The following is a 241691-nucleotide window of genomic DNA, read 5'->3' on the forward strand; positions in this document are numbered from 1 at the left end:
GAAAATTATTTTGGTTTTATAAACTTAGGAATGTGATGTTGAACTTACAGAGATCAGAACTGCCTGCTAGTCTGCACTTTTGTTGTAAAAAAAACTAGATAACAGGGGCAAGCATAGACTCCCAAGGGGGGAGATTCTCTAAGCGAAAAATGCGGTAAAAACCCCGTTATCGGGGTTTTTACCGCATTTTGGAATACTGTAAGCATCCCCCGCCGGGTTACCGTGGCGGGGGGCATCGCCAGAAAAATCTGGCGATGCCCCATAGAAGCCAATGGGCTTCTACCGCAACCCTCCACCGCCCCGCGCCGACCCCCCGCCGCCCCGCATCGCCCCCTCACCTGTGTCCGGGCAGCACAGAGCTGTGCTGCCCGGACCTGTGACCTCCTCCCTGCACTGATCCTCTTCCGGGTGCAGGGAGGAGGAGAGCCCGGCGCAGCAGCAGCAGCGCCGGGTGTGTGAGGGAGGGAGGAGCCACCGGGACCTGCTGGGACCCAGCGACTCTCACCGCAAAGGACAGCTCTTAACGCAAGAGCTGTCCTTTGCCTTAATTATCGCATATGTTACAACATATGCAATAATTAAATATGCGATGGGCGGCGAAGGGGGGCGGAGATTCTTAGTGAATCTCCCCCAAGGCCTCTAAATCTCCCTAGTAACAAGAAGGTGGCGGGTGACGAGTTACTGTAATTAATGACATCATGATTGAAGGCAATGAAAACGTGACACATATGAATAATGAATTAATGAAATTGAGTAAAATATATATATGGGAGATAGAGAAAGAGGGGTTAGGTAGTTGAGGAAGAAGAGGCAGACACAAGTGGAGAGGGGCTGGGGTGGGGGAACACAGCTGTACAGTATCTGTAGAGGGAAGTAGCAGTTCAAGGACAAGTGTCAGTACAGGAACACATCAGTACAGGGAAAAGTGTCGGCACAGAAACAAACAGGATCTTAATAGTGATGGTACTTTTCTTACTTTTCTCTCATATGAGCTGTATCTTGCGTATTTAAGAAAGAAAGCCCTGCGATCAGGTCTGAATCGGACCCTTAGTGGGTGTACGAGTAAGTCCAGTCAGAGGCGAATATTCCACAAGGCAACTTGGGTGCCTGCTTGAGGCCCAGCAGGTCCCAAGGGTCCCCATAAAGAGATCCTGGCCACCCAAAACATTCCCAGAGGAGCATAGTGCGACCACCCCGTGATGTTATGACATCACTGGACCTACTGACGCTCCCAAAGTCCATTTGAATAGATAAAAAATGTATTGAAATACAAAATGGTTTCATCCACCGGTATATTACTTAGGGCCCCATAAGGTCTAAATCCACCTCTTTATGGAGCTTGTTCTGATCGGAGCGGCCAAACGTGCGTACGTTCGCTATTAACGTACGCTGGAGCTTATTCTGATCGGAGCGGCCAAACGTGTGTACGTTCGCTATTAACGTACGCTATCCGTACGCGGCCGTTGGGGTTAGGTCCACCCACAACTCAGCCGCATTCGTACGGCCAGAAACAACGTCGAAGGGGAGTGGCGTACAAATGTGCGTACGCCAACGTACACGGACGGGCCAGCCCTTACACTCCGACAACTGGCGTACAATTGAGCGTACACCACCGTTTACGGACGTCTCTCGGCCGTCTTCCCACCGCCTTCTTACGGCTATCTGAGCGTACGCCAGCTTGCACGGACGGGTCCCTATTGTTTTCAATAGAAAAGTCAGCTTATGTCACCGCTCGTGAGAGTGAGCGTACGTCCGTGTACGCTGGCATACCCTTCACATATATGGCCCTGCAAATCTTGCCTTTCAACTATAATTATGAAAATTAATTAATTGATTGAATTAATTAATGTGCAAAATAATGGCCATGGGCTTAAAACATTGCTGAAACATCCTTTGTAGGTGTTAGATGTGGTTTATGTTCTTGTATCATAAATACAAAACCTATGCTTGTATTAGAGTGAACACATGTCGACTTGTGTAGATTGAGTGTGCTACTGTGTAAAGTCTATGAAAGCACGTAGTGAATGTGTATAACTGTTTAACAAATACCTACCTTAGCATATATAAGCAGGTCTTAAAAAGATTTGGTACTTGTGAGTTAACTGGGCGCCCGATTTCTAAATCGGGTCGGATCGGGCACATCGCATCGCATCGCATGCGACCATCGGATGCGATGCGATGCGATGCGATGCGATGACCCGATTTTTCCATAGGAATCAATGTTAAAATGGACTGAGTCCATTTTAACATGGAATTCAATGGGAAAAGGGGTCCTTTTCATACCCCTACTATCCAAGTGGGCATGGAGTTGGATATAAACCTGTGGCGAGCGTAGCGAGCCACCGAGCCCGAAGCGTGGCGAGCGTAGCGAGCCCCGCGAGGGGACACAGAATACCGTCCCCTCGCGGGGCTCGCTTCGCTCGCCACGCTTCGGGCTCGGTGGCTCGCTACGCTCGCCACAGGTTTATATCCAACTCCATGCCCACTTGGATAGTAGGGGTATGAAAAGGACCCCTTTTCCCATTGAATTCCATGTTAAAATGGACTCAGTCCATTTTAACATTGATTCCTATGGAAAAATCGGGTCATCGCATCCGATGGTCGCATGCGATGCGATGCGATGCAATATCGCATCGCATCGCATCTGATTGTATGCCTTAACTTAAGGCATACAATCAAAAAATCGGGCGCCCAGATAACTCATAAGTACCAAAGATTCTTACCTTAAATTAAACAAACCTTTAAATGTAGAGAAGTATAGAAAGATAAGCTTCCAATGTGTTAGAGTGCTGTGTGTGGCTTGCAGGTAGTGAAATCATGGTTTGGACTTAATAGACTGCAGCATTGGTTATTACATTCAGGTGTATGTGTTTGGTAGTAATCCGCGTAAATTAGCCAACTCAGGCGCACGCTGGCATGCGGTATCTGTAGGGGTGGTTTGAGATGTCGGTTGGCGGCCGCCTGTTTTGTGTCCGAAATGAGCGGTGCTTTAGTCGATCGTGCGGTAGTAGCACTGCTCATTTTTGGTGCACACCCCCGTGTACGCCCATATTTACGCCCATTTTCCCTCATTATTTCGGCCGCTCCCCTCATCACGCCCCTATGCCGCCCCCATTGCCCGTACACTCGCGTATAGTTTTTTTCGCACGTAGAGACCCGGCCGTAAGCGTTGTGGAGTGTTCGCGCCTGCGCATTAGCGAATGTACGCATGCGCAGATCATAAAAAATCCCGGGACGTACGCGTACGGCCCGGCCGCTCCAACCAGAATAAGGCCCTATATTTGGCCCCTACACTTAGGGGGTTATTCTGGTTGATTCGCCTTGCGAATGGTGGCCTGGCCTTCGCAGCAGGTGTTCGCACGCACTGGCTGCTAATGGATGTTTTACATAAACATCCATTCTCAGCCTGCGGGGGAACACCCCCATCATTCAATGGTCGCTGACCATCCAATGATGTGGAAGGCACATGCACATCTAAGGTAGCTCAGAGCACTCTGAAGGAAGTGGGCGGGCAACTGACGTCCGGTCATGTCAGCTACCCGCCCCTGGCACTCACGTCAATCGGCGATTTCCATGGGAACGCCCAGCATTTTCATGGGAATGCCCATTTAACGCTGGCGTTCCCATGGGCGAGTCACCTGGCCCGCCAGCCACCCAACTCTATGCTGGGCGTTCCCATGGGCCCACCAGCCACACACCCCCCACCTCACAAACAATCTGCTCGCCGTGTCTGCACGCACCCGGCGCATGCACAAGTGCAGAGAGGGTTAGATTTGGGGTTTGTACTTGGAACTGAAATCTAAATTGCATTGTAAAAATAAAGCCGCCAGTATGCACTCAAACAAAATAACTCACCCAAATCTAACTCTCTCTGCACGTTACATCTGCCCCACCTGCAGTGCAGCACAGTTTTGTCCCTTAGAGAGAGAATTTGCTTTTGCGAAGATGACTTTGTACTCAGACTTCATAGGATCGATATAACTGACTGCTCAACAAAAAAAAAAATGTAAACCTTTAAGTCAAACCTTTACCATATGAGTCAGCAAACATTGTTAATCCAGCCAAGTGCAGGGTTGTAATGATTTCGCCTGCTCCATGTCGTCACTGGAGGTGTTGATGTTGACATCTAAGCAATCTGTTTCTGTGTTGGCAGCACCCCCCCCCCTCCCCCCCCCTGAGCCGTCTCAGCACCTCGCAGAAAGACCAGAAACACAAAACCAATAAGTGTGTGGGAGGGACTAATACGGGATTCATTGAAATGTCTTAAAAGAAAAATGCGTGAATATGCACATGTGCATGCCCCAGGAGTGAACATCTTCGGCGAGTTTCACCCTCGCCAGGGCGTTCACCCAGTGTTTTATGGGCGTGCCCACATAAACAGTGGGCACACCCATGTCTGAATTAGGTCCAAAATGATCTGAAATTACTTCAGTTACTTTTAAAGCGACCTGAGCGGATTGCGAATGCCTTTGTCGCTAGATCTTTTCAACTGAGCACCTTGCATCCCTCCTAGACGGCGGTCCCATTCATCACGATGCCACTGCGGTTTAAAGGAAAAAGCACCAGAACTTGCGCAGATTGCTGAAAATCATCTGCAAGCGATTCTCAGCAATTTGTGTTTGTTACTGAATTAGGCCCCAAAATGCTAACATTGTAACTATGTCGACATGTGACACGTCATCATACCTCCAATAATAACATTCTGAATGTCGACATCACATTTGTGTGACCTCACCTGTCTGTTCTCTGAGCGAATTCATAGGTGCATTATATCATCTAGGATTTGGGAACTGTCCAGAAAACTCATTTGCATTTAATGTCTTAAATTAATATTTTAAGCAAGGGGACATGCCCGGGAGTGACTATATGCCATAGACGTCCATGCTGCAGCCATGGGACACGAAAGGACCAGTGCCCATCCCAGTATTCAGATCCTTACCCTGACCTCTCCCCCCCTTCCCCTCCCCAGTGGGGCAAGTTCGTCCCAGGCAAGATTATTTATTGGTGCCCCACCCACACACAACCTTATATATAATATATATACAGTATAAATACAGTATTGAGAGAGAGAGAAAACACATATATTATATATATCCTTGCAGCAGGGCCCTCCTACCTCCAAGTCTGTCTGTTGTTACCCAGTTTGTTTTATCAGTGTCTACTATTGTGCAGCGCAACGGAATCTGCTGCGCTATATAAGAAACTGTTAATAAATAAATATATATTTCAGAACTCAGCTACAGCAGTGATATAGACGGCTTTCCAGAGACAATACTCTGGGAGGCAATGGAGTCATCTGCCACCGGGCTCCCAAGGGGGCACCTCTCCTCCCCTGCCAGTTTTATTCAGTTAATTGAAAACTGTCGATATCATTTTTATAGCTGACTCCCCCTTCTAACATTATTTTTGCAAGTGTCACCCTGTATTAGAACCCAAGAACTTCTTACCGGAGACAGACGCCTTACTGAGGCCCTTATTCTAATTCGGACGGTACGGCCCGCGTGCGGCCGTACCGCCGATGTTTTTCTTCTGCACATGCGCAGAGGTCAATCTGCGCATGTGCAGCCCCCTTCGCCGCAGACGTATTTCGTCCGCCGCAAAGGGGGCGTATAGGGGCGTGAGAGGCTTCATGCCCTCATTTCCCTATGTGTACGCCCCGCGTTTCATGGGCGTTCCCATGCAAACGCGGGGCGTATGCATGGTAATGAGGGCATGACGCAACTCATGGGGGCGGAAAGCTGACGTCGCCGGATGTCAGCTTTCAGCCCCCATACAAGCTACCACACGGACGATTGTCCGTGTGGTCTCAGCTTGCGGGAGCTGCCGGGGCGTGCGGACCTGCCTTCGATGGTCGACGACCATCGAATGCAGGGGGCAGCTCCCACCATGGTGGAGGCGTACGCCTCCACCATTTTTATGCGGATCGCCAGCCGTCCGTGTACGGACGGCCGTGGCGATCCGTAGGGTGGGCGGGGATTGGTTTGTGCGGCCGGAGCCCCGTGTGCGGCTCTGGCCGCACCAACCAGAATAAGCAGGGGCGGGCTGGGCCGGGGGGCAGGGTGCCATGTGCCCCCCGGGCCGCTCAATCTATTGTGTGCGGGCCGCCTGTCTGTTTCTGAGGCTGCTGCTGCAGCCACGGCTAACCAGTCTCCGACTGGTCTTCGGAAACATGGCCGCCGCCTCCTGCACTGAGGACGTCTAGGACGTCTAGTGCAGGAGGCCGCTACAGAGAGTGGCTGTGGACTCTGAGGAGCTCAGACCTCTGTGGCTGCCAGCAGCTGCTGCGCCTGTATCACACTGCATTACAGGCAGCAGCGTGGACAGCACAGAGGATCCCTCCCTGCTCCTGTTAAGCGTCCCTGTAGGGATCGAAAAAGGGGCGTGGCTAACGGCCGGAGGGGGCGGAGCTACACCACTGTGAAGGAGATGATGAGCTGCCAGCCTGAAGTGCCCTGAACCAGTTAAGTAAAATGTGAGTGTACTTTAACTGGTGTGGGCATGTGTACAAGCAGCGCTACTAGTGTTGGCAAGTGGTGTGGGCATATGTACAAGCAGCGATACTAGTGTCGGCAAATGGTGTGGGCATGTGTACAAGCAGCGCTACTAGTGTCGGCAACTGGTGTGGGCATATGTACAAGCAGCGCTACTAGTGTCGGCAACTGGTGTGGACATATGTACAGGCGCGTTACTAGTGTCGGCAACTGGTGTGAGCATATGTATAATCAGCGCTACTAGTGTCGGCAACTGGTGTGGACATATGTACAAGCAGCGCTACTAGTGTCGGCAACTGCTGTGGGCATATGTATAATCAGCGCTACTAGTGTCGGCAACTGGTGTGGGCATGTGTACAAGCAGCACTACTAGTGTTCGCAACTGCTGTGGGCATTTGTATAATCAGCGCTACTAGTGTCGGCAACTGGTGTGGGCATTTGTACAAGCAGCGCTACTAGTGTCGGCAACTGGTGTGGGCATTTGTACAAGCAGCGCTACTAGTGTCGGCAACTGGTGTGGGCATTTGTACAAGCAGCGCTACTAGTGTCGGCAACTGGTGTGGGCATTTGTACAAGCAGCGCTACTAGTGTCAGCAACTGGTGTGGGCATTTGTACAAGCAGCGCTACTAGTGTCGGCAACTGGTGTGGACATATGTACAGGCAGCGTTACTAGTGTCGGCAACTGGTGTGGACATATGTACAGGCAGCGTTACTAGTGTCGGCAACTGGTGGGGGCATATGTATAGGCAGCACTACTGCTGTTGCGTCTGGTGTCGGTGTGGGTGTTACGTATAAGCAGCACTACTACTGTCAGAAGCTGGTGCGGTTGTTATGTATAGGCAACGCTACTATTGTCGGCAACTGGTGTGGGTGTTACGTATAAGCAGCGCTACTACTGTCAGCAACTGGTGTGGGCAGTATCTATTAGTTGTGATACTACTACTGTCGGCAACTGATGTGGACGTTATGTAAAATATAAGTTGCGCTGCTACTGTCGGTAACTGTGTGCAATATATATATATATATATATACAGCGCTACTACTGTCGGTAACCCTGGGCCATTATGTAGTCATATGCAGGTGTACTCGAGGCATTGCGTGGAGCATAATTGTGTCGTAATATCATATGGGCATTATGGTGTGCAGCATATTGTGTAAGGGGCATTACGCTGTGTGGCATAATACATAATGGGCATTACTGTGTGTGGTATAATGTGTTATGGGCATTACGATGTTATTAGTACTTTAATAGGGCCACGCCTCTTCCCCATGAAGTATCGCTCCTACATTTTGACGCGCGCCTTCGGCGCGCACTCTCCTATTTTTAGTGTAGTGGTGGGGCAAGCACCAATTTCCTTTCTGGCACAGGGTACCAAAGTGGCTAGTAATGCTACTGGTTCTGGCATAACTAGCCAGGGAGAGCATCCTGTGGGGCTCCTGATATTATACAGGGGAGCAGCCTGTGGTGTCCTATTATTGTTTTTTTTTTTATTAATACATATACGAAAAACCTCCATTTAACGATACGCTGTTACTTATGGGCCGGTGCTCTGGACTTGCCCCCCAGGCTAAAAGTTGCCAGCCAGCCCCTGAGAATAAGGGCCTGATTGAGCTATTGCGGGAGGCACTAAAATGTATCCTGCCTCCGGGGCTACTGGGACGAACTTACGCCACTGCGGCTTTCAAACTGATTTAAACTAGCAGGGGAGCAAAGGTGTCCCTTTGGGAGCAGGAGCCCAGTGGTAGATGACTCCATTGTCTCCCCAAGTTCTGCCTCTGCCCCCCTCCTCCACCACCGCAACTACTCAGAAGGCACAAAGCATAGCACCCATTTCATTGGTGCACTATGTAAAAGACCCTTTCGCCATGAGTTTTGGCATCTTTCAAATAAATATATAACTGTTTGTACGAATAAATGCTAGAACCCACACAACAAGCATTTTTTATTTCTATAGAAGATGCTTAGTACATTGCTTGCTAGCAAAGCTGTGTCTTAATGACTCATCAGTGTCACTGTGCAGAAAGACACGGAGATCACACCTAATAAGTAGGAGCTGGGAATTACATTATCACAGTTATCTTAGGACTCAGTCAGGAATCTGACATGTGTGGGAGTCTGGAGTTAGCCTCTCATTACATCTCAAAGGCTTTAAAAAGACCATGAAACACGGATTCCTGTATCCATCGCCCCAAGAAATATGTAACAGTTCCTATAAGAGATGACCTGTAAGGTGCATTATTGGTTACACCAATTTCTCTATAGTTAGAAATGGATTAACTTGGAAGCTTCAAATGTTACCAAAATAAAACCTTGAGGAGTCTAAACCAGAGTTGCCTACCCTCCCGGAATGGCCGGGAGGGTCCCGGAAATCGGGTCCCGCCTCCCGGCCCCCTGGAAAGATGGGCAACCCTCCCGAAAAGCTGCCTGGCTCCCGCACCCCCCCTCGGTGAGGGCGTCCACGGGGGGAAATTACACAAATCACGCTGTTTTAGCCCCGCCCGCAGCAGTGCAATGCCGTAAAATGGCATTGCCTGTCGGGGCGTGGCTAAAACGGTGTGATCGCTCTGGCCACGCCCCCAAACAAGAAGACACTCATGTGGCTCTGCCCTATGCCCTTTTCACCACCACTTTTTACTCCTGGCGGCAGACCAGGAGTCATCATGCTGGGCTGTGTTCGGAGTCTTGATTGTGGCAGTTAAGTTCAGAATCAGACCTTGCTTGGTTTTGAAACTAGATAATTGGTTGTTCAGCCTTTTTAGGGATTGGAAATTATTTGTGGGTTATAATCATTCTGATTCTGTTAGTACTGGTGATTCTTTGGATACCTGCTCTGCTAGTGTACAGTATTTCATTTTAATTCCGGACCTGTTGATAACACACCTTGTTTATATTGCATTTCTTTTCCTACAGCCAGACCTTCGCATAGTCGGAGTAGTGCACTAACATTTTATTTTTTTCCAATGAAAACGCTCAGCAAGGCGTCACCTAGGGAAACGACGGTGCTAATTAGTGAGGAAGAGGACATTTATTTTGCTTAATGACCTTGCACTTTGAAAGTGTTAAGAAACTTGTTCCAATCACAGACTCTTCCTGTGAAGAAACCAGCGGTCTTCAGGGATTACGCAAGACCATTAATAAAAAAAAAAAAACAATTTAAAACAGTGTAAGAATTTTTTGCAGAATGAAAACATTCAATCAAATACATTATTGCTTTGCCAATTTGAAAAACATGTTTCCTATTTAGGATTTGTATATTGTTTTTCCAAATTTAGATGTGGAATGCAAATACCTGGGACGGCTAAATCCAGTTTGGCTTTACAGACTGAAGAAAGCTCCAAGAATGATAACAGTTTTGTAGCCTCACGTTGTCAACGTTCTATAAATTCTCCAAAATTGACAAAATAGAAGCACTTGGGGAATGGTAAAACAAACCTAGAAAGGGGTGCGGGCAGTGTGCGGACTGCTGCAGCTGCCTTTCTCCCCCGCTCAGTACATGACACTGAGCAGGGTGTGCTGAGCTGGGGAGAGAGGCTGTGCTGCGGCAGCTCGTGCTCTCTACTCCCACTGCTCAGCTATCTGCAGAGGGGGAGGGTGGTGCTGGACTCGGGCCCCTCCAACAGACCCTAGGTCTGGGTAAATAGTACCCGACCCCTCTCAACGCCACTAAAAACAGGGCCTGATTAAGGGCTCCAGCCACTCTAGGCTAATACAGAAGTGGCCGTCCACCTTTCCCACCACCAATGTATTTGCTCATATTAAGCTAAAAATCTGCAACAGGCTCGGGCCTGAGCTCCATTCATATTACCACTTAACGTCGTAGCAGTGCTGGCAATGGCGGCAGTGGCATCAATCACAGTCTGGGCTGCGGCTCTCACAGAATCTTCCTCTCTCCAGCATCCCTGCCTCTGTGAGGCCGACAATCCCAGCAGTATTTACGCATTACTGGCTTTGCGTAAATAAGGGTGATGCGGATGTTACAGACAGAGCAGCTCACAATAGAGTTGCTCCTAGCAATTCTATTGCCATTTGCCAGCCGCCACTACCCACCGCCTGCCGACAGAAGGGGGTGCATGCTCAAGCGCCCCCTTCTGCCAGAGCCCGCTGCCACCCTCTGCTGGCTCCACGCTGCTCCCCTGTAGCCACCCGCACCCCCCACCCACCCTGCCCATCTCCCTTAAATGGAGACGGGCAGGGAATCCGCTCCCCAGCACCGTGCTGAGAGGGATGCACTCGCGCATCCCCATCAGATGGAGCTCCTGTTTTTAAAATTCGAAAAACTTATGGCGGCCTTTACAAGTGTCAATCATTTCTGTGTTGTCCTTTTCCTTCTGATGACCTTTTTCCTATGTTGATGTTGTGCATGTCGACATTTTGAGGGCGACCTAATAACTGTTGACCCTATGATCCACCCCGAAATAATGTTGGCCTTCCGCGCACACACACACGCATGTATGCACGCATGCACACAAACTCACATATGAAATACCGAGGTGCGTGATACACAAAAGATCAACATGACTGAGAATTATTTCAACGGAAATACTGTAATTGGATAATTTCTCAGAATGGTCAGTCACAAATATCACAAGAGAACTATTTTGCAATGGAGAAACGCGTTAGTAGACACCGAGTGTGGAAATACCAGGTGCACTATGCTTCAGAAGTGATAAAATGGAGAGTGATAAACAGCCAACCAATCAGCTCCTACCGGTCATGTCACAGACTGTGTTTGAAAAATGTCAGGCAGGAGCTGATTGGTTGGTTGTTTATCACTCTCCAATTTATCAATTTTGAAGCATAGTTCATCTTGCCCTATGACTAATCTTTATTAAGGATTTTATTTTGGACCATTCATCAGTTACATGATTCCAACTATATCAAATAGTGTGCTACAGCGTGCGTCATCATTTTGTGATGAGATTATATGTAGTCAGATTCTTCTCTTGCTATGTTTAGCATTACACCTACGTTGTAAGCTTGCTCATTGAGAATGGTGATGTGTTTGCTTTGCGGATTATGCTGACATGCAGACACAAGTTTATCATAGCTAATGCTTATCAGGGGCGTAACTAAGTTTTTAGCACCCCCCCGCCGGATGGTTTTTCGGCGCCCCCCCTCGAACACCCTCCCCCCCCCGCCGCCGCCCGCCACCCCCCCCACCTAACCTGACCCCCCCTTCTTACACTTACCTGTCCCCGCAGTCTGCATCTCGCCCGGCTCTCTGCCGGGACCTGCCTGACGTCACGGTCCCGGCCGGCTCCTGCTGCTGCTGCAATGAAAACTGACTCTTAGAAAATGGCTGCCCCCATACTGCAGACAGAAAACTGTCTGCAGTATGGGGGCAGCCATTTTCTAAGAGTCAGTTTTCATTGCAGCAGGAGCCGGCCGGGACCGTGACGTCAGGCAGGTCCCGGCAGAGAGCCGGGCGAGACGAAGACCACAGGTAACTATACCTCCGCAGCCCCCCGGCGGCGCCCCCAATTTCTCTGCGCCCCCCCGCCACCGCGGGGGCTGCGGAGGTATAGTTACGCCACTGATGCTTATAAAGACGATCCCCAAATCCATAATCCACTCTCCTGATTAGTATACATCAGAAGTGAGGCTAAACTGAGCTCCATGTCATTAGGAAACTACAAAATGTATTGTTATAAAGAGTAAATGCTCATGGAAATGCTGCCTACCGGAGATCTCACCTAGTGTCCCTGTAGACCAGGGGTGGCCAGATTTTTGTGTCCCGAAATCTACTTTTAGTTCACATATTTAGCGGAGATCTACCATTGTCAATGGGCCTGATTCGGAGGTGTCCATATACTGATATTTAGTTTTGCTATTCCGCATGCATGAAAGTGCCGTAAACCCCTTACTGCAGACCCGTAAATCTAACTGTACGATGGCGGGCACAGTTGCACATGGCATTGCTGCCGGTAGAGATGGTAACTGTCTATTTCTGCAGATATGAATATATAAGAATCAACAACTGCACATACATACATACATCAGGGTTGCCGACCCTCCCGGAATTCCCGGGAGTCTCCCGAAAATCGGGTCCCCTTCCCGGCCCCCCGGAAGGGTGGGCAACCCTCCCGGAATCTGGTTGACCCCCCTGAGCCCCCCCGAATCGCGGCATGTAAATACCGCAATCCGCGGGTCTCAGAGGAGGGGGCGGAGCTAAAATGGCACAATCGTGCCATTTTAGCCCCGCCCCCTCCACGGAGATCAGACATTTCTCCTATTTCCCGTAATGGGGACGGGGCTTAATGATGTCACAGTCAAGCCCGCCCTCTGATCGGGTAAGCAAAGTCTCCTCTCCGGGCTTCTCCCGGAGAGGAGCATTTAAAAGTCGGCAACCCTGACATACATACATACACAAACATACATACATACATATATATATTATATATACACATACATACATACATAGGCGTACGCACGGGGGGTGCCGGGGGTGCACAGGCACCTCCTAATGACCGGAATCCACCGTGCGATTGCAGTACCTCCTAGTGACAGACAGCCGCAGCCTGCGCACCTCGCTCCAGTTCCCGCTGCCCTGTCTTGCTGAGTGACAGCTGAGACGCCCGGCGCCGCATAGCAAGGCAGCCAAGGGACGACTCAGCTCTCCAGTGTGGTATTAGGAAGGAGCCTGCGGCTCAGTGATTGGCTGAGCCGCAGGTTGTGCAGGGTTCAAAGAGGCGGGATCCCAGGGCCCTGCATGCAGTGTGTTGCTGTGGAGCCTGCTGGCTGGGGGCTGCTTGCAGGATAGACTAAGGGTTTCTGCTCTCCTGCTGTTTATTTGTCAGCCTGCCACCTGCACAAGTAAGGCAGACTTTCTTCAACATACTGTATATGGTTATATTTATTTTTATGTATACATATATATATATATATATATATATATCTTTATATGGACAGTAGAAAACAAAGTGCGCCCCTAGATTGACTTCCACCACCAACTTCCAATATAGAAACCGAATTTACAATCTTTTTAAATCACTGATCAACAGTTTTATTACAAGACTTCATAAAATACAGTATAAAAATACATTTTCATCTTTGAGTATTCGATAAATTCAGTTCTATCTATGCAAGGAAAAGGACCCAACGCGTTTCGTCGTTAAACGACTTCCTCAGGGGTAATATTCCAAATGCATACAGAATACAGGTATAGATGAAGTTAAATGCCTCATAAAATGGATCCTTTGAAGATCCTGGTAAAGGGATGCAATCCTGCATCAATTTCCGTGGATGTCCTTATAAACAGTATGGTTGAAATCCCCAATTCTGAGGGAAATCGGAAATACACCTCAGGAATGCGTCTCAGCAGTTTAGGGTAACAGACCAAACTGCAGGTCTATATATATAATATGTCTATATATATATAATGTGTGTTCACATATATGTAGAATGTGTGTGTGTGTGTGTGTATATGTATGTATGTATGTATGTATGTATGTATGTATGTGTGTGTATATATATATATATATATATATTTTATGCTTATGGTGTCTTAGATCTGCGGGTGCCCTGTGCGGGAAGCTGATACCAGCTGCCTGCCACCCTGCATGTGCATCACAGGAGCATTAGCATGGGAATGCCCATGAAATGCTGGGCATTCCCATGGGTGCAGGCCGCCAACCCCATGCCCGCTCTCCTAGATGTGAATGTGCCTGCTCACACCAAGTGTCTGCACATAAATGTGCGTGTGCAGATGCTAAACATCGCTTGTATTGCAAAAAAACTAAATTACCCCCAAAGTCTGATGCCTCCAGGCAAAGCAAGTCCTGTAACAGTGGTGGCTTCCCTGAGTGGTGGATGGTGTGCAAATCCGCAACAAGAGGACATTGCGGTTCTCCCCTTAAGCAGCTATCCGCCTGCAGTGTAGAAGATGCTAACCTCCAGTGTACCCACCAACGTCATAGGGGTATGGGCCAATGAAGGTAACAGGCCTTAGGTTGACAAATTCTACAGTCAAAAGGTCAACATGAGGTTATTATTTTTTTTCTTTTGTCCTGAATGTTGACAGTCGCCATGGACGCCGTCAAAGTGTACCATGTCCCCTCATGTGGCTCGCTGCACTTGGAAGACTTTTATATCCTCCACCCTGTAGTGAGTGGCAGGGTATGAAATGCCTCCTGTCGGCTCAAAAAAAAAAGTTAAACCTAATGATTGTCGACCTTCCGACCCTGTCAACCTTAGCCATGTTGACCTAATTCAGGTGTTGACCCAAGGCCTGTCTAGCTACAGGGATCAACCTAATGTATTAACAAGAAGAGAGAAATCCCGCACCAGATTTTATTAGATAGGTCTTGGACTGTCTGTTCTCCAAAGAGATATATTCTTTTTGTTCTTTTTGATACCCTTTGATAGTATTTGCTCATGGAGGTGCTACCCTTAGCTTTGAATGAACTAAACAACCACACAAGAAAAAGTATTGCTGGGTGCAGTAAGACATCCATTTTTTTGATAATTATAAAATATAACTTTTAATGATTTTGCTAATAAGGTGAAATATTAAAATGTTAGCGACAGATGTGAGAAAGATAAAGAAATTGGAATAAGTGTAATAAAACAGTATATATACTGTATATATATATATATATATATATATATATATATATATATATATATATACAACCCAATAGTGTTATTTAGGCGCCCTTCAGTGATTAGACAATATAATATGTTATGTCTTTCCAATCAATGTAAAAAAATTATTATTATCCAAGACTTCTCATTAAGTATAAAACATTTATTTATAAAACACATAAAATGCAAGTGCTCTTGGAAAAGGAGTATTCTCTTTGAATCAGGATCATACCAAGTACCCGACGCGTTTCGTCTCTTTATGAGACTTCATCAGGGGATTGATACTTATAGTATGAATCTTAATTGAATTAAAGTTGTTTTTAGCTTGTAGAATAGTAGGGATAATTTTTATTCACACTGTATTTTCAAAGTGTACTGAAAGTAGTTACTGTTTTTTGATCCTTAATTAAAGAACTTTTTCTTATTTTCTTTCTTTTTAAAATAGAACTGGACCAATTATGAAAAAAGTGGTCCCATACACTACTGGATATTCATGGGGACATGATGCTCAAAGGCCAGTGAATGAAAATTAGGTAGACAAGGATGGCCAATAAAGGCAGAATCTTCAATTTAAACCTTCAATGTGTGATCCCTTAGTTTACTCCCAGGTTTCAATTGGGGAAGTAAATAAGCTGGTATATGGTTTTAATTTGCGGCCTCCAAAAAGGTGATAAATAATCACTTCCTAATTTTTGGGGTGGAGAAAGAATTCCCCTTAGTGTAGCCTGAACCTGTGTACTCTCCAACATCCAAAGAGCAAGTCATATATATATAGACAGACCATGAGTCTAGGCTGCACACACAGGTCAATACCAGGAGTGCTGAAGCTCACAAAATGGTGGTAATACAAAAATGCATTAGAGAGCCAGCAACATCAAAAAAAGTGAAAAAATATTTTTATTAGGCATATAAAGTGCATATCGGATAAAGTAGCAAAAAGACTTTAAAAATAAAGGATGACACGTCTACTTAGCATGAGTGTGACAAGACATCTTCACCACGTAAGTCCTCCCACAACCAGTCATGACACCCGACAGGCTGTTTCGGTGCTCACTGCACCTTAGTCATGGGTTAACCCTCTGCACCTTGAAGACAGGGAGTATCCCCGAAACGTTGGAATATCTTGCACATTTTATGATGTTTGCATAAAAAAGTTTTTTTACCACAGCCTACGAGTGCCGCCTTTCTACCTGCTTTCTATATATATATATATATATATATATATACAGTGGTCGAAGTGGGGCGGTATACGGGGGTATGCCATACCGCCACTTTAATCTGAAGATAAAAAATAAAACTTTTTTTTCCCCCTCAGGATGCTCTCTGATCACTCAGCAGCGCATATTGTGCTTTTGTAATACCCCTGTACAACGGGGCAGTCTGGCAGGGGACGTTGATGGACAGGGGGGTGTCCGAAGGTGCGCACTATATTCACTCTTTACTTTTCCATACCCCCACTTCAAAATTTCCACTTCGACCACTGTATATATATATATATATATATATATATATATATATACACACACACATACTACATATATGTGAACATACATTATATTTATATTGATCTGTGCAGTTTAGTTTGCATTGCTGCCCAATAGGCAGTGATGGACACGCCCAGTAGGCGGTGATGGACACGCCCAGTAGGCGGTGATGGACACGCCCATCAAATAGGGCACCCCCTAATAAAATGGGCTGCGCACGCCTATGCATACATAGCATCCACCTCTGAACCAGGCTCACAGGCCCTATGCTTCCCACAATAGATTTTGTTTTGCTGACCGCTCTTACACACATAGGGCCATATTCTGCTTGCCTCGCTCGGACACCAATTAATTTGCAGAGTGTATCTTAGCCCACTGCCCATGCGTACCATTCGCAAGGCGCATGTGTAGGTTTGGACAACCGTGCACACTCGCGACCTTACGAGTAGAAATACGCTAGTGAACCAACTCGTGCAGAGTAGCCGTAATGTGGGCGTATGGATTGGCGGGGTCACAAAACTGGGCACAACTCGGCGGTAACTGGGGCGTATATAGTGGGGTGGTGACTACATGTGCTGGGCGGTGGGTTCGCTCCACTGTAAGAGTGCTAGGACTGATTGAGCTTAAAATCATTCGCTCTGTAAAAGTGAGTTTCACGCCTCGCAGGCCAGCCGATTCTCGGCCCCACATTCGCACGGGCGATCAACACGGACAATTGCTAAAATACCTACACACAATATACACCCATGCAGCATACAAGTTTCTCTACTATTAGTTATATAATCACATATATAAGAATGGTAGATGCTATATGTGATTTGATTACTACCGTGTTTCCCCGATAATAAGACACTGTCTTATTTTTTTTTCAGTCCAAAAAACACCATAGGGCTTATTTTCCGTGTAAGGCTTATTTTAGCCCCTCAGTCCTGCTTTTATCCACATCATGCCCCTCAATCACCTTATACTTTAAGCACAACTGCCGCTTTCCTTTCCATCTGCATTTTTCAGCCACTCAGCCTTCCCGCCACCGCCGCTTAGCCACTCCGCTCCTGCCGTGTACAGACGCTGCTCAGTCCTTGAGATGCGCAGTGATGTCACATGCGCAATGCATCCCTGGGACCACTGAAGCCTCTGCTGGCATTGCAGCAGCACACATTTCATTCAGGGGGGGGGCAAGGGACAGGAAGTTTAGCGCAGGGACTGGGCAAAATGGGGATTTAGCTAGGGCTTATTTTGGGGGTAGGGCTTATTTTGAACCGTTGTCCAGAAATAAGGGTAGGGCTTATTATTGGGGTAGGTCTTATTATCGGGGAAACAGGGTAATAGTATTACTAATACTGGCCATAGTTACCTTCAAATGAAATTGGTTTCATATTGATAGATTTTATTTCGTATTTTAATTGCTTTGATACTTTTATGTTTATTTTTGGATTACATTTGATTTCTATTTTAGCGCAGTCTGTCTTTTTCTCTCTTTGTGTTCTTTCTATATGTGGTCCAAGTACCCGCATCTGACTGCTGCCTGAACAGAAAATTTGTGATTGCTCATAATTTGTTACACTGTGGTCTGACAGCGCACAGCCATTTTCTTCTGTTATAGGATCTATTAGTCAGCCAGAAACTGATAACCAGGACACAGGCACGGAACCACTCGGGTATTGTATCATATTAACGGAGCAGGCGGTGGCTGTACTCCAGCAGCATCAGCCTGCAGCCACTGTACCACCCATATCAGACAATTACACCCCACACACTACATCCAGGAGTCGCTCAGGATGTACTTGGTGCTGTGAGGAGCCTCTTTGCTGGTACAGAGTGGTAAGCCCAGCATTACAATCTGTGGGTGTGGGGCCAGACTGATATATAGCAGCTGCAGAGGGCTCTTCACAGCACTCCGGCGACGTCATGACATCAGGGGCACTACCGGGAGCTGGCGTTCTGAAACGTCAGATGTTCAAGTTCACGTGTATTTTGTTAATTTGGCCGTGATCTACCAGCGGATGCCCCAAGATCTACTGGTAGATCAGGATCTACCTTTTGGCCAGGTCTGCTGTAGACCATCCAAAAACCCCTATTAACAACCGTGAGTATTGGCCAAGTATAATACATTCAGTGACATGATCTATTTGATATGTGTGGAATATAACAGACGTGAGAGGAACTGATATCTCATGGGGCATGTCAGATGGGCAAGTGAGGGCTCTAATATTCATGTAAGGGTAATGATGACATGTGTCAATTGTAGAAGGCCTGAAGGCATGTCTAATGGACATGCAGGGGCTCTAATGTGCAAGTCAGGAGCCTGGCGAAATATGGAGGAGGGCTGATGGCATGTAAGGTGCATGTTAGAATGTCAGGTGGCATGTAAGGGGCTTGAGGGGTATATTGGGCATTTGAAATGTGTGATGAGCATGAGAGGTATCTGATCACACGTGGTTAAATGAAAGGGGCCTGTTTCTACATAAGGGAGGTCTGATGGCATGTAAGGTGCATGTTAGAATGTCAGATGGCATGTAAGGGGCTTGTGAAACATATTGAGCATGTGAAAGGTGTGATGAGCATGAGAGGTATCTGTTGGAGAAAGTGCGCTATATAAATTAAACGTACTTATCTGATGACACGTGGTTAAATGAAAGGGGTCTGTTTTCACATAAGAGAGGTCTGATGGCATGTTCGGCAATCTGATAGACACATGGGAGGTCTAAATTGTATTTTAGCCATTTTATGACTTCTTGTGATCTATCCAGGTCAATAGCACCCATCACAGTGAATTGTGTATGTATGCGGTAACAGTATGAGCAAACATGGGAGGTTAGACTACTGCGTGGGACATAGCAGTGAAGTCAGAGCTGTGCTGAAGATGTTTGAGAACATGTGGGGTGGTATGAGGCATGTAGGGATGGTTACAGTGCCATTTTAACAGCATTATGGGCCCCCTGGCAAAGTAGTACAGTGGGACTCCTACCTATACAAGCTCACTTCTCTGTGCTTCCCCACCGATAACGTCAGGCATGATGATGTCACACCCTACATTCAGTGCGTCCAATGGAGGAGTAGGAGGAGGACAGGGGGAGGAGTGTGTCAGCCAACGCAGGTGGTACTAACAGGATTGCTGCCTACTTTACACTGCCTTGGTGCCCCTATGCTTGTGGGGCCCCTTGGCAGTAGTCCACCGAGCCCTGTGGAAAAGATGGCCCTAGAAGGTTACCCTATCTTACATGGCGTGGTATAACATGAATAACAAAGTAAAACTTTATTCCTCTATTTGAGTCACGCAGACCGGTATTAGATGACAGAAATAAATGTATTTTTGTTTTGCTTTTCGCATACCGTACCCTAAGAGCCACATTACCCACTCCCTATAGGCCGTGGGCCGGGTCACTCTTTACTTTTCACGCTGGATTGAACGAAGATAAGGCACTAAAGTCGCAGCCAAAACACTTAGAGAACGGATGGGTCCAGCGAGTCAACAATTACCCATTTCCCTTCATTCGGCAGCCCGAGACGTGTACATAAACATTCTGCTTTCCTGCCCTGATGCCGGGTTACAGGAATGAGCAGTTCACAAAATCATTTCTTAACCCCTGTAGCACAATTTAGCTTCAGCAGTTCCTACAGTACATAGACAATTGCAGATAAATATTTGATTGATTTCCCCAAAAAATGCAGAGATTCTGCCATTGGAATTGTCTCCACCCATAATAAATGTAAAATAAGTCAAAGCTGTCAGATTATTCAGACAATTCAAAATAGTCTATACTGCGCTAATTATGGGTGTGTATGACCTTGTTGGCTCTCAGCCCCTATCCTACTGAATCAAAGTGTTGTCTGCGGCTTATAGACCTGTTAAGGCACGTCCGTAGGGTGGCCGGAGCCTTTGTACCCTCAAATGCCATGCCAGATTTGGCTAGAACTCAAGTAGGGGTATGGTTGTGATGTTGGTGATGGAGCTCCAGAAAAAAATAGCACACGGTTACAACTTTTTGAAAAAGAAAGGGACCGTGTCCCCTGTGACATTTGGCACCAAAAAAAATTGTGAAAAACGCATGTGGACCATGTGACCGTAGACCAGGGCTCAACATATACCGCGGGCCAGGTCACCATGATGACCAGATTCTGCTTCCTGGTGACCAGATATTTTTGCCGGGAGGGAGGAATCTGGTCGTGGGCAGCATTTCCAGACCCCCCTCTCCTGCTGGAAGTCAGCAGCAGCACGGGTTGCGGTGCTTGACATACCCCCCCCCCTCCTCTCCACCTCATAACTGACCAGAGGCAGCACAGGCACCTGCACCTGACCCCCCCCCCCCCTCTGGAAGTCAGCAGCAGTGCAGGCACTGGCACCCTCTCTCCTCCTGTCTCCCCCTCTCTCCCTCCTCCTGCTGGAAGTCAGCGGTGCCCGACCCACCCCTACTCCTCACTGGTACGGGAGGCCCACTGGTAAGATGGATGCCTGCGTCCTCTCCCCACCCTCTCCTCTTCCACCTCACCACCTGCCGTCCCCTCATCCTGTCACCTAGCTCTATGTCAAGTGACCCTTTCAACCTCACCCACTATCACGCCATCACCTTACCCCCCCTCGCCTCATGTCACATGACCCCCTAGCTCCCACCAGTCACCCCCTCCTGTAACCTCACCCCCTTTTGCCCCCCTATCAGCTCACCCCCTCCTGTCGCCTCACCCACTTTTTGCACCTGTCACCTCTCCCCCCACCCCCTTACCTCATCCTACCTCACCCTCTTTTTGCCACCCATCATCTAATTACCCTCCCTGCACCACCTGTTACTCTCTACTGTCACCCCGTCACCTCAACGGTGCAGGACCTGTAATAGCGGTGGCCAACCCCCCTTCTTGCTTTTATTTGTGGGTGAGTCATGGTGCCCATACACATACATGGTATGTTTTGTACCGTGCGAGGCGATGCGTGCTCCTGTGCTTCCCATGGTACAAATAGTATGTGCAGCTTGTAGTTTTTGAACTAGATTGCATTGCATCGCATACTATAGCACATTGCATGCATTTTAAACTAGATGCAATGTGATCTAAATAAAAATGCACGGTGCGTATTGCACTGTGTATGGGCATGTCTGGCTCCTAGCTTTAAAAAAAATTGCCAAGCCCTGTCGTAGATCATGTTCCAGTCGCTCTGACGCTGGCGTCTAACTTCCGTTACTGACGATCAAAACACGCTCGGCTATGTTTAGGCGTATAACTAACCAGTGGCGGAACTCCCGGAGGCAATGGAGTCATCTGCCGCCGGGAGCCAGCCTTAAAGGGGGCACCAGCTCCATTGCCCCCCGAAGTTCCGCTCAGAGGTGCTGCCCAGCGGTACCCTTACTTTATGCAGCGGTGCCCCAGCCCCCTTCCTTCTCCCTGTCACCTGGTTGGCTGCCACTGTACTTTTCTGCAGCCAGCCAACAGTGACAAGGAGTCGGCTGGGAGAATCTGCACTCCGCTGCCAGCAGGAGGCTCTCAGGCAGTGGCGTAGCTATGGCTAGGCAGCCCCAGCCGTCGCGGGGGGGAGCCGGTGCCACTGGGGCCAGGGGCGGGCTGGGCCGGGGGGCAGGGTGCCATGTGCCCCCCGGGCCGCTCAATCTATTGTGTGCGGGCCGCCTGTCTGTTTCTGAGGCTGCTGCTGCAGCCACGGCTAACCAGTCTCCGACTGGTCTTCGGAAACATGGCCGCCGCCTCCTGCACTGAGGACGTCTAGGACGTCTAGTGCAGGAGGCCGCTACAGAGAGTGGCTGTGGACTCTGAGGAGCTCAGACCTCTGTGGCTGCCAGCAGCTGCTGCGCCTGTATCACACTGCATTACAGGCAGCAGCGTGGACAGCACAGAGGATCCCTCCCTGCTCCTGCTCAGCGTCCCTGTAGGGATCGAAAAAGGGGCGTGGCTAACGGCCGGAGGGGGCGGAGCTACACCACTGTGAAGGAGATGATGAGCTGCCAGCCTGAAGTGCCCTGAACCAGTTAAGTAAAATGTGAGTGTACTTTAACTGGTGTGGGCATGTGTACAAGCAGCGCTACTAGTGTTGGCAAGTGGTGTGGGCATATGTACAAGCAGCGATACTAGTGTCGGCAAATGGTGTGGGCATGTGTACAAGCAGCGCTACTAGTGTCGGCAACTGGTGTGGGCATATGTACAAGCAGCGCTACTAGTGTCGGCAACTGGTGTGGACATATGTACAGGCGCGTTACTAGTGTCGGCAACTGGTGTGAGCATATGTATAATCAGCGCTACTAGTGTCGGCAACTGGTGTGGACATATGTACAAGCAGCGCTACTAGTGTCGGCAACTGCTGTGGGCATATGTATAATCAGCGCTACTAGTGTCGGCAACTGGTGTGGGCATGTGTACAAGCAGCACTACTAGTGTTCGCAACTGCTGTGGGCATTTGTATAATCAGCGCTACTAGTGTCGGCAACTGGTGTGGGCATTTGTACAAGCAGCGCTACTAGTGTCGGCAACTGGTGTGGGCATTTGTACAAGCAGCGCTACTAGTGTCGGCAACTGGTGTGGGCATTTGTACAAGCAGCGCTACTAGTGTCGGCAACTGGTGTGGGCATTTGTACAAGCAGCGCTACTAGTGTCAGCAACTGGTGTGGGCATTTGTACAAGCAGCGCTACTAGTGTCGGCAACTGGTGTGGACATATGTACAGGCAGCGTTACTAGTGTCGGCAACTGGTGTGGACATATGTACAGGCAGCGTTACTAGTGTCGGCAACTGGTGGGGGCATATGTATAGGCAGCACTACTGCTGTTGCGTCTGGTGTCGGTGTGGGTGTTACGTATAAGCAGCACTACTACTGTCAGAAGCTGGTGCGGTTGTTATGTATAGGCAACGCTACTATTGTCGGCAACTGGTGTGGGTGTTACGTATAAGCAGCGCTACTACTGTCAGCAACTGGTGTGGGCAGTATCTATTAGTTGTGATACTACTACTGTCGGCAACTGATGTGGACGTTATGTAAAATATAAGTTGCGCTGCTACTGTCGGTAACTGTGTGCAATATATATATATATATATATACAGCGCTACTACTGTCGGTAACCCTGGGCCATTATGTAGTCATATGCAGGTGTACTCGAGGCATTGCGTGGAGCATAATTGTGTCGTAATATCATATGGGCATTATGGTGTGCAGCATATTGTGTAAGGGGCATTACGCTGTGTGGCATAATACATAATGGGCATTACTGTGTGTGGTATAATGTGTTATGGGCATTACGATGTTATTAGTACTTTAATAGGGCCACGCCTCTTCCCCATGAAGTATCGCTCCTACATTTTGACGCGCGCCTTCGGCGCGCACTCTCCTATTTTTAGTGTAGTGGTGGGGCAAGCACCAATTTCCTTTCTGGCACAGGGTACCAAAGTGGCTAGTAATGCTACTGGTTCTGGCATAACTAGCCAGGGAGAGCATCCTGTGGGGCTCCTGATATTATACAGGGGAGCAGCCTGTGGTGTCCTATTATTGTTTTTTTTTTTATTAATACATATACGAAAAACCTCCATTTAACGATACGCTGTTACTTATGGGCCGGTGCTCTGGACTTGCCCCCCAGGCTAAAAGTTGCCAGCCAGCCCCTGACTGGGGCGCAGCAGGGTCACTGCACTCTCAAAGCCGTGCAAGCTCTGCTCAGTGCTCTCTGCTGGGAGGAAGCTGGGTATATACTATTGAGCCGCCTGTAGATGGCGCTGCAGCGCACACTGAGCTGAGCTCCTCGGCTGTCAGGAAGCTCCTCTCTCTGTCTCCAGGACATGGGGCTGCCAGATGGAGCTATGAATGGGTGACATGCTGATTTTACAGGTTTGTGTCCCTTGTTGTGGGTGCCAGTTGCAGGGGCATGGACAGGAGAAGAAAAGTGTGGGCACCATTAATGTAAGCTGGCCCAGTGAGTACTATGTCTTGGTAGCTGCAGTGGGAAGGGGATAGACTGGGCATATGGAAACTGGGTGCCCTCCATTGCTTGTGGTGGTTATTTGCTTTAGTATTGGTGTTTGTCAATATGCTGTATGTGTGTATGTATGTATGTATACTTTTTGTGTATGCTCTGTGTGTCTATAGCTTGTGTATGTTTCTAAATATGCTGTATGTGTGCATGTTGTATGGTATCTGTGGTTGCATGCCATGTGTGTATGCTGTATGTGTGTGTGTGTGTATGTAAATATGCTGTATGTGTGCATGTTGTATGGTATCTGTGGTTGTATGCCATGTGTGTATGCTGTATGTGTGTGTGTGTGTATGTAAATATGCTGTATGTGTGCATGTTGTATGGTATCTGTGGTTGTATGCCATGTGTGTATGTGTATGTGTGTGTGTGTGTGTATGTAAATATGCTGTGTGTGTGTGCATGTATGGTATCTGTACCAGTATGCCATGTGTGTGTCCGTGTATGTCCTTTGTGTCTAAGGTATGTGTGCTTTTATGTACTGTGTGTGAATGATATGTGCGCGTGTGTGTGCGTGTCTGTATGGCATGTCTTGTGTGTATGTATGGCATGCGTGTGATTACTGTAGTGTGCATGTATGTCCTGTTTGTATATATGTATGGTATGTGCGTGTATATGATGTGTGTCTGTATGGTATATGTGCGTGTTTGTGATGTGTGTGTGAAATCCTTCTTCACAGGGTTTCACATTTAAGTATTTCTTTCTTCCCTTTCCAGTTACCTTTCTTCCCTTGCAGGTGTTAGGGATCTTTATCCAGTCAGGACACAATCAGATATAAATGTCCACAGTGTACAAGAAGAATGAACAATTTATTTCTTAAATAAAACTTATAAAGGCTCATACATCAATCCACATGGCATATAATATATCAATAGCAACAATTACTATTTTATTACACTGGAACTGAAGTATTCTGCCTGCCTTCAATTGCTTCCCTCTCAAAACACCTCCTTGAAGAGAACAGATTAAACAACCCTACCTATACTGGCTAAAATCAATAAACAGGTCAATACTTATTATAAATCAATGGTCACACATTAATACAATATATAACTTGGATTGTAGCCTTTGTATTATTATTATTGCGCAATAATGTGTAATATAACAAGTGTACATTGGTCTCTGTCAATTATAAAGCAAGAATAAGCGCTGTTAGTTTATATTATTTTCCTTTCCTGAAGCCTTAAAGTTCCGCGCTGGGAATGAAGTACCACAGTGTATTTGTAATCCACTAAGCGAGGTTACTTGAAAATGGAGTTCCTCATTCACTGTCCCTGAACCGGCTATATATGTTTCACATTCACAATAATGAATTCATTTTCACTGCTGCCTGTACTCCTGTTTCCAGTAACAGTCTCCAAATTAACTTTCACCTTTTCGATAATGGAGGAAATGTTTTCCTGAATTAGGGGAGATGTTGGGTAACTATTCAAATCGATCCTCTCCCACGACAAAGACAAATTAAACTGTTTTACTATAGAATGGACTCATTAAGATTAGCTGTTGTAATCCAATGGGGTTAATTTTCGCTGGCTATAGGACTCACAACTATAAACATTCCTTGTTCCTATATTTGCAGATGTCTAACCTAAACAAAGTGTTAACTTTACTTCTCCTGAAGCTCTGCAACTGTCAGCGGTTTTATGATATGTTCACTGTGCACAGACTTATGATTAGCTCTAGAGCCGATATTAGACTTTATTGCGCCGTACCTGTCTATTCCTTTTATACAATATTCTGGCTGTTTCTACTGTAAGGTTATTGTGAATTGGTTACTGCCAATAGATGATGAGGCTGACTGAAATGGATGATGGTTTAGACAACAAACTCTCCTCCATAGTCTAGTCTCTGTTTATATGGTCAATGGGAGTTAGGAAGGCTGTCACAACCTAATTAGGCTACTGTATTAGGCAAGGCGTTCCCCTTGCTGTACATGACCTGTCAATTCGTTCCTGAGATTCCTCCTTACATCGATCTGGGTGGTAGGGGGCTGTCCTGGAGCTGTACTACTATATGGGGCTGAGTTGTCACTCACCATTCCCCTCTCCGACTTGAATGCTGCAGTGCCCGGCTCAGTCTCCGCCTTGGCCTGTCACTCAGCTGCTGCGTCACTTCAATGCCGCCCACTGCCTCCCGGGACTCTTTGTGCGGCCTTCTGCTCTAGGATTCCCCGATCAGCTGCGTAAGGAGCCGCCCGCCTCCTAGATGACGCGGCTTGCTCCTCTCAGTGTCTCCTGCACTTGCCCGCTGAGCTGGATGGGCTCCTGCGGACACCGCTGATGTCTCTGCTGCCAATCACCTCAGCCCCTCAGCGATGACGCCGCTGATCTCCTGGGCTTCTCTGCCGGGATCTTCAACTCAAGTCAGCACCGGAGGTCTCCGTGTGGATGCTGGACATGCTGGTAAGTATCATTCTCACCCCAGCACCGCTGTCCGCTCCCGCTATGCTGCGTTACTCTGCAGTCACCCTAATCCCCTCAGGGACATTGCGCCCTGTCAGCACCGCTATCCATTTTCCTTTCCTGAGGGGAACTGCGCCATCAGAAACGGCTGTCACTTTATATATCTCTCCACGCGCTCCCTTTAGCCCGCTCTCCGCGCAAGCTTAAAAACTTTATTTATATGTGCCTGTCGGCATGTCCGTTAGGGCTCAAATAGTCCTCCCCTACCATCAGTGGCATTAGGCTAGGCCGTGTCTAAAGTCTATGTGGGATTTCCTATTAGGACAGTCCAATTCCCTCTGGGTTGCAGTCTTCTTTCTATGAAAGTCCATAGTATCTTCTGTGAAGACATTTCTAATTAACTCTGATGTACCCTTAACCTCCCCTATGGGGATGACATATATTTCAAACAAAGAAGAGTATCTTATGTTAAGAAGGCTCAGTATGGCATCATATGCCCATATATGAAGTTATCACATTTGTCTGTATATATGGTATGTGTGCATGTATGTCCTGTTTGTATATATATGTATGGTATGTGCATGTATGTGATGTGTGTCTGTATATATGGTATGTGTGCATGTATGTCCTGTGTGTCTGGTATCTATTAGCCCATGGTCCCTGGATGCCAGCATTCAGTATAGCGACACTAGCATCCCTAATGCCTTTAGAAGAGCGGCCGCTGAACTTCAAATGAGTCAGGATGCCAATGCCGTAATGCTGACAGCTAGAATCCTGATTGGTGAGTATGAAGGAAAGAGCGGAGCGAGACAGCGAAACGCTATGGAGAGAGTGGGGGTGTGAAGGAGAGAGAAATAGAGAGACAGTGACGGAAAGAAAAAGAAAGTGTCAGAGAGAGAGAGAGAGAGAGAATCAGACCCTTTATATATTTTGCAATGGGACCCACAAGGTTCTAGTTATGCTCCAATTGTTTGCCCTGAGTTGCTTGCAGCAGCACCAGAGCACCCTGACCTATGATCATCCTTTTTCATCTCCCACAGCAGCAGCGTGTCGACCTGGGCAGCAGAACTTGCTGCTGCAGTGCAGACTCCACCCTTCCTGTCCTAGAGACCAACCAAGCTTTCACACGCGCAGAGCCCAGGAGGAGCGACCATCACAAAGCACCCGTCGTGACCTTCAAGATAATGGTTGTGACCCACTGCCATCCCCGCGCTTCAGTGTCCTCTCCTGACTGCAGTTCTAGCATCTGGTAAGATGTGTTTTGCTTGGTTTCGGGTCAGGAGATGGGGTAACTGGCACTCATTTAGGGCACCCTCATATGTTTGTGTGCCAGGATGGTGCTCCCTTCCCAGAGGCTGCCCCGGTTCCTGCTGCTTGCCGTGCATGGGGTATAGAGGTGGTGTCAATGGTGCCTGCAGCAGCACTGGAAATAACTTTCAATATGGCAGCTTTAAGTGCAATGTATGTACACTTCTAAACCTAGTAGCTGCTATACCCCTTCCCTAGCTTCTGCACTGCCTGCCCCTATCCTCCTTCTTGCCCCTGCTCCAGCTGATATTTAACCATACCCCTCCCTACCCCCAGTACTGCCTATCCCTAATCCACCTTGGCCTCTCCCTAACCCGTTCCAGCATACTTACGGCTAATTGTTGGCTGTTGACATTCCGGTGTTGGCATCCTGATGTGTTTAAATGTTCCAGTTTCAGTGTTCTAATGGCAGTTGGGATGCCAGTGTCTATATACTGAACACCAGCAACCTGATTGCCTGGAAGCTGACCTCATTCAATATATATCGGGTTTCACCATGTGTGCATAATGTGTTATATTCTGTAATGGGCATTACGGTGTGTGGTATAATGTGTAATTGACTTTAAGGTGTGTGGTATAATGTGCAATGGGCATTACGTTGTGGCATAATGTGGCATAACTTTGTGTGGCATAATGTGTTATGGACATTACAATATGTGGCATAATGTGTAATGGGCTTTATGGTAAGGGGAATAATGTGTAAGGGTCATTATGGTGTGTAGTATAATATGTATAAGACATTACAGTGTGTGGCATATTGTCTAATAAGCATTGCCACACACCCTTTATGGAATGCTATAGGTTCCAAAAAATGGGAGGGGGGGCGCCAGATTTTTTTTGGCTGGGGGGAGCAAAATTTCTAGTTACGCCACTGCTCTCAGGGAGCAGTAGTGACCTGGAGGCCGGAGCGCAGAAGCTGCCAAGGAATCCGCAGGGAGCATGAGCTGTCTGGGGAGCAGGAGGCCAGGTCCGCAGCACCTCCCTTCTGCGGCTCACCCACACCGCCGCTGGTAAGGAGTCAGGTCGCCGAGGCTGATGGAGGGAGGAGAGAAGCGCCGCTGCCGGTCCCAGCTGAGAAGGTTACAAAGGCTTATCGCCTGATAAGCGCTCCAGGCTGGTCTCCTGTCACCACTACTGCTGCTAGACACGGCCCAGCTCCTGGCCTATCCTGCAGGATGGCGGGCATACAAGAAGAAGCTGTCTTTATCTCCGTGGAGGCACTGCTGCTTGGAACGTAGACCTATGTGCTTGGCACTGTGAGTACCCCTCAGAAGCCTTACTAACTAATCACCATCTCTAATGCAGCCTATCTAACTCTATAAACCCTCCACCCCATCCCCCACAGCCTAACTATAAGCCCCCCACAGCTTACCTATACAACCCCCACCCCCACAGCCTAACTAACTATACACCTCCCACCCCCGCAGCCTAACTATAAACCCCCACAGCTTACCTATACACCCCACAGCCTACCTATACACCCCCACCCCTGCAGCCTACCTATGCACCCCCCCACAGCCTACCTATACACCCCCCCACAGCCTACCTATACACCCCCATCCCCGCAGCCTCACTATACACCCCCCACCCCTGCAGCTTAACTGTACATCCCCCACCCCGCAGCCTAACTATACACCCCCCATCCCCACAGCATAACTATACAACCCACCTCCACAGCCTAACTCAGGGCTTGACAAATTTCTTTAAAATCCAGGTGCCAGGATGAAAATGTAGGAGCCAGATAAACCGATAACAGGGGCAGTGCGCGCTGAAGGCGCGCCCCCCAAAAACCAGCCATTACATATACCATGGGCCGTTATGACCATTACACCATACATCGTAATGCTCATTACATATAATATCACATGCCGTAATTACATATTATGCCACATAAGTTCCGCTTATACCTACATGCTCTCGTTACTATGGGTTTCATGCTTGATGCCAGGGGTTAACCTTCTCATTGCCAATGGGGTTAACATACTGTGCCAGGGGTTAATAAGCTTGTTGCTATGGGTTTATCATGGTCTAACAGGGGTTAACCTCCTCATTGCCAAGGAATAACCTGCTCATTGCCAATAGGGTTAACATGCTGTTGCTATGGGGTTACCATGTATTGCCAGGGGTTATCCTGCTTGTTGCCATGTCATAGTCTGACAGCAGCTGGGGGTTAGTCTGACAGCAGCTGTGTATAGGGCAGCACCTGCTGGGGACATGACAGGACTCATACATACATGTAATACAGTCACACATGCAGTGTACATCCTGTGCCCCCCTGTGTATAGGACAACACCTGTTGGGAGACATGGCAGGACACTTACATACATGTAATACAATCACACATGCAGTGTACATCCCATGCCCCCTGTGTATAGGACAACACCTGTTGGGAGATATGACAGGACACTTACATACATGTAATACAATCACACATGCAGTGTACATCCCATGCCCCCTGTGTATAGGGCAGTACCAGCTGGGCACATGGCAGGACGCTTACGAGGCAGACTCCAGTCCGTGGCTGTATGTCAGATGCTTGGGCCACAGAAACGGGGCTGGCAGCACTTCCCTACAGCCTCTGCCTCAGTAAGGGGCCTGGCAGCCAGAGCCAGAATGTGGGGAGGGGGCGCGGACAGCCAGAGTCCTACACATGTGAGCTGGGCATGGGGCATGGAGGAAGTGACAGTGGCAGCCGGGTACGTATTGTGCATATCCACAGCGGCAGCCGGGTACGTATTGTGCATATCCACCCGGAGGAGGAGCTGCAGCTGCTTCTGTGTGCCGAGAGGCCGGGCTCTGACAGTGCCGGCAGCCAGGTACATGCCGTGAGAACCAGACGGAGCTGCTGCTGCGGCTGCAGTACCGCGATGCCAGCTCTAGCTGAAATATAGCCGCAGCGGTCCCCAAACCTGCAGCACAGTTTCAGCAATGGGAAACTGCCAACCTATCAGAAGGGGAGAGAGCTGATGCCCCTCCCCCCCTCACAAGAGTGGCTCCGCCGTAGCGCAGCTATTGCAAAACTCGCAACAGATCGTGAGCCCGGTCCGACAGCCAATCAGGGGTCGAGCTACCACTGCCGCTCCTGATTGGCTCCTACAGCAAACTCTGTTGCCGGCTGCTTGAATTATAGTTTTGAAATAGCCGCTGACGTGAACCTGTTACCGTGTACTGTGCTCTTGTGCAGCGGGGAGGGGGGAGCGAGGAGGGGGTTGACGACCACTCAGCCTGGCTCTCCCTGCAAGTGCCATGACCACGACCAGATTCTGCTTCCTCCCAAAAAATATCTGGTCGCCAGGAGGCAGAATCTGGTCGCCGTGGCGACCTGGCTCCCGGGGTTTGTCGAGCCCTGGCCTAACTATACACCCCCCACCTCCACAGCCTAACTATGCCCCCCCCACCCCCACCCCTGCAGCCTACCTATACATCCCCCACCCGCAGCCTAACTATACACCCCCCACCCCTGAAGCCTAACTATACATCCCCCACCCCGCAGCCCCCCATCCCCACAGCCTACTTATACACCCCCCACCCCTGCAGCCTAACTATACACCCCCCCACCCCTGCAGCCTAACTATACACCCCCACCCCTGCAGTGTAATTATACACACCCCACCCCCACAGCCTAACTAACTATCCACCCCCTCCCCACAGCCCAACTATACACACCCCACCCCCGCAGCCTATCTCTAACCATACCCCCTTAGCCTATCCTTAATTATACAGCTCCCCTGTAGCCTAACCCTAACTATACATACCCTCCGCAGCCCATAACCCTAATCATACACCCTGCAGCCTATAACCGTAATCATACATACACACACCCTTCAGCCTGCCTTTGGCGCACACTGTTCTCATGTTAAGTATGGGGCAGGGGGAGCATAGTTTTGCACCTGGGCCAACAACTCTCTGGTTCAACCTCGGTCTCTAGCTATTTATCTATGGGGGGGGGCACCAACTTTTCCTTGCCTCCGGACGACATGGAAGAACTTACGCCACTGTAACTAACTAGATTGTCAACCATAAAATGGACAATGTCGATCCACTATACCATAACCCGTTTCCATGAGGGATGCAAATCTGTCAGAGGATCCAAGCTACACGGTTCGATTCTGTTTTCTGTTTGATTTCTGTTGGATATTATGGACTATTCAACCTGCTCTGAAGATTTTTCTACTCATTTTTCGATTACCACTATTTTCTATTCGATTTTTCATTCGATGTGCATTCGATTTTCTATTAGATCAACACTGGCTTCAGGCAGGAGATGGACATTGAATCGAATGCTAGATTTGCACTATCTACATTAAGGTACACAAGCTTAGATTTGCTTTAGATTTGATGTTAGATTCGATTTTCTATTAGATCTGGCATTAGATCATCCCATTCGATTTGGCATTAGATCTGTACTTTTGCATTCGATTCGATTTCGATTTCACAATGTACCTGTAGGCACAATGTACTCATTCGATTTACTGGATCGAATTGGAGATTTCCTTGGCTGCACAGGAGATATTTCTATTCGATTTTGAGAAAATGGGAGCGCACATCGAATCGAATGCAGATCGAAAGTGTCCTAAAAACCATTCGATGTGAATTCGATTTTGCTTCTATAAGCAAAATCGAATCGAAAACAGGGAAAAATCTAAGCATGTGTACACAGCTTTAGATTTGCACTATTTACTAATAGATTTCCACTTTATAGTCTTGGCTGCCGAGACTATTTTTCTATTCAATTTACACTACACGGGAGCGGGCATTGGGATCGAATCTGCATCGAATGTAGAATTCGATGCCTATTTAACTTTCTATTTGACTTTGCTTCTATAAGCAAAATCGAATAGAAAAATAGTGCATATCTCACCGTGTGTGTGCTCTAAAAGACATTTTATGCATATAAAGGTACCAGAAAACTATAAAGCGTAATAACTAAAGCAGTCATAATAAGCATTGGTAACAGGTAGATGTCCTCGCTATAAGTCCATTTGCGCAGCCTTGTATAATGCATTGACAGGTAGTGGATAGGTAATTACTTATAGGTCTTCTTGTGAAAGCAGTGCCGGGTAGGAATTAAATGGCCACGTGGTAGATGTCAGACCCAAGGATAACAAACCAGTACTGCAAAAAAATAATAACTGCATGAATGCAATATCTTCAGAGGAAATAAACAATTTAAATAAGTTGAAGACAATTAATTAAGTTCAATTATGATCTTACTCAACAATCTCTGTTGTTTCCTTATTACCTTAATAATATGTGTAAGTTTAACAATAAGGCAATGGTAAATAAGTGAAATGTAATCGTACAGTATGAGTAGTTTAGCTTTTGACATACAATAGCCTTTAGGGGATCAGTGAAATGTTTCTGTCAGCTGTATATAATAATGATCAGTGGGGCCAGGACAAGTGATACATTACTACGATATACAAGGGTAAGTGCAATTCTTCATATTCAGGCATAAGAAAGCTAAGCCTTCCTGACAGCAAATGGCAAATAGCCAACTCCCTCTCATAAGATCCCACTCTTATAATTCCCATGAACTTTCAATAGGAAACAAACTTAGGGGTAATAAAATATATACAGAAAACAGAATAAAGATCATATGATGGGTGAAAACGGTGTGTAGGTCCAATTGTCTTTGACAATGGAAAAAACGTTGACACAAGCAAAAGATCACCATGGAAAAGGTCGATACAGTACATTAAAAGGTCGACTTGAATTTTTCATGGCTCTTTGGTGTCAATGTTGACACTTGAGTGTACTATGTCCCCACGCATGTTACTATTCTCAATCAAGGTCCACGTAGATGGTAAAGTTTGAAATAGTCCCGATTTTCCCCCCTCAAAATCATGAAAAACTCATGTCAACCTTTACATGCGTCAACCATAGTCATGTCGACATTTGCCGATGTCAACTTTTATTGTCTATGTCGACTATATGGTATCGACCTATTGACTGTCAATTGAGACATCGTCAATGTATTTTCCAGATGAGATGTGGTCGGCAAATCAACAGTCAATAGGTAGATTACTATTGGTCGACGGGCCGTAGGTCGATATATGCAAAAGGTCTACATACCTTAGGTTGACATGATCAAAAGGTCGACACAAGCAATAGGCCAACATGTAAAAGGTCAATGTGAGTATTTCATGTTTTTGGTGCCTATGTTGACACGGCTTCGGCGGGCCACCATGACGCTCGATTGCATCATTGTGGCCCATCCCCACTCTACAAGGTTATGGTATAGACAATAGACAATTTCTAGGTCAACAGTCATGAGGTCAACCACTAATTGACAGTGAGTACTGTAGGTCGACACCTAAGAATGCTCGACATAGACTAGGCCCACAGTGACAGAAGGTCGACACAAGCAAAAGTTTGATATGAACATGGTTGACACTGGAAAAGGTCAACATGTTTTTTTTTTAATATTTTTGTGTCTATGTCGACATGGACCCCATATAAGGGTACCGCGTACCCTTGTATGGCTTGCTGTGCCCGCCATGCTTCGGGCACAGTGCCTTGCTGCACTCAGCACAATATTATATTGCCTAGTGTATGTCCACCATTTTTATGTGTTGACCCGTCGACCGGAGACCCTCTACAATACCAAGATAACTGGCACTTTAAAGTTGGGGGGGGCAGGGCTACAATTGCAATATTGGGCCTCCAGTCCGCCCACATTTGCACGCAGCAGCAGGTGGGTGCAGGCCAGATCTCAGAGGCCCGCCCACTTTCCCAGGAGGCCAAGAGAGCCACCAGTGTTTGGAAGAGTAGACAAGCATGTTATAAATGCATTGGTCAAAGGCTTAAAATATTCCAATGTATAAGACAACAATGTCCCTGTGTCAGCTGTAAGTAAAAAAAATAGGCCCCCTCCAGACTGTGGGAGTTTAGCATAGTTCCCATTTTAAATCTTGAGATTGAGTTATTTTTACATAGCGGGAATATAACATGACACCCCCGTCCTCTCACAATTACTTCCTTATCCAATGCGGTATTTGTTTTACTTGCAATGAATATTCCACAGCAGACCTTGGTTATTCCTGGTTCCCCTGGAAAAGGCATACATTTGATCAGCTCTGCGCCGTTTTACAGTATAACTTAATGTTTTGATTACGAGCTGGGAGAAACTTCTGTTTATAGGCCTAATTAGCAGAGGGAATATTAAAGCCTCGTTTATGGGCTAGGTTCTACGTTAGCATATTAGAATTTGTGCACAGTCACTTAGCGCAGTCAGATTACAATAACATATAGTGCTGCAATCTGGTCTTTGTTTCCAGAATTTCCTGAGCCCCATCATTTTTCTGGATTTGTAGAATAAAGGCTCTGGGCTTGATTTAAAGGTCCAAATGTAATAGCCTGTGAAATGCAGATTCCGGCAATTTTCCCAGAGCCAGATTAAGGTCTAAATGGGCCTGGAGCTGAAAATGATCAAGGGCCTATTATGTGCAATAATGGGGGTTGTGGCAAGCACCTAATAATGTGGGGGGCGTGGCCAGTGTTCTGGTTGGGTGGTCTGCTCATGGGTGTGTCTGTATTTGTGTAAATACTTTCAACTAATTATATATGCCTGGAAAAGGCAGGGGGCTGGCATAAGAAAAATGCAGGGAGATATATTGGCGGGTGCCCTCCAAAGGTGCACTCGCAGGATGCCGATGTCCTGAGATACTTGCGGAGTGAGGCGGCACTGCAGTCATAAAAAAAATACTGAAAGCCGAAACTTGGTAGCCAACATTTCAGCACCTTTTATGTGGTCACTTAAGTTTACCGCACCATATACCCCTTATACAAATCATGGAACACAATAGTAACCCCCTTATACTGTACTTGCCTACATGTTCATTGCCAGGGGTTCCATGCTCATTGCCAGGGGTTCCATGCTCATTGCCAGGGGTTCAATGCTCACACCAGAAAACCCCTTCTTCTTCAAGATAGAGGTTTCAAGAGCCAGGCCGTCAAATTTAGCCGAGCTACAGATGGAGCCCTTCTCATTTAGCCTGTTAATTGGATTAAGTGAGTAATAGGATTACTATTATAATCCCCTACTGTATTGTTCTATGTATTGTATTGCTGCTGAGAACAATAGGATAGCCATGGTGAGCCACACCTAATGTACAAAGTTGAAAGGGGCTCCAACTTTAGGTCCTGATGTAAGAAAGGACCTTGTCTGAGCAGGTCTGGCTGAAGAGGAAGACGCCAGGATGCTGTTGATAACGTCAGAATGCTGGAGTACCAAGATCTCCTTGGCCAATCCAGCGCTATCAGGATGACGCATGTTCCTTGCGACCTCACCCTCTTCAGCACCCGGGCAATCATGGTAAATAGAGGGAAGACATATGCCAACCTGACTTTCCAGGGCATTGTCATGGCATCCACTCCCCAAGCCAGCGGATCCCTGGTCCTCACACAGAATCTGGGTACTTGACAATTGTGCCTGGACGCCATCAAGTCCACTTCTGGAAGCCCCCAAAGAGCTACTGGAACAGTTGTGGATTTAACCCCCATTCTCCGTCCAGAAGCTCCTCTCTTCTCAGGAAATCCGCTTCCATATTCCGAATTCCCAGAATGAAAACAGCAGATAAGGCCCGAACATTGACCTCTGCCCATTCGAAGATCTGAGACACTTCCATCATCACCATCTTGCTGCGAGTGCCCCCTTGGTGGTTCAGATACTCCACAGCTGTAGCATTGCCCGATTCAATGCGAATGGGAGATCCCCTCAGAATCCCTTCCGCCTGCAACAGGGTCTTCCAGACTGCATGTAGTTCCAGTACATTGATCGGCAAGGACGATTCTTCCCTGGACCACAAGCCCTGCAGCCTCAACTCCAGAGCCACTGCTCCTTTGCTCCTGAGACTGACGTCGGTGGTGACCACTAGCCACTTCCAAGAATGAAGAGATTGGAGTAAGTCCGCATCTGTCCACCAAAGTAAAGCCATCTGTGTTTCTGGTGTCAAGATCACTTTCTCTGTTTTCATGGTCTTGGGATTCCCTGACCAACATGCCAAAATGCCAAAATGTTCCATTGAAATGGCCGTAAATGGAATCTGGCGTACCGAAGAGTTTTGAAGGTCGCCACCATCTTGCCCAGTAATTTTAGGCAATGTCAAACTGACGGACCTGGTGACCTCAGAATTATCCAAAGTAGTTGACAAATGTCTCTGTCCTTTACTTCCAGAAGAAATACACAATGAAGATGTGTATCTAGTATGACTCCCAAAAACTGAAGTCTCTCAGTGGGAGACAGTTGAGACTTTAGTAGATTTAAAATCCACCCGTGGCTCTGCAAAAACTGAATAGCCTCTGACAGATTTTGTTGCAGCTTCTCTGCAGACTCCGCTTTGAACAAAAGCAGCAAACCTGGATGAACCATGTTTGGCTGCTGGCGTAGGAACAAAAGTACTTTTACCACCTGTTGCCTGTTCAATGGTGGATTCCAATTCTGAACCAAAAAGTAACTCTCCCTTAAAAGCCAACGCCTCCAGAGACTTCTTGGATTCATTGTCGGCATCGCATGCCTTAAGCCACAAGGCTCTCCTTGCATTCACTGAAATGGTCAACACTTTAGAAGCCATTTTGACTCCCTATCCACCAGCCTCACATGTGTATTCCGCCACCACTTTTAGCTTTTCAGCTAAAGCGAGGGCTTCAGAATCTGGCATCAGAGAAGCACACAGGTTATTTTCCCGCTCTATCATAGCCTTGGATTTCCATGCCGAAGCAATAATAGGTCTAAGTGTATAGCCCACACCTTCAAACATTGCCTTCAAACAACCCTCTAACATTTTATCAACAGGGTCCTTAAATGCAGCACCCCCTTGCACAGGCCTAGCGAACGGGGTATCTACCAGAGGAGCCTTTTCCCACAACTTTTCATGCTCTTCTAGCATGGGGTACAGGCTCAAAAACCTTTTTGGCATAAGGAGTCTTTTATCGGGCATTTTCCAAGCATTTCCTAGCAAATCCTGCATGTCTTCATCCGAGGGAAAAGTGACTGCGCCTCTACGCTGTCTTTTAAATACTCCCTGCATCGGAGTCTTATCCACTTCAGATATTTTAATGCATGTTTTACAGCCAAAATTAAATCTCCAATACCAGGAACAGAAGTTTTCATCTCTTCCCTGTGATCCCAGCACATATCTGCCCCACACTCTCCTTCCTCCTTTGAGTCTATATTCAGGATAGGAGCAGGGCCGGGGCAAGGCACCGGAGCGCCCCAGGCGAGTTGGGGTGGGGGCGCCCCGGTGCTGGGGGGGGGGAGGTTGGTACCTGTGTTAAAAAACTTGCGTCCCCGGCGTCCCTGCTGAGTGCTGGTGCATGCAGGGGTGTCCGTGCCGCCGGGGGAGCCTGCGGCGCTGTTATTGTGTATAAGCTTGTCGCGGCCGGCGGGGTCCCTACAGTGAATAGAAAATAACTAGCGCTTCCCGCGCCGCCGCGCGCATAGCGCTAGTTATTTTCTATTCACTGTAGGGACCCCGCCGGCCGTGACAAGCTTATACACAATAACAGCGCCGCAGGCTCCCCCGGCGGCACGGATACCCCTGCATGCACCAGCACTCAGCAGGGACGCCGGGGACGCAAGATTCTTCACAGGTACCACAGTGCTGGGGGTGAGGGGCGAACTGCCGCCCTCCAGGTGCCGGCGCCCTAGGCAAATGCCTAGAGCTGCCTAGTGGTGGCGCCAGCCCTGGATAGGAGGGGAGGACACAGAATGTCTGGGAGGCACCTCAGACTCTTTTGTAAACTGAGGGCATTAAACTTGTTTATACCTTGAGCAGTGTCCTGCATTACTTGTAAGAAAGCAGGTTCCCCCTGTGAGGGTGGAATAGAGCCAGTAGACTGTTGAGAGGATGACAATGGCCTGGGAGATCTCACCAAATCATCTCTCTGCCTGTTTAAAACTTGTCTTGAACTAATGCAGTCACAGACTTACCCAGAGCAGCTGCCCATGCAGGCTCTGGTTGTTCAACCCTCTGAGCTTGCGCTCCATTGGGCACAGATTCACATACAGGGCAAATATCCCCTTGGGTCATCTGTTCAGGTGTTAGTTTAAGCCCGCAAAATCTGCAGTTTATTAACATGGTCAATGCATCCTCCCCCATCACAGCAGCATTCCTTTCTGTCATGCTTAAAACACAGTGCGAATGTACCAAGCCAATATATGCCAGATTAATTATCTGTCTGCTGTATGACCCTCTGTGGTCAGCGGGGGAAGCGATGCCTCAGAAGAAAGCTTGTCACTCTCTCAGCCGTATTATCTCCTTCCAGCACATCACAGTAAGGAATGAAAGGGCGCCAAGGTAGAGTGCAGGAAGAGACCAAAGTCCCTGCTACTGCAGGGTCTGAGGCGTTTTGGTGCCTTTTTACCCTCTGTGAGCCACTCCTGTAGTTGCTTCTTCTGTTCCCAGAGCCTCCCCTTGACTGGGGATCACTTGGACTCGCCCAGTCTATGAGCTCCTGTGACAGGCTATGATCTCCGCAGAGTTCAGCCGGCAAACCCAATCCAAAATGGTGGCCGCCATTGCGGGGTACCCATTACCCATGATCCCCCCCCCCCCTATGCAGGGAGCCAGCTCCGGGGTCCCCCAGGGTCCAGGAAACCTCCTTGAAGTACCATAGGAGTTTAGGCTACACTCCAGCAGGACTTGCTACTGTATCCCCCCCCCCGCGGTTGGTCACATTCAACCTTTGACCTCTGGCCCAGCATCGTCTTCAGATGACTATAAGGAATCCAAAATCAATATAATATACTAGCTGACTAAACACTGACTGACTGTAACATACAGGTCTGCAGATGCTTTCAGGCAGATGAAAAGCAATGTTTAAGGATGGATGCCCACCGGGGCAGCCGCACCTTCCTCTCTGTCACCCTAGATTCTATTCTATGTCACTAATCATCCCACTTCTCTGATCTGCTGCGTTCCTCCTCAATCAGGGCACTGGAAACAAGCGTTAGTTTGTTGTATACTTTTATTATTTTTCCATTGAAGGTTCTTCTATTCCACAGACTATGAAGCTGCAAATTCTCTGCTCAGCACTTTCCACTTCAGCAGCTTGTCATCAGTAAACTGTTGTGCGACATATGGAAGCCCGAGCTGATAGACACTTGGGAACAATCAGAACCATAATAACAACACCAACACTGAGGGGCTCATCTGAGGACGTGCCACCTTTGACAATGGAGTCAGCAACCACCGGGCTCCTGCTCCGAGTGGGGCACCTCTCTTCCCCTGCAAGGGGCCATTCAATGAACTGTTTGAATCAGTAAATAGATAGCAGTCACTCACTATATGCTTTGGTAGCAGACTTCCCCTCTAGTCCCTGCACTCTAGACATCACTCAAGGAGTTATTCTGGTTCACTCCTTCTGGCAAATTCCTTCTCAAATGGACAAAACCATGTGCACTGCAGGTGGGGGAGATGTTACCTGTGAAGAGAGAGTTAGATTTGGGTGGGGTTTTACATCAAAATGAGATCTACAGTATATTGCAGTGTAAAAATAAAGCAGTGAGTATTTTCCCTGCACAGAAACAAAATAACTCACCCAAATCTAATTCTCTCTGCACATTTTACATCTGCCCCCCTGCAGTGCACATGGTTTTGTCCTTCTAAGAAGGAACTTGCCAGAAGGGGTGAACCAGAATAACCCCCTCAATCTCCAATTCCATACTTACAAACGCCAGAAGGAAAACCCTCTTCCTTCCAGGTAGCATCCACGATGTTATCAAAATAATAACTCAACAAATTATCTATGAAGAATAACTCTTCATCTAAATCTATGGGGACGCACTGATTGGCTAGCAGAGTGGGAGAGGGGCTGGTTACTGTTATGGCAGGGAGAAACTACACTGCGTGTTAGCTCAGAAGATCCAGGTTGCTTTGTAAACATTCATACAAATAGGTTTAATACGTATGCACCTATAATCACAAAAATGGATTTCTGCTGCAATTTTTTCTTTAGTTTTTCATAATTTTATCGTTATTTCTTTTTTGTGTGTGTAGAAAACAAGTAAAGCGAACAATATAAGTAGGACTGTAGTAAGTCAATATGTGCAAGCCGCGTGGTCCTGAGCTTTAACACATGTACGTAAGTAAAGAAGCCTGTACAGCGTCAGAGATTAACACTATTAACACTTGAGCTGTGTATTTTAATTGCTGCTGGCTTTTACAGAAGAAAATCTGCTTTTATATGCCACCTATCATTAAAATTTTCACTGCTAATGATTTTTAACAACCCTGGAAACCCTTGTTAAGAAGTGTAGCCAAAATGTTTGGGCCCCATTGCAATATTTGGAAAGGGCCCCGTGTCCCATTGCTTCTAGAAAAGCCTGTTTATTTTCTGGCTCATAGTAGTTCCCTAGTTCATTGTATGCCCCGTAGTATTGCCCTAGCTCATTGTATGCCTCATAGTAGTGCCCTAGCTTATTGTATGGTCCATAGTAGTGCCCTAACTTATTGTATGGGCCATAGTAGTGCCCTAATTTATTGTATGGTCCATAGTAGTGCCCTAGTTCGTTGTATGCCCCGTAGTAGGGCCCTAGTTCATTGTATGCCCCATAGTAGTGCCATAGCTTATTGTATGGGCCATAGTAGTGCCCTAGCTTATTGTATGCCCCACAGTAGCACCCTAGATCATTGTATGCCCCACAGTAGTGCCCTACATCATTGTATGCACCATGGTAGTGTCATAGCTCATTGTATGCCCCATAGTAGTGCCCTAGCTCATTGTATGCCCCACAGTAGTGCCCTAGATCATTGTATGCACCATGGTAGTGTCATAGCTCATTGTATGCTCCATAGTAGTGCCCTAGCTCATTGTATGCCGCACAGTAGTGCCCTAGATCATTGTATGTATACCTAACACACATAAACAATACAACATTTTACTCTTATTATTCCATTTTAATAACTTAATAAGATTATATATTAAAAAAACAGCAAAAAATATATATAATGTATAGAGTGAAAGTACACTGCCCCCTGCTGGTTAACTCTGTACCTGACTACTAAAGTACAATAATTGTTTATGAGAACAAATTATTGCCCCATGTTTTTATTCTGCTGTTGTATCTCATTTAAATTTCACACTACATTGTACTAATACAACAGTGATTGCTTAAGTATGATAACAGGAAAATCACCGTATTCAAGGTAATATACAACCCAACCTTTGTTGTTTCAAGAGGAATACAATCTCATAGTTACATATACATTATCCAAAAGTTCCAAATAACCTTCAGTCTGGTCATAGCGGATTCACAAGGGGCATATAAAGAGAGGATGCGGTCTGTGTGCAGCCTCCTTCGGCCGAGCCCCCTCCTGTCTGCCAGGAACAACGAAGTGTGTAGTATGGTCTGAGCATGGACGGATCTCTGGAAAAATGGTGTGGCGGCCATTATTATGGAGATTCTCGCAGCCTTGCTGCTGCCGGCGTTTTGTAGTCTGAGCACTACAGATCACCAGAAGAATAGCCGCCATACAAGTTTGCTAATGAATTCAGCAGTGCTCCTGCCATCACCGTTGGACTCCAGAGGGTAAGTATTAAAAGAATGGGTGCAGCGTGTGCAGTGTAGGCCCCCCCTGGTACTCAGCTCTGCGCACACTGCCCCCATAATAAATACGCCACTGGAATGCACTGTTGGTATAAATATATAAACATAAATTGGGCGGTATTTACTTCCTACGAATAACCATATTGTAATGACTTAAGGAATCATAAATCACAGCAAATGCCAACGTACGTTTCGCTGTTAGCTTTATCAAAAACAAACATTATAGTGCCTCAGTTCACATTATGTAACATACCAGTGTCCTCCAGGTTCATATTGCACCACATTCCAGTGCCCTGGTCAGGTGATGCCATACTATAGTGCTTCCAGTTCATCTTGTGCACACATTACAGTGCCAGAGTTTATATTATGTAGCATGCCATTGCCAAGTTCATATTGCACCACATTCCAGTGCTCTGTTCAGATGATGCCATGGTATTGTGCCTCCAGTTCATCTTGGTGTAGGTAATGTAGGTAATGTACCACAACTGAGACGACAGCAACGGTAATATTGTATTAAGCTTCCAATATTATAATATAATAACCATGTGCTCTCCATGGTTATGGTATTTTAGATCTACAATGTCTAGGTCTACAGTCATAAGGTTGGCCACTATAGGTAGACAGGGTCAAAAGGTCGACCGGGTTAAAAGGTCGACAGTCAAAATGTCGACATGGTTAAAAGGTCGACAGGGCCAAAAGGTCATAAAAAGGTTGACATGAGTTTTTTTGGTGTCTATGTCGACACAGGTCAGTATGGACACTATCTACACCGTATAGTGTACCGCGTCCGCTCGCTATGCTTCGGGCACACTCTTATATTCTCCCTCCACACCGTAGTGGATGGTAGGGCATGACATACCGCCTGTCGGCAATAGAATGGAGAGGGTTAGAAGAGGTGAAACATTTTCTACCATCCTCGCTCTGGGGGTCGGTAAGTCTGTAGATAACCAAAAGCTGTTACTTTGTCATATGGTAAAATGCCCTTTAATATTATGACTACAGACTTTTTAATCCTTTTTAATTGGTCAATATGGAAAACGTCTCCACTTGTCCTCTATCAGATGCTAGACGTAGTGGTATATCTGGTACAGTGGTCGGACTGATTTGTTGGTGGTGTATAGGAAACTGGCTGCCAGTGATCTCCATAGGCAACTCATTGTATAGTATTACTGTTACATTATATACTGAGTCGCTTTGTAAATTAACCTTTGAGTCTGGTATATTGTGAGTTACATAATAATATTAATAGTGTTGTTTTTGTGTTTACTTCCCTGTAAGTTTATCTTTGACCTGCTGGCGGTGGGTACGTTTGTGCTGCATTTTATGATTGTCAGCTTTTCACTCTACGCTGTTTCTGCAACCGATGAAAGGCATGAGAGCCGGGGAATCAGAGAGATCAGAGTAATGTCACCAGTGTGCCATACATGCCCCCTCCTAAGTGGTCACCCACATGCCCCCTCCCAACCAGTCTGTCACCCACATGCCCCCTCCTCACTAGTCTGTCACCTTCATGCCCCCTCTTAACTTGTCACCCACATGCCCCCTCCTCACCAGTCAGTCACCCACATGCCCCCTCCTCACCTGTCTGTCACCTACACGCCCCTCCTAACCTGTCACTCACATGCCCCCTCCCAACCAGTCTGTCACACACATGCCCCCTCCTAACCTGTCACCCACACCCACATGCCCCCTCCTAACCTGTCACCCACATGTCCCCTCCTCACCAGTCAGTCACCCACATGCCCCCTCCTCACCTGTCTGTCACCTACATGCCCCTCCTAACCTGTCACTCACATGCCCCCTACCAACCAGTCTGTCGCACACATGCCCCCTCCTCACCAGTCTGTCCCCCACATCCCCCTCTTAACCTGTCACCCACATGCCCCCTCCTCACCAGTCTGTCACCCACATGTCCCTCCTAACCAGTCTGTCACCCACATGCCCCCACCTTACCAGTCTGTCACTCACATGCCCCCTCCTCAACAGTCTGTCACCCACATGCCGCCTCCTCACCAGTCTGTCACCTACATGCCCCTTCCTCACTAGTCTGTCACTCACATGCCCCCTCCTCAACAGTCTTCCACCCACATGCCCCCTCCTCACCAGTCTGTCACCCACATGCCCCCCCTTACCAGTCTGTCACTCACATGCCCCCTCCTCACCAGTCTGTCACCCACATATCCCTCCTCACCAGTCTCTCACCCACATGTCCCCTCCTCACCTGTCACCCACATGTCCACACCTCACCTGTCTGTCACCCACATGTCCACTCCTCACCTGTATGTCACCCACATACCCCTCCTCACCTGTCTGTATTCCTCATGCCCCCTCCTCACCAGTCTGTCACCCACATGCTCCCTCCTCACCAGTCTGTCACCCACATGCCTCCTCCTCACCACTCTGTCACCCACATGCCGCCTCACCAGTCTGTCACCAACATGCCCTTTCCCCACCAGTGTCACCCACATACCCCCTCCTCACCAGTCTGTCACCTACATGCCTCCCCTCCTCGCCAGTGTGTCACCCACATGCCCCCTCCTCATCAGTCACTCACATGTCCCTCCTCACCAGTCTGTCACTCACATGCCCCCTTCTCAACAGTCTGTCACCCACATGTCCCCTCCTAACCAGTCAGTCACCCACATGCCCCCCCCCTTACCAGTCTGTCACTCACATGCCCCCTCCTCAACAGTCTGTCACCCACATGCCGCCTCCTCACCAGTCTGTCACCCACATGCCCCCTCCTCACCAGTCGTTCACCCACATGCCCCCTCCTCACCAATGTGTCACCCACATGCCCCCTTCTCACTAGTCTGTCACTCACATGCCCCCTCCTCACCAGTCTGTCACCCACATGTCCCTCCTAACCAGTCTGTCACCCAAAAGCCCCCTCTTCAACAGTCTTTCACCCACATGTCCCCTCACCAGCCTGTCACCCACATGCCGCCTTCTCACCAGTCTGTCACCCACATGCCCCCTCCTCACCAGTCTGTCAGCCACATGCCCCTTCCCCACCAGTCTGTCACCCACATGCCCCTTCCCCACCAGTCTGTCACCCACATGCCCCTTCCCCACCAGTCTGTCACCCACATGCCCCCTCCTCACCAGTGTGTCACCCACATGCCCCCTCCTCATCAGTCACTCACATGTCCCTCCTCACCAGTCTGTCACTCACATGCCCCCTCCTCAACAGTCTGTCACCCATATGCTGCCTCCTCACCAGTCTGTCACCCACATGCCCCCTCCTCACCAGTCTGTCACCCACATGCCCCCCTCACCAGTCTGTCACCCACATGCACCCTCCTTACCAGTCTGCCACCCACATGCCCCCTCCTCAACTGTCTGTATTCCTCATGCCCCCTCATCTGTCAGTGACGGTGGCAACGGTGGCTACCTTTCACGCTACAGGTTGTGTACAATGAGTCTGGCCAGGATAAGGTCCGGGTGCTGTGTACGCCGAGTACTATCAGAATACGGCACTTTCCCCTCTGGAGAAGGCTACTCTTGTAGTGTCACTTTGATGTTTCCCGCTGCAGACGATGTCACCAACAATTCATTAAATAGTCCCTGATTTCACAAGCCTGGCTGTGACTGCCACCTGCTTATTAGGCTACACCTTTGTTTTTACCTGAACCTGGGCAGTGATCTGTATTTTCCATAGGAGTATATGTCTGTTCTACATTCAGTCATACACTGTGACGTTCTACCATGTGCTCTGCAATCCCCCCCAGTCCATCACCGCTGGAAGCTATACTTTCTCCTGTATGTCCTACCTCATGTTATTTGCATGTTATATGCACTTTGTATTACCACCCCAGTTAGAACAGAGGTCATGGGTTCTTTGCTCCCTGGAGCTTGCCATTTAAGCACATGCAATATACAGGCTATAGGTGTACTGTAGATCTCCTTATCTGTGTGATCTGTGAGTATGGTGTCTGCCTCTCCTGGCCTCTGACCCACAGCAATCAGAGATCAGAGTCCTGCCCTGCAGCTGTGAGTATCCTGGCACTGTCAGTACTAGTACATTGGGTGTGTAAGCTGTACGCTGAGCAATTCCTTTCACTTTTGGGGCTGCAATCTGTAAGTAACATTGTTTTCTGTTTGGTCTATTTGTAGTAGTCACCAGGCTGCTAACGATGCGTAATATTCTATATTACTCCATCATTAGACATTGCAGTACTGCCAGGAACTGGGAATCATCTCAGCCCTTCCCCACTGATCCCCACTTTCTGCTTCTGCATCCAAGTCCACTGACTTCTGGAAACATATAGCAGTCTAATTCCTTCAATATGTATGAAATATACCATATGCTGGGGTTTGCAGACAATAGGTGCTCTGTTTAATAAACTCCCCTCCACACCTCCTTCTCTCCTCCTCAGTGCACCCTTATCCTGCCTTCTTCCTGAGCCCTGGGGCTGCAGAGTGACAGAAGGGAGTGAGTGCAGGCAGGGCTGGGAGGCAACAGCAGCAGCAGGACCCAGATCAATGTGGATAGGAGCAGGGACAGCGGATGCCTGGTGCAGAACAGAAGGTAAGTTCCTTAGGGGGGGAGAGATGCTTCCCAGTGATGTAGAGGCTGCTGCTGTAATACATATATATGGCAGGCTGGCTGGCTGGTTGTGTCACTTTCGGCAACACTATCACTGTGGAACTATTAGAATGAAGTGTAATCGGATTTCTGTGTCATCCCCATTATTACTAATATCACTGCTGTACTTTGCAATTCACTGTTAATTGTTTTGTTTGAAAAAGTTTGGAAGTAACTTTATCATCTAGCGACAATGTACTGCAGATTGTTCAGTGGTCTTCCAGATTCATCCACAGGTGGTCTGTGTGCAGAGTCCCTGGTGTGGGGTGTACAGGTGTACCCTGTGTTGTGGGGGGACCTTATTGCTTGCTGAGTCCGATGAATGGAAACTTGGATAGATGAATAGATAGATAGATAGATAGATAGATAGATAGATAGATAGATAGATAGATAGATAGATTGAGATCCAGTAATCTTAAAAATCACCAATTAATAGTACATACTATATATATATATACACACACATACACACACACACAAACACACTGTGCACACCTTTCCATATATATATATATATATATATACACATATACATATACACTTATCACTTTCCTGTATTCATGTGACAGTATGTGTGTGTGTGTGTGTGTGTGTGTGTGTGTATATATATATGTACATGCATACACAACCTTTCCTTCTCTCTCTCTCTCTCTCTCTCTCTCTCTCTCTCTCTCTATATATATATACTGTATATATATATAAACAAGTGAATGTGTAAACACCTCTTCTAGTGATAAATTTGTATATTTAATAAGTTAATGTCCCGTACGTGATATGTAAGCACGCAATAGTAACTACACTGTATGTATGTGTGTGCGCACAGTATGTAAACAATACAGTATAAGCAGATGATTGTGTGCGTGGATATACAGCAAACACTGTTCTATTCCGGTGCATGAGAAGTGAGTTATCAGAAGAAGACGTGGTGTAATATACAGTGAGGGAAAGATATTGCAGGTTCTGATAAAGTTTTCCCATGCAGAGGAACCTCACTGCCCGGTATACTGCAGCAGTCAGTGATATAAATAGGTGCCTGTGTGTGCTTAGGTGGTGTGCTGTTTGTGTTCTTATTCACTCTCTTTGTCTCGCTGTTCTGGACGCAGAAGAAACATAAAACCATTACATAAAGGTGTACAAAATGATTAGTTACAGATTACACTTTCATAGCTTCCCTCCTTACCTGGATTACGTATTCGATGGTTGTGTTAAATGTCTCAATAGAAGATATTGTGAAATAATATACATTCAATGGCAAATTGTGTGCTGCACATGGCCATGCCTGTATATCGTACACACCCACCTCCTGAAGTAGCAGTAATACCCCTTTATACTGCTACTGTATGTAGGGTTGCACCTGGGATGTTGTATAAGGGTACACCTGGCTGGGACACCTTTTCAGACTGGCGGCCGACCTGGTTGGTGACGTCACCACCGATATTGCTGGCAGCGTGAAAGGGGTATTGGAGGATGGACAAAAAAAAAATTTTGATGCTGTTACATAAAGGGCCAGACGCGAATTCGCAAGGAGGACCGATGTTTTGAGTATGCGCATGTGCAGCTACATTTCTGCGCATGTGCGTACGCGTGGGAACTCGGCACTTCATCTGATCGCCCATTGCACGCTCCCTTCCTTGCAAGCAGGGGTGGGGGGTGGAGGAGAGGGGTGTGGGGTGCTGGCTAGGGGTATTAGCATATGCATATGCCCAGCGTTTAATGGGCGCTCCCACGAAAACGCTGGGCAAACATATGGAAATGCGGTCGTGACTCACGCGCGGTGGGCAGCCAGCTGCCATAACCGGATGTCAGCTGCCCGCCCATATCACTGCATTTCTTCGTTCATATGTACGAGTGGTCTGGATCACCCGTACATATGCCCGTGACCATCGAAAGATGGGGGAGGTTCCGACTGGCATGCGAATGGTTGTTTAGTAAAATATCCATTCGCGTGCTGGACGAACGATCCCGGTGTGCGAATGGGGGCGGGCGTACTATCACTCTCGGGGCGGGTTCTGGATGACTCGCAAGGGTGTGAATTTGTGCCTGAGCGATTTAACAAGAATAAAGGCAAAAATGTGCTGTCTGTGCATTCGCCTAGATTGCCTGCCCAGCATATATCGCCCCCCCCCCCCTTACACTGAAGTATGGTCTGTACCTATTTATCTAATTTTCACTCTCACAGACTTGTTATAGAGCACCTCAGTGGTAGAGTTTATGGGGCAGATGTATTAAGCCCTGTGAAGTGATAAAGTGAAAGGTGATAACGCAGCAGCCAATGAACTCCTGTCAATTTCAAACCCAGCCTGTAACTTGACAGAATCTGATTGGCTGGTGCGTTATCACCTTGCATTTTATCACTTCACCCGGCACACAGTTATTACATCACATTTATTTAATGCCACAAATATATATTTATTTTTAGCCTATATTGTTAGGCCAATCATGACTCTTGTGCGTCACTTGTGTATTTATGTAACAACAAAAACATTCTCATATTACTTCAGTCACCTTGAGTGTGTGAGCACTATACTTGGAATGCACAATAATTCATATATATATATATATATATATATATATATATATATATATATATATATATTTCACATCCCTGATGACAGTGATCTTTGATTAACGCACTGAAACTATTTGCATTATGTTTCTCGTGCTGAGTGCCGCACCTCCTGACGTGTTGGTAGTTACCTACAGCAAAGGCACCTGGTTCAGGTATTCATGGTTAAGTGGTTGTGCTGGATTGCACAGATTTTGGGAATGCGTGTTTTGGGCTTGATGGAGAGTTATATATACGCTCACTAGTGGCGCGTATCTAATGGGCATTTTCACTACATATGCTGCAAAAATGTCCTTTACTTTGCCGCTGACACATTCTGATGTGCTTGTCTTGGGCCGGCTACACATTACACCAGTGGTGTCAAACCCATGGCCCTACAGCTGTTGTGGAACTACACATTCCAGCATGCACTGCCACAGATTTTATATAATGGATTGCTAAAACTATGACAGCGCATGCTGGGATGTGTAGTTCCACAACAGCTGGAGGGCCATGAGTTTGACACCAGTGCATTACACCATATGTCATCCGATACAGCAGGTGGCACCGACGTATCGTACGCATAGTCTAATGAGTAGCCTCTACCGCACTCTCAGGCACGCCAACATCAGAGTCGTCCCATCTAATGTTCACCACATCAGATGAGACAGCAGGATACCACGGGCCAGAGATACCACGGGCCAGATGTACCAAGCTTCAAAAAGTGATGTGGTGGAGAGTGATAAACAACCAGTCATGCAGCGCCTAACTGCCATGCTACAGACGGGGGTTGGAAAAATGACAGTTATGAGCTGATTGTCTGGTAGTTTCTCCCTTTTATCACTTTCTGAAGCTGAGTACATCTGGCGCCACATCATTGTGTTGTGTCCACGGACTTCGTTTCCCTATTGTTTTACCAGGGACAGATGTACTAAGATAAAGTGGACATAGATAAACTACCAGGCAGACCCTAACTGTCATTTTTTCAAACACAGCTCGCACCATGACAGTTAGGGACCAACTGGCTGGTAGTTTCTCTCTCTCCTCTTTATCTCCAAAGCCTTGCACATCTGCCTCAATGGCCGATGAAATTCTAGCTCTCCATTTATTTGTTCCAGTAATCACTAGACGGGTCTTATCTTACCTATCAGACAGGTGACACAGCCATATTGAGCAGATGGTGACACGCTACCATAGCAACAAAGATGGATTGCGCTCACTGGAGACAATACCCTGTCACTGATATTACTTCTCCATTGGCTCAGAAGCTCGTAATAGAAACTAATGTACAGATAAATACCCAGCTATCCTGCTGCACCTGCCCTGCCGTCCCTTCTTCCCCGTACACTTGCAGAACAATCTTACATAGATACACACTGCTCCTCCCGTGTTCCGTGTTCCCTTATCATTGGTATAGGAGAACACTGACATTAGGTACAGTCCTAATCTAGATAAATGGAGGCAGAACAGCAAAATTCTCCAACTACTCCCACATGCACTTATCAGAAACCCAGGTAACCTAGCAACAACACAAACAACATTATACAACACCATATGCCTATATGTTATAGCATTCAAAAGTCATAAATTATGGTATTGTAATGGGAAGGTCAGTTAAGTCTTAACTATAAACACCATTGATAGGGGTCACAAAAGACAGGTTTGCATAAACTATTAGTGTAAAATGGCAGCTAGATTTAGGGGCTAGAGTTGTACTAGAGATGCCCAAACCAATTAGACATTGAAGTGTGCCAAACCAGTTTACAGCCACCACCAGTTCAACTGTTATTTATTGGTCTCTTCTTTTCATGGAAAGGGCCGATGTATTTTATTTTTGTGGGGACCCGTGTGATTGTTTTTTTTATGGGGGTTAATATGTTTGATTTTTTTCCCTGGGGGGCCAATGTGTTTTGCCCTGTGGTTAGCTCACGGTGTGCCTTGGCAATTTTCAAATCGTATTTATTGCGCTAAACGATAAAAAAGTTGAAAGCCACTGACCCATATGGGTATGTCGACCCATTTCACGTGACAACCTATGGCCTGTCAACCAACAGTGGTCGACATATTGACTGTAGTGTAGATCTAATGTCAACCTGCCCACTGCATCCCCTAGTAAGAGCCTTGCTATTTTAACCAGTGTGTCAAAGCTACCTTTATCTTATGCATGCTACTGTATAGACAAAAGTTAGATATGCCTGAAGGGATGCGGTCATTCGTCAGACTGCATTTAGGTCTACAGTCATTAGGTCGACCCCACTAGGTCGACTGGCAGGAAGGTCGACCTGACTTAAGGTCGACATGGGCCAAGGTCGACATGACTTAAGGTCGAATTTGCATAAAGGTCGACATGAGGAAGGTCGACTGGTCATAAGGTCGACATGGGTTTTTCACTGTTTTTTGAGCCGACATGTGCCGACAGGCGGTATTTCATGCCCTACCATCCACTAGGGCGTGGTGGGAGAATAAAATAGTGTGCCGAGCGCAGCGAGGCACCGTGCCCGAAGCATCGCGAGCGAAGCGAGCGATGCAAGGGTCCTATTCTCATTGCCAACTGTGTCCATGTCGACTGTGTCGACATTCGGATAAAAAAACAGTGAAAAACCCATGTCGACCTTATGACCAGTCGACCTTCCTCATGTCGACCTTTATGCAAATTCGACCTTAAGTCATGTCTACCTTGGCCCATGTCGACCTTAAGTCAGGTCGACCTTCCTGCCAGTCGACCTAGTGGGGTTGCCCTAATGACTGTAGACCTAAATGCAGTCTGACGAATGATCCCATTCCTGCCTGAATTAGACATAAACAAAAGTTAGATGTGCATTAGTTAGACATTGACAAAAGGTAGACATGCATTAGTTAGACATTGACAAATGTTAGACATGCATTAGTTAGACTGACATTGACAAAAGTTATTCATGCATTAGACATTGACAAAAGTTAGATATGCCTTAAGTAGACATGCATTAGTTAGACATTGACAAAAGTTAGACATGCGTTAAATAGACATAAATAAAAGTTAGATATGCATTAGTTTAAACATTGACAAAAGTCAAACATGCATTAGATAGATATTGACAAAAGTTAGACATGCATTAATTAGACATTCTCAAGTGTTCCACCAGATGCCCAAACCAGTTTACAGCCACCACCAGTTCAACTGTTATTTACGGGTCTCTTCTTTTCATGTAAAGGGCCGATGTATTTTATTTTTGTTACCTGTGGGGACCAGTGTGATTGTTTTTTCTATATGGGGGCTGATAGGTTTGATTTTTTTTTTCCCTGTGGGGGTCAATGTGTTGTTCCCTGTGGGGATCTCACGGTGTGATTTGGCAATTTTAAAATCGTATTTATTGCGCTGCAAGATAAAACGTTTGAAAACCACTAACCTAAGGTATGTCAACTCTTTCCAAGGGATGACCTATGGCCTGTCGAGCAACAGTGGTCGACGCATTGACTGTAGTGTAGATCTAATATTGACCTGCCGTCTGCATCCCTAGTAAGAGCCTTTGCAATTTTAACCAGTGTCAAAAGTTAAACCTACCATTATCTTATGCATGCTACTGTATATACCATTATAGTTCCACACAGGACAAATCATAAAATATTTGCGGTTGCCCTAATATGATTTATAGGCTGACATTATTCCATCTATATAATTATGTAGTAAACTAATTCAGATACCAGTTTAATGTGTTTAAACATGTGATTTATTGCTGCAGAGGCATCTCGGGATTTGCTCTTAACTTTGTTATAATTACGTAATTGTGTATAAAGAACCATGTGTTGAGTAACCGCGTTCGACTGAGCTATCCGGTTATAGAATTACACTGGGTTGGGCCAGATCCTCACAGTATGTGGAGAGTTTAAGCCGGAGATGTGACACCTACATGGCCTATAATTTACAGGTGGAAGGGATGTGTTGTTTTGTGCGCAATTCCCCAAATGCGAGGCGAGCTCTGCCACCCTAGTCTGGGAATCTGTCTACAGTGCAGGGAAAGTGTTGGGTGTAGTCTGATAATGCAGCAGCTACTGTACCTGCAGGAGTGAGACAGCTCCGTAAGCACTCTCGCTGCCTGATTATCTGGCTATTTGGAGACACCATGCCTCAGTATTCTCCACCCAGTTTCCTGTCACGGACGTGCGCAAGACAGATGCAGGGTTTTCCAGAAATGATTTGGCCTACTTATTCATTTTTGTCTCTATGATACAGCACAAAGCCCAGGAATAACTTCCAATGCTCATAAACAGGCCTGTCACAAATGCATGGAAGGAAGATTTTGCAGAAAGGAAATGTATTTAGTAAAAGTTGCATGAGGGCGACAAAGGCAATCATTACGAAGCTGGATAACCCTGTTTAAAAGTTTTTATACTATAAAAACGGATGTTCGATGTACGAGGTCCAATAAGACATCTCATTGCCTAAAATTATTCAACTTGTATAATTACACTAGTATGGCCTTGGCATACCTCCCAACAGTCCCGATTTTAGCGGGACAGTCCCGATTGTCAGGGCCTGTCCCGCTGTCCCACCCGCAGGCGGCAGTGTCCCGCGGTGTGGGGGGGCTGTTGGGAGTCCCCCCTGTCAGCTGCTAAGCAGCGGGGAATAAACGCTGTGCGCATGCGCACAGCGTCTATTCCCGTAGCCAGGGGGCTGGGGGCATGGCTAGAGGCTCACAGAGCCTCTGGGTCATGCCCCCATAGCGGCAAAATGGGGGCGTGGCCTCGCGGGAGAGCCGCGAGTATAGGCCACTCCCCCAAATTAGGCCACGCACCCGAAAATGTTGGCGCGCCTGCATCGCGCCGCAGCAGCGTCCCGCCTGCTTAGCTGCCAAAGTTGGGAGGTATGCCTTGGTACGGGCTATTTTTCCACATAGTCCCCCTATCTGTCTAAGCATTTGTTCCAATGATACACCAAGGGGGTTCCAGATGGCTGACAGACAATGTCTAGTCAGTCAATAGGCCGTCACTAAAAGTTAGATATGCATTAGTTAGACATTGACAAAAGTTAGACATGCATTAGTTAGACTGACATTGACAAACGTTATTCATGCATTAATTAGACAATGACAAAAGTTAGATACAGTATGCCTTATTTAGATATTGGCAAGGGCGTAACTACCATAGGTGCAAGGGGTGCAGCTGCTATGGGGCCCAGAGCTGAAGGGGGCCCATCTTTGCTGTTTAAGTAATATGTTTTACATACATTTATCATCATCAGTTGCTAAATAGGGTCCCTTGCAAACTTTTGCTATGGGGCCTACGAATATCTAGGTACGCCTCTGGACATTGGCAAAAGTCAGACATGCATTAGTTAGACATTGACAAGTTAAACATGCATTAGTTAGACCAGTGTTTTTCAACCACTGTGCCGTGGCACACTAGTGTGCCCTGAGCTGTTCTTAAGTGTGCCCCCAGATCTAGAGATGCCCAAACCAGCTTACAGCCACCACCAGTTCAACTGTTATTTACTGGTCTCTTCTTTTCATGTAAAGGGAAAATGTATTTTATTTTTGTTACCTGTGGGGACTAGTGTGATTTTTTTTTTTTTTATATGGGGGGCCAATAAGTTTTTTTTTTCCTGTGGGGGCCAATGTGTTTTGCCCTGTGGGGATCTCATGGTGTGACTTGGCAAATTTAAAATCTTATTTATACCCCTTTCAGACAGAAAAGTCTGAAAATCCCGGCAAATACACGGCATTTCAAATGCCGTGTCAATTTGCCGGGAGCAGCCTGACCCCCCTTCACACAGAAGAACAAAATTACTGGGTTGAAAATTTCTACCTGGTAATTTGCTGAATAACACGGGTATCTCTTCTGTGTGAAAGGGTCAACACGGGTCATAAATCCCGTGTCCTCGACCCTGGTCATTTCCCGGGTCGGAGACACGGGATTTACGACACGGGTGTGCCCTTTCACACAGAAAAAGGACCCGTGTATTTAATGAAATTCCCGGGTGGAACTGCTTCACCCGGGTATTTCATTTTTCTGTGTGAAAGGGGTATTAGTGTGCCGCAAGGTAAAAAGACATTGACAAAAGTTATTCATGCATTAATTAAACATTGACAAAAGTTAGATATGCCTTAATTAGACATAAACAAAAGTTAGACAAGCATTAGTTAGACATTGACAAAAGTCAGATATGCGATTTGGGCCCGATTCTGGAGGATCGGGATGAGAAATCGAGGGAAATTGCCCAAATTGCGTAGAGTATGACATACGATCTGATCCGATGCACGCTCCCATGCGCATCGGATCAAATCCGGAGGTCGGACAGTCAGCACATAAGATAAATCTTATGTGCAGCCATCAGCGAGGCGGGGAGCAGGGATGGGAAGCAGGGTCTGGGAGGCAAGAGAGGTAGCGGTAGCGGCAGGGTCTGGCTCCATGGCGGGGAGTGGGGGCCGGAGAGCAGAATCTGGGGGGAGCTGCAGTCGAGGTAGCGGTAGCGGCAGGGTCTGTGGCAGAGAGTGGGGACCGGAGAGCAGAGTCCAGGGTAGCGGCGAGCAGCGGGAGCATAGAAAAAAATTCCTATTAAAATAACTGGCCGTTCGCTGATTGGTTGAGCCCCCAATTTGAGTGCCGCTGTCTGTTTTACTCGAATATATATATATATATATTACCATTGGCGTCCCCGTATCACTGCCGCGTCTGGGATAGTGGAGGGGAAGCCTGCATCTGAACCTCACTGCAGGATTCCGCACTTGCTGGTAACCTAGAAAAATAAACACATCCACAATAGGAATAATAGGGGTAGTGAGAGTGGAACATCAGAAGAATGGAGCGTTTCATGCCTACAGATGAGATCATACTGATTTGGCGTGAGTGACATCAAGCAAGCAATAGGTGAGATGAAAGTGCTAATTGTTACAATTACACATTACACCATCCAAATCCCTTGTCTGTGTTGATTCTAAGTGATGTTCTCAGATCGTATTGCTTTTCCTTTGAAGTCCTGACTTTCCACTCTGTCCATGGCTAAAAGCCGACTTTACTCACAATGGTATTTCTTTTCTGAGGTACTTCAGCTCAAGAAGTTGGGCAAACAGAGGGAAAATAAAGGGAAATCGGAATATGGGCTGCTCTGTGCTGGGCCCACAAAGCCGAAGTGTGGATGAACCAACACCATCAACTTTATCTGTCCGGTGTAAGCTTAAGGGGTACATATAGGGGTACGATCATAGGATAGACAAGCATTAGGTCGACCACTGAAGGTCGACATGCATGAATGTCAACATGGGGTTAGGTCAAAAGGTAATTAGGTCAACACAAGCATTAGGTCAACATGGGGAAGGTCAACAGTTAAAAGGTCGACATGGGGTTTTCCAAGGTTTTTACCCAAATGTCAACACAGTCGGCATGCACACCGTAACGTAGCACCGTTTCCCCCGCGCATGGCTCGCTGCGCTCGGCACACTGTTTTATTCTCCCTCCACACCCTAGTAGATGGTAGGGCAATAAATACCGCCTGTGGGCACACGTCGGTTCGAAATAAAGTGGAAAGCCTCATGTGGACCTTTTGCCTGTCGACCTTCCCCATGTCAGCCTAATGCATAGTTGCCTACCCTCCTGCATTCTGCAGGAGACTCCCTGACATATCAGTAATCTCCCTCTCTCCCTCATTAGTCTAGCAATCTCCCTCATGTCACCTAGCCCACATTACACTGTGAAATTTTGGGGGGGAAAAAGGAATGAGAGACAGATACATTTACATTGAATCATCAGCACCATTTCCCAGCACTTTACCAAGTATAGTATATCTTACTAACTGCTTTGGGGCTCATCTACATTTGGATATAAGTCATTTTATAAGATTCCTCTCAGATGTAGCAGTACACACCCACGCTTCTAGGGGCCACGTACACAATCTCTTTTCACAATCTCTCCATATATGGAATTAGACACGCCCTTTGGGTGGAGCATGACACACCCCCTCAGTGGGGCGCTTTGCAAAATTCTACCACCAACTATAATCTCCCTGAAACTAGTTTTCAAAAGTAGGCAAGTATGGCCTAATGTTTGTGTCATCCTAATGACCCTGTCGCCCTAACCAAATGTCGCCCTTCAGTCATGTTGACCTTCATGCCCTTAAGTTTGAAAGCAAATCTACAACTTAGCACAGGTTTGTATCTTGCACAATGTTTGTAACAGTGGCGTAACTATAGCTCCGCAGCCCCCCGCGGTGGCGGGGGGGGCGCAGAGAAATTGGGGGCGCCGCCGGGGGGGCTGCGGGGCTATAGTTACCCGTGGTCTGCGTCTCGCCCGGCTCTCTGCCGGGACCTGCCTGACGTCACGGTCCCGGCCGGCTCCTGCAGCAATGAAAACTGACAATTAGAAAATGGCTGCCCCCATACTGCAGACAGTTTTCTGTCTGCAGTATGGGGCAGCCATTTTCTAAGAGTCAGTTTTCATTGTAGCAGCAGTAGCCGGCCGGGACCGTGACGGTCAGGCTGGTCCCGGCAGAGAGCAGGACAGGTACGGGTAAGAAGGGGGGGCAGGTAAGGTGTGTGTGTGAGGGGGGGCGCCAAAAAACGTGCGGCGGGGGAGGCGCGAAATAGTTAGTTACGCCCCTGGTTTGTAAATATCTACCAGTACCAATCAATTTACAGATATTTTCAAGGTAGGGCCTGCACATGGGATGTACAGTAGTTGGTATACCAGCGCTTGGAATGCCAGCAGTCGAAATACCATCTTAGGAATCCCAACACTGGTGAGAAGAACAGTGATGGAATACAGACACTGCTTCCAATGCCGAAGCTGGAATCCAGACAGTCGGCACTCTGAACATTGGTTGCCGGGGGATGTTAGGTGGCTTGGGGGGGGGGGGGGTTGCAGTGTTAAGGTTTAGGGTATGTGGGGATGGTCAGGGTTAGGCAGCAGGAATTGGAGAGATGGTAAGGGTTTAGAAGCTCCAGGGTTAGCCTGCAGGGAATGGGGGGAGGGTTAGGGTAAGGCTGCGGGGGAAGAGGGGGAGGCGGTTACCAAGGAACCAATACCTAACCCATTCAAATTTCTCTCATTACTTTCTTCCTGAGGCACAGGCCTGTAATAACATTTTACTATGGTCATAGCAGTAATCATCATGGCGTCTCCATCATAGATCTGCCCACTAGATAAATAGGACAGGTCACATGTGGGGTTTGGCTAGCACTGTGCACAGGCGCTATTTGATGTACTTATGGTATAGGCCACATTTGAGATTAGATTATCCATCATTAAGGTCCTGTATGCAGCTATTAGTCATAGCCTTTGTGTATCTGACAGGGAATGCGGTTGAGGAGATTCAGGTTACTAGAGAACTGGTCAGTGACTAAGCTAAGGATCTATTATTTATGACGTGGAGATCATTTAAGAAGTGGTTAACCCGTTTTATGCCCCTTATCCTAGTACCCATAGACCTTTATCGGGACAGCAGCATTAGTCAATTTACCAAGCTATCTAACTTTTGGGGTGATTCAGACCCATGGATTGGGCCGAAATTGGTCCCCTGGCCGATGGTGAAGTTTGTGCATGTGCAAACCACCTGTGCAAACATCTTCGGTGAATATCACACTCCCGAGGCGTCCGCACTGTCTTATACTCCTTGAAAAAAATCTCCAAACCCCCCCCCCCCCCCTTTTTTATTCAAATACTTCATTAGAAGCCGGCCATTTGCACAAATGTGTTTCTATCCTACTAGTTTCTTAATCACCCCTGGAAGGCCCTTATTTTGGAATACTTTTTTAACTTCTTTTGCATATGGTGATAACAACACCAGGATCTTTGTTATATGGTTGTCCCTATACTTGCACACTGACACTCTGTATAGAACACATCTTACTGTACTGCTCTGTATAGCGCTATAGCTGCCACAAGTACCCAGTTAAAGAATAATGCCCATTATGTACTAAGTCAGGGTTGCCTAGCCTCATGGAATGGCCAGGAGAGTCCCAGAAATTGGGTCCCCCACTTGCACCCCCCCCCCCCCCCCAGAATGTGGCTAGTCTCCCACAAACCTCCCCCTCGGCAGGGGGGTCCGTGGGAGCAAATGATGCAGATCGCATCTTTGTAGCCCTTCCCCCCCCGCTGTGCAATTCCTGAAATTCAGCCTTTGCACATCAAGGGGCGTGGCCAGGAAGACACAATCGTGCTGACCGCGCCCCCACTTCAGATGATCTGATGGGCACCCCGTCCCATCAATGCCCCCACCCCCCGCCTCACTGAAATCGCTGCCCTCTCCCTGAGGAGAGATTCCGACTTTCAGGGTTCCAGCGTCAGTATCCTGAACCATTTTGAAGTTCCGGCGCTGGTGTTCTGACAGCAGCCGGGATTTTAACTGTGACTATCCTGAACACATCTGTAGCACCTGCATAGGAGACTTATGCCCCGACTGTGTTAGTAATCTATCCTGGGTGTGGCCTGTGAGAGAAGGGCGGAGCTTATTGTGGTGAGTCCATATGGGCAGGATAGTTTCCTGTAGGATAACTGGTAAGGCACTCCTGGAGCACATGGCTTATGCAGTCACTTATCCATACAGGCAGTTCCTATGTATCACTGAGTAAATCCTTAATCCTGGTCCTGTTTTCACTCCACAAAGCTAAAACTCCTTTTTTTTATATTACTCCCGGGCTGTAGACCATAAAGTCAACATTTATAACTTTTATTTTGTGGCCGCTGTGAATGCGGAAAAGATTTATTTCTGATTTAAAAAGAGAGAAAAGATACATTTAATTCCCCGGGCATGACAGGGGTTAAGAGAAGCCTGGACTACTTGGAGTATCCAGTTTCCAAATTGGCAGAGGAAGTCCTGGAAATATTTGTGGAGGTGGAAACATTTGCAAGGCGTGTTTCTATTCTGCTAGAGAAAACCCAGCTTGTGAAGTAACTGTATGGTGAATTAAAATGTTGTTGTTTCCTAGACACAGGCCTGTACACAATGTATCCCCCCCATCCTTGTCAGTCACATTGGGGGGTCTCAAGCCTTGCCCAAAGCAACCAATCAGCTTCTGTCATTTCAAAGTCTCTGGGCCAGATGTACTCAGCTTCAAAAGTGATCAAATGGAGAGTCATAAACAGCCAGCCAATCAGCTCCTACCTGTCATGTCACAGGCTGTGTTTGAAAAATGTCAGGCAGGAGCTGATTGGCTGGCTGTTTATCACTCTCCATTTTATCACTTTTGAAGCTTAATGCATCTGGCCGTGTGTGAGGTAAATGCCAGAAGCTGATTGGTTGCTTTAGGCACCTTGTTCACCTTATTTGACATATTTCCCCTTAAGAAATAAATTGAATAAATACTCTAAAGGTAATAGTGTGGATGTTGCCCATAGCAACCAATTAAATTCTATCATTTTCTGGGATGTAATAGACAAATGGTAACTAAATTCTTATTGGTTGCTAATGACAACATCCTCATTAGGTTTGAATAACCCCCACCTTGCGACACCATCAGCCAGGTAAGAAACCCTGAGGTTACGCAGACCGGCTGCCCCATCTCTGTCTCAGGCCATATAATAGTTACATAGTTACATAGTAGGTAAGGCTGAAAAAAGACTTGCGTCCATCCAGTTCAACCTGGTATAGATTATCCATAACTGATTTGGTATCCATTGCTGATTTGGTAGGTTCTGATATTTTACAGACAGATTCTATTTCTTATTTGTACCCATGGACGTCTTTGTCCAGTAGATGTTTATCCAACTTAGCCTTGAATGCATTTAATGAGCCAGCCGCCACCACCTCGACGGGAAGAGAGTTCCACAGTTTGACTGTTCTGACCGTAAAGAAATTCTTTCTACTAGCTGAATGGAATCTTTTTTCTTCTAATCTATACTCATGCCCTTGTGTTCTAGATTCCTTTCTAGTAGAAAATAGGGTGTGTGACAGTTCCTTATATTGGCCCTTGATATACTTGTACATGTTGAGCATGTCCCCCCTTAAACGTCTCTTTTCCAATGTAAAAAGTCCCAAATTTCTTAATTTCTCCTCGTAGCTTAAATTCTCCATTCCCCTAATAAGCTTTGTTGCTCGCCTTTGGATTTTTTCTAATTCTATAATGTCCTTTTTGTAGTACGGGACCCAGAACTGCACTCCGTACTCGAGGTGAGGTCTCACCAATGCTTTATACAATGGCATAATTACCCTTGAGTCCCTAGTTACCATTCCCCTCTTAATACATGCCAGAATTTTGTTGGCCTTTTTTGTAGATTTTTTGTAGCTACATTACAATGGGCACTACATCCCAGTTTGCTGTCTATTTGGACTCCTAGATCCTTTTCAAGTATGGAATTACCCAGTTCCTCTCCGCTAAGGTTGTAACTTGCACACTGGTTGTGTCTCCCAAGGTGCATAACCTTACATTTATCTTCATTGAACCTCATTTTCATTTTTTTGCCCACTCGTCTAGAATTTCGAGATCATTTTGAAGCATGGTGACATCCCCCACTGGAAGAAGGAGACTCTGACCTCCGCAGTGCCATAAATGGAGTAAACTAAAAATACAGTAAAAACCCCTGTTTTTGGTGGTTTGCTGCATTTTATGTAGTACTGCGCCCCGGCCGCCGGGTTTCCGATGCGGAGGTTAACACCAGCAAAAGTGGCGTTTGTGAGGACGCAGGACCAGTACTGCACATGCTCAGAACAGGTGCTGCAAATGTGCAGTTATCCTTATCTGTTCGAGCCGTGTAATATCAGAAGTGACTTTATGGAAAGTATTTATTTAATTAGTGGAAGTGACGCCTATCAGTAATAAGATATCCGTGGACATAAGTATTACAGGCTACAGTAACACACAAATGCAGGGAGGAACTGTGTAAGTCTGTTAGGAGACCATTTCTCATTCAATATTTGCTGATAATACCCCCGAAAACACCCATTTTCGGGGGTTACCTGCAAATATTAAGTGCCTCCGAATGTATATATTGTCAAGCGCAGCTGCCCCCCCCATAAGTTTATATAGGGGATGCGATGTTGCCCGATGTATCCATAGCCGGAATGCAAAACATTCCAGATATCGGCTTCCATAGCTCCCGCCATCTCAGAATGGCGGTAGCCTATTGTAGTCTATGGGCTACACACCGCACTGCTGGCCGAAGTGGGCGGCGTGAGGTGCGGTCAGCCAGGGGTCAGTGCTGTCCATTTATGCACAGACCCCACTGTCGTAACTATAGCTCTGCAGACCCCACAGTGGCTTGGAGGTGCTAGGCACATTTGGGCACCGCAGCGTCTGTGGAAGCTATTGTTATGGCCGCCGCAGAATCTGTTGATGCCGGCCCGCCGGGACCAGCAGAGCTTCATGTCTGCAGTCCCGGCACTCCTCCTGTTAGAATGTCACTTGCAAATGGCGACCCCCCCTCACAGCAGTTATTAAGGATGCTAGAGTAGGAGGCGACCTCCTCTTGCATCCTAAATAACGGTTTGATGTAAGGCAGTAGCCATTTTGCGAGTGACATTCTAACAGGAGGAGCGCCGAGACCAAAGACAGGAGAATCTGTTCTTGGCAGGTCAGGAACAGAGGGAGCAGCAACGGACCGGGTGGTGGCGGTGGCAGATACAGCGGTGAGGGGGGAGGGGGGGGGACACGCACAAATTTTAGGTGAGGCCACACAAAGTTTTGTGGCGGGGGAGCACACAAATTGTAGTTAAACCACTGGCAGACCCCCTGACAATCTGCAAAGCAGATCGCAGGGGCTGACTCATTTCCCAGCATCTATTAGGTAATCCTGAGCGATGGTACCCCACCCAGATCACAGCGATCTAAGCGGCTAAAGCTACTTATTGGTAGAACCGACCATGTCTGAAACAAATTGGAAAAGGAGAAACCAGGTCACGGCATGCAGACATTTCACAGTAAGTGGGAATCTGATGTTCTCCAGAGCTGAATGCCCATGAGAATGACGGCTTCTGCAATTTACTTTCACTTGGAGCTGTGACAGTTTTTACTTTCACTTTGAGCTGTGACCGTTTTTAACCCACAAACTCTCCACCCCACCCCCAGTCCCTATCTGCTCCTACCTCCAATCTCTGTCTTCACTGCTCCCTCTCTCCATATCCTGCAAAAATTGCTTGCACTTTCTGCTACGACATCTTTAAGCACACAAAGGAGTAATTAGGTCTGTCAAGTTGGCCTAGCACAGGGGAATGTCTAGGATAGATAAAGTTATGGGTTCTCCCTCTGGGCAGGATCGGAGTAAACTCAGGGGCTAACTTTTCTGCATCTGACAAGTTTTTTTTAATTCTTCGTTTACAGACAAATGACCCCAATCAGTGGCGGAACAGGCTCTGGCGCGAAGGGCACAGCCAGCGCTGATACACCCTCCCAAGGTGTATATATATATATATACCCATATACTGTATATATTAATTCCCCACCCTGCAGTTACCCATTGACCAAGTTTATACTGCCTTTACTCTGTGTTTTGACAGTATAATATTCTCCCATGCAGTTTGCGGCCAGTAATGACAAATGGGAGGGGGCCCCCCTGTCTAAAGTGACCCAGGCCCCACAAAGGCTTAATCCGCCCCTGCCAGCAGGCATCCCACAAAATCTTTTAAGATTTTTTGGACCACATGGCCAGCTGTAGTAATGCCATCAGGAGCTTTTTGCCACTAGACAAATTGACTAACTCCGCCCCTGCCATAAAGGAGACGGCACAGCAGTGGTTGCAAATAAGTGAAGCCCAGAGAAATGTCCTTGCTGCTCCATAAAGACCGTAAAGGGTTTATTTAACAAGGCAGGGAAAATAACTAAAGTACAATATAAAACCTTTATGATAATGAAACACAATGTAGAGCTCAATAAGACCTCATTTAAATATAAATAGAAGTGCGTAAATTGCTGTGACGGGGCCTCCAGCTTTCCATGCATGTGACTTAGAAAGAGAAAGCGGGCATTGATCAGAAGCTCATGTCCTCCTATAGAAACACAAACATAGCTACGAGTGTGATGACATTGCACATCCCCTGTGTGATTCCATTCCATGGGCAGCCGCCAAATCCTGCAGCTGAATGCACGTTGACGCATGCTTTGAATCGGTGAACTCTTACTCAGCCATTTTATTCCTGCCTCGGGCTAAGTCACCAGTGTTGGGAAACAGGAAAAGGATCATGGAGACGGCTTGTTTAAAACAGCAGTGTGGAGTTAGTGATGTTTAACCCTTTTGCAAACCGCAGTGGCCACTGGCGCATGACAGAGGGACCATTTGTGTGACCATACGGGCCATTGCACATGACCTGAGGTGAAAAGTTCGCTGAGGCAAAGTAAAAATCTAGGATTTAGGATGAGATGTATTAACCCCTTCAGTGGTGGGTATTTTTGGGGGAGCGCTCCCCACTGGGTGAGTTTTTTATGGGTAGCGCTCCCTTAAAAAAAAAACACCACTACCTCCCTGGGTCTGGGCAGCACCACTGCACTGTCAATCAGCGGCTGCCTGGACCTGCGCCCCCCGCGCCGCTGCCCCGGCAGCCGGCTTGTCATAAGCCGGCACCGGGGACTTCAGTAAGAAACCCGGAGGGAAGGGGGGAGGAGGCTGCGCTGCAGAGGGGAGGGAGCCGGGCAGCGTGACGCTGCCTGAGATCAGTGAGTGAACTCAGCAGCGCTGCCCGGCTCTAAACAGTGGCAATCCCGAGAATTTTCCGGGCTTGCCAGACTGGGCACTGAGGCACAGCCCGGAAAATTCTCGGGATTGCCACTGAAGGGGTTAATCAAACCTTCTAAAGAGGAAATGAGTGGATGTTACCCCTAGCAACCAAATAGTAGTAATAACAATACAATAACAATACTTTTATTTTTATAGTGCTCTTTCTCCAGCTGGATTGAAGCAGCTTTACAGACATCAAAAACAAAGCATATAGTACAAAAGATGAAGTTATACAGTAATTCAGAAGTAAAATAAATCCTAGAGCGCACAGCATAATGCAGGGTTGGTTCAGACAATTTGGGTAATAACCTCCATGTGTTATATTGAACCCCCTAAAGGTACCAGGTGCGGCAGCCATCTTGGGCACGCTTCAATTACCCTCTTAGGAAGGTTTTATACCTAGTGCACACAAGGGCTTATATGTACATGTATTAATACACTTTCTGTTATAAATAATGAGCATTTAGAAGCTGTGAATGCCATTCAATGCAAAGTACTGAGGTGCGATCTTTGTCACCTCTTAGGAGCATACCTCCCAACTGTTCTGATTTTTGCTGGATCATCCTCTTTTTTTTGGATGGTCCCGCGTCCGCCCAGGGCTGGCAGTGTCCCGTGGTGAAGGGGGAGGACAGTTGGCAGTCTCCCCTGCTACTTCCTGCTGCTCTCCTTAGCACAGCAGTGGGGGGACTAGCCCTCCCCTCCCCCTAAATCGATGGTTTATGGCCGATGTAGAAAAGTTTAGCCATCGTTCGTAGGTAACCAGATTGTACTCCTAAATCAATGGCACAGCAGAAATTAATATCCTTCACCCCCCCCCCCCCCCGCCCAGGTTGACGGGGCACAGATCATAGCTCCGCCCCTGACATCCATGAAGCCTCACCCCCAGGATCTGATTGGCACATGGGCCAGTCAGTCAAAGAAAATGGATGACCATCAATGATCATCCCTCACATAGTCTGTTACCATCAATGGCCAGTTACACTATCGTTATTGATGGCAACTATTAATGATGACTGCAGAGATGGCCATCGCTAGCCTTGGGTGAGGAGGACGGGAAAGTGAAGAGAAAATAAGTGAGGATGTGTGGGGACTGTACAGTTTTGTAGAAAAGGTATGTGAAGGTTATGTTACAGGTTCTGGAATTTGATATGTTTGCTTGGAGAGTTTTCAGGGAACACTTGAAGGTTTGGAGTCTGGAGTGGAGTCTTGAACACCCATGTAGCTGTACAGCCCAAAGAAAGTCCTGCGGTCATAAATTGGAATGAATAATGAGTGTGGATGAGAAGAGACAATGGGCCTTATTCTAATTCACTCTTTCTGAAAAAATCATTCTTAGATGGACAGAACCATGTGTACTGCAGGTGGGGCAGATGTAATTTGCGCAGAGATAATTAGATTTGGGTGGGGTTTTACTTCAAAGTGAGATCTTTTTTGCAGTGCAAAAATAAAGCAGTCAGTATTTGCCCTGCACAGAAACAAAATAACTCACCCAAATCTAATTCTCTCTGCACATTTTACAATCTTTCCCTATCCTCTGGGATCTTCCCCTCCTCCTTCAAACACGCACTTGTCTCCCCAATTCTCAAGAAATTAAATCTGGACCCCCCAACTACAGGCCCATCTCTCTCCTCCCTTTTGAATCCAAGCTCCTAGAACGTCTGGCCTATAATCGTCTTCTAAGCCACCTTACTGCTAACTCCATTCTAGACCCCCTCCAATCCGGGTTCCGCCCTTTACATTCCACTGAAACTGCCCTGACCAAAGTCACTAACGATCTACTATCGGCTAAATCCAAAGGCCTCTTCTCTATCCTCATCCAGCTTGATCTGTCGGCTGCCTTTGACACTGTTGACCACCCTCTCCTGCTCAACACCCTCCGCTCCTTTGGCATCACTGGCATGGTCTTCTCCTGGTTCACCTCATACCTCTACGATCACTCCTTCTCTGTCTCCACTCCGAGCTCCTCCTCTCCTACTACCCCGCAGCCAGTCGGTGTTCCCCAAGGGTCAGTCCTTGGCCCTCTCCTCTTCTTCCTCTACACCACCTCTCTGGGCAACCTCATCAGCTCCTATGGCTTCCATTACCACCTTTATGCTGATGATACCCTAATCTATCTCTCCTCCCCCGACCTATCCCCATCACTCCTGCCCAAGGTCTCCGAATGCCTCACGGCCATCTCAGCCTGGATAACCCAACGCTTCCTGAAACTAAACATGGCTAAAATGGAACTTCTAATCTTTCATCCCACGAACATACCCTCTTCGCCAACTATCTCCATCAGCATTGGTGAAACCGAGATCACCTCCACCGACCAAACACGCTGCCTCAGTGTCATCATTGACTCCTCCCTCTCTTTCACCACCCACATTCGTGCTCTCTCACAGTCTTGCCGCTTTCACCTCAGCAACATCTCGCGCATCAGACCATTCCTCTCCACTGCCGCGACCAAAATTCTCATTCACTCTATTGTCATCTTCCGCCTTGACTACTGCAACATCCTTCTCTCTGGGCTACCTCTCGCCCGCCTCGCCCCTCTCCAATCCATTCTTAACGCTGCTGCTAAGATCATCTTCCTCGCCCGCCGCTCCACCTTTGCCTCCCCCCTCTGTCTATCCCTTCACTGGCTCCCCATTCCTTTCCAGGTTCTCTTTAGACTCCTCACCACCACCTACAAGGCTCTCTCCTCCTCCACCTCCTCCACCGCTCCTTACCTCTCTTCACTGATCTCTATCCACACTCCCTCCCGTCCTCTTCGCTCTGGCGCCGACTGACCTCTCACCTAATCACCTCCTCCCACTCCCGTGTCCAAGGCTTCTCTGCACTGGAACAACCTCCCGACACCCATCAGGCTTTCTGATTCCCGTACCTCCTTCAAGCGCTCCCTCAAAACCCACTTCTTCCGACTGGCCTATCCCTCCTCCTCCTAACCTCTTTTGCTCCTCCTATCCTGCCTACCCTACCCCTCCATCCATTCCTTCTGATCCTATTGTATTTCGTTCGTCCACCCACCTCCTTTTAGTCTGTTAACTCTTATGAGTAGGACCCTCCTTCCTCATGTACTCACCCTACCTCTTTACCTCACCAGTGCTCCTACCCTGTTCTGCCCTTCCTCTACTTCATCTTCAGTCTCCTCGACAATTTCGACACCTACTTCAGAACTGATGCTGATTTTAGTTCTACCAGCTAGATCCTATTTATGCTGTATTTTATCAATACACCCTGTACGTTACCTTGTAATTTGTTTTTTTGTTTGCTATGTACGGTGCTGCGGACACTTTGTGACGCCTTATAAATAAACGTACTACTACTATTGCCGCTTTAAAAAAAAACCTGGAGATTTCTTACCAAATCTCTCACTTTCTGAATCTCTCATCCTATTAAATTTCACCCAATATATCACCTGACATCACTTTCTTGTATCATGACGCAAGTTCCAGTCTCACCTTTGTGTGAATTCTCTAGTATATCGTTCCTGGTAACCAAGAAGGCGCAGCTGAAATTAGAGTAGAAAATAGGAGCAAACAAATTTGCCATATTCTACATTCCTCTGGGACAATTAAAAGAGAAAAAAAATGTAATCTGAGCGAGGCATCCCATGTGTCTAATCAACACAGTTTGCCATCTGTTTAAATATATGTGCGTTCACAAATGCTTTCTTTCAAGTTAGGCAAATAAAGTTGAGTGTGCATGATTCAATCAATGCAAGTATCTTGACCTCCACCAATTATCATTTCCTAGGGCCAGGAGGAGCGCATGTTTTGACAAGAAAAAAAAAATGTGGATGACTACATTGGTGGGATGCAATCAACTGAGAGTAGACAGATGGCCAGTTACACATCTTTCACTTTAAGAGTGTACATATATGATTTAAAATGGAATTGTGAGAAAAGCCCCATATTTTTTAGAGTAATTTTGAAAAGAAAACCTATTTAATAAAAAAGAATTTTCTAGAATTATTTTGCATTCGCGCATTAGAGATGTTTTTACATTACTATATTTTACTATATTATTATTATTGTTATTATTATTATTAATAATATGAATAATAATGTTATTTTAAATACAATTATTAAACTTATTAATATTATTATATTTCATTTTCATTATATGTTTCGGTACTTGTGTATTTTGGCGGCGCCCACGATGAGGATCGCGTCCATCGTGTGTGAAAAATCGGGTCCATCGCGTCCATCGCGTCGCGTCGTGTGCATTAACATGGCACACGACGCGACCGACGAAATCGTGTCGGTCGCGTCTGTCTTGTGCCATTATAATGGCACAAGATAAGATGGACTTGATAAAGTCCATTTTACATGGAATAAAATGGGAAATGGGCCAATATGGCCCATTTCTCATTGTATATGTCCCTGTCATGTCCAAATATAACTGCCCCCCCATTGTGAGCGGCACCCCAGTATTGACGTCAACCCGAAGCGTGGCGAGCGCAGCGAGCCCGCGAGGGGCGGCGGTGCGCGTCCTCCGACCTTTTCATACCCCTACTATCCACGTCGGCGTGGAGTTGAGAATAGAATAGTGTGGCGAGCGCAGCGAGCCACCGAGCCCGAAGCGTGGCAAGCGCAGCGAGCCCCGCGAGGGGACGCGGACACCTGTGAAGCCCGCGTGGGGACGCGGATACCTGTGAAGGTATCCGCGTCCCCTCGCGGGGCTCGCTGTGCTCGCCACGCTTCGGGCTCGGTGGCTCGCTGCGCTCGCCACACTATTCTATTCTCAACTCCACGCCGACGTGGATAGTAGGGGTATGAAAAGGTCGTAGGACGCGTACCGCCGCCCCTCGCGGGCTCGCTACGCTCGCCACGCTTCGGGTTGGCGTCAATACTGGGGTGCCGCTGACAATGTGGGGCATTTATATTTGGACATGACGGGGCCATATACAATGAGAAATGGGCCATATTGGCCCATTTCCCATTGTTTTCTATGTTAGATGGACTTTATCAACTACATTTGATCTTGTGCCATTATAATGGCACAAGTCCGACGCGACCGACAGTATTTCAATGTTAAAAATATTTTAACATTGAAGCCTATGGAGAAATCGCGTCCATCGCGTCCACGATGCCCGCGACGGGCGCCGCCAAAATACACAAGTACCTATGTTTCATTTATTTATTTACTTTTTACAGGTTGAGTATCCCTTATCTGAAATGCTCGGAACCACGAGCATTTTGGATAATGGATTATTCCGGATTGTGGAATATTTATTTTTTGACATACTCACCTGGTCCACTGGCTGTCCCCCAACATCCATGGTGCCCCCTGGCATCTATCCGAGTCATCTGCAGCGGCATCCCTGGTCCCAAGGAGGCATTGTATATGTGCTCGGGTGCGCCAGTGACTTCACCGGCACACCCGCGCAATGCATCCTTGGGACCAAGACCAAGATGTCTCAGATGGCCGCCGTGGACACTAGTGGATGAGGTGAGTATGAAAAAAGGTGTGGAGGGGGGGGGGGGGGGAAACGAAATATATTTCAGAATATTTTGGTTTTGGTATAAATGGATAAAGGATACTCAACATGCATTATAATTATATATATTTTTATTGTGTTTCATTGGTTTACTTATTATATTATACTTACTTATTACTTATTATATTAGGAGTATTATTGTTATTATTTTAAATAAAATCATTACACTTTATTTTAAGAGTATATGCATACTCCACTGCTGTGGGGGACATTGGTTGCTATCAACGCACTCCCTCGCTCCATTAGACTCTCCCCGACCTTGCAAAGCTTCAAACGGGCACTTAAAACTCACTTATTTATCAAAACGTAACCCTCCGCTGCATAACCTAGTCCTGAGGCTGGTCCTCTGGACTAACCATCTGTGCCTGCTTACATCCTGCTATCAAGCCACCTCCCACTTGCATGCACCTCATGTAATCTGTCTGTCTCCCCTTCCTATTAGATTGTAAGATCTTCAGAGCAGGGTCCTCTTCCCTCCTGTTGTCAAAGCTCTCTTCTCTTCACATTTCACTCACAGCTCTCCTATACTCAGCAACCATCTTCGTCCACATACTCATCTCCATCTTTGGCCACCAGCTTCTAGTAGTACGTACGTTGATCAAGTCCTCACTTCTTACATTTAAGCTGTAATATCTATTGAACTATAGCACTCTTTTTACCTGTACTCTATTTTTGTAATTTATTTACTGTCATGCTAAGTTTAGTCTCCCTGTACTGTACCTTTGTACGGTGCTGCGAAACACTTGTGGGTCCTTATGAATAAAATATTAATAATAAAATTAAAACACCACAAATCCAGTTTACACAGATGCAAACGATAATTACAATGCGGGGACATGAGCAAAAGAGAGTAGAGGATATATATTTCAATAGAGCAATTCATTTTCTTATATTAACATTGATTTCACAAAGTTCTGTAACTTTTTAGCAAAACCAATCCAGATTTGTGATAAATATTATTTCCCTTACCCATGTGATCTGGGGAGAAATCAAAGGAAAACGGTTACTTGGTCCTGCGTAAGATTGTTACTGCCTCTGGGTGATTATGTGCCCAGAAAATAGTTGAAAATTAGATTATTCTGTTTAATTTAAATGTTTGTTACTTTTTCACACAGATAAACAACAAGAGTATAAAGGTCATATTGTGCGTCTGAGAAATAAAATTACAATATTTCATCAGTCCGGCTCCCCTGTCTGGGGCCGGCAGTGTCCCACGACGGGGGAGGGCGGCAGTTGGGAGTCCCCCCAGCCTGAAGGGAATAGACACTGCGCTCTATTCAACGACAAAGAGGGTGAAAATCGGTCATGACCAGGTGGTACCTCATTTGCATAGGCTACACCCTCATTTGCATAGACCAGGCCCCCTTTTCAAGGCATGATGCGACTCCATCGTGCAAGTGTCCCTCTTCCTCTGATGAAGAATTTGGGAGGTATGCAAATTGTACACAAGCTCGTACTCCCATGAGACTGTATTTAGGGTGCTAGTCCGGATGCCCAAGAGTGTAAACCAGCCTGCCAGATCCACCTACAAAACACCCAAAAGTGAGTGGGTCAGAGGCTGTGAATCCCATCTTTATGGTGTAGCACCGTGCTGCACAGTGCCCTAGATCACACCTCCCACTATTGGCCATCCCCTTTCAGCATCAACTGTTGAGCTGGGACAAAAATACTTCCCCGTTTAAGGGACTGGAGAATGCTCAGTGGAACCGCCTGGGAGCTTTCAGTTCCACTGTCAAAAGAGCAGAGTAGGGGACCCTTGTAGTTGTGAGCGAGTTAGGTGTCTGGTGCTAGGAATGGCTACACAGTAGCCTCAGATTTCTATACAGGTGGACAAACATGTCACTGCATAGCAGGGGTTGGGAAGGGCGTATCAAACCTTCTAAAGAGCAAAAGTAGAGAAGGTGCCCATAGCAACCAATTCAATTATACTGTAGCTATCACAATTAGATTCTATAAAATGCTAACTAGAATCTCAATGGTTGCTATGGGCAACTTCTCAAACTGTTCCTTTTAGAAGGTTTGATACATCTTACCCTGTATCATTCTAATTAATAAGTTATATAGATTATATATTAAAGATGAGAACAATGGTTTCCTCTACAGCTGCAGCAGTGTACTCAGTGGTAAGCGCAGTTTCCACTACAGCTGCAGCAGTGTACTCAGAGGTAAGCACATTTTCCTCTACAGCTGCAGCAGTGTACTCAGTGGTAAGCGCAGTTTCCTCTACAGCTGCAGCAGTGTACTCAGTGTTAAGCGCAGTTTCCTCTACAGCTGCAGCAGTGTACTCAGTGGTAAGCGCAGTTTCCTCTACAGCTGCAGCAGTGTACTCAGTGGTAAGCACAGTTTCCTCTACAGCTGCAGCAGTGTACTCATAGGTAAGCACAGTTTCCTCTACAGCTGCAGCAGTGTACTCAGAGGTAAGCGCAGTTTCCTCTACAGCTGCAGCAGTGTACTCAGAGGTAAGCGCAGTTTCCTCTACAGCTGCAGCAGTGTATTCATAGGTAAGCAGTTTCCTCTACAGCTGCAGCAGTGTACTCAGTGGTAAGCGCAGTTTCCACTACAGCTGCAGCAGTGTACTCAGTGGTAAGCGCAGTTTCCTCTACAGCTGCAGCAGTGTACTCAGTGGTAAGCACAGTTTCCTCTACAGCTGCAGCAGTGTACTCAGTGGTAAGCACAGTTTCCTTTACAGCTGCAGCAGTGTACTCAGTGGTATTAACAAATGCAATGTTCCAATTCAGACATCTAACATCACCCATTTGCTACAGTCCTACGGTTGTTACAACGCTGATTATACTGCACAATTATAAGAAAATAAAGCCTATTTATAAGCAGGGAATATATTTTCTGTCATCTGGATAAATGAACTGTACAAATCTCCTGTAGAGGGTTTTTTTTTTCCATGTATGTGAAGAAATGACTTCACGGATTGTTGAACAGAAGCCATAGAGTCATTCGTTGCTGAAGTAAACTTTTATCCTGCACAGGGACCATTTCTGCCAACCCAGTTCCAAAACCCTGCCCCTGGCTCCATGCGTTCGCATAAACTGAAGCCAGATGGCAAACTCTGTAAACAACATTCAGATCTACAGTATAGTTGTTTTTTTCTGAATTCACACTGGTGCCCCAAGCACTGAATAAGGAACACATGGGCATTGTGTATGGGAGGTCAGCCTTATAGGGGACAATTACCGTACTGGCTGCATGTGTAATCTGGTATTATTTAGGGCGTATTTACACAGTCTGCCCCCGAAAATGAAGAATCCCTATGGCCACAAGTCATTTGAATATACGAATCTTAATCACTGGGACAAGGCCACCATAAGAGGAGGAGGAAGAAATATTGGGGGTGATTCTAGTCCTCGGAACAGGGCAAATTAGAACCTGTTCTGACGGTTTGGGGAATTCGCATGGTCTTTTATGTGCATGCGCAGGTCCCCATTGCGAACGACTTTGGCGACTTGCACAGTCGCCAAGCCACTTGCAGGGATCTGAGTGGGCTGGTGGGGGTGCGGTGGTGGGGGTCGGGTGTTGCCAAGGAGAAATTCCAGCATTTCACGGGCGTTCCCATGAAAATTGTGGGGCGTTCTCACGGGAATGCGGGTGGGACGATGTGTGCTGGGGGGGGGGGGGGGCATGTGACGTCATATGACAACCACCCGCCCTGTCTTCGTCCCGGCGCCCGCAAACAAAACTCAGTTCCCAGTGACTTCTATTTGCGAAGCCAGTAGAAATCATTCGCTAATCGGTGGTTCATCGAATGATTTGCCCCCAAGGCTGCACAGCCTTGCATGTGGTCCAGAATAAGGTCCATAAGGAGGACCTTGGAATTTACAATGAGGTGTGGCCTTGCCCACACACTTAGCCACAGCCCCACTACCAGGGCCAAAAATCTCCTGATGTGCCTGGGAGGGATTGCTAGCTATGAGGCCAGGTGTCATGGTAGGAAGGCAATGGCGTATAGAATAATAGTGGGCTGGTGACTCATGGGACCATATATTGAATTAATGAAGCAAACTTAAAAATAACTGAGAATAACTAGAAAATGTAATTATCTGTGCGATCCTGAGTGCTTCTGCTGTTACTGTTCTACAGTATGTGGCGTTTTCTATTTCTCTTTGCTTCCCTCAGATTGACGCCTAAGTAAAGAGCAAACAAACAAGTTAAATAATGAACTCGTAGCTTTGCCGCCATTTCAATCATTAAGGGGATTTCAGAGAATGCCTTTCAGCGGAGACTCTGCAATTACATTCTTGCTCATTTAAACATCATAAGGACAGTTTGATTTTCAAACACATGCAATCAGTAGGCGGTGGAATTATCAAGCATCAAAGCTGCCTACCGTACCTCTCCCAGCCAATTAAACAGGCGCCAGAGCGCAAGTCTAGCAGCTGAGGCGTGAAAGTACCTTAGAGGAAGATAATATGGAAAAAATGACGGCACCAAAACATTTGATAAAGGATTTACAGCTATAGAGGAAATTTTTTGAAATTTCCAATGTAATTATTACCGTATTTGCCGGCGTATAAGACGACCCCCCAACAATAGGAGGGCCCAGCTAAATACAAAAAGGGCCAGGAGGGCCGAACAATGAAATGCCCACGGGCCGAGAAGGCCCGACTATCATGCCCACAGGCCTGTTAGGGGTCTGATCTGTACCCACGGGCCTAGTGCCCGATCACCCGGTGGTCTAGGGAGGGGTAGGTGGCCTGGGGCCACCTACCTGCTTTTGGGAGAGGCCCCGGGGGGGAGCTTCATCAGCTCTTCTGCTTTCCACCCCTGCTGGCCTCTCTGGATCCGGCCGCCATCTTTCTTCTGCCGCTGGCCTGTCCTGGCCAGTGGCGGCGCTGCTTCTCCTCTTCCTGCAGAAGGTGCCGGAGATCTCCTTTCTTGATCAGGAGCTCTTCTCCACGCCGCAGTCTTCTGCGCCGTCCTCCGGCGGCTTCTGGCGTCCCTCCTCAGCCGGGGGACATCCTTCCTCGCCCTCCCGATTGGCTGATTGGCTCCTGAATGGCAGGAGATTCAAACCGCTGTGAGCGGCGCTTTGGATTGGCGCCAGATTCAAAGCACCGCTCCGTTCGCCGACCCTTCCATCCCCGCTGCACCTGTACTGTGGGTGCGGGGATCATACAGCTGATCCCGACGCCCGGCTCCCCTCCATTAACCCTGCGCATCCTGGCCTGATCACAGTGTACCCGGCGTATAAGACGACCCTCCCACTTGGAGGCATGTTTTTCAGGGGAAAAAAGTTGTCTTATACGCCGGCAAATACGGTACATTCATTTCTTTATGAGGAATCCTACCGCGCATGCATTTCCCTGAGTGCATTCATGAAGATCTTCTGACCCCTGGCACAGATATACAGTCAAAGGGCAGAAACAACAATGCCCCACTTTGAATCAGGCCTTTAATGCTTTCCTGAACTCTAAGGGTAAATGTAATTGCTGCAGTCTTGCCATCAGCTTCCATTGCATCACATTTGCCTACTCTGCCAGAATGCTCCTGAAAATGCTCCCAGCCCCCCCCCCCCCCACGCGCCCATCCTCGAAAAGTGGTAGACCAGTCTACCTCTGCCCTATCCAGCTGCTTGCATCCCCTGCCAGCTGCTTGTACCAACCAAAAACTCACAGAGCAGGTCTGAAGGGGCCGATAGTGTAATCGTAGCCCAGTCCACCGCTATATAAAATGTTTGTTTTCTCTATAATGTATAGGATGGGGCTGGATTGCCATCAGTGGGGTGCTATGGGTACAACTGTCCCGGGCCCTGCCACTCTGGCAAAGAGGGGAAGGCCCAGGCGTTCTGTTGTGTATTCCACCCCCCGGCTGATGGTTGTCCACCACCTTAATTTAATAGCGGTGGGCCACCGGTTGCCTGTTGCCACAGCCAGCCACACACCGCCTACCAGCCTCCATGTAATAGCGTCTGGCTGTAGGTCATCCGCTGCCGCATCCCGCTGCACACTGCCCACCATCATCCTTCATTTACCTGGCCGCTGGTGGCCTGCTGCCCGGCACTCTGTGTGGGGAGGGTGGGTGGATCATGGGCCCTGACTACTTTGTCAGTCCCGGGCCCCACAATTTCTGATGGCAGCCCTGTGGGGGGGGGGGGGGGTGTATGGGCTGCCAAGTCAGTCAGCAAGTTACTGTTTCAGTAAAACAATATTTTCTCAAATGACTGCAGAACTACCTCTAGTTTGTCCCTTCTGGCGTGGAATTTAACTAATTTCTTTTAGAGGAATGTAAACAATCTAGACAGGATTTACATTGTTATTTTTCTGTTTTAGAAACATTTACGACAACCATTGATTTAAAAACATTTTTTTTTTTTTCATTTTAGGAGACGAGAGGAAAACCTTTGAGTACATAGAGGAAGGAGCAAGAAGACCAATCAGCATTGAAAATAAGGAAACAATAGTCCATTAGAGACAGACCTGTTTTTTTTTTGCCCAATGTTTCCTTTGGAGAACTGCTTATTAAGTTTAATTCCAACTGCCCTCCCTCCAAAACAATGAATTAGCAATATTGCAAAACCACGAAACATATTCTTTTCAACGGTCAAATAAAAGAAGTAGTTCCAAAGTTTGTCCGTGAGGTGCTGAAACCGCATTATAACACACATCAGCTTTCTTTTATTAAGATACACGTGAAACGTGTCACTGCCCCAGTGGTTTTCTTGATATACACAGTGGATTAGTGCACTGCATATTTTGCTGATAAATACTTTACTATCAAAAACTGTAGTTTACGGAGCCTCTGGATGAATTCCTGTTTCTAAATGTTTTAAGTGAGGAAATATTTTATAAGGGAGACGCCATGATGTTGAAGTCCAGTCCATTATCGCAGAGCACACTTGGTGGATCCATACTGACGCATGGACTCCCTCGTGGATTCATCGATCAGAATACAAGTATTGGACATGAATCCTGGAATACTACCTCAGATGAGTACCTGAGGGTGGAAAATAACAATGATGAGAACGCAAATCAAAATGATGGCAATGAAATCACAGAGATAAGAACGGCCCATTGGGCTATCGTTGAGGAAGAACCAGATGAGCCTACTAATGGGTTCACCAACAATGGGGATGCCACAGCTGAAGAGGGGGCCAGACTGGCCGAGGAGCCTTTGAAGCTGGACCCTGTTCCTATCAAGACAGAACAAAACAACCTTGAATGGAAAATGGAGCGAAGTGCCAGTGTGATGTCTCCTATTCAACAGCAAAGGAAGACCTGTAAGTTCTGTCATTGTCACATCTGAAATTTCTCACACATTATGTCAAATATTGGAGATTTTAGGGTTTGCAAAGTATTAAGGTGGCCATACATCAGAAAGACCTGCTTACAATCATGATTGTGTCCAACTTTCCCTTCAACTCCCCGGCTTGGTGTCCTTTACTCACAATCCGTCATACAATCCAGCTGCTGCATACCATACGACCGGCCGTCTCACAATCGATTGTATGCACCTAATCTAATCTGTCTAAAAACTGCCACACAAATGACCCCAGTTTTATGATTTTCCAATCCCATCTGATCAACTGATGCAGCACGTCTGATCAGAGGACCAATCCTCCAACCCGCGGGACCGCGCATTGCACGATTGTGTGCACACAAATTGCATACAATCCATCATACAATCCCTCGAGATTGTATGATTGGATGCAATGTCTTTCAGGTGTACTTTAGTTTCTGGGTTGAAACTTCAAATATGAGGCCTGAACTACAAGGCATCACAAGTTTAGCAGCGGCTACAAGGCAATAGAGACAACGGAGCCAAAGCAATATACAATATACAATATTACTCTGCTAATCCCCTTCTGTATTGTTCTATGTATTGTATTGCAGCTGACAATAGGCCTTGGCTCACCATGGTTCACCATGGCTATCCAGAGAGGGCTGGCTGGGGAGAGCTCCATCTGTACTGTACTCAGCAACTACCTACTCCCTGAGGGCGGGATGTATTTATATACATCGCCGCCCTTCGCATGGACCCGCCGCGATGCTGCCGCATATGTACTAACATATGCGGCTAGCATCAGGTTGCGGTGACGGAGACCCCCACGATACCTGTGATGTGGTCTGCGGGGGTCTCCGTCACCTCCCAGTGGCTGCCAGCGTCCCCCTGCATCTCCTCCTCCCCCCTGAAGCCGGATGTCGGAGGAGGAGATCAAAGGAGGACAGGAGTGGGGGCGCGCGAACGGCGGACGGCGAAAGAAGCCCATAGGCTTCTATAGGGTATCGCCACGGGTATTGATACATAGGAAAATGCGGTAAAACGGGTGTTTTAACGCATTTTCCCTTTTCGTACATCCCGCCCTGAGTGCCTTCATAGACACGCGGAATGGCCATAGGGGCTGCAATGCTGGGTTTAATGCGTATGTGATTTGTCTCCGTTTTTGCAGGCCTCTTCCTGTCAATCACTCTGTGACTGATTCCTCAATGCGAGTGGCATCGTAAAGGTTCTTTAGCGAATGCACACTGCAGTCGATAGTCGCTCAGTTGCAACACCATTAAAGTTGTGACCGGATCTACATCAAGTGCAGGGCCTAGTGACAGGTAGTTTCTACGTAAACAGTCTCTTATCAGATGCACTGTGGACCTAATTTGGGTCGCTTCGCGGCAGGGCTGCGTTCGCATGCAGACCGATGTTGTGGTTAGTGTACATGCGCATTTCTGCACATGTGCATATGCAGGGTGCGTGCCCCCACAGCGAACATTCTGTTCGAAGGGTGCATGCACCCAACACAGTGGGCGGGGGGTGGAGAGGGGCGTGGGGCACTGGCCAGCTCCATTAGCATAAGGAAACGCCCAGCATTTCATGGGTGTTCCCAGGGCCGGCGCCACCACTAGGCAGCTCTAGGCATTTGCCTAGGGCGCCGGCACCTGGATGGCAGCAGTTCGCCCCTCACCCCCAGCGAACTGTGTAAAAAACTGCAGTGCTGGGGCGGTCAGGGGTGTCCTTGCCATAGGGGTACCTGCGGCGCCGTCATGTGTGTAAAGCTGGCTGCGGCCGGTGGGGTCCCTGGCGCTAGTTATTTTCTATTCACTACAGGGACCCCGCCGGCCGCAGCCAGCTTTATACACATGACGGCGCCGCAGGTACCCCTACGGCACGGACACCCCTGACAGCCCCAGCACTGCAGGGACGCCGGGGCCGCAAGTTTTTTCCACAGGTACCACCCCCCCGGCACCGGGGCGCCCCCACCCGACTCGCCTGGGGCGCTCCGGTGCCTTGCACCGGCCCTGGGTGTTCCCATTAGAACGTTGGGCATTATCATGCTAATGCGGGCATGATGGACATGCGGGAGACGGGCAGCTGACATTACCGGATGTCAGCTGCCCACCCACTTCCCCTTGAACGTGCACGCATATATAAGGTTGCTCAGAGCGGCCATTGAAGGATGTGGGAGGTTCCCCCTGGTCTGCGAATGGATGTTACTGTGTAACACCCTTTCGCAGGCCCTGCGTGCGAATCGCGATTGCGAATCGGTAGCGCCATGATAAAAATTCACCATAAGCCGAAGGTCAACATGGGAATGGTTGACACAAGAAAAGGTCGATGTTAATTGTTTTAAGTTTACTTGGTGTCAATTTGTAGGATTCAGCACATGGACCCCCAAATTAGTGTTCCACGTCCCCGCGCCGTGCTTCATGCGAGCTTTACCATTCTCAACCAGAGTCCACGTGGATGATTAAGTATGAAAAAGATATGTTGAACTAATGTTGAACATATGCTGTGTCGACCGTTGCCATGTGTACCATATGCATTCAACTATATGATGTTGATCTATCGTCTGTTGACCGATTGACAGAATACTAATATACTGTATAAGAAATGCCTCCGTAAGTTAGTTACTAACTAACTAACTAACTAATGTCTGCTTTCAGGTGAGTCGCCATAGAAATATTTCAGGAATATTACCTTTTTATTATTATTATGATTATTATATTAAACCAAAATAATGCTGGATCTTTATACCACTTGTGTGACCCCGCGTATACCCCATCAGTGCTGGTAACAGGGCACAATACTACAACTCCAGCCTATAATGAGCAGACTGTATAGAAGTGCTGGACCTGCACTGGCTCCTCCCCCATCATCCTGCGTATTACGTGCTTTCTCCTGTTATGATTGCCAGACACCGTTTGATTTATTCATATGACTTAACATCAGGGGGAATTCCTTGGTAATTATCTATGTAATTACTTTACAGTTAATGTGAATTCTCTTTTATCCATAACTGCCGGTTTGGAATGTTTTGGCAAGAGGCTCAGTAGTGGAGTCTTCTCGCGTTTTATTGCCAAGGGGGTGTGCCAGCGCTCCGCATGCCCCCGGCACTGGAATAGCTGCAGCAGATAGTTGATCTCCAGCGTAGACTTGCAGCTAGGTGTCAGCCCCCTTCAGCCCTCCGGCTGTGAGGATTAATCACTGAGGTCCCAGCTTTAGACAGTAAATAGGTTTTGAGCAAGGTAGGGGCCAATAGTGTATCCTGTGGAAAGACCAATCTCTGTCTCTTGATTTGCAGCAAAGAATTTATAGTGGGTAGCAGTGAATGCAATATGTACATAGGGGCTGATTTATCAACAGGTTTTTTGATACGGAGTGAGGGCTAGATTCCCTAAGCTTCAAAAGTGATAAAATGGAGAGTGATAAACAGCCAGCCAATCAGCTCCTACCTACCATGTCACAGACTGTGTTTGAAAAATGTCAGACAGGAGCTGGTTGGCTGGCTGTTTATCACTCTCCATTTTATCACTTTTGAAGCTTAGAGAATCTTAGAGAATGTTTTAAAACCAGTTGAGTATCAGAAATGGTGCTCCAGCCAATCAGCTCCCAACTGTCACGTGATTGGCCGGAGCAATGTTTATTATACAAATCAAGTTTTAAAGCTTGTTGCATGTAATAAAACTTGTTGATAAATCAGCCCCATGATTCGGTTGGTATCCAGTAGAGAGGTCAACGCTATATAGTCAACATGCATAAGGCGGTCATGGTGAAATGGTCAACTTCCTCAAAAGTCCGAGACAGCATACGGTCGACACAAAGTTTTTTTCATTTAGAGTTTTTCGCAATTTATCATCCATGTGGATGCCAACTAGGAATGTGTGCCAAGTGTAGTATCAGCAGAGCAAGGTCCCCTGTCTGAAGCATGGGGAGTGGGAGTACATTAATTTGGGGTCGTCCATGTGCTGAAGCATACAAACTGACACAAAAAAGTACGTTGACCTTTTCATGGGTCGAGAATTTCCATGTCGACCTTTTGCTTTTGACAACCTTTTTTCTATGTCAACCATGTCGACTATTTAAGGTCCACCCAGATACTGTTGACCTTTTGACTGTCAACCTTTTATACATAACCGGTTTGGTTAGAGATGATTGAATTTGCAGCCTCATTTCATACAGGATATGTTCCGCAGTGAAACTGGACTAAGCTGATCTTTGTGTTTCGTTTTTACTCACCTACAGTAGTTTCCGAGATAATCATTTACGATAGGCCTCAAGGCAACAGCGCCTCTGCTGGCCTAACTGTGATGTGGAGAAATATCTTTTCTTACTCCATAATATTTTCTCTTGAGGATATAGAGATGTTCAAAGCCGTAAAAATCCCATTATCCCATATTTCTCTGGGGCTGATTCTGCCATCGCGCCGTGTGCCCCTCCTCCCCCCCAACACACACACATAGCCAGCGCTGACAGCATCCCCTCGCTACCATGCCGGAGAACACATCCCCTCAAATGTAGCGAAAGGGGAGAGAATTAATTCAGAACTGACTTTTATTACCGTAGGAGATCCCTGAAAAGGGGGCGGGCAAAATCGTTGAAACGGGGAATGCCCAGCGTTTTTATGGGGATGCCATAATGCCACCCCCTGCCCGCCCTCCTCCCTCCCCTGCACATGTGCAAATACGCATATGCACAGACCCACCACCATCGGAATGGGGCCTCTGCAAACAAGCCTGATTCAAGCTGACAGTATTGACGGGTGATTTTCTTTACCCTGCCAGTGCTGTGTTGTGATAAAGGTATCTGTGTTATCTGTTTATCTGTTAGTACTTTGCACAGCGGCTCAGTGAGGTAATGTGCGAAATGATCGGCCAGTTATGGGTCTGGGTGCAATGACCTCTGGGATGATCTCAGGTAGCACAGCAGGAAGCCGCTCTGTATTAACATTAATCATTTAGATGCTCACGTTTAAATAAACAGTAGGATAACTGAAGCAAGACATCAATGGAGCAGGCGTAAGACGAGAGAGCCTGTGAACAGACTGACGATGGGAGATAATGTGTGTCAGTATCAGTATGCAGACTCCATGAAACCTGAGCCAGGGACTCAGCACTCACCTGGCATGGCGGCTTGTGCAGGTGAAACACGTGTGCACTCACAGGAATACACTCAACTTTTTGAATTTAAAGGGTTATGAATTTTTTTTCATAATGTGAATGGAAAATTCAGTATGGGGCACCGTATTGCTGAAGATAAGAACGAAGCGACGGAACATTGGAACTATCAATGGTTTGGTTCTGTTGTTCGATGGTTTTGCCATGGTGACGTCCTGTCCAGGCTCTCTCTGGGTTATATGTTTCAAACCTTCTAAAGAATGGAGAATATGACAACTGAAGTTACCGATAGCAACCAATCAGCATTACCTATCCTTTTATAAAGGCTAGCTAGAAGTCCAGAGTACAGAGCTCTGCATGGCCTCTAGTAAGCCTTGGGAAGAGATAAAGTCATCGGAGAGTACTAAGAAACCAACTTCTACCTGTACAGGTTGAGTAGCCCTTATCCGAAATGCGCGGGACCACAGGATAAGGGATTTTTCCGGATTTAGGGATATTTTTTGTTTTCCTGGTCCCCTGGTGGTGCCCTGATGGTCCCACTATGTCCACGGTGTCCCCCGGCATACACGGCATCCTTCAGGATTCTCTTCAGTGGCATCTCCGGCCCCAGGGGTGCATTGCGCGAGTGCGCCGGTGGGAAGCAGTCAATTTACTGACAGTCAAAATCCCGACAACCATCGGCAGACAGTCAAAATATTGCCAACATTAATTTTGCCTACATGGTCAAAATGCTGACACTGTCAAAATGCCGACTTTTAAAATGCAGACTTGTCAAAATGTCGACATGCGTTTTTCATGACTTTTTTCTTTCAAACCATCTTGTTCCTTATAGAATTAATGGTGTTTAAGTGACTTTGTGCGCTGACACCCTTCCACTAATACACCGTGGTAAATAGCTAGATGGAACCACCTTAATATTACACCACCTCTTGGTGAATTTAAGTATAGAGAAAATATACTCTCCTTATCTTACTTTTCTTCACCTCATCAGAGGTTCTCCATGTAAGTTAAATGGGGACATGAAAGACAATAATAGTTCGAAGGGAAATAGTGTGATATTGCAGGTATAACAAATTTATTCAAAACAATAAAACATTCACAAAATATGTTGATTACAGTAAAAATCTTCTAAAAAAGACCATATAAATGGGTCTCAAGTTTGGATGGAGGTTTACCAGATCTTGGAGTTAGAAAAGCCTGTAGAGCAGGGGTGGCCAACCGGTCAGAGGTAAAGAGCCAAAAAATATCTGTAGTCAAGCTAAAGAGCCAACAACATGCGCGCGGCAAAGGCACGCGTGCCAAAAAAAGGGGCATGGTCTATTTGGACCCCTTGGGTGGGTGTGATACACATATGCCTCCAATAGTGCAGTGCCATATATACATATGCCCCCAATAGTGAAAGATACACATATGCTCCCCGTTGTTGCTGCTAATGCTGGGCAGGGAGAGGACAGTCTGGCATCTCCCTGCAGTCCTATAATGTCACTGAGGGGAGGAGAGCACAGCACACCGCGGGTCTCCTTCCCCCCTCACTGTGACTGGGCCGTCCACCAATCAAAGCTCGCAGGCCGGCTCCTGATTGGCTGCCGGTCCGCGAGTTCTGATTGGCGGACGGCCCAGTCACAAGGATGCACAGTGAGGGGTAGGAGAGATGAGCGATGCTCACTCTCCTCCCCTCAGAGGGAGAAGGGAACCAGCAGTGGGTAATGGAGCGATGGGGGACTGGGATGGACGGTGGGTGGCGGGCAGCTGAGTGGGAGCAGGAGCCACACTTTAACAGGGAGAGAGCCGCATGTGGCTCAAGAGCCTCAGGTTGGCCACCCCTGCTGTAGAGGGATCTTTTCCTCAAATCATGGACACTGGTCTTCCGGATAAAACAGGCCTTCAGGCGTCTCTCCCGTCCGTTGATCTGGATTCCTCACACCCAAAATGCCAGCTTGCTGCTACGCGTGTCGGAACTTCCTTGTTCCTTCCTCAGGCAGTATCTTGTTCCTTACCTCACGATCCAAGTGACCATAGAGTTAGATTATAACAGTGTGCTGAGAGCAGCGAGCCATGCGAGGGGACACGGTACACTTATACATTGTCCACGTCGACCTATGTCAACATACTGTAGACACACAAAAAAAGTTGCCTTTTTGACATGTTGACATTTTACATGTCGTTATTTTGACCGTGTCAGCATTTTGAATGTGTCTGTATTTTGAATTTTGGGAAATCATACTGAACCCCCCGTAACATGGCATTGAGGAGCTTAATGACTGATTTATCTCTGGCTACTTTATCTCTCTCCAACACTTAGCACATAGGAGATGATTGGTTCTTACTTATTGGTCTGTCATTTTTCAAACACAGCCTGTAACATGGCAGTTAGAAGCTGATTGTCAGAGGCGGATTTAGACCTCATGGGGCCCTACACAAGATACCAGTTTGGGGCCCTCTTTGCTCAAACAATCCATAGTACTATATGTTTGCTGCTGATTGCAGGCGGTATCGATAGAGTACCTTGTCGCCTGCACAGTCTACCGATAAATGCTCAGCTGCGTAAACATCGGTATTGTGTACAAATCTGAATCAGGCTCTAGGAGGTAGGACTAACACCTGTGTCGCAATGCAAGTACACTGACCGCCCGCATACAGCGGATGAGACCATTTTGTGTGTCCCAGCATTTTTTATCCTATCAAAGTACATCAAAGGGAGTGTGGGCGGGTCCATGTGATGTCACGACGTCACATGGTAGTAGCTCAATGCTCCTCTGGGAACGTTTGATGGCTAGGATATCTTTACGGGACTCATTAGGACCTGCGGGGCTATAGGCTGGTGCCTAGGTTGCCTTGTGTTAAATCCGCCTCTGGGTAAAGGACAACTTAGTGGCACCTCTGGTGGAACAGCCATACCATTACTGTGATGAGTCCCGAATAAGCATGTCCCCTGAGGTATCTGTACCTTAGGATCAGTGGCGTAACTATAGCACCGCAGCCCCCGCCACCGCGCGGGGGGAGGGGGGGGCGCTGTGCATATGGGGGCGCCGGGGGCTGGGGTGCTATAGTTACACCTCCCCCCAATCCCCCGCAGGCTTACCTATTTCGCTGGTCCCGGCGGCTCCGTTCTTCTGCTGAGGACCACCACAAAATGGCCGCCCCCATATAGCACACAGTTCTCTGAAACTGTCTCAGCAGAAGAACGGAGCCGCCGCGAAAGGTAAGGCTGCGGAGGATTGGGGGGGTTTGAATGGGCGGCGGGGGGCGCCCCCCCCTAACGGAGGGGGGCGCCCAAAACGTAGCTACGCCGCTGCTTAGGATGAGAAACCTCAATGGGGTTTTGCCAAAGGTGACAAAATAATCCCCATCGGACTCCTCTCATCTCGCTGTCCGTCCACCTGTCCTTCCTAAAGACGGATACTATGACCTTCTGTTCCACGGCATCAATCAGCCTGAAAGTGAGTGTGAATCAGATGAGGTAAAACACACGGTCACATTATGTAACCTATACTCCCTGACATGCAAGGTCATGTCTCCAGCTTGGCACAAGTCAGTGCTGTGTGCAAAACTAGCGGGGGTACTTGGCTGGATAATGGGGGTTATTCTGGTTCACTCCTTCTGGCCAATTCCTTCTTAGATGGACAAAACCATGTGCACTGCAGGTGGGGTAGATGTTACTTGTGCAGAGAGAGTTATGGGCCCCATACATCAGCAATTAATTGTGACAATCCTGAGATCTGGAGATGATTGCCACAGTTAATTTTAGATGTGTGGGCTCCCCCTTTTGGCAATCCCAATCAACAATTAATTGGGATCGCCAATCGATTGCTTAATCAGATTTTTAAACATGCTTAATAATCTGGTAATATCTGCGGATCTTTTTTATATGTGTGGGCATTCCCAATTCGTCTTCTTCATATATATATACATTATGAACAGCTGAAATGACAATCGATTGGGCAATTTCCAGATATGAAGATGCAATCTTTAGATGGAAAAATCTGCCGATCACTGAAATAAATCTGTAATGTGCGGGCAAGTCAGATAGATTGTAGAATCCATTTATCAGGCAAAAAAAATCCCTGGATCTGGAAATCCATTAATCGTGATTGCTGATGTATGGGGCCCATTAGATTTGGGTGGGGTTTTACTTCAAAGTGAGATCTATATTGCAGTGTAAAAATAAAGCAGCCAGTATTTACCCTGCACAGAAACAAAATAACTCGCCCAAATCTAATTCTCTCTGCACATTCTACATCTGCCCCCCTGCAGTGCACATGGTTTTGTCCATCTAAGAAGAAATTTGCCAGAAGGAGTGAACCAGAATAAACCCCAATGACTTTCATATCCACATTTCACAACAAGAACCCCAAAGACCTTGCAATCCTTTTCCTTTCAATAAAGGAATCCTACATAGGCTTGTCCGGCACTGCCGTAATACATCGTACTACTGTATAAGCCGGGGGGGGGGGGGGGGGGTTTGCTGTGTGGCGCCCTGGCATCGAGGGAGTTTCCAATCTGTACATACACAATGGCCGTAAATTCACCTTATCACTTAATCCTTTATATCTCAAATAATCTGATTTTGGCAGCCGGCAACATGTAAGCAGCCATTATCTCATGTTTGCTACAGTCTACCTGGAATGTGAGAAGCTTTGTGTGTGTGTGTGAGTGTGAGAGAGAGAGGACAGGAAGCGAAGGTGTTCACAGGTGTGTCACAGACACAGACCTGAGGAGGGAAGGATGGAACAGGCAGCAGACCTGCAAAGTAAACAGGCACATTACACGCACATCAGGAACTAGCTGTGCTGTAGATGTCCACAGACCTCAAACCACTATACAACAACAATGGAAGCCATATAGTCAGATGCAAAATGCAACCATCAAAGATTAAAGCAAAAATAGAAAGTTATATGAATATCATTTAAAGTCAAGTTTTGTAGATGGTAAAGAGCGGAGAGACCTGCAGGAGACAGAGAGAGAGAGAGAGAGAGGGAGCAGGAAGACTGCGTCAGCAGCCTCTGGTCAGTGTGGTGAGAAGAGGTATTTTGACAGACACAGCCAGTTGCAGAACAGCTATGAGACATCCAATCCGTCTGCACTTAGCGAAGGAGGGGAGTGCTGGTAAATGAACCAACTCTAGTGCTGGCTAGCACAGACTGACAGAGAGACACAGTGTCAGACCTCAGAGACAGCTACAGGAGGCGAGAGCGGGGCTGTGTGCAGATGCAACAGGTGAGGTGAGTAGGGACAGAACCTAGGGACGCCTGTGTGTGTGTGTGACAGTGTCCTGAAAATGTGGGACCACTTTTGTCTCCAAATATCCAATCGTGACAGTTTGCGACCTTCCTGGTCATGGATGAACTACAACTCCCAGCAGGCACCGACATAGTTTAGCATGTTTCTTTAAACCTTTTCAACTACCACCTAAGTCTGCATCACTTGTCGGTACTTATTGTGCAATAACAAGTTCAAAATCATTTTGGAAGCTCAGCTTTTTAATAACAAAAACCATACAACATCTAAATATAATGCTTGTCTATATACGGGTAAAGGGGAAGTATAGGATTTTTACACTCAGATTTATTTAACTCCCCCCCCCCCCCCCCCTCCATCGCTATTTAAAAACCAAAACACTTTGACACGTCAGGATTTGGACCATAAGGCACAGCAATAGTGCCAGGGGTTCTGTTAACATCCTTCAAAGATGAACCAGATGCTTTTCTTGGTTGCTAAAAATACTTTTTATTGTCCTGTATGGTTTTGTTTTGTTTTTTTTACACGTATGTCTGAGCTAACACGCATGCCCTGTTAGTTATCAGAGAAATCAGTTGTTGTGTAGCTAATTTGTTTTAATATTGTTTATCAGTTGGATAAGTCTTCCCGCGTGGATAACAGATGTCTCCAGTTTGCGTGATAGAAGTTTTTGTTTTGATGTTTTTTAAATTTGTTTCCTATTTTGAATTGGTATTGCGCTGTTTGCTTAATTGGAACCGTCGTGTTCAATGGTATCATTTCATTCAGTCCATGCTAGGGTGGTAAATATTATTTCGATTCATTATAATATATAACGTTTGCATGGTGTCTGAGAAATGTATCTGTCTTCTCGCCTCTTCTCTAATAATGTCCCTTGCTAATATTTTAATCTGTCTTAAAGCTCTTTACCTTGATTACAGATAGGGAAATGCCAAGTGTGGAGGGATAAGTAGTCAATGTGCTATTGTTATCTGGATTTTCGATGAGCTTGCTTAACAGTTCTGATTGTGTTTTGTATTTATTTTGTCTTGTGGTGGCTGATCTTTATTATCATTTGTGTCTCTTGCTTATTGTGTCTGTTAGTCTTTTCGTACACATCCTAATTCAAATATGCTCATTGTTGACCTTGCACATTTTCTACAACACGTAAACTACCTGGTAATGGTAAACGTACGTTTGACAAGGCAATGATGCTGATGGAGGCTTTGGGCTATATCAGCATTTTTAATGAACGTGCGAAAGGGCTTTTTATATCTTCCCAAGTCTTTGGAGCGCTCCTTGTGAGAGCTTATCGCAGTGTTGGGCTTTATTCAAGTTTTGGGATGTGTGCATCTGTTTCTCCATGTGTTTTTACTTTGCTAATGTCAAGAATGTATTTTTTTGTGCCTGTTTGTGCCTTTGGTAAGATGATACCGGCATCTGCATGGTTGGGTATGTGTCTCAGGCAATGGGAATCGGGCAGGGCTTAGAAGCAATAGCAGCTGCTGTGGTTGTACTGTTGGGAGCCCCAGAATCTCCGAGAGGCGTGGGCAAAGTGGCGAGTGTGCCAGTCTTAGGGCTTTCTATGATGCAAACCTTTTGTTCATCTTACTCATTGCTCTCAGCTGTTTGCTGTAGATAAGAGTCGCAGAGGAGACTCTTTGGAGAATTGACCCTGTAATGAGTCTGTGCATGTAGGTACAGAGGTGGGAGGGCAGGCTTAGGGGGTTATTATATCGAATTATATGCGAATTCTCAGCCTTTGCGAGTCCACCAAACCCCTGCCTTGCTAATGGTTGGCTGCCGCCACACATTCGCAAGCACGATTCGCACGCAGGCCCTGCGAAAGATGAGGAAGGTGCACGCATATGTCCAAGGTTGCTCTGAGCCACGTTACATATGCGTGCACGCTGGAAAGGAAATGGGTGGTCAGCTGGCATCCGGTGATCTCAGCTGCACGCCCCCCGCACCCGTGTCATGGCCTCATTAGCATGAGAACGCCTGGCGTTCTCATGGGGACGCCCATAAAACGCTGGGCGTTCCCATATGCTAATTTGGTTGCCCACCATCCCATGCCCCTCTTTGCCCCCTGCCCACTGTCCTGGGTGCATGCGCCCAGCAAACAGTCTGTTTGCGTGGGTGCACGCGTCTTGCCTATGGACATGTGCAGAAATGTGCATTAAGACATCATCGGTCCCTGTGCGAACGCATCCCTGCCGCAACTGGACCAGAATAAGGGCCCACATTCTGGTTCACTCGCAAAGGCAAATTCCTTTTCAAATGGACAAAACCATGTGCACTGCAGGTGGGGCAGATGTAACATGTGCAGAGAGAATTAGATTTGGGTGAGTTATTTTGTTTCTGTGCAGGGAAAATACTGACTGCTTTATTTTTACACTGCAATATAGATCTCACTTTGAAGTAAAACCCCACCCAAATCTAACTCTCTCTGCACATGTAACATCTGCCCCACCTGCAGTGCACATGGTTTTGTCTATTTGAGAAGAAATTTGCTTTTGCAAGTGAACCGGAATAAGGACCAATGTCCTTAGTAGGTTAGTTCTCAGTACTCGGTGTTACTCTGCCCCTTGCCGGGGCCACAACTCGGTACACTGACTAAACATCTGTTCTCACAGGCTGGACTTTATTGCAGGGATAATAAGCACGTCAGTATTTTCCTTTCACTAAGGAAACCAACTGCAGCACATGTGTAGTACTGGAGAGACTGGAATAGTGCGTATGAATGGACGCCACGGATTGAGAGCCTATCGTGTAGACAAGGGACATGATCTGGTGCATGTCACGGCTAAGCCAATGCCCTGCAGTCATGCCTCCCATTCACAGATGAGAGCACCCGGAGCGGCTTAATCCGGTATCACTTCCAGTGCACTGCATGACAGGTACCCAGATGTGCCGGGTATGGGACTACTGTATTTAGGTCAACATTCATTGGATCGACCACGAAGGTCGACAGGGCTTTGATCGACACCTGAAATGGGTCGACGTGGCTAAGGTTGATGGGGGTCGGAAGGTCGACACAAGCATCAGGTCGAATCAGGCCGCCACTGTTTGCGCCCTGTGGCCACCGTGGATTCACCTCTTCAGATCTCATTGAATTCCTCCCTACGAGGCAGATTTATCGAGTGACGTTCCTGTGATCAATCATTATAAATGACAAATGGGGCTCCAGCCAATCAGCTCCTAACTGTCAAATGTTTGAAAAAGGACAGGAGCGGATTGAAAACGCAGCGTAAGGATAGGATCTGGTCTGGCCGCAGATGATGCTTACAGCTCTCCCCCCCCCCCAAACAGGAACATCTGCTGCCGTGTTGCATTGATCTCTTTACCACGCCATAAATGAGGATTCGAGTCAGGATCATACGCAGGACTCTCACGTGACTGCACGCACCAGCTCACAGTAAGCGGAATCCAGCACCCCTGGTACCGCGTAGCTGGAGAAACGGATGTTCCTTATGTTACTGGCATCACAGCCCAGACTGGTGCTGTCTGATATATAAGCTGCCATCGCTTTCATGTTTCAGAAATGTCAATTTAAAAAAAAAAGGAAAGATTTTAACTTTTTCCATCTAAGCGGTTCCAGTGGTGCTGGCTTTGTTCTGCTTATCAGTTCCCCATGTGGACATTGGGAGAAGGATGTCTGTGACTCAGGAGATTGCACGCATTAGACAGATGGGGAAGGGGAGAGGTGCCTGTTATTTACCTGACTATGGACCAACCTGTTCCATCTGTCACTGCGACTCCTATGACTGTGCCATCATGCGGATTCCTGGTGTAACGTCACATAGTGGGGCCAATGTATTAAGCCTGGTGAAGAGATAAAGTGGAAGGTGATAATGCACCAGCCAATCAACTCCTAACTTATTTTTAAAACACAGTTGATTGGCTGTTGCATTATCACTTTATCTCCACTTTGTATTTTCACCAGGCTTAATACATCTGCCCCATTGCCCTCCCCAGCATGTGACATTCCTGACATCTGGAGTTTTTGGCCCCGGCTTATGCCATTGAAGCCTATGAGATGCATTATGCAAATTTTTTTTTTAGGGAGAAGGATCCAAAGGATCCCTCTCTAGTGCTGTCGACTTACAAATGTGCCGGTGGATTTTGACAAATGTGCCCCGGACAGACTCTTACTTCAGTCCCTATTACGGTGACTCGGTCAAATATAAAAAGACAAACAAAGATTCTTTATTGCTGGGACTTGCAGCCATAAGGAATATTCATTTTGGAGCAGTAGATACAAATCTTATATAATAAAAGGTATCTGCAGGAGCGCTTTACGAGAGGAGGAGGCCCGCCCGCAGCCTTGCGCAGTAGAGTCTGAGGCCTAGAGCGCTCACACTCTGCGAAATGCCAGAAAACTGGTGCTGCGGTTCTGCCAACACTGCTGCCTCAGTGGCGTAACTATAGCACCGCAGCCCCCGCGGTCGCGGGGGGGTGCTGTGCATATGGGGGCGCCGGGGCTGCGGTGCTATAGTAATCCCCCCGCCCCCCTAAACTAAACATTCCAGCATGCTTTGCCATAGTTTTAGCATTCCTTAATAGCAAAACTGTGGCAAGGCATGATGGGACTTGTAGTTTCACAACAGCTGGAGGGCCATAGTTTGGACATGCCTGGTCTAGGTTGACAGACAATAGGCCAACAGCATATGATTGACACACATTTAGTCAGCAAGGTCAATGGGTCGGTACCAGCAATTGGTCGACATGCTTTTGGACAAAACTTGAAACGGGGGAAATGTATTTTTCTAATTTTTTTAAAACTTTTTCAAATTTCCACTAATTGGGGCTCCACATGTTCAGGCGTCAACAGTGACACCCAAAAAATGTGAAAAACTCATGTAGACCTTTTCATGTGTTGACCTTTTCCATGTTGAACTTCAGCTTGTCAATTGACCTTGGCTAAGATCAAGTGTAGTATCTGTTCTTATCAGTTGGGTCTGGAATGCCCCCTGGCAGAGAATAGAGAAAAGCAGTACCGTAGCATCTTGTTACTGAGCCTGAGGATATTAATCATCCTCAGGTTCTGGGCGAGTGCTAGGAATGGCTGAGTATCGATGCCCTGCTAGGGAGGGAATACCATTCTTTCCACTGGTAGGGAGGGGAGAAGCATCGGGCTTTGAGATAGGGCTCTTGTTCAGGGGTCTTTGCCTTTGTGGGAGAATCACTCGAAAAGCTCGGTCTAGTATCCACTCCCAGGAAGACGGGAAAAGCTGGGGCCGAATAGATTGCTCCAGGCTGGGGAGGAAGGACTCCAGCCGGGGGACAGCGAAAAGCTCAGCCCAGTACTCAATCCCTGGGAGAGGAGAAACGTCGGGACTGAGTAGGTGGTTTCTTCTTCCTCAGTTGGTCTATTTGGGCCTCTGCGGGGGAGACTCACCGAAAGAGCCCGGTGGAGTATCCATTCCCATGCCGGGGGGTCGGAAAGGGCCTGCTGGTGAGGCGGAGAAACACTTGGTCGGACGCTCCCCTCTAGGATAGGCTGCACGTTCTTACCTCGTCCTTTTGGATGGGGTAGGACAATTTTTCACACCCCCATCCCGGCCTTCTGGCTGGGGTCCTCTTTATTATTTATTTCTCTTCTTCTCCACGTTCGTGCACTTTTTCACGTTTTCTGTTTTCTGTAGTGTGTCACTGTTTTTTTGGGTTGTGTGGTTGACCCTTATGGGCCTACCATTCCCCAATGTGCCGAAGCTCTCGCCTTTTGGGGAGAGCTTTGGTCCCCTCGAGGACGACCCCGAGCCGCAAGGTGGAGGGAAGTCTAATGCGGGTCTCTCCAAACCTTCGGGTGCGGAGGACCCACCGTCCTGACCCTTCCGAGGGTTGAGGAAAGAGGGTCTCTCTGAGCTTCGGCGAAGAGGACCCACCGATCCCTATTTTCCCCTTCTCTGCCTTATGGTTGAGAGGGGTTAGGGGAAAAACGGGGCCCTTCTCCTTTGGGAGAGGGTCCATTCGATCGCACGACCCCTATGCACGTGTTTAGGCACAGCACTGGTGGTGGGAGCACACCTCGGGCTCCCTGAGTTTCTTCAAACTCATTGACCTTTTACCTTTTGTCAATGTTGTCTTTGTGCATGTCGTCCTAGACATTGTCGACCTGCTATACCACGCACATAAAAAAGGCTAACACTGCTCCTCACCTCTGTGGGGGAATTCAAGTGTTTTGCACGCTGGCGGCCACTAGATGGAGCCCGACAGAGTAATTCAGTCTTGCTCTGTTCGTGCACGCACAACCCCCGCTTCCGACATTACTGTTGTTCTGTCATTTTGACCGGTTGGTAACTAGTTATTAATAAATATGGCATATAGACACACAAGGACATGCAAGGTTGATGGATAAAGTGCATGGCAGGCGGGTAGGGAGGGCGCTCCTGCTCATGAAAGTTAATACCCCTTTGGTTATTTACAGTAACTCATATGTGTCTGCTTTACAGTCCTCCCCTCCTGGAGAGGGGAGGATGGAGTGGGAGGGGCTAGCAGCGAGGAGGATGGAGTGGGAGGGGCTAGTAGCCACAATCTGCATAACATATCCATGCATTCGCCTGAGTGCACGCTGAGAGACCACTGTTGCATATGGTGTCCCTGGCATTAGAACTGGCAACGCAAAGCCATGGGTGTTCCTGGGAGTTTTATTGAATATGGGATGTTGCCTATAGCAACCCATAGCAACCCATCAGATTATACCTATTTATTTAGCACATTCTAGAAGATGATATATAGAATTGTATTGGTTGCTATGGGCAACATCCCATAAGAACTCCCATCTTAGTAAATGTACCCCTCAGTGACTTACATTGGGGTAGTTATGTAACAGTGTAAGGTTGTGGGTTGCTATGTAATATTACCTACAGTCACTGTCCCGTCATCTCCTGGCTCCGGCAGCTGACCTCTGACAGAATAGATGGGACGGAGGGCGCGAGCTAGCTGCCTGCTTAGTCAGCACCCCCTGGTCTCCCAGACACTCACTGTGCAGCGTGGGCACATTTATGAAAGGTTTATGTTCAGACAGCGTCATGGAGTCTGGAAGCCGCTGACTATAGCCCCACGCTCAGTACACAGCTGTATTCACTACAATTAGGACATTCATTTAGATGACACTAGCAGCGACATCTCTCGGGTCAGATGACAGTTCCGTAACAGACTCTGCAAAACTGTAATGAGCTTCCAGTTGGCGGTGCTGAGATGGATGCAAAATGACAGGAGCTGAGTGGTTGCCATGGGCAACCCTTCAGTTTGTCTCACTTGAATGTTTGACAAACATCTAGGGATGGCCATCGTTGCCATTGTCATCGATAGCAAAAGTGCAACTGCCCATCGATAGTGTTAAAATATGCAATGAATAACCATCAATATAACTATTGATGGGCATCCATCAGTTTTGACTGTGGGCCAATCAAAACATGGGGGTGGGTGTCAGGGGGCGGAGCAATGCTCAGTGTCCCAGCATTAAAAAAACAACAACTGAAAAGCATCGGTTTTGCTGTCCCATTGATGGAGGGAAACCAATCAATACTTTATTTCTCTCAAATGTTCGATACACCTTCCCCTTGGTTAGTTACACTGCAAGATAGCCATTTGTTCCAGAAACAGGATTGTCTCTTTTCTAAGATGGGATGTTGCCCGTAGCAACCAATCAGATTCATCTTTTTAATTTATTTAGCAAGATAATAGATAGAATCAGATTGGTTGCTATGGGCAACATCCCATCTTCAACAGAACTCCCATCTTAGTATATTTACCCCTAGACAGTGCATATGGAAAGTATTCACAGCGCTTCCCTTTTGCCACGTTTTGTTATGTTACAGCCTTATTCCAAAATGGAATTAAATTCCATTTTTCCTTCAGAAGTCTACACACAATATCCCATAATGACGACGTGAAAAAAAAAAGGTTTTGGGAGATTTTTTCAAATTTATAATTAAGAAATCACATGTACTGTACATAAGTATTCACAGCCTTTGCTCAATACTCTGTTGATGCCTCTTTGCCAACAATTACAGCCTCAAGTCTTTTTGAATATGATGCCCCATCTTTTGGGCAGTTTCACCCATTCCTCTTTGCAGCACCTCTCAAGATCCATCAGGTTGGATGGGATGCGTCGGTGCACAGCCATTTTCAGATCTCTCCAGAGATGTTCAATCGGATTCAAGTCTGGGCTCAAGGACATTCACAGAGTTGTCCTGAAGCCACTCCTTTGATATCTTGGCTCTGTGCTTAGGGTCGGTGTCCTTAATGGACGCCTTTGATAATGTTGCAACGTCCTGCTGAAAGATGAACCGTCGGCCCAGTCTGAGGTCAAGAGCGCTCTGCAGCAGGTTCACATCCAGGATGTCTCTCTACATTGCTGTGTTCATCTTTCCCTCTATACTGACTAGCCTCCCAGTTCCTGATGCTGAAAAACATCCCCACCGCATGATGCTGCCACCACCATGCTTCACTCTAGGGATGGTATTGGCCTGGTGATGAGTGGTGCCTGGTTTCCTCCAAACATGACCTCGCATTCACACCAAAGAGTTCAATCTTTGTCTCATCAGACCAGAGAATTTTGTTTCTCATGGTCTGAGAGTCCTTCAGGTGCATTTTGGCAAACTTCCATTTGCTTTTCACTAAGAAGAGGCTGCTGTGTGGCCACTCTTCCATACAGGCCTGATTGGTGGATTGCTGCAGAAATAGCTGACCTTCTGGAAGGTTCTCCTCTCTCCACAGAGGAATGCTGTAGGTCTGACAAAGTGACCATCAGATTATTGGTCACTTCCCTGACTAGGGCCCTTCTCCCCCGATTGCACAGTTAGATGGCCGGCCAGCTCTTGGAAGAGTCCTGGTGGTTCCGAACTTCTTCCATTTATGTATGATGAAAGCCATTTGCTCACTGGGACCTTCAAACCAGCAGATTTTTTTCTGTACCCATCCCCTGTCTCGGAGGTCTACAGACCTTTCCTTTGACTTCATACTTGGTTTTGTGCTCTGACGCGTGGGACCTTATACAGACAGGTGTGCGCCTTTCCAAGTCATGTCCAATCTGCTGAATTTACCACAGGTGGACTCCAATTAAGCTGTACGACCATTTTAAGGATGATCAGTGGAAACAGGATGTCCATGAGCTAAAATTTTAACTTCATGGCAAAGGGTGTAAATACTTATGTACATGTGATTTCATATATATTTTTTTTTTATAAATTTACAAAAAAATTTCACGTTGGCATTACGGGGTATCGTGTTTAGAATTTTCAGGGAACATTTAATTTATTCCATTTTGGTATAAGGCTGTAACATAACAAAATGTGGAAAAAGTGAAGTGCTGTGAATAATTTCCAGATGCACTGTATGCACCATGTAATTTTCCTGTTCTAGCAGTAGCCATTCCAATCAGAAGGGCAAATGCAGGAAAATGGGGGTTTCCAGTTGCCCGGAAAGAACACTCAGCAAGATTGCTCAGCACGCAGCGATGTGTCAGCGCTGTACGCTGAGCGATCTGCCAGGGTCAGTGTTCTCCGGTGAGTTCGCTTAGAAAATGCTCTGAAATCACCCCGTGTGCAGGCCCCATAATTCATCAGGCGTATAAATGGATGACCTTTATCTGCCGGAGCTTTGGAATGAGGAACAGAGATAACGGAATATTTCTATGCCATAACCATTATCTCTACTTGGTGCTCAGTTTATCAAAGGCCCAAACTAATGAATTAATTAATCCTCGTCTGTCTTGCCTGCCTCTTCCCCGCCTGTCTTGCCTGCCTCTTCCCCGCCTGTCTTGCCTGCCTCTTCCCCGCCTGACTGCCAGGTTGCAGAGAAGCAGCCAGGCCTGGCGCATATTTTCGTAAAGCCGCATCTTTGGGAGAGAGTCAAGCTGCAGACTCCTGTTTTTAAGTCCCGTTAACCCCCTCCCATCAGCAACAAGTAACCCAGCCATATTTTCTGGTTATCATACATATATGATTTGCAAGAGACTAACCAGGCCTCACGTCATACCAAGCCCTTCTGGGAATGTCAGAAATGTGCTAATATATCATTGCACAAGAAACAATCCATTGCTGCTTCTGATGTTGCCACAAATGCAAAGAAAAATACTGAGTCACATTGCTTCTCCGCTTCATTTATTTTCATTTAGATTTGTTTCATGTATTTCTCATGCAGTTCTCAAACATAGAATATTAATAATACACAAACTTAGTAAAAGCATGTTTGCCTACTATTTTTCCGAATGGAGATCCAAGTGGTTGTGATGCTTTGGGGGAATGAACCTGTGTGATCACGGCCGATCCGCTGTACGGAGGTGTATCAACGGGATTGTCCGTGATCCGATGGCTTTTTTTCAGACTGAAAACTCTGCAAGTTTAGATTTCTCAGGATTTGTATTTTCCGATGGTGAAATCATTGGGATTTGGCTGCTGAGTTTCCATTCAGCCACATATGGACATCCCTGAATCATCTCAGGGATCAGTGTGATCCGTGCGATGCTTATCTCTGTAAAAATGATTAAAAATAAATAATAAAAATGGCGTGTGTCTGGCTGTCCGCTCCCCCATGAGTATAACCAGCTCCGGGCTTTTTAAGGCAGTCCTGGATATAAAATATGGGGGACAAAAAGAGTAGGGGCCTCCTGTATTTTATAACCACTACCGACAGTCAGAAGGGTAATGCCACAGCCGGGGGACACTTATTATATAAGGTACCGCGGCCAAAGCATTACCGAGTGGCTGGTCAGGTCTGAAGCTCCGGGCTATCCTCAGAAAATCTGGGTGTTAAATGCTGGGTGCTGAGGAGAACCCCAAGTCCCAGCATGTGGGGCATTCATGGGCCCGCTGGGACTTTTATTTCCACAGTAGGACCAATACTTAACTAAACACACTGACACAAAATAAAGTATAACTTTATTACATACACCATCCATACAAACTCGCCTATCTTGAGTCTGTAGGTTCGGTTCTCTTCTCCAGTAGAAATCCATGGTGGATCTGTGAAAAACATTATACTTACCCGCTCCAGTGTAGATCGGTCCTCTTTGTTCCAAGTAGGCATCCAGGAGCGAGCTACCCGTCTGCAGCTCCTTGGATTTATTGCATGTAAAAATGGCACATTAAGTACCAAATTTTATGTGTGCCCTGTCGAGGAGCTGTCGGGGGACCTCAAAAGAAATAGGCTGAGCACATTGGCAGATATTACCTGGGGGGGGGCTGCAGCCTGCTGTACTATTTTAACTACTTACTGTGATTAAGTGATAGACAACCATTAGGTCGACACCATTAGTTCGACAAGCAAAAATGTCGACATGCCAAAAGGTCGACAAGTCAAATGTCGACATGCAAAAAGGTTGACACTGCCATTAGGTCGACAGTGTCTAGGTCGACAGTCAAAAGGTCGACATGGTTTTTTTTTACCCAAATTTCGATACATTCGACATGGACACAGTTTGAAGTGAACCGCAGCCCCTCGCTTCGCTCGCAATGCTTCGGGCACGGTGCCTCGCTGCGCTCGGCACACTATTTTATTCTCACACCTCGCCCTAGTGGATGGTAGGGCATGAAATACTGCCTGTCGGCACATGTCGGCTCAAAAAACAGTGGAAAACCCCATGTCGACCTAATGGCAGTGTCGAGCTTTTTGCATGTCTGCCTTTTTGCATGTCTGCCTTTTTGCATGTCTGCCTTTTTGCATGTCAACCTTTTTGCTTGTCGAACTAATGGTGTCGACCTAATGGTTGTCTATCTTTTTGCTGTAGACAAATAGTCCGGATACCGTATTTGCTCCCCTTGGTTTGTTCCACACACAAAAAGACTTGCTTTTTTGCTTTACTATATCTGACCCTACCTGAGCTCCTTTTCTAGGTTCCCGCCCTTTGCAGCTCTTGGCGTGTATCAGGTTGCCTGCGACTGCTCTACAAGTTTTTTTTTCTCTCCCACAGAAATGAAGTCTTGTTTGGCCAAGACCGGTTGTCATTGAGTAGTCACCCTCTGAATAAACCTGAATTTAACCCATTTCCTGCAGTAATAGCAATTTAAACAAACGCCGAAACCAATAAATGTGTGGAATGTGCAGCAGGGTGTGGAATGTAACTCGGTGAATACCAAGGCTGATTTTTATGTTGAGAAAAACAAACTTGGATTCTCCTTTAATAGCAGCACTGTTTGCATGTCAGAAAACAAACATGGCACAGGGTGCAGTAACTTCAGCTACATAACTCCGCTCCCTTACAGTCTACTGATAATGAGCTGAGGCGGCCATATTGTGGTCAGTGACATCACAGTGATGTCCAATACCCCTATGATTTTTCGGGCTGTATTCTCATTGGCATTGGTTCAGGCCACAAAATGGCTGCCTCCACTCTGTGTAGATAACACATGCCTCTCAACATTACGAAAAACTTAAGTTGGAAAAGGGGGTGGTGCCATCGCAAAATGTAATTTAGATAGCTCCGCCCATGGCCACGCCTCATTTTGTGCCGAAATGGGCGGAGCTATCCAAATTACATTTTAGAGCTCCCACGACCCCTAATTATCTGTCCTCTCCTTGGTCTCCCGCAAAGGGGAGATGAAAAGTCGAATAGTATGGGATATATTTTTTTTTAATACCCAAAAAAGGGCAGCAGCATCCCTACCTGTTCTGACGCCAGGTGCACAATAGGGTGTGGCCTCAATGATAGGGTGTGGCCTCATGGGTTACAGCATGACCTCAAAGAACAAATACAGTGGCCCATATTAGGTGTGTGATCAGTCTCCAGAGGGGGTGTTGCCAGCCACATGTTTGGCTATTAGGGAGTGTATGGTCTGGCCTCTTGTGTCAACCCTCAGTGTGTGATACAGTGTGCTACCCACAACCCCCTAGTGACACCACTGCTCAAGTGAATAACAGCTGCAAAAGAGGGGTGTGGTTCCATAATGAGGGGAGTTATGTGGCCACACCACCTACGTATCATAAGGGGAGGTCCACAAAATAAACAAGTGTGAGTAACAAACATTATACACATTAATGATTTAAGCACTGTAATTAAAAACGTCAGCTGAAAAACCCCCTAATTCCCAGGAATTTTTTTAAGTTAGTGCGATTATCAACGTCTCCAAACAGTTATTATCCAGAGAATTGCAGGATTTGGATTAAGGCCTTGGCAGTACTTGTAACAAGATTTTCAACTGTGTAGCACTAACTCTCAGTATGTATACATGCAGCCAATACAAATACAGAGGTTTCGGCCATGACGGAAAGGAAGGGGAAAAATTTTAAGTCCAAAATTGCTTGTCTCCAAAAGAAACATAAAGCGGCAGTATTTTACATTTTGTGGGTTTGTTTTATTTTCAGCTAGTATTTAGCAAGCTTGAAGTCTCCTGATATTCCATAGCACTTGGTTTTGCAAATCGCAGGATTGTCAAGTTAAAAGGGAAGTTTTGGTTATTCCCTTTAGTTTAGGTTTGGGCCGCAAAGAAAATGACAACTAAAGAAAAAAAGGTAAAACTGAGGAAATAAGAGTATTTTTTTTATTTTAATCATTTAACAAGAGGCTGTTTGGTGGTTGCATATTATAAAGGAAGTCAAAGTCTTAAATCAAGTACCCATAGCAATTTTAGCATATCCGTTACTTTCGGACAGCTTTTGAAGACGTACATTAACCCTTTGAGTGTCAACAGATGCACAAATATATCCGCTAAAAAAATGCCAACATCTCTGTAAGAGATGCGCAAAATATGAGTGCCAACGCAACGGGTCTTGCTAAATATCGGTCAAAAACTGCCAGCGATGCTCACATTTGTTACATAAATTTAACCCCTTCATGACAGAGCCAGTTTGTGCCTTCATGACAGAGCCCTTTTTTTCAAATCTGACATGTCTCACTTAAGTGGGGATAACTTTTTTTTGCTTTTACTTATCCCAGTGATTTTGAGATTGTTTTCTCGTGAAACATTGTACTTCAAGTTAGTGGTAAATTTTGGTCGATACAGTCTGTGTTTTTTTGTGAAAAATACCAAAATATCGTGAAAAAATGGAAAATTTAGCAATATGCAAAATGTCACATTTTCTGCTTGTGAGACAAATAATCATACCACTCAAAATAGTTAATAACTAACAAAGACCATATGTCTACTTTATGTTGCAATCATTATTTCAACCTCCTTTTTTATTTTTTTGGACACTAGGAGGCTTCAAATATGACTAGCAAATTCTCAAATTTTTAAGAAAATTTCAAACACTGATTTTTTTAGGGACCAGTTCAGTTCTGATGTGACTTTGAGGGACTTGTATGTGAGACACCCCCATAAATGATGCCATTTCAAAAACTGCACCCCTCACAGTATTCAAAACAGCATTTTGGAAGTTTGTTAACCCTTTAGGTGTTTCACAGGAATTAAAACAAAGTGTAGGTGAAATTTCAAAATTTCTTTTTTTTTGCAGAGTTTCAATTTTAATACATTTTTCTAACGAATACAGTAGATTTTACTAGAGAAATGTGACTAAACATTGATTCCCCCAATTCTTTTGTTTTCAAAAATATCCTATATGTGGCCCTAGTGTGCACGTTGACCAAACCACAGGCTTCATAATAGAAGGAGCACCTACTTGATTTTGGAGCCTCCTTTTTATGAGATTTTTTTTTAGGCACCATGTAGGTTTCTAGGCACCATAAGTGCTAAAAGTTAGGAACCTCCCCCACAAGTCACCCCATTTTGCAATCTACACCCCTCAGGGAATTCATCTAGGGGTATAGTGTACATTTCAAACCCCCAGGGGTTTCACCAATTTTGGTACAACTGGGATGTGAAAATGGAAAATTACATTTTTTTACACAAACATGCAGTTCTGGCTCAAAATTTTTCATTTTCACAAGGAATGAAGGAGACAAAGCACCCCAAAGTCTGTGCCCCAATTTCTCCCGAGTACGGCAATGCCTCACATGTGACCAAAAAATACCAGTTGGGCGCATGGCAGGACTCAGAAGGGAAGGAGTGATTTTTGGATTTTGCAGCACAGATTTTGGTGGAATGAATGGTGGGTGCCATGTTGCATTAGCAAGACTCCCAAAGCACCAATACAGTGGAACCCCCCCACAAGTCACCCCATTTTGCAAAGTACACCCCTCAGGGAATTCATCTAGGGGTATAGTGTACATTTCAAACCCCCAGGGGTTTCACCAATTTTGATACAACTGGGCAGTGAAAATGAAAAATTACATTTTTTTACACAAAAATGCAGTTCTGGCTCAAAATTTTTCATTTTCACAAGGAATGAAGGAGACAAAGCACCCCAAAATCTGTGCCCCAATTTCTCCCGAGTACGGCAATGCCTCACATGTGACCAAAAAATACCAGTTGGGCGCATGGCAGGACTCAGAAGGGAAGGAGTGATTTTTGGATTTTGCAGCACAGATTTTGGTGGAATGAATGGTGGGTGCTATGTTGCACCAATACAGTGGAACCCCCCCACAAGTCACCCCATTTTGCAAAGTACACCCCTCAGGGAATTCATCTAGGGGTATAGTGTACATTTCAAACCCCCAGGGGTTTCACCAATTTTGATACAACTGGGCAGTGAAAATGAAAAATTACATTTTTTTACACAAAAATGCAGTTCTGGCTCAAAATTTTTCATTTTCACAAGGAATGAAGGAGACAAAGCACCCCAAAATCTGTGCCCCAATTTCTCCCGAGTACGGCAATGCCTCACATGTGACCAAAAAATACCAGTTGGGCGCATGGCAGGACTCAGAAGGGAAGGAGTGATTTTTGGATTTGGCAGCACAGATTTTGGTGAAATGAATGGTGGGTGCCATGTTGCATTAGCAAGACTCCCAAAGCACCAATACAGTGGAACCCCCCCACAAGTCACCCCATTTTGCAAAGTACACCCCTCAGGGAATTCATCTAGGGGTATAGTGTACATTTCAAACCCCCAGGGGTTTCACCAATTTTGGTACAACTGGGCAGTGAAAATGAAAAATTACATTTTTTTACACAAAAATGCAGTTCTGGCTCAAAATTTTTCATTTTCACAAGGAATGAAGGAGACAAAGCACCCCAAAATCTGTGCCCCAATTTCTCCCGAGTACGGCAATGCCTCACATGTGACCAAAAAATACCAGTTGGGCGCATGGCAGGACTCAGAAGGGAAGGAGTGATTTTTGGATTTGGCAGCACAGATTTTGGTGGAATGAATGGTGGGTGCCATGTTGCATTAGCAAGACTCCCAAAGCACCAATACAGTGGAACCCCCCCACAAGTCACCCCATTTTGCAAAGTACACCCCTCAGGGAATTCATCTAGGGGTATAGTGTACATTTCAAACCCCCAGGGGTTTCACCAATTTTGATACAACTGGGCAGTGAAAATGAAAAATTACATTTTTTTACACAAAAATGCAGTTCTGGTTTAAAATTTTTCATTTTCACAAGGAATGAAGGAGACAAAGCACCCCAAAATCTGTGCCCCAATTTCTCCCGAGTACGGCAATGCCTCACATGTGACCAAAAAATACCAGTTGGGCGCATGGCAGGACTCAGAAGGGAAGGAGTGATTTTTGGATTTGGCAGCACAGATTTTGGTGAAATGAATGGTGGGTGCCATGTTGCATTAGCAAGACTCCCAAAGCACCAATACAGTGGAACCCCCCCACAAGTCACCCCATTTTGCAAAGTACACCCCTCAGGGAATTCATCTAGGGGTATAGTGTACATTTCAAACCCCCAGGGGTTTCACCAATTTTGGTACAACTGGGCAGTGAAAATGAAAAATTAAATTTTTTTACACAAAAATGCAGTTCTGGTTTAAAATTTTTCATTTTCACAAGGAATGAAGGAGACAAAGCACCCCAAAATCTGTGCCCCAATTTCTCCCGAGTACGGCAATGCCTCACATGTGACCAAAAAATACCAGTTGGGCGCATGGCAGGACTCAGAAGGGAAGGAGTGATTTTTGGATTTGGCAGCACAGATTTTGGTGGAATGAATGGTGGGTGCCATGTTGCATTAGCAAGACTACCAAAGCACCAATACAGTGGAACCCCCCCACAAGTCACCCCATTTTGCAAAGTACACCCCTCAGGGAATTCATCTAGGGGTATAGTGTACATTTCAAACCCCCAGGGGTTTCACCAATTTTGGTACAACTGGGCTGTGAAAATGAAAAATTACATTTTTTTTACACAAAAATGTACTTCTGGCTCAAAATTTTTCATTTTCACAAGGAATGAAGGAGACAAAGCACCCCAAAATCTGTGCCCCCATTTCTCCAGAGTACGGCAATGCCTCACATGTGACCAAAAAATACCAGTTGGGTGCATGGCAGGACTCAGAAGGGAAGGAGTGATTTTTGGATTTTGGAGCACAGATTTTGGTGGAATGAATGGTGGGTGCTATGTTGCATTACCAATACAGTGGAACCCCCCCACAAGTGACCCCATTTTGCAAACTACACTCCTCAGGGAATTCATCTAGGGGTATAGTGTACATTTCAAACCCCCAGGGGTTTCACCAATTTTGATACAACTGGGCTGTGCAAATGAAAAATTACATTTTTTTTACACAAAAATGTATTTCTGGCTCAAAATTTTTCATTTTCACAAGGAATGAAGGAGACAAAGCACCCCAAAATCTGTGCCCCCATTTCTCCAGAGTACGGCAATGCCTCACATGTGACCAAAAAATACCAGTTGGGTGCATGGCAGGACTCAGAAGGGAAGGAGTGATTTTTGGATTTTGGAGCACAGATTTTGGTGGAATGAATGGTGGGTGCTATGTTGCATTACCAATACAGTGGAACCCCCCCACAAGTGACCCCATTTTGCAAACTACACTCCTCAGGGAATTCATCTAGGGGTATAGTGTACATTTCAAACCCCCAGGGGTTTCACCAATTTTGGTACAACTGGGCTGTGAAAATGAAAAATTACATTTTTTTTACACAAAAATGTACTTCTGGCTCAAAATTTTTCATTTTCACAAGGAATGAAGGAGACAAAGCACCCCAAAATCTGTGCCCCCATTTCTCCAGAGTACGGCAATGCCTCACATGTGACCAAAAAATACCAGTTGGGTGCATGGCAGGACTCAGAAGGGAAGGAGTGATTTTTGGATTTTGCAGCTCAGATTCTGGTGGAATGAATGGTGGGTGCTATGTGGCATTAGCAAGACCCCCGAAGCACGGTGAAATGATGAACCTAATAATCCATAGATGTGTGGTATATTTTGAAACACTCCTTTATACATAGGCCGGGTTTGTCGGGGCAAGTTTCACAGTGGAAAATAGTTTCCTTTCTTATTCCCTTTTTATAGCAAACTTTGCACCTTTTTTGTGTCCTGCCCTTTCTTGCAGTGGAGGGGATTTCGTTGGGAAAATGCTGCCCTGGTACAATACGGGGGCCAGTACTAGAAGTACTGGGGCCCTCTGCCTGCTGGTTCCCAAATATTAGGCCCTTTATGACTTCCTCTTGAAAGTGCATAAATGTCCCCCTCTGGCCGGTAGAACGGAATAGCACGTAAGCGTTATACAGTGCCATCTGGATGATATACACGGCCAGCTTCTTGTACCAGATATTTGTTTTCCGCAGGGCACTGTACGGCTTCAGTACCTGATCTGAAAGATCCACTCCGCCCATGTACTTATTGTAATCTAGGATACAATTTGGTTTTGAGGTGTGGGTACTGGTACCTCGTACAGGGATGGAGGTGGTACTGTCTCCATGAATTGTTGTCAGTATAAGGACATCCCTCTTGTCCTTATATTTGACCAACAACATATTTTCGGTGCATATTCCCCTGCTTTCACCCCTTCTCATTACTTGGGCAATGTGCGTTTTTGGGAGGCCTCTTTGGTTCTTACGCACAGTACCGCAAGCTGCTGTACCTCTTGAACCAAGGGCCTTAAACAGGGGGATGCTGGTGTAAAAGTTATCCACATAGAGGTGATAACCCTTATCCAGGAAGGGGTGCATTAAATCCCAGACAATTTTTCCACTAACACCTACGAGGGAGGGGGGGCATTCTGGCGGTTCAATTCTTGAATCCTTCCCTTCATATACCCTAAACTTGTGGGTGTACCCTGTGGTGCTTTCACACAGCTTATACATTTTTATGCCATACCTTGCCCTCTTACTGGGAAGGTACTGGCGGAATTTAACCCTTCCTTTAAAATGTATAAGGGACTCGTCGATGCTAATACATTTATCAGGGATGTATAGCTCTGCAAATTTGGCACTGAAATGATCAATGACCGGCCTGACTTTGAATAGCCTGTCAAAGGTGAGATCATCTCTGGGTGGGCACTGTGCATTATCGGTGTAATGTATAAATTTATGGATTGCCTCAAAACGAGTCCGAGTCATGGCCATACGGTAAAATGGGGTGCTGTACAGAACATCTGTACTCCAATATTGCCTAATTTGTGGCTTTTTTACTATGCCCATATGAAACACCAGACCCCAAAACGTCATCATCTCTACTGCATCTACAGGGGTCCACCTAGCAAATGATGACGTGGGGTTTTGAGCAATAAACTGCTGGGCATATAAATTAGTTTGGTCCACCATTAAATTTATAAAATCATCAGAGAAAAATAATTTGAAAAAGTCAATTTCTCTGAGACCTGTGGAATCAAATTGGATTCCTGGCATGGCCAAAAACTCAGGAACCTGGGGCTCAAAATTGTCTGGTGGTGGGGTCCATACGAGATCAATTATTGGGGGGGGGGTCTCAGCTGCTCTACGGGGGCGTCTTTGAGGGGGTCCCTCATCACCAGAGGAGGAAGAGGAGCTTAAGACGAATCCTTCAAATTCCCCGCTTGCCTCACTGGCTGTGTCAGAATCAGAAGCAAGCATGGCATATGCCTCCTCCACTGAATACATTCTTCTGGATGACTGGGATGACATTTGGGATGACATTTGGGATGACATTTTTATTTTTGTATTACTGGTAGTGAAATGTTTCAACACGTGTATAGTGTAGGGGGGGGTACAAACTTTATTTCAACCCGGGGGGTATGTAGTGTGTAGTGTGTATGTAGTGCAGAAAAAAAAAATACTTTATACAAAAAAAAAAAAATTGAAGGGGTTAAAAAAAAAAAAAATTGAAGGGGTTAAAAAAAAAAAATTGAAGGGGTTAAAAAAACAAAAAAAAAAGGTCCTGCGCCAAAAATTGAGCACAGATGTTGGTCAGTAACGTCCGTCACTGAACAGCGCTCAAAGGCAACAGGAATTTGATCAAAAAAAAAAAAAATAGATCAACCCTGTGCCGAAAAAGCTGATCAGTGATGTACGTCACTGATCAGCGCACAGTGGCCACAGGACACCCACAAAATCACAATGTGTGTAAAAAAAAAATTAAAAAAAGACCACACAGCACCCACAAAAAAAAAAAAAGGTGATCAGTGATGCGACTGATTACCAGTGAGGGGCAGCAGGTGCACAACCTTTTGTGCAACTGGCAGCAACTGACAGGTATATATAAAAAAAAAAAACCTCTGCGCCCCCAAAAAGTTGCTGATCACCTCAGATATAGTGATCAGCACAAAAGGCGGGGGTAGCAGACACAAAATATACACTCTCTATCACTCTCTGTCACTATCTCTCTCTATCTCTCACTATCTATCACTATCTATCACTATCTATCACTCTAGGACACTGCAGCAGCAGCACTGACAGTTATATGTATAAAAAAAAACCTGCACCCCCAAAAAGGGGGGGTAGCAGACACAAAATATACACTCTCTATCACTCTCTGTCACTATCTCTCTCTATCTCTCTATCTCTCACTATCTATCACTATCTATCACTCTATGACACTGCAGCAGCAGCACTGACAGTTATATATATAAAAAAAAACCTGCACCCCCAAAAAGGGGGGGTAGCAGACACAAATCTCTCTATCTATCACTATCTATCACTATCTATCACTATCTATCACTCTATGACACTGCAGCAGCAGCACTGACAGTTATTTATATATATAAAACCCCTGCACCCCCAAAAAGGGGGGGTAGCAGACACAAAATATAGCTCTCTCTGTCACTATCTCTCTATCTCTCTCTATCTCTCTCTATCTCTCTCTCTATCTCTCTATCACACTGCAGCAGCAGCAGGAAGTCTCAGGAAGTCAGATCCAGGAAGCGTCCAGCACGCTACAAGCAGTGATCAAGTGATCAGGTAAGGTATTTGCAAGGATCAGGTAAGTATTAGCAAGGATCAGGTCAGTATCACGGCAGATAGGCACGGTGACCGCTCTGCACGCTATTCCAGACCGAAATGGCGTCTGCAGCACATTCACCGTTAGTTTAAATGTCGCGCCTTGGCTGTGATTGGTCCGTGGGTCCCACGGACCAATCACAGCCTTGGGGGCAGGTGGGGTGAGGGTGGGGTGAGGTGTCATCGTCACCGATGACCCCCTCATGCCCCCTGACGCCCGGCGGTGATTGACACCTGTGTTACCGAGCGTCTGATTCGCTGGTAACACAGGAAAACGCTGTGAATGGCTGTTCACACTGAATAGCCAATCACAGCGATCGCCGACGGGGGGGCGGCATCGCAGCCCCCCCTGGGCATGCAGGGACATGTCTGCTGTCAGGGACAGCAGACATCGTCCCTCTGTCACTGCGTCTCGAGACGCAGTGACAGTTTAAAGTCATGACGTATATATACGTCATGTGTCGGGAAGTACTTCCCGGCCATGACGTATATATACGTCAAATGTCGTGAAGGGGTTAAATAAAAAAAGTTGTGTAAAAAAAAGATTATATCTCCTATATAAGGTAAACATTACAGGTCATTATGATGAATAAAAATGTTTGCTTGGCAATTTTCACACCAATTTTGACCAATTCACGTGAAACATGATTACTATGGCAACCACAGTTACATGACAGTGAAGTAGAGAAGCTTTCAAATGCTTTTTTAGATCTTCTTTAACCCCCCCCCCTCCCCCTCTACCATTACATGATAAGAGTCTGGGCATGTGTATCTGGGAGCCATATTTGTCTACACTTCAGAGATAATTTGATAATGATTGGTAGCAGAACAGTTAAAATGACTGATGCCTACGGTACTTAACTAGTACTTAAACTGCTTAAAAAAAAAAACTGAGCACATTCTACAGTATGTTTGATTGCTTGAAGTAAATACCACTAGTTCGTTTATTGTGTTTACTTACTGTACCGCATAGCTCAAATTCTACAGTAGAATTCTAAAACTAGAAATCTGATTGGTTAATATTTGGTACTACAAAGCCACTGTGAGCAACATCCTATCTTCAACAGAACTCCCATCTTATTAAATTTACCCCATATGAAATCATCAAGTATGGTGTACAGTACAGTGAGCTGTGCTAGCATCAGTCCCCCTTGCTGAGCATCCTCGATGGTTTCCTCTGAACAGTGTGGCTTTCCTGTCTTATGGCCTGTTAGCCCTGTTCTGTGCATTATGCCAATTGGTCGGCACTGGTGAGCTTTATCTTGTAAAAGATCAACGGGCCATTAGACATGGACCAGACGTATGAAGTGTATCAGTTTCTCAATTCACTGTCTATGACAATGGAGGCAGAGTCAGTGAGTCAGAGTCACTCTGAGGGGCTTTAAAAAGGGTTTGGATCATTGGATAGACACCAACTAGGTCGACAAGCATTAGCTGGACACTACTAGGTCGACTTGACTAAAGGCTGACGTGGGGTTTCGTTGACAGGGTCATTAGGTCAAAACAATCATTAGGACAACATGGGGAGGGTTGGCAGTCAACGTTTGACATGGGGATTTCACTTCCCCACGAATGTCGACACAGTCGACATGGACAATGAAACCATGTCGCATGGCTCGCTGCACTCGCCATGCTTCGGGCACACTATTTTATTCTCCCCACCACGCCCTAGATGATCGTATCCCTTTAAGAATGTATTGTACAAGTTTCCAATACACACTTGGCCACAAGAGGGCGCTGTTCCATTGATGCCTGCCTGATATTTCGGGGGAAATTTACTAAGGGAAATTTGTAAAAAAAATAGGTGTATTTGTATCTAGAAATACACTTATTTTTGACATTTACTATCCCGAAAATACGACAATTCATATTCGTATTGATAGCACATCAATACGAATACGAATTGCCGTATTTTCGGGATAGTAAATGTCAAAAAAAGGGGAATTTCTAGATACAAATACACCTATTTTTTTACAAATTTCCCTTAGTAAATTTCCCCCTTCATGTTAACCTTGGCTGTGGAAGCCGTCTGGCAGCTTTCATTGCAGAATGAGCCTCTCTGTGCAGAGCTGATTTATACCCGTAGGTTTTGCAAAACACATGTAGGAACATAAAGTTCACCCTATTTATAAAATGGAAACAAGAAACTTTTCCCTCCAGCCAATTTGCTGCCTGAGACATACAGGGGTGATTCAGATTTGATAGGATGGGGACGAATTCGTCCCTGTTCTGGTGGTGGCGGGTCCGCGGATGCACGCATGTGCGGACCCCAGGAGCAAACGGCTTCAGCGAGTTTCACACTCACCGAGCCATTCGCTCCAGATGAAGACACTGAGCGTTGCCCTGGCAACGCAGTCAGGCCGAAGCCTGCTCGGGGCAGCACTCGCCCCCTTTTTAGCACACAGCGGCGGAAATAAAAGTCTGTTTTCACTGACGATCTCACTTTTTGCTCCGTTTTACAATTGCAGGTTCAAAGGTTAAACCAAGGCCATCCCAGCTGCAAATTCAGGACACATGCTCCCCTGTGTGTCCCCGTATAACACACCCTTCCTGAAAGAACCATGCCCTCTTCATACTCAGACACTTGGGACTGTCATGAAAAAACTGTCGCTGTTGGGAGTCAAGAGCCGGTCGATTGGTCATGTGTCTACAGTCGGCAGTCACGACCACTATTGGTCAACAGGCAACAGATCAACACTTGAAATTGGTCGACATGGTTTAGGTCGACATTGTCAAAAGTTTGACATGAAAATGGTCGACACACTGAAAAGGTCGACATGAGTTTTTCGTGATTCCCCCCCCCCAACCAACTTGTTCTTACTCTATGATCCAAGTGGGCTCTTATACTGTGTTCATGTTGGCAGATTTCTACATAGACACCGCATTAAAAAAAAAATCTCATGTCGACATGTCCCAATGTCGACCATTTTCATGTCGACATTTTGCTTCTGTTGACCTTTTATCAGTGTTGACCGAAACCATGCCGATCTTTTTCATGTGTTGACCTATTCCCTGTAAACCAATAGTGGTTGACCTATTGACTGGCATTTAACAGGAAAAGGGGAGGTGTTGCCCTTAGCAACCAATAAGAATTAGCTTTCATTTTCCATAACGTACTAGATAAAACATACAGGGCCAGATGCACTAAGCTTCAAAAGTGATAAAATGGAGAGTGATAAACAGCCAGCCAATCAGCTCCTATCTGCCATGTCACAGACGGTGGCCCTTATTCTGGTTCACTCGCAAAGGCAAATTCCTTCTCAAATGGACAAAACCATGTGCACTGCAGGGAGGGGGGGGGGGGCAGATGTAACATGTGCAGAGAGATTTAGATTTGGGTGAGTTATTTTGTTTCTGTGCAGAGTAAATATTGGCTGCTTTATTTTTACACTGCAATATAGATCTCACTTTGAAGTAAAACCCCACCAAATCTAATTCTCTCTGCACATGTTACATCTGCCCCCCCCTGCAGTGCACATGGTTTTGTCCACTTGAGAAGGAATTTGCCTTTGCAAGTGAACCAGAATAAGGGCCTGTGTTTGAAAAATGTCAGGCAGCAGCTGACCCCAAAGTTGCAATCATTTGGGAAGAATTTAACATATGTGCTGCAGTCAGTATTCACAGACCTAATGATCATACAATGTAAAGCCATAGTTGCCTCCCCTCCTGCATTCTGCAGGAGACTCCCTGAAATAGCAAGAATCTCCCTCTCTCCCTCATTAGTCTAGCAATCTCCCTCATGTCACCTAGCCCACATTACACTGTTACATTTTTGGGGATAAAAGGAATGAGAGAGAGATACATTTACAATGAATCATCAGCACCATTTCCCAGCACTTTACCAAGTATAGTAACTCTTACTAATGGCTTTGGGGATCATCTACATTTGGATATAAGTCATTTTAAAAGATTCCTCTCAGATGTAGAAGCACACATCCAAGCTTCTAGGTGCCACGTTCCAATCTCTCCATATATGGAACTAGACATGCCCTTTGGGTGGAGCATGACATGCTCAATGGGGCGCTTTGCAAAATTCTATAATCTCCCTGAAACTAGTTTTGAGAAGTAGACAAGTACGTGTAAAGCACAGTGGCAGAGTGGTTAGCATCGCTGCCTCACCACACCGAATAAATGATATGCAAAGCAATATAAAAACATTATAATGTAGGTATATATTTCTCATAGCCCTTTATTGAAGCAAAACTGTACTTTAGATTATTTTCTCCCAGAATTCCAAGCGGAACCCAGCCTCCAGATCCGCTCGCTTCCCCAAGGAAGTGGCGAAAACATACTTGATGTTATGGTTTGCTCTCCACCAGCATCTTTTTCAAATGTCAGCCACTATTTCTTTAACTGTAGGAAAAACTGCCATGTGATAACAGAGACAGGATCAATGCCCGCACTGGTATGCGCTAGCAGCAAATATAGCCATAACATTGCAATAATAAAAGCAGAAATAAGCAGCACCTTTATTTAGTTGTAACATTACACTATAAAACTGCACAGTAAGATGGCTGCAGGTTTCCAGTGATCACCGTTACCCAGCATTCCCTCCGCTGGCGCTCACACATGGTGCCAATTAAAAATGAGGCAAAATAAACTGTCCTGGAAATAGCAGCATATTGTAAGTAATACTGTAACTGTACGGACAGCTGGAAGTACCGCCAGCAGGGGATAGAATAAAATGATCTAAAAGTGTCTCTTTATACATTTAGCTTCGGTTCTTATTGGAAAAGCACTGTCACAGGGCCTTATTCTAGATCACTCTTTCTGACAAAATCCTTCTTAGATGGACAAAACCATGTGCACTGCAGGGGGGCAGATGTAAATGTGCAGAAAGAATTAGATTTGGGTGAGTTATTTTGGTTCTGTGCAGGGAAAATACTGGCTACTTTATTTTTACACTGCAATATAGATCTCACTTTGAAGTAAAACCCACCCAAATCTAATTCTCTCAGCAGAAGTTACATCTGCCCCACCTGCAGTGCACATGGTTTTGTCAGAAAGAGTGAACTAGAATAAGGCCCTGTGTTAGATTGGTTTTTGACCACTAGAGGCACCTTGACAGACCAAATTACTCCTTTGTGTGCTAAAAGTTGTCATAACAGAAACTGAAAACAATTTTTGCAGGGACACATGTCTGTTTCAAACTTGCTGGATATGGAGAGAGGGAGCTGGATTGGAGGTAGGAGCAGACAGGGACTTGGGGTTGGGTGGAGAGTCTGTGGGCTAAAGACTCTCATAGCTCAAAGTGAAAGTTAAAACTGTCACAGGTCAATGTGAAAGTACATTGCAGTAGCCGTAATTTTGACAGAAAGGAAAATCAGTTTTGCTTTAGCCCCCTGAGCACATGATGCTATTTATGGAAAATCAGCATATTATGCAATGATATACTGATTTCACAATTTTAGCTCCACCCCAATGTAAATAGGACTTATTGCAGCATTTTTTTTCCATAAGGGGCGGAGCTTAATGATACAAATGATGGTCCTGCTCCCGTCACTGCCTCTCCTCTCCGAGCAACAAGATAGGTGGTACTTATGTATTATCTGGGCTCCCATGTTAAATGCACCCCATTTTTTCATACCCCTACTATCCAATTACGCATGGAGTTGATTTTACATAGTGTGGCGAGCGCAGCGAGCCACCGTGCCCGAAGCGTGGCGAGCGGACGCGGTCTCATAAGAAAAACGGGAGCCCAGATATTACATAAGTACCAGATAGGTAAATATTGTTTGCATGTTTGATTAAAAATTTGGGTTCGGGTCTTTAATCTGAGTCCTAAATTGGCAACAGATCTGAGCACCACAACTTGGTTCCATTCAAAACCCTAAAGTGAATCCAAATTTTGACTTGAATAGACTCGGAACCAGGGAAGGTTCCAAGAGAGGGGCTGCAAAACAGTTGAAAATTCAAACAGGGGAGCCACACTTCAACCAACTGACATTCCAAACTGACTCACCGGCAGTGGGTGTTACTTCCCTATTTGAATTTTGAACTGTGCTGCATCCCAACTAGGGTGGCCAATCCCGGGATCGGGATCGGCGGGATCCCGGGATTTGGCCTAAAAAACGCCGGGATTTGAATCCCGGGATTGGATCTTCCAATCCCGGGATTTCGGGATTAGATGCGCATGCGCATATCTAATGCCGGGCAGCGTCTGAGCGAGTGCTCAGACGCTACCCAGGAGTTCCTGATCCCCAGACTGGCGCGGGTATGGGCAGTCCGACCTGCGCAGCGTGTCCTCTGACCATCACGCTGCGCAGGTCGGACTGCCCATACCCGCTCCACAATCATCTCTCACCATTGAGTCCGGACCTGGCAGCGTCGGCCGCCCGCCTTCCGGGCGGCTCTGCTGCTGCTGCTACCGCTGCCGACGCCACCCGCTCCTATCATCACAATGTCTGCCCTGAGTCCTGACCTGGCAGCGTCGTCAGCCGCCTGCCCTCCGGGCGGCTCTGCTGCTGCTGCTACCGCCGCCACCCGCTCCTATCTGCATAATGTCTGCCCTGCTCCCGGCCGCCCGTGTAAGTAAATGAATGTGGGGGGCGGCTGGAGCGGGGGGACTGGGCTTCTTTGTACATGTTTTTTTGGCCTAAACTGCTTAGAGATGCCAATCCCGGGATCCCGGGAATCCCGGGATTGAGCATTTTTCAATCCCGATTCCCGGGATTTAAAAAATGCCCCGGGATTGGCATCCCTAATCCCAACCTCTGGAGCAGCCACTGCTCAGGAACCCAAGTGTGTTTCAGGAAAACCGACCAAACATCTCTAATAATTTCACATGGACCTTCAATGCAGAAAAAGTAGACTCCAGAATGACTTTCCTAAGAGTGAATCCCAAAACTGGACTGTTGGCGTTTACCGATACGCGAGCAGGTAGATCAGCATGCACAATATGAAATACACCCGCTTTTTTTTAAATAACTGCTATTAATATATCCTGAAAATGTATCGGCAGATTGGTTTGTTGAGTTACATACTGGACAGTATGAGGCCATGTTTTTACATAAATTACTTTTACATAAGTTTTTTGTTTGTTTTTTCAACATTACTTTAATCGTTCCTTATTATCATACTTTTACAATCTGCTTGCGGCTTCCTGTACAATGATGAAGGTTCAGTTTCTATTCAAAATGTATAGACGCCTAGCGGAGCGGGGATAATAGTCCTATGCAGTACGTTTATTGTACCTAGACACAGTAGGGCTGATGTTTCCTGACGGATAACAATTTAGGATGGAATGCAAGTATCGCTATGTCAACAGAAGTGGATTAGCTTATGCGAAAACGAGCCGGGGTATGCGTGCTGTGCGGGTCTTACACCAAAGCCATTAACTGCGTATTGTGTCTGTCTCAGTCACTGTGTCAGGACAATGGTGGCTGTCTGTCAGCGAGCACATTAGAGGGGCACTATAACTGCTTAGTGCGAATAATGGCTACGGAAAGCAACATAATAGTACAAGTGGTTATAAATGCAACAGAATAGCAATGACATTAATATACTTGCTGGAGACTCCATGCTGAACTCTTATAACCCTGGATAAATCACTTTGCGTTCATGTTCCGCACACTAAGGGCCCATACACACTAGGCGATTTTGAGCTCAAAATCCTCCAGTGAGTATGGGCAGGCGATGAGCTCTGGCACACACTCCCGGATCATTGCCATCCACCGCCGTCTCTCAAGCTGTTTTACCGGCTGAGTGAACCACTTTCCACAGTCTCCTTTCCACAGTGTAATGCACCTTAAGGGCAGGGCCGTGCAAGCCCTGTCAGCACCCCAGGCAATCCCTCCAGCCGGGAACTACCGCGCTCCGGGTGGGGGGAGGGATTGCTGTGTGTCCTGGTATCCAGCGTATGGGGGGGGGGGGGGGGGGGGGGGGGGCAGCTGGCTGATGGGGACTGTCAGGCTGAGGCAGCAAGTTTACCATGGGCGGGCTCCGGTGGGGGGGAGGGGGGGGGGGAATCACTCACCTGTGACTGCCTGTGACTGTAGCTTTCCTGCTGCTGCTGGCCGGCTTTAGCTCACTACTGCCCTCCACTGCTTAAGAGCAGTATTCAGTGTCGGGTGCTATATCCGACAGCATTGAAGATGGATTTGGACAAAACAGGTCCAACTTCAAAACAAGTCAGATCTGTTTAGTTGGAAACGGTCGTGGACTGTCTAATTCACAACCGTTTCTCGACAATTTGCTGCTATTTTCGACAACATGCCCCCATTTCGACACTCGACAGGTGAAAAATTGAATTCCGCCTGTTGAGTCTCTGTCAAAGAGAGCGAAAACGGGCCAGGATTCCGACTGTCGGAATCCAAGAGTGGATACCCCGCAAAGAATGACATTGCAAGCTGAACTGACACAGATTTGCATAAACAAACTCTAAAGGTGCGTACACACGGGGGAGATATATTGCTCAGTGTCTCCATTTCATCAGCGACCAGAGATGGTCGCTGATGAAAGGGAACCTCTGCAGGCTCCTGCGACCAGCAAATAGAACGGGGCTGAAAATGGGGAGCCCGCACCCGGCGATTTATCCCCGGGGCACACTCCCATCACTGGCAATATGGTCGTCAGCAACCATATTCCCAGCGATTTCAGCCCCTATCGCAGCCGTACACGGCTTAGGTCATAAGGTACTGGGGGAGATGTATCAAACATTGGAGTGATGTCAAGTAGGTAGAGTGGGTTATTCTAGTTCACTCGCAAAGGCACAATCGCTCTCTTATGGACAAAACCATATGCACTGCAGGTGGGGCAGATGTAACATGTGTAAAGAGAGTTAGATTTGGGTGAGTTATTTTGTTTCTGTGCAGGGTAAATACTGGCTGCTTTATTTTTACACTGCAATATAGATCTCACTTTGAAGTAAAACCCCACCCAAATCTACCCCTCTCTGCACATGTTACATCTGCCCCACCTGCAGTGCATATGGTTTTGTCCATAAGAGTGATTGCTACCTTTGCGAGTGAACTAGAATAACCCCAAAAGTACCAACCAATAAGTGCCTACAGTAACTGCCATTCTTCAAATACAGGCCATTTAGAAAAAAATATAAATCTATCTGCGATCTCTAGGTCGACACAATGAAGATCAACAGGGCCTAAGTTGACACGTGAAATAGGTTGACATGGCCGGAAGTTTCACTTAACTTTTCATTATATAAAAGTCGAAGCAGCGCTGCTAGCATAAATCCGGGCGGAACGCTCTGCTTATACACATACAGGCAATATAGAAACAAAATTACATAAATATAATGACATTTGGTAAAACTTTAAGACTAAAATAAATGTAGTGGGAACAAAGTTTATAATATCTTATCTCCGAGTGTATAGCCAGCTAAAAGCTGCCAATGAATAAACACCAGACCAGATTGTGTCCAGGTTCAGCCAAACCAAATAAAACCTAGTCTATTATAATTGGAAGTATAAGCAATAGAGACATGTGCTTTGTCCGGACATGGAGAAATAGCTTGTTGCTGATAAATGAAGGCCGCAATAGCTTGTAGAACAAACAATATTACTAGATCTGTTTATACTGTTCTACTTCAGTATGTGTATCAGATCCTCCATGTAAAGATGAGCGTACACTACTGCGATCTCTTGCAGCAGTGTATGCCCAGCCAAACACCTGAGAGCCGCCCGTGACCTTGTGGGGTCGCATGCATACTTACCTACCCTCCAGGAATGGCTGGGAGTGTCCCAAAATCGGGTCCCCCTCCCAGGTACCGGAAGGGTAGGCAAGCCTCCTGCATTTCTGCCCATCTAATCAGCCACACCCTGCAGCCCCCTCCTCTGCTAGTAAAATACCGGCATTCGCAGCTGTCCCGGGAGGGGGAGGGGCTAAATGGAGGAAATCATGAGTGGGCGTGGCTTAAATACATAGGGGGAGGGGCCCTAAACTGCACACCCTGGACATATGAGGTGCAACCTGCTGAGACCTGTAGTGCAGCAAGCAGGAGGAGGAGTTTGCAGGTGCACACTAAATATATATGCTAGACCTTTTAATATCTTTGCTATATTGCATTGGAGGTTATTAGCATAGTAATGGCCATTATTATCGGCTTATCCACCGCGTCCAGGTCACCTCAATAGGACAAGTCCCTAACACTACTCTGAGACAGGTCCAGGGCACAGGGCCCCCCAGGCCAGCCCAGCAGAACCACCCCATGGCATCACATTAGTGTGAAATTGAAGTGATAGTAAGAGGGAAAGGGGAAATTATATGTGATAGGACTTACCTAGGTAAGAGGTAATAATAAATGTGGAGGGTGCTACATATATACTAAACAAACTAAAGGGGTGATGGAAAGTGTACGATATGATGCCATGGAGCAGACCAGCAACAGCAGCCCAAAGAGCCCAGCGCCCCAAACACAGTCCCACAGACCAACACTCAGCATGTACAGTAGGACTTACCCTCATAGTGCCAAGCTGAAATGTGCAGTCTTGAATGTTGGGACTCCAACCTAGTTAAAAACAATTAAATACATCAAGAGAGTCACCTCTCAGGGCTTCTGCCGGAGAGGAAACTCAACTAGTAGGCAAGTATGGTCGCATGTGACCATCATAATACTTGTGATGGATCACATGCGACCCGTTTCCTGCCCGGCCCTCTGCCGGGAACGCAGGTCCGAGGTCGGATGTCGGACCTGCATGCCGGTTCCGCCTCCGACTGTTCTGTTAATGAAGTGCTCTTTAGGTCATACTGGTAAGTGAATGAATGCTACCCATACAGATGGAGCCAGCCTCTTTCTTACTGGCGAATCGCCAGATTGTCTCTGCTGGCGATTTGCAAGCGGCGAGGCGCTCTGCCAGCGGCGAGGCGCTCGATCTGACTGAGACGCGCGTGCGTCTCACACGCACACGCGTCTCAGTTTCCGGGCGGTGGGAACCCTGTCCGTCTCCGCTTCAGGGAGACGGACAGGGTTAGGTGGGAGAGCGGGGAGGTGGTGGGGACCCCGGGTGACCGCCGGCAAGCCGGCGGGGACCCGGGGGAAGCGCCGTCGGAAGGGGACGCGCGTGCATCTCGTGCGCGCACGTCCCCTTTCGCAGATCAGATGGTGGCTGGCGGAGGATGGCCGTGGTTGACAGCCATGTATGATTATCCACCGATGGTGGATGGATTTGCTACCCAAGTGGGGTATCCTATTAAATACAGTTTTGCAATAAAAAGGGGGCTCTTTATCATGATTGCGAAAAACAGGTATCCAATTAGCTGTGAAAAGTTATCGGCGAAAAGTCTCCACAGGTTCACTGCATATTAGATTTCACCTAGTCTGAGCAGGTCATATGTTGTGCAAAATCCCTGTTTTATGGTTAAAAAAAAAGAAGGGATTTGATGGAGAACCCCTGGGACACTCCCTTGAATGACTATTACTAGACAGTAGGGGCAGGATGGAGATACCATCCAAACTCCATCACTTACAGGGCATTTTTTTTGCCTTGTGACTGCTCCTTTACAAAAAAAACATCCAAGTTCGGCCAGCATCCCACCCTAGAAGTTTTTCATTATTATTAATTGGCCTATAATGACATCATTGTTTGAAGAAAAATTTGTTATGTGACTGAAATGGGGGTTGGGGGTATGGGCCAGATGTACTAAGCTTGAAAAGTGATAAAATGGAGAGTGATAAACAACCAGCCAATCAGCTCCTGCCTGACATTTTTCAAACACAGTATGTGACATGGCAGGTAGCTGATTGGCTGGCTGTTTATCACTCTCCATTTTATCACTTTTCAAGCTTTGTACATCTGGCCCTATGTGACAGATATATTGGGGTGCTTTATTAGTGGGACAAGGGTTAGGCTTGCAGGTGGGAGTAATTGTTTTTAGAGTACCATAAAATGACCAAAAATGTATATATCCATTCTCATGTACTGCTAATTTAAAGAGAGCATTTATTTCGCACAAAAAAAAGATTGTGATGTCATTGGTTCTTTCTTTCCAGAATGACAGCTTGCATTAACATCAGCTCTGTATCAGCAGTGCATAATAACATGTAATGTTCCTATCGTGCTCCAATCAACAGAGTGCTTTCACGCATATGTGTGGACTCACACTAGTATAATAGGGGATAGTAAAAAACGGAACCGGACAGCACCCCTGAACCGGACACATCACCCCCATTGCCAGGGGTGTCTTGTGCGGCTGTCACAGGCACCCCACCCTGGACTGGGCATCCCCAGGCTGGACATTACAAGCCCCAGAATACAGAGTTTGATAATCTGGTCCGGCGTTCCAGGGACTGGTCCAATCCGGTCTCACTTAGGGGGTTATTTTGGTTCACTCTTTCTGACAAATTTCTTCTTCGATGGACAAAACCATGTGCACTGCAGGTGGGGCAGATGTTACTTGTGCAGAGAGAATTAGATTAATTCTCTCTGCACAAGTAACATCTGCCCCCCTGCAGTGCACATGGTTTTGTCCATCTAAGAAGGAATTTGTCAGAAAGAGTGAACCAAAATAACCCCCTTAGTCCCTGAACAATATCTGGCTAGTTTCACAGCCCACGTGTGCCCTCTGGAACACATAAGTGATCATTTCATTTGTATCTATGGAATAATGTCCTTTGTACTGTACATTATCATATATTAGGGATGGATTATCCTGTGTACTATTATCTTGTTTATAGAGCAGCAATTGAGCGAGTGCTACTTATCTGTGAGCTGACTTTATAGTTATATAATCACTATAGAAAAGACAGTTTAAAAGCCCAAAGTCTTTACTAAGCGAAAGTTATTAGGGAAGAGATAGATATAGCTGTATAAGCGCGGTCACTCCGTCTTTAACAATAATTTACCCTGATTGTGCCATAAACTCCAGTGCAGCAATACAGTATGCAGGTTTTATTGTATTTAACGTTTTTATGAATTTGCATTCTAGCAGAGAACAAAGGTCACCTTAGAGAAAAACCTTCTTAAAGGAGCCACTAAATCTAAACTAAAATCTAAGCCTGCTATAGGTCAGACTTGCTAACTCTCACAGCATGACCGGGAGCAGAGGCGTAACTAGAACTCTTTGGGCCCCATAGCAAACTTTTGCTATGGGGCCCCCCACCCCCTCATGCCGCTGGGAGACAAAAGTTATGCTGGTGGGAGATGGGTGGTCAGGAAAAGAGAAGGGATGTGAAAATAGAAGGAGAGGAGCAAGAGAGAAAGGGAGGGGAATGAGTAGGAGTGAGAGATAATGTTGGAGGGAGGGAGGGAGGGAGAGATTCTGGGAGAGACAGTGCCAGGTAGAGTGACAGGATAGGGAGAGAAAGAGGGGGGGGGGGGGGGAGACAGTGGGAAATGGCGGAGAGAGGGGGGAAGGAAGGAGAGGGAGGGGAAAGGGTGGAAAGAGATAGATGGGGAAAAAGAATGGGAGGAGAAAGAATAGGGGCAGAGCAATGGAGGGTGAGAATGATGGATAGGGGTGGAGAGGCAGAGAGAGAGAGAGAGAGATGACTTGTTACCGCCACATCAGCGCCGGGACCTTAGCGGATCTCTTCAGTGGCGTCCCCTCAGCATCGTGGATATCTGGCTTCCAGCACTATGCCAGCACCAGCAGTAGCAGCAGTATTTATTTTGCGCGCCGGGGCTGGTCACCAGATAGTGACGTTGAGCCCCGGCAGCGTTGGAGAGACAGGGGGGAGTCTGGGAGAGCAGAGGCTGGATTAGCCAGCTTCTCCCCTTCATTTACCAGGTGACGGTCCAGACCAAAGGTGCTGCCAGCGGAGGAGGGAAGAGGAGGCACGGGGAAGAAAGCCGGACGGGGTCACGGGACGGCGCTGCGGCTGCTGAGGCACAACGTAATAAAAATGGTCTAATGGGTGCAGGGGGTGCCTGCTTAGCCCCCGGGCCCCTGGAAGGCCTGGGCCCCATAGCAGTTGCACCCCCTGCACCCTCCATAGTTACGCCACTGACTGGGAGACTCCTGGCTAGTTTTCCATACGCCCATCTAGCGAGTGCAATCCCCGCCAGCTGCTCGCACACCCCCCCATGGCCACTTCACTTAGGGAGCACAAGCGGACAGTCCAAAGTGTCCGATGACACAATTCTTTATGGGAAGTAAAGGTGCCCACACACTAGAACGATGTTCTTTCCGATCGCCCGATTTTGGGGCAACCCTCCCGGATTCTGGGGAAACCCCACTCCGCCCTCAAACAGCGGCGTTTAAATGGTCTACGAGGAGGGGGCGGGGCTACAATGTCATAATTGCATCATTTTAGCTCCACCCCCTCCGCGGAGATCTGCAAATGGGGTTATTTTACATCCTGGGGATTAACGATGTCACGCTCAAGCCCCGCCCCCGAAGTGCTGCTGAAAGTCTCCTCTCCGGGAGACTAGAAAAGTCGGCAACACTGAAATATATATATATATATATATATATACTATTTATACTGTGATTAGGTCTAACGGTTATCCATTATATAGTTACAGCAGAGTGTCATCACCAGTTAGGGTGTTTCAAAGGCAAATAAATATAATATGTAACATAATATATGTACTCTATGATCTGTTCTACAGCTCCTCTCATCCCGGTCTATCCTTATACTGTACATCTCTTTTGCTTTGACAGGTGATCAAGACAGTGTTTTGGAAATGTTTTCCATGTTACTAATTCCTTATCAGCAGTAAAAGCTATTACATTTTATAACTCAGCAGTGAATTGTTTTATTTTGCTGTCACATATAGTATATACATCAGACTAGATGATTAAATATTAAACATTTCTTTACAGACTTTTAACCAGCAGCGTGGTGCAGCCCTGGTGCAGAATCTGAGCTGGGACCTATTAATCCCACCACCTTCTCCTGTAATACTCCATCTACCTGACAGATTATAACCCACATCACGCACAAAAGTCATCAATTTATAAGTCACTGTGACAATATAAATGTGTACACACATACTACAGAGACATCACATATACATATAACATCACTCCTACTTGACTACTCAAAGACTTCTTGGATTTGCTGTCATTGACATGGTCTCTTACTAGCAATGTAATCAGAGGCGTAACTCTGGAAGGCAATGGAGTCATCTGCCGCCGGGCTCCTGCTCCCAAGGGGGCACCTCCTCCTTTGTGAGTTTGAATCAGTTAATTGAAAGCCATCAATATCACTTCTGTGGCTGACTTCCCCTCTTAACAGGATCATAGACACGACACACTCTTTTTATTCTAAACATATACATACACATATTTATATAAGGTGGTGTGTGTGGTGGGGGGCACCAATATTTATCTTGCCTTTGGGCAACTGGGACAAACTTACGCTACTTTGTGTAATTATACCAGGAATGATAATCTGGTCATCAAGTTCACCCAACACAGTTCAGTTTGGAATTCCAATAATTCCAAACAAAAAGACACATGCTGGGAAATTTTGTAATGAGGTTCCAAAAATATGTTGTTCATCAAAACAAAGAAATAAAAATATAACATAGTATATAACCTGGCACCCTGGTACCCACAGTTACTTTGAATCTTCTCTGGAACAGAAGGGATTACTTTTGCTCCAGATTGGCCCTGATTAACATTTTGCACCACTTGCATTCCATAGGTTTTGCTTCATAAAATGTATGACCAGCAAATAAACTATCTTCTCTTATGTTTCCATAGATTTCTCCAGAAGCCTCAGCCTCACAGAGAAGGAGTTGAGGGAAGCACAGCCATTTACCGATGACAATGCTGCCCAGCTAAGCCCTTCGGGAAGGTGTTCACGGGGAGCTCAGCTCTTTCACCGCCGCCGTCAAAAACTCAAAGCCTTTGAAGAACAGAAACTTGCAAGACTATCTGGGGTTCAGCATACAAATGAGACACAGAATAAGCAGGTTCAGCATGGTGTGACACCTCCTATCTCTACAAATACAGAGTTTAAGTTTAGCCCCGGACGACCGCCACGTTTCCACAGCATGGACGAAACATCGCCTGACCCCGGTAATGCCGGCGAAACAGATGGTTTGTGGGCAGATGATGTCAGGGAACCCGATTTCCCTTCCATAGATAAACGAGCACCTTCACCAAGTGCTTCAGAGGAAGACCACCAAGGTCCTCTAAGTGCCTATCTGAAAGAAACTTTAATGGTATCCAATTCAAACACCAATGGTTTGGTCATTCAAACTAGTCCAAAGACAGAACCACCTGTTAAGAAAGAACAAAATGGCACTCCCAAAAGCATCCAAAGCACTCAATACTGTGAAGTACAACTTACTCTATCCAAACCAAAATCTGTGTCTAACAGAACCGCTAAACCCTTTGGGGGTCAGTTATCTGCTAAGAGAAATGTTTCTTATGAAGAAAATAGTCCTGCCGTTGAGCTACCTCCTCCACCTACTTATGCCGAGACATTATCAAGTCCTCCACCGGTTACACGTATTCAGTCTCCGCCAACATATTCTGCTCTGTATCCCACAGAGTCAGCACCTAGTACGCCTTTACACCCAGTAATTAACCATGGAGAAGCAAGACTTACACCACAGCCAAAGACTGGCATCTTAGACTCAACCGGAGTACGCCGGGGACCTAAAAAATCAATGTTCACCTTTATCGAAAAGCCAAAGATGGCACCTAATCCTGAACTCCTGTCCATGGTGCAAAATGCAGATGAGAAGAAGAAGCAAAAGGAACATGGAGATATAGCAATTGAAGATGAGCCATTTGCTCTAGGAGCAGAAGCTTCCAATTTTCAAAATAATAAGCCATCCAATGCAGTCAACAATGCTGACCAAGCTGGAAAAATTGTTGACTGGACATCCAGCCTGAAATCCCCTGGTGTAACCGCAAAGCCACCTTCTATGCCAATACAAACTCTATCAGAGGATAAAGGGAAAGGTGCACAGTTGTTTGCAAGGAGGCAGTCTAGAATGGAACGTTATGTGGTTGAGTCTCCAACACCATCTGACTTTGCCCGGTCTCCTTCTCCTACGATGTCTCTGCCTCCCTCGTGGAAGTTTGTTGCAAATGCTAAATCACCTCCATCGCTATTCAATCACCAACCCAACAAAAACCAGAGGTCACCTAAATCTCCTTACACCGCGCCCGTGAATAATATTGTCTCAGAGCAAATGCAGCAAAAAAAAGAGCTGGAGATATCTAGACGACAGCCGTATCAACTTCAGTCCTCTCTGTTTATCCTTTCCCCTGCCAGGGATCCATTAAGCACACTTCCAAAAGCAGCACCTCCACCCAAACCCATGGTGCTTGAATCCCATCGGTTTACCAGACAGTCATCATGCCCAACGTCCCCTCTGGTTCCTTCACCTACAATATATTCTCCATCTTATTCCCAGTCTATCCGATCACCTTCTTCTACGATGTCACCACCTCCAGCCACCAACGCTCCTCCTACCTTTGGAAGAAGGACACCGACCGGCCAGATCTCTCCGATATCTCCAGTTCCCTTTTCAAATACCAATGTGACATCTCCACGAAATAAAACGGTAGTGCAAGCTCCTCGGCCAACATTTTCTGCCAGAAACTCAGGATTGGAGTCACAGGTGTGGAAACCTCCGTATTACAAATAATAGTTGATATTGGTTTTTTTTGGTGCATTTTCAAATTACTGAAAAATGGTGGTATTTGGCTTTGGTAGGGTGACGAATCCAGGTTAGATTATGCTTTAAACTAATTATGTAATTTATCTTACAGTATAAGACTTTTTTCTCTGTGAAGAAAAAGCTTAAGTGTATCACAAGAACCATATAACTTTTACCAGGAAAAACAGAGCAGATCAGAATTCTTATACCAACATTTTTCATAAAGACTATGAACCTTCTGCGCCTGCTTGGACTTCTAAAGTTCTCTTGCTACATTCTGCCTTCTTCATCTTTTACATCTTCTATGCAATTCTCTGGTTAAGTTCATTATGACTGTAACCGTGTTTCTTTTCTTTGCCTTTATTGATCAATTTTACTATGTCTTTATTGATCAGTTTTACGATGTGTTATGAGTACTGTACGTTAAAAAGAATCCTGTTGTAATGTTGTGTCTTTTCTGCTTATGTTTGTTTCTTCTTTTTCCTCTGTGCTATCTTTTTCCTGTTCACAAAGCTTAAAAGTAAAAATTCCAAAATCATCGATTGTTTATGGCCGATGTTGAATACTTTTGCCATTGATGGTGGAGAACCAGATGGCTTCCCTAAATCGATAAGACAGCAAAACCGATGTTTTACGGTTGTTGTTTTTTTCGAAGTGCCAGGAGACCCAGCATAGCTCCACCCCCGACACCCGTGAAGCCCCGCCCACAGGCCAATCAGTCAAACATAATGGATGACCATCGATATGTAAAACTATCGATGGTCATCAATTGCATAGTTTTACACTATCGATGGCCAGTTGCACTTTTGCCATCGATGGCAAAGGCAACGATGGGCATCCCTAATTTCTCACAGCAGTGTACGCACAGCTGATCAACCGCGAGCCACACAGGACCTTCCCGGGTGGCTGGGTCACATGCGTTCCATCGCATGTAGTCCTTTAACTTGTGATGGATCGCATGCGACCTCTGCTTGCCGGACCGACCTTCGACTCGGTTCAAGGATCACGGGACCGCGCATCGGACCTGAGGAGACATCACACTGACCTGATTTGGCCCAATGTCTCGGCCCGTTTCGTCGAGAACTGGTGAAATTGGCCGAAATCGAGGTAGTGTATGGGGGCTTATAGACACCACCTTCACACTTTCAATCGAGGGACTGGAAAATGTGTATTGGTGGCAATGTGGGGTTAGCGGGCAGCAGATTAGGATTGTCCGGGGGGGGGGGGGGGGGCTGATTCATACGCCAAGTGGCTGTGGTTACAGACAGCCATGGGATCTTAATTAACTACTTCATGCCACCCGTGCACAGAATCAGCCAAAGGGTCTCATGACAAGTTGGAAGCACATGCCTAAATATGATAATAATCTGTAAACAGCAACAGTTAAAACAGCACTAGACATTTCAGTGTGCATCTATCTCTGCATACTGTACCTCCCAACAGTCCCATTTTTTTCGGGACAGTACCACGTCCTGCCTGGGGGGTCTATTCAGGGACACAGAGGATGAAAAAGTGGGTGTGGTCCGATGACGGCCCCATTTGCATAGCCTGAGCCCTCATTTCCATAGGCCACTGCCCCTTCCGGGCACGCACGCGGCTCCACCGCGCGAGTGTCCCTCTTTTGCTAGTGCAGAAGTTGGGAGGCAGCAGCAGCAGCACAGACGTAAAATCGAATTACTGTACATACAGACGTGACCAAGTTGCGCCATGTCTCCCCTCGCTCAGTATTGTATACCTCTAATGTGATATAGGCACAGTGTATGTGTGCCCTGTACACTATTTGTGGGTTTGTGCGCTATAACAAGGATGCTATCATTTTATCCAATTGAGATAAAAGACAGGAGTTCTGTTGAAGATGGGATGTTGCCCATAGCAGCCAATCAGATTCTATCTATTATAATCTAGAAGGTGCTAAATAAATAAGAAGTAGAATCTGATTGGTTGTTATCGGCAAGCGATGACTGCTAGCGTAGCCTTATGGCTGTGCAGACTGGTCACAACAGCAGCAGTGACACAGGAGACAAGGAAAAGGTTGACACGTAAACATTTGTTTAGGATTTGTAAATACTTTACCATCCATGTAAACTCTGATTGGAAATGGTAAACTTTGCAGAGTGCAGGGAAGCACCTGGCCAGATGCATGGCAAGCGAATCAGTATTTATTACTGCTGCTTCTGTGGCAGGAGGTCGTGGCCATTAAGTCTCGCTGCTGCTTCTGTGGCAGTGGGACATGCCCGGTAAGTCTCACTGCTGCTTCTATGGCAGTGGGTTGTGCCCAGTAAGTCTACACTGCTGCTTCTGTGGCAGGGGGTAGTGCCCGGTAAGTCTACACTGCTACTTCTGTGGCAGGGAGTAGTGCCCGGTAAGTCTCACTGCTGCTTCTGTGGCAGTGGGTCATGTCCGGTAAGTCTCGCAGCTGCTTCTAAGGCAGTGGGACATGCCCCGTAAGTCTTATTGCTGCTCCTGTAGCAGTGGGTTGTGCCTGGTAAGTCTTATTGCTGCTTCTGTTGCAGTGGGTTATGCCCAGTAGGTCTTACTGCTGCTTCTGTGGCAGTAGGTCATGCCTGGGAAGTCTCACTGCTGCTACTGTGGCAGTAGGTCATGCCCGGTAAGTCTCACTGCTGCTTCTGTGGCAGTAGGTCATGCCCGGTAAGTCTCACTGCTGCTTCTGTAGCATTGGTTTGTGTCCAGTAAGTCTCACTGCTGCTCCTGTGGCAGGGGGTAGTGCCCAGTAAGTCTTACTACTGCCTCTGTATCTGTGGGTTGTGCCCAGTAAGTCTCACTGCTGCTTCTGTGGCAGCAGGTCATGCCCAGTAAGTCTCACTGCTGCTTGTGTAGCAGTGGGTTGTGCCCGGTAAGTCTCTATGCTGCTTCTGTAGCAGTGGGTTGTGCCCGGTAAGTCTCTCTGCTGCTTCTGTGGCAGTGGGTTGTGCCTGGTAAGTCTTACTGCTGCTTCTGTAGCAGTGGGTTGTGCCCAGTAAGTCTCACAGCTGCTTCTGTGGCAGTGGGTTGTGCCCGGTAAGTCTTACTGCTGCTTCTGTGGCAGTGGGTTGTGCCTGGTAAGTCTTACTGCTGCTTCTGTAGCAGTGGGTTGTGCCCAGTAAGTCTCACAGCTGCTTCTGTGGCAGTGGGTTGTGCCCGGTAAGTCTCACGGCTGCTTCTGTAAGTTTTATGGAATCACAGAGACAATTTCTTTTCATAGCAACCAGAACAATGCTGAATTGCTCAGTTAATTAACCCCTTCCTGACAGAGCCAGTTTTTGCGTTCCTGACAGAGCCCTTTTTTTCAAATCTGACATGTCTCACTTAAGTGGGGATAACTTTTTTTTGCTTTTACTTATCCCAGTGATTTTGAGATTGTTTTTTCGTGACACATTGTACTTCAAATTAGTGGTAAATTTGGGTCGATGCAGTCTGTGTTTTTTTGTGAAAAATACCAAAATGTCGTAAAAAAATGGAAAATTTAGCAATTTGCAAAATGTTAAATTTTCTGCTTGTGAGACAAATAATCATACCACTCAAAATAGTTAATAACTAACATAGACCATATGTCTACTTTATGTTGACATCATTATTTCAACTTCCTTTTAATTTTTTGGGACACTAGGAGGCTTCAAATATGAATAGCAAATTCTCAAATTTTCAAGAAAATTTCAAACACTGATTTTTTTAGGGACCAGTTCAGTTCTGATGTGACTTTGAGGGACTTGTATGTGAGACACCCCCATAAATGATGCCATTTCAAAAACTGCACCCCTCACAGTATTCAAAACAGCATTTTGGAAGTTTGTTAACCCTTTAGGTGTTTCACAGGAATTAAAACAAAGTGTAGGTGAAATTTCAAAATTTCTTTTTTTTTGCAGAGTTTCAATTTTAATACGTTTTTCTAACGAACACAGTAGATTTTACTAGAGAAATGTGACTAAAAATTGATTCCCCCAATTCTTTTGTTTTCATAAATATCCTATATGTGGCCCTAGTGTGCACGTTGACCAAACCACAGGCTTCATAATAGAAGGAGCACCTACTTGATTTTGGAGCCTCCTTTTTATGAGATTTTTTTTTAGGCACCATGTAGGTTTCTAGGCACCATAAGTGCTAAAAGTTAGGAACCTCCCCCACAAGTCACCCCATTTTGCAAACTACACCCTTCAGGGAATTCATTTAGGGGTATAGTGTACATTTCAAACCCCCAGGGGTTTCACCAATTTTGATACAACTGGGCTGTGAAAATGAAAAAATTTAATTTTTCATTTTCACAGCTCAGTTGTATCAAAATTGGTGAAACCCCTGGGGGTTTGAAATGTACACTATACCCCCTGATGAATTCCCTGAAGGGTGTAGTTTGCAAAATGGGGTCACTTGTGGGGGGGTTCCACTGTATGGGTGCTTCAGGTGTCATTCAACCAGAATCTGTGCTGCAAAATCCAAAAATCACTCCTTCCCTTCTGAGTCCTGCCATGCACCCAACTGGTATTTTTTGGTCACATGTGAGGCATTGCCATACTCGGGAGAAATTGGGGCACAGATTTTGGGGTGCTTTGTCTCCTTCATTCCTTGTGAAAATGAAAAATTTTGAGCCAGATCTGCATTTTTGTGTAAAAAAATGTAATTTTTTACACAAAAATGCAGTTCTGGCTCAAAATTTTTCATTTTCGCAAGGAATGAAGGAGACAAAGCACCCCAAAATCTGTGCCCCAATTTCTCCCCAGTACGGCAATGCCTCATATGTGACCCAAAAATACCATTTGGGTGCATGGCAGGACTCAGAAGGGAAGGAGTGATTTTTGGTGGTGGAATGAATGGTGGGTGCTATGTCGCATTAGCAAGACCCCCGAAGCACCAATACAGTGGAACCCCCCACATGTGACCCCATTTTGGTCACCAGCTTTGGGAGGGGGGCTGGCGCTGCGGCTGGTGGGGGGTTGGGAGGGGTGCTGGCGCTGCGGCAGCCGGGTGGGTGGGAGGGAGGGGGGCTGCCGGGTGGGAGGGGGGGGGGGCTGGCGATCGGTGGTGATCGGTGCTGTACTTAACAGCACCGGTCACCACCGATCACTGTGTTACCGAGCGGCTTAGCCGCCGGTAACACAGAAAACGCTGCAATTGGCTGTTCACATTTGAACAGCCAGTCGCAGCGATCGCCGCGAGGGGGGATGTCTGCTGTCAGGGACAGCAGACATCTCCAAACTGTCACCGCGTCTATAGACGCGGTGACAGTTTATAAAACCATGACGTATATATACGTCTTCGGTCGGGAAGTACCTCCCGACCATGACGTATATATACGTCATATGTCGGGAATATCTGTCTGGAAGCATATATATATATATATATATATATATACATACATATACATACATATATATATATATACATATATATACACATATATATATACACATATATATATATATATATATATATATATGTGTATATATATATATATATATATACATATATATGTGTGTGTATATATATATATACATATATACACATACATATATGTGTATATATATATATACACATACACACACATATATATATATATATATATATATATATATATTTATATATATATATATATATATATATATTTCATTATAGCCCAGTTTTTTATTTACTGCTGCTGCTGCAGCTTGCGGGGGGGGGGGGGGGTGGGAGGGGGGAAGCGCTGCGTGCGCTCATGCTGTTGCTGCTGGGGGAGCCGGGGGAGCCTGCTGTTCCCCTGGAGCTGCCGGGTGAGTGCCGGGTGGGTGGGAGGGGGGTGCTGCCGCTCGGTGGTGATCGGTGCTGCACCGATCACCACCGTTTTCTGTGTTACCGAGCGGCTTAGCCGCCGGTAACACAGGAAACGCTGTGATTGGCTGTTCAGATTTGAACAGCCAATCACAGCGATCGCCGACCGGGGGGGGCACCCCTGCCCCCCCTGGGCGGCGAGGGGGGATGTCTGCTGTCAGGGACAGCAGACATCTCTTAACTGTCACCGCGTCTATAGACGCAGTGACAGTTAGAAGGCATGACGTACATTTATGCCATGTGTCGGGAAGTACTTCCCGACCATGACGTAAATGTACGTCAATTGTCGGGAAGGGGTTAAGTATCCACTGCTGCAACTTATAAAGAGGCCCCTTTGTGCCAGTTGTATGACAGAAGTAGCTTAGCCTCACACGTGATTTGTTACCTCTCTATGAATAATAATGTCAATAACAAGAAATGGAAAATGCAATTTAGCTACTTGGGAAGTAATGTAATATATTTGTTTGTCCATTACTAATCGTTCCTATTCCTAGATAGGAAAATATGACTTGTAATTACAGAGTTCTTTCCTATAAATGTTGGATACATGAACATACCTATACTGTATATGATACTGTAGGTCCTCAAATAATGTTTTAAGTAGTCATCCAGCAATAGCAAAGGTTAGCATGGCTTCTGTACCAATTACATACATGACCATACGTCACTGCGGCTGCGAATAAAATACAAAAACTCTGTCCGTAAAGTAAGGACAAAATCCGTAGCGTAAAGTCTTAACGTGGAGCATTAGTCACCCAGTGGTTAAACTATGTATTACATGGCGTGGTACATAACGCAGGACATAACGCAATCTGCAACTCGCGAGTCAGAGCCCTCAAAAGCGCGTTGTAAACCACGATGTACCTGGCCACAACTGTAGAGATGTATATGCAGTAACAGATCTACATTTTTGGGACCCTGAAGCTGAAACTGTTATGGGGGACCCTTAGTAACCAGCAACAATAGGACAATATCCAACCAGGTCCAAATGTCTACCTCCACAGCCTAAGCTTCATTAGTTTCACAGTAGATCTGCTCTCGTGCCAGAATACTCAATTCACATGCTACATCTTATCCACTTTTAGGGTTGGCCATCATCCATCGATGATTAGTAACAATCAATGGTTTGCCACCTATAGCTGATGCTTTTGCCATCAATGTTGGATATCTGATGGTTCTCCACCATCCATGGTACGGAGGCAGCCGTGTCTTTATTTTCCCATCCCAGCACCTCCTCAATCACAACACTCATCACTGCCCTCTTCCCTGATTGGCTGACCTTGGCACAGAGCAAGGATGTCCTTGAATGGGTCAAAACCATCTATGGTTTCCTGTTGGTGGTCTTATATCATCAATGCTAAGCTCCGATAGCACCATCAATTGAAATCATTGATGGTTAACCATTTGATGGCCATTGGTATCTCTTATGCAATGAAGTGGGCGATGATGTCATTTACGTAGCCACACCCCTTACACTTCTCCTTCTCAGAGTCATAAAAGCTCAGCAACTACTGTATGCTTGCTGTGCTATTATTAGCCCACAAATATTATTCATATATACTATAGAGCCAGAATACTACTCATCGCTTTACATCTGAAATTAAACACAATAATAATGTAATACAGTGTTACAAATGGTAATACCATGGATACAGAGGGTACAACTACAATGAGCCAACTTTTGAGGTTACAAGCCACATATTGCATATTGGTCCAGCCAGATAACACTGGTAATTTGGGAAGTAGCTCACACCTTGTTTTCCTTGTTGGAGACCCATGTCATCTTTAGTGATTGGTTATAGCTTTATCAGCAAGTTTACACAGACTCACTGTATTGCTATATATTTTGCAGGACGGAGAGCCACCTCTAAAGCTAGCTGAATGATCACAGTTATAGAAGCGGCTTCTAGTGGGCGGTGTAGAAGGATTTCTATTTTCTCACAGAGTAAAACTGATTACAATTTACAGGTTGGCTTAGCCCCTCCCACTTGAAACCTGTCATCACATGGCCATGAACCATCCTGAGCAGGTCAAAGCACATATTTATTATGGTAGTTTACTGTTTTCAACATATATGGGGGCGTGCCCAGTGCTCCCCTAGCAACTGGGCAACCCCCATCTTCCTCCCCGCACTCACTCCCTACCTCCCTGTCTGCAGTGCACTGAAGAAGTGCCCCCTCCCCCACCTGCGGTACACTGCCACCTGCAGGAAGAACAGCTGGACAGTCTACAAATAGCATGACTGTCCTGCTGTAATCAGGACAGTTGGGAGCAGTGGAGGCTAAAGCACATGAGCAACGTGATAAAGGACCTTATTCTGGTCCACATGCAACGCTGCGAAATTCGCAGCATTGCGTGTGGATGTAAAGCCAGAGAGTGTCTAAAGCTGGCCATACATCAGAAAGATCGATCTGAAGATCGATTGCGCTCATGATTGTGTACAATTTCCCTTGAAATCCCCGGCAGTCCTTGGTGGTTTTTGGACACACAATCTGCACACAATCGATCATACAATCAATCATACAATCCATCTACTGCATGATTTTGTACACAAGATGTGCACACAATCTGCATACAATCCATCTTACAATCAGTCATACAATCCATCTGCTGATTGATTGTATGATTGTGTACACAAGATGTGCACACAATCTGCATACAATCCATCTTACAATCAGTTGAGATTGTATGATTGGGTACAATATCTTTCTGATGTATGGCCACCTTTAGTTTTACATGCTCCCTGTACGGGAAGAGGACGGGCAACTGACATCCGGTAACATCAGCGGTACTCTTTACTTAGAACGGCGCCCACGATTTTGATCGTGGGCATCATTAGTAAAAAATCGCGGGCATTGAATGCACTAAAAAATCGGGTGCGATGCGACCGACGCGATGCCCGCGATTTCCCATAGGGAACAATGTTAAATGTCTCAATTGACCCGATTTTCCTGTTCAATGCCTCAATTGACCCGATTTTTCCATAGTAAACAATGTTAAATGGGCCACAGAGGCCAAATAGGCACCCTGAAGTGTGAAATGGCCCCCACAATTGTTAACGCCACCCCACAATCAACGTGAACCCGAAGCGTGGCGAGCGCAGCGGTACGCGTCCTACGACCTTTTCATACCCCCACTATCCACGTCGGCGTGGAGTTGAGAATAGAAAGTGTGGCGAGCGAACGCGGACAGCTGTGAAGCCCGCGAGGGGACACGGATACCTGTGAAGGTATCCGCGTCCCCTCTCGGGGCTCGCTGCGCTCGCCACGCTTCGGGCTCGGTGGCTCGCTGCCCTCGCCACACTTTCTATTCTCAACTCCACGCCGACGTGGATATTGGGGGTATGAAAAGGTCGTAGGACGCGTACCGCCGCCCCTCGCGGCCTCGCTGCGCTCGCCACGCTTCGGGTTGACGTTGATCGTGGGGTGGCGTTAACAATTGTGGGGGCCATTTCACACTTCAGGGTGGCTATTTGTGGTCTGTGGGCCATTTAACATTGTTTACTATGGAAAAATCGGGTCAATTGAGGCATTGAACAGGAAAATCGGGTCAATTGAGACATTTAACATTGTTCCCTATGGGAAATCGCGGGCATCGCGTCGGTCGCATCGCACCCGATTTTTTAGTGCATTTAATGCCTGAGATGGCCACGATGGGCGCCCTTCTAGGTAAAGAGTACCACATCAGCTGCTCGCCCTCGGCACCCATGTCATGGTGCCATTTGCATGGGAAGGCCCATTGAAACGCTGGGTGTTCCCAAGGGCGCAGCCCATCCCCGTTGCCCAACGCCCCCCACCCTCATTGTTTTGATATAAAGTGAATCTTGATCTATTTCAGTGAGAGTATGCCTTAAAGATACTGTATATTATACTTTCTACACGACAATGATAATCTGTTACATATATGGTATTTGATATTGCATATACTGTACGTCAGGTCCTTTTATCAGAGATTATTAGAAGAACTAGTATTAGGAACCATTTATTTTTCCTATCGCTAATGCTATACTATAGCATCTGCCTTTGTTGTGGCATTAATGCAATTCTTCTCCGATGAAGTCACGACTGACAACATTCTTGCTCTTGTATAGAAAAACACAAAAGACAATTAGAGGTATAAGAGTGTTATACATTTGTCAACAATCCAAGCGCTTCAGTTCCCACACCTCAGCACAGACATGGAACAGAATACCAGGGCTGGGATAATGCGAGTGCTATTTTTAGTCTGGCTATGACATTGCTGAACAAATATTATGTCTTCCATACCAGGGCTTATGTTTATTGTAATGCTCAGGTCTGGGGACGGACTAATCAGTGGTTGGAAAGGTGTTTTGCTATGTCCAAAGGAATAAGCGCATGATTCATTGCGAAACGCGTTATTAATCCCCGGACTATCCACGTCACTGGGGAAGTGGGCAGGATTTGGGGGTTAGTTTACTTTACCAGGAATCCAAGGGGGGGGGGGGAGTGTCCTCTGACTTGGATCCATTTCCCGACGGCGGGGAAGGGGGTCGCATGCCATACATCACATGCAAAAGAACCGCTTGCAATGTATATCTCATGCCATCCTGCCGCCCGGGAAGGTCCCGGCGGCTGAAAGGGGGATCAGATGGCCATGCACTGCTGCGAGACAATGCAGTAGTGTATGGCCACCTTAATATATACTATATATCTGTAAAGGTACACACTTTGAGGTAATCTTACTAAAGCTGCTAAAAATGAAAAGAAGTGATAATGCCCATAGCAACCAATCAGATTCTAGGAAGCAATAGACAAATGATAACATTTGATTGGTTGCTATCGGCAACATCAACTCTTCGTCTTTAGAAGGTTTGAGTGGGTTTTATCTTAATGGTAAGTTACAATTGTAGGCATAGCTTCAAAGCATAACCAATGCACAACCAACTATGGGCCTGATTCAGACCTGATCACTATTCTGCTTGTAATCACAGCCCAATGAACGGGTGAATGCCACCCACAGCCCGGTCGACCGCCCCCAATTTCCCCCCAGCGCCCAAATCCCCTCGCAAGTGGCTGAAGGTAGGAGAAATCAGATGATGGTCGCTGACTATATACTATATGATTTCTGCAGCCTTCGCTCTGAAAAGTAAGTCCATACTCATGGCGTCAGCCGCCTGGGTCACCTAAGGGTCAGCCGCCTGGGTTACCTCTGTACTGGCAGGGAAGTCCAGGAACAGAGCATTTTGTACCTTATGGAATGGGTCATGTTGGAGGGTATGGTATGTCGACCTACTTGTGTGGGCCCTATGACCCATAGCCCTGACCACATAGCTTACACTCTTCTGCTGTCCTGTATAAAGCTGGATACAGACTAGGTGATATCTCATTTGGTCTGATGTATTGGATCATCATACGCGGGTCATCGTCTCTTGTGTACCCACTACTGCCCTAACACAGGTCGTTTGCTGGGTCATCCCAAAGGCCAAACAATGCTTTAGGGATCTTATTCAGGTCTGTTCGGTTGATGTTTTGTGCATACGCATTTCTATGCATGTGCTGGGTGCATGCACCCATCTTTGTGGCCAGAGGGCGGTGGAGGGGGCGCGGAGCGCTGAAGCTGGCTCATTAGCATATGGGAATGCCCAGCGTTTAATGGGCGTTCCCATGAGAACGCTGGGCATTCTCACGGTAACAGACAGATGACGCGGGGGCGGGCAGATGACATCACCGGACTTATGTAAGGTTGCTCAGAGCAACCTGGAATGTACAAGAGCCTCCTTAAACTTGTTTCTGTTTCCATCACAGTGGGTGTGGCCTTAATGGCCTCATTTGCATCATGAGGCCTCACCACTATTGCAGGAGGTAGCAGTTAGCTGGGCCCCATGCAGTGCTGGGCAGTGGGGCTGGTGATGTATGTCATATGATTGCACCCTAGACACTTGCCCATTGATCTCCAAGATAAAGGGGTTTATTCTAGTTCATTCTTTCTGACAAAATCCTTCTTAGATGGACAAAACCATGTGCACTGCAGGGGGGCAGATGTAACATGTGCAGAGAGAATTAGATTTGGGTGAGTTATTTTGTTTCTGTGCAGGGAAAATACTGACTGCATGATTTTACACTTCAATATAGATCTCACTTTGAAGAAAAACCCCACCCAAATCTAATTCTCTCTGCACAAGTTACATCTGCCCCACCCGCAGTGCACATGGTTTTGTCCATCTAAGAAGGATTTTGTCAGAAAGAATGGACTAGAATAACCCCCAAAGTGAGGAGGAAGAGTAGGCGATAATGCTTTATATAGCAAGAAACTTTTTCCTTCATATTGAAATTGACAAAATGAGCCAATTTGCAGCGATATTTTATAAGAACAGTACATCATATCTGGTTTCACCTGTTTAAAAATTATGTGGTTAGGATTTTCCCATTTATTTTCCTAGGCGGTGAAGGCGGTGCCCGCAAGGTTCCACCATTGCTATCACTCTGATGGCTTCTCCCAAACATCTACAATTGAATTCACCCCTACTTTTTTGTTTTTTTTGCTGTCTCAAAAGTTGCTCGCTGTACGCTGCCATATTTTAAATAAGGGGAAAAAGTCTCTGGCCACCAGGCGATAGTCATTGAGGCTGGCCAGGATATTTCCAGCAGCAGTGGAGTGTACGTGGCTATAGAGAGGATTGGACGTCAGTATCTATCCTTGATTGGTTTCCATTCTGTTCTGTGGGGCCCTCTGCAGCCAGGTACACCAGGCAGCTGCCAAATCTTTCAGCTAATTGTCATAAATATCGCAGTCCGGCCAAGATTTTCCATTGCCTTTGAAGTCTGTTACACGTCTCTTTTCACTGAGATGACATTTGGCAATGCCGTCTACTAACTTCTTTAGTAATTATTCATATTCTCCATCCAGGGCTGGCAACAGAAATATTGGGGCCCTGTACAATGATATTTCTGGGGCCCCCCACCTAATCCCAAATCTACACAACCATCTTCTGCATGAGCCTCATTTAACCTTTTGCTGCTCCAGATCCTGCTTTCAGGTGCGGACTTCTCTTGTTCTCAGTCCTGCTGGCCTGGCTCCTGGCTGCTGCTTCCTGCTGGCTCCCGGCTGCTGCTTTCTGCTGGCTCACGGCTGCTGCTTCCTGCTGGCTCACGGCTGCTGCTGGCCTGTCATTTTCACAAAAGATCGCTACAAGCAGGCAGGGCAGGTCATTAGCAGAGTGCGGAACAGATTACCCACGCATGGGCAGTAAAAGTACAGGAGACAGAGGCCACAGCGCCAGCGGTGGGTACGGCTGTGCACCTGCAGTCCTAGGCCTTGGGCACTCACAGAGTAGATGTCTCTGAGCACTGAGCGGCAGGGCACACATGCAGTAGACGGCAGTGGCACACAGTGAGTCAGTCAGACCCAGCCACACACAGATGGTGCACGATAGATAGCCGAGCCCCGAGGATCACTGACAGGCCAGCTAGTACAGGCGGCGGCTGTGCCGGGGCATGGCAGCTCTGGGGCCCTTCAGATCACTGGGGCCCATCACACTTGTCCCCCTTGACCCCCCGTCTCCATTACAACCCCTTTCCTGAAGAGATATCCAAGTAGCAATAGCTGCGATATATCCAGTATTACTGTAGCTGATCTTGGTTTGCACAGTACTCGCTGAGGACTGCAATGTGGCTTCTGGTTGCAGTGTCCTGAGTCAGATGGAGGTGGACTTTTGTGAGATCATCTGCAAAGGAGCAGGAAAGGGGTGGCATGCACCTGTGCCATCCTGCCACACACCGGCCTTGACATGAGGCATGGAACTTGCCTTCTAACAAAGCCTTGGTACAGTAAAGGCCTCTGTAAGGAAATATGCTATTTTGCATTCAATATTTGTAAATTGCACCCCATTTGCATCAGACCTAGTAGGTTTGGGCACATCTGGGCATTACTATGTAGTCACTCATTGGCATAATACATATGGGGACAGGTCTCAATAATCTGTGTAGGCAGTTCAGCAGCAAAGTGGTGCACCCAGAGTCAGAACATACACCCCCTTATACTAGTAAGTAAAAAATACATTGTTTCCCCCAAGCTCACTGAGTGGTATTAGTAACCAGTCTTGAGCACTACATGATAATAGAATTCAGAGATATTGGTTACATATACCTGCGCAGGTGTATGGTAAGCCCCCAAGCCACCATCAAGGCTTCTCTGTATAATGGGGGTCCCTAGTGCTATAGCTCTGAATTATATTCAGTGAGCTGGGGGAAACAACGTATTTTTGAATTACTCTGTATTACCCCCTCCCTTGCATGCACCTGCCTATTACTAAGCTAATTGAGCATCTACCACTATATATACCCCCTTATCCTTGTCTTTGGTGTTAAGACATGCTTGGCTCCAAAGGGGGGTGTGGATGGTATGTAAGGATCAGGCCGCTATAACTCATTTACCCCCACACCGCTACCGATCTCCACCCCACTTTCCCCATCATTGACCATAACATCCAAACCTTTCATTTATCACCCTTTTATAATAACCCCACCCCTGTTATTCATAATATAGATAGATAGATAGATAATTTGGTCATTGCCACCCCTCTTCAATATCTACCATCCATTATTCATTACTTTCCGAACCTTATACTTATCAACACTCTTTATTGCTCCATCACAACCAGCCCCTACCACTTTCATTACAGGGGGAGATATATCAAAGCGGAGAAAGATATTGGGATCTATGTAATAAGCCCTGGAGAGATAAAAAACTGACCTGGAGATAAAGTTCCAGCCAATCAGCTCTTATCTGCAGTTTTACAGGATGTGCTTGAAAAATTCCAGGAGTTTATTGGTTGCTAATATCATCCAATCAGATTGTGGCTGTCATGTATCTAGTTACAATTATAGTGGGAATTGGTTGCTATAGGCAACACCTCCACTAGTCCTCTGTAGACAGTGTGATAAATGACCCCCGAGTTCCTTTATGTCCCCTGCTGAAGAGGAAGGCATGACATGCAGACATCAATCAGCATGGAGCTCCGATTTGACGGCTGTCAATTTGACATCGGCGACCGGCAGGGTGCTGGCATCCTCCGTCAGGAAGGGAGGGACGGTGTGGGGGGGGGGGGGGGGGATGCTGCATTGTTCCGAGATGGTACAAATAGACTGTGCTGCACTGTCTATTCATATGTTTGCTGCCGCGGGGCCACGGGATCAGGTGCGGCAAAACAGGGTGCGCTTTGCACTAACTTGCTATCAATTTTGACTATATAGTTAATATCGTAGCCCAAATCACACGGTGTGTACAAAGCTGTAGGGCTACTAGGGAGATTAGCAGGAAACTGACTGTCACCGTGGCAACAACTAACAGGGTATCTGGTTCCCATAGCAAAAGCCCCAGCTGCTCCACCCACGCTATGACCTTGTCACTGGGCACTGCATACACTCAAGATAAATAGGGGAACATTTTAGGATTACAAGAAGTGATTTTAGAACTGGGGATGTTATTACGTAGGTATCAGGTTTTATTTTTTTAATTAAAAGACAACCCTGAAAAGTATTTGCTCTTGGCACCTAGGCACACACAGTCTTACACTGTCTGCTCTAGACTAAAGGCCCCCATACACTATGCGATTAGGGCCCCATTTTACCCAATTCCGGTGGATCGGGCCAAATCACAAGTGTATGGCATCAGGTCCAATCCGATGCACGGTCCTGTGCGCATCGGATCGGAGTCAGAGGTCGGGAAGGCTGCACATAAGATAAGTCCCCGCCGGGGATGCACAGCATCAGATGCAATACATTGCAGGTGCAGCGGGTGGCAAGTGACGGGCAGGAGATTAAAATAAAAACATACAAAAAGAATGGGTGGCAGCTGATTGGCTGAAAGAGTTCTCTCCACCAATCAGCAGCCACCCATTTATTTATTTATTTTTTAATTCTCCCGAAACAATGATTGGAGGATGGTTGGAGCTGTCTACCAATCAGAGTGCTGACAGCCATTCACTGTACGGAAGTAGGTGGAGAGAGGGTGCAACATTGCAGAAAGGCAATAAGAAGAAGCCTCACACCCGCCCTGGCATGGTCTTAAGTCCCGCAGCAGTGGAAGGTGGAGTTTAGGTCTGGGGGTGGGACTTAAGTCCAGCACGGGTAGACAATAGCCTGGCTCCTACAGACTGCATTGGGCTAATGATATAGCAGTTGGTGGCTTCCCATGGGAGCAGTTATGCAGCCCAAAGGTAAAACCCACCACTACTTCTATGTATGTTATATTTCTGTGCATGTGAATATCACAGTGAAACATTATATTCCTTGTACAAATAAACTGATTAGGTCATTGGTCCTGCCCTGAATCACCATTATTGTTACATCTGTCTTACTACATTGATGGGACTGTAATTCAGTGATGTATGACTGTGGACTATCATGTCACGGAATAATACAACAGTATGCTGGAGTCTAATTGTTAGGGTGGTGATGTAGATGACATATTACTTTAGCAATATTAAGTCCATTACACAGCACTCCCTGTATCGGTCAGACAATTGAAAAGAGGGTGTAAGAAGAAATTCTAATCATTCCAAAGGGTCATTCAGCAGCGGAGAGCATCATTATTAAATCACAGCATGTGAGGGCGTACCCGCGTTCCTGCTGCTTAAAACTAAATTCAATTCGCTACCTGTAATTTGCACTGATATAACAATTGAAAAACATCAGCAATTATTTTCGGCTTCTAAAGATCTGCACTGTCCCACTGCGGCTTATTTGTGCAATACTACATTTCTAGCAGCCAATCAGCAAATAGCTTTCATCTTTGTATTACAGGTTTAACAATGGTAGTCTGATTGGTTGCTAGCAGACAGAATGCGTTTTTTTATGGCTGTTGTTAATTATACCCCTAGACTGGATCGGACTGCTCTGGTGGTGTCAGGGTTAAACTCCTGCACAGGTGCGCTTAATAGGACCCCCCTGTAAGAGGGGTGGGTTCAAGAAGCTATTTTTGGGGTTATGAGTGTGTTCCCAAGGATTTTGGTGCCCTTGGTTTTTTTGGCTAGTTTTTGTCCACTTTTTGTGGCGGGAAAGAAGGGTAGCAGTAGCTATCTGCCTTTAGCTCTTGAGGTGCTCTCCATGCCAATATATGGGTTAAGCTGATTCTACCTGATGATTCTATCAGCGGCATCACTGGTTCTAGTGGGGCTTTTGGGATGGGAGTTGGATAGCTTGAGTTGTGGTGATAGGCCAGCAGTTGGCAGAAGTTGCGGTAGTAAGAATATTGCTCAGTGGGCACGTCCTTTCATCATCACCATAATTTCAATCTAACCATGTACCTAATTATAAATAAAGGAGACCCCTGTTTGCCCACAAATATGCCTTCTTGTCATTTCATTTACTTGCACAATAGGATGTTAATTTTTTTTGTACAAATTTGAAAAATGTCTGTAAATAACAGATTCTTATATTTTGTAATACACTATAGTTGTTTAATATAACCATAGTGTTCCTGTAAATAAATCATTTTTTTTTTCTATCAACAGAAACATAGGGAATTTGTGCCAGGAACCTCAAACTACAGATCCCTGCAACATCAAGTATCACTGGATGGATGGAGAAGCTCCTCTGTGTCCTCGCCTGGTTATGACGAAGGTCCAGTTATACAAAGTCCTCCACCACCACGCTCCATGTCTCCTGCTTGGAGTGAGAGATCCCAATCCCCATCACCTTTCAGAATGGAAAGTGAATCGAAAGCCGGGAAACAGATGAAAGCTCTAATTGCCCGTAACATCATCAACGCAGCAAAGCGCAAGAGCACCTCGCCATGGGGAGTTACAAGTCCTCAGTCCCCCATTCATATCAACACGCCATGGAGCCCCACTATTCGCAACGGGTCCTCTCTGCCAGCAACACCTCGGGGAAGGAGGTCTCCAACAGGTTCTGACATTTCTCTAGAGTCTGAAGATTCTGGGGCAAAATCTCCAGGGTTCCGAAGTTATCCGTTCTCACCCAGAGGCTGGTATGGAAGCATGAGGTTGAAGAGAGATAGTCTACCTTCAAGCTCACCTTTCACTTACACTCCATGAATACGTATGTCTGGGAAACATCTGTTCAACCTGCTGGGCCCAACTATCTTACCATGCCCAATACTGCCAAAATATTTAAAAGTAAATGTCAAAATTTAAACATTTTTGAAATTGAAACAAATCAGTTCAGATTTAGCTTGCTATGTAGAAGACCGGGGATCCACTGAAAACAAAATAATTACCCAATAAATTGAGTAATATGCTTATAAAGAATGTGGACTATTTTAAATAATTTTGGTCATAAAAAGTTGTAAATTTTATGAATCTTCTAAATCAATTTCCATTTCCTTTTTTTTTTTTTTTTTTTTTTTTTTAATAATCCATAATCCAGTAGTAATATTTTTGCAAACAAAGACTGAATGAAATCAGAAAAAAAAGTTATGGAAAAATGATATAATATTGCTGTCTCCGTGAGGTTTGGAACATTACAAATAATGATGGGAAAATGATTGCTATAAAAAAGTAACAAATGCTGCAACTTTTTGTTTATTAGAAACTGGATACTTCCCGAGGGCATCTATGTACAATTTTGTGCAAATCCCACCACCAGATGCCTCAATTTATTGGGATTCCCATGAAACTGTTCGGAAGACTTGATTTGCCTATGAGGGATGCTAGCTATTGGCCTCTTGTGCCTTTAATTCGGAATCTGAAAACAGGAATATCTTTGAATGAGTGTGAGAGACCAGAAATTGGGGGCTCGTCCTGGATTCCGGCTTTGCACTGACAAAAATATAAACCTCACAGTATTTTTTACGCATAGGCTTTCGACACTGCACATTTATCAATGCACTATAAATGCTTTTGACTTTCCGCTACAGGGAAAGTGCACAGGTCCTCAGGTTACAAATGGGAAACAGTTTTGTTGTAATGCTCCGTCGAAAAAGAGAGTGAGGGACGTAAGTAGCAAAATGCCAAAGAAAACTAGTTTGTGTTGTGAAAGCAAAGGTACTGACTCTAGGACCGGGCAATCATCTCCTTGCTTGGCCATGTAAGGCTTTTGAAGGATATAGTTTAGGAACAGCTGGAGTGAAGGGCACTGCTTAAAGGACCAAAAAATGTATTGATCCAGTATAAAGAGGCATCTTCTAATATCTGCAACTGTATATGTAAAAATGTGTTTTTAAATGGCTGCAAAGAGGAAGGAGGGAGGGGTTATTGGGAGGACCAATCACAAATGGAAATCTCTTTCCACTCACACCTCCCCCTTATGGGTGGTGCTATACTTTTATCTCTAGACTTGGGCTAGTGGGAGGGGCCAGCTCTATGTTATCATTTTTTTAAGCATTGCATTGCCTTCTCATTGCCATCTCAATGGTTTAATATTGGAAAAGCTGGTTTTGCAGATAAAGGTTTCCTTATTCATGACATTTTTACTATATAGAATTGGAAATATTACTAGCAACTATGTACATATCAGGCAACTTGCACTTTAGTCTCCATGGTCCTTTAACCATCTCCAAAATGTAAATTGTGTCTGTCGACAGAGGAAGGATGTCTTTTGCATACTTATATCAGTGTACTAAGAAGCAACTGAATGCGCTGCATAAGGAATCTGCTAGTTTTAAAAGGTTTTGAGCAGATCGTGAATTACCTGTGTATGTAACACTGCCACATACCGACCAATGTGTATACAGCAGGATAAAATGATACTCAATGTCATTTAAAAAAAAAATATATATATATATATACTGTATATATATATATATATATATATATATATACTGTTATATAAAATAAATTCAATTGAATATGCTGTTTACGGACGGTTCACATGATGAGTCGTGGGACTATATGAAAGTCAGGACATGCGTGTAGCACTTATCGGGCCTGCACACATAGTGATATGCAGAAGATCACGCGTCCACCTGTCCTCGAGAAGGGGTGGGGCTTACTCTGATGTAGGCGGTGTTTCACCAAGGAGTGGGCGTGGTTATGTGTTTGGATGCCGTGGCTGGAGCTTATTTAGTAAAGCTTTGGAATAGGCACAGAACATGAATAGAAACTGAATATTGTATGCATCAGGAGACGAAGATTGGTTGCTATGGGCAATGTCACCAGAATTTTATTGTAACTGCATAAACAAATGGTATCATCTGTATATATGTGATTTAGGGCCAGATGCAACAAGCCTTACAAAGTGATAAAATGGAGATAAGCAGCCAGCCAATCAGCTCCTACCTGTCATGTTACAGGCTTGGTTTGAAAAATAACATGTAGGAGCTGATTGGCTGGCTGCTTATCTCCATTTTATCACTTTGAAAGGCTTGTTACATTTTTGAACTTGATACATCTGGCCCTTCGACCTATTTATTATAAACCCTGATGCAGCGTCAAACATTAATGTACCTTGTCTCCACTTATCACTCTGACCCCGGCAATGCAGATCCAGTAACAATGGCGACGGTTGCTAGGATGTCTCTTGCAATATTAATATTATTACAGTCAGTTGTCACAGCATGGAGCGGATGAAACTGAGAGGAAGTGTGCGCAGAGCAACCAGGCCAGGCAGGATAGGGTTTATTTGTCCATGTTTGCTGGCAGGTGGCGGATTTTCCATAGTTGCATACACCGTTCTGGCTGCCCCGGGACTGGCCATTGGCTGCTGGACAGTTACAGGTGTCACAGTTTAGTGTTGATGAAATTTGTACATTCTATTCATAGCCCAGTAACCTTTACAGGGTGCGCTAAGCATGGAAAGCATCCCAAGCCCTATACTGTATGCTAGGACGATGGGCATTACTGCATCTGAAAAAACATCTATTTGGGTCTGGGGGGGGGGGGGGGGGCTACAACTTCCAAACAAAGGAAATGGGGTCACTTTGAATAAATGATGCCCAGATTATGTCAGCACATAGCTAAAGCAGACACACGCTGCCATTGTACGTTTGTTGTTATGACTGTAACGTAGGAAGAGGTGACAGTCTATTTCTTGGCTGTGACTCTCATCTGTCTGAATGATAATGATGGGGGTTATAATTCAACAACAGCTGGCGAGCCAAAGGTTATCTCTGTCTGCTTGCTTCATCCGATAGTACTGTATTACCCCAAACACCATAGATGCAGCTTTCTCTGGTCTGCATGTAGTTCTGAACTTATTCAAAACATATTTCCTAATTGTGCCGGGTTGGGTGCTGACCACCCAGCCGGGGCCCTGTCCGCACAATGGGCCTGATTCGTGTTTGTACGTAAAGCAAAGAAGCAAGCAACTGGGCTCAACCATGCTGCACTGCAGGAGTGGTAGATGTAATGATAGAGACACACTAGAGTAGGTATGATAACTTTATATCTTTAACAATATTTTTGTGCAAATTGTCTAGTGTGTGGGCACTACAATGCGTGTTAGCGATGCCCTCTATTGTCTGCAGGACAACAGAGAATATCACTAGCGAGAGCCATGCTGCGGAATGGTCCCCACTCCACCAACACTCCCCCCTTCACACATACGGTGTATGCACTTGCCGTTGCTGGCACTCCACCGGGTCCCCTTCACCACCAATATCATGCTGGGTACGCATTGACGATGTGTACCCAACTTTAGAATTTGGTGAGGTGTCAGTTACACATTGCGCCAAACAGCCCCTCTTCACGCGCCAGGTCCCAGGTAACTGTGCCTTACCGAATACGGGAGCGTCAAAACTAAATTTCTGAGTGCATCTGAATTTGTGGAAGGAGGGCTCAGTTGCGAGGGGGCGTGTCTTTTGCTTGCATCAAGTTCTGTTGTGCGTTCTCTACCACTGCATGTGTATTAAAGCAATTACTGTCCCATTAAAGTAGCAGCCCAGTGTCGCCGGTACACTATGAGTGGTGTTTCCATGTATCAGCAATGCGGATAAAAATGCTAAATTTTAATTAAATGATGGTAAGCTGCTCTTCTCGTATCGTCTCCCCATGCTGGGTGTCACACACTGTATGGTGTATAGACACTAAGGGCCAAATATAATAGGGTGTGAGAATCAGAATGTGAGAGATTTTGGGAGATTTTACCCATTTTTTTAAAGCAGCAATCAATTACATGGGAAAATCAACCTGGTTTTGTAGTGTAAATGATTGCCGCTTTAAGAAAAAGTACAGGAGTGAACGGTAGACCGTGTACAGTAGAAGAGTAATGTAATGTAGAGGCAGCAGGGTACGCTGTAGGTCAGGGTCAGTTTTCAAACAGCTCTTGAAAGACTGGAGGTTGGAGGAAGTCTGGTGAGACAGGACAAAGTGCGGGAGGCACCAAAGTGAAAATGCAGTAAAATCTCTGTTTTTGTGTTTTCTTAACGCATTTTTGGTGCCGGGGTACCACTGTGGGGGTTACTGCCAGAAAAATATGGCGATACCCTATAGAAGCCAATGGGCTTCTCTCCGCAGAGCTGTGTGCATGCACAGAGGGACTCCCGGTTCTCGGGCCCAGAAGTCCAGCGCTGCTGTTTTGCAGGACAGTTCTTACAGCAATGTTGTCCTTTGCGTTAATAATCGCATACTGTATGTTAGTGCATATGCGATAACAATGCAGTAAGCGGCGAATGTTGGCGATGTGGCTCAGCGGATGTTAGCGTAGATCCCCTACAAATTTGTTATATCAAAAATAGCTACCTGCAGCTGTCAGGAAAGTATTTAACTAGTAAACAATCTCACTGTTAGTTGCTTTTCTTTACGTTTACCACTGTGCAGGAAATAAATACATAGTGAGTTATGAGGATGAGAAAACAGTATGTGCTAACAAGGAAGAAAGAAAGAACAGCACCCTCTGCTGGCAAAAGTTAGTACTGCTTTATTCTCTCATTTTCATTTTTTTTTATTTTTAACAAGTTTTACCTCAACTGGCCTCCCTAAACTTTTATTTGTATTATAGGCCTCATACATACATCTTTTATGGATTGGGATGATGCCCAAGCGTGCAGACTTGGGCATCGAGGAAATGCCTCATTACCTGTCACATGCACGTCATACTTGCCTACTTTTGAAAACTAGTTTCAGGGAGATTATAGTTGGTAGTAGAATTCTGCACAGCTCCCCATCGAGGGGGCGTGTCATGCTCCACGGAAAGGGAATGTCTAGTTACGTCAGGGTTGCCGACTTGCAAAAAATCCTCTCCGGGAGAAGCCCGGAGAGGAAGCTTTCATTACGAGTTTGGGGGCGGGGCTTAACGGTGCCATCATTAAGCCCCGCCCCCATTACGGCAAATAGCCGAAATAACTGATCTCTATGGAGGGGGCAAGGCTAAAATGACACGATTGTGCCATTTTTAGCTCCGCCCCCTCCTCTGAGACACGCGGTTTGCGGCATATAAATGCCGCGATCGGGGGGGCTCAGTGGGGGTCCCCCTGATTCCGGGAGGGTTGCCCACCCTTCCGGGGGCCGGGAGGGGGGACCCGATTTTCGGGAGACTCCCGCAAATTCCGGGAGGGTCGGCAACCCTGAGTTACGTATATGGAGAGATTGTGCACCTATCAGCGTGGGTGTGTACTGCTACATCTGAGAGAAATCTTTTAAAATGACTTATATCCAAATGTAGATGAGCCCCAGAGCAGTTAGTAAGAGATACTATACTTGCTAAAGTGCTAGGAAATGGTGCTGATGATTCACTGTAAATGTATCTGTCTCTCATTCCTTTTTCCCCCCAAAATGTAACAGTGTAATGTGGGCTAGGTGACATGAGGGAGATTGCTAGACTAATGAGGGAGAGAGGGAGATTACTGCTATTTCAGGGAGTCTCCTGCAGAATGAAGAAGGGTAGGCAACTATGATGTATGGCCAGCACCTGTCAGGTGTATGGCCAGAATTACCTGTCATGTGTACAGCTCACATTTCCTGTCAGATATTCCTATTACTTCAGTCACCAATACTTCAGTCCCATACCTCTAAAGTGTCACGATTTCAGCGGGACAGTCCCGATTTTCGGGTCCTGTCCCACCCGCGGCCGGCATTGTCCCGCTGTGGGGGGTGGCAGTTGGGAGCCCCCCAAGCTGATTGAATAGACGCTGTGCGCATGTGCACAGCGTCTATTCGCGGCCGAAAATGGGGGCGCTGCTAATTTGCATAAGCCACGCCCCCTTTCTGGGCGTGCGCGCGCGGCTTCGCCGTTTGATTGTCCCTATTCCAGCAGCAAAGAAGTTGGGAGGTATGCAGTCCCAACTAAAATATGTCAAACTGTGTCCCTAACACCACACTTAAGATGTAAAACAATATAATATTTACAGGTTATTTTAACATATCTTGCCGGAAGCAAAGGTGTTTTTTTTTTTTTTGCAATGAGATTGAGCATCATTTAAACCTGTTGATACTAGAGAACAGAATCTGCCAAAGTTCAATAAACTGCCGCTTGAAAGCTCCCCAGTTCATTGTATTTGTAATTGCATGCGAATGTGGAACCTAAACCATGTATTATGTTCTGAATGGCCCCGCAGTGCATTCTGGGCCGGGCCTCTTGTCCGGCTTCCTGTCTACACGTCCATGTCAAAAGAAATTGCTTGGTATATTTAGCTAGACGTGATGTATGAGCTTGCATTGTTGTGTTTACCTTGTATAGCCAGCTGCAAAATAAACAACATTATTTCATGCTTCACCTGCTGTTTGTGTTGAGGTCACAATTTCTTTAATTCAGCATCCATCACTAACGCTGGGGAATGCGGCTCAGCCAGGGATTGGCTGCAGATAGATCCTGATGGTATAATTGGGCATCTGTCAAAGTCAAGGCAACAAAATCACTTTTCCGACCTGCCAACTTGACTTGTTTTCAGTGTAATCCTTTTGTCAAAGTTTCCATAACTTGTCCATATTAGGAAAGAACAGAGTCACTTAGTATGCATGGCATGACAACAGAAAATGGAGTATTGTAGAGTCTAACATACAGCTACCCTCCCAACTGTCACGATTACAGCGGGACAGTCCCGATTTTCGGGTCCTGTCCCGCTGTCCCACCCGCGGCAGGCATTGTCCCACTGCGGGGCGTGGCAGTTGGGAGACCCCACAATCTAACAGCGTCTATTCTCGTATGAAAATTAATATTCTCGTATGAAAATGAGGTTGCGGCTAATTAGCATAAGCCGCAAACCTCATTTGCATACACCCCACCCCCTTTTCGGGCGCTCGCGCGGTTACCCAACACAGAAGTTGGGAGGTATGATACAGACCAATGCTTAGCACACACAGTAGATTAAGCGAGGGCTGCCTAAGCCAGAGCGTACTTAATAGGCTTACATTTTTTGGGTTGGCAGGAAAGAGTTAATGACTGCTAGACATCTAAAGTTGGTTTCAGTTTTGCAGTTAGCCTTTGGGTGATCTTGGGAGTGTGAGCTTAGGGAGAGGGGTATATAAGCAGGTCCTTACAGGAAATACTTCCTCTTACAGAAGTCTTTCAGCCCCACCCACTCTCCCTTGCCATTGGCATCTCAATTTATGGTCCATTCATTGGTACATTTACCATTATCAGAACTGGGGCTGTAGGGCGTCACGGTCCAGCGGTCACTTGTGGCATGAGAGGGCGCTGGGAGGCACTGCCCCTTGGAAAGACAGCAGGGTGTCCTGCCTTTGCGGGGGGGGGGCGCTGTGGGTACTTCATCAGGGAGTGTCCACACCGGCCAGAGAAGGGATGGTGAGACTTCCCAGCGTTAGGTTGTGCCTTAGTCGGATGGGGCCGTCTCAGTCGTCCCCATGTTAAAATCAGTCAGTTGGGGCGTTTAAGTCGCCGCCATTTTTGATGTGACTAGAGCTGGTCATCCGTGGCGCCTTATTGCCAGCCCTTTACGAGAGGGTCATACCACATTAATAAATATACTTATGACCTTTAAATCTAATTGTTACGGTGTCCGTGTCTTTATTGTGTCAGCGTGAGTTATTTTTAGTTAAGCTAGCTTAAAGTATATGTTAAGGTTCAAGCCAAATAAATGTATAGACGCCTTACAGTATATCTCGCAGCCTACCATATAGAGGAGTGTTCCATCCCCAGTCCTCAGGAACCCCTAGTGCTGCATGTTTTCCAGATCTCCCCATTATCACAAGTAAAATAATTATAGCATCACTTGTGCATCTCTTAAAAAGTGTCAGCCAATAATGGAAACACCTATGCACCAACTAGGAGATCCAAAAAACATACACTGTTAAGCAGGGGCGGATTTAGGGATGAGGGCGCCCCTAGGCACAACAATAATGTTTACGAAGTAGGACAGTTTATAGGGGCAGTATTTGCATGTCCTATCCATTTACACTCTATTTAAGATGTAATATAGTACAGTACAGTGGATATTTTGCAGTTATTGGTACATTTTGGGCTGACAGTACTATCACAGGCATCCAAGTGCCGCCCCCAAACATGTGCCGCCCCTAGGCCGGTGCCTCACGTGCCTAATGGGAAATTCGGCTCTGCTGTTAAGGGAGTTGGGAAATACTGATAAGCCCCACACATACAGCCGACATTAGCCCTTATTCAGATTTGATCGCAGCACTAATTTGTTCTCAAAATGGGCAAAACAATGTGCACTGCAGGTGGGGCAGATGTAACATGTATAGAGAAAGTTAGATTTGTGTGAGTTATTTTATTTCTGTGCAGGGTAAATACTGGCTGCATTATTTTTACACTGCAATTTAGATTTCAGTTTAAACACACCCCACCCAAATGTAACGCTCTCTACACATGTTACATCTGCCCCACCTGCAGTGCACATGGTTTTGCCCATTTTGAGAACAAATTTGTAATGCGATCAGATCTGAATAAGGCCCATTGTGCATACACACTGAATGGTAATCGGCTGCCGTTATTGTTAAGTGACATCAATCATTGCTAACGACACACGGAAGTGCACATCAATAACGATATTGGCAGGTATTCAATGCGGCCGGCGAGGGGGTTAAACAGCGAGGATTGCAGAAAACCAGCGATCCTCGCTGTTTAACTCCTGCGCCGGCCGGTCGCTCTATTCAATGTTCTGGGAAAAACCTCGCCATCACAGGACATAGAGAATTCCCCCAAACAGCGAGACCCATGGCTAATGCAGAAAACTCGCTGTATTTAGCCGCGAGTCTCGCTGCTTCAGGAGCCGCATACGCCAATTCCCCCTCGCTCAAAAAATGGAGCGAGGGGGAATTGGCGTATGAGGGGGCTGCATTGAATACTGACAGGGTGAGTGGTGACAGAGAGCAGGAAGCTCCGTTCGCTGTCCCCGCTCGCCCACAGCATTAAATACACCCCATTGAGTGTAAACACTAGAGGTCATTGTGAAAAATATCGCTCAGAAGTCTCTGAGCGATATTGTTCCCAATATCCTCTAGTACAAGGATGGGGAACCTTTGGGGGTTATTTTGGTTCACACTTTCTGACAAATTCCTTCTTAGATGGACAAAACCACGTGCACTGCAGGGGGGTAGATGTAGAATGTGCAGAGAGAATTCGATTTGAGTGAGTTATTTTGTTTCTGTGCAGGGAAAATACTGACTGCTTTATTTTTACACTGCAATATAGATCTCACTTGAAGCAAAACCCCACCCAAATCTAATTCTCTCTGCACTAGTTACATCTGCCCCCCTGCAGTGGTGTAGCTACGTGCCACGTTGCCCGGAGCAAGGGCATGTTTGCCCCCCCCCCATTGAAATCTCCCCTCTGGGTAAACATACCCTACTCTAGGCATATAACCCCCTCCCCCTCTGGGCATATAAATACCCATCCCCCTCCCAGTGCATAACAGCCCCCCAATTAAACTCTCCCCTCTGGGCAAACAACCCCTCCTCTGGTCATATAAATCCTCTTCCCCCTCCATTGCATAATAGCCCCCCCCCCCCCCCCCCAATTGAACTCTCCCCTCTGGGAAAACAACCCCCTACCCTGTCCCTCTCTGCATAAAAAAACCCTTCCCGGACCTTGTCTCAGTAACATTCAGATTTAAATAAACACCCCAGAGCTCAAGTCTCCTGCTGCCTGGACCGCTAGCCAATAGGCGCTCGCAGTCCAGCAGCCAATGCTGCTTCTGATTGGCTACTGGACCGCAAGCGCCTATTGGCTAGCGGTCCAGTGGGTGAACTTTAATTAAAAATAGCGGTGGACTCCGACGCCGAGCACAGCGGGGAGTCCGTGGGGTGGGGGGTTGCCGGTGGATGCTGGGAGTGTCTGGGCGGTGGAGCAGGCGAGTAGGGCGGAGGAGCTGGCGGCAGAGTGCACGGCTCCAGCGCCAGGTGACATGTCTGCGCCCGGAGCTTGTGCTCCGCCGGCTCCGCCCTAGCTACGCCTCTGCTGTCAGCAGCAGCTCTGTGCTGTGGAGTTTGAACACTACAGCTTAAGAGATGTTGGTGGGAATGATCGGTGTGATCGCTATCCCCCCATTTGCAAATGGAGTAGACTGCTTTACTCAGTGGCACCAACCTCCCTGTACCCAACACAGCCCCCTTACGCAGCGTGTGCTGGGTTAGGAACTGCGGGTCAGATGCACTATGCTATAAAAAGCGATAAAATAGAGAGTGATAAAGTACCCGTCAATCAGCTCCTAACTGGCATTTTTCAAACACGGCCTGTAACATGGGGGAGCTGCACACGATACTACCAAGCCACAACGCTGCTGCTGCAGCTCTACAGCACAAAGTCCGCTCTACCAGGAAGCAAAATGAAACCTGTCAGAGGTTACAGAGATAAAGGGACCCATTACTGGTTGTTTCCTAGTTAGTCCGGCATCTGTCACTTCAATTAGCGTTCCCCTCAGAGCGATGACTTCACTGAGTGACTGGGTGAAACATTACCAACCCGCTGGGCCGAGCTGTCAGGTCTGATTATATCACAGGGGTTTCCAGCATTAGTCTACCGAGCAGACGCTGGAGTACAGCCTTTATTATTTATCTCATTTATGGTCAGATGCACTAAGCTTCAACAGTGATAAAATGGAGAGTGATAAACAGCCAACCAATCAGCTCCTACCTGTCATGTCACAGGTCACAAATTGTCAGGCAGGAGCTGATTGGTTGGTTTTTTATCACTCTCCATTTTATCACTTTTTACGAATGTTAGTGAATGAAATAAATGGTAAATCCAGTCACAGAGTGTTATATATCGGTTTACAGTCATTATGTCGACACATATGAAGTCTACATGCATTGCGTCGACCACTGAAGGTCGACATGGCTTAGGACGACACATGGTATAGGTCAATAGGGCTAAGGTCGACCGGGTTGGAAGTCCGACACAATCATTAGGTCGACAATGGCTAGGTCAAAAGGTCGACCTGAGTTTTCACAATTTTTTGGAGCCAACATATTTCATGCACTACCATCCACTAGCGTGTGGAGGGAGAATAGAATAGTGTGCCGTGCACAGCGAGCCATGTGAGGAGACGCGGTACACTAAGACAGTGTCCATGTCGACCATGTCGACATCTGGGATGAATTTTTTTTGAGAAAAACCCATGTCAACTTTTGGCTGTCGACCTAATGCTCATGTCGACCTTCCAACCCTGTCAACCTTAGCCATTTCGACCTATGTCATGTGACAACCTAAGCCACGTTGACCTTCGGTTGACCAAATGCATGTTGACCTTATATTGGTTGAACCAATGACCCATACCCATTATATCTCCATATGTTCATTTCCTCTGCCCTGTAGCACCCCAGGGGAGGTCCCCGACTTGGAACCGGCACTTTACCAGACTAGAAAACTTAAATAAGATATTTTAATTCATATATTTTCTTTCAAAAAGAGCAGGCGGATCTCCCGCATCCTTCCCGCTTCATAGTGATGGCGGCACAATGCAGAGATAATATGGGAATTCGTGTCATAGCAGTTAACCCCCCTCTACAAATCTTGAAATGTTACTGCAAAGGAGGCGGGGACTAATGACACAAGGTCAAGACCACACCCCCAAACTGGAGTGCGCAGTAGCCGGTACACAGTACAAAATGTGCATGTTATGCCGGTACGATAGGCCAGACCGAATTAATGGGACGGATAGGGCAACATAACACTTAGGGACCGATTCAGACCTGAATTCGGTCCCGTCTCTGATGTTTTGGGTCTTCACATGTGCATTGTTGCCAAGTGTCTCGTCGCCGAGGTGCTCGCAGACTGAGTGACAGGCAGGGGCCAACCACTGGGGTCCGCCCAGTGTTTCATGGGTGTGTGCACAAAAACAGTGCGTGCCCCCATGAAAACACTGGGAGGACCCCAGCAAATGCAGGCGTGCCTGCTTGGGGTGGATGGATGACGTCAGCGCCTGCCCCCAAATTCGTTGGGAAAGCGTCCATCTGAAAAGTAAGATGTCTTTGACAAAACGGGGTGTGGCTTTGTGGGAATACTGCAATCGCGAGCCATGCCCCATTTTCATCAATGCGGAGGCATGTCCAGAGATCTGGGAGCGGCTGGCCATGCCTTCAGTCCCTCGGCGTCCTGTGAATAGATGCTGCGCGCATGAGCACTGGTTCTATTGACCGCAGCTCTGAGTGGTTGGGACAGTGGGGTCTATTTAGCCATCTTTGGAGAGATATAAAGTGGATGGAGATAAAGTACCAGGAAATCAGCTCCTAACTGCCATGTTACATGCTGTGTTTGAAAAGTGACAGGATCTATTTGGCTGCTACTTTATCTCCATCAACTTTATCTCTCTCCAAGGCCTAGTAATAGACGCCAAAGTACCAATCAACAAGTTTCTAACTTTCATTCTTCAAACACAGCCTGTAACATGGCAGTTAGGAGCTGATTTCCTGGTACTTTATCTCTCCCCACTTTATCTCTTTCCAAGGCTTAGTACATATGCCCCCCCTGCTCCTGGTCGGACAGATATGCTGGGGGAAATTTACAAAGATAAGATATATTTCACATGGGATGTTGCTATGAGCAACGAATCAGGTGTTGGATTTTAGGAAGGCTGACTGCAAAAATCGGGAGATGTTTAAGCGATTCATTAGCGGATTGGAGGAACTTGAAAGGAGTGCAGGAGAGGTTGAAAAAATTAAAAAGTGCAATACTAAAGGCAACGGACCTTTGTATCAAAAGGGTTAAGAAAAGCACCAGGAAAAGGAAGCCAGTGTGGTTTACTAAAGAGGTATCAACTAGTGTAAAAGCAAAAAAGATGGCCTTTAGGACATTCAAGCGGACTGAAAATAATAACGACAAAGAAGTCTATCTTGCCAGACGCAAGGAGGCTAAGAAAATGATCAGGCGTGCCAAGGCACAAGCTGAGGAGAAAATGGCTCAGTCAGTAGATAAAGGACGCAAAACTTTTTTTTAAGTATATACTGTAAGTGAAAGGAGAAAATCAAATAAGACTTCAGACAGACACTGAGAATTTGGTGGAGGGAGACAAGGAAATTGCAGATCATCTAAATAATTATTTTTGCTCCGTATTCACTATAGAAGGAGAAGGGAAGGAACCACAGTTAAGTTGCAAGGACAATCATAAAAATAAGGTAGATGGAAGTACATTTACTAAGGAGAAAGTCCTAACAGAACTTTCAAGACTAAAAGTGGATAAATCAATGGGGCCAGATGGAATGCATCCAAGGATACTAAAAGAACTAAAAGATGTGCTGATAGCACCATTAACAGATTTATTCAACCAGTCACTAGATACAGGTGCAGTTCCAGAGGACTGGAAAAGAGCAAATGTAGTTCCACTGCACAAAAGTGGAAGCAAAGAAGAAGCAAGTAACTACAGACCAGTGAGCTTTACATCAGTAGTAGGGAAATGAATGGAAACACTATTAAAAGAAAGAATAGTGGAATATCTTAAATTAAACAGGTTGCAGGATCCAAAACAGCATGGTTTTACAGCAGGGAGATCATGCCAAACAAATCTTATTGACTTTTTTGACTCCGTGACCAAAATTCCAGATAAGGGGGAGGGGGGCATAGATGTGGCATATCTAGACTTTAGTAAGGCATTTGACACTGTCCCACATCCCAGACTGCTAAATAAACTTGAAAGTGTGGGATTGGATTATAAAACAATTAAATGGATAACAACCTGGTTGCAGGATAGGAAACAGACAGTTGTAGTAAATGGAGTGCATTCTACATACCTTCCAACTTCCTTGGGGACGGAGGAGGGACAGAGGGGGGGTGGCCTAATTTCGGGGCATGGCCTATATGCGCGGCTCCCCTGCGAGGCCCGCCCCCATTTTTACGCTATGGGGGCATGACCCAGAGGCTCTGTTGTGAGCCTCTAGTCATGCCCCCAGCCCCCTGGCTGCTGGAATTTATTCCCCACTGCTCAGCAGCCGACAGGGTCAAATCCCAACAGCGCCCCTCCCCTCACCGCAGGACACTGCCAACCGCGGGATGGATGTGGGAATGTCCCCTAAAACCGGGACATTCCCTAGGTTTTCGGGACTGTTATTTGCCATCAAATTCTATGTTTCTACTTCTTATTTATTTAATAACTTCTAAAAGAGAAGAGACAGATTCTGATTGGTTGCCCATAGCGACATGCCATCTGAAATAGAACCCCCCCCACCGCTGTGTCTTCCCCACCATCCAGATTTACAGAGACGTCTGCTGCAGATCACCTTTCCTCTTCCGATATTAAATAGTAACCAGATTCTAAAAATAATTTAATGGCTGTAATAAATCTAGTATTATTTTTGCAATAACGCAGCTGCTAATCTGCATTATTTCAGTATACAGCATTAATTCAGCTCAGCAGAAGCGTACATTCATCCCGGTAGCCTGGAGGCAAGTTGATGTTCGGGGCACCCCATAAAAAAGTGCCGTGTATGTGTATATACTGTGTGTAAAGGGCGGCGGGTCAGAGTCAGACTCAAGAGATTCAGCCGTCTGAAGCACGCAGAATCAGCATTCACCGGTGGGTCCCATCTCACAGTCCAGCAGCAGGGACAGATACACTGTTGCTGGCTGCAGCCAAGCTGAGCGGTGCCAGATGGAAGCTTCCCTGTCCCCTATTGCTGGTGTTAGCAGGTGCTCCTCAGAGCTGTGCTGGAAGTGGTCACTCTTGGATCCAGCTGTGGACTACACAGGTGCTGCTGTATATACAGGTGCCTGATGAGGTCTTGCAGCACCTGAGCAGTGGCGTAACTATAGCACAGCAGCCCCCACGGTACCGGGGTGGGGGGGGGTGTGTGGCGCTGTGCATATGGGAGAGCCGGGGGGGCTGCGGTGCTATAGTAATCCCCCCCCCATCCCCCGCATGCTTACCTGTCCGCGCCCTGGCTCCCCGCCTGGCTCCAATCAATGCTATGGAGACGGACCACGATAAAATGGCCGCCCCATAAAGCAGACTGTTCTCTGAAACTGTCTGCGGTATGGGGGCAGCCATTTTATCATGGTCCGTCTGCATAGAATTTATTGAAGCCAGGAGGGGAGCCGGGACGCACGGACAGGTAAGCATGCGGCAATGGGGGGAGGGGGCACGGGGGGCAGGCACGGGGGGCCGGACAGGCGGGGAGGGGGGGCGCCCCCCATTAACGGCGGGGGGCGCCCCAAACAAAGCTACGCTGCTGCACCTGAGGCAGGTTTCTCCATTACCTCTGGGAGTTACGTCCCCACAGCTCAGTATAATGTGACGACCCACCACTGGAGTGAAGCACTGGACTGACGAGGGGTATAGTGCCCAACCTTCACCCTGTCACTACCCTGATTTGACAATGATGTGGCAAATAGGTACCAATGTGCCCCTGAATACAAGAGTGCATGCAGGGCCGTTTCTACAGGCGAACAAGCTGTGCAGATACACGGGAAACCAAACCTGCCACCACGTGACTGCACAGCTTGTCTGTTGCTGACTGTCAGTCACTGCTGCCAACGCCGCCAGGCCGCCAACTCCCGTGACCCACCGTGGAACCTGGTAAGCGGGGGTTAGCACAGGAGGGGAAGAAGCCCACCACTGCTGGCTAGCTCCTGCTGCATGAAGGCCCACACAGTGACCCTAAAACATGCAGTGACCCTCTGTGGCCTACTGGGTCACTGTGTGGGCCTTCATGTTTATATGTCACTGTGCGGCCTTCAGCCCACCAACTTAAGTGATGGAGGACAATGACCATTCCTATGGTAACCACTGTCTGGTCATGCAGGTTGCAAAAGTGGGGTCTAAGGTACATTATATAGTCACTGGGTCCCTTTCTGCAGTGGGGAACAGGACCTGGGTGGGGGGGGGGGGGGGGGCGGGACATCGTCATTATACTCTTATGCCCCCTCCTTTGTAAAGGGGCCTGGTATTGTTGCATTACTTAACTCCTTCTGGTTGCTGTCAACCCTTAAGCTTGTGCCTTTACCAATGGATGCCCCGGTGGGCTCTTCAGGACCCAGTCCTACATTAGCTAAGGGCCACACATATCCCAAACAACAGAGGACTGTAGAACCTCCTTCTGTTCTAAGCTCCCCAGTGCAAGGAAACCAGAGGTCACCACACTGTAATGGCAATGTCACAACTGAGCCCATTCACGTGGCCGCGCAGTGCGCCCTTGCGGGAGGATACAGTCAGAATACTAACAAAATAGGGGTTAGGGTCAGGCACCAAGGAGAGGGTTAGGAATAGGCTTCAGGGATGGGGAGGGTTAGTGTAAAAATGTTGTATCCAAAAACTACACAATCATTTGCATGAACGGGACTTTAAGTCCTTGAAAAATGGGCCTAATTCAGACCTGTTGCAGATGGACAAAACCATGCTGCATTGCAGGTGAGGCAGATGTAACATGTATAGAGAAATTTAGATTTGGGTGAGTTATTTTGTTTCTGTGCAGGGTAAATACTGGCTTCTTTATTCTTACACTGCAATTTAGATTTCAGTTTGAACACACCCCACCCAAATGTAAAGGCCCCCATACACTAGTGAGATTTGGTCCGATTTGACCCGATTCTGACGGATCAGACCAATAAAATGGACGGAATACCATGTGTTTGACATCCTGGATCGGAATCGGAGGTCGGATAAATCTTACGTGCAGCCCAGGGCCGAGCGGGGGGACACTGGGAGCCGGGCGGGTGGATGCTGGAAGTCGGCAAGGGGATGCAGAGAGGAGGGTGGTGGGAGCCGGGCGAATGAAAAACAAAACAAAAAAACATACAAATTAATGGGCAGCCATTGAATGGCTGAGAGCTCTCAGCCTATAATCGGCCGCCCAGTGGCTTCCCATTCATTTGTATTGTTTTTTTTTGCAGCTCGGCTACCCCTGCCTGGCTATCCACAAACACCCCCCCCCCCCCTCCTGGCTCCCTCCACCTGCAGTTCCCCGGGAGTTGCATGGTCTGCACAAGGCAAAAATAACGGTCTAATCATCTGAACCTCCGCCCTGGTGTTGGCGACTGAATACACATAAAATGAATTGCGGATAGTAACATGAATTGGGGATAGCATATTGGCTTGTCCCTATGGACCTCCTAAAAATTGGAGGTGCACAAATAAAAATTGGAAGTGCACAAATAAAAATCTTCATCTTCGGTTTGTAAACTTTTAATTAAAAAAAAATTGTAACAATTAAAAATTGCATTTGGTGCGTCGCTGCCTGACTTTGGTCTACACAAGGAACTTATCCCTAGCTACACTGCGTGACACACTGTAAATATGTCACACGAGGGAGTACTGATGGTTTTTGAATCTGGAGTGTCGTCACGGAGACAGTAATAGTGTCATTATGTCATAAGTGGAAGCCCACCGAGGTTATTCTGAGGCATAGGTAGGGGTGAGGAAGGGAGAGAAGGGAATTAGCTCACAGAAAGCAAAAAAGGCAGAAGGGGTAAGAGGCAGGCAAAGGGCCAGTGAGTTCTGCAGAAGGGGAAAGTAACGAAGTATCACAGAGGGAGGAGGCAGCCAGGACAGAGATAGGCAGAAACAGGTGCAACACATAGCAAAACTGAACAGAGAGGTGCAAGGAGCAAGCGATACAAGGAGGCGAAGAAGAAAAATCTATGTTCCCAAAGACGAGAAAGGATTAGGATTGAAAGAGAACAAAAAACAGCAAAGAGACGGAACAAGCAAAAAATAAAAATAAAAGACATCAAAAGCAACAAAATATCACACGAAGAATAACAGGTCCAAAGAAAAATTCTAATCGGGCAGGAGACACACGGAAGCTGATCAGCACAAACAGGTGGGCTCTTAAACTACAAAAATACATTTTACTAATCACATAAAGTCACCCGCATCTCACCCGCTTGTGCACCTTACATTGTGGTATCAGTCACCCCAAATAGCCCCTCGGAGCACATCTTTCTCGCACTAAGGGCCTGATTCTGGTTCACTTGCAAAAGCAAATTCTCTCTCTAATGGACAAAACCATGTGCACTGCAGGTGGGGCAGATGCAACATGTGCAGAGAGAGTTAGATTTGGGTGAGTTATTTTGTTTCTGTGCAGAGTAAATACTGGCTGCTTTATTTTGACACTGTAATATAGGTATCAGTGTGATGTAAAAATCCCACCAAAATGTAACTCTCTCTGAACATGTTACATCTGCCCCACCTGCAGTGCAGCATGGTTTTGTCCATTAGAGAGATCATTTGCTTTTGCAAGTGAACCAGAATCAGATCTGATTCATATAAATACAAGAACAGGCAGCGACAACACTACGTTGCTGGCTTACATTGATTCATATGTTGAAATTTGGGCCTGATTCAGAGTAGATCGCAAATGCAAAATCTTTCTCAAATGGGCAAAACCATGCTGCATTGCAGGTGGGGCAGATGTAGCATGTGCAGAGAGAGTTAGGGGTGTATTCAATGTCAGGGGCGAGCTGTGACAGCGAGCAGGGCTGCCTGCTCGCTGTCACAGCTCGCCCGGTCAGTATTCAACTGACCCCCTGCATACACAGGTTCCCCCTTGCTCCGGTTTTGGAGCAAGGGGGAATTGGCGTATGCGGCCGCAGAAACAGTTTAGGGGAATCCTCGCAGTCCTGTGACAGCGAGGATTCGCCCGGAATGTTGAAGAGGGTGAGCGGACGGTACAGGGGGTTAAACAGCAAGGATCGCTGGTTTTATCCCATCTCCGCCGTATAACCCCCTTGCCGGCCACATTGAATACGGGAGTTAAATTTAGGTGAGTTACTGTGGTTCTGTACAGACTGCCTTACTTTTACACTGCATTTTAGACTTCAGTTGGAGTACACCCCATCCAAATCTAACTCTCTCTGCACATGTTACATCTGCCCCACCTGCAGTGCAGCATGGTGCCTATTTGAGAAACGTTGTGAATTCTGTTGTGCTCAGTGGTGTAAGTTTGTCACTGTTGCCCGGAGGCAAGATATATATTGGTGCCCCCCAACCTTATATAATATAATAGTGTTTTGTCTGTTCTGAAATATATGTGTTTTATACACACACACATATATATTGAGAGAGAGAGAGTGAGAGAGAAAGAACACATATTTCAGAAATCAGTAATACCCCTTTCACATTGCAGCTGTAACACGGCATATTGCCGTTTTTTTAGTGCTTTAAAACGTTTCCAGCAGCAATGTGAAAGCTACATTGTCAATTTACCGGTTACAGAAAACCGGCATTTTGACACGTGTTAAAAGGAGGATCCTACACGGTTCGGAGCCGTTTCACCTGCAGTGTGAACAGCTCAGAAACGGTATTTGCTATAAATGATAACCACACTTGATCCCCGCCCACAAGCAGGAAAAAAAACATTTAAAATGACATTGTATGGCTTTCTATGGGTGAAACGGGTTGAATCTGAAAGGTACAAAACGGTATTTAAACTGCAATATACCTTTACATCATGCAATATGAAAGGGGTTTAACTGGCTTTTGACCAGTTTTAAGACACGTTTAGAAAAACGGGTTGAAAGCAGGTTTTTGCAATGTGAAAAGGGTATTACAGAAGGGATATCAATGGGTTTCAATTAACTGATTTATTAGTTTTTGAAACTAGCAGGGGAGGAGAGGTGCCCCCTTGGGAGCAGGAGCCTGGCGGCAGATGACTCCATTGCCTCCCAGAGTTCTGCCCCTGGTTGTGCATCACTTGCACCTATCATAGCAATATGAATATACTCGGAGAAATGTAAAAGCGTCTAAGATATGATGAGGAGTGGGATGCAGAGGCGGAACTACCATTGGTGTAGCAGGTGCATTGCACCGGGGCCCCTGAGGCTTGTGCCTCTGTCACCCACTGTTGTGGGGCCCAAATTGTACTTTTGCACCTGGGCCCACCACTCACAAGTTCCGCCACTGGTGGGATGGCTGCTGATCACAGACAATTTACAAAGCATGGTTTTGCCTTTTAAATGATCGCCACTTTAAAAAACCTCCAGAGATCGGCTGGCATCGGACGTTATTAAATTTACCCGCTACTGCCAACAGAAGCAATGATTTATTTTTGTTCTGCCAGGAAATCAGTAAAATATCTAAGGACCCAGTGGGCGGAACTTGTGAGTGGCGGGCTCAGGTGCAAAAATATAATTTGGGCCCCTTCTTCTACCTTAAGTCATTGCTGGTATGGGCAGCAATGGGCCCCTTATTCCTCAGGGCCCCGGTGCAATGCACCTACTGCGCCAGTGGTAGCTCTGCCTCTGTAAGGCCGAGTTATGTGTAAAATTCTCCGGTAATTACAGTACAGCTACCGACATCACAGATTTTTCATGTACTTATAAGGTGGGAGGGAAATCTGGGATCATGCAATGTTTCTGGCTGTGAGGATCCGGAGAGTAAGCTGGACGGTTAAAATGACAGCACCTCACAGCCATTGATGCTAACTGAATCCCCCCCATACATATAGCGCCAGATCTACCATTAGGCAAATGCCTAGGGTGCCAGGATCTGGGGGTGCTACAAGAGTCTGCCTATCACAAAATTAAGGATGTCTTTGAGGAAGATTTCCTTGTACTTAATGCAGGTGGCGGCTGTGGAACTTCTAATACTCCACTGCCACACTTTCACTTGGGGGCTGGACAGTGGGTATTGGTGTCAGTGTGTGTGTGCATACCTCCCAACTTCTGAAGTTGGGGGCGCGAACTTGCGAAAAGGGGGGCGTGGCCTCACTTGGGGGCTGGACAGTGGGTATTGGTGTCAGTGTGTGTGCATACCTCCCAACTTCTGAAGTTGGGGGCGCGGCCTTGCAAAAAGGGGCGTGGCCTCGCGGGATGATGCGTCCTCCGGCCGCGCCCCCGTTTTCTGGCGCTCGCCGGCGCTGAATAGACGCTGTGCGCATGTGCACAGCGTCTATTCTTGGCAGGCTGGGGGGACTCCCAACTGTCCCCCCCACCGCGGGACAATGGCGGCCCCGGGCGAGACGCGGGAACATCCCCGAATATCGGGACGTTCCCACGGTAAGCGGGACAGTTGGGAGGTTAGAGTGTGTGTGGGGGGGGGGAGACAGTAGATTTGCCAGGAGTACCAAGAATCCTTGGTATGCGATCATTAGGTCGACAGTGTCTGGTCCACAGTTAATAAGTTGACATAATTGGTCGACAGGGAGATGGCCAACACATGAAAACAGTTGACACAAGCAAAAGGTCTACGTGGAAAAGTTGACATGAGTTTTTCATGATTTTTTTTAACCGAATCATTCATACGTTACTATCCCAGTCGGCATATGGGGAGAATATAATAGTGCAGAGAGCCATGTGGGAACGTGGTACACTAATACAGTCTCCGTGACAACCTACAGTATGTCGAAATAGACAGCGAAAACAGGATAAACCCATGTTGACCTTTTCCCCTGTCAAACTTTTTCCTTGTGTTGACCTTTTGACATATCGACCTAATGCCGTTGACCCTTTTCACGTGTCGACCTTCTGCCTGTCCACACATTAAAAAATTATCGACCTATACCCCTTTCACACCGCATCCTCTACCCGGGTTATCACCATGTTTATGAAGTATCAACCCAGGTCATGGTGCAGTGTGAAAGCACCAAAACCTATAAACCGGGTCCAGCAACCCAGAATTCCACCCCGGGCTCCAAGTGCTGCCCCCTGCTTCGCCCCCCGCCACCGCCCCTGACTGATGTCAGGGAGCCGGCTTATTGCTGGGTCGCTGTGGGAGCTAGAAATCCTTGCAATTGCCAGCTTGGTCCTGGGACAGACCCGTGTCCATATCACAGGTGCGACCCGGCATTTGTGTTGTGAAAGGGGTACTAATGACGCACACCGCACTGACCCCGTGCACCCCAACAAAATTGATAATTGTCCTGATTGAAAGTTAACATCATTGTGAAAATCTAGTTTATGTGGCAATAACTAGAATCTGATGTCGTTACGTGGGGTAGATCCATGCCATGTTTTTGTTTGGGAAAGGTGCATTATAGTGATATCTGAAATAACGATTGACCCTCTTATCAATAAACATAACACCTCATACCCTTCAACATGGCCCATTCCATTAGGTACAAAATGCTCTGTTTCTGGACTTCCCTGCCAGTGGCAGTTGCAGATGTGAGGCTGCAGCACAGTCCAATATTCAAAAAGGGGAGCCACATCTAATGCCACCCCAAACACCACTGTCCTGGACTCTCACTGGCAGTTGATGTGACCCCCCTCTTTGAATTTTGGACTGTGCTGGAGTCCAACCTCTGTAACTGCCACTGGAAGGGAAGTCCAGGAACAGAACATTTTGTAGCTAATGGAATGGGTCATGTTGGAGGGTATGACACCCCCCCGACATATGAAGATCCCATGAGGGGAAATCACTGTCACACCAGGAAATGTTCTATCTGACATTATCCATGACACTACCTGTAATATATCCGTCTCCTATTTGCAGTGTTCTAAACTGGATAAATCTAAATGTCATATAACCTACTGTAAAACAATACAAATTATTTTCTTTCATTAAATCAAAGGAAAACAGTAGATGAAATGTTGTCAGCTGCGGTTGTGTGCTAATTATAGGACTGAGGACACCGGGTGTTATGTGCAATCTGTCTGACCTCCACGTTCCGCTGTAATGTAGAAGACATCAGATGTCACTTTGCAGTGCTAAGCATATTCTAAATGTCTCGCACTGCTGTCGCCAATAGCCCTGGTATCTGCACACTGCAGTATGTGGGGCAACGCACAACCATGGAACATTTTCCTCTCAGCATTTCAATTTGAAGGGAACCTGTTACATTTGAGATACAGAAATAAGGAAATCACCAGGAAAATGGCCGCGGCACCATTTTGTCTGTGATTGGTGCAGAGCTTTAGCTGCTGACTCTGGATTCGGAGAGGTAAGTATTAAATGGACATTGTGCAATGTGTATGGACTCAGTGGCCCGTGTGAACTGCACAGTCTGCATCCATTATAGATACACCAATGAACGGGTTTAGTATGATTTCTTGATGGTTAAGATGCTGGTGGTCACTATTCCGAGGCCGACATCCTAAACGCTGGCCCCCCCCCTACAACCTAACCCTCCCCTTCTGCAGCTTAACCCTAGCCTCCCCCTTATTACCTAACCCTCCCTCTGCGCAGCCTAAATGTAACCCTCCCTCCATCGGTGCCTAATCCTAACCCCCCCTAGGTGTGCATAACCCTAACCAGCCTAACCACCCCTCCCCACAGCCTAACCCTAACCTCGCCCCTGTGGGCAGGAGCAGTGGTGGATTCATGGTGGACACAAGGCACGTGCCCTCCTGTCATTTACAGGTAATGTGGGGAGGGGCATTTGGCATGAATTACTATGAGCCAAAAGCATGACCCATCACCCTGCAACGTAATTACCCAGGAACCCTGCAAAAATCCATCTCATGGGTGGGGCCACAGTGGCATGATTACTGATTTTCCGCACACATTAACCTCCCTTTTCTCAGACCTCCAGGAAAAAAGCACCACAAGCTGGGTACACTCTGTGGCTCCCCCAGCTGTTGTTTGACTACACAACCCAGCATGCCCTGCCCCGGTTTTAGCACTACCTATTAGCAAAACTGTTGTAGAGCATGCTGGGACTTGTATTTTCACAATAGCTGGAGTGCCACAGATTGGCCAGGCCTGTACTAAACAATTATCTGTCAGACCATCTGCTCAATCTTATTGGTTGGAATGAAAATTATTTACAAATGAGAATCGACCATTTGCTCCAGAAAACAGGAAAATAGATAAAAAACGTTCTTCAGATAAATTGGTTAAACCGTAAATTATACAGTGTTGATAGATTTATAGCAGGGGTGTCCAAACTTTTTGCAACGAGGGCCAGATTTGGTGAAGTGTAAATGTGTGGGGGCCGACCATTCAGCATGACATTCTTTGAATCATTAATCACATCAGAATGGTCCCCCAATCTGCCCCTTCACTGTATTTCTCCCAGCTTGCCCCCATTTACTGTATGTCCCCCAGCCTGCCCCTTCACTGTATTTTCCCCAGCTTGCCCCATTCACTCTATGTCCCCCAGCCTTCCCCTTCTTCACTGTATGTCCCCCATTCACTGTATGTTCCCCACTCTGCACCCATTCACTCTGTCCCCCAGCCTGCCCCCTTCTCTTAATGTCCATCAGTGCCTCCATTCATTGTATGTCCTCAAGCCTGACCCTCCTTCACTGTATGACTCCCATTCACTATGTACCCCACTCTGCCCCCATTCACTATATGTCCCCCAGCCTGCCCCTGCTCCCCCTTCTCTTAATGTCCATTACTGCCTATATTCACTGTATGTCCCCCAGCCTGACCTTCCTTCACTGTATGTCCCCCACTCTACCCCCGCCCTTCTCTGTTTCCCAGCCCCTTGTGTGAGCCAGAGGAAGGAGAGGCAAAGCAGGCACTGCAAGGACAGGAGATGCTGGGGCTCCCGCTGGTGCCCTCCTTCGCTCTGCATGTTATGGGAGCAAGCTTCCCCCTTGCTGCACCCCCTCTCCAAACACTGCTGTCACTGTGATTGTGGAGTAGGGTGATATACGATTGCGGCAGCAGGTGTAGGACGCCAAACACATATGACTGTGGCGGCTGGCACCTCCTCACTGCAGCAGACAGCAAGGTAAAGTTGTGCTCGCCGGGGCCCCACCGTTAGTGTCCTGTGCTGAGCTTCCCACATCTGATGCTCTGCCTGCTTCCATCTGGAGGCTGCGGGCTGCTTGAAATGACAGCACGTGCCGCAAATGGCCCCCGGGCCTGACTTTGGACATGCCTGATCTATAGTGTCTAGGCCAGTGGTGTCAAACTCATGGCCCTCCAGCTGTTGTGGAACTACACATCCCAGCATGCCCTGCCACAGTTTTCGCTATCCATTATATAAAATCTGTGGCAGGGCATGCTGGGATGTGTAGTTCCACAAGAGCTGGAGGGCCATGAGTTTGACACCACTGGTCTAGACATTCAGTCAATAGGTCTACCCCAAAAGGTTGACATGCAATGGGTCGACACAGTTTATAGGGTCAAAAGGTCGATATGAAAAAAGGTAGGCAATTGAGAAGGTTAACATACGTTTTTTTATGATTTTTTGTTTAACCGCTTGTTCTTATTTACCATCCATGTTGGGATAGAGGGAGAATATAATAGGAGCCCCAAGGCATGGCGCACAAAGCGAGCCATGCCAGGGTAAGCATTACACTAATTGGGGGTCCATGTTGACAGTTGTCAAACTTATGTCTCAACAGGGTCAAAATGTTGACCCTGGGGATGTCCTTTTGGGGATATCTGTCTATCTAGACATTTACTATCTAATAATTCTCACCCATACTTGCCTACTTTTGAAAACTAGTTTCAGTGAGATTATAGTTGGTAATATATTTTCGCATTTTCGCAAAGCACCCCATTGAGGGGCTTGTCATGCTCCTTCAAAGGGGCGTGTTTAGTTCCATATATGGAGAGATTGTGAAAAGAGATTGTGAACGTGGCACCTAGAAGCGTGGGTGTGCACTGCTACATCTCAGAGGAATCTTATAAAATGACTTATATAAAAATGTAGATGATCCCAAAGCAGTTAGTAAGAGCTACTATACTTGGTACAGTGCTGGGAAATGGTGCAGATGATTCAATGTAAATGTATCTGTCTCTCATTCCTTTTTTTCTCCAAAATGTAACAGTGTAATGTGGGCTAGGTGAAATGAGGGAGATTGCTATACTAATCAGGGAGAGAGGGAGATTGCTTTTATTTCAGGGAGTCTCCAGCAGAATGCAGGAGGGTAGGCAACTATGTTCTCACCCCTCAGCTTTCCATATCAAAGCTCGGGGAGAGTGTTTGTAAATGACAGTTAAGAGCTGGTTGGCCTGTACTTTATTACTTTCTATTTTGTCTCTCTCTCCAAGTCCCTCTGTCTCTGGGAATATCTTTTATTCACCGCTGCTCTGCCCCCGCCCCCTCCATTGTGGGACACTGCCAGCCTGGGGCAGGACAGTCCCCAAAAAAACGGATGGTCCCGTGAAAATAGGGACAGCTGGTATGAATAGATTCCACGGTTTACTCTGATGTATATATGAAGCCTTGGGGGTCATTCACATTAATGTTGCGCGTCTGCGCATACGTGTGCGCTTTTCTGCGCATGTGCAGATGTAGGGTGCGTGCACCCATGGCAAACTTTCGGTTCGCTGGGTGCATGAACCCATGACAGCGGGGGGGCGGAGAAGGGCTGCCCCTTTACCATATGGGAATGCCCAGCGTTCCATGGGCGTTCCCATGACAACGTTGGGCATTCTCATAGTAATGAGGCGGTGATGCTGGTGTGGGGGGCGGGCAGCTGACATCACTGGATCACTGGACATCACCGGATGTCAGCTGCCCGCCCATATCCATGCCAGCGTGCACGCAAATGTAAGTGTGGGCGGTTACCCGAGGCATAAGAATGGATGTTTATGCAAAACATCCATTCGCAGCCTGTGTGGGCGAACCCGCACTTCGAGGCGGAGGTGGTTGGGCGTTCATTTGCCGGGCGGGGTTTGGTGGACTCGCAAGGCTGCAAATTCGCAGCCTTGCGAATCAAACAGAATAACCCCCCTTGTTTGCTGACATGTATCCCCCACCCTTATTACAAGGACATAATGGCAGTCAGCCATAAAATACAAAATATAATCCCTGTGCAAACTTGTCACCCAGCGTTCTGACCATAGAAATTATCACTCAACTGTCAGCATAAGCAAATCTGAGATGTTCAGCTTCCTTATTGGGGCTATTGATGCATGGCTGGTGTGTTTATTGAAACTTGGCACAGGCGTTTGCATTTTATTCGTGAATGCATTTGGGGTGTGCAGATTATTATGCAAATGTGCTCAGACAGAGCATCAGTTCCATTGTGTATTTACCGTTTAGGTACTTGTTTCCTAGCACGGCGCCCACTAAGCTATTTGCTTAGTGGGCTATTCTGCGTAGGGAAATCGCATCGGCCATTTTAGTGCGGTGCGATGCGATTTTTTAATGTAATTTATTTAACGCTCTGTTTGCCCCAGGGGATCGCATCGCACCCCCCCGCCCCACACCACCACGAAGTATGGCGAGCGGCGGCGGAACGCGTACTCCAACTTTTTCATACCCCCACTCTCCACGTCGGTGTGGAGTTGATTTTATTTAGTGTGGCGTGCGCAGCGAGCCACCAAGCCCCGAGAGGGGACGCGGAATACATGTAAAGTAATCCGTGTCTGCTCGCCACGCTTCGGGGTGGCGTGGATAGTGGGGGGGGGAGTGCGTAAAACATCATTGTATGTCAAACAATTATATTATTGTATGTTATGTCATGGCATCGCCCACCCGATAGAATTGCATGCGATTTTGCGGGAGGTGCGATGCGATGTGATCCCCTGGGGCACACAGAGCAGTGAATAAATTACATTAAAAAAATGCATCGCATCGCACGGCACTAAAATGGCCCATGCGATGCAATGCGATTTCCCTACGTTTGCGTATGTAGAAAATCTGGGCGCCGTTCTAGGAAACAAGTACCACCTTTTACCCAAGGTGTGCAGATAGTATAGGCAATAAAGTTTTTCATCTATTTGTACAGCCCGAGCATAATATGGCACTAGAAGATGTAGAGCCAGACAGTAGAGTATCTAACTGGCACTGCCAACGGTCTCAATTTCAGCGGTACGGTCCCGCTATTTGGACACTATCCTGCTGTCCCTTCTGCAGGCCGCTGTGTTTTTTGGGGACCAGGGAGCCGGAGTTTGACCAACTGCACAAAATTATGACAACAGGGTTCCTAATGCTGGACACCGCCCACCAGTGGAGGCTCCGGGGAATGGGGGGGGCTGCAGCACAGTTCAAAATAGGGTAGGCACAGCAACCGCCACCAACTGCCGTTCAAAACAGACTCACTGGCAGTGGGTGTGGCTCCCCTATATGAATTTTGTATTATATTGCAGCCCCTCCTCTGGAGTCGCCACTGCCACCCACCTAACCTGAGGTCCTAAAAAAGGGTGACTATCCAAGTATTCAGGTTATTATACCGAATGGAATTCATTAACTGTGACTTTTTAACCATCTATTTTAATATCTGCATTTTTATGTGTATTATTTTTTGTCCTAATATGTTTTATTAAAACAGTCACTTGATTAATTACACCTGTTACAATACTTTCAGCGCAGTTTACCTCTTCCTGTATTTGTCTTACCTGAGGTCCTGCCTTCTTCTACTTGAAAAAGATGTAAGCTATGCTTTGTAGTGGCATTTCCATAAAGTCACAAACAGGTGTCCACTAACAGACGCATCGCATGTCCTGTCAAAAATAACAAATTGCCATTGTGCAAAGTGCATCTGTTTGGCTCCACCTCTCCTTCTTAGACCTGCGATTGGAGAGGTTATGCTGCAATAAGGGAGTGGCTTAATGACACAAAGCATCAAGCCACATCCCCTCAGTGGGCAGAAACTGCTCTCCGAGCTTCTCTCAGATAGCAGTCAGACATAAGGATGGCCACATCATTGCCATTATCATCGATGGTTGCCATCAATGGCAGTAGTGCAACTGGCCATCAATAGTGGCATACTATGCAATGGATGATTATCAATGTTTTTTCCTATCGATGGTCATCCATTTTCTTTACCTGATTGGCCGTGGGCCAGGGTTGCCTACCCTACCGGAATGGCCGGGAGGGTCCAGCTCCCAGCCTCCGGGAAAGGGGGCAAGTCTGCCAGAATGTGGGCAGTCTCCCGTGATCCCTCTGTGGCGGGGTTCCGTGGGACCAAATGATGCAATTCGCTGCATTGCAACTCTGCCCACTGCTGTGCAATGCCTGAAATACCGGCATTGCAAGGCAGGGGGCGTGGCCACAAGAACGCAATCACGCTGACCACACCTCCAAACAGGTTTTCCTGTTGGCGACCCTGGCTTCCCTCTCCCAGAGGGCAGTCAACTCCCCTGCTGTGGGCCAATCAAAACATAGGGGCCTGGCTTCATGGGTGTTAGGGGCAGGGCTATGCTCTGTGTCCCAGCCCCTTGGTGGACAAAAAAAAATGTGTTTATGCTTGACATCAGTGGCCATTATACATTGGCCCTAAACCATTCATGATTTCAAATCATTGATGGCCATCACTAGTCAGACCATGTAGGCAGCATCAAAAGTTGCTGTCCTTGTTAGTCCAGTGGACTCCATGCAGCTAAAGCAGCCCTACGTTTCAATGAACACGCAGACAAGTCTATTCAGCCACTGCCAATAGAAGGCAAAGCATCGCCCCATTTATGATCACAACCAAATAATTGCACGTGGTAATTACCTCTGTGCTTCTGCCACTTTCATCCCTAATGCGCCTGTCTTTATTTGTTCCCAGACTACAAGCGGAAAGTTGTATAATCCCCTGACCGACTGTTTCGCCTCTGTTCGTCTAGTGATCTCCGCTCTCCCGGTTCTGGATAACTCTTTCATATGTGCGCAGGCAGAGATATTAAATCTTCTAGCAATAAAAGGATTAAATGAAGTAATCTTGTGCTACAATTACTCTTCTCCTTTCTTCCCAGCCAGGATAATGTTTCCCACGCATGCAGATATGGTGAAGGAGAGGAAAGGTCTGGCGTCAGCTATAGTCAGAGAAATAAGAGGGGAAGGTGAGTAAGATGTTATCAGAAGAGAAATACATTCTGCAGGATGAAAAGCAAATTTACAGACCCCTGCCCATTGTCCTAATTTTTGTTGGGAGGAAACTGGAGCACCCAGAGGAAACCCACTCCTAGGAGAATATACAAACTCCACACAGTTAGGGCAGTGGTGGGAATCAAACCCATGACTGCTAACCATTATGTCATCTGTGCTGCCGATGTGGCCCGAGGCCCAGTGCACACAGAACATATGTAACATATGATAGAGGCATACATAAATACATAGAAGGTACTGATTAGCAATGCTTTTGGAATTAAGCATATTCTTCTGGAAAGTACAATAGTCTCCCAGTCACTCTTCAGGGTTCCTGAAAGAGTAGGCTAGTCTCATCAAGTCTTAAATAAGGATAACACCCCCAAAGTAATGCATCAGAGATGCATTGAGGCCACGCTCCCTTTTCCAGGGGGGACTGCCCATTTTTCTTGCAGAGTCCCAATTCTTTGAGCAGATATGTTGGGAGGTTTGTTATTATAAACCAACCCCCCCCCCCCCACCCCCCACCCCCCCCCCCCCCCCCCCCCCTGAATTGTACCATGATTTTACAGGAAGCAAATATGCTTCTTATTAGCATGATGCCCAAAACATGCAAAGTTTACATGTAAGTATTGCATTAAATACAGTAACATAATGTATCCCCCCTATACTTTCCAGTGGGAAGGAGTGGAGGGAGGAATAGGATAATCAGGAAATTCTTCAACTCCAAGTTGGGAAAACAATAATGCTGTAGTAGAAAAAAAAACATGTATCACATTTACAGGCATTGCCCAGTGAACAGTGCACTAGTAGTGAACATACATTGTGAGCAGTGCTGGATTACCCATTAGTAGGGAGGGTGCCTAGAGCATAGTGGTCTACCTTCCGACATCCTACAGCAGGCTCCCATTTTAGTCATAAATCTCCTGCAGCCATGCATTGTGTTTCTAATCTCCTGCATTTTTCGGATTCTACCTGGGGCGCCATTAAGGACAGTAATTTACTGTAGCTGCTCCGGAGTTCTTGCTGAGAATTATTCCCCCTTGTGGGAAACTCTGATAGGAGAGAGACAGAAGCAGCACACAATCACACAGGGTTTTCTTATTAGGGATAAACAACGACCATCGATCATTCATAATCATTGATGATTTATGGCTTATGCTAAATGCTTTTGCCATCGATGGGGTAGAGACAGATGGTTTGCCTCCATTGATGGAATAGCATAACTTCCTCAAGGGCATAGCTCTGCCCTTAACACCCTTAAAACCTTACTTCCATGTTCTGATTGGTCCACAGACCAGCCAATCAAAGAACAGGGATGACCATTTGATGGTGAAAAAAAAATTGATGGGTTTCCACTGCATAGTTAGTGACCATAGATGGCCACTTGCCTTATCACCATTAATGGTAATAACCACACCAACGGCCATCCCTACTTCTTATCTATGCCGATGTACCCATAGCATGCTGCTGCTTCCTTTAGTTAAATCCATTTATTTAATTACAGTATTGGGTGTCTATAATGATTTGGCTAATGCTATAATGGTATGGAAAAACAGCACATCAATAAATATAGGTAGTGCTTACAAGTTGCAGACAGTCAGTGTGTACAATAAAATAACAGTTAATACACCCAAAAAACAGACCCCCCCCCCCCCTTTAACCGGCTATATTTTTTAACTGGCTATATCTTCGGAACCAATTGACCCATTTACACCAGTATAATTTTGAAGGATTTTGATTGATACTGGTCTCGTGAAACTGGGCCATTTGGTTCCTGAGAAATCTGCCCTCAAAGAAATTTAAAAAAAAATCAGTTTACCTGCAATATCTTGGGAACCAATTGACCCATATGGAAAAGCCCAGTATCAGATCAAAGGCCCGGCGATTTGGGTTCGAATTAGATCAACCACGAGCTTGAGTGATGTGGGCGGGGGGACCGGCAGCCGTTGGAACCAGGTGGGGGTCTGAATTAGCAGGTCCCATATTATCCTATGGGGAAAATGTTCCAGCTTTGCTTGGCGGTATCTCCGGTTCCCGGGGTGCGAGCGATGCAGATCTGGGCGCACAGCAGCTCTGTCAGCAGGCAGTAGAGACCCGGCGGCTTCCCCCAGCTGCGGCTGCAGTGAGAGGGGTCCCCAGGCAGCAGCTCTGTCCCCAGGCAATGACCCTTCCCCAGCAGCGGCAGGCACTACCACCACCATGGCCAGCGCCAGCCAGCCATGTAGGTACCTTTCACACCGGCCTGTATACCGGGCTGGTCCCGGGTGCAACCCTGTTAGCTAGCAGGGTTGAAATCCCAGCACATCGGTCCCAGGATTTTGGCCCCCGAGCCTTTCACACCAGTGCTAGTTGTTCCTGGAGCCAAACCAGGAATTTGGCTGGTGTGATGCAAGTAATATCAATACTTGCATGCAGGATCGAATAGCTCAATGAGCAGGATGTTTGACTGGAATTCAACAGGTTATGGGTTTGAATTCTAGGTATGATAGTATATTGAAATGTGTTATTTACTAAAGAGTATTGTAATTGAATAGAGAAAAAAAGAGCTCCCAATGGTAGCATACTATTTGCAGTGGCGTAGCTTGGTTTGGGGCGCCCCCCGCCGTTAATGGGGGGCGCCTCCCCCCTCCCCACCCCGGCCGCCGGTGCGCCCTCCCCCCCCCCCATCGGCGCAGGCTTACCTGTCTGCGTGTTCCTGCTCCCCTCCTGGCTTCAATTAATAATTCTATGCAGACGGACCACGATAAAAGGGCCGCCCCCATACCGCAGACAGTTTCAGAGAACTGTCTGCTTTTTGGGGCGGCCATTTTATCGTGGTCCGTCTCCATAGAATTGATTGAAGCCAGGAGGGGAGCCAAAACACGGAGACAGGTAAGCCTGCGGGAGATGGGGGGCGGGGGCATTATTATAGCACTGCAGCCCCCCCGCGCCCTTACATGCACAGCGCCCCCCCGCGACCGCAGGGGCTGCGGTGCTATAGTTACGCCACTGACTATTTGATGTATGACCATCGATTGCATTAACTATCATTGGCCATCACTTTTATTTGACTGACTAGCCTGTGGACCAATCAGAACATGGAGGTGTGGTTTTACAGGTGTCGGGAGTGGAGCTATGCGTCCCGGTCCCTTGGGTAAGAAAGAAAGAAACATTTTGGTTATGCTTTGACATCGATAGAGGGAAGCCATCTATTTCTCCCACATCGATGGCAAAACTATTCTACATCGGGCATAAACCTTCGATGATTTTGAATCATCGATGGTCGATGGCCATCCCTACATCAGGGCAGAGAAATGTTGGGTTTACATGGCACACCGCATACCCTCCAACATGATCCATTCCATTAGGTACAAAATGCTCTGTTTCTGGAAGTTGTTACCAGTGGCAGTTGCAGATGTGAGGCTGCAGCACAGTCCAATATTCAAAAAGGGGAGCCACACCTAATGCCACTCCAAACATTACTGTCCTGGACTCACTGGCAGTTGATGTGACCCCCCTCTTTGAATTTTGGACTGTCCTGGAGTCCAACATCTGTAAATGGCACTGGCAGGGAAGTCCAGGAACAGAGCATTCTGTACCTATTGGAATGGGTCATGTTGGAGGGTATGACACTGTATTATCCCAAATCCAGCTCTCAGGGGGTGATTCAGTACCTAGCAATGTGTATAGTGCCACCGGAAAAAAATAAAACCAAGTGTGCTGTAAAAGTACAGTTATATAAGATACTGTACCATGTCCAATTCAGCAACGCCGTTGGCAAGTCAAACCAGGCATAAATATTGACATTCCGATTTTCTCATCTACGTGTGCACATTAGGAAGTCACTAGACTTTAGATGTTCCTCACAAATTTCAGAGTATGCTGCTAAAGTCAATGCATTGGGGATTTACTGCTGTGTCTGGTACCATAACTAGTAGAAAGGTCACATACTGCTCAGCGTGGAATGCTCTGAGCTTACGTTTCTTACAAAGCTAAATAGCGACATCTAGTGGAGGGATTGCAGTAAACCTCATGCGTTGGTCATACTCAATACAGTAATTTGGTGTTTCAGTCCTCAACGCATCGTAACAGTCCAGGTGTCAAGATGAATACCGATGCTTGAGCACAGGTGACTTAGCTAGCACCTCAGTCTTTTGCTTACGTACGTTTGTCCTTAAATCCTGCTCTGTTTTGGTGGCTTGAGGCATAGGTACCGATTTATGTTTTTGATGGTGGGTGCTCAAGCCAAAAATTTAGGGGAGTGGCTTCATGGGGAAGGGGTGTGGCTACAAAATAATACCAATTTATATTACTCAGCACAGTTGTCTCCAATATTCAAATTACGGCAGCAGAGTCCCCCTTTTTACACATTACAGTAGCAGAGTCCCCCTTTTTACACACTATTGCACAATGTAACAATACACAACATGAAATGCATTGAAAGTAATCAATGCCACCCAAATGATTCAGTATTAATGCTCACATGACTATACTGTACATCACAGACCAAATGCACAATCCTACCCCAGCACGGTTTCGAGACGCTGCTGATATAGTGAACACATATATAGTGATCTTCCGCCGCGCTCTGCCCTGTACTTCTGCCTGCAGTGTGAGGTCAGCTCCCTCCCGATGTCCCGCCGCGCTCTGCCCTGAACAGGCTGTACTTCTGCATGGTTTGACATCAGCACGGGTGCCCTTCCGCCTGCCCGCCGCCGCGCTTCCTCCGGCCCTGCGCTGTACTCTTGTCTGCAGTCTGACGTGCTAACATTTACCGTGGGTGCTCAGGCCCTGGAACACCCACGGAATCGGCGCCTATGCCTTGAGGTCTGAGCTCTTTGCTGTGTATAACATAATATTTGTACCAATTTCTCCGCCAGCCCCCCTGTTGGACCTGGGCAAGAAGGTTAGCATCCCGCAGGATGTAATGATGGAAGAACTCTCCTTACAGCGTAACCGTGGCTCTTGCATGTACTTAGAACGTCAGAAGCGAGCTCAGAGGTTCACGTTCGAGTACCCAGCAGATCGTATAAATGTGAGTACATAGGAACAATATACAGCTGTGTAGCTGGTAATTATGTGATATCACCACTTTGCTACTAGAAGCCGGATTCAGGTATATCTGTTGGGAATTGAGCGTTTCATGCTTGGACCTACGAATACAATCACTTGAATACTATAGAAAACAAATTTACACTTGATCTGTCAGTTCTGAACGGGAAGGACTATTGGGGTCAGGGTGGTTTTTTACCCACATATGAAGTCAACTTTGAAAGATATACGAAATACATAACAATCATCTCATTGGCATTATCATTGGTGAAATGCGTCAGAATGTATCAAGCCTTGGAGAGCGATTAAGTGGAGAAGTTGCCCAAAGCTTCAGCTTCTGCCATGTCATAGACTGTGGTAGATAAATCACAGAAGCGGATTGGCTGCTACTGATCTCCGCTGTATTATATTCATGTAACCCCAAGTAATCTGTGACCTAACACATTTTAGTTGCACACACACATTGGTTGCCTCCATAGTGGTTACACATCAATGCTGGTTTTCTAACGTTCGGTCCATTAACAGGCGGCTGCCAATGTGAATGCTGCTAACGCAGAGTGGGCAGCAGTCAACGACTCAACCGGCACATCAAGGGTGAACGGGAAGGAGAACTTTCGCTCTGAAATACACATAGTGCCGGGAGACAGCAGGACTCCGCCTCACGTTCCCAAGAAGTCTGCCAAGGTCCTGCAGATGCAGATGTCTTTGCATCCAGGAGACATAGCTCCAGGTAACAGTATGTATTCATAAGAAATACACAAACAGCAACATCTACAATAACTGATGTGGTGGCAAAGGAGAAATCAAAGAGTGAAAGGATGAAATGCAAGATAATTCTGCTTATTTATTTCCAGGGGTACTGAGAGAAGGGGTGGGTACAGAGAATGCATGATAACAGTAACTGGGTAACAGAGAATGGCTGGACAGTTACTAGGAAGCAAAGAGTAACTGGGCAGTTATTAGGAAACAGAAAATGACTGGATAGTTACCAGGGGGGACAAAATGATCTGTTCCTGGACTTTCTTGCCAATGACAGTTGCAGAGGTGGGACTGCACCACTGTCACAAATTTAAATAGGGGAGCCACACCTGTCAGTGAGTCCTGGACTGTGGTGATTGGGGTGGCAGTTGATGCGGCTCCCTTATCTGATTTTTGGACTGTGCTGCAGCCCTGCAACTGTCCAGGAACAGAGCATCTCGTGCCTCCTGGAATGGGTCATGTTGGGAAGTATGGTTACTAGGTAATATAATTACTGGATAGTTACAGTACTATGATATAAAGGATGGCTGGACAGTTACTAGGTAACAGAATAACTGGACAGTTACTAGGTAACAAAATAACTGGACAGTTACATGGGGCCTTATTCTGGTTAGGTCGGTGCAACGTACGTACGGTCCGTTTCACCGTACGTTTCCCGTACAGGGACGGTGAGAGCGTAAGTCCGCCCACAGCCGCATACGGACGGTCACAAACACCGACAATGGGGAGTGGCATACACTTGAGCGTACGCCACCGTATACGGACGGGTCTCCTCTTAGACACCGTTAACTGGCGTACAACAGAGCATACACCACCGTATACGGACGGGTCTCGTTCGTTTTCACACAGACATCTTCCGTATATCTGAGCATACGCCACAGTGCATGGACGGGTCTCGCCTTTTTTCAATGGAAAACTCAGCGTATGTCACTGATCGTGAGAGTGAGCGTACGTCCGTGCACGGTGGCATACCCTTCACATATATGGCACTGAAAATCTTGCCTTTGAACTATAATTAAGACAATTAATTAATTATTCTGTTATTCAATAATTGTTTTCTATTAACTCAATTGTCTACCTAAATAAACACCCTAAGAAAACAACATTTTAACCCTCATTACATGTATATTTATTATGTTCTAATGTTGCATTTTAATCACTATCTATGTGTCCCCACATTGGTTTTACTTTTAAATAAAGTTTGTTTGTGCTACAGTGAAAAAGTGGTACTTGTTTCCTAGCACGGCCACAACGATCATGATCGTGGTCATCGGGTGTAAAATCGTGGGCATCGCGGCCATCGCATGCTCTAAAAAATCGGGTGCGATGGGCCAGACGCGATGCCCGCGATTTCCCCATAGAGAACAATGTTAAATGCCTCAATTTACCCGTGATGACCACGATTTCCCATAGGAAACAATGTGAAATGGCTCAATTTAACCAAATTATCATAGGAACAATGGTAAATGGCCCAAAAACACCCCTGAACATTTAAATGTCCCCCCAAAAGTAGTTTACGCCACCCCGCGATCAACGTGAACCCGAAGCGTGGTGAGTGCAGCGATCCCGCGAGGGGCGGCGGTACGCGTCCTCCGACCTTTTCATACCCCCACTATCCACGTCGGCGTGGAGTTGAGAATAGAATAGTGTGGCGAGCGCAGCGAGCCACCGAACCCGAAGCGTGGCGAGCGCAGCGAGCCCCGCGAGGGGACGCGGATACCTGTGAAGCCCGCGAAGGGACGCGTTTACCTGTGAAGGTATCCGCGTCCGCTCGCCACGCTTCGGGCACGGTGGCTCGCTGCGCTCGCCACACTATTATATTCTCAACTCCACGCCGACGTGGATAGTGGGGGTATGAAAAGGTCGGAGGACGCGTACCGCTGCGCTCGCCACGCTTCGGGTTCACGTTGATCGCGGGGTGGCGTGAAATACTTTTGGGGGGACATGTCAATGTTCAGGGGTGTTTTTTGGGGTTTCTGGCCCATTTACCATTGTTCCCTATGATGATTTGGGTAAATTGACCCATTTAACATTGTTTCCTATGGGAAATCGCAGTCATCGTGGGTAAATTGAGGCATTTAACATTGTTCCCTATGGGGAAATCGCGGCCATCGCGTGTGGACCATTTAAGCATTTTTGGCCGCATACGACCCGACCGACGCGATTTTCACTGTTTTCAATGCATTTCAATGGAAAAATCGGGGGCATCGCGTCGGTCGCGTCGCAGGCCACTAAAAATTACACCCGATGGCCGCGATTGTGGCCGTGCTAGGAAACAAGTACCGAAAAAGTTAACACATGTCGACTTCTGTGAATTGAGTGTCCTGCTTTTTAAAGTATACCAAAACACTTTCTGAATGGGTGTAGATGGTTATAAAATAACTACCTTGCCATATATATGCAGGTCTTAGAATGAATCTTACCTAAAATGAAACCAACCTTTACATGTTGAAGTGTAGAAAGATATGCTTCCAATGTGTTTGAGGGCTGTGTGTAGCTTGCAGGTTGTGAAATAATGGTTTTCACTTAATAGGCTGCAGCATTGCTTATTACATCCAGGTGTATGTGTTTGTGTCGTAATCAGCGTTAATTAGCAGACCCAGGCGTCCGCTGTCATACGGTATCTCTAGGGGTGGTCTGGAGCTATCTTTGGCGTCCCCCTTTTTTTGGCCCAAAATGCACGGTGCGTTCGCCGATCGAGCGGTTATAGCACCGTACATTTTTGGTGCACACCCATGTTTACGCCCAGTTTTCCTCATTATTCCGGCCGCTCCCCTAAAAACGCCCCCATGCCGCCCACAATGACTGTACTCTTGCGGACAGGTTTTTGATTCGCATGGAGAGACCCGTCCGTGAGCGGTGTGAGGTCGCCGCACCTGCGCATTGCCAAAGCTACGCATGCGCAGATGAAAAAAAAAACCCGATCCGCCCGTATACGGTCCCACCTTGCCAAGCAGAATAAGGCCCAAAGAAACATGACTGGTCAGTTACAATGAACCAGTGAATGATTGGACAGTTACTAGGAAACAAGAGAATGACTGGACAGTTACTAGGAAACAAAGAATGATTGGACAGTTACTAAGGAACAGAGAATGACTGGACAGTTACTAGGAAACAGAATGACTGATCGATTACTAGGAAACAGAATGACTGGACAGTTACTAGGAAACAGAATGACTGGACAGTTACTAGGTAACAGAATAACCGGACAGTTACTAGGTAACAGAATGAGTGGACAGGTACTAGGAAGCAAAAAGTAACTGGACAGTTATTAGGAAAAAGAAAATGGACAGTGATGCCCCTTTCCCACTGCAGCTAAAAAACGGTAAATTGCAGATTTTCAGCGCAATTTACGGTTTTAAGGCTGCAGTGGGAAAGTGCCAGAGTTGAAATACTGTTTAAAGATGGTATTTCAACCCGTTTTTAAAGCAGAGTACTACATGTTAAAATAACGTTTAAGAGGCAGTGGGAATGCCTCTTAGACGTTATTTAGCCTCCAGGCAGTCCCAGTGCCTGATGAGACCTAGTAGTTCTCACTTTGTGCATGTGTAATGAGTGCACGTGCATAATAAAGAGACGCTCATTACATATGCGCATATGTAATGAGCGGCTCATTATTATGCACGTGCACTCATTACATATGCGCAAAGTGAGAACTACTAGTTCTCATCAGGCACTGGGACTGCCTGGACCCTGCATGGACCCCTGCTGCCTCCCCACTGCCCTGCATCCCCGTGCAGGTAAGTACAAGGGGAGGGGAGGTGGGGGCAGAGGGCAGGTATGGGGGGTTAGGCACTCTTTACACTTGGGGGGGGGGGGGGATTAGGCACTCTTTACACTGGGGGGGGGGGGGGGGTTAGGCACTCTACATTTTACACGGTTCACTGCAATGGGAATGTAGGAGCCGGACTGGAGGCAAAGCCTGGGGGTAGGCTCCCCTGACAGGGTTTGTAGGAAGCTGACTAGCAGTTAGTCATAGGAGGAGTGCTTAAGGAGAGGGTCATAGGGGGAGGGGCTTAACGGGGTGTTGGAGGGGTTTATAAGCAGGGTTCAGGCAGGAAATAGGGGTCACTGGGAGATTTTCTCAACAGCTAAGCAGCGTGACATCTCCCATGGCTTCCCCAGGCAACGCTGATGCGGAGGTATCCGCTGCGCTTGCTGCCCTCAGGGAGGCAGCTGGCACCAGAGGGACTGAGTGGCTGCAGCAGCAGATGTCAGGTCTGCTTGGGGGACTGGGAGCAGCAACGCAGGAGGCTGCTCCAGCGGGTGCACGGCCTCGGAGGTCCAGGCCTCCGGAGCGCTTTAGCCCATCTGTGTCCCCCAGGGTTCAGCGCCGTTCACGGAGCCCCGTTAGGGACCCTCCAGGCCAGGCGGCGGGCCGGGCACCTTCCGCCCGCAGGACCAGGTCTGGGAGGAATCCAACCAGCAGGCGGAACCCTCCGCGCGGGGGGGACCCCCCCCACGTGCAAGAAGATCCGGCTTTGCGTGGTACTGGACCTGGTGCGGTGGGGCATGCGGGGCATGCTGCTGCCCAGCGCGGGGTGAGTCGTGCCAGGGGGGCAGAAGTACAGGCTGAGGACCGCAGGCCTGGTACACGGAGCGAGAGGCGCACAGCTGGCTCCGCCTCCAACGAGGTCACGCCGGCTGGTGCTGTACCTGAGGGTCGGGATGACAGGAGAAGAGAGATGGCAGCGTCAGCAGATGATGGAGAAATACCTGGTCCTTCCTCATTGGCTGGAGTTCGTCAGGACACTGGACCTGCGGCTGCTGGGTTCACAGCCCCCAGGCAGCCTGGTGAGTCTGTCTCTATGTCTGTTAATGCTTTAGCGCAGAGTCAGGGGGGGGGGAGGGTTAGCCCTCCAAGGGGAAATGAGTAGAGGTTTTACTGAATTATTGAGTGGTTTTGCAGATTGGTTGGTGGGTTTGCGGCAGGGGGCGGGGCCGTCCCCGGCGGCAGCATGGGTGCCGCAGAATGCGGGCACACCAGCTAGCATTAGTGTGCCAGTCAGTAATAGTGTGCCGGTTAGCAGTGGGGTGCCGGTGAGCAGCGGGGTGCCGGTATCCGGCGGTAAGCAAAGTAGCAGTAGTGCAGGGGCAGAAGGGGGCAGTGTTGGGACGCAGGAGGAGAGTGGAAGGCTCAGTGACACTGCAAAAGGGGAGGTGTATGTATGCTTTGAGGGGCCATTGGGGGCCCACCTGAAGCAGGAGGTGAGGGAGAAGATTTGGAAAGGGGAATACGTTGATATATTTTCATTGCTCCCTTTAAAGCGTTTTAATCTGGATAGGCCCCGTAAGGAGGAGAAGAAGGAGGAGGAGGAACGGCGGCGGTATCGGCTGATACCGCGGTCATTCACGAACTGGCTCCAAGCATTTGCTATTTTAGCTAGTGTGATTGGGGAGAAGGCACCTGACAATTGTTCAGGCCTGTTTTGTTACATGGATGCGATAGGAGAGGCATACCGTGTGTACGGGGGCTTGGCTTGGCTCAGGTACGATGAGCAGTTTAGGCAGAGGAAGGCTGTTCGCCCTAACATACGTTGGGACCATAAGGATATTGCTTTATGGTTAAAGGTGACGGCTCCCACAAAAAGTGGGCAGCCCTTTCGTGGGGACGGGGGGGGGGGCCGAGGGAGGCCACAAATGGGACGGCCATGCAGAAGGGACTCTGCTTTGCCTTTAATGACGGGTCATGTCGTTTTGGGGCAAAATGCAAATTTAAACATGAATGTTCCTCGTGTGGAGGGACCCATGGTGCAAATAAATGCTTCAGAGGGAAGTCACGGGACGGTAATTCAAAAGGGGGAGACACCGGTTCGGCTGGAAAGGATGATGGGCTATCTGCGTAGGTATCCTGACCAGCAGACAGCCGTGTTGTTGGAGGAGGGGTTTAGGGAAGGTTTTAGGATACCTTCCGACGTGCAGGTTTCAGGGGGCTTGAGGAGGAATTTGAAGTCTGCAAGGGAGCATCCAGAGGTGGTGCAGGATAAACTGCGTAAGGAGGTGCAGCTGGGTCGTATGGCTGGACCTTTTGGGTCGGCACCATGGCCAGATTTGATAGTCTCTCCATTGGGGGTGGTGCCAAAAAAGGAGGCGAACAAGTTTCGTCTTATACACCATTTATCTTTTCCAAAAGGGGCGTCGGTCAATGATGGCATTGACCCTGACATCTGCTCGGTGGTTTATACATCGTTTGACGCGGCTGTTCAGTGGGTGAAGCGGTTTGGGAAAGGGGCCAGATTGGCAAAGACGGATATTGAATCGGCATTCCGTTTGCTGCCGGTTCACCCAACCAGTTTGCGTTTGTTGGGTTGTTGTTGGGACGGGGAATTTTTTGTTGATCGTTGTTTACCGATGGGTTGTTCTTTGTCATGTGCTTATTTTGAGGCCTTTAGTTCTTTTTTGGAGTGGGTGGTTAAGGATGTCTCTGGGTGTAGTTCAGTTATTCATTACCTAGATGACTTCTTATGTATTGGTCCTGGGGGGACCGGAGTATGTGACTTATTGTTGAGGACTGTTGAAAGGGTGTCGGCAGACTTTGGGGTCCCGCTTGCTCCAGGTAAGACGGAGAGCCCTGCGACTGTGATCAGTTTTTTGGGTATTGTCATTGATACCGAGAATATGGAGTGCCGCTTGCCCGAGGAGAAATTGCTGGGTTTGAAGGCCGAGGTAGGGAGGGCATTGCTGTTGAAGAAGATTAGATTGCGGGAATTGCAATCCTTGCTGGGCAAATTGAATTTTGCGTGTCGCATTATGCCTATGGGCCGCATTTTCAGCAGGAGGCTGGCAGCAGCGACAGCAGGGGTGGTTCTTCCTCATCATTTTGTCAGATTAGGTAGTGAGTTGAAAGGGGACTTGCGGGTGTGGGCTACTTTTTTGGAAGCTTTTAACGGCAGAGCTTTGTGGATGTCAGACACATGCGTCGCTACTGAGCTAGACCTTTTCACAGACGCGGCCGGGAGTGGTGGGTTCGGGGCATATTGCCAGGGACATTGGTGTGTAGGCCGGTGGCCGGAGTCTTGGGTGCAGAGAGGCATGGTTAAAAACTTGGCATTGTTGGAGTTGTTTCCTATCTTGGTAGCAGTAGTTGTTTGGGGGGAGCTATTCCGCAATAGGAAGATTTGTTTTCACTGCGATAATTTGGGGGTTGTCATGGCTATTAACCAATTGTCGGCATCTTCACCGTCAGTGGTCACTATTTTGCAGCAGTTAGTATTGGAATGTCTGGCTTTGAATTTGTGGGTTGTGGCTAGGCACGTTCCCGGTGTCTCTAACGGCATTGCGGATGCTTTATCTCGTTCACAGTGGGAGCGTTTTCGGGAGTTGGAACCAGAGGCGGACAGGGAGGGGACCGGGTTCCCGAGTCGGCTCTGGGCTCTGCTGGACGGGTAGTCGATCAGCTCATCAGGGAATCCTTGGCCCCGAATACATGGTCGGCATACAATCAGGAATAGCGGAGCTAGTTAGAATGGCGGGAGGTAGTAGGTCTGAAGGAGGATGATGACGAGTTGGCTGTCTTGCTATATATAGGCCATTGTAAGGAGATTGGTTGGTCAGTGGCAAAAATCACGCGCTGCATGGCGGGCTTGGCTTTTGGGTTTCGTGCAGGCGGCAGGCCTGACGTCACTAAGAATTTCCTGATTGCGCAGGCTTTAAAAGGTTGGAGGAGAGGTCATGTCGTACAGGATCAGAGAAGGCCGGTGTCTTTCCAGTTGTTACAGAATATGGGCATGAAGTTAGGGGAGGTCTGTAGTTCCAATTTCGAGGAAAGGTTGTTTGGGGTAGCTTTTTCGCTTGCCTTCTTCGGGGCACTGCGGATTGGGGAGCTCGTGAGTCCAAGCGTGTCCAGGCCGGGAGGTTTGTTAGGAGAGGACGTGGATTTATACTCGGATAGGGTGGAGCTAGTGGTGAGGAGGTCTAAGACGGATCAGTTAGGGAGGGGGAAGAAGGTAGTTCTCTTCTCTGTACCAGGCTCAGATATGTGCCCGGTGGCACGGCTGAGGATATTTAAGGAGGTCAGAGTGGGCAGGGAGAGGGATCCTTTGCTGATGCATGCAAATGGATCCTTTTTATCACGGTTTCAGTTCACAAGTGTGTTTAGAGCAGTCCTGCGGACGTTGGGCCTCAAGGGGGAGGAATACGCGGGTCACTCTTTCCGCATTGGGGCCGCAACTGAGGCTGCTAGAATGGGATTTGGGGATGAGTTGATTAAGCGTATTGGGCGGTGGGAATCGTCTCGCTTTCGGTCTTATGTTCGTCTCGCTTTCGGTCTTATGTTCGTTTAGGGGAGTGTTTTTTCTGTTTTAGGGCAGCCTCCGTGCCTGATTTGGATTTTAGGACATTCATATGTCTTTTGGGGAGCTTTACGGGCTGATGTCAGACCGAACGGCCGCCAGCTGGGTTTGGATAGAGAGGAGGCAGTGGTTCGTTGGCTGGGAAAACGCGGTATGGTATGGAGTGGAGTGCTGCAGGAATTTCACCGTTTTGTTCGGCTCGATAGGGTTCCCGACATATTAGTTCTGCATGTGGGCGGGAATGACCTTGGGAGCAGACCATTTAGGGAGTTGATACGGGATATCAAGTTTGATCTACTACGGTTATGGGCAACGTTTCCGGAATTAATCACGGTTTGGTCAGACATCGTGCCACGCCATTATTGGAGGGATGCGAGGTCGGCTGACAAGCTCAATAAGGCACGGATTAAAGTTAACAGGGCGATTGGGCGTTTTATGGCCAGGAACGGGGCTGTTGTGGTGAGGCACAGGGAACTTGAGTCTGGTGCCGGGGCATTTTGGAGAGGTGACGGTGTGCACCTGAATGCTGTGGGGATAGATGTTTGGTCTTTGGGACTACAAGAGGGAATAGAAACAGCGTTCCGGATGTGGGGGGGCGCACGGGGTTAAGGGTTTAACCTCGTGCTTTGTGGCGGAGGGGGGTCCTCGAGGTTGGTGGCATTGAGGCTTAATTATGCGGCGGGGAGGGCCCCATGAGGGGGCTGGACTCCCCTGGGTGAGGTTAATTAATGAGCACTGGGTGTGTACAATTGGTGCCCTCGAGCCAATCGCTATCGGCTGGGGGTAAGAGCTCCTGGAAGTGCTTAGAGGTGTGGATATATATTTATTGAGGGCCTCGGGGACCACCTTCCGTGGGAATGTTTTTGGATTATTGTTTAAAATTGTATTGTTTCAATAAAGATGGCTGCTGTGGCCAATTTTATCCAACAAGAGAGTTATGTCATTTGTGGGGGGGTAGTTGGGCACAGCGATTAGACAATACCCTGTCATGTAGGAGCCGGACTGGAGGCAAAGCCTGGGGGTAGGCTCCCCTGACAGGGTTTGTAGGAAGCTGACTAGCAGTTAGTCATAGGAGGAGTGCTTAAGGAGAGGGTCATAGGGGGAGGGGCTTAACGGGGTGTTGGAGGGGTTTATAAGCAGGGTTCAGGCAGGAAATAGGGGTCACTGGGAGATTTTCTCAACAGCTCCCACCCACCCTTCCCTATTTTTTATAGTTTAGGTAGAATATTTGATAGGATGTCTTTTTGTCACAGTGGCCTGTGCGGAGGGGGGTCCTCGAGGTTGGTGGCATTGAGGCTTAATTATGCGGCGGGGAGGGCCCCATGAGGGGGCTGGACTCCCCTGGGTGAGGTTAATTAATGAGCACTGGGTGTGTACAATTGGTGCCCTCGAGCCAATCGCTATCGGCTGGGGGTAAGAGCTCCTGGAAGTGCTTAGAGGTGTGGATATATATTTATTGAGGGCCTCGGGGACCACCTTCCGTGGGAATGTTTTTGGATTATTGTTTAAAATTGTATTGTTTCAATAAAGATGGCTGCTGTGGCCAATTTTATCCAACAAGAGAGTTATGTCATTTGTGGGGGGGTAGTTGGGCACAGCGATTAGACAATACCCTGTCATGGTACTTAAATGGTATTTAAAACGGTAATCTGCTGCAGTGGGAATGCTAATACCGTTTTAAATACCATTTAAGATTACCAGTACTTTAAACTGGTCTGCAGTGGGAAAGCAGCATTACTAGGCAATAGAATTACTGGATAGTTGCTATGAAATAGAGGATGACTGGAGAGTTACTAGGAAACAGAATGACTGAACTGTTACTAGGAAACAGACTGACTGGACAGTTACTAGGAAACAGACTGACTGGACAGTTACTAGGAAACAGACTGACTGGATAGTTACTAGGAAACAGAGAATGACTGGACAGTAACTAGTAAACAGAGAATGACTGGACAGTTACTAAGGAACAGAGAATGACTGGACAGTTACTAGGAAACTGAATGACTGGACTGTTACTAGGTAATAGAATGACTGGACGGTTACTAGGAAACTGAATGACTGGACTGTTACTAGGTAATAGAATGACTGGACGGTTACTAGGAAACAGAGAATGACTGGATGGTTACTAGGAAATAGAGAAAGGCTGGACAGTTACTAGGGAACAGAGAATGACTGGACAGTTACTAGGAAACATATGACTGGGCAGTTTCTAGGAAAAAGACTGACTGGACAGTTACTAGGAAACAGAATGACTGGACAGTTACTAGGGGACAGAGAATCACTGGACAGTTACTAGGTAACAGAATAATTGGACAGTTACTAAGAAACAGAATGACTGGTCAGTTACTAGGAACCAGATAATGGCTGGACAGTTACTAGGAAACAGAGAATGACTGGACAGTTACTAGGAAGCAGAAAATGACTGGACAGTTACTAGGAAATAGAATAACTAGATGCTCTATTTTTTTGGATGACTGATTTTTTTAGATGACTGCTTTAGCTGTAGTGGGGTAAAGATTTACTATATGAGTGCATGTACTGCGAGTGGGTACACTACACTAACTTTCTTTCTGAATTAAGGTTATTCTGGGCCCTTAAAGGAGATCCCATATGAGAGATTCAACAAAACAGCTATCCCTAAATCTTACCAATCACCCTGGACTGTGAATCACACACATGAGCAGGACATACATGTGAATGAAGCACTGCCACCACCCCCAGATACACCACTCAATGTCCAATATGGCAGCTATAACAGGTTAGTACCATGATAAATGGGATCGATGCAAGTCCTGAGGAGGGGGGGGGCTACATTACCATGAAGAAGCCAGAGTGGGCGGCTTCATAGATAAACACTACCTTCTTCTAACCGCACTCATCCAGTACTATAGGTGCCCCCAACCATTAATGCTCGGTGTTCCCCTGCTGGCTCTGATGGTACCACATACTCATATATTAATTAATGAATTATAGAACTCAATGCAGTTGGAACTAAAGTGTGACTTATACTGTATACCACCAGTAATATGGTTGACAGTCAATAAATAGTCAACAGTAACTAGGTCAACAGGGAGACAATAGGTTGAACAAGTTTAATTGGTCGACGTTCATATAAAGGTTGACACTTTTTTATTTTATTTTAGACTAACCCTTGCCCAAGAGCCTAACCCTCCTGCAGCCTATCGCTATTCTTATAATGCCAATCCCGAACCCTTTCCCAAGGGAATCGGTACATCTGTCAGAATGAACTTAGGTCTACAGTCATTAGGTCGACCCCACTAGGTCGACTGGCAGGAAGGTCGACCTGACTTAAGGTCGACATGGGCCAAGGTCGACATGACTTAAGGTCGAATTTGCATAAAGGTCGACATGAGGAAGGTCGACTGGTCATAAGGTCGACATGGGTTTTTCACTGTTTTTTATCCGAATGTCGACACAGTCGACATGGACACAGTTGGCAATGAGAATCGGACCCTCGCATCGCTCGCTTCGCTCGCAATGCTTCGGGCGCGGTGCCTCGCTGCGCTCGGCACACTATTTTATTCTCCCACCACGCCCTAGTGGATGGTAGGGCATGAAATACCGCCTGTCGGCACATGTCGGCTCAAAAAACAGTGAAAAACCCATGTCGACCTTATGACCAGTCGACCTTCCTCATGTCGACCTTTATGCAAATTCGACCTTAAGTCATGTCGACCTTGGCCCATGTCGACCTTAAGTCAGGTCGACCTTCCTGCCAGTCGACCTAGTGGGGTCGACCTAATGACTGTAGACCTAAGTTCATTCTTTTTTTTCACATTAAATTTTTATTGCAAGAAATTTCGTCTGTAAGACATTTTGTGTGTGTGTGTGGGGGGGGGGGGGGTACAGAAAGGAAAAAGGGAAGGAGGGGAACATGTACAAAAGAGAGATACAGAGAACATTTGCATCGAATTGCTTATCTAATGGCAGTCATATTTGAACAGATATATATCTCTGATCTGGAAGAACGGGGTTATACCAGTATTTAAATCAGTTGGTGTATCATCTGACTCTGGAGGTAAATAGGGTAACAATATACAGTAAAGATCAAAGGCTAAAAGCCAACCGAGGAAGAGGTTAGAGTAGAGGCCTCAGAAGAATCGCTTAACAGGTTTGTGGCGCCCACCTTATCACAGTAGAGGGACCAACCAAACCATTTCATCATAATTGAGTTTGGTGCAGAGGAGTATTTCGCGCCGGAGGTTTCAAAGGTATAGTGTTTGTGGATTTTTTTACGAATGGAATCTACTGTCGGGGTGACCTCTGATTTCCACTGTTTGGCGATCATAGCTTTGGTGGCTATGAGCACGTGACCAACTAAATATCTGTCTGCAACAGAGAAATAGGGTGGGAAAATGTGAAGCAGTGCAAGTGCTGGGTCTGGGGCAGTAGGGTGGGAGAGTATAGTGCTTATCAGGAGGAATACCTCCGCCCAGAGAGGCCGCAAGGCCGGGCACTCCCAGAAGACATGGATAAGGTCTCCAACCCGCCCACATCCCCTCCAGCAGAGGTTCGTGGTGGATGGCCAGATCCTATGCAACCTCTCCGGTGTGAAGTAGGCTCTGTGGATAAGTTTAAAAAACATTTCAGAGTGGTGTAAGCAACGTGAGATCTTAAAACACGACTTGAAGATTCCGTCCCAGTCCTCCTCAGAGAGGGACATTTTTAAGTCTCTTTCCCACTGTGTTTGGGAAGGTGATTTATGCCCATCCGAGGCTGGCGTGAGCTGGGTATACCATCTAGAGATTCCTCCCTTGTGTGAGGAGGTGCTCGCTAAATTTTTCAAATATGTAGGTATGAAGGGGGAATGGCTTGATGCTGGTAAGTGTGCTTGGAGCCAGCTTCTTAATTGTAAGTATATAAAGAAGTCCTGCTTTGGAATGTTATAGTTATTCTGTATATCCGTGAACGATCTGAGGTGTCCTTCTATGTAGAGATCGCCCACTGAGAATATACCCTGAGCCACCCATCTATTCAGCTGAGGTATAGGGATTAGAGACTTAAGGGATTTAAGTGACAAAGGGGGGGCTGGTAGGGTTGCCCTATCTGTAGCTTCTACGACTTTATGCCAGGCGTCAAGTGTTACTTGGATAGATTTACATTGTGTTGCGAGTTTGCGCGCTATAGTAGGGGGTAGCCACAGCAAGTCTACCAAAGGGATGGGGTGGGAGTAGGAGCTTTCCAGGACTATCCAGGGTTTTTGATCAAGAGGTGACATCCAGTCCCTAACTTGGTTTAGAATACAGGAAGCAAGGTAGCGCTCTAAGTCGGGAAATGCCACACCTCCACCTGTTTTGGGTTTTATTAGGGTTTTCTTTGCTACCTTCGGTCTAGCCCCCTTCCAGACGTATTTAGATATAAATTGGTTAAATCTTTGAAGAACGGCCTTAGAGGGAAGTCTTGGGATGGACCTGAAAAGGTACATTAATTTTGGAAGAAGAACCATTTTGGCAGCCGCTATTCTCCCCAGCCACGAAACATCGTGTAGCATCCAATCCCTAGTTAAATCAGAGAAAACCTTTAGTAAGGGATTGTAATTACAATCAATGATATGTTTTCCGGGGGCCAATTGTATTCCTAAGTATTTTAGAGAGCAGGGCTGCCAAGAATAATTATAGCTTTCTTTCAGCTGTGTTACTAGCTCTTGCGGTAGGCCTAACGGTAGAGCCTCCGTCTTACTGGTATTGAGTTTATAGTATGAAACTTCGGAATATTCTCGCAATACTTTATGTAGGACTGGAAGGGAGTTTATGGGGTCTAGGATACATAATAGAACATCGTCGGCGAATAAACTTATCTTATGGGAAAGATTACCAATTATCGGGCCTAGTATGGAGTTCTCGCTTCTAATGCGTTCAGCCAGTGGCTCAATTGCGAGAGCAAATATTAAGGGGGATAAGGGGCACCCTTGGCGAGTGCCATTGGAGATTTGGAAGCTTCGTGATGTACAGCCATTGGTGAATACCCTAGCGGAAGGTTGAGAATAAAGGGCCAAAATAGAGTCTAATATACGTCCCTGGAAGCCAAACCTTTCCAGGGCTGATTGCATAAAGCCCCAATGGAGCCTATCAAATGCCTTCTCGGCGTCCAACGATAGGACCAATAGGGGGTTCTTTTCTGCTGAACAATGTTCAATAACGTCTATAACCCTGCGTGTGTTGTCTGGGGCCTGCCTATTTAAGACAAATCCCACCTGATCATTTTTAATGAGGGAAGGGAGGAGAGGGCTTATTCGATTTGCAACAAGTTTAGCATAAAGCTTCAGGTCTGAATTGAGAAGCGCAATGGGTCTATAATTTTGGACCGAGGTAGGAGGTTTACCTGGTTTGGGTATAGTAACTATGCGGGATTCAAGCATTTCTGAGGGGAAATGCTTAGTTTCAGAAGCTTCATTGAAAACTTTGACCAGTATAGGGGATAGTTGGGATTTAAATGTTTTATAAAAATTTGATGGGAAGCCATCTGGTCCCGGGGCCTTGTCAATCGGAAGGGAATCAATGGCGCACTGTACCTCTTCCGAGGTCCAGGGGGCGTTAAGGGATAAACGGGCCTCCGGGGGCAAAGCAGGTAGGGAGATTTTGTCAAAAAAATTCTCTATTCCTCCTGCGTCAGGCTGGGGGGTGTTGGGGTCCCCCCGTAGATTGTATAGTTTAGAGTAGTATGTTGAGAAAACATTAGCTATCTCGTTGGGGTCAAATACTTTCGCTCCGTGTTCTGAGTATATCAGGTGGATCTTTTCTTTGGCTCTCTTGCCCCTCAACTTCCTAGCCAACATCCTTCCCGCCCTGTCGCCAAGGAGGTAGTATTTTTGGTTCAACCTAGCAAAATTGCGGTGTACCGTGGCTAGGTAGTGACCGTTGACCCTGTCTCTGGTTTCGTTTAGCCGCTTAAAGAGGGATTTGTCATTTGGGTCTGCCTTATGGGCCGACTCCAAGGAAGCAAGGGCGATTTCATCTCGTTCTAGGGCTTTCCTATAATCTTTTTTAAGCTTTGCCGCTATCTGGATCGCGGATCCTCTTACCACCGCCTTGAGAGCACACCAGTGGGTAAATGTGGAGGTGTCCCCTGGGGAGTTTTCTGAGAGATAGTGTTCCACGGCTTCCTGAATTACTTTGTGGGACTCTGGCTGGGTGAGGCTTTGGGAGCCTAGCCTCCAAGGACCCGGGGTGATCATTCTAGTGGCTATGTCCCACTTTAGCAACAGCGGAGAATGGTCCGACCACGTTCTAGGGAGTATTTTGACCTGGGAAAAAGAGTTGACAGACCACTTATCCGAGAGGGCTAGGTCTATTCTCGAGTATGTACTGTGTGGGTGTGAGAAGAAGGTGTAATCTTTCACCGTTGGATTTTTAACCCGCCATAAGTCATATAGGTCGTATTCTAAGAGTAACTGCTTGATACTCTTTGAGGGGGGGAGGGCATGTCTACGGGGCAAGGACTGGTTCCGTGAGTTATCTATTGATGGGTCTGGAACTAAGTTAAAGTCTCCTAGTAGTAGTATGGCTCCTTTAGCTAATTGCTGGATCTTTGTGAAGAGTTTCCTGCAGAATGCAATTTGCTTGGTGTTGGGGGCGTAACAAGATGCTATAGTCACTTCCTTATTGTCTAAGAGGCCCGTTAAAATCAAAAATCTGCCTTCAGGGTCAGAGAATTGGGAAGTGAGGGAGAAGGGGCATTGTTGGGAGATCAAGATTGCAACTCCTGCCTTCTTAGCTGGGCCATTGGCTGTATAGCAGTGGGGGAAGTGTCTATCATGGAACCTCGGAGGGGCGGAGGCCATAAAATGTGTTTCTTGTACAGCCACAACGTTGGCCTTCTGTTTATGAAAGTAATCTAGTGCTAGCCTCCTCTTATTTGGCGAATTGAGGCCCTTGGCATTAATAGAGAGACAGTTAACCATAATCTATATGTGGATATATAATATATGATACCATAGTCAGATATAAAGGCGAGAACAGCTGGTATGCAGTAAGAGTGACAGGGGAGCGAGGGAGCGGAGTGGGAAATGAGAGGGGTTGGGTGGGACAGAAACCCCCTGTCGGGGGGATGGTAGGATGCCAAACCATGGCAACTCGGAACATCGATGGGGGGGTAGTGGATGAGCAGGTGGAGAGCCACCACACCTGGACATTTAGACAGAGTCCAGATGATGGGTAGAAAAGAAAAGAGAGAGGGCATGGGAAATAAGAGAAACAACAGTAACCTGTCTAATATAAAGACATTTTCAACATTGAAGAAACATAGTAAATAAAGAGTCTCTGGGCCACCCAGATGTTAGCACTAAATACTGCAAGGTATCGACAGAGCGTAGGTCTGACGGCAGTATCTTGTTCTACAGGGAGGCCTGAACAACATTTTAAGGAAATAGACTAATTGAACTAACTTTACTAGATAAATTCAGATTCTATATCTAGCGGTAACACGCCCATGAGGGCCTTAGGGAAAAATATAACACAAGGTACCGCTTCTAGTGATCCGTGTCCGGGGCGGACCAGTCCAGCTGAAGTCCACTCCCCGACGGAGGGCCTGGCGAGGATCTAGCGGGGTTCAAGGTTGATAGGAAGTGCTTCCCTTCTTCAATGGTTGAGATGACTACTGTCGAGCCGCCTCTATTTATAAGCAGTTTGGTAGGGTAGCCCCATCTGTAGAGGATATTTTCCTTCCTGAGCGCAGCAGTGATGGGATAAAAGGAACGTCTTTTGGCCAGCGTTTCTCGGGAGAGATCCCCGAAGATTTGTATAGGGCCTAGGGCTTTGGTCGATTCCTCTGAGGGTCTTGCTGCTTTGAGAATTGCTTCTTTAATGTGAAAGAAGTGGATCCTCATGAGGACGTCGCGAGGGGCTTCAGACGGGGCACCCTTGTTTTTGGGCAGTCTATGGATCCGATCAATCAGTAGATCTGAGGATGAGGTATTTGGAAGGAGTTTCCGGAAAATGTCAATGGCGAAATCGTTCAGGCTGCTGTTGGAGATTGTTTCCGGGACCCCTCGGAGTTTGATATTGTTTCGGCGAGACCTGTCCTCCAGATCTGAGAGCTTGTCTCGCAGGGAAGCGACCTCGGCCTGCAGTGCTTCGTGGGACGAGATCAGGACATTGTGGGAAGAGGCGAACTCACCCATTTTGGATTCCATATGATCTGTACGGTCCCCCAAGTCGTCAATCGATTTCTGGCATTCTTGTAAGGTATTCTTAAATTCCTCCGACACGTCTTTTTTAAATTGAGATAAAAGAAGCTTCATGGTGCCTACTGTAAGGGCTTGGCTGTCATCCAAAGCCTTTGCATCTAAAGGAGGAGGATCCATCGATGGCGAGGTGGACTGCGCAGAGGAGGAGGAATGAGGTTTAGGTGATTGTGACCTCGTCTCACTTCCCTTCTTAGAGCCCAGGGAGGGGGACTTAAAGAAGTCCACCTGCGGGACTGTTTTAGGAGTCTTGCTGCGTTTGCCAGGCATTTTCAGGGCCTACAGCGCTTCCCCGATTAGGTTGGGGGGAGATCAGGATCTAGTAGATAGAGGCGGGGTGATTGGACGTGACAGGTGTTAGATTACATAGAGGGCTTATCCAGGTGTGGAGCTATCCGCCTAGGACATAGCTTTTAGAGAAGCATTGAGATTATAGGTCGCAGTTATAGCCAGCACCCCTAGGTGGCGCCACAGTCCCATTTATCACTGGGTCAGTGATATAGTAATAATAACAATGCGGGCAGTGTGGAAGTTTGCTTGGTATACCGATATTCAGTGGGGGTTGAAGGACACTGACCTTGTCGGCTGTAAGTGCCTCACTGAGTCCAGAGGTTATCTAGGTGCAATAAACCAGCCTAGGACACTGGGCTGCTGCAGGGATCAATGGGGGGCCCCTGATCACAACTTGAGTGAAGGTACCTGGGTGTTTGCAGGGCTTCTGGTGGGTTGAGGTCCTGTGGGGCTCCTCAGGGCCTTAGGGTAATCCCAGGGGTGCCCCCAAGTCTGGACAGGAGACCTCTGTGCTTGGGGAGAGGTGAGGAGGCCTGGGATCCCCCCCCGCCGCCTCCCAGTACCTGTGGAGCTTAATCAGCGGCTGCGTGTAAAAATTTAGGCCCCTGCTTCAGTTTCGCGGTAGGCCTCCGTTTCCGGGCCTCCGCCAGAGAGCGTTCACCTCCCTCGTGCTTTTCTTCTCCCTCCGGAGGGCACAGGGGCGGTCAGGGGAAGCCCCCAGAAGTAGCGGGGAGCTCCAGAGGGGGGTATCGCTCCGGCGCGAGCGGCCGGATCCAAGATGTCCGCCGCTGCTTTGGGTGAGGGAGTGCACCTCCGCACCTCCCGTCCACGGAGCTCACACTCGGGGCAGCTGCAGGAGGGCGGCGGGCGCTCTCACTACTCACCACCTCCCGAAGAGACCCCCCGTCTGGCAGTCACGGGGGACCCGCTGCTGACGTCTTCGCGGTCGTGGAGCTTCTCCTCTGGGCGCCAGGTATCACCTGAGGCCGCGGCTTCAAGGCAGCTGAGGGCCGCAACCCGCAGGGAGAGATTTCTCCCCCCCCCGGCTCCGCAGCACCGTCAGCCGCCTATCGGAGGTCGTCTGGGGCAACTCCTTATTGCAGGTTTTAAGGATTTGAGGTATGCTGGGCAGAGAAGGGCACTATTTGGGGTAAATGTACAGGAGCTCCCTGTGATGGCGTCCTATCTCTTGCACAGCTAGGCCACGCCCCGACCTAAGTTCATTCTAATAGATGACCGCTTCCCTTCCCAAGTGTCTAACCCTCCCACAACCTAGCCCTCCCACAAGTGCCTTACCCTTCCCTTATTAACTAACCCTCTCTTTAGTGCCCAACCCTCCCACAAGTGCCTAAGCCTCTAGTTAGTGCCTAGCCCAACCCTATCCCTCCCCTTAGTGCCTAACCCCCCCATGGCCTAACCTTAATACATTCCCCCAGTACCTATCCCAAACCCTCAAAATCATGATACACGTTGAAAACCCATAAGTTTACTTTCTTGTGTCGATTATTTGAATGCCGACTGTTTAAACCTATCGGACTTTTAACCCTGTCAACCATTTGACCCTGATGACCATCTGGTGTTTGCTTAGTCACTGTCGGACAACTTACAGTTGATCAATCATCCAGATAGCGCTTGAACCAATGGTCTTGTCTTATCCTCACATGCAGAATCCTTCTAATGTCTCAGACTAGAGCTGACCGTTTAGGATAACTTGTGCCTACTCCTGTGCATGTGCAAATGCATCTCTGTTGCCTTGTACAATCATGACCCCAGTAAAAGCTAGGTGCCTTTGTGCAAATTGAAGCAATCAAACTGGTCCAAGGCTGCCGAGTGGACATTTTACACTTCTCAAATGATTTCCCCTGTGTGTAGGTGACCGGGACAATATACTGTAATATCATAGTGCTGAACCATACACCCATATGGAAGGTCACATTATAAACACCTATACATACAGTACCATACTCCCAATCCTCCCCAAACCTGCAGGGAGTTCTCCCACACTCCCAGGAGAGTAGAACATCCTCCCTGATTCCACCTATTTCCTAAGTAAAGTGGACAACTCTGGAGGGAAGTGCTTAAGTAGACAAGAATATTCAATACAAATATTATAGAAATACTCTCTATGGGTCAGGTCCACGTGTTTTACTCAATATGTCCCCAAAAAGGCTTGTGTATCAATACAACCTATTTTCTTTTCTTATTAAGAACTCCTATCCCCTTCGGAAGTTTATCTATGGTTGATAATGGCACAGCTCCCACAATTTTCGAAGAACTACAAGCTCAAATCGAGGAGTCCACCAGTGGACTGGAACTCATGTGTCAAAGACCAAGCTTCAACAGGGCACCACGAGGGTGGGCAATGAGATATGTGCCAGAATCAGCAGACTTGTAGGCTACATGACGGTATTAAATGTTCGATCTTCTAATATCCACGTAAGGAGTTTCTTAACACAGGGCAGGCTTACGGTGCACCACTTTGCATTGTTTTGCTAGTTTAATGGTATATTTAGTCATAATACAAGCCAAAAATATTTGGATTTGCTAATGGAGGGCTGAGGTTGGAATATATTTTGGTAATCTAGAGGGCTGCACTGTCCCACTTTATATAGTCAATTAGGAAAACAATCATGTTCTCCCTTGCATGCTGCAATATAACTGAAAAAACATCACCAACGCATTTCGCTATCTTGAAATAATCTTCGATTTTGCCATGTTAGTTGCTCCATTGTACACTATAGCAAGGCTTTTGTTTACACCCCTTGTGTTATACATAGTTATAATGATGCAAGGTCATTGTGAAGGCATCTCTGCATCTTAAGACATATGGCAGCTGATTTGATGGCATTCACTGGGGTTGAGGATCTGGACGGATTAGATTTTTCTCAATTAGTGAGTATGTTGAGCAAAATAATCCTATAAGAAAGAAGCCACAGTACAAGGTGTTATATCACCCAAGGAAAAGATGCTAAAACCGTCAGGAATTCACATTGAATAATTGTGGTGATGATGGTATTATTATACTGAAACATTTGGCTTCAGGTGATGATATTTACCAGTGGACCAACTAATTAGTTGATGGAACCATGTTTGGCTACACATGTTGCTGTTCTTCAGAGCTTCTTTTGCCTTATTCAGACGTGTTAGCAAAGCCATGGACAAAACAATGCTGCACTGCAGATGAGGCAGATGAAACACGTGCAGAGAGAGTTATGCCCCATACACACTCTAATCAAGATTGAATAGAAATTAATTGCACCGTGTGTGAACGGGGCTTTAGATTTGGGGGGAGTTATTTTGTTTCTGTGCAGGTTAAATACTGGCTGCTTTATTTTTATGCTTCAATTTAGATTTCAGTTTGCACAAATGCCATCCAAATCTAACTCTCTCTGCACAAGGGACATCTGCCCCACCTGCAGTGCAGCATGGTTGTGTCTATTTGCAGAAATTGCAGCCTTGCTAACAGGTCTGAATGAGGCTCATCTATGTCCACCAACGATATCAATCCCCCCAAAAATAAAAACTGTGCAAACAAGACAACTTATTTTTTTTTTAATGACATTTTGTCTTTGTTACAAAAAAAAAAAAATGTTGTGTTTAGCTCAATAAATGCTTCTTTTGCAGCTCTCTAATAGTTCTGTTTTATTTATGTCTGTCTATTCTGGGCCGTTCCTGCTGGAAAGACATTATGGAAAGTGCATTTACATTTGTGTTTCTCCAAAGATAGTCCCTAGGCTTTATCTACCTGCAGTACTGTAACGCGGGGTCACCCCAAGCTCACCTCTTGTTATGCGGTTCTATGCTAAAAACGACATTTCTCCTGAGGATTTACAATAGACGTTGTGACCTCTGCCAGAATACTGTGTTACTGTAATGCGATACAGTACACCCAGAGGTCAATGTGGTTATTTTAAGCAGCGTTCAAGTCTCACACCGGGCAATATCAAATATTGTCCGGAACACAAAGCTTGCAAACCTCAAAGGAAAATCAGTTTAAAATAAAAAGTGTGGACTCCAGCAGAGGGGGGGTGATCAGGGCGTGGCAGACGTAGGGCGGGAGCCCGTGACTCTCTGGCGTGCAGGTGTGTTGAGGCACCAAGATGGAGGTGCATGCTGAGACCCGGCAGAGATAAGCCCCTAGCCCAGCTGCCTTCCATCCCTTCATACGTCTATTAACCTCTAGCAGGGTGCATGGAAAGCTCAAGTGGTGTAGCGGTGAGAGAGGCGGAGAGGGAGGGACAGCACCATCTGACACTCCAGCTTCCAGCGATTGAGACACAGGAAGCCACCACTGCAGGAGCGTACAGCATGGCTTACAGATCTCCCCCCCCCCCTCCCCTCCCTGTGCAGAGAAGAGGCGTATGATCAGGAGGCTTACGGGGCACAGGAACACTCTCGGAGATACCCCATAAAGAGATTGGGGGATACTTGACAAGGAGAGGGCGAAGAAGCATTCATAGGGATGAAGGAGGAAGGGTACCCCTTTTTTATGTTGTTGAACTCCCCCTGAAAAAGAGAGAGCAAAGAAGGGAGAAAAAAAAAAGAAAAAAGGAATGGCGCACCAGAAATGTTGGATTCAAATGAATAACAGTTACCGGTATCGTGAGTACTGAAATGTATTATTTCTGGCAAGGTACTCAACTGAAACAATATCAGACTGGTGGGGGTACCAGAAAAATCTGAGGGCAATACCCTAGAGATATGGCTAGAAAAATGGCTAACACAATTTGGAAAGGAGGTGTTTTCCCCACAGTTCTGTTTTGAAAGAGCCCACAGGATTCCAGGAAGGCCGCTACCACCAGTAACCCCAGCGAGGATGTTAATAGCAAAAATAAAGAACTACAGAGACTGAGATATTATTATTCGTATGGCTAGAACAAAAAGCCAGATGGAAATCAATGGTGCTAGAACATATGAAATATGTATATATTAAGAAGAGGCTAGGAGAACTTGACATCCAGTGCTCAATGATGTTTCCCGCCAACAAAGAATAATCGCAGATGGAGAGACTATTTTTTCACAACACCAGAAGAGGCCTCAATGTGGATTGATGGCCGTAATTATAACAGATGAAGATTGTTCTGAGGCTTGTTGGGGGATTTGAATGGATTGTCAAAAGATCTGTAATATGGTGTTCCAGTAATCAAGCTCGAAATGAGTGGGGGGCTGGGAGAGAGCGGAATAAAGAGGGGATCGTAAGCGTAGAAATGTTAATATAGCATGCATAGAAATGAAGAATTTAATAACACATCAGAGAGTCTACGGCAATGGTGATCATTAAGAGAAGGTCATTTTTGTTTTTGTCCCCGTGTGGGAAGATCGGTTGCACATTGATAGAGAGTAGCCCTACCTGTGTAACAAGAGTTAAGTAAGACAAACAGGGAAAATACATATAATGGTGAAGATTTTATATTGGAATGTCCATGGACTTAATGAGAAAATGAAAAGAGCCACTGCAATGAACCAGGTAAAAAAATATGGGGCCCAGGTAGTAAGTGAGACATTGGATTGTGGATAAGGTAATGGCGCTTAAAAAGACCTGGGTGGGGTCTGCATTCCATTCAGGAATTACAAGTGCTTCAAGAGGGATATCAATTTGAATCCATAAAAACGAGCCTTTTGTGTGTAAGAGTAAAGAGATTGTAAAAAAATATATTTTCCATTTTTATCTAAGTCAAATATATCAGATAAATGTGTGTCTCCTGGCAGTGTACATCCCTCCACCATTCCAATATGAGGTACTAGAACGAGCAATAGAGTTTGTATCTAATGGGGTAGAAACAATGTATAGGAGACTTCAATAATGTATTGGATCCCTCCCAGTGGCGTAACTATAATTTGAGTGCCCCCCCCCCGCCAATAATAAAGCAACGCCCCCCTCTTGGCTGCCCATGCCCCCTACCATCCCCCGCAGATTTGCCTGTATTCGCTGCAGTGGTCCCGGCTCCCCTCCTTGCTTCATTCTGATGCTATGAAGAACTGACCATCACAAATGTCCGCCCCCATACAGCAGACAGTTTCAGAGAACTGTCTGCTATATGGGGGCGGACATTTTATGATGGTCCGTCTCCATAGCATCAGAATGAAGCCAGGAGGGGAGCCGGGACTACCGCAGCGAATACAGCTAAAGCTTCGGGGGATGGGGGGGGGGGGATTACAATAGCCCCGCAGCCCCTCAGCGCCCGCACTTACACAGCGCCTCCCCGCGACCGCAGGGGCTTCGGTGCTATTGTTACGCCGCTGATCCCTCCATTGAACGGTGGGAGGATGAGGTAGAATAGAGAATAAGGGATTTGATAAATTTATATCAGACATTGGATGGAAGGATGTATGGAGGGGAGAGACACCCCAGGAGTCCTGGGCCAGGACACAGACATACTCAAGCTTCTCAAGGTCCTTTGAGTCCCTATCATGTATACAGATGGAGCACCTCTTATTCAGCGCCGGAGATCACCAGAATGCCGGCTGAGAGGCGCTCCATCTGCCTGGGAAGCGCGAGCGTCTCACACGTACGCTCGGCCCAGCTTTTCAGTGGCGGTGGACAGAATCCTTGCCCGTCTCCGCTTCAGGGAGATGGTGGTAATCTTCCTCTCCACTTTCCTACATGGATGTGGACACATTTTTGAAATATTGAACAAATATCTGCACAATTTCCGGTGCCATATCCATCACCCCCTGATCTGACTCAATCTGTAGAATATTATTCTTCGGTATGGACTTTCAAACCAAGTGGGCCATAAGTACCAGGCCTATCATCAACAACGGCCCTCCAGATGTTGATAAACTACACATCCTAGCATGTCTTGCGTCAGTTCCAGCATGGCCACATTGCAAAGCTAATGCAAAGCATCCTGGGATGTGTAGTTCATTAACATCTGGAGGGCCGGTGTTGCCCAGCCCTGATTTAAGTATTTACTACGGGATAGAAAACCCTCCTGTCTCACTGCATCTGGCCCCAGTTCATTTACCCATTTCTACTTTGCTTGTAACCAAGCTTCTTTAGTTTTATTTAGTTATATATAGCCAATATTTGCTTTCTAGGGCTTTATTTTTCTTTTGTATATCCTGCTTCTTTTTTTTTTGTTGCTGGTGTTTTTATTTGTGCTGTCCTTTTAAATAAAATGTTTGGGGGAAGTGATGAATATTTTCTTAATTGGTTATTTCTGAATATTTACGACAGTGGAAAAAAGCTAAGGGTGGCTGGAATCTATAAAACATTGCTGAAAGAACGTAGGAAGCCCCGAATAGAGAAAATTATGAAAAAATGGGAGAAAGACATAGGGGAATTAAGTAAATACGAATGGGACAGATCATTAGCATCACCAACCAGAGCCACAGAATCCATAAGATTTCAACAGATCCAGTTATTCATATAACATAGAGTATGATGGTTCACTCCAGTTAGGTTGAGACAATATGATAAAAATAAAAAATTATTTGTGTCCAAAATGCAGCAAAACCCAAGGAACCTTTTTCCATATGATATGGCAGTGTGATAGGGGGAAGGAATTTTGGGATAAGATAGGGAATATAATGCTCGAATTAGGGATACCAGAGCAAAGTAATAATGTTAAAACATGTATATCGGGAATTAATTATGAACTAAGAGGTGGAAATCCAAACAGTCAGTTAATAGAAAAGTTAGTAAACTTGGATAAATCAATAAAATACTGAATTCAAAAAAATTAATAAAAAGATTGTGGTACAAGTGTATATATATCTGCATTCAGACTTTGGAAGGATTCCCTCAGGACTGTTTATCTGGGCTTATCCGCATATTTTTTTCTCAGACATCTACAGTCCTTCCTGTTTCCACTGGATATTAAACTCCCAGTTATTGAAAGGGACTACATTAAAAACACCTACAATTCCCTACCCTACTAGCAATGGTTTGGTATCGGTTCCCCTGATGAAGTCATTCATGACAAGATGCGTTGGACCTTTTTTGCCAACTTGAAAAAACTTGCCTACGAAACCTATGTCTGACTTGCTTTTGTCGAATTTGAGGTTTTAATAAATTTTACAAATATACATTGGGCGGTATTCAATGAGCCAGAATCGTTGGTCACAGTGATCCAGATTTAACATTCGCCTGCCAATCGCCGGTTTTTAGCTGTGAATCGCCATGCATGGGGATTCGTGGGGAGTCGCCAAGTCACCCTATTCAACGTGGCTGAGAATCGCCGGCCCTAACGGCGATTCTCAGCCATACCGGCGTTTCCCTATACAGCCGCATTAATGTAGTCAGTTGTTTAAAAAAATGCAGAGAAATGCAAGAAAAAAGCAAATTACCCTGGACAAACGCTTCCCATACAGCATACGGCAAACGCTGGGTATTCTGCTCAAAGGGCAAACGAAGGAGTGAGGTGGGGAGGAGAATCATGGGTAAGTGAGGTGCACCATGGGTAAGAACAGTGCTTTGTGGGAGAAAAAAAAAATACCTGAAAAAATTAAATATATATTTGTATAGCACTTCTACGACCATGACATCACACAAGGGCAGCAAATAATAATACATTAGACTTGCACAGTTAAATAGAACACTTAAAACCAATTATTTGACATGTTCCTATCAAAGTTCACCAGAAAAAAATGACGAGGGACACTCGGTGAGGAACGGCGATATGTAACAAGAAAAAGGAATCGCCAACTTCACATTGAATACACTTTTGGCGATTCCCCTCGACTACCGTCGATTCCCCATGCAAAATCCTATAGACTAAAAACGGCGATTTTTAGAGAATTACATTTGGCGATTGGTGCTTCATTCACCGGTCCTCAACGGCGATTATAGGTCATTGAATAGGGTGATTCGCTTATACAGCTCATAAAATCGCCGGCACACATGAAAAAAACACAGAATCGCCATAAAACTTGGCGATTCTGGCTCATTGAATACCGCCCATTGTGTATTATCATATGTGGCGGCTATCATCTAGCACTATATATAGATATATACACACACAATCTATTAAACCTAGAGATTTAGAATAATCTAAAAGATAAACACCAGAATACCCATGTGCAGTGACTGATTAATGCCTCCAGGAGCCCTAGCTTAATACACGTGTACCTCCCCTTTTTCCACATACCTGTACTGTACGTACCAACTCTGCGTTATTGTCAGGGAGACTTCCTGTAAGAGCAACAATCTCCACAAATCCCCGCAGAGCCTAGCAATCTCTTTGCTTGCACCTTACCCCCATTATGTAGCAGTTCTTGGATGAAAGTATTTTTTTTTTAAAGACGACTAGTACAGGGTGCTTCCTGTAGACCAAGACGACAGGTTTGGTTTCGATGAAGGTGAAGGACAGTCATTGCCAGCAGCTGTCGCAACACTTCTACAGTGACTAGTTCATGTTTCAGCTCTCCACCTTCCTCAGTCCAACACCAGTAGCTGCCCAGAAATCCTGGTCATCACCGGCTGCTTTGTAATCAGTGGCCAATACTGTGTCTCCCTTACAGTGGCTGCACATTTCCCATCCCCAGAGACATAGGGTAGAGCAACAAATAGATTTTAAAGCTATTTCGAAAGAGAAAAAAAAAAAACTTACTCATGTCATTATACATGTATCACCTTCATATACGGAGCTGTGTAATAGGCTGGTGCTTGATAATTATACGGTCATTACAAACTAGTAGTAATGGGCAAAATAAGCCAGACTTGAATAATCCCTCATATTTAGAGTATATGTAAGCCCATTAAAAGCGCAATGCTTCCAAAGCTAGTAGATGCAGGGCCGGTGCAAGGCACCGGAGCGCACCAGGCGAGTCGGGGTGGGGTCGTCCCGGTGCCGGGGGGTGGGTAGCATAGCCCAGCGGATAGCGCTAGTTATTTCTTATTCACAGCAGGGACCCCCGACCGCCGCCAGCTTTATACACAGCGCCGCAGGTACCAGCGCGGCAAGGACACCACTGCAGGCTCCTGTCAGAAGCCCCCCTGCCCGCTCCCTAGACGGCACAGCATGTACCCCCTTTGCACGGGGGGCGAGGGGCGAACTGCCGCCCTCCAGTAGCTGGCGCCCTAGACCTGCCTAGTGGTGGGGCCGGCCCTGAGTAGATGTAGTTCACTCACTGCCAACAGACCGCAGTGTTTCAGAGGTGCACAGACACTAGACCTGTATATATCATTGATCGGGTTATGGTCTTTAGATCGACCCTATGAAGGTAGACATACATTAGATTGATCTACACAACTATACAAGAAAAGAAAGTATTGCTGGGTGCACTAAGACGTCCTTTTTTGATAATTATACAATATAACTTAATGATTTTGCTAGGCATCCTGCCATGCCTTGATAAAGCCTTTTAGATGAAACAGTCGTAGGCTACTAGGGCCACTGTCTACATGTTAAATTGTGTTTGTATTTTGTGATAAGAAATAACCACTGTATTGAGATTTAGAATTTAGCGCAAATTAAGAGTGTCATATAGGTCCCCCCACTCACCTGAAAACAGTGCAGGACAGACAGCAGGAGACAGTGAGCGGCGTCTAAGTCACTGACAAGCCGGCTCACTGATTCTCCAGAACACTGTCCGCCTCTGCAAGAGGGGATATTACAGCAAGTCGCCGCGGTGGTACCCGCGAATACTACATTAGGCATATCTAAGCCTAAATCGCAGCTAGTTAGTACCAGGGCGGCAGAGACTGCATGCTGCAGAAGTGTACTGGTTATAAAATAAAAATAGTACATTAAAGACACAGAGCAGGGTGGTGTATATCATTATCAATTTGTACTTGCACAAATATAAAAACACACAGGGGCATCGTATCGCTGCAAATTAAGGATTTAACGAGGCAGCGGTCAAACACTTTTTTAATACACTTATTCCAATTTCTCTCTCATCCGTCGCTAACGTTTTAATATTTCACCTTTATTAGCAAAATTAAAAGTTACATTTTATAATTATCAAAAAAGGACGTCTTAGTGCACCCAGCAATACTTTTTCTTGCGTAGTTCATTCAAAGTTAAGGGTAGCACCTCCATGAGCAAATACTATCAAAGGGTATCAATCCCATAAGAACAAAAACAATATATCTCTTTGGAGAACAGACAGTCCAAGACCGATCTACTAAAATCTGGTGCCGGATTTCTCTCTTCTTGTTAATACATTAGGTTGATCCCTGTAGCTAGACAGGCCTTGGGTCAACACCTGAATTAGGTCAACATGGCTAAGGTTGACAGGGTCGGAAGCTCGACAATCATTAGGTTTAACTTATTTTTTTTTTTTGAGCCGACAGGAGGCATTTCATACCCTGCCACTCACTACAGCCCGGTGGAGGATATAATAGCATACCTCCCAACTGTCACGATTACAGCGGGACAGTCCCGATTTTCAGGTCCTGTCCCACCCGCGGCAGGCATTGTCCCGCTGCGGGGGTGGCAGTTGGGAGACCCCCCAATCTAATAGAATAGACGCCGTGCCCTCATTTGCATACACCCGCCCCCTTTTCGGGCGCTCGCGCGGCTTCGCCGCACGAGTGTCTCTATTTCCCCAACACAGAAGTTGGGAGGTATGTAATAGTCTTCCAAGTGCAGCGAGCCACATGAGGGGACATGGTACACTTTGACGGCGTCCATGGCGACTGTCAACATTCGGGACAAAAAAAAAACAACTCATGTTGACCTTTTGACTGTCAAATTTGTCAACCTAAGACCCGTTACCTTCATTGGCCCATACCCCTATGACGTTGGTGGGTACATCTTATACACTGCAGGCGGATAGCTGCTTAAGGGGAGAACCGCAATGTCCTCTTGTTGCGGATTTTCACACCATCCACCACTCAGGGAAGCCACCACTGTTACAGGACTTGCTTTGCCTGGAGGCATCAGACTTGGGGTAGTTTTTTTGCAATACAAGCGACGTTTAGCATCTGCACACGCACATTTATGTGCATGTGCAGACACTTGGTGTGAGCAGGCACGTTCACATCTAGGAGAGCGGGCATGGGGTTGGTGGCCTGCACCCATGGGAATGCCTAGTGTAGACCTTCCCATTGTCAATCTAATGCTTGTGTTGACCTAATGGTTCAAACACTAGGTTACATTAGCACAGCCATCAGTTTTAAGAACATTGGGGCAGATGTATTAAGCTTTAAAAATAGATAAATGCAAGGGGGATAAGGAGAGATAAATGCCCAGCCAATCACCTGCCAACTGCCATGTTACAGCCTGTGTTTGAATAAAAGTCAGTAAGGAGCTGATTTTTTTTTTTTTCCCAAACACAGGCTATAACATGGCAGTTGGCAGGTGATTGGCTGGGCATTTATCTCTCCTTATCCCCCTTGCATTTATCTATTTTTAAAGCTTAATACATCTGCCCCATTACCCCATACAGTACATTGGGAAGGGCGATAGCTGAAGAATAAAATTAAGGCTTAAATCCTCCAATGCTTATTAACCCACCCCTCCTGTCCAATTAAAGTATTTTATGCATAGATCTGCCCTCATCGATATTGAGTTTGCAGACAAACTATGTGGCACTAACTATCAGGCACTTATGAGCCCTATTCTGTAAGGCCTGGTGTGATGCCTCCCAAGTGCACTATAGCAAGTTCAAAATCACAGCTATCCCAGGTGCTCAAACATTGCGATTTATGAAAGCAGGAGCCGACTGACCAATCCCATCTCCCGCCATGTCTGACAGATGACACATGAGCAAGTCAGTTTGGGACTAGCACTTTATTCATAGTTTTACAGATAGCATGGTGTGCCTCCGGCTCCTGAAATGCCACCAGACACCTAGTATGGTCAACGTCACCACCAAGAAGACTCCTCCAGCAGCAGCTCCCCTCAACCACATCACAGGAGATATCAGATCTGAGGTACCTAGGAACAGAAAGAAAAAATTCAAGACTCAAAACTAAGTAGTCATTTAGGTAGTTTATAGACAACCCACCCCCTAAACACTGACATGACAGACCAGAAGGCTTGAGATCCCAGGCTTGGCAGGATATGGTCGTATTGTCAACCCGACTTGGGTCGACAGGGTTCTAGGTCAACAAATGCGTATGAAGCTGACATGCGGTATTTCATGCCCTACCATCCACTATCAGCGTGGTGGGAGAATAAAATAGTGTGCCAAGCACAGCGAGGCACCATGCCCAAAACGGAGAGGTTGCTGCGGTTGACTTACAACTGTGTCCATGTCGACATTTGGGTCAAAAAAACCAACACATGTCGACCTTGCAACCTAACCCATGTCGACCCAAGTCGGGTCAACAATACGATCCACACCCGGCTTGGCAAGTAGTCAGACATTAGATAAGGAGACTCAACATCCCCTTCTAGTTTGCCCACCAGGGTATTAGCTTGCTTGAGGGACAAGTCAGCTTTGAGTACAAAGAGTGCATGTTGGGGGAGGTTGAAGGTACAGCATAAACAATGGTGACTAAAAAAAAATTAAATAAAATAAAAGTAAATAGCAGGGGGTGGCGTGTGCAAGTCACCTTTAGTAGACCTCACAGCTTTCATATTTGATGAACCTTCATCGATAAAGTCAACTGGGCCTTGGCTTACTGTGGTCTCCAGCACTGGCTCCTTGGCCGCTCGTTCTGCAGATAGAAGAGTTAGTTTCTTCTTACATTCGATTGGAGGAAACCTAAACACAAATTAGCACTTACTTTTCCTTTGGCCACATGACACTGTGCAGGAAGCGGTGGTGGATGGGACACACACAGAGGCGCTGCAGTGGAAGTAGACCTGTGGAACAGAGGTCATTAAAGACTTGAAGATTTAGTTGGATAAATGACTAAAGCGATATCTGGTATAATTGGCCTCGATTTCAGTCAGTTGAAAGCCACCCACAGTATATGCATCTGATGTGGCAAGCCAAAGCTATGGATCTAAAAAACATGCATAAGGGCAAATATAGACAAGTTAAACTAGGTCATAGCTCAATGGCCACTGTAAACCTATGCAACCATGTTTTCATATACACAGACCCATGGCATGCCATTTTTAAAATATATAGGAGTGGCTTTACCAGTCCATTAAGTGCAAGCTGGGAACTCTGGTCCACAAAGGTGAAGGTGCTGACGATGAAGCGTTTGTAGTGGGATGGGAACAGAATGCTCTGTGTGGGTGCGCCAAGTGGGACCAGCTGAGTCAGGTAGTTGTCTCCAGTAAAAGGGCACCTGGAACGAGTAGAATCAGTCATGGGCATAAAATTCTGTCTCATTGTTGATAACAGCATATTAGAACTAAATGGAATGCCAGCCTTACCCGTCCATAAGAATGGGCCATTGGACTTGTTGGGTGGGGTCCGTGGAGGGAGTGGCCCAACAGTCATTTAAGACTAGGAACAAGTTTGGGTCTGTTTTTTGTAGTATTTGAACCTCCAAGTAGACTGGATCTCTGAGCACTTTGACCACAGGGTAGTCATTAGCCAGGTAGTATGAAGAATACTGCATGTCTGCCAAAGAAGAAGTCTTGTTACCATTACAACATTCACACCGTAGCATGCCTCCAAGATCCAGAGATGTGACTCCCATAGTAAGTCAACACGTGTTTCTGCTCCCCAGAGCTACTCTGGTCTGCATGGCTACCATGATTTGCCAGCTTGCCAATAGAGCCGTCAATGCCTAGTCAACCACTGGCAAATTGTTCAGAACAGAAGTTTTTACTCACTCCATTGCCATCCAAGTTTTAATGGTGTCTACTAAATAAAAATTTAGTTTCTCTAATTAATCTGGAACTGGCCAGTCTCTGGCTCTACAGCTGTTGCAGAACTAAATACCCCAGCATCCCCTACCATAATAAAGGGTAAACAGGTTGGCCAAGTCTGATCTAGACTCCAGCATGATACCGGAGAACCGGGACGGTAACGGCAATATCTGTATTGTCCCTGATCACAAGTTACAAGTTAAACTACGACCTGGTCAACCTGCTGCTTTACAGTGGTTGAGAAACTAAACATACAAGCATCTCCTGCCAAAAACACAATAGATTGGCCAAGCCTCATCTAGACTGCAGCAAGGATATCCCAGAACCTGTCTAATGACAGTTTAGGTAGCAAACTGCCATGCCTGCCAGATATGTTTAATTCCTTTAGAAGACGTTTGTGACAACCACTGACGTGTTCTAGAACACTTTCTCTGCATCAGAGTAAAGAAAGTCAATTTTTTATTCTGAAAACCTTGTGTCAATGCACTACCAGCCTGTACTGTTACCCTCTGTGGTTCAGTGCACAGATCTTTAGTGTAGATTAGATATCTAAGCAATATCTTTATCTAGAAAACTAGTGTCTTGTAGACCAATTTGTCTCCCACAGTTGAATGATATTGTTCCATACAGTTAAACATACTGGTCATTACCTTGTGCTATATTCATCTGCAGGAGCAGAGGGCCTGAGGTGGACACTGGAAGTGGTGGCGGCAGGGTGAGGACCTCTACTTGCAGCGGGACAACACCAGTGTTAGAGTAGATGCAGCGGACAGTCAGCCTAGTGCAGTAATATAGGGTTAGCTTTGCCCTCTATACAGAAGAGTCCCAGGCCTGCACCACTTTATGGCTTACCTAAATGTGCTGTCTCTTGAGATGGATGATCCTTGCCATGTCCTTTTGTCTCTGGTGGCATAAATTGTGTTCTCATACACCACAGTGTTAGCCAGTGCCTGCCAAAGGGAGACCAGTTATAGACAATGGGAGGAAACCTGTATACTGCTTAACTCCTGCTAGGTGGGTAAGAGACCATATACTAAGACTCCTAGGGACAGATGTGTGTCATTGTGTTCAAAGAGGTTAGCTAAGAACAGTGTAAAAAAAAAAAAAAGGCCAAACTATTTTTGGGATGGAAGCCTGGTTAAGAGTTACAGATCATTTGACCATAAGTGGAAAAGCCTTGGATAGTGAAAGATGGCAGAATTGGCTTTGTGCTCTACCCTTCTAGAAAAAAGAAAAAAAAAAAAAACACTCATCCTAGAACATGGCTGATTGACTGGTACTCTCTCTACATGCATTAGTAAAAAGACTACAAACAAACCCTCTGGTCTGCTTGTTGTACAAACCATCCATGAACAGTTCATGCCTTAAGCAGCCACATATGGGTTACATGAAGTAGATACACCACGTTGCACATACCATGTACAGGCTAAGAGCACTTGGTTCAGACAGGAGTCTGTCCAAAAAGTCCAACACAGAGGGCCAAGAAATCGGTTAAAAAAGTCAAATCGCATGCGTTTTAGCTCCAATTCGTGGTCCCATGTGCATTGGAGCCAAAGAGCGCAAAGGCTGCATTCATGATAAATTGCATCCAGCATCCTCCTACCACCCAGTAAGCCAACAAAGCGATTCATATACTGTAGGACTTCTCCCCTCAGACTGTTCTTAAATGCCCCCATACGCTAACAGACTACAGGGAAAGCACCAGACGTACCTGGCTGGCTCCTCCGCAGGAGAGAGGGAACTGGAACAGGATAAAAGCTGAAGTCTCCGAAACACTCAGCATGGGACATGAGGTGGTGTCCACATTGACAACACCGATGGAATCCAAGATCAGGGATGGTGTAGTTACATCCTCAGAGATAGCAATCAGCACCTGGCCATCATCTGTACACTGCGCGGTCACTGGATTGGCAGGGAGAGCACATAAGCAGTTTGTCAAATGTCAGGCCATCTCATGCTTAGTTCACTACAATTCTATTGGTTACTTCATACACCAGGGACAGCCTTTAATGCAAGTGCCATCTTAGATGCTGGACTTTTTAGTAGCAAGTCCAGATGCTCTACAGGCCCAGCTATTCCAGGTGACCGTGGATTGGTCCAGTAAGCCTAGCTTCAGCCAAAGCAGCATTAGGCCTGTTCCCAACCTCTCCCATATTGGAACAACTGGCCTGTTCACTTTAGATGTACAGTAACTGCCTAAATCTGATATACCATAAGACTGCTTGGGTACACCAGCAGTTATAGGCCAAGTACAAGAGGGCAGATTCCTGGGATACTCCAGGCAGAGCTGGTACAGTGCCTGGTATAAGGTGGCAGGTCATTTAAGTGCAGCACTAAGCTGGAGGAGGTATAAAACCTTCAAAATGAGATGCAGCCCAATGTAACCAATCAGCTTTCACCCAGTACAAGACAGATGCTAGATGCAGGTTTGGCTGCTATGGGCAACATCTTTGAGGCCCTCCCCTTTGTGCTTATAGAACGCTGGTCCAGGTTAGGTATCTGAACCCATAGAACAAGCTTACCTTTGTTTCCATAGTAACAGGGAACGAAGGGGTCAGTGGAAGAGAAGCAGCAGCCTAGTCCTGCACAGACCGCACTGGTCACAGAGGCGTTGGCACAGGGCAAGCGGTCAGTACTCTGGACAGCAGCGCAGGCACTGGGGCTCGGAGCATCCATAGCTGTAGGGGAGAGATTGAGAAAGTCCTTAGTGTGTTCCCAACTAGAGATGGGCAATGATCTAGTAACAGTATAACAAGCAGCCTGAAGGAAGGTTTATTGCCACAGACACACAAATAGACCCATCATGATAATGATGATTATCAGCCCACCCAGCTAACAAGCGACATGGTGATCGCTCATTACAGTTGATAAATGGGGCTCCAGCCAATCAGCTCCTGTCATATCTCCAAACACAGGATAGTTACCGATTGGCTGGAGCGATATTTATCATTTGTAGTGAGTGATCACAATCACTTATGGTTAGAGCTGCCCTCTAGAGAACATTACCTGCCAGGAACGGGCACCGGAGGTCTCTCTTGTGGTATTCCACTGCCCCATTGGAAATTTGTTCTGCGATCAGAGTCATCACATGGTCTCCATTCTGCAGAGAATGATAGATCTTACACCAGTTACATGACAGGATCCTGTCCCATCTGTTTTAGCTCCCACTTAGAGTTGTTTACAGAAAGGGGAATTATAAGAGATTTATACAGAATTTAGAATGTAAAGCTCTGACCAGCAGGGCCCTCTTCCCTCAGTCTTCTTACTTAAACCAATCTTTAATGGCACCAAATCCTGCCACTATACTGGGAGTACAGTACTCACCTCAGGTTGCTGGTCCTCAGTGCAGGCCGGTGATCCAAACAGGCAGCAGGCTCAGATACCATGCTGCAGTGCGGGTGCCGGATAGCTGCGTCATCATCCGCCACCTGTCCGGTCATCTGCACCCGCCACCTGTGTGGATCCCTGGCCTGACTGTACACACGGAGGACCGGCAACCCAGGTGAGTACCCCGACCCCTTTCACATCGGCCAGGACCCCGGGAACAACCCAGCTCCATAGCAGGGTTGAAATCCCGGCAAATTTTCCCCTGGGAACCTTACAAACCAGTGCTAGTCGCGGATTGATCCCGGGAATTTAGGCTGGTGTGAAAGGGGTATATTATCAGTGGTGTCTGCTGAAGCAGCTATGGTTATGTACGCTGTACTTGTCCTCTATTATGATTATATAGAAGTCACTGTTAATTATTAATTTATGTACTGTGTAATCGGACACTGCAGATTCCTTGTGGCACCTAAATGGCAAGATATAATACTGGAATGAAACATTCAGACCCACTATACATACAGATGACTGGCAGTCAGAATACCAGTGCCCAGCAACCCAAATTAGCTCGCTGCTAATAACTATTGGCAGAGTGTCTATAAGTACGTGCAGTGTGGTTGTCAGACCTCACACTTAGAAGATATAACCAAATGAAGGCTTTATTCAAGTGGCAGGCTTGTAGGTTACAACAGTACTTTAGTAGGTAACTTCAAGCGGTAATACAAACTGGTACATTGGGAACGACAGTCTCTGGTTGTTACTTAGCTGTAGCGTTTTGGCGCGTGCAGGGTCAATGACAGTTTGCTGGTTTACGCTGCGGTATCTCTCCCAGTCTCGCTGCTGCCAATGATGACTGATCTCCCTGTGCAAATGGTCACGCTGGTAACGGGATTACAGCGGGGACTTGCTCCTATGCGCTCCGGTACACGTGGAGCTACAAACAGTATGGACGGAGTCACATACGCTCTGAGGCACACACTACGCGGGGACTTCCTCACAGGAAAGGAAACGCTGCCAGCAGGGTCAGGGGTCTCTGCCCTGCTATTCGCTTAAGCGAGCTGTCACTCAGGGTGACGCCTAGCTGCGTTGGCTGCAAGGGGACAAGGCAGACTGTAAGCCTTACACTAAACAGTGTATGGAGACAGGCGCTGAGCGCTGCAATCTAACACTCCCCCTCGCTCAAGGCTGTCTTCGGCTACATAAAGAACTTAATACAATTCTCTGTCCTTTTGTGATACCTGTAACCGAAAATATGGTTAGAGAGAAAAGACATTCAGAACTTCAAATCAACATTTTGAACTTAGACAAGTCCACAGTCCTTCACGAACTTAATAAGCAAGTTTGTCGACAGTCCTTTAGTAAGCATGTCAGCGACATTCTGTTCACTTGCAATGTATTCAACATCGATGGACTTGTTCTCCACTAGTTCTCTGATGAAGTGGTGTCTTATCGCGATGTGCTTCGACCTTCCATGGTGCTTGGTAGTACAGGAAAGATCTATTGCTCCCCTGTTGTCACATGCGATACTGATAGTCTCTTCTTCATAAAGTAGACCTAACTCACACAAAGTCTCTTTGATCCAGAGTGCTTCTTTTGATGTCTCTGTAAGAGCCATGTATTCGGCCTCAGTTGTTGAGAGAGCAACTGTTGGTTGTTTTCTACTCGCCCAACTAACTGCTGCTCCGGCCAGTGTGAACAGGTAACCGGTGTGGGAACGACGATCATCTTCATCTGCTCCCCAGTCGGCATCGCAGAAGACTTTCAAATTTGAATTGCTTGTCTTGGCGAATTCTAACTTCAAAGAACTTGTACCTTTTAGGTATCTCAGAATCCTCTTCACCGCAATCCAGTGTTGTCTTCCAGGATTTATTGCAAATTGGCTCACCCGACTGACTGCATGAGTGATGTCTGGACGGGTTCCAATACTTGCATACATAAGACTTCCAACCACGTTCTTGTAAGGAACATCTTGCATTTCCTCTGCTTCTTCTTGTGTGGTTGGTGACATACCTTTTGTAATCTTGATGCTTTTGTCAATTGGTGTATTCACTGACTTGGAGTCTGCCATCCCATACTTCAAGATTGTTGCCTCGATGTACATTTGTTGGTCGACTGTGACTGTTCCCTTTTGCAAGTTTTGAACAATTCTCATGCCCAACAGATGATTGGCTGGACCTAAGTCTTTCAACTTGAATCTCTGTTTCAGTTGATCTCTTACACTTGTGATGTGATCTTCGTGACCTGCTATAAGTATATCATCCACATAGACTGCTATGATGAACAACTTTTCTCCCAGAGTTTTGTGATAAAGGCAGTTGTCAGTCTCTGATCTAATAAAATTCATTTCAAGTAGTACTGTGTCCAATTTTATGTACCAGCAACGACCACTCTGCTTTAGGCCATATATGGATTTCTTCAGAAGACACACTTTCTCTGTCTGAAGTTCATTCTCATCATAATGATCTGGTGATTCCATATAGATTTCTTCAAGTAGCTCTCCATTTAAGAACGCTGAGTCGAAGTCTAGTTGGTATAGCAGTAAGTCTTGTAAGGTGGCGACTGCAATTACTAACCTGAGAGTGTTATACCTCGCAACAGGTGAGTATATCTCCCCATAGTCAATTCCGGATCTCTGTGTGTATCCCTTAGCAACAAGACGGGCTTTGTAACGGGCAACTTCTCCGTCTGAATTAACTTCTTGCAGAAGACCCACTTGTTCTTGACTGTCTTGCGGTTGCTTGGCCTATCTACTATGGTCCAAGTATCGTTCTCTCTCAGTGCTGATAGCTCTGTGTCTATTGCAGATTTCCATTTCGCCCAATCACTGCACGCTTTCGCTTCTTGAATACTCTGAGGTTCACTGAAAGCAATATTCGCATATTCTTCCTCATATCTCCTGGCTGGTATGCCCTTGTTTCTTCTTACAGAAGCTCTATTAGTTGGTTCGCTTCCTTCTTCAGTATTTTCTGTTGCAGGTATGCTCTCTATTTCACATACCTCTACTAGTGCTTGCTTTTCTTGCTCTTTTGCTTTTGTGGGTGATGCTGTTTCTTGAAATATCACATCTCTTGATTTTAGAAGACGTCTGTTCTCTGCATCCCAGAGCCTGTACCCTTTGCTCTCCTCACAATAGCCTAGCAATATGCACTGTCTTGATTTTGGGTCAAGTTTCTTCCTTTTCTCCTTTGGTATATGCGCATAAGCTCTGCTCCCAAAGACACGGAGGTGACTGATGTCTGGCTTCTTCCCAGACCAGGCCTCTAAGGGGGTTTTTCCCTTCACGGCCACTGTAGGTGTTCTGTTTTTCAGGTATACTGCAGTAGATACAGCTTCTGCCCAAAAACTCTTCTCCAGGCCAGCATCGTTCACCATCGCTCGTGCTCTTTCAACGATTGTTCGGTTCGCCCTTTCACTTACGCCATTCTGTTCAGGCGTGTAGGCCATCGTCAGCTGATGCTTTATGCCATGTTTTCTGAGAAAGTCGGTTAGAACTTCATTTTCGTACTCTCCCCCATTGTCGGACCTCAGGACCTTTAGCTTTAGGCCCGTCTGAGTTTCCACTAGGTTCTTGTACTCCACAATTTTCTTGACCACCTCACTTTTCTTCCTTATGAAGTATACGTGTGTCATTCTTGTGGCGTCATCGATGAGAGTCATGAAGTATTTGTAACCACTGGTTGACTTCTCTTCCATTGGTCCGCACACATCTGTGTGCACCAGAGCTAATTGTGTTTCTGCTCTGCCTGCTGACTTGGGAAATGGGTTGCGGGTCTGCTTGCCTTTTATGCAACTCTCGCACACAGGTCTTCCGGTGTCCTTCACTGTGATTCCTGTTGCCATTCCATCAGCTAATTTCTGGACATTATCGTATCCTAAGTGTCCCAAACGTCTGTGCCAGAGTTCCATCGACTCATTTTCAGCAGAGGCTGCCAAAGCTACACATTTCTCTGTGTCTAGGACGTATAGTTGGTTGCATCGGGTTGCTGAAGCAATTACAGTCCCTCTTTCATTATGCACCATACACTTGCCCTTAGCAAACTGGACTCTGTAGCCTTTTGCCTCGAGTACGCTGATAGCGATGAGGTTACTTCCCAATTCTGGTACATACAGGACGTCTTGGATATCTGTGACTACTGTCTGTCCCTCAATTCTTAGTCTCACTGTGATTGTCCCGACATTTGAAGCAGTAAGGACCTTTTCACCAATCCCGGTAACTGTTGTGGGTGTACACTGTGTTAAAGAATTGAACCACTCCTTGTTGCAGCTGAAGTGTCTAGAGGCTCCCGAGTCCATGTACCAGAGATCCCTCCTTGGCTTGTCTGTTACATTCAGTGCTGACTCGTTCTTCTTATCATGCCGCTTGTGCATGCCACTAGTGTTCTTCAGCCTGCATTCTGAAGCCTTGTGCCCTACTTTGTGGCACACATAACATTTGAATGTGCATTTCTTGGGTTTTGCACCCTTTGCTACTAAGGCAGAACCCTCAGCTATGGCATCCTTGTAGATTCTCTCTTGGAACTGTAGTAGTTTGGCTCTCACAACTTCAGTTGTAAGCTTGGTTTCATTTGACTCCAGTGCGACAACCAGAAAGTCAAATTCTTCTGTCAAGTTCTGCAGCATTACCATCGCCACTTCTTCCTCATCCACTTTTGCTCCTACACATGCCAATTGCTGAGCTATCGATAGTATCTTATCAATATAATCGTTCATGTCCTTGCATGCATTCAGCTTTGTTCCATACAGTGTGCGTCTCAGACTTATCCTTCTCATTAAGCCTTTATTCTCATAAGCACCTTGTAGAGTTGTCCACATGTCCTTAGCGGACTCCTTCCCACAGATAGTAGAATAAACATGCTGCTCCACAGCCAGGCCTATTGTGCCAATGGCCTTGTCTACCTCTTCTGGGTTTGGACTATCTCCTGGGGCTATTGTGACTTTCCATAGCTTCTCCCTCTTAAGCTGCATTTCCATAGCGAACTTCCATGTAGTATAATTCTCTGAGCCTTTGAGCTTTGGAAAGTTCATGCTATGCCCTGTACTGTGCATTCTCGTTAACTCTCCCACAAATGGCAATTCAGAAATAATTCCTTTGTGTTCTTTTATGTACTGCGCTAGCACTTTGTCTTCAGGGGGTTAATCTTCGCGCACGTGACGTGCTGGGCCCATAACCTATTGGCAGAGTGTCTATAAGTACGTGCAGTGTGGTTGTCAGACCTCACACTTAGAAGATATAACCAAATGAAGGCTTTATTCAAGTGGCAGGCTTGTAGGTTACAACAGTACTTTAGTAGGTAACTTCAAGCGGTAATACAAACTGGTACATTGGGAACGACAGTCTCTGGTTGTTACTTAGCTGTAGCGTTTTGGCGCGTGCAGGGTCAATGACAGTTTGCTGGTTTACGCTGCGGTATCTCTCCCAGTCTCGCTGCTGCCAATGATGACTGATCTCCCTGTGCAAATGGTCACGCTGGTAACGGGATTACAGCGGGGACTTGCTCCTATGCGCTCCGGTACACGTGGAGCTACAAACAGTATGGACGGAGTCACATACGCTCTGAGGCACACACTACGCGGGGACTTCCTCACAGGAAAGGAAACGCTGCCAGCAGGGTCAGGGGTCTCTGCCCTGCTATTCGCTTAAGCGAGCTGTCACTCAGGGTGACGCCTAGCTGCGTTGGCTGCAAGGGGACAAGGCAGACTGTAAGCCTTACACTAAACAGTGTATGGAGACAGGCGCTGAGCGCTGCAATCTAACAATAACTACAGGCAGTGTTTGAAAATAATAAAAATAGTCAGAACTAATTCATTAAAGTACATTTGCCCCTCCCAGTTCACCTATTGGCTATGCCAGCATGTTACAGTCATACAAGGTTGTAGTGCGCCTTACCTCCTCTCTCACATAGCACCCGTCATAGGCAGCACCAATGAGCAGCGAATCTGGTTTCTGTCCTACCCAGAGCCTGCAAGCGGAGTCATTCTGGAGCCGGTGAGGCTTTCCTGCATTATCTGGGACAAATAAGGAGTACAAAAGAAGTTAAGAAAAATGAAGAGGGGTTAGCTCCTGGAATGAGCCATGTTCCAGAGGGTATGGGGGAGACACATCAAGGTCGACATCAGGTTTTTCACTTTATCCTGAATGTCGACATGGGCGCTACAAAAGTGCACCATGTCCCCTCGCTACACTCAGCACACGTATTCTCCCACCACCCAAGTGGATGGTAGGGCATGAAAAACCACTTTAGGTAAAGGAAAAAAAAAAAATTATGTCAACCTAATGACCCTGTGGATCTAAACCCATGTCCACTCAACAACCATATACCATTCCAGAATCTATTCTACATGCAGGGAAAATATACAGGCTGCTTTTGCATGTAGTGTACAGGTAATTGGCAGCTTTGTTTTTACACTGACATCTAGGATTTCTTCCCCACTGGTGGTGCAACATGTTTTGTCCGGCACACATGGGTCTCTGACTGTTAAGGGCACCACCGTTCCTTATTAACCAGGAGATCATCCCAGCTGCTGCCAGTTCAAAGCAAATACCTGCCCTGTTCCCAAGTTCATAGGCCTACCATACAGAAGAGATTTACTAAGCGCCAAGTTCATTTTTCCCAGAAAGCCTGGAACATGGCATTTAGGAGCTGACTGGCTCTCCGCACCATATGCACTAAGCTTCAAAGTGATAAAATATAGAACAGGCATTCCCAACCACGGTCCTCAAGGCACACCAACAGTGCAGGTTTTAGTGATATCCAGGCTTCAGCACAGATGGTTTAATCAGAATCCCTCAGATACTAATTAAGTCACCTGTGCTCAAGCCTGGATATCTACAAAACCTGCACTGTTGGCGTGCCTTGAGGACCGTGGTTGGGAATGCCTGATATAGAGTGATAAGATTAAGTGAGGGCTGTATAGACACGAGGGCATTTAAGAGCCTGTGAATTTTGTGATTGTCCTAATAAAGTTGTTGAATAGTTCATTACCCATAGAAGTGCACGTGATTGATAGTTAGAGTAGCCAATTAGGTAGAAGAGGGGTGGTAGCTTATGCAGGGGTATATAAAGGGGTGTCTGGATTCCCACCCTCCCTTTTTCAATTACTACATGTCCTTTACAAAAAAAAATATATATTTTTTTTTTTTATTAATAATGGCGGGCTGGCGCTCTCGACCAGCGGTCAATTTTGAGGTACAGGTGGTCACTGTGCGATATTGCCCCCCTCTGCCAGGACGGCTGAGGTTTTTGCAACCGTGTAAAAGGGGTATTAGAAAGCCATGTACATAGCAGGGTTACTCTATTCTGATTTAACCAGAGTAAAGTAATAGTGTTTAGCAAACGGATTACATGAACCTAGATCACATGAAGAGATAAACACATTAGTATTTAGACCAGGGGTGTCCAAACTTTTTGCGACGAGGGCCAGATTTGGTGAAGTGTAAATGTGTGGGGGCCGACCATTCATCCGGACATTCTTTGAATCATTAATTACATCAGAATGGTCCTCCACTCTGCCCCCATTCACTGTATGTCCCCCAGCCTGCCCCCTTCTCTTAATGTCCATCAGTGCCTCCATTCATTGTATGTCCCCAAGCCTGACCCTCCTTCCCTGTATGACACCCATTAACTGTTTGACCCCAGGGCCGTCTTTTCGTATGGGCTTAATGGGCACTTGCCCAGGGGCCCCAGGTGTATAAGGGCCCTATCCTGATAGCTGAGGATCCTCTCTTTCCAGGGATACCAGAATTTTGAAAATCGGCCCTGGGGAACTGGAGATATCCAACTTCAAAGCAGCAGTCCACATTTGACCTGTTAATCGCAGTTCCTAGTCATATTTCTCAGGTTTTTTCTAACTTAGAGTTTTTCTGAGAGTAAAAAGCCAAAAGCTGGGACACTCCCCTTTCTGTCGACAGTAGCGGCTTGTCTCAATCATGCCCAGAACCAGAGATATCAGCCTTCCAGCAGCCGGTCCCTGCTCCAGCTCCAAACGTCTGGTGTACAGTTTTATATTTTTGTCAATGGATTGCTCTGGCTCCTGATCCCCAAGTCCCCAGCACCTACTGAAAGTTGGGACTCTAGGTTTTTATACCATTGAAGGCTAAGAAATCTATTTCCAGATAATGGCGATATCTGCAGTCAAACAAGCTGCCCTTCCACCGGAAAATGACAAATATTAATCCCACTCCATTATCCAACGCTCCACTGCATATAAAACACCCCCTACCTCCCTGGAAGTCATTTACAAGGGACCCTTCATTCAGCTCAGTGCCCACTTTCACACATTAGTGTTCACCCTCCCACCACCTTTGCAGTAAAGAAGTACAGTAATTAGCAAAAGTTACTGCTCCAGGTCCTACATGTTGAATGGAAGATAGAGCACCACCTGCCACCTTTGGGACATCAAAGCTGCTGCTGAAAGCACCCCCCACCCCTAGGAGGGGAGACTGGGTAAGGGCCCCAGTGCATTGCTTTGCCCAGGGGCCCACACTGCTGTTAAGACGGCCCTGTTTGACCCCCATTCACTATGTACCCCACTCTGCCCCCATTCACTATATGTTTCCCAGCCTGCCCCTGCTCCCCCTTCTCTGAATGGCCATCACTGCATGTCCCCCAGCCTGACCCTCCTTCACTGCATGTCCCCCACTCTGCCCCCTCCCTGTATGTTTCCCAGCCCCTTGTGTGAGCCAGAGGAAGGAGAGGCAAAGCAGGCACTGCAAGGACAGGAGAGGCTTGGGCTCCCGCCCTCCTCCGCTCTGCATGTTATGGGAGCAAGCTTCCCCCTTGCTGCACCCTCTACCCACACACTGCTGTCACTGATTGTGCAGTAGGGTGATATACGATTGCAGAAGCAGGGGTAGGACGCCAAACACATCTGACTGTGGCGGCCGGCACCTCCTCACTGCAGCAGACAGCAAGGTAAAGGCGCATTTGCCAGGGCCCCACCTTTAGTGTCCTGTGCTTCCCACATCGGATGCTCTGCCCGCTTCCAGCTGGAGGCTGCGGGCCACTTGAAATGACAGCACGGGCTGCATTTGGCCATATCCGATTTAGACTATATGTACACATTTCCACCATAAAGTAGCATAGGAACTGACAGACCTCATTGACAGAATTTAATTGAGGACAGAGTTACTCACCCAATACCTTGAAGGCAGAAGCAAAATCCAGGCGCACAGAGGGCAGGGAGAGCCGCATCTTACTGGAGCCACAACGCAGATCAGACACATCTTCTAAAAACCCCTCAGTACTAACCACCATGCTACAGCCCCACAGCAATACTGCACAGCACACCCAGCCCCTGAAAATCCCCATCCTGCCTGCAGCTCCTAATACTACAGGTGAGCACAGGCCGGTCATTTATACCATGAGGAGGAGGCGGGGCCTGCAGTGTGATCAGTCAGGTGCTGATCCCAGGTGTGTGTCATTAGGGCACTCAGGGTGTAATAAGCACATTGCATGCCTCCCAACATGACCCTCTCCTGGACGGACACAATGCTCTATTCCTGGACTTCCCTTTTAATTTAGAATGACCATCATCTGTGGTGAAGTACCTTTCTTGTCAATTAACCTGTTTAAAACATGCGATGATAATCATAAATGATCAGGGAAGTCAATAAACAGAGCATTGTGTCCGTCCTGGAATGGGTCATGTTGGGAGTTATGTTACTGGTACATTTCAGGCTGACAATACCAACACAGGCATCTAAAACATACTTGCCTACCTGACCCTCTCCATGCGGGAGAAAATGCTCTGTTCCTGGACTTCCCTGGTAATGTATGATTGCCATCACCTGTGGTGAAACACCCTTCTTATCAATTACCTAGCTCCCCACAGGTGATGGCAATCATACATTACCAGGGAAGTCCAGAAACAGAGCATTTTCTCCCACATGGAGAGGGTCAGGTAGGAAAGTATGATCTAAAAGCGGACCCCAACAAGTGCCGCCCCCTCAACAAGCGATGCCTCCCAAACAAGTGCCGCCCCTAGGCCGTGCCTAATGGGTAATTCACCATTGGCCTTATTCAGAGTGAGAGGTGTGGACTGAAAGGTCTACTGCATGCTGTCCAAACTGTGGCCCTCCAGCTGTTGTGAAACTACACATCCCAGCATGCCTTGCCATAGTTTTAACATTCCCTAATAGTAAAATGTCGATATAAATCCTCAATTAGTGTAGCACTTTGCTGGCCATACTTTGGGACAGGTGCCTCTCTCCTTTGGTGGTAGGCTCAGCACATTTTTGCAGTTCCCACTTCACGTGGATGAAAAAAGTAAAAAAAAAATGAAAAAAAGTTGTGATAACCTCATGTCGACATTCTCATCGACCTTATACTTGTGTTGACCTTTTGTCAAAGTTGACCTATGTCAACCTTTTTTCAATGTCGACCTAGTGAATGCCCACCTTTTGGGTCGACCTACATAGATTTTGAAGCAGGCCTGGCCAACCTGTGGGCCTCCAATTGTTGTGAAACCACAATTCCCAGCATGCACTGCCACAGTTTTACTGATAGGGAATGTTAAAACTGTGGCATGTGTGGCACCCCGTAACTCCAAGGCACCCTGTAGAAGGATGCGTAGGTGGTTGCCAGGCAACCCACTCACCGCAGGGGAGACCTGGCAGCCGGAGGAGAGACACGCAGCAGGCGCATGTTGGCGCCGTGAGGTAGAATAGCGCCCTGGAGCTGACCCAGGTTTTTGAGTGACAGGCTGGGAGCGCAAAGGAGGGGGGTGGTGCGGTGGTGGCACTGACATTAAGCTGGCGTGAAGGAAGGAGGTGACCGGCCACGTGAGAGATAGAGATGGTCAAAACGGATCCTCAAGCTGAGCCGGGAACCGACGGATCGTTCAGTGAAAAGATACGTATCTTTTAGACGGCTCCTCGACTCGCTTTAAAAAAAAAGGGGAATATACATGACCGAGTGAAAACACTGATCGATGGCTGGGTGCAGAATCCCCATCGATGGTAACCATCGATGGCGTCTGCACCGATGGCCATCCCTGGCAGCAGCAGCAGCTAATCTTTCTATCACTTGTAGTCACAGCACTGTACTCAGTCTACAGAGATAGTACATCTCAGCTGCCACAGGTGGCAGCACTGAGATCAGGAAAATGCAGTGTAAACTGAAACGGATCACCTTTTTGGGATCGGCGGCTCGTTCGTTCTTGGGTGGGATCCGTTCAAAAGATCTGGTTCGTTCGCGAACGACCCATCTCTAGTGAGAGAGAAGAGGAGCCGTGGAGAAGACCCCACCTGCACCGGGAGCCAGAGAGAGGGAGGAGAAGAGGACCGGAGTAGCAGCCGGCAGACCGGAGGGGTGACTGATTGTGGCAATGCTGTGGCGCCCACACTAGTGCGCCCTCCGGCGGAAGAGGAGAGGGAGCTTGGAGCACAAGACCCCGTCGGCGGCAGCCGGAGCAGAGACCCGCTCACCTACAGCCAACAGACCGGACATCGGGAGACCGTGTAGTGATAGACAGGAGCCTGCAACTGGTTCCAGACAACAGGTACCATCCTTGCCCACCACCCCAGGCAGACCTCCGCTGTGCCCGCCATCACAGACAGCCACCAACCCTGCCTGGCACCGCAAGGCACCCCCTCTATACAGCTGGCCCTACACTTCCCCTTCCCAGCACCTGAAATACTCACCATTCTCTCATCCCTGTTCGGTGGGGCAGCTCCCGTTCAAGCCCTAATACTCCCTGCAAGGATCAGAAGACACACAGCCCCATTTAGGGGGGAAGTACCCCAGGCCAATTAGGACAAAGGGACATTTGGAAATAGTCATAGAGAGGCTCCCGGATCCCACAATTACCCCTACAGGACCCTGAGTTATCCCCATCAAGTTTAGTGGGGTTACTTTCCACTGGTGTAACTATAAATTTTGCTCCCCCTGCCAAAAAAATTGTTGCGTGTTTTGGGCCACTTCAAAATGCCCTGGTGGTCCAGTGTGTCTTCTAGCTACAGCCACAGCTGAGACCCTTCAACAGTACAGCAGCCGCAGCAGTCACAGCAGTGACGCGGCCAGGAGAGGGTGCCAAGAAAGCATCGCTGGGGCACGTCCACGTCCTCCCCATGTCGGGATTTCGGCGGTCGGGATTCCAGTGTCGGGATTCCGACCGCTGGCATTACATATCGGATCCACCACATCACCCCCATCATCTCACTGCCTCTTACCCCCTATCACCTCCCCCATTCTTCCCCCAGCACCTCTCCTGTCAACACACCCTCTCTGTCAACTTCTGTCACCTCACCCCCTTCTCAAATAACCCCTGGCCACCTTACACTCCCTTCACCCCCCAGCACCTCACCCTCCTTTCGTCCCCTCTCACCTAACCCTTGGTAACCTCAGCCCTGGTCACCTAACTCCCTCTCACCCCTCCGTCACCTCACCCCCCCAGTCAGCTTAATAACACGCCTCCTTTTGAACAACCACACCCCCTTTTGGGCTGGTGCTCTGTACTTGCCCCCTAGGCGAAAAGTTGCCAGCCAGCCCCTGGCTCCAGTCCCCTAACTCGAGCTACTTGGTTCTTCTTATAAGCACAGGAACCTGTCAGCAACAGGGACTGTGTATCAGTAAATTGCCAGTGACTGTGTCCAGGGTCCTTATATAAATATTAGAGGGCAGAACAGTAGTTGAAAAAAATAAACTTACAGTAGGAGCTGCAAAGGGCTGTTACAGGGATCCTCCTATGACTCTGCGGTCCAATTGGGGTCTGTGCAGATCTAAGGTACTCATACCAGTGAAGCAGGGGGTCTAGTGAAGGCCCCCAAAGATTCACCAGCCCCTGAAGACAGCCGCAGCTCCGGCCGGAGATATTGCTGCATGGCCGTCAGTGAGGGCAGAGGCAGAGCTGTGCAGTGGGCAGAAGCCAGAGGCAAGATCTCCGGGCAAGTCTCTCTACTAACTCTGTATGCTCACGTGGCCAGGCTTCCCTGACACAGCCGCAGCGGCGAAGCACCAGTAGTCCAGCAGTCAGCGGGCACTTAGTGGCCTCAGCTGTCCTCTGCAAGTGCAGGGAGGGAGCAGGGGGCGGCTTGATGTGCTTCAAGAGTCCCGGGGAGTTCAGCTGGTCCGGCCGGAAGCGCGAAGTCCCGGTTGAAGGAGAACAGGCAGGAGTCTTTGTCACTAGTGCGCCGGGCGGGTGCCAGCGCCCATGCAGCCCCCAAGCAGGAGCGGGGATGCCTTACACTAGCTACGCCACTGTTACTTTCCCATTATATATAATTCCACAAGGAGCTAACTTTACTGTGTGCTGTACGACAAGGCTGCTGTCTCTGTGGGAAACAGCAGCACCTTGTGGCCAGAGTTTATTGTTAAAAACTTCCCGAAGTTACTTGCATCCCAGGAGCACCACCCAGGAGGGGTAACACAAGGGGACTCATTCAGGGACTGCAGAAATAGGATACGTCCTCAGGTTATATTGCATGTTTCATCGTGTCTGTATTTTTGTTATATATATATATTACATGTGTTTCCTTTTGTGTACGTAATTGTATTGCAGTAAGTGGCTAGTGGCCATACCTGTTGCTGGCGCTGTCGGGCGAGAGGGTTGTATTCTCAAACAGCCCGTTGTGGCCTGCAGGATCAATTCCCTCGCTTTCCAGTAGTACAGGGACACCACGTAAATTAGTCTAAGGTTTTTACTTGAATCAGTCGAGGATAGTATCCCGCTAGGTGGGTGTAGAATTGAGTGCTATGAGATAATACTGGCTTACAATTCTGTCTGTTTACTACGTCACTAACATATTGTAGGCGCATGTCTATTGTTGTTGCCCCTGTTTGTTACTAATGCTGGGTACACACCAAGACGACAAGGGTCCGATCCCATCAATCTAGATCCAATTCCGACTGATTGGATGTAGATTGTGTGGTGATTGGGTCCTTTTCTGTCCTGGTGTGGACCGATACCAATTCGATGCGCGGTCCCATGGGTCAGTCGGTCTTTATTCAGATCCTACCTGCAGCAGGTAGGATCTGAAGAACGACCATACTCCCAGGTGCGGTCGCCATCGGATCGGACCCACTCACGGTGCACAAAATGAGCAGGTCGTGCCCCCCTGCGTCATCGTGAAGAAACACTGACGTCCCACGCTCACGATGTGCATCGTGAGCGGGTCATCCTTGTGTGTACCCTGCATTAATAAAACTCAAGCGGTTGTAACTGATCGAGCTCCTTGCTTTGGTTCATACAGAGGTGTGATCTTCCCAGCTGACATGGCTAAGAACCTGCGCAAAGAGAAGTCATCTAGCAACTGAAAAGTAACCTTATCCATCCTACACCGTGACCTTCACACTTGGCGTCAAACCGAACAGGATCCTGGTCAGGTTGGGAGGACAACCGAGACAGGAAAAATGGAGCAACCACCAGCACCAGCACAAGGTGAAGTGATACCAGCACCAGGTGGAGAAGCGGCACCGGGCAGTGGACAACAAGAACAAGCCACTACTGCACCAACCGCGCCAATCACACTCCCATATTATTTTGGGGCTTCATGGTTACCCAGCTACAGCAGAGACACGAACAAGCCACCAGGAACCACATTTGTGGAGTTCAAGAACAAAATAGAGTCAACATTCCTGTTATACACCCTACATGAACAACAGAAAGTTGAAATCCTAATAGGACAACTGACCAGATCTGCTCTCCACAAAGTTGTATCATGGCCACCTGAGCACAAGAAAGTAACGCAGATACTAAAGAGATCGTCGACCATATTTGAGACGAAAAGCCCCCCGGAGTTGAAGCTAAAACTTTACGGAAGAAAACAGCGCACACGAGAACATTATGGGACTACACTCTCAGCTAGCAAGAAATGAGGAGAGCAATCCAAGTAACTGACCCAGAGGAAATGAAGAACGCAGAAAAAACGCTAATAGTGCAACTAACCGAAGGGGCCATTCGAGAAAGTATACGCACACAGCTGAGATTATTACGAAGGCAAATGCCGGGTGTGACGTTCATAGAATTTAGAGAGGCCACCATCGGGGTGGTCGGCACGCACACCGAACCAAAAGAAGAATACCCCGAGCTGTTAGGGTTTCATGAACAACCTCTACCAGCCCAGGCAGGGCGAAGAAGAGCAAAGATACAGCCATGCAGGATGCACAGAAGCTACTGGAAGACCAATTCAAGATTCTACAGAAGCAAATCGAGAACATCACAGTTGCCAAGGCAGACATGCAAAGGGAGATGCGCCAGCGACACAGACACCAGCATACAATGACATAGAATCCGGGTGGCAGACAGAACGACGCAGAGGAATGGGGAACTGATGGGACCCCACAAGAGAGAGTGACCGGCCGAGCACAGACCAATTCGTTGGGCAAGGACGTCCCATATGTAGGCGTTGTCAGGAACCGGGACTTGTGGAGCGGAACTGCTACCGTCCGGAGTCTTTAAACTTCAACACCCTGAGGCCAGGGCCCGAACCTCAGGGGGAACACCGGGAGTAGACCCAGACCCGGAGAAATGGTGGCCCCAATATGTAGGACAATGCCCGATGATTAAAGTACTGATCAACGGGATAGAGACGCTGGCCATGATTGACACAGGGGGCCAAATGTAATAGGGTGAGAGTTTCAGAAAGTGAGAGATTTTGGGAGAGTTTTCCCATGTTTTTTAAAGCAGCAATCAATTACATGGCAAAATCAACCTGGTTTTGCAGTGTAATTGATTGCTGCTTTAAAAAACATGGGAAAACTCTCCCAAAATCTATCACTTTCTGAAACTCTCACCCTATTACATTTGCCCCAGGGTCGCAAATATCCACAATACAATTGACCACCCTTCAAAAACAGTGGGGAAGAGAAACGGCCTGGAAATCACATGTACCGGATACTTAGAGGCCAACCTGAAAACTGGGCAGACCTTTTTGGCAAAACAAGGGTACCTGGTGACCACGAGCGGAGAAGGGAAAGTGGCCCCTTTTATACTGGACATGAACATTCTCCAGCAATGCCCCAAGAACTAGTGACCATCCTGCAGGGTGAACTGACCAAGACTGCACCTCCGGCCACCTTGATCTTACAGAAGACAATTAAAGTATTACAAGGTCACCAAAGGTTCGTCCAGAAGACGGGAGTAATTGGAAGGGTCCAACTGACAGACGGTAAGCCCTTCAAACTGGCACCAAATTCAGAAACAATTTTGTGGGGGAAGACGCGATGTGGGGCAAGTGGCTGTGATTACGAAGCACTGGTATAAAATTGCCTGATTCTGGCATGACAAGAGTTGGTAGTAGCCAGCACCCTCGTGAGGGTACAGAACAGAAGAGTCCCAGTGCGAGTGCTAAATCCCTACAACCACACCGTGAAGCTGTACCGGAAGCTACCTTGTGGTAGACCACCTTCCAGGATGTCCTATACCCGGCTGTGACAGCGGGACAACAAACAGCACGAGGAGAACCGGTAACACCACCAGACACGTGGTGGAAGGACGTCCAGGTCGGGGACACTAACACCAGCGAAAGACACCGCAAAGGAGTGTTAGAGGTGGTACGGGAAAATGCCATCAATTTTAGTAAAGACCCCTCCGAGCTAAGGGTGGTGGAAGGGATCAGACACCCGATTCCCACGGGGGATGCCCGGCCCATAGCACCCACACTATATCAGCCGGTGCGGCAGATGCTGGAGGATATGAGGAAAAGTGATGTCATCCGAGAGAGCCATAGCCCTTGGGCCACGCCCATCGTGCTAGTCAAGAAAAAAGATGAGCAAATACATTTCTGCGTAGACTACAGAAGGCTAAATAGCGTCACCCATCGAGATGCTTACCCTCTCCCGCACATAGAGGAGTCACTGACAGCTCTCAAGTCAGCCAAGTTCTTCTCAACGTTAGACCTGACCAGTGGATACTGGCAGGTCCAGGTGGCTGAGTCAGATAAGGAAAAGAAAGCCTTCATGAACCCGATGGGATTGCATGAATTTAACAGAATGCCCTTCGTGCTCTGTAATGCCCCGGCCACCTTCCAGCATATTCTCGGACACCTAGGAGGCCCACCCCGAACATCTCTGTGAATTGTTTCAGCAGTTGGCCAGGCATGGGCTGAAGCTGAAGCCGAGCAAATTCTTTCTCCTAAAGCCAGAGGTTCAATACCTGGGACATGTGGTTAATGCGGAAGGCATCTCCCCCGACCCAGAGAAGATCAGGGCAGTAGTGGATTGGGGCACCCCCAGAACCATCAAGGATATACAACAATTTCTGGGCTCCGTGGGGTACTACCGGCGCTTTGTAAAAGACTTTGCCAAGATTGCCACTGACCGAAACCCTCCGAGGGATCCCCAAGGACGAGTATAACAAGAAAATGGCTGTTAAGTGGACGCACACCCGCCAAGACGCATTTGCTTGACTCAAAAAGACCCTCACAAAAGCCCCTCTCCTTTCGTATCCGGATTACAGTATACCTTTCCAGCTGTACACGGAAGCGAGTAAGCAGGGGTTGGGAGCAGTGCTGGCCCAGACATAGGACGGGCAAGAGAAGGTCATTGCCTATGCCAGCCGAAGTTTAAGAAAAACGGAACGAAATGGATGCTAACTACAGCGCGTTCAAGCTGGAGTTCCGGGCGCTGGTGTGGACGGTGACGGAAAAGTTTTGGGACTACTTAGCCGCCACTCCCTTCATTGCAGTCACCAATTGTAATCCTCTCGCACATCAAGCAACTGCCTGTTTAGGTGCCTTGGAACAACGGTGGGCATCCAGATTGGCCAATTATTAGTACCAAGTGGAGTACCGAAGTGGGCACTGCAACACCAACGCCGATGCCCTCTCCCGCCTGCCACTACCCCTTGAGGAAGAGGTGGAAGATAGCAAGTAGAGATGCCAGTTTTCACCAGTACAGCACCGAAACATCCAGTTTCAAATTCAGTTTCCACCAACAGGGAAGAGAGATTGGTCGACGATGAGTGGATAAGATGGCAGCAACAGTGTCTGTACCTTCAGCGAATCAAGACCCTTCTAGCCACCAATAAGAGCCCTACCAAGACCGAACATGAAACAGCGCCAGCAGAATTTAACCAGCTGTGGAGGCAACGTGTCATCCCCCGTTCAGCTATCAAGATCGCATTGCAGGCATTCCATGACCAGTCGGGACACTTCGGTGGCCCTGAAAACAGAGATCAACCTTAGGCAACATTTCTACTGGCACAATCTTCGATAGGACGTGGAGGGATGCTGCAAAGCCTGTGTGAACTGCGCGGCTCGGAGGCCGGCCACCGAACAAGAGAGGGTGCCCCTCACCCCCATCGTCAGCAGCCACTCCTTGGAACTAGTGGAATTGGACCACGTGAATTTGGAACCCAGCTGATCTGGGTCCAACTATGCCCTGACCATTGTGGATCACTACACAAAATTTGCAGTGGTACTCCCAGTCCGTGACCTCACGGTTCGAACCACCGCCGAAGTGTTCTGGAGAGCACTTGTCTGGCCCTATGGCTTCCCGCAACATATCCTAATGGACCAGGGACCTGCATTTGAGTCTGTCCTTTTCCAAGAACTATGCAGCTTATACGGGTGTAGGAAGATCTGCACGACCCCGTATCACCCCCAAACTAATGGCTTTTGCGAACATACCACCCAGACATTCATCAAACTACTGAGGGCTGTGTCGGCAGACAGGCGGTCCAAATGGCCCACGCTACTGGCGGAACAGACGTTCATATACAACAATACAACTCATAGCTCTACAGGGTACTCTCCGTATTTCCTGCTATTCGGACGACCAGAGAAACAGCTGGCAGACCGGAGGGGTGACTGAGTGTGGCAACGCTGCGGCGCCCACACTAGAGCCCCACCAGCAGAAGAGGAAAGGGAGCTTGGAGCACAAGGTTCTGGTTCCAGACAACAGGTACCATCCTTGCCCGCCACCCCAGGCATACCTCCGCTGTGCCCGCCATCACAGACAGCCACCTACCCTGCCTGGCACCACATCTATACAGCTGGCCCTACACTTCCCCTTCCCAGCACCTTAAATTCTCACCACTCTCTCACCCCTGTTCAGTGGGGCAGCTCCCGTTCAAGCCCTAAGGATCCCTGCAAGGATCAGAAGACACACAGCCCCATTTAGGGGGGGGGGGGAAGTACCCCAGGCCAATTGGGACAAAGAGACATTTGGAAATAGTCCCAGAGAGGCTCCCGGATCCCACATCTACCCCTACAGGACCCTGAGTTATCCCCATCAAGTTTAGTGGGGTTACTTTCCCATTTGATATAATTCCACAAGGAGCTAACTTTTCTGTGTGCTGTACGGCAAAGCTGCTGTCTCTGCGGGAAACAGCACAACCTTGTGGCCAGAGTTGATAACGCCAGTATTTAGTTCCAGTTTATTGTTAAAAACTTCCAGAAGTTACTTGCATCCTAGGAGCACCACCCGAGAGGGTAACACAAGGGCTCTCATTCAGGGACTGCAGAAATAGGATACGTCCTCAGGTTATATTGCATGTTTTCATGTGCGAGTCTCAGTGGCATATATACAATTGGTGCAAGGTGTGCCAAGCACATAGACCCTGGTTCCAGGGGTGCCCATACTGGACACCCTGCTCCCATTTCTTCAGTACTTACCTCTATAGAGTGCCAAATCTGTAGCTCCAACTCTGCACAAACCACTGGCAAAATGCCACAGCAGCCATTTTCCTGGTGTTTTGTGCATGCACAGTAGACTCAGCACAAGAGTCTACCAGTGGCTCACTAACCAGACTGCAAATGGGCCTCTTTCTCTTATACGCCACTGTGGATTGTGTATGACTAGAATGCCAGGGCTGGAATAGGCGTGACGTTGCAGGGTATGTGTGTGCAGTAGCAGCCAAAGTGTGACTGCCATATGGTGCTGTAACCGTTTATTTCAACTTTAATTTCACTGCACTTTTTTTATACTATAAGGGGGAAATTTACTTATACCCCATTCTCACTGCCGCAAAAAGGGTATTTGCCAGGGCAAGCAGTAATTTCCTGTGTCACGTCTCTGTGTGAAAGGGACTTTGTGAAATTCCCAAGTGTTATGCCCCAGGAATTACACACAGGTTATTTGCAGAGTTTTTCCTGGGTAATACACGGGTGTGTGGCAGTGTGAACAGGTTAGACCTGGGTTTTCCTCACAAAATGCAAAAAAGCAAGTTCATTGCATTGCTCAAAGCTGCTTTTTAAACATCCAATCAAAGCAGCTCTTAGATGCCACACACTTGATGGCAGGCATACCAGGGGAATCAGTGTGAACGGGGCAGGCACAGGAATTTCCCGGGTCTAAGGTGCAGTATGAATGGGGCCTGTAGATCCGAGATGCTCTGTGCCCTGCCAAAACCATGGGAACAAAAACCTGGGATTTTGCAGGGGCTGCAATGAGAACGCAGCATAATGCCGTGTTCTCACTGGGAGTGAGAAAGACACAACTTTTACCCGGCATTAAAATGCCAGGGACTGCCGCGCTAGACCCCCATTCTCACTGCAAGGCAAATTCCCGGGTGAAGAAGATCTACCCGGGAATATGCCTTTAAACACGGGTTTTTCGGCAGTGTGAACGGGTCAACCCGTGTCTGCATATCCGGATCTCAGACACGGGTAAAAAGAAGGGTTTTACCCGTGTATGAGATCCGGATACGCGACCCATTCACACTGCCAAAAATCCTGTGTTAAAAGGAAAATTCCTGGGTCTACATGCTAGACCCGGGAATTTGGCTGCAGTGAGAACGGGGTATAAGATGGGAGTTCTACTTCATATAGGATGCTGCTTTGGGCAACCAATCAGAATCTACTTACTGTATTAAAGATTTAGCACAGCAGACATTCCTAACCACGGTCCTCAAGGCACACCAACAGTGCAGGTTTTAGAGATATCCAGGCTTGACCACAGGTCACTTAATTAGTACCCGAGTTATTTTGATTTAACCATCTGTGCTGAAGCCTGGATATCACTAAAACCTGCACTATTGGTGTGCCTTGAGGACCGTGGTTGGGAATGCCTGTTCTAGAAGTTAATACATAGTATCTGATTGGTTGCCTATAGCAACATCTCATGTGAAATAGAACTCCCATCTAAGTAAATTTCCCCCTACGAGTGTGCCATACTTATACCCCTTTATAGCCCGCACGACTAGCGCTGGTGTGAAAGGTTCCAGTGCCAAATTCCCAGGAAAATTTGCCAGGATTTCAACCCTGCTAGCTGGCAGGGTTGCTTCCGGGATCAGCCCATGTTACTGGCTGGTGTGAAAAGGTACTTACCTGGGCAGCGGGGCTGGAAGACGTTTTGTAAAAGACTGAACTCAGTGCCTGGCCAGTGTTTTCAGATTCAGCAGCGCTTTCCGCCCCCTACCACCCAGCAAATAGCGCTACAAGCTCCCGCGACCGACTTCTGGACATAGGTAGGTGGGAGGGGTGGGATGGTTTCTCTCCCCCCCCCTCACACCAGAAAATGCAGGGGCTGGCCGGTGTGAAAGGGGCCAACCCAGGAATGTCCCTGCGTGATCCCTGGACTATATTTACAGGTAAGTCCCTGCATTTACTGGTGTGAAAGGGGTATTAGCTGGGGAAGGGGACACCTGCCTATGTGGTGAAGGGAGATGCTCCACTTATCCACTATGGTATCCTGGCAACAGTCACTTGGTCAACCACTAAGTATGTAGTGTTACACCTAAGAATGGTTGACATTGATAGGTCAAAACACGCAAGAGATCATCATGAACATAGTCAATGCGGGAAAAGGTTAACAGGAGATTTTCAGGATTTGTTTTTAAACCAACTTGTTTTTACTTCATGATCCAAGTGGGCATAGAGTTAGATTATAACAACGCCCAAAGCATGGTGAGCGCAGAGAGCCATGCAAGGGGAAATGATACACTTATACCATGCCCACGTCAACAGAACCCCCCCCCCCCTCCCAAACAAAAAAAAAAAAATGTGTTAACCCTTTCCTGTGTCAACCATGCTTATGTGGCTTGGCATGAACTGTCATTGTCGATCTAGTGCATGTTGACCATGCTTTAGGTATCAACCCCTAGTGGTTGACCTAGTGACTGTTCCTATAATGGAAACTACTGAGAAAGGTAGGGATCTAGGTGTCACTATTTCAGGGGACTTAAAAGCAGGTAGGCAATGTAACAAAGCAATGAAGAAGCTAAGTCAGATGCTTGGTTGCATAGGGAGAGGTATCAGCAGTAGAAAGAAGTAATAATGCCACTGTATAGGTCATTGGTACGACCTCACCTAGAGTATTGTGTCAGTTCTGGAGGCCATATCTCCTGAAGGATATATTATAAATACATTAGAGACTGTACAAATAAGGGCAACTAAAATGGTGCATGGCCTACATCACAAAACGTACCAGGAAAGACTAAAAGATCTTAATATGTATACTTTAGAGCAGAGAAGGGAAAGGGGGGACATGATAGAAACTTTCAAATATATCAAGGGCTTTAACAAGGTACAGGAGGAAGACATTCTTCACAGGAAGAGGAGCAACAGAACACGAGGACATGCACTGACACCAGAGGGAGGAAGATTCAGGGGAACTGTGAGGAAGAATTACTTCACAGAAAGAGTAGTAGATAAGTGGAATAGCCTACCATCAGAGGTGGTAGACGCAAATACAGTAGTACAATTTAAACATGCTTGGGATAAGCATATTGATATCCTTACAAAAAAAATAAAAATAAGGATCAAATATGGTTTGAGGTACAGGGGCAAACGCAGGATTTTCAGAAGGGGGTTTCCAGAGAGGGGCGGAGCAAAGCATGGAGATGGACACTTAGGTGACCCAGTATATGCCGAGTCAGTTAAAGTATTATAGATAGACCAAATGTATGTAAATAATAATAATTATATATATATTTTAACAGCAGTGTAGACCCCTGGGCATAGCAATGTATTGGGGCCACTACCGATCCTCCAGCAGTAGGGGTAGGGGGTGCTATGAGCGGAAGCTTTGATGTCCCGCAGGTGGTAGGGCAGAGGTTCACAAACTTTTTTGAATCACGGCACCCTAGAGTATCAGAATATTTTTGAGGGCACCCCTAGGCCAAAGTTTGTTACCAAGAATAAAAAAATTCAATGAAATAAGTTGTGCTTAAATGTCATCCTTAGGTCCAGTTATGTGGTGAGGAACACGATTCACTTCTGTTTCCCCCCTATTTTATAATTGGAAGCCCCAAGCACTGATTTTGCCAGTTTCATTGGCCATAAATAATTTGAATTGGTTATGGACCATCAACCTGAGGCACCCCAGGGAGCCTAGGCGCACAGTTTGGGAACCACTGTGGTAGCGGTTAACCGCTCAGCATGTAGGGCCTGGATCAGTAATTTCCACTAATTACCCCTTTACTGCACAGATGGTGGGAGAAGGGGGCATTGGGCTGAATGAAGGGGCCCTGGTGCATAACTTCCAGGGGGTAAAGGATGTTTAATACGCAGAGGAGGGGTGTATAGTGGAGTGAGCTTATTATTCCGAATTTCTGGTGGGAGGACAGCTTGCTTGACTGCAGATTCTCCAGTTCCTGGAACTAGATTTCTTAGCTTTGAATGGAATTAAAAACTAGAGAATCCCACCTACTAAACGGTACTGGGGGAATCAGAGTTCACGAGGCAGAGCAATCCGCCAACGAGGATATAAAACTACATACTAGGTGTGTGGAGCTGGAGCAGTAACCAGCTGCTGAAAGGCTGATATCTCTGGTTCTGGGAACAGTAGAGACAAGCTACTAGTGTCCCTCAAAAGGGGGAGAGTTCTAGCTTTTGGAATAACTCAGAAAAACTCTAAGTCAGACAGAACCTGAAATATCTGACTGGGAAAAGCAATTAACAGGCTTGGATGGGGACCACTCCTTTGAAGTCAGATATCTCCGGTTCCCCAGGGCCGATTTTTAAAATTCTTGTACCCATGGAAAGAGGGGACCCTCAGCTTTCTAATCCAGGGGGGGGGGGTGTTCTGGGTACTCAGTAACCCCCCCCTGAGTGCGCTACTGAGGTAACATGTTTAAAAAAAGGGGCAGACTAGATGGGCCAAGTGGTTCTTATCTGCCGTCAAATTGTATGTTTCTATGTAACCATCTATACCAGGCATTGCCAAACTGTGGTCCTCCAGGTGTGAAACTACACATCCCAGCATGCCTTGCCATAGTTTTAGCATTCCCTAATAGCAAAATGTGACAAGACATGATGGGAATTGTAGTTTCATAACAGCTGGTGGGCCATAGTTTTGCCATGCCCGATCTATACCATGCTATCTGGTGATAGCCTGTAATGAGTTTCCATTGTGTACTGCAAATTTTTAGTTCCAGCAAAAAAAAAAAAAAACCTAGTCATTCTCCAGTCACATCAGACCCAGGTACATGAAGGGCAGGGGGGCTGTAATTACAGACTTGCCGATGTGCCTGTTATTCTGAGTCACATTGTGCCATAAGACACTGTGGTAATCAAATAGTTACTTAATTCAATGTATGCGCGCTCATATTTTGAACACTGATTCTTCTTTTCTATGGACATGGAAACCCTGGGTTACTGCACATGAACGCAACTCCACCCAGGTCCACATCTAGGGTCGGTCCTAGGATTTCTATCATTGTATGGACTTGGGTTATGCGTACCTTCAAAATTTCCAGAACTCAACGGGACAGTCCCTACTAGGACTACATTGCTGTCCCACCCGCAGGCTCTGAGTGCTGACCGTGCCTCTACAGTGACAGAAATGGGGGAGCTGCGAGGGTACCAAAGGAAGACATGAAGCAGCTATAGCCAGCCAATCAGAGAACAAGTCCTTGTAAGAAGTGGTATAATAGTATCACATTACGCATGGGTGGGGACAGCCTTAAGATGTATCACAGCAGTGTATGGCCATCTGAGCCACCCAGGACCTTCCTGGGTGGCAGGATTGCATGCATCCAATATATCACATGGAACCCTGTTCCCTGCCACTGGGTCAGACGGGCAATAAGTTCTACCTCCGACTCTGGTACAATGTGCACGGTGAAACCAGCCCAATTCGGACTAGTGTATGGGCACCTTAACAGTTCTTCCTGTCAGATGGAAGTGGAGCTGACAACTGTTCATCCTGCCTGGTATATGGTTTCTATTTACCTATAAAAACACATCCCAGGTATTGTCAGTAGTAGGTCTACCGTGGATGATAGTCATGAAACCCATTGACTGCTATTAGTGCAGCAGCAAGTGGGAACCAGCATTCAGCAGGCTAAACAATTGAGCTGAAGGGAGTCACAGCCAAGCCCCATTCACATGGGGTACCATAGGTATGGAAATGAAAAAAAACC

At 46.9% G+C, this 241691-nt stretch overlaps 3 protein-coding genes and 1 long non-coding RNA gene across 12 annotated transcripts; 2 read left to right on the forward strand and 2 right to left on the reverse strand.

Moving 5' to 3' along the window:
* Positions 1-15218: 15218 nt before the first annotated feature.
* Positions 15219-15720, reverse strand: LOC146072282 (uncharacterized). Its single transcript, XR_014473027.1, has 2 exons — positions 15530-15720; positions 15219-15464 (listed from the first exon to the last, which is right to left on the reverse strand). It is a non-coding gene; the product is annotated as an uncharacterized LOC146072282 (long non-coding RNA).
* Positions 15721-22393: 6673 nt separating this feature from the next.
* SYNPO (synaptopodin) lies at positions 22394-147837 on the forward strand. Of its 9 annotated transcripts, none has more exons than XM_083181554.1 (5): positions 22394-22528; positions 27960-28165; positions 77340-78233; positions 125338-127214; positions 144523-147837. In XM_083181554.1, the coding sequence occupies exons 3-5, from the start codon at positions 77816-77818 to the stop codon at positions 145063-145065; spliced, it is 2838 nt and encodes a 945-aa protein (XP_083037680.1). In that variant the 5' UTR covers positions 22394-22528; positions 27960-28165; positions 77340-77815; the 3' UTR covers positions 145066-147837. The 9 variants fall into 9 exon arrangements, with proteins under 9 accessions (XP_083037680.1, XP_083037677.1, XP_083037681.1 ...); XM_083181551.1 differs by having other exon boundaries at positions 22459-22540; positions 27957-28165; XM_083181555.1 differs by lacking the exons at positions 22394-22528; positions 77340-78233 and adding exons at positions 24280-24372; positions 47155-47306 and having other exon boundaries at positions 27957-28165.
* Positions 147838-174651: 26814 nt separating this feature from the next.
* On the forward strand, positions 174652-201625 carry MYOZ3 (myozenin 3). The gene is made up of 5 exons (XM_083179595.1): positions 174652-174857; positions 179745-179899; positions 180442-180646; positions 191547-191724; positions 200668-201625. Exons 1-5 carry the CDS (start codon positions 174779-174781, stop codon positions 200852-200854), a joined length of 804 nt encoding a protein of 267 aa, XP_083035721.1. The 5' UTR covers positions 174652-174778; the 3' UTR covers positions 200855-201625.
* A 9498-nt stretch (positions 201626-211123) lies between these two features.
* On the reverse strand, positions 211124-225775 carry LOC146073947 (zona pellucida sperm-binding protein 4-like). Its single transcript, XM_083181559.1, has 12 exons — positions 225583-225775; positions 222337-222455; positions 216132-216225; positions 215648-215803; positions 214837-215027; positions 213978-214075; positions 213776-213903; positions 212685-212874; positions 212446-212596; positions 212084-212162; positions 211910-212014; positions 211124-211289 (listed from the first exon to the last, which is right to left on the reverse strand). Exons 1-12 carry the CDS (start codon positions 225755-225757, stop codon positions 211147-211149), a joined length of 1629 nt encoding a protein of 542 aa, XP_083037685.1. The 5' UTR covers positions 225758-225775; the 3' UTR covers positions 211124-211146.
* Between the last annotated feature and the right edge of the window lie 15916 nt (positions 225776-241691).

Source organism: Crinia signifera, chromosome 4, assembly GCF_055691185.1.
Source record: "Crinia signifera chromosome 4, ASM5569118v1, whole genome shotgun sequence".
In the NCBI taxonomy this organism is placed as follows: Eukaryota; Metazoa; Chordata; class Amphibia; order Anura; family Myobatrachidae; genus Crinia; species Crinia signifera.

What these genes read in the sequence shown, in the direction of transcription:
- SYNPO (XM_083181554.1), top strand. Translation starts at nt 77,816, where the DNA reads ATGATGTTGAAGTCCAGTCCATTATCGCAGAGCACACTTGGTGGATCC. An exon ending in TCAACAGCAAAGGAAGACCT is followed by an intron (nt 78,234 to 125,337) that starts GTAAGTTCTGTC and finishes ATGTTTCCATAG; the next exon opens with ATTTCTCCAGAAGCCTCAGC. An exon ending in ACTCAGGATTGGAGTCACAG is followed by an intron (nt 127,215 to 144,522) that starts GTGTGGAAACCT and finishes TTCTATCAACAG; the next exon opens with AAACATAGGGAATTTGTGCC.
- MYOZ3 (XM_083179595.1), top strand. Translation starts at nt 174,779, where the DNA reads ATGTTTCCCACGCATGCAGATATGGTGAAGGAGAGGAAAGGTCTGGCG. An exon ending in CAGAGAAATAAGAGGGGAAG is followed by an intron (nt 174,858 to 179,744) that starts GTGAGTAAGATG and finishes TTTCTCCGCCAG; the next exon opens with CCCCCCTGTTGGACCTGGGC. An exon ending in TCCAGGAGACATAGCTCCAG is followed by an intron (nt 180,647 to 191,546) that starts GTAACAGTATGT and finishes TTCTGAATTAAG; the next exon opens with GTTATTCTGGGCCCTTAAAG.
- LOC146073947 (XM_083181559.1), bottom strand. Translation starts at nt 225,757, where the DNA reads ATGGGGATTTTCAGGGGCTGGGTGTGCTGTGCAGTATTGCTGTGGGGC. An exon ending in CTGTTACTATGGAAACAAAG is followed by an intron (nt 215,028 to 215,647) that starts GTAAGCTTGTTC and finishes CTGCCAATCCAG; the next exon opens with TGACCGCGCAGTGTACAGAT. An exon ending in TGGCCCATTCTTATGGACGG is followed by an intron (nt 212,597 to 212,684) that starts GTAAGGCTGGCA and finishes TACTCGTTCCAG; the next exon opens with GTGCCCTTTTACTGGAGACA.